At 40.3% G+C, this 243,793-nt stretch overlaps 4 protein-coding genes across 4 annotated transcripts; 2 read left to right on the top strand and 2 right to left on the bottom strand.

Annotated features, from left to right (window-relative positions):
* Positions 1-953: 953 nt before the first annotated feature.
* Positions 954-41,529, bottom strand: GTF2E1 (general transcription factor IIE subunit 1). The gene is made up of 5 exons (XM_004036146.3): positions 41,356-41,529; positions 33,164-33,641; positions 13,083-13,284; positions 7,347-7,588; positions 954-2,975 (listed from the first exon to the last, which is right to left on the bottom strand). Exons 2-5 carry the CDS (start codon positions 33,609-33,611, stop codon positions 2,548-2,550), a joined length of 1,320 nt encoding a protein of 439 aa, XP_004036194.1. The 5' UTR covers positions 33,612-33,641; positions 41,356-41,529; the 3' UTR covers positions 954-2,547.
* RABL3 (RAB, member of RAS oncogene family like 3) lies at positions 41,469-97,372 on the top strand. Its single transcript, XM_004036145.5, has 8 exons — positions 41,469-41,688; positions 53,381-53,472; positions 74,237-74,366; positions 78,046-78,160; positions 85,575-85,725; positions 89,899-89,970; positions 93,559-93,597; positions 94,159-97,372. Exons 1-8 carry the CDS (start codon positions 41,643-41,645, stop codon positions 94,222-94,224), a joined length of 711 nt encoding a protein of 236 aa, XP_004036193.3. The 5' UTR covers positions 41,469-41,642; the 3' UTR covers positions 94,225-97,372.
* A 6,469-nt stretch (positions 97,373-103,841) lies between these two features.
* HGD (homogentisate 1,2-dioxygenase) lies at positions 103,842-157,869 on the top strand. The gene is made up of 14 exons (XM_019024678.4): positions 103,842-104,004; positions 110,238-110,309; positions 111,110-111,198; positions 115,557-115,662; positions 133,431-133,490; positions 135,216-135,307; positions 138,180-138,214; positions 139,039-139,118; positions 139,725-139,824; positions 141,648-141,772; positions 144,398-144,502; positions 147,505-147,631; positions 152,731-152,912; positions 157,512-157,869. Exons 1-14 carry the CDS (start codon positions 103,990-103,992, stop codon positions 157,659-157,661), a joined length of 1,338 nt encoding a protein of 445 aa, XP_018880223.1. The 5' UTR covers positions 103,842-103,989; the 3' UTR covers positions 157,662-157,869.
* Positions 157,870-190,094: 32,225 nt separating this feature from the next.
* NDUFB4 (NADH:ubiquinone oxidoreductase subunit B4) lies at positions 190,095-195,958 on the bottom strand. The gene is made up of 3 exons (NM_001279553.1): positions 195,779-195,958; positions 191,095-191,241; positions 190,095-190,157 (listed from the first exon to the last, which is right to left on the bottom strand). The coding sequence occupies exons 1-3, from the start codon at positions 195,956-195,958 to the stop codon at positions 190,095-190,097; spliced, it is 390 nt and encodes a 129-aa protein (NP_001266482.1).
* Between the last annotated feature and the right edge of the window lie 47,835 nt (positions 195,959-243,793).

The raw sequence follows: 243,793 nt of genomic DNA, 5'->3' as shown, positions 1-243,793 counted from the left end.
TTTTTTCATTTTACTTAACTGAGGGTCTACTCACCCAAAAATCCTAGCATCAACCTAAAAAGACCTTGCTTTTGACACTCTACTATTTCTTTCATTAAATGTGTTTGATTCTTTTTCAAAATGAAAATATATTTTTCATAATATATTAAGATCACTGTAATTCTCATCCCTAATTCATATATACATTTATATATGTATACCTACCTCACAGATTATAAAAGACTGAATGAGTTAACATATATAAAGCACTTAAAATAGTGTCTGGCACACAGTTCACTATATGTTAACTACTTTCTTCTTCACACACACACACCCCTAGAAAAACTGAATCCTATATTTAACACATTATGGATATCTTTTCCTCTCAATACATTCTTTTTTGGGGAGGGATGGGATCTCATTACATTACCCAGGCTAGCCTTGAACTCCTGGCTCAAACAATCTTCCTGCCTTGGCCTCCTGAGTACTTAGGACTAAATACAGATTTAGTGAGTATATCTATCTTTCTATTCTATTTCAAATACTGCTGCAATGAATACCTTTATTCTTACCTCCATATTCACTTGTGACATTTTTCCATAATACGAATTCTACATATACACGAACACACTTACAAAAAATAGTTTAAAAAATTAACTACATTTTAAAAATTAACATCTGATTACCATTTTATTTAAATTAACTTCTAGAACTATAAAAGTTTAAAAAACAATGTTTAAAAGCTGAAGAGCATTGCTTCTTGGTCTTTTGGCTAAGATCAAGTGTAAAAGTTGAATACTTTACGTATACAAGGTACAAAGGCATCTTATTGCACAAAAAGTTTAGATCCCATATGATGCATCTATTATTTGAAATATGACTAATAAAAAAGTCTTTAACATGTTTTTAATGGGAAGAATGTTCATTTTAATATGCCCCAAGATGTTACAGAACTTAAAATGAACAAACTTCAGTCAGTATAAAACAGATTTATTGTCAACATTCAGTCATTAACACAACCCAGGTAAATGAAACATCACTCCATACAAGGCTCATATATTCTTTACATGTGTACTATAAAATGATAAATACTTAAAAATTACAATGCAAGGAAAAATATTGTAAGATATACAATTGTTACAGACCCTTGTGTGAAAGTTCTTTATTTTTAAAGTTCTGCCTTAGGGAAAATACCATGCTACATATCAGAACCCAAAATAAACTGTTTCTTGAGGTTACAATGGTCAATGGTATACTGGATGCACCCTAAAATACCGTGTCTGACAAAAATTAAAAGAGAGACAGCCTTCAATGATGTTTAGAAAGAGGGAGAGTGACAGAGAGAGAGAAGAGTAATCAATTATTCTGTTGATTTCTGCTGGAATGGCCTCATTAAACAATTTATAGCACTGACAAGAGGTCTCTACCCAAAGGGAACAAAACCAGGACCAGTCTCAGCTTTACATAAAGGATTTCCAAATCAGACTAACTGACACAGTTCTAAGGCACTGTTACCAATGCTTGTCACTCTTCAACCCTTCACAGAGACTTCTTATGTCCATGTTTTTCTAATTTCTTCCTAAGGGTTTACCAATTATACTTTCTGTTTTCTATCATCCTAAATCCAAACCAAAAGACATTAAGCAATACAATAAAATCTACCAGTCTGGTCAGTTCTAAAGACACAGATTCTGGTTTAGACATTAATCATAAGACTCAAGTATATCTCTCCCCCTTCCATACACGCTCCCACCTCCCCTTACATATTGATCCATCTCAATTTTGAGGAAATGCTCAAATTCTAAGCAAAATTTCAGGATTTTTTCCCCCAATCAGTCATTTGACTGTTGGCAAGCTGCTTTGGTGGGCAGCAGTATAAGAAATTGTTTGGAATGCCTGGCTAGAACAGATAAAATGGATGTGATCAGTGAATTATTGTAACCTATTGTAGTAAACAGATGGATGGGAAGGATTTACCTTATGAACTTCCCTCACTCATTTCAGAAGGGAGAAAATTATATCTTAATAAGGCAAGAAAAAAATCAGATAAGAAAATACAGCACTTTGGGAGGCCGAGGCGGGTGGATCATGAGGTCAGGAGATCGAGATCATCCTGGCTAACATGGTGAAACCCTGTCTCTACTAAAAATACAAAAAATTAGCCAGGCGTGGTGGCGGGCACCTGTAATCCCAGCTACTTGGGAGGCTGAGGCAGGAGAATCGCTTGAACCCAGGAGGCAGAGGTTGCAGTGAGCCGAGATCACGCCATTGCACTCCAGCCTGGGGTACAAGAGTGAGACTTCGTCTCAAAAAAAAAAAAAAAGAAAAGACAATACAGTAAAATATTAATACTGTAGTGACAGCAAGGAAGGGTAGGATTCCCAGCACCCTACCTTGCTGGGAAAGCTTCTGGCATAAAAGTCAAACTCTCTACCATCATTCTTTGCACAAGGATGGACAGTTGCTTACATCAAGAGGGGCAGAAAGCCACTTAAATACTTTTCTTCAAAGATGAGACATTTCTTTTTGAACTGAGCATTAGAGAAAGGAGAAAGAAGTAGGGAAAGCTCACTCAAAGAGGTCCTCAAACATGCGTTGTCCCATCGCTATATATGCTTCCTTTTCTTCTGGTGTCATCTGGGCCACTAGCTCTGGCCGTTGGCTCACTTCACTGTAGGAGAACGGACGGCCAGCCACCATGACAATGGGGTCATCTGCTACTTCTTCAAACTCGTCATCTTCCTCTTCATCCTCTTCTCGTTTATGCACAGCCACAGCTGCCGGACGGGGTGGAGAATCATCATCTGACTCACTGGTCTCGCTTTCTGAGTCACTGCCATTGGCAGCGGTCACTGGAGCAGCTGCCCCCACTGAACCAGCCATGGCAGAGGAAGTCTTTTTCTCGTGAATGAGCAGTGCTCGCATGACCTCTTCGTTGTCATCAGGCCCAGCACGGCCTTCCTCACGCTCCTGAAATGCGTCCATATCTATGCCCCCTGGGGAGTAAAACTCAGAAAGTCAATATCCTTAAATATAAATGTCATTTCTTTATAACATATAGACAATATTTTAACATATATTTAAATAATACGATAAAATAACAGACTTCACTGGTTCCATTTTTGAGCTGCTATCCATAAAATATTCAAAATATTTCTTACAAACTGGAGCTTAAGTAGCATAATGGTCAAGTACATCGGCCTTAAGAGTATTATAGCATAGATTTGAATCCTGGTTCTTCTACACACAAGCATCTTGGGCAAGTTATTTAATCTCTAAACTTCAATACCTTTTTCTGTAAAATGAGGTGATAAAAGCATCTACTTTCTAAGGTTCTGAATAAAAACATATAAGATAATGTCTATGAAGAATCGACTAGAGTAGCTGGCATAATAGAAAATCAAAACATGGCTCTTTATCTCACTCAAGGTAAAAGCCAAAAGCTTTGCAATGGCCTATAGGGTCCCACATCATCTGGAATCCTTCCTGATCATCTACCTCTTACTTCTTTCCCCTGCTCATTCTTGTCTAGCCACAGTAGCCTCCATGGTATTCCTTGTACATATCAGACACACTCCTACCTCAGGGCCTTTGCATTACCTGTTCCCTCTGCCTGGAATATTTTTCCTTTAGGTACTCACACAGCTAACTCCCTTCCATCTTTATGTCTTTATTCAAATGTTACCTTTTAAAAGTATCCTATCCCTACATTCCCAATGCTCTATTTTTCCCCCATAGCACTTATTTCCTAACATAACTTACATCTATTGTCTTTGTCACCCCCTTTCCAAGGATGTAGGTTCTACCACAACAGATATTTATCTTGTTTATTCATGGATATATCCCATTTACCTAGATAGTACCTGCCACTCTGTTAGGCACTGAATAAACATCTGACAAATGAGTGAATAAATGTGAGTTTTATTTTCATGAAGCAAACTAAGCATACTTCAAACTCTTTATAAAAAAAGAATCTAATTTTAGGAATGAAGCTTCTCTCACCACACACCTGGTATCATTTTGTGTACATATCTTACCTGATATACTGCAGATGAAATATTTAAGAAAACCATCTGCATTCTGCATTCTGATACTACTACCAAACATACTGCCATTTAAAATACATAAAAAGATTAAAAGTATTGTTTGGAACCTGACTCCCTGATTCAAATCCTAACACCATTTAGCTGTATGATTTTGGCCAAGTTATTTCATCTCTCCGCTTCAATTTTCTCAAGTACAGAAAGGGGGAAAATAGTATTTACTTCACTAGATTACTGTGGGGATTAAGTGAATGTCTGTGAAGTGTCTAGGATGGGCCTGGCACTTAGAATAGTGTTATCTATCATCATCGTCATCAAGAGAAGACTCAGAAATGGTCAATTCTGACTATGGATAAAGTGAAAGCATCTTCTCATTAACACATAAAAATGAATTAGCTAAATCCATGGACATTTTAGAAGGCACAGAACTCCTAAAATGAGATACTGGGCAGATAAGAGAGAGAAAGGGAAACAGAAGCAGACAAGTTAAAAGTTTAGGTCAGAGAAAAGAGGCTTTTGATAACATGACTGTCAAAATGAGAGTTAAAATCAAACTTAACTACTTCAAAATATTGTCAAAGGCTGAACCTCCTCCTTAGAGCTTACTGCCAATGCAGCATTACAACAGAAAGAAAAGAAGGTAAGGAATGCATGCAAGCCTTTAAGACAATAATTGCTTCTAAAAGAATGTTCCAAATAGTTTAATAATATCAACACAGTATTTTGATTAATGTTTAAGTATTAAATTAGGGAAAAAGAAAATTAGTTTTGTAAACTAAATTAAGTCACACGTAACAGATTTCTGACAAGGGTCTTGAGAGGTTTGGAGAAAAAAGAATTATTCTGTTACAGATGAAGACAGAAAACAAAAAAACAAGGATAAATGAGCAAATTTCTGGATGGTAAAGTAGAAACAGTGGTTCTAGGAACAGCCTTTTTCAACAGAGTTATAAATTACAAAGAAGATGTATACTGGGAAACTATATTCACGGAATTGATGCTAAGCAATTGTAGGTATTGAAAGGCCAAGTTGCAGCAAAAAAATATAGGAAGAGCTGAAGGTTGTATACGTGGGCAGAAAAGTAGCAGATCTATTTCTATTTCAGCAAGTGCAAGAAAATCAGCCTACAGAAAAATAATCTAAAATATACTGAAAGATATGATCCAAGCTATTGGATTCAAGGCACAAAAGAACCTAAAAAGTACCTCTACGTGTTTCTAGAAGTTTTTGGTCTTAACATGCTTCCAGAACCAAAGCAACAAACAAAATCTCAAGTAAAAATCAGAAAGATACTGGAAATAAAACTCAAATCAATGGTGAATCCATGCATGAACAACATGTATCATTCTGGTCACTATGTCTCAAGTAAAGTATATTACAATTAGAGATGGTCCAGAAAAAGACAAAAATAAACAAAAACTGTAGGAGGTGGCAGCAGTGGAAAAGAGAACTGTTTAAGGAAAACCGAATCAAAAGGAATTAGAACTTTCTTCAGTATAGTAATGAGAACATGATTGAAGTCGATACAATTGTGAAAGATATCAACATGACTTGAAGTTTGAGGAAAATCAAGTGTTAAGACCCACTTCGTACATTCACTGGATAGAGTCTGCTCTACTATCAAGAAACTTAGGACAAATTCAGACATGACAACATACTATCCTATTTTATGCAGAAATAAATATTTACAAAACTTAAGTAGACCAGATAACTTATTTAAGGCCCATACGATTCATATTCTATCATTCTAGGAACTGTAAACTAGAATGTTAAACTTACGAGCTTAATATATAATGTTGGTTAATAAGAATTTTATTTTATTCAGTTTTCTTCCTAAGTTCAAAGAAAAGAAGGCTGCTTTAAGAACAGGCAAGAAGCCAAGTTGGGGAAAACAAATTTATTAAGTAGTAGTATAGCCTAACTACTGTATAATCTAAAACAACTTCAATCCAAATAACACAACAGGCTGGGCACAGTGGCTCATGCCTGTAATCCCAGCACTTTGGGAGGCCGAGGCAGGCGGATCACTTGAGGTCAGGAGTTTGAGACCAGCCTGGACAACATGGCAAAACCCCGTCTCTACTAAAAATACAAAAATTAGCTGGCCATGGTGGCTTGCGCCCAATTCCAGCTACTCAGGAGGCTGAGGCAAGAGAATCACTTGAACACGGAAAGCAGAGGTTTCAGTGAGCCGAGATCGCACCACTGTACTCCAACCTAGGCAACAGAGCGAGACTCCGTCAAAAAAACTAACATGGCAGGCTAATCAGTGAGGAAGAAGGAGGGTAAAGTATGGTTGCCTTGGAAAACCTTTTCTTATTAAAATTAATATATCAAAGAGAATCACAGTAGAGGTATTACCTGCTTTACCATCACTACCAAACTCCACATTACCTTCACAATTTCTAGTATATACATATACTAAATGCTAATTATGAAGGGAAAAGAGGCTAGGAGAAACGCCAAAAAACAAGTGGTTTTCAGTTACTGATTATTCTTTGGCACTAACATATCACCAAACTCAGGTGATATGTTAGTAATGATATATTAACTTGGGAGTAGCGGCACACTGATTGTTACACTGATAAAATCCAGCCAGAAATAGAGACACCCTTCCTCTCTACTTTCCAGCTTGAGTCATCGTCATCCATTTTTGCCTCCCATTTTCTACATACTACTAAACCATCATCACTCAAAGTCTTGAATGCAGTAACTTAGACTAAAACTTAGAAAGTAAAATCTTGCAGTTCTCTAACTTCTGAAGATTAGTATGCAATTCTTAACCCTTTATGGCTCAGAAATTTCCAAAATCCTCTAGAACAAAGTTCTGCTAACCGTCTTGGACTGTGAGAATGCTCAATCCTTTATTCATGTGGTCTCTTTGTATCTATTTCAGGTAGCACACACTCCTTGGTATTTACGAAGAGAAAACATAAAGTTTGGGGTAGTGTATAGTTTTGGCTCCCAATTCAGAAAAATTAAATGCATATAAGTCAGGGTAATATAAGATTAAAGGAAAGGTGAGTATGGCTACCTTGAAAACAACAGATAGCATTTTTCCAAGAAATTAAGATAAAAAGACGACAATTTTTCAAATCTAAAAATGAAAATTTAAAAGGCTATTTGTTATTTTCACTAAGTTGAAGGGCAATGCAAGTATACTAGTTGGTTTTTATCTTATTGTTCAATTTCTTACTTCCTAATATAATGCAATTAATTGTTCTGTAAAACAGATCCAGAATTGCCCAGGCAGTTTCCCACTAAGCCAAGTTCATGTTCTACTGAACCGAAGACACATCCATTTTACTGACTTCTACTCTTACCTTCTTTCATATCTTCAGAACCATATGCCCCTTGGACAGTGCTTTCTCTCAACCAAATAGGCCTCTCTTTGGCAGATTTCCCTTCCAGTGAGGCTCGATGAAGATCTTCTTGGTCATCCATGTTAATGACAACATTCTGAGTGTATAAGTCTTCATAGGAAGGACCTTTGGTGGCCCATGCTTCCCGGTGGTGCCCACCTGCTAGGCTAGCAGCTCCAGCAGTAGTTGCTGCATGGTCCTTGCTATATAAAAAGAATAGAGGAGTACAGGAAGAAGAAAAATTAATGTCTTGGTGTTGGAAAAGAAGGGCAGCTAGGGAGGCAATTACTGAAATACTACATGTAAATGCTACCTAGCAATCATGCACACATGCTTTAACAATTCCAAGAAAGTGCTTCTATACCTCAGGGTAAAAGTTGCATGCGTTAGAAAAACACATCATATTTATATTTAAGTTCCTCAAACATGGGATCCTCTGATGTATATAAATGACTGAGGTTTTATAGATTTAAGATGTTTCAATAAATCTATTAATACTTGGAGAAGGAGAAAGTGATATGGTGACATCATCTACTTAAAGCCACTAGTCTGACAAAAATCTCTCCCAGTATTTTGTTTAAAAAACAAAAACAAAACACATTGTATTTTTAAAAATGTTATCTCAGCTCAACCCAGAACAATTCAAAGTGGTTCTGTGTGCTTTTTCCTTTCTTTTGTGTGCTGATCATGGAAAAAGCTAGAAAACTATTCTACAAAGCCTGACCTCAACCAATGTTCTTCTCCCACCACTCATGCAGTAAGGTATAACCCTCTGCACAGACTAGCTGCTTTTCTATGTAGTTGTATGTTTCTATCTCCACATCTATGCTGATACTCTGTATCCATCTCCAACCACTGATTCTACTCTGCAGTAACAATGGTCTGTTTTTCTCAGTCTATTTTATTTTGCTTTTTACTTTTACCACCCACGATCTTCTTTGTCTGTTAACCTGTTCCATGTCTGATCATTTCCTTATCTTCTAGTCACTTAAGTTCCCCCCCACCTCTGTGTTAGGCCAAGTTTTCAGTATTTCTGATGGTTCTCCATTTTACCTGCCTGTTTCACTCTCAATCTGTTCCAAATTCTTTCGAATATGCCTGATTCTCTGTCTGAGCTCATGCCTTTCTCTGCCTGCTACTGATGCTTTCCACTTCAACTTCTACGTATACTTCTCCACCTCCCTCTCTGTCCAGCTATTTTTTATCCTGTAACCATCTTCATGTTTCTTGAACTGCCTGCTCACTCCAAACCTTTTGGGTGTTTCTTTCAGTGTCCATGACTGACCTGGTCTCACGTTTCTCCTTTATTTTTCGTCTGTTTTTCTCACTCTTTTCCATGGATCCTGAATTATCTCCTGTGTGGAGCCCTGACTCATTCTGAATCTAATAAATACTTCATTAGTCTTTCCTCCTAAGGCATTCACTATTTTGCCTTCACTTTTGTCTTACTTCATCTCTGCCTACTCCCTTACTCTTCATTTCTTTCTGGGTCCACTTCTTATCTACTGGGGTTTTCTAACTCATACTTAGCTGAGGTCTGTGTCCGTGTATCTGATTAGCCCATCACATCTTTCCCTAAATTACACTGTGTTTCTGACCATCCTCTGGAGGTAAACTTGGGCTTAGCTCATCCCACCTATCCTGTCCTGCGTCTGGATATCTATAGGGCCATGCTACTTGTGCAACAAAAAAATAATGTTATCTCCAGTTGCCCAATCCACACTGATCCAGTCATTTAATCCATGCCTTCCAGGTACTGCATTTGCATTCTTTTCATTATTCCACCTCTGTTCCCAGGGCTACTTTGTAAACCACTTTCTCCCACAGCCTTTTTCTTCCCGGTGCCTGTTCTACCTGTTCCATGTCTCAATCACTTCTTTTGCCTCCTCACTGCTCCTACTTTCTACCAGTTATTTGCTCTCCACTCTAAGTCTAGACCTATGAGGCATCTCTCTGTAAATATATCCAATCCATCTATTTTTTTTTTTTTTTTTTGCTATATTCTGAAGTCTTATGCTACAATTGCAAATAACTGGTTTCTCTCTGCTATTTCTTTCTGCATTCATTGATGTTACTTTGTGTATCATTTCTTGTTCATCTCAATTTAACCATTAACTGTCCCTAGTCATTCTCTATCTTCTATCTGTTCTGTGTGGTCTTTTAAAGGCTATGTGGCTGCCTTCACTGTAATATGATGCTGCTTACTTTATATAGGTTGGCTTTTCGAACTTTTGTCTCCTTCAGCATTCACTTTTCTTTCTCTTTTCTCTTGGTCTGATCTGGTTTTTTATGTTTCTGTGCTTACTCTACATTCTGGCCTCTCCTCTCACACCCATTTGTCTCTCTGACTCCTTTCAATGCCTCTTCTATCCTCAGCCAACATCCCCATCTTGATGTGCTGAGCCTGCTCTATATATCTGCCACCCCAAAATGTTTCTCCCTGAGTTAGCTAACCCCACCTGGGAGAGACAGAATAGGCATATTTCTCTCATCTGGCCAACCACATCCTTATCTTTCCTTGATTCAGACTTAAATGACTCACTCACTCTGAGGTTACTGTTTCTCTTTATATATAATCCTGAACACAGAGTTTTTCTCTATTCTCTATCTTTAGCATTGACTACAAAGACTGTCTTATGAAGGTATGAGGAGTACTTTGAGAAAAACAAGAAAGCTAGAGAGAAAAGAACAGAATTAAAATAAATGTTAACACAAGAGTACTTTTAAAAAGTCTTTTGTTTTTAGTATTCTGTCATAGAAATTCAAGATGGGTTTTATTCCAGTTTGAGGCAGCAGACATTTGACCATAAGTCAAACAAATTTTAAAATTTGGAACAATTTTAATTGAAGATGACAAAAATGACAATTCATGTTTGAATCTTTTTATATTATTTAAGAAATTTTAGAACTTTTAAAAGATATAACTCTTACTCAGAGATGAGAGGGGAATATTATTTCAAAACTAAATTTTTAAAAATCTTTAAGGTAAGTGTTAAGAGATGATGAAAAAGGGAAGGTTACTAGCAAGGAATTCCACTCTAGAAAGATAGGAAGATTTTTATATCTCATCAATAGGTTGACTTGCTGAAAGGATAGAATTGTCCATCAATTCTTGGGTTAGGCCTACTGACAGTTCTGCAGAGGTAGCCCCTAGTTTCTGATCTAGGGAAAAGCTAGAATTTAACTGATTACAGATCAGTAATCAAACTAATAATATTGCCACTTATTTAAAAAAAGAAAAGCTATCATCTCTGAGTTCCCATACCATTCTATTGATGCCTCTTCTCTTGTACTGAGGCAGGATGGACTATTACATCCTTGGGGCAGGATGGGCCATTTCAAAACTTCATACTCCTATAGTACAGAAAGGCCAAATCAATACCAACTCCAGGATGTTATATCCAAGCAGTGGAATTTGTCAAATGCTTTGGTGGGGCATTATAACCTGGGTAACATCTTCTAACCTAATGGTTTTTTTCCTGACCACGCGGAAATGATTTTACTTTGGTCTGGCTGGCAGCTCTAGGAACCCCATTCTGTCTTTCTTGTCTGCCTCCATTTCCTCCCTTTTTTCTTAATGACCAGATTTTTGGGTATCCTTTTTTCCTGATCAGTTTATTTCCTCTATTTCCTGGTTCTTCTTCATCCCTGGAGTCACCATCATTCCTGATAAGAAGAAGGTGACTTGATACAGAGAGCTGCTGCTGGGCCTCTGGTGTCACTGTACCACTAAGACTCATCTCAGGCCTGCAGTGAGTGGGGGATATCGAAATAAAGATCCTGGAAGGGGAGCTGGATTGTGGTAGGTGGAGAACATTAGAGACAGGAAGCCAGTGGTGGTGGTGACTGAATGCTATTGTAGTGGGGAAGCATCTTGATAAACAGGACAAATAACTATAGGTAGGAGAGGAAACATCAGAATAATTCAGACAGTATATTGTGTAGGAAGCAATCAGATACTACACTGACGCATACTTCAACATGAAATAATCCATAAGCTTAGAAAATTTTGTATTTTTGTAAAATCAATTTCCCTCATAAGCTTGTATGTTAGAGCTACAATATAACTTAAAAGGACTGAAAAAGATACAAAAAGAAAAATTCCTTTTTCAAAAGAGGAATTCCTTTTCTTATACAAAAAGAAATAAGTAACCAGTACCAAAAGTTAAGGCATCTGTGATACAGATGTTATTAGTTTCCTATCAACTGTGGCTCCTTTCTTTCTTTGCTTATTGGTTTTATTAAAATACCAATGGCAATTTGCTCCAAAGAGCTCTGGGACCTTCCCCAGTCCTAGAAGGTAAACCTTAACTAGTCTAAGTACCAGTCATGTGATCTCATTTCCTTTGCCAGCTGCTGGTTTAGAAATATGCATATAAAACAATTGCAGCCAGTGAGACATCAGGGGATAAACAGAGTATCCTAGCGGGCCCTCTGGGAAACCTTTCTTCAGTTTTAAAATAGGACACAAGGAAGGGACGGTCCCTTTTTCTGCATTTGGACATTGTCATCTGCATGTGATACCTAGAAATACATGGCCATCTTAGACTAGCTCCCCTCATGGTCCCAAGAGGATAATCAACAGGCTGAGTTCAGCAGAGTATAAAGATGGAACAAATCTAGATCCCTGAAGATATAATTGAACTGTGAAATTAACCAGTTTTGAACTGTACTACTTCAAGACTTCTAGTCATGCAAGACAAATTTTCTTACTGTTCAATCTACTGCTAGACTGGATTCTAATTCCAACTAGAGTTGGATATTCTGTTATCACAGGCAAAGGCATCCTAACTGACACATGGTACTGGATTAGAAAATTCATAACTCTTACAGATACAAAATTTTCTGTAGAATTGGATTGCTTTGAACCATCTAAAAGAAGCCCAATTTACTCAGGACTGGCTATTCTGTAACATCAGTACCACAGGAAATAAAATACTAAGAATGCTCCTAAAAACTATACAAATACAGCCTGATTGTTGAGCTCTTTGGAAGGGAGTGGGTGAAGTGAAGGTTAAATAAAGATATCCCTTACTTGATGCTGGGAAGAGGGAGAGAAAAAAAAGGGTAGAGTAGGAGAGCACTCCCTGACCCCAATTTTCATTTATGCTTTTCAAGAAAGAATATAAACCACCTTTTCTGGCATGGCAAAACTAAGGCTACCTCTGAAATTCAAATATTAGGGAACACTGATAAAAATAGGGAGCCACTGTTAGGAGTATTAACCCATAGGTAACACCAGCTATACTTTACTTTCAAGGAAGTTGCAATTACAACTAAGAAATAAAGGTGATTAAAATGCTTCAAAAACAAAAAAGAAAATGCTGAATTCCTTAAAGGACTTCAGCCTTCAGAAGCTGGCTAGGAAAATTCAAATATCCCCAAGCGGCACAACTAATTTAGGATTAGCTAACAATTGGCTGAGTTGCTGCAGTCCCAAGCAGAATGAGTACTTGAAGTCAAACCTAAATATTTAAAGATTTTTGCCTGAAGTCCACAGTGTTCTGCATTTAGAACAAACGAATTTCATCACAGGCACACGTTAATAAGACAAATGTGGCACAACTGAGAACCTACGTAACATTACAGTCTTGAGTCTCCTAGTAAATTACCCACTCTTGTTCTCCAAGGTACAGGTAGTTAAAACAAGAACAGGTTGAAAAGTGTTCTTAGTAAGAGCACAGGGCCTACACTCACCTCTGTTTCAGGGCTGGGATTTCTGTGGGTTCTGGCTCAAGTATTTCATAGGCCAAGTTCACATCCTCTGTCTCCCGAAGCAATGCATAAATGGGCTCAATTTGTTCATTAAACCTTGCCAAAAGTGTGCGTGCATCTTTTTTGGGCATTGCTGATTCATCCTCTTCTACCTCTGTATGGCAAAAAGTACAGCGGAAAGTTCCTACAGAGAAAACAAGTATCTCAGGTCAGAGAGAAGACTTTAGCAGACAGTTTATACCTCCACCCTCCCCCAATATCTTATTATTAAAACTTTCAAATATACACAAAGGTTGAAAGAATTTCACAGTGAACAGCCATGTGACCACCATTTAGATTCTACAATTAGCATTTTGCTATTCATCACATATCTATCCATCTATCATTTTTGATGTATTCAAAGTAATTTCATCCCTAACTTCAGCATAGTTTTTAATCACAATATTTCTAATATGTATTTATTTTAACTTAAAGCCAAATTCTTTACAGCTTACCACCACAACTTGTACCCTTTCCCGACAGCTTTAGTCTTTTTTTTTTCACATTACACATTTGGGCCTACATTATGGGGAAAGCCAAATAAATACCTAAAACCAAGAGTTTCTAGTCATCCTGAACATTGTCACAGGCTATTTTTTAAAATTTATTAACCATTTGTATCTAATCAATTCAATCTATTATGCTAAAACTCACACTCTTAAACATTACTTAACAGCCTACACCACTAGCCACACCTGGATTTCCAGTTTGGTTCTTATTCCCAAAGACAGGAATATGCATCCTTCCTTTCTGACTCAACTTACTTGAAAGATTAAAAGGGAACATGTAAGTACCTAGTGTCTGGCAAATAGTTAAGTACTCAAACATTTAGCTATAAAAGGCCCCATGTATGATTGATACATAAAGAATAAACAACCAAGTGATCTCTACTTCAACATAACACTAGATCCTACTGATACATTACCAGTATAATAATTTTCTTTACTGCCCCTCACACATAGCCAATAGCATGTAAATTATTTGTTCAAATACCCTAAAATACATCTTCCTATTGTCTAAATGCCACCTAATCTACATCTATCCCAAATAAGTGAGAAAGAGAGAGAAATGCAGCCCTTCACAGCTAGGAGGCGGCTCAGCACTCACAGCTAGACTGTGGCATTTTTCTGTCAAACAAGATCTCATAGATCACTAACATCAGACTATGATGGAAGTGAGGCAAACCCAAGCCACTGTGGAATTGCGTCTGAGAACAGACAAAAGCAAGGACTCCATGCAAACCACAAAAAATCCCATCTTGCACAAGTGACTGCTGCTTCTTTACCATTTAGTTTTAGCGTCACTCTGTTCTTGTCACCTCGTAGATAAGATTTATGAAGATACCCAATCATAGAATTATCCCCACTTCTTCACAGCATCCAATCCAAAGGAAACCTTCATCACTTCCCTGAATCCTCCCCAAAATTACCCAACAAAAGCCCACATTCTCTAAGTCTGTCCAACATCATCTTACCGACATTTCATGGTTTCCCCATGGTATGTGGCTTCCCTTGCTGCAGAAAGCATCAATAAACCTAACTTTGTTTACTACAGGTGTGTACCTGATAGCCTTTGACTAATGGCCACCAACATAAAGATTATAACTTAATCAACTGGACAAGAATACTATTATACCAAAGTAAAGAGAGGAAGAACTAGCTTTTTTTTTTTTTTAGGTAAAAGATATCAAATTGCTTTAAATATAAAAATGAATATGTAAAAAGCCAACTAATTACAAATGCTAACAATTCAGCTCAAGAGAGGGGTTTAGACAACAAATTTAGATATGAGAATCAACAACCTATAGGTGGTAACTGAAGCCATATAGTAGATAGAAGCATCCGAAGAGATTAAGGAGAGTGAGAAGAAGCAGTTAAGGCATAAACTCAAGGAATGAGGAATCCTTGAGAAAGAGAAATGGTGCAACCAGAGTGATAGGATGGTGTTTCAAGGAAATGTATGGTCCTAATATTAAGAGGCCAACAAGAGTTGAAAACTAGCTTTTATATTTGGTAACAAAGGGTAAGAAGCAACCTTGGCTAGAAAGGTTTTAGGTAGAGTGTTATATTATTCTCCAACTGTTCCAAGCTGTCTCAGCCTCTTCTCTTCAACAGAAGCAAGGAATATAATCATGTGGGGGCTTAAAAATAAACCACATAAAGTAGGGTTGAATATAGCTCTCGAATACCTGCTGAATTAAAAAACACACCAATGTGAGACTGGGACTTAAATTGACTGTTGAAAAATAAGCACCTACAGAGACTGTCAATGAGAACTAAGAATAGTTTGGAAGACAAGTTATCTAGTTCTGTAGTTTTCAGATATGTTTTTAAAGAAAGGAATCACATTTCTCAAATGGAAAGGTGCTTAATATATAAACATAAAAGCAAATGCTCTGGGGTAAAGTACAGAAACACAGCTAAGACAAAGGTTAATACTCCAACCCTCTCATTATCTGTTTTCAAAGCATCACAAACCGGCCTCCTCAATGTCTCCCATCAGGCACACTCTGCTGCAGAGCCTTTGCACTGCTGTGCCCTCTACCCAGATGCCTTCCCTCCAGAAAATCACATGGCTCATCTCCAAACTTACTTCAGTTCTTTACTCAGAAGCCACCAGTAAGGCCTTCTGTAGCCAACATTATCTAAAATTTCAACTGTCTTGTCCACCCAAACAATCATATCCTCTTTCATTTTCTTTTCCCTTAGCATTATCATTATCCAACATGTTTTATTATTTATCTAATTTATCATTAAAAAGTCATGTTATACCCAAATTTTAAAAAAATGTCCTCCCAAATACCCCATTTCTCATTTTAAGACAATATGTACTCCAAACTTCAGCTTTAAGTAAACAAATCAACATGTTTGTCAGTGTAGCTCATCCTCATAAAACAGTAGTGCTTTTATTTGGGGAAAAGAGAGAAAGAGAACACCACTAATATCATTATTTCACAGAAGGACAATCTCAGAATGACAGTCCTTTAACTCGAGTAATTTATTTTCATGAAAAAGAATAGGGGGAAAAATAAAGTATATAGTCATAAGGCACCTAAATTCTAATCTCATCCAAACTTAACAGGAGTTACTTACAGAAGGGGTGATTTTGCAGGTATGAAAACAGCAGCTTTAACATTATTACTAAGAACTGTGAAGGGTCTGAGATTTTACCCTACTTGTAAGCTAACAAGTTATTCTGCCAGTTTCATGGATACTGGCAGAAGACACAAGACCCCAGGTCAGAGACAAAGAACTTCACTATTCAAGGAAATAGCAGTAGCCAGTGTCAGTATTTAAGCCAGTTCCCCATGCCCCAATTTCCATGGGGTGCGATAGAAGGGCCAGGTAACAATTACACATGCAATGGGTTGTGTTACAGGAAAGAGAGCCTGAGCTTAAAAGGAACTCAAATATTTTATAACGGGCATAAGCATGCCCATTCTTTGCACTGGAGGGTGGCATTATCCTTACTATAAACTCTATGTAAACATGCTCTGGAAGGAGACACTTTTTATACTGGACCATAAGCAAACCTGTTCTTTGCTCTGAAGAGAAATACTATCTCTGTCTTGCAAGGCTGCTCGTTATATAAACATCCTTGAAAATGATAGTCCAGGAAAAAAGCAGTCAGTCTGTATCTCTGCTTGCCAAGACATGCATAACATGTGAGAGACCCATGGAGAATAGTCTCCCAATAAATACCACATCTAGCAAATATTACAAAAGGAAAAGCTAGCCTGACATCTCTGAGCCCTATGTTTATCACAAAAACATTAGTTGTAAATGAGAAGCCTGTCAAAGCCAAATGTAGAATTTCTTATTTTTCTTCTGGGACCCTAAAAAATGCAAGAAAAGTAAGAAATTTGACATTTTACAGAAAATGACTTAAGACCAGTTTAATATACCAGCAGCATTTTTTATACATTTCACTACACATTGTAAAAATGCAAATCTGTTTTCCTGAAATCAGAAGGGGCAAGTGGCAAGGGGCAGGAGGACACAGAAACCCAGCACATACTATGTAGCAAGCAAGCACCCACGCTACTGAGAGAGTGGTGGTGGCATACACAGACAGAACCAGTCAGCAAGAAGCTTTAGTAGGGAAGAAAGATGTCTGGAGATAAAACAATCAGGGATCGGTGCAAAAAATAAAGTACATAAATGTTTCGGAGTTCAAAGAAGGAATGTGACTTCTAGCTGAGGACACTAGGAAAAGCTTATTGAGAAGGTAAACCTTTTTGAGAGAGAGTTTAGAAGATAAAAGATGAAGGAGAAGATGAAGGGGTAAGGGAACAGGACATTCTAGATCATCATAAGAGAAGCAGGGTGGTTGAAAAATGATGCTAGACTGCAATTTCAGTCTGATAGGAAAACAGTTATCAAAAAGAATGATAAAAAACAGAATTAACAAGATAAACTGGGGTGACCAACTTATGGTCACTGTAAGTTTATCTTGTTAATTCTGTTTTTTATTGACTGCAATTTCAGTCTGATGGGAAAACAGTTATCAAAAAGAATGATAAAAAACAGAATTAACAAGATAAACTGGGGTGACCATAAATTGGTCTTGAATGATAAGCTTCATTTTGACTTTATTCTTTAGTAATAGGAAAGCCACAGAAGGGTGTTAGGAAAGACATTGAGGTCATGAAAACTAATATTTACATATATTGATCTGCCTGAGTGGCTTGAGATGGCCTCCCAATAAGGCAGTTCTTAACTGAGTGTCTGCATAAAAATCCCCAGTGGAATTTATACTCAGGCTCCATGCCACAAATGCTGATCCCAGAGGTCCAGAGTGGGGCCCAGGAATTAGAATTTTTAAAGTTACACAAGGAATTCTGATGCCTACACCTGGTAGAGAGCTGCTATTAAGCAATATGATAAACATCCCAACTTTTCTTGTAACTAGACCATTCTACACTAAGTAGTGTACATAGACTATACTACTCAAGAATGAGAGAAGATACTGAAATTGAAACTCAGAGCTCTGCACAATTTTTCCCTTTTCACATATAAGATCAAGAAGGCAAAACCCAGAAATGGTGAATCAAAGGCATGCAAGGGAGAACATGCAAGCTAGATCTAAGAAGGTGGCAACAGAGAGAAAATGAAGGCTACAAAGATTCTTTAGGCAAAGCTTGACAAATGATGGGGTTAGGAGGAAAAAAGGAGTCCTATAACACATTTGTTTGATAAGCTATACTCAGAAACCACAAAAAGAACTAAGAAAGCTACTTTACAAATATTCCTATATATTCATCAGAAGCAAATCTATGCAATAATTCTATCCAAATCTGACATACAAGGAAATGAACGCTTAAGAGGCGTTAAGTTTACCAAGTCATAGCTTGAAAACAAAAATCACTAAACTTGGATTCAAATACAAATCTTTCTGTCTGAAAAGACTAAATTCACTATACTATCCTGAATTATACATTCCTTCCAACTTCCTATCAGCCCTGCCAGCTACAATTTAGCAAACTTTTCCTATGTATATACATTAGCTCCATTTTTTAAAAATATTGAATAGAAGGAGAAAAGATTTATAACAAATAATTTTAACAAACATAAGTGCCTGTCACATACCTGGCATTTACTTGGCTAAGTCTTAACCTATCAGGTTTGCCAAACAAATAAAAATAAATCCCATTGCAGATAACGAACAGGCATTGAAAGTGGGAAGAAAAAAATATCTTTTATAAATAGATATTTCAAAGCTATATTTTAGGATCATATATTCAGTAGTATAGGAATGTCCCAATTTTATAACTCAGGATTCTTCTACAGAAGGTAAGTTATCACTCCACAATGAGAAAAGAAATGGAGACCTAATTGTGGGGATGAGGGGGACAGTGGCAGAAGAGGGAGGGGAAAGGGAAAGAGTTCTACACCATTTTAATTTTAACTTTCTCCAAAATAAAAAAAAGTAAAAGCAAAAATGAATTGGGGATGGGGAGGGTGGGGGGAAGGGATTGGTAACAACAATTAAAAAAAAAAACAGTAATGCTCAGCGAAATTTGAAACTTGACATTTTTTCTTTGCTAAACACAGAAGAAAATTTAAGTGGTATATATGATACCAGCCAAGGCCTTCAACTTAACTGCTTCCAACATATTTCATTTTAACAAACATGTTACTCACTGTAATTATATGGGTATTCAGTCAAGAGAATAAATAAATAAATACAAATAAAACCAAAGCAAAAAAAAGAAAACCCCACCAAAAACTTGTTTATTCTCTTGAGTTTGACAAGTACGTGCTCTGGAAATGTATAATTGACAAAAAGGACACAGATACATGATACTAGGGCAGAAGACATTATTAGTCAAATCCTCAATTAGTCATTACTTAGCATTATATTTTTCTCTCTTCAGTCCAGTATATACAATGAATAAGCCATCAGCTAATGCCCACAATTCACTGACAAATATTTGTCAAAGGTATCAGTTGCAACTGAAATATTATTCAGCCATTTTTCCCACAAACTTTTAAAAAATCAAAATAAGCTCAAATGCTTTAATATGGCACAGGGTGCTTAAGTGCTCAAGTGGGAGTTCTATTGCAGCCCATGTCCTCAAGGCTGGCCAAGGAAACAGGGAGGATCAAATGTCTGCTGCTGCAGAGCTCTCACCCCAGAACAGTGGGTTTGATATCCCCAGGGCTTCTGACATTCAGCCTTCCCAAGTCCAGCCAATCATCTTCTGAGCTACTTTCATGGCCCTCACATTCTAGTTGGGGGTAGTCAAGACACAAAAAAATCACATCCATAGTATATAAGTATTACGGGGGAAAAAAAGCAGGGAAGGAAGAAGGTGAAGGGAAAGGGGTGTTGCTCTATTATATAGGAAACTCAGGGTAGGCCTCTCTCATATAGCAATGTAAAAGCAGAGACTTAAAGATGGGAGCAAGTCATGCAAATGTTTGGACAAGGGAAAATAGCATGCAAAAAGGCAAATAAAGTAAAGGCATGCCTGGTGCACACAAAGCACAAATAAGGTGGCTGCTGTGAACATGGGAAGAACGATAGAAATAGTCTCCAAAAGGGGAAATTGGGGAGGAAGCAAATAGAAGACTTCATAAATTCTGTTGAGGACTTTGACTTTTCTGAGGGAAAGAAGAAGCCTCTGGAGGATTTTTAACAGAAGAGCGGCATGCTCTGATATGCTAGAAGGATCACTAGTTGCTATGACAAATAGTCTACACGGGAACCAAGAGTGAAAGCAAGGAAACTACCTAAGAGAGCTTTGCAAAATCTAAGCAAGAGATAATGGCATGCATAACTTTTCTGGACAATCTTATGAAAAAACTTTGAATCCAAGTTTTTTACTCCCCTTCACTCAAAAAGCTTCCAGGAAAAAGAAAAAAACAAAAGACACTTCACAGTTCCATGTTAAAACTAAGTAGCTAGAAGCAGAACTCCTAGGATTTCAGTGAGATAAGGAGGAAACTATAAAATTTCAAGACATAACACTAATATATACGATTAATTTTACTGCACTGTAAACATCCAACCACCATATAGCTTGGGAAGCATATTTAGACACTGTTTTCCCCTCCCACTGAATATTTTCTGAAATACATAAAACCACCCCCCAAAATTCAATTTAGTTTGTCCTTCCTTAAATGTGAACTTATCTGGATTTTGTCTAATCATGCATCATTCCTCCATTCTGGAACTCATTATAAAGGGGAAAAAAGGTACAATATGGGGGAAGAAGGGCAAAAAACAACAAACTGAAGGATAGTACATGGATGAATATTAAAGCTTGCAATAAATTATCTAAATTAGGCCCAAATCAAATTCATCTCAGCATGCAGAATCAAACTCATCTCAAATACCTAAAAGACGATAGCCAATAGAATATATATATGCGGAAGGCAGTGAATTGGGGAGCTTGGAAAAATAAGACTGCTTAAAATTATTAATATTATTCTCCATTATGCCTGTGCGTTTCTGAAGATGTAAACAGAGCATATTTTCTATATGAATACTATAACTGAGGGGTTCCAATTCCTAACCAAGGCTTCTAAATTAACCCAAAGTGACTAACATAATCCTCTAAAACCAGTGATAAAACCCCCAAGCTTCTCCATACTTTTAGAATGTCAAGTATGTTCCAAATCAAAGAGTAAGTATAAAACTAGAGTTGAGAGAAGCCATATATGGTATAGAATAGGATGAACGTATCATTTTACACATGCTAAAAGAAGGCCAAGAATGGTTACAGGATTTGCCCAAGGTAACAGTTACTAACATGACTAAGACTAAAAGCCAGGGCTCTTGAATCTTAACATCCTGTCATTTTACTGTCTTGCAGCCACTGCTGAAAAGAAAAGCCAAAAAACTTCTAGAAATGACATGAACACTGAACATACTGATTATGCAAAAGGACCCAACATAATAAGTGTTCTAAATAAAACTATACAATATTATGAAAAGTTGACCAAGCATTACTAACCATAAGCTGTTTTAATAAAGTATTTAAGAATCACTTTGCATCAAAAGAGACAAAGAAGGCCACTACATAATGGTAAAGAGATCAATTTAACAAGAAGAGCTAACTATCCTAAATATATATGCACCCAGTACAGGAGCACCCAGATTCATAAAGCAAGTCCTTAGAGACCTACAAAGAGACTTAGACTCCCACACAATAATAACTGGAGACTTTAACACCCCATTGTCAATATTGGACAGATCAACGAGACAGAAGGTTAACAAGGATATCCACGACTTGAACTCAGCTCTAGACCAAGCGGACCTAACAGACATCTACAGATCTCTACATCCCAAATCAACAGAATATACATTCTTCTCAGCACCACATCACAATTATTCTAAAATTGACCACATAATTGGTAGTAAAATACTCTGCAACAAATGTAAAAGAATAGAGATTGGCCAGGCGCGGTAGCTCATGCCTGTAATCCCAGCACTTTGGGAGGTCAAGGCAGGCAGATCACAAGGTCAGGAGATCAAGACCATCCTGGCTAACACGGTGAAATCCCGTCTCTACTAAAAATACAAAAAATTAGCCGGGCGTGGTAGTGGGCGCCTGTAGTCCCAGCTTCTTGGGAGGCTGAGGCAGGAGAATGGCATGAACCCGGGAGGCAGAGTTTGCAGTGAGCCGAGATCACGCCACTGCACTCCAGCCTGGGCGGAAGAGCGAGACTACGTCTCAAAAAAAAACAAAAACAAACAAAAAAAAAAAACTGTCTCTCAGACCACAGTGTAATCAAATTAGAACTCAGGATTAAGAAACTCACTCAAAACGCACAACTACATGGAAACTGAACAACCTGCTCCTGAATGACTACTGGGTAAATAATGAAATGAAGGCAGAAATAAAGATGTTCTTTGAAACCAATGAGAACAAATACACAACATATCAGAATCTCTGGGATGCATTTAAAGCAGTGTGTAGAGGGAAATTTATAGCACTAAATGCCCACAAGAGAAAGCAGGAAAGATCTAAAATTGACGCCCTAACATCACAATTAAAAGAACTAGAGAAGCTAGAGCAAACACATTCAAAAGCTAGCAGAAGGCAAGAAATAACTAAGATCAGAGCAGAACTGAAGGAGATAAAGACACAAAAAACCCTTCCAAAAAATCAATGAATCCAGGAGCTGGTTCTTTGAAAAGATCAACAAAATAGATAGACTGCTAGCCAGACTAATAAAAAAGAAAAGAGAGAAGAATCAAATAGATGCAATAAAAAACAATAAAGGGGATATCACCACCAATCCCACAGAAATTCAAACTACCATCAGAGAATACTATAAACAACACTACAAAAATAAGCTAAAAAATCTAGAAGAAATGGATAAATTCCTGGACACATACACCCTCCCAAGACTAAACCAGGAAGAAGTTGAATCTCTGAATAGACCAATAGCAGGCTGTGAAACTGAGGCAATAATTAACAGCCTACCAATCAAAAAAAAGTCCAGGGCCGGACACAGCTGAATTCTACCAAAGGTACAAGGAGGAGCTGGTACCATTCCTTCTGAAACTATTCCAATCAATAGAAAAAGAGGAAATCCTCCTTAACTCATTTTATGAGACTAGCATCATCCTGATACCAAAGCCTGGTAGAGACACAACAAAAAAAGAGAATTTTAGGCCAATATTCCTGATGAACATCGACGTGAAAATCCTCACTACAATACTGGCAAACCGAATCCAGCAGCACATCAAAAAGCTTATCCACCAAGATCAAGTCGGCTTCATCGCTGGGATGCAAGGCTGGTTCAACATATGCAAATCAATAAACGTAATCCATCACATAAACAGAACCAATGACAAAAAGCACATGATTATCTCAATAGATGCAGAAAAGGCCTTTGACAAAATTCAACAGCCCTTCATGCTAAAAACTCTCAATAAACTAGGTATTGATGGAATGTATCTCAAAATAATAAGAGCTATCTATGACAAACCCACAGCCAATATCATACTGGAAGCATTCCCTTTAAAAACCAGCACAAGACAAGGATGCCCTCTCTCACCACTCCTATTCAACATAGTGTTGGAAGTTCTGGCCAGGGCAATCAGGCAAGAGAAAGAAATAAAGGGTATTCAATTAGGAAAAGAGGAAGTCAAATTGTCTCTGTTTGCAGATGACATGATTGTATATTTAGAAAACTCCATCGTTTCAGCCCAAAATCTCCTTAAGCTGATGGGCAATTTCAGCAAAGTCTCAGGACACAAAATCAATGTGCAGAAATCACAGGCATTCATACACACCAATAATAAACAGAAAGTCAAATCATGAGTGAACTCCCATTCACAATTGCCACATAGAGAATAAAATACCTAGGAATCCAACTTATAAGGGATGTGAAGGACCTCTTCAAGAACTACAAACCACTGCTCAACGAAATAAAAGAGGACACAAATGGAAGAACATTCCATGCTCAAGGATAGGAAGAATCAATATCGTGAAAATGGCCATACTGTCCAAGGTAATTTATAGATTCAATGCTATCCCCATCAAGCTACCACTGACTTTCTTCACAGAATTGGAAAATACTACTTTAAAGTTCATATGGAACCAAAAAGGAGCCTGCATAGCCAAGACAATCCTAAGCAAAAACAACAAAGCTGGAGGCATCACACTACCTGACTTCAAACTATACTACAAGGCTACAGTAACCAAAACAGCATGTTACTGCTACCAAAGCAGATATACAGACCAACGGAACAGAACAGAGGCCTCAGAAATAACACCACACCTCTATAACCATCTGATCTTTGACAAACCTGACAAAAACAAGAAATGAGGAAAGGATTCCCTATTTTATAAATGGTGCTGGTAAAACTGGCTAGCCCTATGTAGAAAGCTGAAATTGGATCCCTTCCTTACACCTTATACAAAAATTAACTCAAGATAGATTAAAGACTTAAATGTAAGACCTAACACCACAAAAACCCTATAAGAAAACCTAGGCAATATCATTCAGGACATAGGCATGAGTAAAGACTTCATGACTAAAACACCAAAAGTAATGGCAACAAAAGCCAAAATAGACAAATGGAATCTAATTATACTAAAGAGCTTCTGCATAGCAAAAGAAACTATCATCAGAGTGAACAGGCAACCTACAGAATGGGAGAAAATCTTTGCAATCTACCCACCTGACAAAGGGCTAATAACCAGAATCTACAAAGAACTCAAACAAATTTACAAGAAAAAAACAAATGACCCCATCAAAAAGTAGGCAAAGGATATGAACAGACACTTCTCAAAAGAAGACATTTATGCAGCCAACATATGCATATGCAGCATAGATGACGTATGAAAAAATGCTCATCATCACTGGTCATCAGAGAAATGCAAATCAAAACCACAATGAGATACCATCTCATACCAGTTAGAATGGCAATCATTAAAAAGTCAGGAAACAACAGATGCTGGAGAGGATGTGGAGAAATAAGAATGCTTTTATACTATTGGTGGGAGTGTAAATTAGTTCAACCATTGTGGAAGACTGTGGCGATTCTTCAAGGATCTAGAACTAGAAATACCATTTGACCCAGCCATCACATTACTGGATATATACCCAAAGGATTATAAATCATGCTACTATAAAGACACATGCACACGTATGTTTACTGCAGCACTATTCACAATAGCAAAGACTTGGAACCAACCCAAATGACTGTCAATGATAGACTGGATTAAGAAAATGTGGCACATATACACCATGGAATACTATGCAGCCATAAAAAAGGATAAGTTCATGTCCTTTGCAGGGACATGGATGAAGCTGGAAACCATCATTCTCAGCAAACTATCACAAAGTCAGAAAATCAAACACCTCACGTTCTCACTCATAGGTGGGAGTTTAACAACGAGAACACATGGGCACAAGGCAGGGAACATCACACACCAGGGCCTGTCAGGGGGTGGGAGGCTGGGGGAGGGATTAGCAGTAGGAGAAATACCTAACGTAAATGACGGGTTGTTGGGTGCAGCAAACCAACATGGCACATGTATACCTATGTAACAAACCTGCACATTGTGCACATGTACCCCAGAACTTAAAAGTATAATAAAAAAATAAAATTTAAAAAATAAAAAAAATTAAAAAAGAATCACTTTACATTGTTAGATTTCTAAAGGGCTTCTGGAAGATGGTGTTAGGGATACAAGGTAACAGGACTGGAAGGATAAGCAAAAACTTCATAGTTTCTCTTTTATGACAGAGAAAATTGGTGGGAGTGCGGTGAGCGGAAAAGCCACAGAGAGGAAAAACTAGTTTGCCATTTTAGTTCACATACCTCTCTACTATTTGTGTCTTTACCAAGTTTTCATTCATATATTACTTATTTTATTTTTTTGAGACAGTTTCGCTCTGTTGCCCAGGCTGGCAGTGGCGTGATCTTGGCTCACTGCAACCTCTGCCTCCGAGGTTCAAGTAATCCTCGTGCCTCAGCCTCCGGAGTAGCTGGAACTACAGGTGTGCGCCACCATACCTGGCTTTTTGTATATTTAGTAGAGATGGGGTTTCACCCTGTTGGCCAGGCTGGTCTTGAACTCCTAACCTCAAGTGATCCGCCCACCTCGGCCTCCCAAAGTGCTGGGATTACATGTGTTGAGCTACCGCTCCCAGCCATATATTACTTATGTATTCTTAAAAGAAAGAAAACGAATGCCATATTGAATTCTCCAAAAACATTCAACTCCCTCTTAATCAATATGCAGAAGCTATACAGTCATTCCTGGGCTTTTCTGAAAGCATTATCAAGTCCTTTGTTGCAATTTTTATAACTCATAATGTTCGGGGGAATATCTATTAAAATGTAATTTTGAAGTCTCAAAAAGTCACCTTTTAGTCTCATTCCTAAACTTTATTTTCGTAAAGCAAATTTCTTCAGTTTAATTTGGCAAGGGAAAATGTATAGAAAAAGGAGTTGCTATTAGCAAACAGTAACACACATGACAGGAACATAGTTTTACATTACATTTAATTATTTTACCTATAATAAAAAGAAATTTGAAAAATCATCTTTTAAAAATTCACCACAGAACACTTAACACTGCAAAATACTCATTCATCTGCATGCAAAAGAAAAAAAAAGCAGATTTAATGTTTTTGAAATTCAGAATCAAATGTATCAATGATTTACACAATACAACCTCACCCTCCAAAATTCAATTTAATCAATGAAATTGGGTTCTACTTCCTTAAACAGGAATTTATCTGGATTTGGTCTAATCATGCATCATTCCTCAATTCTGGAACTTATGATAAAGGGAACAAAAGGTACAATGTGGGGGACGAAGGGCAGAAAACAACAAACTGAAGTATGGTACATGGATGAATATTAAAGCTTTCAATAAATTCTCTAAATTAGGCCCAAATCAAATTCATCTCAGCATGCAGAACCAAACTCATCTCAACTATCTGAAAGACAATAAAGAACAGAATATTGTATCAAAATCCAAAGCATCAAAACTAAAAAGCAACTCTTCACAGATAAGCAAATAAATTAGCTTTTATGTCACTGGCATCAAAATACAAAAAAGATAAAAGATTGGTTTTTTTTGTTTGTTTGTTTGTTTTCTGAGATGAAGTTTCACTCTGTCGCCCAGACTGGAGTGCAGTGGTGCGATCTCGGCTCACTGCAACCTCTGGCTCCTGGATTCAAAGGATTCTCCTGCCTCAGCCTCCCGAGTAGCTGGGATTACAGGCGCACTCCACCACACCCAGCTAATTTTTGTATTTTTAGTAGAGATGGGGTTTTGCTATGTTGGCCAGGCTGGTCTTGAACTACTGACCTCAAACGATCCACCCACCTTGGCCTCTCAAGGTGCTGGGATTACAGGCATGAGCCACTGTGCCCAGCCAAAATGTTTTTTTAAAAAAGTTCTCAAATCCTCAAAATCAAAAGCAGCAGAATTTTAAAAAATCAGACCTAAAGGTTTTGTGGGGGAAGGGTAGAAGAGGGACGATACTTGTTCCTATCTTTCCATAACTCGTTTTTATATATATTCTAACTTTTTCTAATAAATTCCCCCCCTCTTACTCCCCCCACTCCCCAATCCATACCTTTGAGCTCTGTGGCATAATTGTCTAACCCATGCTGGATAAGATTCCAAAGACTGAGGACTCAGCAACTGAGCAAAACAATCTTGGAAAGATTTCTTCTTGTGTTTGTGTTTTTAGCACTTCAGGAATTGAAAACACTGCTTATAAGATACCTCCTGTCCTGGCAATAACAAATGCTGGCAAGAACGTGGAGGAAAGGGAACTGTCGTACACTGTTGGTGGGAATGTAAATTAGTACAATCACCATGGAGAACAGTTTGGAGGTTCCTCAAAAAACTAAAAATAAAGCTACCATATGATCCAGCAATCTCACTGCTGAGTATATACCCAAAAGAAAGGAAATCAGTATATCAGACGTATCTGCATTCCCATGTTTGTGGCAGCACTGTTCACAATAGCTAAGATTTGGAAGCAACCTAAGTGTTCATCAACAGATGACTAGATAAAGAAACTGTGGTGCACATACACAATGGAGTACTATTCAGCCATAAAAAAGAATGAGATTCAGTCATTTCCAACAGAGACGGAACTGGAAATCATTATGTTAAGTGAAATAAGCCAGGCACAGAAGGATAAACATTGTACATTCTCACTAATTTGTGGGATCTAAAACTCAAAACGATTGAATTCGGGGACACAGAGAATGAAAGGATGGTTAGCAGAGGCTAGAAATGGTAGTAGGGATGAGGGATGGCTAACTGGTAAAAAAAATAGTTAGAAAGAATGAATAAGACCTACTATTTGATAGCACAACAGGGTAACTATAGTCAATAATTATACATTTAAAAATAACTAAAATAGTATAATTGGATTGTTTGTAACACAAAGGATAAATGCATGAGGGGATGGATACCCCATTCTCCATGACGTGATTATTACACATTGCATGCCTGTATCAAAACATCTCATGTACCCCATAAACATATACACCTATTTAGCCACAAAAAAATTCTTTTAATTAAAAAATTTTTTAAAGATATCTCCTATTCTAAGTAGAAAGAGAAGACAGGAAAAAGCAGCCTGCCCTATGAAGGCAAACTCTTTAATCAAGTCTCACAAATAGAGAATCTTAAAAATTTTTAAATGTTAGGGTAAGGGAACAGAAAAGGAATCTCAATGAATGGGGCCATCAGGAAATGGATCTGTCCAAACCAAAAAGTTTTATCTGTAGTCACAAGCCAAGAAGGGACTCATATGATTTAACTCCAAACTTACATATGAATATTTCAAGTAGATACCAAGTTTACTTGACTATTCCAAACTCAGAACTCATCACTAGAAGAGATCTATTCAATTGTTGGCTATTTTTACGAGTTATTTATTAGACACTTACTTAATTATCAAAGACTTCTTTATGCTAATCCTAAAATCTGTTGCTAAGTCTTTCCATGGAGCCAAACAAAACAAGGTGAATCTCCATGAGAAGTGTCATATTCTCCCTTAATAGTAAATCTAAAACAGCCTAGCAATGTATATACCCCTAGATTTATTCGTTATTACATTATACGATCCTCCAAATCCAAGAGTACAACATAGGCATGTCCATGTGCACCCACATACACATTATTTGATGAGTTGAACTAGATAATCTCTGAATTTCTATTTCTAAGATTTTATTAAATATACATTTATAAGATTCTTTTTTAAAAAAAATTAAATTATCTCATCTCAAAATTTAAAATGTGACTCCTAGGTCCCTAGGTGAATGCAGTAAAAGGGCCTCCCGAATTATTTCCAATTCAAACATCTAACAATTCTACTCCACCCACTCACAGTAAAACTACAATGCCATATATGTTTTTAGAGAAGCTCTAAAACTTTACTTTTTTGCCCAATATTCCCACTGCCAAGAATTCATAAGAAAAAATGTGAACAGGAATAATGTACTATATATACAAAGGTATTCAAAGCATCTTATCTATACCAGCAAAAAATAGATATCCCCAAAGTGCCCAAAAGGAGGGGAAAGGAAAATGGGAAAAAATTACACCTATTAAAACGTATTTTGAACACTAGATAGAAACAGGAGAGTTTGGTACATTAAGAAACCAAGAGATCATAAACTATTCTAAGCTATGATTGTAATTGTAGGTAATACATAAAAGGCTGGTGGCTTTGTGGGTGATTTTTTTCTCTTCAAATTTGTCTCTGGCATTATGGTTGCATAATTTTTAAACTAAAAATGGAAAATATAAAGCTATTTCCAAATCATCTAACCTTAACATCTAAAAAGAGCTAAGATCCCCCTCTCCCCTTCAGGAGAAGCATGCTGTTGCTTCTAAGTTATGCTTCTAAGCATAACTTAGAAGTGTTAACTTAGGGTGATTAACTAAATCACCCATGGTTGAGACTGCTAAAATAGAAATACTTAAGTCTATTTAAATGGTCAGAAAGCTTGCTAAATCTAAAACATGCATTTATGAAACACAAGATGTTATTTTGCTGATTCACTGAGAGATTTCATGTCATGTTTTTGTTTTGATTACATAATCCTCCCATATTTTAGAAACTTAAAATCTGGTTTCACCTTAATGATTAAGCTTCTGATTGACTAGTGTGCAAAGGCTAGGCTATTCCATTTTAACAAATAATGTATCTATACATTTGAAGAGAGTTCAACCCAGAAACATCAAAAGCAAATCTAAATGGAAAGTATGGAGAAAATTTACAATCTTTAGGAAAAGTAGAGATGGAGTAGGGAATAGTAGTAAACTGAAGTAGGAAGAGCGGTGGCTTATGTGTGAATTAACAATGGTAAACAATCCTTGCTGGGCTGTTTCCTGGGTCCAGAATTTGCAGGTGGTCCTCAGGAGCTCATCTAGGAGTTACTACCCTTTGTCCTGTGGCAGAGAGCTGCCCATACACTTGAGTTAAGCACTTTTTGTCAGGGAAAACAGTACAGTCTAGCAGGCTTCAAATCCAATTTCTGAATATCCCCTAATTGCTTATGTAAACCATAAGTCAATCTAAGAACTATTGAAAAGAAATGGAGGTAGAAGGCCATTAAATACTTCCATCACTTGATCAGAAATATTATCAATCTCCTCTAGCAACCAAGAAACTGGGTATTTGTACAGGACTGGGCTTAGAAAGAAAACTGCAATCTACCAATTTAGACAAGGCATAATTATTACAGCAGAAAAAGTTCCCTCCTTCCTTACTACACACACCAAATTTTTATTGCCCATCTTCTTCATAATGGGGTGGGAGTAGAGGAGAGGACAGAGAGATGAATACCGAGCAAAACAAGAAAGAATAATAGAGAAAAACACAAAGATTTCTAAAAGGAATGTACAGACCAAAGGAAGTTGTTGGGTATTAATAGTTTAAAAAAAAAACAAAAACAAAACTCAAAACATCAGAACTGGCAAACTAGAGCCTAATATCACCTAATCAGCACATTTTCTCCTTAAAGGAGCATCTAAATGAAAAGCCACGCTACAATAAAAAGGCAAGTATGTTCTCAGAATGAGGGTCCCTAATGATTATAAATTTTTAATCATGATACCTCAGGCTTTACTGTAGGACATAACTGCCAATTAAGTTAAGCATTAGTGTTGGCTGACCAGGGCACCCTCCCCTGAGTGACATTAAGATTAAGTGACTTATTCTTGCTCTCAGGCACCCCTTCTTTTCATCTTCATGCTGACCATAGCCCTCACATTAAAAACAGTCTTTGTTCAGACTGGCCACAACACAATTGTTTCAGTTTTAGCTTTATTTCATAAAATACTTTCATGCCCTCTACCCTAACTCCTTGATTCAAGTCACCTTGACTGTACTGGATGGAATGTTAGGCCATCTCTTCCACAGGCCATCTATTGAGTCAACTAGTTTCATTCAGAATCTAGGTGAAATTCAAGAGTATCATGATCAGTCTCCTAAATACTGATATATAAGTAGTGGATTCATCTCCTTTTAGAAAGTTTCATTAAATTAAATATGACTCAAATGACAAATAAATGTAGTAGAAGCATGTTATTTTAGATTACTCTAAGGGACTGGATAACACCTTCTACTGTGGTCAAGAGCGATGAAGCCTCCACTGTTAAAACCAACATCTGTAGAGAGTTACAAAACCAAGAACCCAGAGCTCCTGTAAGAAATCTGTTAGAGTGAATGGCAAGAATCATGAGACTTTTCTAGTCTATTTTGAAGAGCTCCAGATATATTCTACAACCTTCCTCTATAGAACACTCAAGCAATTCTCATACCGAGGATGGTTAAGACTTTCTTATAATCAAGATCCCTCCTTGTGGAGCCCTTTCAAGGTAAAAAGCTCAGCTCAGACAAATTAAATGTTTAATACAATTGTGAATTCCTTAAATCAGTTTTCATCCAAAATCATTGCCTCACAGTAAATAAGAAAAAAAGGTCATAGATTGCTTCTGGCTCTTTTTGTCAATAATCTTAATTTATATTGGGGTTATTTCCCACTTAAAAATTTTTTTTAATTATTTAAAATGTACCATATATAACATAAAAATTAGAAAATAAAACATACACAGAAATCTGTAATTTTGCACAACCAAATATTTCATGGGTCAAAGTTTAAACTTTCAGATGAAGTTTTTAAAAAAGCAGATTTATGAACTAAAAAGTAGCCTATACTCCTGAATTCAACCGTAACAAAGGGACTTAATCTAATTTAATAGCACTGAGTCCTTCTATAGATTTTTACCTGTAGAAAATAAGACAAAATTGATCGAGTATTTAGCAAAACTAGTCTTTTTTATTGTGTAAACAGATAACAAGATAAAATAACTATATAACTCAGAACTTTAAAGTTTCTCATGTTTATGCTAGACATATTGTATTTTCAGATAATGCATGCTTTCTAAATTGTGTTATGAAAAATCCTTAAAACTATTCAATCAAATCAGGCCAATTATATATCTTGTTGACAATTTTCTTCCAACAGTAATGTGTATCTAAAGGACACTAAATGTCTTATCTTGGAAAGAATTCCCCTCTTATTTCATCTAGCTAACTCTTACTATCTTTTAGGTCTCAAATGTTAACTTCTTCCAGAGGCCTTCCCCAAATCCAGATTATATGCCCTAGTTATATACTCCTGATACCACTTTCTACTTCCACTAACAAAGCATTTAAATACACTGTATTGCAACTGTCTAGAGGTCAAAAATAAAATTAGAACAGCCTCAAAGTGGTAGAGAAATCAACCCTTCAGATTAGGCTGCAGTTGTAAACAAGGTGGGGTGGGAAGAGGCAGGAGGGCCATAAGTGAGAAACTCCCTTGTAAAGGAGAAACGCTTTGCAAAGGCTTCTCAAAGTAGTGCGACAGCCAAACAGGACAGTAAGACTGACTGTATGCTGTGATTTACACTGATCCATTCACTTTTATAATAATATATATGATGGTTTAAAAATTAGATGAATCAATTTAAGAAAAAAGGTAATACACACTTTATTTTAAAGATTCACAAACTGGATAAACCTCACCTGTCATAGGATCAAAGAGCTGATTAGCTTCTAAGTCTGTGAAAGTACTACTACAGACAGGACATTTGAAGGAAGCCCGGTTGGTCGAATCTCTCTCATCGGTCTCAATTCTTCTTCTCATGTGGTCCAGTTTATATTTTACCACATTAACAAGAGTACGATAACTGATGAAGTAGTAGTTATGGCGAGTGGTTTTCCCGTCTGCAGCAGTCTCTACCCTCATTCTGCATTTGATAAACTTGTCTCCCTTTAAATTATTCAAAACTGATCGAAGTTGCTTCCGATCAAACTTGAGCAGCTCCAGCATATCCTCCTCTTTCACACAGGGGTTCCTGATCAAGATGTCCAAGGCCAAGGCATGCTCAATGCCATAAAATCCCCGGATCACATACTTGGCTAACCGCTTCAATGCTGCTGGAACTTCAGTGAGGACATCTGGGTCTGCCATCTTTAGCAACGAACTCCAACTTTAAATATACTGAATTCAAAAAAAAATAGAAAATTAGCCAGGTATAAGAACGTAGTAATCATATCCACTATCCTTGCTGTGCCAGAAAAGTACCCAAAGAGTTTAAGAAGATTTCTAATACCTAAGCATTTAACAGAGCAGAACAAGATTTTCCTCTAGAATGCACAAAAGATTACACCCAAAAAGCTTTACATATTTCTTAAATGGCTACTTTTATGATCTATAGTGTGTTTGATTAAAAAGTAACTTATTATTTATAAAACAATATATTACGTCTACTTTACTTCAGAAGAGAAACACAAAAAAAGCTACATGAAATGCTCACTATTCTTTGGGAATGCTGGAAATCCTGAGAAAACTAGCAGTTCGCATTTCCTAAAAGTGTCTTTGTTTCCTTTCTTGAGTAAAATTTTTCTACCAAGATTCTAGGATGTTTTACATAGTCATGCTTTCACAATAAAATCATAACAAACCAATAAACACATGAGTAATCACCACCTGGGGTGTTTGACAAAATCATTAACTGTTGTAAAACTGAAAGAAAGTAATACTTAGATCCAGACAGTTTTACCAACCTTGAAAAATTGAATCTGATAATCAAGAAAAGACCATCCAGTCCTTAAAAAGGTAGAAAATGAGGGAGGGAGAGCAACCCAAAATATTCTTAAATACTGGATCCCTTGACAAAGCAGAAACTAAGTGTATCTCATTTCCGTACCATGACCCAGAAAGCTGCCTTCTCAAAGCCCACATTGGCATGTAGTTTACTTTAAAAACCTAGGCTTCGGGCAGAGACACAACCAAAAAAGAGAATTTTAGACCAATATCCTTGATGAACATTGATGCAAAAATCCTCAATAAAATACTGGCAAACCGAATCCAGCAGCACGTCAAAAAGCTTATTATCCACCATGACCAAGTGGGCATCATCCCTGGGATGCAAGGCTGCTTCAATATACGCATATCAATAAATGTAATCCAGCATATAAACAGAACCAAAGACAAAAACCACATGATTATCTCAATAGATGCAGAAAAGGCCTTTGACAAAATTCAACAACCCTTCATGCTAAAAACTCTCAATAAGTTAGGTATTGATGGGACATATCTCAAAATAATAAGAGCTATCTATGACAAACCCACAGCCAATATCATACTGAATGGGCAAAAACTGGAAGCATTCCCTTTGAAAACTGGCACAAGACAGGGATGCCCTCTCTCACCACTCCTATTCAACATAGTGTTGGAAGTTCTGGCCAGGGCAATCAGGCAGGAGAAGGAAATAAAGGGTATTCAATTAGGAAAAGAGGAAGTCAAATTGTCCCTGTTTGCAGATGACATGACTGTATATCTAGAAAACCCCATTGTCTCAGCCCAAAATCTCCTTAAGCTGATAAGCTACTTCAGCAAAGTCTCAGGATACAAAATCAATGTACAAAAATCACAAGCATTCTTATACACCAATAACAGACAAAAAGAGAGCCAAATCATGAGTGAACTCCCATTCACAATTGCTTCAAAGAGAATAAAATACCTAGGAATCCAACTTACAAGGGATGTGAAGGACCTCTTCAAGGAGAACTACAAACCGCTGCTCAATGAAATAAAAGAGGATACAAACAAATGGAAGAACATTCCATGCTCATGGGTAGGAAGAATCAATATCGTGAAAATGGCCATACTGCCCAAGGTAATTTACAGATTCAATGCCATCCCCATCAAGCTACCAATGACTTTTTTCACAGAATTGGAAAAAACTACTTTAAAGTTCATATGGAACCAAAAAAGAGCCTACATTGCCAAGTCAATCCTAAGCCAAAAGAACAAAGCTGGAGGCATCATGCTACCTGACTTCAAACTATACTACAAGGCCACAGTAACCAAAACAGCATGGTACTGGTACCAAAACAGAGATATAGACCAATGGAACAGAACAGAACCCTCAGAAATAACGCTGCATATCTACAACTATCTGATCTTTGACAAACCTGAGAAAAACAAGCAATGGGGAAAGGATTCCCTATTTAATAAATGGTGCTGGGAAAACTGGCTAGCCATATGTAGAAAGCTGAAACTGGATCCCTTCCTTAAACCTTTTACAAAAATTAATTCAAGACGGCTTAAAGACTTAAACGTTAGACCTAAAACCATAAAAACCCTAGAAGAAAACCTAGGCATTACCATTCAGGACATAGGCATGGGCAAGGACTTCATGTCTAAAACACCAAAAGCAATGGCAACAAAAGCCAAAATTGACAAATGGGATCTAATTAAAGTAAAGAGCTTCTGCACAGCAAAAGAAACTACCATCAGAGTGAACAGGCAACCTACAGAATGGGAGAAAATTTTCGCAACCTACTCATCTAACAAAGGGCTAATAACCAGAATCTATAACGAACTCAAACAAATTTAGAAGAAAAAAACAAACAACCCCATCAAAAAGTGGGTGAAGGACATAAACAGACACTTCTCAAAAGAAGACATTTATGCAGCCAAAAGACACATGAAAAAATGCTCATCATTACTGGCCATCAGAGAAATGCAAATCAAAACCACAATGAGATACCATCTCACACCAGTTAGAATGGCAATCATTAAAAAGTCAGGAAACAACAGGTGCTGGAGAGGATGTGGAGAAATAGGAACACACTTTTACACTGTTGTTGGGACTGTAAACTAGTTCAACCCTCGTGGAAGTCAGTGTGGCGATTCCTCAGGGATCTAGAACTAGAAATACCATTTGACCCAGCCATCCCATTACTGGGTATATACCCAAAGGATTATAAATCATGTTGCTATAAAGACACATGCACACGTATGTTTACTGCAGCACTACTCACAGTAGCAAAGACTGGGAACCAACCCAAATGTCCAACAAGGATAGACTGGATTAAAAAATGTGGCACATATACACCATGGAATACTATACAGCCATAAAAAAGGATGAGTTCATGTCCTTTGTAGAGACATGGATGAAATTGGAAATCATCATTCTCAGTAAACTATCGCAAGAACAAAAAACCAAACACTGCATATATCTCACTCATAGGTGGGAATTGAACAATGAGAACACATGGACACAGGAAGAGGAACATCACACTCTGGGGACTGTTGTGGGGTGGGGGAGGGGGGAGGGATAGCTTTAGGAGATACACCTAATGCTAAATGACGAGTTAATGGGTGCAGCACACCAGCATGGCACATGTATACATATGTAACTAACCTGCACATTGTGCACATGTACCCTAAAACTTAAAGTATAATAATAATAAAATAAAAATAATAAAAATAAAAAATAAAATAAAATAAAATAAAAACCTGGGCTTCGGGAGGTGGAGGTTGCTGTGAGCCAAGATTACACCATTGCACTCCAGCCTGGGCAACAAGAGCGAAACTCAGTCTCAAAAAAAAACAAAACAAAAAAACAAAAGAACACAAAACTGGGCTTTGAAATTCAGAGTACACAGCCTCTGTTTTGGTAACTATGTAATCCTGAGCAAATCCCTTAAACAATTTCAAGCCACCTTTTACTCGCTAAGAAATAAGGATAGTATCAACTACCTCAGTGGAGTTGTTGTGATTAATAAGAATATAATTAAACTGCTTAGGAAGGACAGCTTCCATATCAACTTAACATGTTCCAAACTAAAAATGGCTAGACTATCCACACAGATTAAATCAAGTTAAATTTCCCTAGCCCACAGGGAATTTGTTTTTCTTTTAATAGAGAGAGGGTCTTGCTCTGTTGCCCAGACTAGAGTTCGGTGGTGTGACTTGGCTCAGTGCAGTCTCAACCTCCTGGGCTCAAGCAATCCTCCCACCTCAAACTCCCCAGTAGCTGAGACTATGGGTGGACACCACCATGACTGACTAATTTTTGTGTTTTTTGTAGTGACAGGGTTTCACCATTTTGCCCAGGCTGGTCTCAAACTTCTGGGCTCAAGGGATCCACCCACCTTGGGGGCTTCCTAAAGTGCTGGGATTACAGATATGAGCCACCACACCCAGCCCACAGGATAATTTTTTTTTTTTTTTTGGAGACAGGGTCTCGATCTGTCACCTAGGCTGGAGTGCAGTGGCGCAAGCTCGGCTCACTGCAACTTCTGCCTCACAGGTTCAAGCGATCCTCCTGCCTCAGCCTCCTGAGTTGCTGGGACTATAGGCATGCACCACCACGCCTGTCTAATTTTTGAATTTTTAGTAGAGACAGGGTTTCACCATCTTAGCCAGGCTCCACAGGATAATTTTTAACAGAAACATCCCATTGAACTATTTCAATGGAGAATCATATTCTGTTATTAATACTAGTTTCAACTAACCCTTTTATTTGAAATCAGTGGTTATCAACCCAACAGATTTAATACTCTTTTTATAAGAAATATTTTTATATCCACAGTACCATACTATAAGGAAACTCTATACACCAATCTATAACCAATCTATGCATATATTTTGGGGGGAAAATATAAGGCCCTTCCTGTAATAAAGGAAAAGTAAAAGTCAGTCAAAAGAAAATACGTACTTTAGGTTATAAATACTCAGGTATGACTACATATTGTAAGATATAACAAAGTAGCACCTAGATCCAAATCTGTGAACTTAGAGCCTTCCTGCTACCCCAGGGCTTAAGGATGCCTGGGAAGTACCTGGGCTCGACACCAAAGTAGTACCACAGCATACTATTGGACACACTTTTCTCCCCTTTTCGGTTTGGTCTATACATTGTACTTGAACCCCGTTTTCGTTTTTTGTTGTTTTACATCCTCAACAGTTGTCAGAACACAACATATGGCTTCAGAAACATTCAACAAAGAACAGCAGAAAAATGTCAACATAACCTGTTTCCAGGATTATTTCCTACTATTGTATTCTCCTTCCCTGCCCCAGACATGCCATGCCCCAGACTAATAGTTCTCAAGCCTGGTTGTAAGGCAGAATCATCTAGGGAACGTTTTAAGAATACTGACCCTGGGCCCCACTCCTAAAGGTTTTGTCTCAGGTGGTCTGGGGCAGCCAGATTAGGCATCACACAAATTTTTAAAGCTCTTTAGGTGACTCTACTATGCAGCAAAAGTCCTTATTATATATCCTGCCAATGCTCATCCTGCATGGAGAGGTCCCTGTGCCACTTATTGCTCAGCCTGTTTCCTTTGCCTAAAACACCCTAGGGAGCTGTGAAGACTAAAATAAGGGAGTGATATGAGGACTTTACAATCCAACAGTTTTGGGGTTTAAATCTCAGTTCCAGTATTTCTTAGCCCCCCTGACCTCAGAAAATTCTCAGACTCAGTTTCTTCATATATAAAAAGTGATTAAGCCAAGTGCAGTGGCTAATACCTGTAATTGCAACACTTTGGGAGGCCAAGGTGGGGGGACTGTCAGAGCCCAGAAGTTGAAGACAAGCCTAGGAAACACAGTAAGACCCCATCTCTACAAAAATTTTAAAACTTAGCCAGGTATGGTGCCATGCACCTGTAGTACCAGCTGAGGTGGATCAATTGAGCCAGGAGGTCAAGGCTGCAATGAGCCATGATTGAGCCACTGCACACCAGCCTCGGTGACAGGACATGACCCTCAAAATAAAAAAAAATGATTAATGGTGCCCTGCTCACACAGTTAATGTATGAACTCAGTGAGATAATTAATGCAAAGTGTTCTGCTTTCAGGGCTGGCATAAGAGTTCAATTAAGTACCGGCATTCATAATAAATCCCCTATTTAGAAAAATGACTCTTATACCAATATGAGGAACGGACTCAAGTGAGTGAAGGTGGAGGCAGTGTGGAATATTGGGGGTATAAAATCTAAACTAAGAAGGCAAAAAAATTGCAAGAAGAGAACAGAATGAATGAAAGTTATTACAGAAAAAAAAAATCAAAAGGATCCAACAAAATATATTGGATACAGAATATGAGAGTAGGAAAAATCTTAAATAGCTCTCTGTTTTGAGCCAGCGTAGCTAGGAAAAGTACTGCCATGAGAAATAAGTGACCCCTGACGAGGAGCAGGAAGAAATGAGGAAATCACTTTTAGAAGTGTCTTTGAGGAAATACCATAGGATATTCCTCTGAATATGCCCAGCAGGTAGCTGAACAAATGAAACTAGAGGTCAGGAATGAAATCAAGCTGTGCCACTTTGTTCAAAATCTCTGCATTCTAAAATCCTCCTTCCTGACCACTACCTTCTCTCCTCCATCACTTCCCACTCACGCTGAATCTCCTTACTCAATCTCTAGAGGTCTTAGGTAAGAGTTCTCAAACTGGCAGCCCCCCACGCATTGTATCACCCAAAGAATGTTTCAAAAATTTTCTGAATTAGTTGTCAACATTTAAAAATTGTAAGAGTTCACATAAATTTCAACTTCCAGCTCCTCTTGCAAAATTGGAAATATCTGAGGAAAAAGTGGGCCCATGTTCCCACATGGAAACAATAAGCTGAAGCCGAATAGCAGCTGGCGTTATTAGGGAAGGAGTATGGCTGGTCTCTGGAGACTTCTGAGTGTGGGACCTCCTAGGACCTTTGTTTCTTCCTTTAATCTCCATAGTCCATGAGTCAGATCCCAGCCTCACCTCCCTACCCCAGCCCAGACCCACGTGTATTTTAATCATATCAACATTTAAGGACTACTGTGCAGCAGGCAAGGAGCCAGAGAAACAACGTTGAAAAGAAGGCACCCTCTGCCCTCTGTCTACCCTGTCAGCCTCATAACCAGCCACACCAGCATATTCTCAATTCCATGAGCCACATGTGCTTTCCCTGCATCCCAAGGCTTTGCACATGCTGTTCCTTCTGCCCCTACAGCTAAGCCCAAACCCCCTTCTCCTAATCATCCTTCCAGTCTCAAATGATATTTCCTCATAGAGGCCTTCCCAGACTCCCCATTAAGTAGCATACAATCATCCCCTTTCACATGTTCCATGGCTCTTTCCCCCTTCTTGTACTTTCTCCATGTCTATCTCTAAGACCAGACTTCATCTTGTTCACCAATTAATTTCCAGCATCTAGCATAGCCAGACAAGTACTTCCATAAAACTTTCCATATGTCTCCTAGGCACGTTTTGTTCCAACATGGCTCATTTTGCCAGCTTCCCCCCGCTTCACTTCCTCCACTCTTGCTTCCACGGTAGAATCGGACAGGCTACTGGGCACTCTCTTCTTAAATTTAAAACAGTTTTAAGCGGGAGGTGCGTGGATCAAATTCAGGATGTTAAAAGATTGTACTGACTGCAGAGTGGAGAAAAAAACAAGAAAAGTGGATGCGAAGAGACCAGTTAGATTACTTCAGTAAATCGCCACTCCAGTTCTAGAACAACTTGGGATTCTACACATCTAACTGCGGTGTTGTGTTACCACATTTCATGGAACTTTCCACGCCTTCACACACACAGCGGCAAACTACCGCGAAACCCCCGGACCCAGCTGCCCTCCACGAGACGCGTTCGGTGATATGCACTCCTCCCCAGTGCGAGACTCCGAGACCCCAAACTCCCTCGGACTCTCCCAGTTGGGTCCAGGGCCACACTCGGCGCAGCCAAGCCCGCCCTACCCGAGGTCGCACACGGGCCGCTCCGGGGTCAATGGTTCTTTGGAGGACCAAGAGGACCAAGGCAACAGGGTAATTCATTAGGGGAGGATAGTTAAGAGGGAGCGAAAGGAAGAAGAAATCATGAAATGCAATGCCCGGCCAGGGAACTCCGAACAAGGAACAGGGAACAAGGTTTACCAAGGCGAATCCTCGAACACTCCCACTACAGCTGCCCCCAGCGCTTCAACTACCGGCTTAAATGAGCCACGCCCCTTGCGCGACAAAGAAAACGCACTATTCCTGCGACCAGCTGGGAAAGCACTCCGCTACCTTTTACCAGACCAGCCAATGAGTTCAGTGAAACCTTCGATCAAGACAGTCACGCTCCGAGTGGCCAATGAAATTGAAGGCTCTGCCCTCCATGCCCAACTCTGATTGGCTTACAATCCAGGAACAGGCGTTAACCCAGGGAAGGCAGTGGCAAGATGGCGTCCCTGGATCGGGTGAAGGTACTGGTGTTGGGAGACTCAGGTGAGCGGCTTACCCTACCTCTGGGGCTCCAGACACTTTTGAGTTACCCAGTAACCCTCCCCTTAGCTTCCTTCCCTCAACTTCCTGGCTCCTCGGCCCGTGGCTGAAGTCCCTCCCAGGGCCTGAAGACTACACTTCCCAGGGGACTTTGCTCCGTGTGACGACGCGGTGGCGGCGGCGTCGCGCGGGTGGGGGTCGCGGAGCCCGGGTCTTTTGCCTTCGCGGCTTTCCGCATCGGTCTCCAGGCGACCCCAGCCTGGAGTGTATTGTCAATTCTTTTATTAAAAAAAAAAAAAAAAAAAGCAGGCATTGAGTATTGTATGGGGTTCTATGTTAAGGGTACAGAAGTTAGTAGGACCGTGCCTTCAAGAGATTTTGTTCATTAAGGAAGTCAAACGTGCACTGAGAAACGTGCACTGGCAAGCGCTTCGCATGTATTAACTCATTTAATTCTGAGACAGTCCTGTTATCCCATTTTACAGATGAGCGTAGTGAGGCAGAGAGATGTAAATGAAAGAATCCTTTTGAACGCGGAGTCCACGAACTTAAACGCTAAGTTATAATTATGCAGTGACATATTGGGTAGTGGTCCTGTTTTATTCTTAACTGAGCTTAATTTCCTGGTTCTCGTTTGATCTTCATTGAAAACCTGTTATGTCCTAGACTGTACAATAGAGAAATTAAAGTAAGAGTTTTATTCTGAAGCAGCTAGGATTTAACGCTGAGCCCAATTTAATCCTAGTGTTAAATTTTTTTTTTTTTTTTATCTCAGTGGATGCAAAAAGAATTCTTTTGACACCTGGGACATTTGAGAACTACAGCTGGCGTCTGGATTTCCAGCTCCCACCTCACTGCCCTTATCTTTTCTTCCATAATCCCCAATTCAGCTTTCCTTAGTAACTTCAATAAATGCTGACCTTGCATTTTATAGAAGCGCTCTTCTGGAGTTGGCCTAAGAGCATGTGTTGTGAGCAAAGACGTTGTGCTAGATGCTTGGAGGTGGAGAGGCTTGAAAACTTAATAGAAACTAAATAAAACTGTGGGCAGCAAATATAGGTTAAGAATGTTTTCACATTGCCCTGAGGATTATTTGCATTATGAAATATTTTACAGAGAGCATTATTTAATATTCCCCTAAGAAAGTTGCCTTTTGAAACTTAATGAACATAATCACAATTTATGTCGACTTCATTTCTATCGGGTAGCTTGAAGTGGTGCCGAAGTTAATTTAATAAAATCACTCAGTTTTACAGATAAAGAAAGTAATTGTGGCCTAAAGGGACTTGGCAAGAGTATCACTGAGTAGAATTTAGAATCCAGAACTAACAGACTTCTTCATGATACGTTAAGTGGGTGTTTTGTGTCCTCTATAATTCCATTTTCTATTGTATCTAACAATCCCTTCATATTACAAACTGCTGCAACTAGTCAATTTATTTTCTTTCCAACAGGCACTGTATTAGGTTCTGGGGTTATAACTGTGGAATTAATGCGTCATATAACAGGGATAGAATTAGCAGCTACATTAAATGTGGAAAAGTAATCACACAAAAGCAATTTATAAGCTTCCCTACTGCCCCCCTCCCCGTTATGGTTTAGTTGTAAGGCAGAAGACACAGCTGTGATGGCCAGGAAAGTGATTGATGTTGTCACACATTCACTAATATTAACCTTTATGTGCAAAGTTAGTTATTGTCTTTTTATCTTTTTAAAAGGTCATTTTGTCAGTCTCCTTTTAACTGCGATTTAAAAGTACACAGTCTGACAGTTTAGAATGCACTTTTTACACTTCCTCAGCCTTTCTTTCAAACCTGAAAGTTTATTTTTAAATAAAGGCCATTTCCCTCATAAAATTTTGAGGGTTTCACAAATATATAAAGAAATGACTTAGCCAGACAAGGTGGCTCTAGCCTGTAATCCCAGCACTTTGGGAGGTTGAGGCGGGTGGATTGCTTGAGCTCAGTTCAAGCCCAGCCTGGGCAACATGGCAAGACCCTCTCTCTACCAAAAACAATACAGAAAGTTAGCCGGGCATGGTGGTGCACACCTGTAGTCCCGCTACTCAGGAGGCTGAGGTGAGAAGATCACTTGAGCCCAGGAATTTGAGGCTGCAGTGAGCTAGGATCGTGCCACTGCACTCTAGCCTGGGTGATAGAGTGAGACCCTGTCTCCAAGAAAAAAAATAAAAAGAATGAGTTGATATTTGGTGATTTGTTTTCTATCCTATTGAGATATTTGGTAATTTGGTAAGGAACCCTGAAAGTCTCACTACCATACGGTTTTCTCTTTCTTTCAGAGATTAGGGACTAGTTTAACATATTACCAAACAGCTGTATTTGGAGCTGACATTTATTTATATTGGGCCTTTTTTACCCCCAAGCAAATCAAGTGCATTCTTTTGATCAAATTTAGTTCTAAAGGTGAAAACATAGAATCAGAATCTCCCAAAATTCTTAAAGAAATGAAATTCGCCATTATTCCCTAGCACTTCAACTGCTCTTACTGTTTAGGGTTTCATCCCTTGTTAGCTAATACTTATCACCCAAAGCAGTTAATTCATGGAGAGCTATACAATTTTACTGCCTGGAAATGTTTACCCTAACACAAGTAAGCTAAACTAGGCCTCAAGTGTTGCATCAAGCTGATAATTAAGTGGATAGATGCATTCCTTGAACATAAACAAACCTATTTACAAATACAGAATCAACAATACATCCTAAAAGTTACAGATATTAGACACAATGCAGTAAATTCAATGACAAATATAATTTTGAGTATTTAAAAATCTTAAATGTTTCTATGTAAAAAAAGTAATAAAAGGGAAGCCTGGGAAAATGTTTGATTCAATTACACATACGTAAAATGATTAATATATTTAATAGATAAAGAGCTCATGTAAATTAATGACACTAAAACCTGGTAGATAAAGGTACAGAGTAGATCAACAGAGAATTTATGAGAGGAAAAACAACTGATTTGCCAGAATAATCATAATGATAATCTTTGATCTTTATCAGAAAGTAAAGAAATGCAGACTAAAGCAAGCTGTCACTCCCCCACTGCCCCCCACCACCGAGACGGATTGTTGCTCTGTCACCCAGGCTGGAGTGCAGTGGCGCAATCTCGGCTCACTGCAACCTCTGCCTCCTGGATTCAAGCGATTCTCTTGCCTCAGCCTCCCAAGTAGCTGGGATTACAGGCACCCACCACCACGCCCAGCTAATTTTTGTATTTTTAGTAGAGACGGGGTTTCACCATTTTGGCCAGGCTGGTCTCGAACTCCTGACCTCGTGATCTGCCTGCCTCAGCCTCCCAAAGTGCTGGGATTACAGGTGTGAGCCAACGCGCCTGGCCAAGATGTCACTTTTATTCCTTTATCAGGTTAACAAAGATGAAAAGCCAACTACATGATACTGTTGAGGTGCAACAAGACCTGCAGGCTCAAGTGTATGGCTGGTGGCAGTATAACCCCATGAAAGTTATTTCTCAATGCATATCAAGAACTTTAAATGTTTCCTTTTAAGTACTGAGTTTACTCCTGGGAAGGTATACTAAGGACATAATTTTAATTTTAAACAAAGGTTTAAACAGAAATAACCTTTCACTAGCATATCAAAAATTTCAAAACACCCTAAATATCTAATAATAATGGAAGAATGATTAAGTAAATTTTTATGCCTACTCTCTGAAGTACTATGGAGATACTTTAAATGTTTTTGAAGATTTTGGAATAATATGGAAACTTTTAATAAATACTAATTAAGGTTCTGATCTAAATACTAAAGATAAAAAAGCTGCACAAGAACCCTCAAGGAACTTAAAATTAAGGGAGCGGTTCCAAGATGACCGATTAGGAACAGCTCCAGTCTATAGCTCCCAGCGTGAGCGATGCAGAAGACGGGTGATTTCTGCATTTCCAACGAGGTACCAAGTTCATTTCACTGGGGCTTGTCAGACAGTGGGGGCAAGACAGTGGGTGCAGCCCACTGAGTGTGAGCCAAAGCAGGGCGAGGCATCTCATAACCCAGGAAGCGCAAGGGGTCAGGGAATTCCCTTTCCTAGCCAAGGGAAGCAGTGACAGACAGCACCTGGAAAATCGGGTCCCTCCCACGCTAATACTGTGCTTTTCCAATGGTCTTAGCGAACAGCACACCAGGAGGTTATATCTCTGACCTGGCTCGGAGGGTGCCACGCCCACAGAGCCTTGCTCATTGCTAGCACAGCAGTCTGAGATCTGCAAGGTGGCAGCGAGGCTGGGGGAGGGGCGCTTGCCATTGATGAAGCTTGAGTAAGTAAACAAAGAGGCCAGGAAGCTCGAACTGGGTGGAGCCCACCACAGCTCAAGGAGGCCTGTGTGCCTCTGTAGACTCCACCTCGGAGGGCAGGGCATAGCCAGAAACCTCTGCAGACTTAAATGTCCCTGTCTGACAGCTTTGAAGTGAGTAGTGGTTCTCCCAGCACAGATTTTGAGATCTGAGAACGGACAGATTGCCCCCTCAAGTGGGTCCCTGACCCCCGAGTAGCATAACTGGGAGGCACCCTCCAGTAGGGGCAGACTGACACCTCACATGGCCCGGTACCCCGCTGAGAAAAAGCTTCCAGAGGAATGAATGATCAGGCAGCAACATTTGCTGTTCAGCAATATTCGCTGTTCTGCCGCCTCTGCTGCTGATGCCCAGGCAAACAGGGTCTGGAGTGGACCTCCATCAAAATCCAACAGACCTGCAGCTGAGGGTCCTGACTGTTAGAAGGAAAACTGACAAACAGAAAGGACATCCACAACAAAACCCCATCTGTATGACTCCATCATCAAAGACCAAAGGTAGATAAAACCACAAAGATGGGGAAAAAAACAGAGCAGAAAAGCTGAAAAGTCTAAAAATCAGAGCGCCTTTCCCCCTCCAAAGAAACGTAGCTCCTCGCCAGCAACGGAACAAAGCTGGATGGAGAATGACTTTCACAAGTTGAGAGAAGAAGGCTTCAGATGATCAAACTTCTCCGAGCTAAAGGACAAAGTTCAAACCCATTGCAAAGAAGCTAAAAACCTTGAGAAAAGATTAGCTGAATGGCTAACTAGAATAACCAATGTAGAGAAGTCCTTAAATGACCTGATGGAGCTGAAAACCATGGCACAAGAACTACGTGACGATGCACAAGCTTCAGTAGCCGATTTGATCAACTGGAAGAAAGGGTATCAGTGATGGAAGATCAAATGTATGAAATTAAGTGAGAAGAGAAGTTTAGAGAAAAAAGAATAAAAAGAACGAACAAAGGCTCCAAGAAATATGGGACTATGTGCAGATACCAAATCTATGTCTGATTGGTGTACCTGAAAGTGACGGGGAGAATGGAACCAAGTTGGAAAACACTCTGCAGGATGTTATCTAGGAGAAGTTCCCCAACCTAGCAAGGCAGGCCAACATTCAAATTCAGGAAATACAGAGAATGCCACAAAGATACTCCTCAAGAAGAGCAACTCCAAGACACATAATTGTCAGATTCACCAAAGTTGAAATGAAGGAAAAAATATTAAGGGCAGCCAGAGAGAAAAGTCAGGTTACATACAAAGGAAAGCCCATCAGCGTATCTCTCAGCAGAAACTCTACAAACCAGAAGAGAGTGAGGACCAATATTCAACATTCTTAAAGAAAAGAATTTTCAACCCAGAATTTCATATCCAGCCAAACTAAGCTTCATAAATGAAGGAGAAATAAAATACTTGACAGACAAGCAAATGCTGAGAGATTTTGTCACCACCAGGCCTGCCCTAAAAGAGCTCCTGAAGGAAGCACTAAACATGGAAAGGAACAACCGGTACCAGCCACTGCAAAAACATGCCAAATTGTAAAGACCATCAAGGCTAGGAAGAAACTGCATCAACTAACGAGCAAAATAACCAGCTAACATCATGATGACAGGATCAAATTCACACATAACAATATTAACCTTAAATGTAAGTGGGCTAAATGCTCCAATTAAAAGACACAGACTGGCAAATCGTCAGGACTCATCAGTGTGCTGTATTCAGGAGACCCATCTCACGTACACAGACACACATAGGCTCAAAATAAAGGGATGGAGGAAGATCTACCAAGCAAATGGAAAACAAAAAAAGGCAGGGGTTGCAATCCTAGTCTCTGATAAAACAGAGTTTAAACCAACAAAGATCGAAAGAGACAAGGCCATTGCATAATGGTAACGGGATCAATTCAACAAGAACAGCTAACTATCATAAACATATATGCACCCAATACAGGAGCACCCAGATTCATAAAGCAAGTCCTTAGAGACCTACAAAGAGACTTAGACTCCCATGCAATAATAATGGGAGACTTTAACACCCCACTGTCAACATTAGACAGATCAACAAGACAGAAAGTTAACAAGGATATCCAGGAATTGAACTCAGCTCTGCACCAAGCAGACCTAATAGACCTCTACAGAACTCTCCATCCCAAATCAACAGAATATACATTCTTCTCAGCACCACATCACACTTATTGCAAAACTGACCATGCAGTTGGAATAAAGCAATCCTCAGTAAATGTAAAAGAACGGTAGTTGTAACAAACTGTCTCTCAGACCACAGTGCAATCAAACTAGAACTCAGGATTCAGAAACTCACTCAAACCACTCAGCGGCATGGAAACTGAACAATCTGCTCCTGAATGACTACCGGGTACATAAGGAAATGAAGGCAGAAATAAAGATGTTCTTTGAAACCAACGAGAACAAAGACACAACATACCAGAATCTCGGACACATTTAAAGCAGTGTGTAGAGGGAAATTTATAGCACTAAATGCCCACAAGAGAAAGCAGGAAAGATCTAAAATTGACACCCTAACATCACAATTAAAAGAACTAGCGAAGCAAGAGCAAACACATTCAAAAGCTAGCAGAAGGCAAGAAATAACTAAGATCAGAGCAAAACTGAAGGACATAGAGACACAAAAAACCCTTCAAAAAATCAATGAATCCAGGAGCTGGTTTTTTGAAAAGATCAACAAAATTGATAGACCACTAGCAACACTAATAAAGAAGAAAAGACAGAAGAATCAAATAGACGCAATAAAAAATGATAAAGGGGATATCACCACCGATCCCACAGAAATACAAACTACCATCAGAGCATACTAAAAACACCTCTACGCAAATAAACTAAAAAATCTAGAAGAAATGGATAAATTCCTGGACACATACACCCTCCCAAGACTAAACCAGGAAGAAGTTGAATCTCTGAATAGACCAATAACAGGCTCGGAAATTGAGGCAATAATTAATAGCCTACCAACCAAAAAAAGTCCAGGACCAGATATATTCACAGCTGAATTCTACCAGAGGTACAAGGAGGAGCTGGTACCATTCCTTCTGAAACTATTCCAATCGATGGAAAAAGAGGGAATCCTCCCTAACTCATTTTATGAGGCCAGCATCATCCTGATACCAAAGCCTGACAGACACAACAAAAAAAGAGAATTTTAGACCAATATCCCTCATGAACATCAATGCAAAAATCCTCAATAAAATACTGGCAAACCGAATCCAGCAGCACATCAAAAAGCTTATCTACCATGATCAAGTGGGCTTCATCCCTGGGATGCAAGGCTGGTTCAACATACACAAATCAATAAACGTAATCCAGCATATAAACAGAACCAAAGACAAAAACCACATGATTATCTCAATAGATGCAGAAAAGGCCTTTGACAAAATTCTACAGCCCTTCGTGCTAAAAACTCTCAATAAATTAGGTATTGATGGGACATATCTCAAAATAATAAGAGCTATCTATGGCAGACCCACAGCCAATATCACACTGAATGGGCAAAAACTGGAATCATTCCCTTTGAAAACTGGCACAAGACAGGGATGCCCTCTCTCACCGCTCCTATTCAACATAGTGTTGGAAGTTCTGGCCAGGGCAATCAGGCAGGAGAAGGAAATAAAGGGTATTCAATTAGGAAAAGAGGAAGTCAAATTGTCCCTGTTTGCAGATGACATGATAGTATATCCAGAAAACCCCATCGTCTCAGCCCAAAATCTCCTTAAGCTGATAAGCTACTTTAGCAAAGTCTCAGGATACAAAATCAATGTACAAAAATCACAAGCATTCTTATACACCAATAACAGACAAAAAGAGAGCCAAATCATGAGTGAACTCCCCATTCCCAATTGCTTCAAAGAGAATAAAATACCTAGGAATCCAACTTACAAGGGATGTGAAGGACTTCTTCAAGGAGAATTACAAACCACTGCTCAATGAAGTGAAAGAGGACACAAACAAATGGAAGAACATTCCATGCTCATGGGTAGGAAGAATCAATATCATGAAAATGGCCATACTGCCCAAGGTAATTTATAGATTCAATGCCATCCCCATCAAGCTACCAATGACTTTCTTCACAGAATTGGAAAAAACTAAAGTTCACATGGAACCAAAAAACCGCCCACATTTCGAAGAGAATCCTAAGCTAAAAGAACAAAGCTGGAGGCATCACACTACCTGACTTCAAACTACACTACAAGGCTGTAGTAACCAAAACAGCATGGTACTGGTACCAAAACAGAGAGCTAGACCAATGGAACAGAACAGAGCCCTACACATCTACACATCTACAACCATCTAATCTTTGACAAACCTGACAAAAACAAGCAATGGGGAAAGGATTCCCTATTTAATAAATGGTGCTGGGAAAACTGGCTAGCCATATGTAGAAAGCTGAAACTGGATCCCTTCCTTACACCTTATACAAAAATTAATTCAAGATGGATTAAAGACTTAAATGTTAGACCTAAAACCATAAAAACCCTAGAAGAAAACCTAGGCAATACCATTCAGGACATAGGCATGGGCAAGGACTTCATGTCTAAAACACCAAAAGCAGTGGCAACAAAAGCCAAAATTGACAAATGGGATCTAATTAAAGAGCTTCTGCACAGCAAAAGAAACTACCATCAGAGTGAACAGGCAACCTACAGAATGGGAGAAAATGTTTGCAATCTACTCATCTGACAAAGGGCTAATATCCAGAATCTACAATGAACTCCAACAAATTTACAAGAAAAAAACAACCCCATCAACAAGTGGGCGAAGGACATAAACAGACACTTCTCAAAAGAAGACATTTATGCAGCCAAAAGACACATGAAAAAATGCTCATCATCACTGGCCATCAGAGAAATGCAAATCAAAACCACAATGAGATACCATCTCACTCCAGTTAGAATGGCGATCATTAAAAAGTCATGAAAAAACAGGTGCTGGAGAGGATATGGAGAAATAGGAACGCTTCTACACTGTTGGTGGAACTGTAAACTAGTTCATCCATTGTGGAAGAGAGTGTGGCGATTTCTCAAGGATCTAGAACTAGAAATACCATTTGACCCAGCCATCCCATTACTGGGTATATACCCAAAGTACTATAAATCATGCTGCTATAAAGACACATGCACACATATGTTTATTGCAGCAGTATTCACAATAGCAAAGACTTGGAACCAACCCAAATGTCCATCAATGGTAGACTGGATTAAGAAAATGTGGCACATATACACCATAGAATACTATGCAGCCATAAAAAAGGATGAGTTCATGTCCTTTGTAGGGACATGGATGAAGCTGGAAACCGTCATTCTCAGCAAACTATCGCAAGGACAAAAAACCAAACACCACATGTTCTTACTCATAGGTGGGAATTGAACAATGAGAACACTTGGACACAGGAAGGGAACATCACACACCGGGGCCTGTTGTGGGGTGGGGGAGGGGGGAGGGATAGCATTGGGAGACATACCTAGTGTAAATGACGAGTTAATGGGTGCAGCACACCAACGTGGTGCATGTATACATATGTAACAAAGCTGCACATTGTGCACATGTACCCTAGAACTTAAAGTATAATAATAAAATAAACAAATAAATAAAATAAAACATATTTCTTTATACAGGGCATTCTTCTCCACTGCAAATAAATCAACAGATGGCATCATTTTTTTAAGATGAATAAAAATCCAACATCCAATCAAAAGAAAACAAAGTTAATAAAACCTATAAATAAACACATGTAATAATGTGTTTTAAGTGCTCTGTAGGAAAATGTACAGGGTACAGTGGAGGCCCAGAGAATAGTGGATGCTATGCTTAGTTCTCCCTGTGTGGGTTCAGAAAATACTTTATAACTAGAATGATGCTGAGTCTCCAAAGATTAATTCACCAGGCCAATGGGCGAGGGAAGGGAGAGGATGGGTAGGATATTCCAGACAGAACAAGCTATGGAAGCGGACGCTTATGTTGTTTTATTGTTTTTAAGTATACTGTGTATATAATCACAATAACCACCTGCTCATAGAAAAACTTTTCTTGTGGAATTAAATAAACCTTCATGTTGACAGTAGTCTTAAGGTGATTTTTTTTGTAGACGGGGTCTCGCTCTGTCACCCAGGCTAGGGTACAGCAGTGTGATCATAGCTCACTGCAGCCTCCAACTCCTGAGCTCAAGGGATCATCCTGCTTCAGCCTGCTGAGTAGCTAGGACTACAGACGCAGGCCACCATGCCTGGCTAATTTCTTTAAAATTTATTTTTTGTAGAGATGCAGTCTTGCTATGTTGCCTAGGCTGGTCGCAAACTCCTGGGCTCAAGTGATCCTCCTGCCTCAGCCTCCCAAAGCACTGGGAGTACAGACGTGAGCCACCGTGCCTGGCCCTCATTTGTGCATACTTTCTAGATTGTAAATATAACTTTTTATAATAAAAAATAAACAAACAATAGGTTCCTACGCAGTATGATCAAAGAGATGATCTAAATTTTTGATAGAACTAGTGATTTGTAAAGATACCAACCATGCTTGTCATAATGGAACCCCAAAAATGCCGTTAAATGAATGAGTGACTCCACACATGGATGTAGAGGAAGAGCTCATTCCCTTTCCTCTTCATACAAATCTCTCAATGCTACCCTTAGAATGAATAACTAGATTTCCCTGAGCCCAAGAAATCTAAAAGAAGATCAAATGGTGACTTAAAGGGCCATGATGTAGAAGAGGGAGTAGACCTTTTTTCCAAAAGGTAAGTCTTGGCTAAGTGGTTGGCTGCTTTTTTTAAATCACTATGTGGGACAACTGGAGTGTCTAAATTTAGAATTGTGAAATGGTGAATCCCTCTCACTGACAGTATTCAAGCACAGTCTGGAAGACCCTCTAACAGGATGCCATGGAGGGGACCTCAGCATTGGTGTGCAGGAGAGAGGGATTACTTCTCAGATCTGTTAAGATTCTACAACTCTAAAATAGGCTAAATTGATTAAATCATTCAAAAGGAAAGGGATTCATTAATATGAAATTGACCTGGACCAGTGGTTCTCAAAGTGAGACCCCTGGACCAGTATCAGTATCACTTGGGAACTTGTTAGAAATCTTGGGCTCCAAGACAGACCCGCTAAATCAGAAAATGTGGGGGTGGAGCCCAGCATTCCATGTTTTAACTCACCCTCCGGGTGATTCTGATGCAAATTTGAGAGAACCACTGCCCTCTACCATCTTCATTTTATTCAGTGAAGCTTATATTGTTGGTATGGCATTCTAACAACTATGCTTTACTTAACATTATTCCTGTGTAGTATTAGTCTTACTCTTTCCAAAACAGATTTCAGCATTGTCTCTTACGTGACTAGAGTTCTTGTATCTCTTACAGGTGTTGGGAAATCTTCATTAGTCCATCTCCTATGCCAAAATCAAGTGCTGGGAAATCCATCATGGACTGTGGGCTGCTCAGTGGATGTCAGAGTATGTGTCTTGTATATTTTAGTTTTTCAATAATGTACTAAAGATAACTGCTTCAAATTACATGATCAAATTACAGTACTATGGTCAAGATCAATAGTAATAGCTGGGATTTATTACATTCATACTATGTGCCACGTACTATGCCAGTTGCTTTACATGTCCCTTCTTATTTCACCTTTTTAAAACTGAGATGTGTAGATGCAGAAACTAAGGCAGAGTCAAGATTTGAACAGTTTTTCTGATGCCACAGACTTCAGTTTTAATCACTATGCCATATATCTAGAGTTCACATAGCATCCTCCGTAAATAATTCTGCCTAAGCTTGTGCTATTAAGACTGCCAACTTTCAGCTAGAAATATAATGTAAAGGCAAAAGCTCCTGGAGCTTCATGTCTAAGTCATTTGTTCCATCTTGTGTTTAGGAATTAGGTATAGTTTTAATTAAATTAAATATCTTCCCAGATATCATTGGTCTTTGCTAATGCCAGCTAGTTCTGACAAGTCTCTCATCTGCTGGCACACCTCTCTCCTTTGAGTTAAGACACACATACGGAAGGCAAGGTAGTTGGCTAGATTGATAGTTATTTTCCTTGTGTTCTTTGAAGCTATTGGTCCATAGCTCTGATTTACATTGCTGCTGATTAGAAATCTTCTGTAAGACTAATTATTATTTCTTTTTAATGTAATTTCTTCTTTGGTTGCTTTTAAAATATTTTTTGTGTTTTTTTTAATCTTTGATATTTTGTTGTTTTGCTAACCTATGTCTAGGTGTAGATTTGTTTTTATTCATCCTATTCAGAAGTAGTCATGGTTCTCATCTCTTTATTTTTCAGAATTTTAAGCCATTATCTGTCTTGCCTCATTTCTTCTATCCCTTCCTCTTGACTTTCTATGAGATTTTTGTTCTTCATAACTGTTCATATTTCTCCTTGCTGCCTTCTGGATGTTGTACTCATATCTGCCTTCCAGTTAACTAAGAATCTCTTCAATTATATCTAATCTGCTTTTTAATATATCTATACAGTTTTTCATTCCAAGTACCTATACTTTTTAATTTCTAGATGTTCCTTTTAGTTCTTTTTAAAATGTAAAAATTTTCCAAAATGTCCTGATCCTTCATTATGGTGTCTGCTTTTTATTTTAATAATTTCCAGCATACTTATTTTATGGTTTCTTTTGGATTATTTTATTTTTTTCTGGAGGAGAGGTAGCTATGCTCCTTGCTGTATATGCTACTCTACTTCATGGAAATGTATCTCCTTGTATGGCTTGTAATTCTTTAAGATGATCACATCTTCAACAGGATTTTTTTCCTCTCCCTTTGGAAGTCCTGTATGCTGTATTGTGAAAGTATCCCTATACAGCACCTTTTCGTTTCTGTCATTGCCAAGACCGTAAGGATTTCAATTTCTCAGCTCAGATAATGTAAATCTAGATAATGTAAATTCCCCCAGCATCTGATTGTAGCACAGACCTATAGTTTCCATTTCTTGTGGACCATTTATCTTCTGTCTACCTTCTGTCTGAGGTCCCTGACAGAAAGTTTTTGCCGTTTCCCTGAGCCTATGGACAATGTTTTTCCAACTCTCTCTTTTCACTGACTGGGCAGCTCATCAAAGGTCCAGATTTCAAAAAGGCGTCTATAGTCTAGTCTTCATCACTCACTCACATATACTTTTGCCTTGAATGCTGGAAAACCAGTCTGCTATTCCTGGATGGGCATTAAGACTCCAGGCACCAACCCCTGAAGCTATATCTGAATCTATGTCAGTTCCCACTTCTCACTCTGATTTTAAGTTTTTTCTTCATTTCTAGCATTTGGGGATATTCCTTTCTTTCTCCTAACTTTCTCTTGAGCTAGTCTTCTCTGTCTCTCCTCTCTATACTCTTTCTCTCTGTCTCAAAATATTTTTATAGCATTTCTATAAGTTTGAAGTAGGAGCAGACCTATTTTGTGTCATTTTTTTTCTTTTTTGTTTATTATTATTATACTTTAAGTTTTAGGGTACATGTGCACAATGTGCAGGTTAGTTACATATGTATACATGTGCCATGCTAGTGTGCTGCACCCATTAACTCGTCATTTAGCATTAGGTATATCTCCTAATGCTATTTTGTGTCATTTTAGCCAACCATCTTCCTAAATTCAGTGGCAACTTTATTTAGGTTTGGGAGACCCAATAGCAAGTTCTGGACAAATTTTCCCTTTGGATTTTTCTAGCTCCGATTCTGTGAAAGAGCATGACATATTGAAAAGAAACTTAGATTTAAACACTCACCTCCTGAGTCAATTGCCCTTCGCTTCTGAAAGAGTGACCTTAGACTAATCAGTTTACCTCTTTGAGGCATAGTTATATCATCTGGAAAACAGAGGTCAATAATATGTGCTTTATTGAGTCTACAGGTTTGTAGGAAGGATCAGAGAAGCTTAATAAATGGGAAGTTATGGTCTAGTCCTTTACAATGTGAAGTTGTAATTGAACTTTAGTCCAATTTTCTGCCCCTTCCCTTCCTCCTGCCCTACTCCTTTTCCTATCCCCACCCAGTGCCCATTCTATTCATGTTGTTCACCTTTTGTCTTGGTTTTCTTTCCCACTTGTCTTATTGAATTAGCTAAAACTCCAGTACAATGTTGAATAGAAGTGGCACCAACAAGCATCTTTGTTTCATTCCCATCTCATGGGAAATTTTCAGTATAACACTATTTAGTAAAGTATTTGCTGGAGAATTTTTTATGGGTATATTTGATTAGATTAAAGAAATGTCCTTCTATTCCTATTACAATGAGAGTTTGTATCATGAATGGGTATTCAATTTTACCAGTTGCCTCTTCATGATAATCATGATTTTTCTGATTTATTCCATTACTGTGGTAAATTATGTTGATTAATTTTTTGAATGTTAAACCAACCTTGCAATCCTGTAATAACTCTAACTTGGTCTTGTGCTGCTCTTTTCGTATATCACTAGATTTAATTTGCTAATATTTTTCTTAGACATTTGCATCTAAATTCATTGGAAAGATTGTCCCATCATTTTCTTTTCTTGTAATCTCCTTGTGGGTTTTCTATCAGGCTTATGCTAGCCTTATAAAATAAGTTGGGAAGTATTAATTTCTGTATCTGTTCTCTGAAAGATTTTATTTAAGATTGGTATTTTTTTTTCTTAGATATTTGAAAGAATTCACAGGTGAAACCATCTGGACCTAAGTTTTTCTTTGAGGGAAGTTTTTAAGTAACATTAAAGAAAATAATAAAATAACTATATTCCTTCTTGTGTTAATTTTGGTAGTTTATGTTTTTGAAAGAATTTTATGTAAATTGACACAAAAAAATTTTTTCCGTCTTACTGTTTTTCAATCAGATAATTGAACAATATTCCCTTTTTCATTTCTGGTAGAATGATTTGTGGCTTTTCTCTTACTTTCTTGATCAGTCTTACCAGAGGTCCATCAAAGACCAGTTTCTGCCTTGTTGATTTTCTCTATTGTATGTTTGTTTTGTGCATTGTTAGTTTCTGCTCTTATCTTTATGAACATACTTTCTTTGGGTTTAATTTACTGTCTTCTTTCTAACTTGTTGAAATCAGTAATTGCTTAATTTTTTTCAGACTTTTTTTTAGAGCTCTAAGACTCTAAAATTTCTATCTAAGCACAGCGTTAACTGCATTCCTAAAATTTTTTTCATTATTATTCAGTTCAAACTATTGTCTAGTTTCCATTGCAATTTTTTCTTTGACTCATGGGTTGTGTAGAATATGCTTCTTAATTTCCAAACATTTGACAATGTTTATTATCTTTTAATGATTGATTTCAGTTATCTTTCATTGTGCTTAGAGAACATACACTGTATGCTTTCATCCTTTGAAATTTGTTGAGATTTGCTCCATGTCCAGTTTTTTTTTTAATGTTTTATTTATTTATTTATTTAATTTTTTTTTTTGAGATGGAGTCCCACTCTGTTGCTCCGGCTGGAGTGCAGTGGCACGATCTTGGCTCACTGCAACCTCTGCCTCCCGGGTTCAAGCGATTCTCCTCCCTCAGCCTCCTGAGTAGATGGGATTACAGGCACAACACCACCATGGCCGGCTAATTTTTTTGTACTTTTAATAGAGATGGGGTTTCGCCATGTTGGCTAGGCTGGTCTCGAACTCCTGACCTAAGATACTCTGGCCTGGGATTACAGGCATGAGCCACTGTGCCTGGCCCGACTTTTTTTGTTTTATACAGATGGGGTTGCACCGTGTTGCCCAAGCCTAGTCTCCAACTCCTAGGCTCAAGCAATCCTGCAACCTTGGCCTCCCAAAGTGCTGGGATTAGAGGCGTAAGCCACCATGCCGGGCCCTAAACTCTTCTTTTGAATAAAAGCACAGATAGCAAACAAAGTTAAATTTGAAATAAAGAGTTTTTTTTTTTAACAGAAATCAAAAGGCTTATATGTCCTCCGCCCCTTGTTATAAAATGCACCTTACCTTGGGCAAGCAAATTCTACCCATCTTGAAAAAGCAATAGGAAATACTGCTAGTCTCTTCTCTATGAGACAGAAAAACTTTTACCCAGAGGTGTTGAGTAGGCCAGACATGGTGGCTCACGCCTGTAATTCCACTGCTTTGGGAGGCCAGGTGGGAGGATCACCCGAGCCCAAGTTAAAGACCAGCCTGGGCAACATGGTGAGACCCCCGCCTCCGTAAAAAAATGTTAAAATTTTTTTTAATTTAGTTTTTTTCTTTAATTTTTTTATTATACTTTAAGTTTTAGGGTACATGTGCACAATGTGCACGTTTGTTACATATGTATACATGTGCCATGTTGGTGTGCTGCACCCATTAACTCGTAATTTAAAATTAGGTATATCTCCTAATGCTATCACTCCCTGCTCCCTCCACCCCACAACAGGCCCCAGTGTGTGATGTTCGCCTTCCTGTGTCCATGTGTTCTCATTGTTCAATTCCCACCTATGAGTGAGAACATGCGGTGTTTGGTTTTTTGTCCTTGCGATAGTTTGCTCAGAATGATGGTTTCCAGCTTCATCCATGTCCCTACAAAGGACATGAACTCATCATTTTTTATGGCTACATAGTATTCCATGGTGTATATGTGCCACATTTTCTTAATCCAGTCTACCATTGATGGACATTTGGATTGGTTCCAAGTCTTTGCTATTGTGAATAGTGCTGCGGTAAACATACGTGTGCATGTGTCTTTATAGCAACATGATTTATAATCCTTTGGGTATATACCCAGTAATGGGATGGCTGGGTCAAATGGTATTTCTAGTTCTAGATCCCTGAGGAATCGCCACACTGACTTCCACAATGGTTGAACTAGTTTACAGTTCCACCAACAGTGTAGAAGTGTTCCTATTTCTTCACATCCTCTCCAGCACCTGTTGTTTCCTGACTTTTTAATGATTGCCATTCTAACTGGAGTGAAATGGTATCTCAATGTGATTTTGATTTGCATTTCTCTGATGGCCAGTGATGATGAGCATTTTTTCATGTGTCTTTTGGCTGCATAAATGTCTTCTTTTGAGAAGTGTCTGTTCATATCCTTCACCCACTTGTTGATGGGGTTGTTTGTTTTCTTCTTGTAAATTTGTTGGAGTTCATTGTAGATTCTGGATGTTAGCCCTTTGTCAGATGAGTAGATTGCAAACATTTTCTCCCATTCTGTAGGTTGCCTGTTCACTCTGATGGTAGTTTCTTTTGCTGTGCAGAAGCTCTTTAGTTTAATTAGATCCCATTTGTCAATTTTGGCTTTTGTTGCCATTGCCTTTGGTGTTTTAGACATGAAGTCCTTGCCCATGCCTATGTCCTGAATAGTATTGCCTAGGTTTTCTTCTAGGGTTTTTATGGTTTTAGATCTGACATTTAAGTCTTCAATCCATCTTGAATTAATTTTTGTATAAGGTGTAAGGAAGGGATCCAGTTTCAGCTTTCTACATATGGCTAGCCAGTTTTCCCAGCACCATTTATTAATTAGGGAATCCTCTCCCCATTTCTTGTTTTTGTCAGATTTGTCAAAGATCAGATGTTGTAGATATGTGGCTTTATTTCTGAGGGCTCTGTTCTGTTCCATTGGCGTATATCTCTGTTTTGGTACCAGTACCATGCTGTTTTGGTTACTGTAGCCTTATAGTATAGTTTGAAGTCAGGTAGCATGATGCCTCCAGCTTTGTCCTTTTGGCATAGGATTGACTTGGCAATGAGGGCTCTTTTTTGGTTCCATATGAACTTTAAAGTAGTTTTTTCCAATTCTGTGAAGAAAGTCATTGGTAGCTTGATGGGGATGGCATTGAATCTATAAATTACCTTGGGCAATATGGCCATTTTCATGATATTGATTCTTCCTACCCATGAGCATGGAATGTTCTTCCATTTGTTTGTGTCCTCTTTCACTTCATTGAGCAGTGGTTTGTAATTCTCCTTGAAGAGGTCCTTCACATCCCTTGTAAGTTGGATTCCTAGGTATTTTATTCTCTTTGAAGCAATTGTGAATGGGAGTTCACTGATGATTTGGCTCTCTTTTTGTCTGTTATTGGTGTATAAGAATGCTTGTGATTTTTGCACATTGATTTTGTATCCTGAGACTTTGCTGAAGTAGCTTATCAGCTTAAGGAGATTTTGGGCTGAGACAATGGGGTTTTCTAGATATACAGTCATGTCATCTGCAAACAGGGTCAATTTGACTTCCTCTTTTCCTAATTGAATACCCTTTATTTTCTCCTCCTGCTTGATTGCCCTGGCCAGAACTTCCAACACTATGTTGAATAGGAGTGGTGAGAGAGGGCATCCCTGTCTTGTGCCAGTTTTCAAAGGGAATGCTTCCAGTTTTTGCCCATTCAGTGTGATATTGGCTGTGGGTTTGTCATAGATAGCTCTTATTATTTTGAGATATGTCCCATCAATACCTAATTTATTGAGAGTTTTTAGCATGAAGGGTTGTTGAATTTTGTCAAAGGCCTTTTCTGCATCTATTGAGATAATCATGTGGTTTTTGTCATTGGTTCTGTTTATATGCTGGATTACGTTTATTGATTTGTGTATGTTGAACCAGCCTTCCATCCCAGGGATGAAGCCCACTTGATCATGGTGGATAAGCTTTTTGATGTGCTGCTGGATTCGGTTTGCCAGTATTTTATTGAGGATTTTTGCATTGATGTTCATGAGGGATATTGGTCTAAAATTCTCTTTTTTTGTTGTGTCTCTGCCAGGCTTTGGTATCAGGATGATGCTGGCCTCATAAAATGAGTTAGGGAGGATTCCCTCTTTTTCTATTGATTGGAATAGTTTCAGAAGGAGTGGTACCAGCTCCTCCTTGTACCTCTGGTGGAATTTGGCTGTGAATCCATCTGGTCCTGGACTTATTTTGCTTGGTAAGCTATTAATTGTTGCCCCAATTTCCTAGCCTGTTATTGGTCTATTCAGAGATTCAACTTCTTCCTGGTTTAGTCTTGGGAGGGTGTATGTGTCCAGGAATTTATCCATTTCTTCTAGGTTTTTTAGTTTATTTGCGTAGAGGTGTTTTTAGTATTCTCCGATGGTAGTTTGTATTTCTGTGGAATCGGTGGTGATATCCCCTTTATCATTTTTTATTGCATCTATTTGATTCTTCTGTCTTTTCTTCTTTATTAGTGTTGCTAGCGGTCTATCAATTTTGTTGATCTTTTCAAAAAACCAGCTCCTGGATTCATTGATTTTTTGAAAGTTTTTTTGTATCTTTATTTCCTTCAGTTCTGCTCTGATCTTAGTTATTTCTTGCCTTCTGCTAGCTTTTGAATGTGTTTGCTTTTGCTTCTCTAGTTCTTTTAATTGTGATGTTAGGGTGTCAATTTTAGATCTTTCCTGCTTTCTCTTGTGGGCATTTAGTGCTATAAATTTCCCTCTACACACTGCTTTGAATGTGTCCCAGAGATTCTGGTATGTTGTGTCTTTGTTCTTGTTGGTTTCAAAGAACATCTTTATTTCTGCCTTCATTTCGTTATGTACCCAGTAGTCATTCAGGAGCAGGTTGTTCAGTTTCCATGTAGTTGAGCGGTTTTGAGTTTCCATTTCTTTGGCATCTGTGATGCTAGTGTTAGCCAGTTTTGTTGTAAGTGTTAGAAAGAGGACACATAGAGCTAGGAAGCTGATTAGGAAGATGATTATAGTGGCGTGATCATGGAAGGCGATTAGCTCTTCTGTTATAGGGGATGTGGCATCTTGGAGGCCTAGTTGGGCTGCGTGTGCCATTAAGATATACGGAGCTTAACCTGTAACTTAACTTTGACAAAGTTATGAAATAATTTTTCTAATATCTTGTTGAAAAAGTCATAGAGGTTATGAGGTTGGCTTGAAACCAGTTTTAGGGGGTTGGATTCCTTCCTTTTTCGTCTAGGTTTTATGTAGACTGGTTCTTCAAACATATGGTAGGGTGGAGGGCAGCCACATAACCACTCTAAGTTAGTGGAAGGTTGTTCAATTATTAGAACTTTCCATTTTGAAGCAAAGGCCTCTCAGGTTATGAAAATGATTAATATTACTGCTGTTAAGGAGACGAATGAGCCTACAGATGATAAAATATTTCATGTGGTATATGCGTCGGGGTAGTCGGAATAACATCGGGGTATTCCAGGTAGGCTGAGAATGTGCTGTGGGAAGAAGGTTAGATTTACGCCTACGAGTATTTTTCTTAATCCTGAGTTCTAGTTTGATTGCACTGTGGTCTGAGAGACAGTTTGTTATAATTTCTGTTCTTTTACATTTGCTGAGGATTGCTTTGCTTCCAACTGTGTGGTCAGTTTTGGAATAGGTGTGGTGTGGTGCTGAAAAGAATGTATATTCTGTTGATTTGGGGTGGAGAGTTCTGTAGATATCTATTAGGTCCGCTTGGTGCAGAGCTGAGTTCAATTCCTGGATATCCTTGTTAACTTTCTGTCTCGTTGATCTGTCTAATGTTGACAGTGGTGTGTTAAAGTCTCCCATTATTATTGTGTGGGAGTCTAAGTGTCTTTGTAGGTCTCTAAGGACTTGCTTTATGAATCTGGGTGCTCCTGTATTGGGTGCTTATATGTTTAGGATAGTTAGCTGTTCTTGTTGAATTGATCCCTTTACCATTATGTAATGGCCTTCTTTGTCTCTTTTGATCTTTGTTGGTTTAAAGTCTGTTTTATCAGAGACTAGGATTGCAACCCCTGCCTTTTTTTGTTTTCCATTTGCTCGGTAGATCTTCCTCCATCCCTTTATTTTGAGCCTATGTGTGTCTCTGCACATGAGATGGGTTTCCTGAATACAGCACACTGATGGATCTTGACAATTTGCCAGTCTGTGTCTTTTAATTGGAGCATTTAGCCCACTTACATTTAAGGTTAATATTGTTATGTGTGAATTTGATCCTGTCATTATAATGTTAGCTGGTTATTTTGCTCGTTAGTTGATGCAGTTTCTTCCTAGCCTCAATGGTCTTTACGCTTTGGCATGTTTTTGCAGTGGCTGGTACTGGTTGTTCCTTTCCATATTTAGTGCTTCCTTCAGGAGCTCTTTTAGGGCAGGCCTGGTGGTGACAGAATCTCTCAGCATTTGCTTATCTGTAAAGTATTTTATTTCTCCTTCGCTTATGAAGCTTAGTTTGGCTGGATATGAAATTCTGGGTTGAAAATTCTTTTCTTTAAGAATGTTGAATATTGGCCCCCACTCTGTTCTGGCTTTTAGAGTTTCTGCCAAGAGATCAGCTGTTAGTCTGATGTGCTTCCCTTTGTGGGTAACCTGACTTTTGTCTCTGGCTGCCCTTAACATTTTTTCCTTCATTTCAACTTTGGTGAATCTGACAATTATGTGTCTTGGAGTTGCTCTTCTCGAGGAGTATCTTTGTGGCGTTCTCTGTATTTCCTGAATTTGAATGTTGGCCTGCCTTGCTAGATTGGGGAAGTTCTCCTGGATAATATCCTGCAGAGTGTTTTCCAACTTGGTTCCATTCTCCCTGTCACTTTCAGGTACACCAGTCAGACGTAGATTTGGTCTTTTCACGTAGTCCCATATTTCTTGGAGGCTTTGTTCCTTTCTTTTTATTCTTTTTTCTCTAAAATTCTCTTCTCGCTTCATTTCATTCATTTGATCTTCCATCACTGATACCCTTTCTTCCAATTGATTGAGTCGACTACTGAGGCTTGTGCATTTGTCACGTAGTTCTCATGCCGTGGTTTTCAGCTCCATCAGGTCCTTTAAGGACTTGTCTGTGTTGGTTATTCTAGTTAGCCATTTGTCTAATCTTTTTCCAAGGTTTTTAACTTCTTTGCCTTGGGTTTGAACTTCCTCCTTTAGCTCTGAGTAGTTTGATCGTCTGAAGCCTTCTTCTCTCAGATCATCAAAGTCATTCTCCGTCCAGCTTTGTTCCATTGTCGGTGATGAGCTGCATTCCTTTGGAGGAGGAGAGGCACTCTAATTTTCAGAATTTTCAGCTTTTCTGCTCTGTTTTTTCCCCATCTTTGTGGTTTTATCTACCTTTGGTCTTTGATGATGGTGACATACAGATGGGGTTTTGGTGGGGATGTCCTTTCTGTTTGTTAGTTTTCCTTCTTACAGTCAGAACCCTCAGCTGCAGATCTGTTGGAGTTTGCTGGAGGTCCACTCCAGACCCTGTTTGCCTGGGTATCACCAGCGGAGGCTATAGAATGGCGGATATTGGTGAACAGCAAATGTTGCTGTCTGATCGTTCCTCTGGAAGTTTTGTCTCAGAGGAGTACCTGGCCATGTGAGGTGTCAGTCTGCCCCTACTGGGGGGTGTCTCTCAGTTAGGCTACTCGGGGGTCAGGGACCCACTTGAGGAGGCAGTCTGTCCATTCTCAGATCTCAAGCTGCATGCTGGGAGAACCACTACTCTCTTCAAAGCTGTCAGACAGGGACATTTAAGTCTGCAGAGGTTTCTGGCTATGCCTTGCCCCCAGAGGTGGAGTCTACAGAGGCAGGCAGGCCTCCCTGAGCTGCGGTGGGCTCCACCCAGTTCGAGCTTCCTGGCTGCTTTGTTTACCTACTCAAGCCTTGGCAATGGTGGGCGCCCCTCCCCCAGCCTGGCTGCTGCCTTGCAGTTTGCTCTCAGACTGCTGTGCTAGCAATGAGCAAGGCTTGGTGGGCGTAGGACCCTTTGAGCCAGGAGCGAGATACAATCTTCTGGTGTGCCTTTTGCTAAGACCATTGGAAAAGCGCAGTATTAGGGTGATAGTGACCCGATTTTCCAGGTGCCATCTGTCACCGCTTCCCTTGGCTAGGAAGGGGAATTCCCTGACCCCTTGCGCTTCCCAGGTGAGGCGATGCCTCTCCCTGCTTCGACTCACACTCGGTGCGCTGTACCCACTGTCCTGCACCCACTGTCTGGCACTCCCCAGTGAGATGAACCCAGTACCTCAGTTGGAAATGCAGGAATCATTTGTCTTCTGTGTCGCTCACGCTGGGAGCTGTAGACTGGAGCTGTTCCTATTCGGCCATCCTGGCTCCACCCTCCCCACGTCCAGTTTTATGGTCAATTTTGATAAAAATTTCATATGCACTTGAAAACAAAGTATATTTTGTAATTGTTGGGTGCAGTGTTCTAAATATGTGTTAATCATTTGTTAAATCTTCTCCATCTCTGTTGGGTGGGTTTCTTTGGTCTGTTTTTTTCATCAATTGCTAAGGAATAAGTATTATAATCTCCAACTATAAGTGTGAATTTGTCTATTCCTCATTTTAATCCTGTCCATTTTTCATTTATATACTTTGAGATTATATTACTAGGTGAGTACTAATTTATGATTGTTTGAACTTCCTAAAGGATTTAACGTTTTGTTATTTTAATATGTCCCTCCCTATATCTGATAATACATTGTACCTCGAAGACTATTTTGTCTGATATCAAAATAGTTAAAGCCAACTTATTTTTAGTTAGTGTTTGTGTGGTTTACCTTATTTACATATTTCAACTTTCATCTTTCTGTGTCCTAATGTCTATGGGATGTCTCTTATAAGTAAGATATAGCTAAATTTTGTTTTGATGACCAGTCTGACAGTCTTAGTATTTTTATTTGATTCTTGGGCCTTGCCCCCAGATATTCTGACTCAGAGTTATGACTGGTGCCCAAGCATCTGCATTTTAAGAAGCATCTTGATGATTCTCTTATAGGTGAATAATGCCTTGAGAAATACTGGGTAAGGAGTGCAATCAGATTGCCAAGTGGATATCAAAGTGTTTAATGACAGGACTTATAGAGCAGAGGGATAAGACTAAGAATGAGATGCTAATAGGAAGCTAGTACATATTAACGATAAGACAAGGAGGGAGGGGAGTATAGCTGATGGTCCAGAGCATCTAAAGAAGGCAGATTTTTAATATAAGGGTAGAGGAGTAATGCACTAGAAGTAGCTCTGGAGTGTTAGCAAGGCATTTCCTATTTTCTGAACTCCAAGGTAATTAGAATATTGAAAAGTGAACAGCATCTATCTGAGAGGACATAAGGAGAAGTTGTGTTTTCAAGGCAGAGGTGGAGATTTGTTAATAGAATGAGATTGAGGATAGGGTGTAGTGGAATTTTGTAACCATGGAGTAAGATTCCAGGAGAAAAGTGGAAATATTTGGAGAAGAAAACAATTAGGAGTTTAATGATGGGTAGAGGAAGCAAAAGCAGTCTGGGAATAAGAATATGAGAGAGCAATTAAGGACCCAATATGTATAGTAACAGAGGATAACTGGGATATAAATGTCTTGAGTGTAGCTGGTGGCAAAGTTTCCAAAAGAAACTTTATCTCAGTAGTCCCCTGTATGTGAGAGTGGAGACTTGATTTTGTCTGCAAGGAATGCTTTTGTGCAAAGTCCCAGAGAGCAGGCCAACATGAGATTACTAGTTAGTTCTCAAGACACTGACCAAGTTTTAGAAGTAATAGCAGTAATTCCGTTTAGAAACTTCTGCTTTGGGGCCGGGTGCGGTGGGTCACGCCTGTAATCCCAGCACGTTGGGAGGCCAAGGTCGGTGGATCACGTGAGGTCAGGAGTTCGAGACCAGCCTGGTCAACATTGTGAAACCCCGTCTCTACTAAAAATGCAAAAATTAGCTGGGCGTGGTGGCACACACCTGTAATCCTAGCTACTCGGGAGGCTGAGGTAGAAGAATGGCTTGAACCTGGGATGCGGAGGTTGCAGTGAGCTGAGATCAGGCCACTGCACTCCAGCCTGGGCAACAGAGCGAGACTGTGTCTCAAAAACAAAACAAAACAAAAAGACAAATGTCATATAATTACGTTACTGGGTTTACTGGAATGAGTGTGGCACTAATTGGTTCCTTTAAAGACAGTCTTACCTGAATTGTGTTATTGTGGAAGAATGGGACATGGGCTGAAAATGACTTGCTTTACTGTTCATTGTATCTTAAGCCAGTTGACTTCTGTCTTGTTTTTTTTTTTTTTTTTTTTTTCGAGATGGAGTTTTGTTCTTGTTGCCCAGGCCAGAGTGCAGTGGCACAATTTTGTCTCACTACAACCTCCACCTCCCAGGTTCAAGCGATTCTCCTGCCTCAGCCTCCTGAGTAGCTGGGATTACAGGCACCCACCACCACGCCCGGCTAAATTTTTTTGTATTTTGAGTAGAGACTGGGTTTCACAATGTTGGCCAGGCTGGTCTCAAACTCCTGACCTCAGGTGACCCACCCACCTAGGCCTCCCAACGTGCTGGGATTACAGGAGTGAGCCACCATGCCTGGCCATGTCTTCCATTTTTGAGAAGAATGCACTGCGTGAGTGATAACATAAGTAAAAGGCATTTTTAAATGATAACCTTAAGTTATCATGGACATGTAAATCACTTTGACTGTTGTTATAATAAAGTGAACAGTTCTTTTCTATAGAAAGAATAACTAAAGCTTATAAAGCCTTTACCTAAATAACTTGGGAGAACACTGTTACCTGTAGTAGCTTTTATATTGCAGTTATAGTTTTTGTTTTAGTGAAACCTGTGAGAAGGGATCTCCAGAATTAGTGTAGATTGATGAATACACACTTTTCAAAACTCTTAGAAACAGTAGCCTCTTTTTTTTTCTTTTTTTTTTAATTTTATTATCATTATACTTTAAGTTTTAGGGTACATGTGCACAACGTGCAGGTTTGTTACATATGTATACATGTGCCATGTTGGTGTGCTGCACCCAACAGTTGCCTCTTTTACTTCAAATCTATTAAGAGCCAACCAAAAATAGAGATGATAGCAGTGATGATGTAATTGTTTAATCTTAAGTACCAGGTGAAGCTAATGAGTTTAATGTATGTACTCAGTAATTATTAACATTTTGGATTTACTGTTTAGTACAGAGGTGTTCATAACTGAACTGAAAAGGAAGAAAAGTTTAATTTTGTGGTATTCTTCATTCATTCCTGTCTTTAACTTCGCTGTCCCAAGTCTAATGGGAGTAAATATAAATACATGGCTACTCTTAATTATGAAAACAAGACTTAATGAATTTAGAATTTAGTCTTTTCACAAACTATAAATAAGGAAATTGATTTGTCATTTCTAGTTCACTTTAATGGTAATTTAACTCTCTAATTTACACATTGCATACAATTGATATTTATTGAATTCCTCTTTGGACAGCATAACAATGTATAGACACTGGGGAGAAATTAGAGGAATAGTCTCTATCTTCACTAAGCATATGAGGTGGGACACTTTTTATTGCTTACTTTGGCTAGGCATCCATTTACATACTAATTCATTTAATTCTCACAACAACCCTATGAGGCAGGTACTGTTAGTGTCCCTATTCATTTAGCGTGGAAGCAATTGAAGCACAGAGGCACTACATGACTTGTCCTGGATCATATAGTTAGTAAGTTATGGAACTGGGATTCAAACCCAGGCAGTCTGCTTCAAGAACCTGTGCTCCCGATCACTACTCTGTACTGCCTCTTGTTCCAGAACAGTATTAAGAAAAAAAAAAATTCTGATACTATTCAATATAGTAGCCAATAGCCTCATGTGGCAATTTAAATTTAAATTTAAATTGACTAAAATTAAAAATCTAGCTCCTCAGTTAAACAAGCCACATTTCAATTGCTAAGTAGTCACGTGTTGCTAATGGTTACCGTATTGGACATTTCGTTCTTTCTTTTTTTATTTATTATTATTATTATTATTTTGAAAAAGAGTCTCATTCTGTTGCCCAAGCTGGAGTGCAGTGGCACCATATCGGCTCACTGCAACCTCTGCCTCCCAGGATCAAGAATTCTTGTGCCTCAGCCTCCTGAGTAGCTGAGATTACAGGCGCGTGCCACCATGCCTGGCTAATTGTTGTATTTTTAGTAGAGACAGGGTTTCGCCATGTTGGCCAGGCTGGTCTCAAACTCCTGGCCTCAAGTGATCTGCCTGCCTCAGACTCCAAATGTGCTGGGATTATAGGCATGAGCCACCACACCTGGTCTGTATTGGACATTTCTATGGCTGTAGAAAATTCCATGGGACAGCACTGATATAGAAAATAAGTGTTTTAGTAGTTCAAGAAAGTAAGTGTAAAATTATCCTAGGCACTAATGATTGAATGGGTGGCTTAAGTAAGTGGCTAGATGGACTGTCCCCAAGAAGAGGGCCATATTATAGGTGAAAAAGAAGGAAACAATAGTAAGTTCAGTTCTGGACATGGTGAAAGGAGGTATCTGTGAGCTAGCCACCTGGAGCTGTCCTGGAAATGAAATGCTGAAGCTCAAAAGACAATTCTGAGTCGGAATCATATTTATAGAAATAATCCCGAACCACTAGAACTGATGCAATTTCTAAAAGAGAAAATTTAGAAAAAGGTTGGGGTATATTTAGAGAGTTGATGGGAAAAGAGGGGTCAGAGAAAGACTGATTAAAGAAATAAGAGGATAGCCAAAATGAACGACAAGAACAAAGAGAGATGAGAATTTCATGAAAGAGGGATTGATTTTTAGTATGAAACAGTAGCAATATGAGGACTGAGACAGGAAAAAAAATACTGGATATGTTGATGATAAAGTCTCTGCTGACCTTTGAAAGTGCAATGGAATATTTGTGGCAGAAACCAAATTATATGACTGGCAGAGAGGAAATAGAGACAGAGGTTTAACTCAATTTTTCACGAAGTTTAGACGTTAAATAAAAGAGTGAATGGGTACAGAATGGCAGGGAAAGTGAAGGGCTTTTTTTTAATTAGAAAAATATAAGCTTGACTGAAGGCAAAAGAGCAGTAACTGGAAGTGAAGAGACAGCAGTAACCTTTACACTATTCATTTGTTCATTTGTTCCTTCAATACGTATGTTACATACCTCCTTGGTATCAGACACTGTGCAAGGAACTGGAAGTATAGCAGTGAATGAGATAAATTAATTTCTGCTCCTGTGGTATATTCTCCTAGTATCTCTTTTTCACCCTTCTCTCTTTGTTACCAACTCCCTCCTAAGACCTCCTACCTCCCTTCCTCTCTTTAATAATGATTCTGCAGGTACAAATACTAAGCCAAACTTATTAGCATCTACAATATACACTGTTCTTTCTTGATGTGTATCATTTTTTTTCTAAATGTGTTTCTGCATTTTAAAAGTTACAAACAATGGGCCAGGCGCGGTGGCTCACGCCTGTAATCCCAGCACTTTGGGAGGCCAAGGCAGGCGGATCACAAGGTCAGGAGTTTGAGACCAGCCTGGCCAATATGGTGAAACCCCATTTCTACTAAAAAAATACAAAAATTAGCCAGACTTCGTGACATGTGCCTGTAATCCCAGCCACTTGGGAGGCTGAGGCAGGAGAATCGCTGAACCCAGGGAGGCGGAGGTTGCAGTGAGCTGAAATCATGCCACTGCACTCCAGCCTGGGTGACAGAGTGAGACTCCGTCTCAAAAAAAAAAAAAAAAAAGTTACAGACAATGAATGAACTCTTCAAATGAAACAAAACCTTATGTACGTAGGTCTTGATTTTGTTTTCAAGAAAAAGTCAAAAGCTGAATAAATGAGAAGGTCCAAAGTGGCAGCATCGTTGAGGAGTACTGTTCCTTTTTCCATTTGATGATCAGCTGTACTGTTGCTTCCTTTATTGTTGAGAAAATCCTTTATTGTATAGCTGTAAGGTCTGTAATGACTTTAAGTATCAGATCCTTGATGACCTGCTTTAAATATAAAACACACTTCTTATAGTTTGGCATTACCTCCCATCATGTTGGGTTCTCAGTATAGCACCAAAGTACTACTTACTGTGTCAAGAGCAATACTTGTTATAATGTCAAGCTTTCCCTTGGAAATTACTCACACATGTGAAAGATGTAACATCATAACTACAAGCTGTAAGCTACTGATTTAAAATTGTTCGGATTCATTCCATGTGAATTGGGTTAAACTTAGCCAGTATTAAGTTGGAAAGGAAAGAGGACACCTTATCTTCTGATTTTAAAAGGAAACAGGAAAGGATTTGACTAGGAAAGGTAATTTGTGGTAGAGAAGAGTTTAGATGAGTGAGTCAGTCTGGCTTGGGAGTATGCATAGCCTGAAAGGTGCTGGCTAACAGGTTTGGTACAATGCAAGGCTAAGAGGGTATGCTGCCTAGAAATGTACATTGGATGATGGCTATTCTCAGAGGAGTTATAGTCCTTTAGAGGAGGCAACATTAGGTACTTGAAATAATTTAGAGAAAAAAAATGGTGTACTGCAGTGGTTGCCAAACTTAATCATGTATCAGAATCACCTAGGGAACTTTAAAAAAGAAAATACAGACTCTTGAGCCCCATCCCAGAAGCTTCAAGGACAGTCCAGGAATCTGTATTTTTTAACAAACTTCCTATTGGCTTTGATTTAGTTTGCTCTTGGAACTGTACTGGAGAAACACTGGAATTCGGTAAATAATAAACTGAACATGATAAAAACCTGGAGGATGAGTTATCCTAAATTTATTCGTGTATTTAATAAACATGTCTAAGCATCTAATATATGCTAGATATTATGCTATTTTCTAGGGCTAAAGGATAAATAATACATGGTCTGTGCCCTTACACTCAGAGTCTAGAAGAAGAGATATCAGTAGATAAATAAGGCAGTGTGCTTAGTGAAATGATAGAGGTGTGTAGGATGCTATGGAAGCAAATAGGAGGAGTACCAAACCTGCTCTGGTTGATTTGGGCCCAGAAGGAAGGTAGGATCAGAAAGACTTAACTGAAGTGGCTGAGCTTTTTCATAACAGATAACTTACTCTTTATAAGACCTCATACTGCTTTTTCTCATTGTTTTGCTTAGAAATCTTGGTAAAACATATGTTTTTTCTGCTTAGTTTAACTCTTTTATTGCTAACTTGACATGATCACATATTATAAGTTATTTTTGCCATGTAACAAAATAGTGATGCCTTCTATTGTAGTATGCAGAATTAATTTCCATTATCCCAAATGGTCCTCAACTGCTGTGACTGTGCTATTCTCATTTTTCTGTCATACTGTCTTTGATGTCAGTCTGATAATTGTCTTTTTAATGTCAATGTGGCTGTTTATAGAGTAGCATATTTATTTAAATTTTTCCTTGGCCAAAAGGATTTGGACAAAAAAATTGTGAATAAGTAAAAGTGTAAAGCATTAAGTTGAATGTAGTATGTGAGTTTTAGTGCATTTTATGACATCTATTTTAACTACTGAGCTATCTTGTTTTTTTAATTATTATGTCAAAGCCAGTAGATACTTTAGAAATCACATAATACAATTCTTTCATTTTATAGGCAAAGAAACTGAGGCTCCAAGATACCAGGGACGATCAATGGCAATCAAGGAGTAGAACCTAGGCCTCCTGATACTGTAATAATCCCATTCTATAAAAGCAGCAGTTCTTAACGAGGGGATTACAGCAGAATCGTTTGGAGAATTGTTCAAAATACACATGCCTAGTATTTAATCCCAAAGGTCCTGATTCAGTAAGATTGGCATGTATATTTCTTAAAAAAAAAAAATTAATTCTTGGAAAATGCCGATGTGTACTCATGAACCAGCATACTTTAATCTGCTTGCCATAGATCATAATTTGTTTCTGAATAGTTATACAGTACAGGCAATAAATGCCTATAGAGCCTAGACATGAGAAAAAGAGAGTCTTTGGAGATAACTGTGAGCGAGAAAGTCATTGAGGGTTTTGAGCAAAAGAGCGTATGATATAACTTGCATTTTTAAAGGATCACTCTAGCTACTGTATGGAAAACAAACAGGGAGGTTGGGGGATGCCTCTAGTAGGGAGATCAGTCAGAGACCATTATATCAATTCAGGCAAGGAGATAGAGACTTTGACCTGGGTGGTAATAGTGGAGATAGGGAGAAATGAACAGATTTTCGACATATTTTTTTAAAGTCAAAGCAGCAGAACTTGTTGGCAAATGCAATAATGCAATATGAAAGGAGTCAAGGATCAGTCTTAAGTTTTTGGCCCAAGTAACTGGAAGAATAAAATTGCTTTTTAGATGAAATTGCCACAAGAATGAGTATTGATAGAAAAGAAAAGAGACTGAAGAACTAAACCTTGAGACACATTAGCAATTAGAAATCAGAGAGATAAGAAGGACCCAAATGGAAGCTGAAAAGCACTAGCCAATGAGATAGGAAGAAAACTAGAAGAGTGTGATATCCCAGAAGCCAGGTGAAAAATGTTGCAAGACACAAGGTGGATCAAATGGTGGAGTAAAATGAAAACTGTTAATTGACGATTGGAGTTAACAATGTGGAGGTCATTGGTGACCTTGACAAGGAATAGTTCATTGGGGTCATTAGGGCATAAGTTCGATAGAAATGAGTTCAAAAGAGAATGTGAAGAAAAGGATTACCGCTAAGAATAGACAACTCTTTGGAGGACTTTTGCTGTGAAAAGGAAAAGGAAACTGGCATGGTAGCTGGAAGAGGACTTGAGGTCAAGAGAAGGATTTTTTTTAGATGAGGAAAATTATGCCATGTTTGTATGCTGAGAATTGAATTGTGTGGTGAGGATTATCCAGCTGAGAAGGAAAATTTGATGGTATAAGGGAGAGTCGGGAGAACTGGTAGAATTACATCTTTAAGCAAGAAAGTGGGGATGGGATCTCATGCACAGAAGGAGGATTTAGCCTTAGGGACATAGGCAGCCTAAGAAAACAGCAAGAAGGAAAGCAGATTATGTGGGCACAGATGGAGAGAGGCGGATAAATACAGGAAGAACAGGTTGTAGAAGTTCCTTTCTAATTGCTTCTGCACTAGGAAGCAAAGTTAGTTGTAACTGAGGATGGGGAAGAGATATTAGAAGTTTATAAAGAGGAAAAAGTATGAAATAGTTATCTGGAAGAGGAAAATGGTAAATTAACTGTGGAATTGATTGAAGGACAGCTCCAAAGGGTACACTTAAATTTAGAAAGAATCCATTCATCTTGAATGCGTATTTTTCCGAGCTCCACATTCGGTTGCTGGGTTGTAGACATGAAAGAGGGTAAAAGGTGGATATAACCAAGAGTGGAATTTTGTCAGATGAATACAATGTGAGAGAGGGGCAAAGCAGTGACTGTATGATGGATCATGAAATTTATGCTTAGTTAGGAGGGAGGTGAGGCTTCGGAAGTGGAACAGAGAGCTGTGAAAGATGTTAAGATTAATTAACTATAAGGTCCTCTGGAGTAAAAATTATTAAAGTATTAAAGAGAGTAAGCTTAAAAGATAAGAGGTAGCGATCAGAAAGTCAGAGTAAGATGCTGAAATGCTTTAAACCGGAATAAGGGTACTTACTAGTTTGTTTAGTGGCTATATTAATTATTTTAATTGATGATTTGTTAGGTTCATGATTACAAAGAAGGAACCCCAGAAGAGAAGACCTACTACATAGAATTATGGGATGTTGGAGGCTCTGTGGGCAGTGCCAGCAGCGTGAAAAGCACAAGAGCAGTATTCTACAACTCTGTAAATGGTAAAGCATTTTTAAATTTCTATCTTATATTAATGGTCTAAGAGTATAGATCATCTGATATGTAATGCCATAGCATGCCAGACTCATCTTAATTTGAGAAAGATATAATGTACTCACAACCCTTGATTTAAATCTGCATAGTACGTTCCAGTTTGCGTTTCTACATTGTAACCATCTAATTCAGAACATTAAACATGTGCTTTGTCTTAAGTGTTTCTATTTATATTATTGTCATAAACTAAATATTGAGAAATAAAATCATATTTTTGGTACTTGACATAAAACATGGAACTTAAAATGTTGTCCTCTGGGGTTGCTCTGTCTCCAGTGAGTTGAGTAAGTACAGTAGGACCATAGGAGTCCCATAGTCTTAAGCCAGATAACACAGAGATAGAGGGATTTCTTTCTTCTGCCCCTTAGAAAGAGCCCTAAGGCTCTTTCTCAGCTAGTTTTAAAGAGCTGCTTAAGGGGGTCTTTATGGGTGCAGAAATTTTATCCAGTTATAGATATCCAAATACCTGGAGCAGACTTCAGATGGAGCTGTGTAATATATGACATAATTTCCTTTCATAGAGTACCTACTCTGTGTCAAGAGACTAAACTGCTTATACCTGTGATTTGCCAATAGAGTTTCTTTCTTAGTCTTTTTAAAAATTCATTTTTAAAACCTGTTTTTACTGTGAAACATAATTTCAACTTCTGTTTGATTAATATACCAAAGGATTTGGCATTTCCCTCCTGGTAAATGCATAGCCATTAATAGACTTCATTTATGCTGTGCTTAGATCTCACTCAATATTAGGTAAGCATTGCATTTATTCAGTATGTTCATTCCTTATATTCCTCTTCTGATGTCTTCCCAGATCATGAGGTGTTGTAGATTCTACAAAAAGATGTAGAGAAGGTTCTTTTCATTGGATACATATTATAGAATACAGAATGAGATGTGTCAGTTCAGACCCATATCCTATTTAGCTCAGAATTCTATCTGAAAATGTCACAGTCTTAATAAAGAAACAAAGCATTCATAAATGAAACAAAAATACAGTTATAAGATGACCTTAATATATGCCATCATCGTGCAAAAAAGTATATACAATGGTATATATGAATAGAATGCATATAAATAAGAAAAACAACAATAAGACTAAGTATAGTGTGAGGTGACCTCTTAGAGAAGGAAGTGAAACCTAGTTTAGACTTATACTAGAGTGATCAACTTGTATCAGTAAAATTACTTGTCAAAGTAAGATATCTATCTGATCTGGCACAGAGAAGTCTGAATATATAACACCTTTGATATTTAGGTATTTTTGAGACAGGTACAATAAAAATTATGAATAAATAATAGAGATAAATACCAGTCAGATCCTAGAAGCTATGGAATTCTGAGTTGTAAACTTGTAAGTGCTGAAGAAGAAATCCATCTAATCCATATTTGTTTATCTTTTCTGTACCTACTATTCATTAGTGATTTGTCTCCTTTAATATTATTGAAAGAATTGCATATATCCTACGTTGATTTTGCAGATAAGACTGAAATATATTTCCATTTCTTAAAAGTAAAAAAAAAAACTGCATTTATTGAAAAACCTATTTCTGTGTTCTTTCACCTTAGCTCTGGAACATTCTTCCTGGTAGAAGCACTCAAAGTTCTTTATTCCATCTACTATCCTTAGTTTCCTAAGAAACTGAACATAAGGATCACTCTATCCAAATGCACAGTCCATATTCTTAGCAATAACTTTCTTCCCTTAATACCCTACATTCTTCCCTCTCTGATAGCCTAGGCTAGTAATCCTTCAGAAGGAAATAATGAAGTGTCTTTACTTCTCTCCCTTAAGATTAAGATATATTATCATATCACCCTGGCTCCTTTCATCTCGGCCCCACCTTGATTCTTCTAGCACATGTTCTACAAAGCAAGAACTCTCAGCCCAAATGAAAGAGAAAGAATAGGGGAAAAGGGTACTCAAATGCCCTTAAAAGCTCAAAAGTCTTACCTAAAGATCCTCAATAAAGTCTTCCCTGTCCATCTAATAGCCAACTTAGGCCTTTGTAATTCTTTTACTCCCCCGTCCAAAATTCTCACCCATAGTTTTGCCATATTTATAGCCTAGGGAAAAGGAAAGGGAGAAAATATATGCCAGTTTTTTGCCCTAAAATGGAGATTTTATTCTGCTTACCACCAGTCTTTACTGTCAGATTACCTGAGTGCAAATTCTGACTTACCATGTGCCCAAGGACAAGTTACTCTACTTCTCTGAACTTTGGTTTTCTCTTGTGTATAAAGATAATAATAATTCTTACTTCATAGGACTGTTCTGAAAATTAAATTAGATAACACATGTAAAGCACAATATTTAGTACATTAGTACTGAATAAATATTAGCTGTAGTCTTTAATGGTAGTTCTTTATTCCTTTCTTTAAACCTATGCCACTGATGCTGATTAAAACCCCTCATTGAGGAAGGAAGAGTGGGTACAATTGGATATTAGGGCAAGTGTCAGATCTCTATTAGTTTCAGACACCAGAAGAGATGCAGGTTTATCTAAGCTGGCTGGAACAAGTCAGCTATAGCTTGTACAAGCCCTTTAGTTACACAGATGGCTATAAAAACTGTAGAAGCCAGCTAATTCTACCTCTTCTGCTTTTCTTTTTCAAATTGACACATATCACCTCTTGAAGATGGAGGAATCATTGGTTTCATGTCCTATTCACAATCTGGGTAATATAGAAAAGGGTTGGGAGTTTGAAACCTGTAGTGTTTTGACCATAAGATGATATCCTAAATTCTAGTGGGCATCAAAGTTTTTCCTCTTTTGTCTATATCTTGCTGTAATAATTAATTCCCTGATTTACCTTTCTATCTAGGATTTTAATTGATTCTCTTCAGTTTTATTTTATTGTATTTCTGGGCCTTGTTACATTTTGTTATTTTTCTCAATCTATCAAAATCCGTGCATGTACTTTCTACTATCCATACTTCTTTGCTATTTAATGTCTCACCCACTCTCTTATAGTGGCATATTTCTTTTGCTCTAATAACTAAGTCTCTTACAGGTAGGAAGCTTACATAACTAATCATTATTCAAAGAACTAGAAAATTAAGACATTTGAGTAGATTAGTCTCAGATGATCTACAGGACACTATTTTGTCAGCTAAAGAATAGTAATTGTATCAAATCAGTACTATTTTAGTAGATTTTCATTACTTAATATTACTTTTAGTGAGTATAAGTAATATATGTATGTACTGGTATCTATGGCAGTACTATGTACAGTGAAGAAACAACATAACTTTTTGAATGAATAATTTCATATGTACTTGAAGTAGTTTTGATTCTCTTGATTAATAAAGTGGTTCTACAAGTAGGAACAGGCATGGAGTAGGCACTCAGGAAGTGTTGAATGAAGTAAAGATCTGCTAAAAGTTTAATGGGATTTCGTCAGCCCTTGTAAAATAAAGAGTTATAAAACTGACAGAGAAAGGTTTATGGCTATTTATAAATATTTGTAGAGAAAATTTTAAAATAATTGTCTCTGAGTTGTTAGTCATACTAGAATGCTAGATTCATTAAGCAACCTAATGCTTCTGTTTACTAAGCTTCATTTGGCCAATTGTGAAATGAAGAGGAATTGTTAAGGGATTAACATTGCTTTCTCTGATTATTTTAGGTATTATTTTCGTACACGACTTAACAAATAAGAAGTCCTCTCAAAACTTGCGTCGTTGGTCATTGGAAGCTCTCAACAGGGATTTGGTGCCAACTGGAGTCTTGGTGACAAATGGGTGAGCCAATTTCACAATTGGTTTGAAAGATTGTAGCAATCACAGGAATGTACTTCCCTGAATAACACTTTGTAAAATGTTTGATTTGCAAAGATTTTTCTTTCAGTGTATAGATTATCTTTTCCTCTTAACAGTATCTTTCACAAAGCAATAGTTTTCATTTTGATGAAGTCTGATTACTCTTCTTTTCTTCTATGGATTGTGCTTTTGATATCATGTACTCAGAACTCTTTGCCTAATCCTAGATGATGCAGGTTTTCTCTTACGTTTTCCTCTACAGATTTTATGGTTTTACATTTTTATAGTAAAACATTTATATAAAACATTTTAAGTTTTATAGGTTTGCATCTAGATTTATGATCTAAGTTAGTTTTGTACGAGATGGGAGGTTTTGGTTGAGGTTAACGTTTGCATATGAATGTCTAATTATTCCAGCACCATTTATTGAAAAGATATCCTTTCTCCATTGAATTGCTTTTGCTCCTTTGCCAAAAATCAGTTGGCCATATTAGTATGAGTCAATTTCTGGACTCTAGTTCTGTTCCATTGATCTATGTGTCTGTCCCTTCACCAGTACTACGCTGTCTTAATTATAGTCTTAAAATTGAGCAGTATGATTCCTTCTACTTTATTCTTTTTCATAATTGTTTAGCTATTATAGTTTATTTGTTTTTCCACATGAATTTTTAGAATGAGCTTGTCTATATTGACAAAAATTTTGGTTGGGTTTTTATTAGAATTGCATTGAACCTATTGATCACATTGGAGAGAATTAACATCTTTATTCTGTTGCATCTTCCAGTTCATGAACACAATATATCTCTAAATTTATTTAGATCTTCTTTTATTTCTCTTAGCAGCATTTTGTAGTTTTCAGCATACAAATCCTGTGCATGTTTTATTAGATTTATACCAAAATATTTAATATTTTTTAAGCTATTATAAATTTTGTTTTGTTTTGAGACTGAGCCTTGCTCTGTTGCCAGGCTGGAGTGCAGTAGCACGATCTCAGTTCACTGCAACCTCTGTCTCCCAGGTTCAAGCAATTATTGTGCCTCAGTCTCCCAAGTAGCTGGGATACCTGGCTGATTTTTGTATTTTTGGCAGAGACAGGGTTTCACCATCTTGGCCAGGCTGATCTCGAACTCCTGACCTCAGGTGATCCACCTGCCTTGGCCTCCCAAAGTGCTGGGTTACAGGTGTGAGCCACCATACCTGGCCATAAATGGTATATTTAAACTTCAGTTTCAAATTTTCCATTGCTAGTATAAAAAAAGTAGAATTGATTCTGAGTACTGACCTGTATCTTGTGACCAGAGTTTTTTAGTACAATCCTTAAGATGCTCTACATAGACAGGTTTATTTCTTCCTTTTCAATCTGTGTGCTTGTTGTCTTATTTCTTGCCTTTTCACACTGGCAGCAACTTCCAAAAGGGTACTAACTAGGAGTGATAAGAGTGAATATCTATGTCTTACTCCAATCTCTTGGGGGGAAAGCATTCATTTCACTATTAAGTATGATGTCAGCTTTAGGTTTTCTTTGTTGACATCATTTATCAGGTTGAGAACATTTCTTTCTATCCCTAATTTGCTGATAGTTTTGTTAATATCATGAACAGATACTGAATTCTGTCAAAAGCCTTTTCTGCATCAATTGATATGGACATGTGGCTGCTTCTTTAGGCTGTCAGTATGGTGGATTACATTCACTGATTTTCAATACTGGTGGATTACATTCACTGATTTTCAAATATTGAACCAGCCTTCCATTCCTTGGTCATGGTATATTATTCATTTTATGTGTTGCTGGATTTGATTTGCTAATATTTTGTTGAGGATTTTTATCCATGTTCATGACAGGCATTGGTGTGTAGTTTTCTCTTCTCATAATGTCTTTGACTGGTTTTGGTGTGAGGATAATGTTGGCCTCATAGAATTAATTGGAAGTATTCCTTCCTCTTCTATTTTTTGGAAGAAATTGAGTATATTTGGTGTTATTTCTTCTTTGAAGGTTTGGTAGAATTTACCAAGAGACCATCTGGGCCTGGAGGTTTCTTATTTGAAAGGTTTTTAACCACAAAGTCAACTTCTTTAGTAATTAGGATTGTTCAAGTTATTTATTTCATCTTGGATGAGTTTTTGTAGTTTGTGATTTTCAAGGAACTCCATCTATTTCATTAAATTTTTGAATTTATATCAATAGAGTTGTTTGTAGTATTTGTTTATTGTCCTTTTGATAGTTGCACAGTTTGTAGTGATATGACCTTTTTCATTCTGATTTTGGTATTTTATGTCTTCTCTTTTTCTTGTCAGACTTGTAGAGGTTTATCAATTGTATTGATTTTTTTCCAAAGAAGCAACTTTTGGTTTCACTGATTTTTCTCTATTGTTTTTCCATATGCAGTTTAATTGATTTCTACTCATTTCTTTCCTTCTGCTTGCTTTTGGTTTATTTTGTTCTCTATAGCTTCTTAGATTACTGACTGGATACCTTGCATTTTTGCCAATAGAAGCATTTTAATGCTATAAATTTCCCTCTAAACACTGCTTTAGCTGCATCCTGCAAATGTTTAAATGTATTACTTTTATTTTCATTTAGTTCAAAATATTTTCTAATACTCCTTGAGATTTTCCCATAGGCTGTTTAGAAATGTGTTGTTTAGTTTCCATGTATTTAGAGGCTTTCCAGTTATTATTTGCTGTTGACTTCTAGCTTAATTTTATTATGATCCAAGAGCATACTTTATATGATTTCACTTATTTTATATTTGTGCAACACCCGGTATGTGACCTGGGTGGTGGTGTCTCTGTTGTTTCAGTTTTCAGTGTCTTTGGTACACTAAGTAGGATCAAATCCATGCATGCACAGCTTTGGCAATGAGCTCAAGCATTCACGAACTACTTCATGGGGTTGCTTTCTCACACTTCACCCTGTCTACAGTCTCTGCCATACTTTGTGATTTGCTGGGGCTCCCTTTTTCGGTCCCCAGGCCAAATTTTCTCATGCACTTGCACAACTGCATCTATGTCCAGGGCCAAGTGGTAGAAGGACAAAGAATAAAAGCAATGGGAGTTTGCCCCACTGTCTTGAGATACAGTTCTATCAGTCAGAAAAATTTCCCTTCTGGGCCCAGCGCGGTGGCTCACGCCTGTAATCTCAGCACTTTGGGAGGCCAAGGCGGGCTGATCATGAGGTCAGGAGATCGAGACCATCCTGGCTAACACAGTGAAACCCTGTCTCTACTAAAGATACAAAAGATTAGCCGGGCGTTGTGGCGGGCGCCTGTAGTCCCAGCTACTTGGGAGGCTGAGGCAGGAGAATGGCATGAACCCGGGAGACGGAGCTTGCAGTGAGCCGAGATCAGGCCACTGCATCCCAGCTTGGGCGACAGATTGAGACTCCGTCTCAAAAAAAAAAAGAAAGAAAGAAAAATTTCCCTTCCTCTGTATTTGTAAGCAGGCGTTCCCAACCCCTGGTCCATGGCCTGTTAGGAACCAGGCCACACAGTGGGAGGTGAGTGGCAGGTGAGTGAGCATTACCATCTGAGCTCCACCTCCTGTCAGATCAGCAGAGGCATTAGATTCTCATAGGAGCGTGAATCCTATTGTGAACTGTGCATGTGAGGGATCTAGGTTGCAGGCTTCTTATGATAATCTAACTAATGCCTGATGATCTGAGGTGGAACAGCTTCATCCTGAAACCATCCCCCAAACACCTGTCCATGGAAAAATTGTCTGCCATGAAACCAGTCTCTGGTACCAAAAAGGTTGGGGACTGTTGTTTTTGAGCATTCTGCTTGTGTTATAGCCTTTGCCACAACCGTCATGAAATTGCTCAGAGGCTGGCTTACAACAGAAGGAAAAATATTGTATTTCTACACTATCTCCAAGTATTCGGGTGTCCCCTTTCTTGTTTCATGAGCCAGAACTATAGGCCTTCTTCTGGAGTATTCTGTTCACACTTTTGGGTTTTAAGCTGAGTTGCATTCAGACAAGGGGATATGGAAGGAAACTGCTAATTCAATGGTTCTTCACATTGCAGTCTTCCTTAATATGCTCACTATTAATTTTTCAGAGTCCTCAAATAGCCACTTCATGTATCCTGTCCAGGTTTTATAGTTGCATTCACTGGGAAAGACAGGATAGAGTTTGCTTATTCTGTCTTACCTAGAACAGAACCCCATTTTCTATCTTTTGATTGAAGCAAGTCTTTCAAAGGCTTTGTTTTCTGTGTGGAAGTCTAATTGTTATGTGAAACCTAAATATAGAATAAGTTTGAGTATATATATGTAGATTCCAGCAAGACCTAATAAAGAATAAGCACAACTAATTTAAAACCTATATTTCAAAGCCTCATTGATATTTATTTCCTATCTCAATTCCTTTCATCACTGATGTCTTCATTAACCTAGCTTGTTCTCTATTTTCCACTAAAATTTCTACTTAAGAAACTTATCCTTAAATTTAGGATTAGGAGACAGCATATTCATATCAGAAAGAAATCTGCATTTTTGTCAGGGAATTCAGTAAAAATTCTATACCCATTTGCATTTTGACACTACAGTTTCATTTTGATTCTATAGATAAACCTGCAAATGTATAAAACAACCTTAATACATTGGTGTGCTTTGTTGGTGCATTATTGTATAGCATCAAAAAATTTGGAAACAACCCTAGTGTCCGAGCAATGAAAGATTCATTGAATAAATAATGGCATATCCACATACTGGAGTAGTATTCAATGTTTAAAAAAGAATCAGGAAGATCTCTATGAACTAAAATAGAAAGATCTACAGAGGGTACATTATTAGGTTTAACAAATCAAAATGCAGAGAATATATATCATATACCTCCTATTGTATAAGAAAGAAAAGAAATAATATGTATTTATATTTGGAAAAAGAATCAGTGAAAAATAAGAAACTAATGAAAATGATAACCTATAGGGGGCCAGGGGAGATGGGTGGATGGGTACAGTGGTAGGAGCAAGACTGCTTAGCATATATCTTTTATATCAGTTTGAGTTTTTAGCCATATTTAAACAATTTAGGTAAATTTTATATTATGTGGTTTTTACCACAATAACTTTTTTTAACTTTTTATTATAGAAAATTTTAAACATATGTAAATACAAAGAATGGAAAATGAACTCCCATATACCTGTTGCCTAGTTTCAACAATTATCAACATATAGCTAGTCCTGTTTCATCCATATCTCTACCCACTTTCTATCTTCTCCCACTCTCAACTGGATTATTTTGAACCAAATGTTAAAACATCATATCATTTCATCCATATATACTTTAAAACATAAGGGATTTTTTTTTTAACGTGACACCATATAATTATCACAGCTAAAACTTTAATAATAATTCTTTAATAACCAAATATTATTTTAATTTCCCCAATTGTCTCATAAATGTTATAATTGATTTTTTCGAAACAGTATCTAAATAAGGTCCACTGGTTGTATTTGGTTTCTTAAGTATCTTTTAATCTTAGGTTCTCCCATTTTGGTTGTTTTTTTTCCAACCTCCTAGCAGTTTATTTGTAGAAGAAGATGGCTGTTTGTCTTGTATAGTTTCCTATATTCTGGATTTGCTGATTGTCTCCCTGTATTGTCTTTTAAACTTGTTTCTCTGAATTCTAAATCTTCTCTAAAGTGATAATTAAATATAGTGGTCTGAAAGATGCAAGTTTTTTGTCTTTATTTTTCCACCCAGTATTATGCATATAATATGATACCTGGCTGTGTGGCTCTCTGTGATGTTAAGGAGCTATCAGCCTTATCCATCCATGATAAAGTTCTTCAGAAGTTTACCAAAGAAGATTTCAAGATTAAATTTTAAATTGGATGCTGCAAGATTTTATGAAAAAGTTAAAAGGAAAGCTAAAAAGAGAAATAAGAGAGCAAACTATGTATGTATGCTTTATATGTGTCAGTGTGCAAGGAATTGTGCAAGACTATATGACAGATGTATGTACATCAAAGATGATATTTGATAGAAGATATGCAAAAATTTGTATGTGAGACAGAAGGAAACAGTCCTAAAGGAAAGACACTCTCAAAACTTCATTCCCTAACAAAGCGAATTGTAGCTTTGAACCATGTCTCTTTAATTAGAGTTGCTGTTGGTATGAATAATCAAAGGTCTTGATCATGCTATTATTGGCTTTGATGCAATAAATAGAATGGTAATATTTTTGTGAGATGGGAGGTAATATAGTAAAACACTTGTGTTCCGAGGCTGAACAGTTTGCTGAGGCTCTGTAAGATTATTGTGAAGGGCATAAATACTTAGTAACTTTGCCCCCACCCCAATTTAGAATTTCTGTAAGAGAAAGAAAAGTAGTGTTAAAGGAAGAAAAAAAGCTATGCTCGACTGGGTTGTAGTGATTGGATTATGCAATATTGATTTACTGTCATAAATTGTGCACAACCAGATTTTGCTGACTGTTGTAAATTGAGCTTATAACGTGTCAGAAATCCAAATCTGTTTTATTTCTAATATGTGAGTAGAATTTAAATTAATTCAACAGCAATGGCCTCTGTGTTCTTTTCAGTAATGAGAAGTATCATTTACATCACCACTCTGTTCTTTGGATAAATAAATTTTTTTAAAAATAAGGATTGCAATAGCCAGTGATCCAAGGCCACTAACCCTAAGTGGTTCTTATTGCCCATCCTCTATCTCCCATGGCTCTCATTTCAGGAAACAACTACTTGGTACTAAGTTCTTTCCTTTTACTATTCATTTTGCATTTCAGCTGTTTCCTTCCATTTCCATGTGTTTAACCCACCTTTCCCAGGCTATAGTATCACCTATATTTGATTTATTCTAGGCTTCAGCTTCCCTATTTCTATTTTCTTATTCTTCTTATTTCTTTACTGTTCAAACAGAAATGTGTATTGTAGATATAGAATTAATGCATACCCCAAAAGGTACCCAAGAAGCTTGCCATTTTCTCTTCTAGCACAAGGCTTGAGTGCCAAGCTAGGCTTTTGGGTTTTTGCTACGGTGAGGCTTAAATCCACTCTCTGCTTCTACTCTGAAACATTCCTGAGCTGTTATGTTAGCCTTAGAAGACGCAGCTACATTGGAAGTTAAGTCCACTGACTGTAATATACTTGATGGGCACTTAGTTGTTCAATTATTCAGTATTGTTCAATATTCAATAAAAACATGGGACCAAATTTTGAGAAGTTAGATGAATAGCTGGAATCTGATGATGAGGATGGATTGATAAAAGAACAAGTAGATGGAAGAAGTTGGAAGGAAAGTAGGTTTGTAGGTGAAGGCAGCAAAAATCAGTTAATTTTCAGTAAAATAGTGTAAGTTAGTTGCACTTAAATATTACACATCTACACCAGAAAGGTACATTCTATTCACCTCTTCATTATTATTTATCACAGGGATTATGATCAAGAACAGTTTGCTGATAACCAAATACCACTGTTGGTAATAGGGACTAAACTGGACCAGATTCATGAAACAAAGCGCCATGAAGTTTTAACTAGGACTGCTTTCCTGGCTGAGGATTTCAATCCAGAAGAAATTAATTTGGTATGTATTTTCACTAATGCATGCTTGTATTATTATCAGGTAAAGACAAAACTAAAGACATATTCAAATAATATATTCTAGTGAAAGAAGCTTTATACTTGAAATCAGGCTATTTGGATTCTAGTCTAAATGTAGTCAAGATTGGAATCAACATATCTAGACTGAGAGATGTGCACAGTCACTTCAGCCTTTTATGTTGATCTGTTGGGATGTTCCAACTTTATTCTATGAATAATTTAAATCATAGGCTTCTTTTTTTGAAACAGAGTCTCGCTCTGTCACCCAGACTGGAGTGCAGTGGCGCGATCTCAGCTCACTGCAGCCTCTACCTCCTGGGTTCAAGCGATTCTCATGCTTAGGCCACCTGAGTAGCTGGGATTACAGGCATGTACCACCATGTCCAGCTAATTTTTTAAATATTTTTAGTAGAGATGGGGTTTTGCCATGTTGCCCAGGCTAGTCTTGAACTCTTGACTGGATTTGCCCTCCTTGGCCTCCCAAAGTGCTGGGATTACAGGCGCGAGCCACTGCACCTGGCCCATGGGCTTTTTCTTGAGAAAGGTTTTAAAAATCACACCAAAATTAAAATAAATTGATTAAAGTGGCACTATAAGCATATTATTCTTGCTTTTAAAAAGCCTCTTAGCTTCTTAAACTACAAATTTTACCTTAAAGGGCAACCTAACAAATACATGAAAAAATTGCAAACCTTAAACTAGGAGTGCTTCATAAGGACTAATTTATGTACACTTATGCATATATAGAGGATTGAGTCCCTTGATGAGATAACTAGCTCAATGAGAACTGAGCGCGTAAAAAAGCTAAGAAGTGGTTGTCATGTAAGCCTGTTAGGATCCCAGAAACTGGCCAGCAACTTCAGTCATGGTCATGTTGTTCACAAATAGGATTTCTGCAACTGTGCACTGACATTCCAGAAATGCAGTGGTGGTGGTGTAATAGTACTAGTGAGCAACATTTATTGAGCACTTACGGGTTGGAAACTGTTTTAGTTATTTACATACATTATCTCACATGCATCATCTTCACAATCAACTCTATAAGATAGGTACTATTACTATCCTCTTTTTAAAGATAAGAAGGAGAGAGGTAACAAGACCAAGGAAGTTTACCCGGGTCAATTAGGGTATTCAGATTCAGAGCCTGTGCTCTACAGTTAAGCCTCTTTTCCACTTAATTAATCCTTCAACTCACCTTGAGAATTTGGCAGCTGAAAAAACTCTTAGAAATCATCTAGACCAACAGTTACCCAAATCTGATTGTGTATTTATATTACCAATAGTACCTATGGAAAATTTTGAGTAACTGTCCCACAGCTGGAGCTTTTTATTCATCAAGCCTGGCAGGAGGACCAGGAATCTGCAGTTTTAACAAATAACTCAGGTGATTCTGATGCCTTTATTCTATGAATCAATGTTTATGAACACTGCTTGGTTCAGCCCCACCTCTACCCCCAGCTTCTGCCTGCCATTCCATTGTTTTTTACATTCTGCTTTGCAGCGGAGAGCCCCTCATTTTTCTCAGCTGCCACAATGGAATATATGATGTGCATACCCCAGGTAGTCAGCACTGAACCATGATATTCCAAAGGATTCTTGCTATATAGATATATAATATTCTTGTTGAAGAAGTGTTGAGATTACTTTGAACATTATTTCCAAAGAGAAATTTACCATTGAAAACACTTAATTTGTTTCAGCGCTTACTTTTAATATATTTTAGAATGTATCTGTTTCTAGTGCCTGTGGGTTTCTCTGATAATCGAGTGCGTATGTGTGTGTCTGTGTGTGTGTGTGTTATTCCTACTTGCCTTACAAAGCCAAGGCCATCTTTTAACTGTGAGTCAGATGTAAAGGTACTCAGGTAGTGAGACTTTAGCACATACAGTCTCCAAAGAGTTCAAATATAACATGTTTTCGGCCTTTATCAGTGTACAGCTTCAAGAACACAGCACAAATAACAATAGGAGAGGGTCAGAGAATGCAGGGAAGAAAAAATGAGGAGGAAAATTGAATACAAGAGTTTCAAAAAGAAATAGCAATCAGGAATTCAGCAATTAAATATAAAGCCTCGAATAAAAACTAATGTAACATTATTAGTGCTAACATCAGTTACTGTATAAATTTCCTTAAAACTGTAGAAAAGTAAGAATTAACAAATGTATACATCAAAGGTGGAATCAGAGTTAATAAATAACTGCCTGAATAAATGCAAATTGTTTAAATTATAAATAGGTGAACCATTACTTATTTTCTAAAATCCTGTTAGGCTTATTGTACCCTGTAAAAACTTTTCTCTGTTATGTATTTACTTTGAAGCGATCATATTGAAATATCTTCCCTAGTTAATAGTCCTTTCTCAAGCTCAGTCAAGCTATTTGGAGCTATTAATTTTCAGGCTTTTCCCTCAGCCATGATAAATGGCAGATGGCTCTTTCAGCTCTAAATTTCTCATCCCAAAAATCATAGTGTTTCTCTAGGCTGGTCGACCTGAAATTATGGAACCATAGAATTAAGGTTTTGGGGGTGTTTTTTTGTTTGCTTTAGTTTTTGTATTTAGTACTTCAGCTCTATTTAGAATTGTCTCAAACTTTTGACATTCTAATGACTAGCTCATCAATATCTATTTTATAAAACATTTCTACCACAGATCTAAGGTTTGTCTCTTATATGCCCCAATTGCTGTAGAAATGTGTTCAAACACTATTTCAAATACCATAATTTGTGCAATGATGTTTCAGTCTACATAATCCATATATGGAATTATCTTTATTATGGTTAAGTGCTTGTTGTGCCTGAAAATTCAATCTGCTAGCATTTTCTTAGATTGAAGAGAGGAGGACTAATATTTTACTACCCAGTATGTCCAGGTATGGATTATTTAATTTTTCACAAAAATCCCATGAAATAAAATATTGTTATCCCCATTCCACAAATCAGTAAGCCCAAATTTAAAGGTTTAGTACCCTAACCAGTGTTACACAGAGTAGAAATGTTGGGATGGATATTCTGATTTAGAGCCTGCTGGCTTTGAAGACCCCTGATTTCTAGTACTCTGTGATCTTTGACAACTTTGTTGTAGCCTCTCTTTTTTGTGGTTTTAGAGAATGTATTATCATTTCTGGCTAAAATTTAAAGTGTAAGCCTTGAAATTTTGCATATGAATAAAATAGGAGGCTTCATTAGAAAGGAATCATGTGGGCCTGGAGATTGCAAAAACAGAATAAATGTAATAATAGTAATTTCAGTAATTTCTAGGGGCACAGAGAGTCTATAGCTAAAAGACAAAATTTCATACTTGCAAAGGAGCTTACATGATAGCCCTTATAGTTTGGTCTTAGGTACATTTCAGGTAAAAATCAAAGTACTCTGTCTCTCAAGGTCACAAGTCAATGGTGACAAGCAAAAAAAAAAAAAAACAGCTAGACTGGAATTCCAGGGGATAGTAGGCCTTTTAAGGTTTTAAAGTTATTGTAATGATTAATGTTCCAGATCGTTTTGTCCCTTCTGGGCCCATTTTTTTTCCCTATAATAAAATTCCATCAAAGAGTAGTAATATATCTTTATTATCAAACAATAGTAGTAGATGTTTATTACCAAAAATAATATATCTTTGTGGCCTACCAAAAGATGTAGTACCTTGCATCTAAAGAGAAATCCTTGGCAATTGTTCTGTTTGTTCTTTGCACCTCTAAATCCTTATTTTCATCCTTTCTCCGATTCATATGAACTGCATAGTACTAAATTAGTTGAGCACTGGTGATTAACTAGTACTAAAAGTGAAATGCTTACTGTTTTTCATGGCTCTCTCTCTCTGGTTTTCAGGGTAAATGTAGGTAGGTCACTCCAGTAGTACCTTGGTTTTGTTATTAGTAAAATATTAGTAATCTTGTCTTCCTCTATGAATTATTTGATGATGAATACATTGATTTGGTATACTCTAAAATTGTTTAAATTACAAAGATTAAGTGACCTTATTTTCCTTTAATGCTTTCCTCCTTTGTGCACCATAATTTGAAAATTATTTGAATATTTTGTGAGAGTATTGTGCCTAATAGTATTATGCCTATAGAAATGTGCAACAGGATAAGTTATGAATAGCAACGAGCTTGGGTTTCCTAACTTTCAATTGTGGATCTTATGTTTTATCTTCTAGGACTGCACAAATCCACGGTACTTAGCTGCAGGTTCTTCCAATGCTGTCAAGCTCAGTAGGTTTTTTGATAAGGTAATGGTTTCAATTAAGTTATTTTTAAACTTAATTTATATATTATGAGAGTTTAAAATTTTTTTGTAGAATCCTATGACCTTTATTTTTTTGTCCAAAACTTCACAGCCTGGAATAATCCTTGTTTTGATCTCTCTTATCTGTTGGTATAATTGCCCAAGGCCTGCTGACGTATTTATTCCATCACCAGTGTTCTCTAAGTAAAGGGCAAAAGCTACTGGATTTAAATGGGGATTTTAAAAAGATATCTAATTCCTCTCCTTAAAAGAATTTCTACTTACCCATTTTCTAGCTCTTTTTTTCACTTATTCACCCTCCCACCCCCATAAAGGCACTGAACTGAGGAGATTCTGCTTAAAGCCCTGAGTTCTTTTTGCTCTCCTAGCTGTTAATATTCTCTACATAAATGTTACTGTTACCTTTTAAGGTAATGTCTTCTTGATTTCCTAGTGTTTCCCTCTCAGAAATATTTGCATTCCAATTATTGACTCTCTGCTAACATTGTTTTATTGTCCTCAGCTGGAAGGAAAATGTAGAATGACTCAGCATACTGGTAAATTAGAGCACTGTTTGTCTTTCCTTCACAAAGCCATACAACTTTATTGCACGTAGTATTGACCAAGTTTAAGTTGTTTGTCCAATGCTGACATTGCATATATAAGGTAAAATAGGATGTCTTTCTGCATGTATTATTGAAAAAGGTTAAGTCCTGTGTTATATTTCTTTTTAAGTGACATCTCCTAAGAAAATCATCTTCCCCGTAGCTCTTCTTTATCAATCTTTTTTTATTTTAACTATTTAGGGATTTAATAATTGGCCCTTTTGTTCAGCATTGGATAAGCCCCACCTTTAGATAATTTGGAATTTAATATTTGGCCTTTTTATCAGCGCTAGATAAGCTCCAGCACCCTCCTCGATTAATATTAGGCCACTAGGAAAATTTTGCTTCACTGCAAAACTTCTTAACTGATATGTGGGAAATAGGGTACAGATGTGCCTAGATGCTGATTTCCCTCAGTTCTCAGAGCAGCCAGGGTCCTCAGGGTGGGGGGGTTGGGTGATTGGCAACCGCTTCCATTTTCTCCAGTGTGCTATACAAATATTAGCATTTTCTATGTGTGCCATGACATGAAAAATGTTGTGCAGCACTGCAAGGAGCCAGATTTTCTGTCCACATTGTTTTCAAATTTAAAATATAAGAATTTCCATTTGGTTTAGATCTATGGCCCCATCAATACAAAATTCTGTCCCTTATGAGCAACATCTTATAGATCTGCCCTGACCTGGAAAGATCCCACAGTATGTTGTTTAAATTTAAAATTTTATTAGTTCTAAAATTAAAAAATAAGATATACTAAATTACATCCTAGAGAAACTGGGTTATTGATTGGTATAATCCGAGTTGTCAGGCAAGGCTTTATTTTTTAAAAAATCAGGAGTACACGTTGCAAGTCAGGGGTAAAGAATTATGACCAAAACCAAAAAGGTAACTTCTCTTTTATTGCCTGAATCACAACAAAATGTATGTGGGTTAGGAGGTTGGCCAGACCTCCAGACTGAGGTGGTTGCCTGAAAGCAAAGGAGCTGAAAACCAAATTTCACCCAGTTTTCTATACATCAGTTCTTCCAGAATTTAGCATAAAGATTTCTTCTCCAGCCGGGCACGGTGCCTCACGCCTGTAATCCCAATACTTTGGGAGGCCGAGGCGGGCAGATGACGAGGTCAGGAGATCAAGACCATCATGGCTAGCATGGTGAAACCCCATCTCTAGTAAAAATACAAAAAATTAGCCGAGTGTGGTGGCGGGCGCCTGTAGTCCCAGCTACTCAGGAGGCTGAGGCAGGAGAATGGCGTGAACCCAGGAGGCGGAGCTTGCAGTGAGCCGAGATCGCACCACTGCACTCCAGCCTGGGTGACAGAGCAGGACTCCATCTGAAACAAACAAAAAAAAAAAGATTTCTTCTCCAAAAGGAAGTCTAACTCCTTCTCCAGCCTCTTTCAACTAGTAGTAATTCCTCACACTCCAGAATAATCAGATTTTCCTGTCCTGCCATAGAGAGGAAAGGGAATCAGTCTCCTTCTTGGTTTTTGTGGGATTGTTTTAAGATGTACACTAATGATAAACCAACTTTTCTACCTCTGGGGTAAGTAAATGCAACTTTGCCCTGGTGTCTTGTGGCTAAAAATAATCCAGCTATAGTCTCCAAGACAGCAAGAATCTGGATGAATGGCTGTCGCACCAGAGAGAGCAAGCTGGTCTGTTCTCATTCAGAGGAACTCTTAGCTGCATAATTTCAGATTTGAATGTCTCAGAGTTCATCTCCAGCTGATCTGTATTATTATCCGATTAACTTTTCTTATCACAGCAGGTCTATGTAAAGAAAATACAGCTATTCCTCAACTTGCGATAGGGTTATATCTCAGTAAACCCCTTGTAAATTGGAAACATTGTTAGTCAAAAATACATTTATTACACCCAATTTACCAAGCATCGCAGCTTAGCCTAGCCTTCCTTAAACATGCTCAGAACACTTATGTTAGCCTACAGTTAGGCAGAATCATCTAACACAAGCCTATTTTATTAAAAAGTTGTGAATGGCTCTTGTAATTTATTGAATACTATACTGAAAGTGAAAAAAGTGCCCATTGTATGGGCCCTCAAAGTACAGTTTCTACTGAATGCATGTTGCTTTCACACCACCATAAAGTCAAAAAATCATAGTCAAGCCGTCCTAAATCAGAGACCATTTATAATACTTCCTCTGTAACCATTGCAGTTTCTCAAGTGTCAGAATAGAATTTATTATTCTTGAAAATGTTTTTCATCATCTGAAAACATGGTGCTCTTTAGGGTTTACAGCAGTTTTGGGAAAAAATGAAAACATGGTGCTCTTAAACTTATTACATTTGGACATATATTTTGAGGGTTTCTTTTCAATAATGGTGATGGATTTGTGCAAACACATCTGCTGCTTGAACATGTTTTTCCTACTTATCAAATGCAGGTAATTCTGAAACTACTGAAGTAAGGGTGCAGTTAGTTAAAAAAAAGTAGACAATTTACAACAGTCATTAGACTGCTTTTGATGTTGTGTCATCTGTCTATATTGAGGACGTATAGAATTTGTCACCACTTACTATAGGGATGTGGTGGTTTGCTATGTTAAACAGTCCCCTCTTTAAGAAATAGACAAGACTATTGTAGCAGGCAAGTGCTTTTTTTATTTTATGGATGCTGTTTAGTACCTTTTGGGACTGACTGCTAGGAAACTTAGAGTCAGATTTGCTGTCATACTCTAAGAATTGCATAGGATCTTATATCATTCTATCATTATTTAGTTTTTGTTATTCATTTATTTTTTGATCTATCATTAATGCGTTTTGGAATGAGGCAGGCTTTTATGGAAATATTCTCACAATTCTGATCTCATTAACACCAGATTTTTAGCTGACTGTACTACATGTCTACTGCTATGGAAAAGATTCTTAGTTTGGATATATTCCTTTTAGTACCATTAGTGGTCGTTGCAGTTAGCCACTTTTTGCAGGTATGTGTGCTAAGCCTTTAAAATCTTTGTTTTTCACAGGTCATAGAGAAGAGATACTTTTTAAGAGAAGGTAATCAGGTTGGTATCTCTTTTCTTGATAAAATAGATTCTTAAATTTTGATAGGTGATTTCCAAATTTAAGTTCAGAAGTAGTTTTAAAAAGTTGGGGAAAGCCGTTTATAGGCACAAGCAACTGATTTCCTTCTATCCTGTTAAATACAAAAGGAGAAAATCAGAACAAAGGGAAAATAAGGATCTAGGAAACAAATATAATCTAGGAATAAGATTACATTATAAAATAGAAGAAGAAAATAATTTGCTTGGGATTCCAAGAGTATAACGTTCAGGGTCTGTCACAATACAAATAATTTCTATAAAAGTCTAGTAGGTATTATGAGATTTACCTTCATTCTTTCTGATTTAGGTGACACTATCACCAATTTGTTGGGAAATGTTTTCCATTTTGGTAAAATTTATTTTTGTTATTTAATCTGTGGTTTTCTGAGTAAAACCTCAGAAAGTTGTTTTTTTAAGAAACAACAGGCTGACATACAGAAATGGAAAAGAAGGGAAAAATTACTATTAGTATTTGAACTTTTATTGCTTGAGACTTAATGCAATTATCTTTCTTGCCTACAGATTCCAGGCTTTCCTGATCGGAAAAGATTTGGGGCAGGAACATTAAAGAGCCTTCATTATGACTGAATTACACTCATCCTTTGGAAGAGTGAGCAAGCAGTGGCAGTTTTTCACAGCTCCTCTTGCTGTCTTCGATTATTACCATCACAGCCTTTTAACAAAATCATCTTAAAATGTTACCCTTCAGCCTTACCCTTTAATGGAAAAATGAAAGGAAGTGACAATACGGGAGGTCCAAACTTTGTCCCTGTTCTCTGTGTTCCTTACCATTCTGTGCCTGTGTATAGATTATGTAAAAGCCTTGTGTAAATATGAGATGTTGTCAAAATGATGCAGTAAATGAGCAATGACAGTGTACTGCAGAGAAAATTTACTCTTGCCTAGAACTGGAGGGTTTTTATGGGTCTGTAATTTTCCCACACTCATTGCTGAAAGCTTAATTAAGTACTTCAAAAATGTATCTCCATTGTTTTACCTTCTTGAGGGGAACGGTCTTGTTAACCAGCCCTGAGTTGTCTACCCCAAACAATCTCTGTCATTTTCAAAGATGCAAAATGGTGTTATTTAATTGTCTCCACCCTTGTCACACAGAGGAATGCCTAATAATAGCAACCCTTGTCTCCCTCTTCTCTCCTTTGCAAATGGCTCAGTGACTGGAAGAGGCGGACTAATAGCCAGAGTTAAATATAAATACAAATTAATAATACATAGAGAACAGCAATACCAGAAAAAAAGAATTCTGGTAAAATGATGTGAAAAATTGACAGCTCCCTCACTCTTAAGGTTGCTGCTATATGCAGTCTAGGTTTTCTGTTTGGAAATAGGTAGGATAAAATCTAAGACCTGCACAAGGGCAGTGAGAGACATTTACAGCCTCCTCTCCATTTGTTTTTTTTAAGGAAAAGTCAACTCCTGAAATGTCGCTTAGCTATAATCAGAAAACTAAGAATATTATTCTGTGTCAACAATGTATTTATGGAGAGAAGTAAAAATAAGTTCCACAGCAACACATTTACATGAATTATGAACTAGGATTCTTGGATTTCATAATCACTCCAAAGCTTTTTGGGGATGGTGTGTGTGTGTGTGTGTGTCCGTAATTGTTCATCATTACTTTTTTTAACCTATCTTTTTGCTTGCTTAATCTTCTCTGCCCCAGTTCTTCCTGAGTATATGAATTTGATTTCTAAAAACAATTTATTCAACACTTTATCACCCATATTCTCTCTCTGGCTCTGCTGCTGGTCTCTGCACTCCTGATTTTGCTCCATACTTTTAAATAACAATAATAAATATACAGTTTTCATTTCTCATTTAAAAAATAGGTGGAAAACACCAAATTCACTTTCTATTCCATTTTAATTAGGTTTCAGAAGTATCTTGGAAATCAAGGTATGCTGCAAGAGGATATTAAAATAAGAATGTTAGAGAGTCCTTTTAGAAAGGCAGTCTTGGGAATTTGGAAAAGGATTTTTAAAGCATCTTTCATCAGCTAGACTGTTCTCCAGCCTTTCTTTACTTCCTCTTTGAAAGGACATAGCCCTGGTTTCTTTTTGACACAAAGGAAAGCTATGCAAATCATGATCTGTATGTAGAATTGGTCACAAGTATGTTGTTGCATAGGCTGTACAGTTGGGAAGTAGAAACCAAATGCTACCCAGAGACCTAACCCAATTAAGCTCTTTTTATTTCTCCTTCAAGAAATAAATCTTCCTTCCTTCTTTCTTCCTCTTTCTTTTAATTTTAAAAAAATTCATCCTGATTTTTTTATTTTCTATCTTATTTAAAAAATAAAAATAGGCCAGGCACGGTGGCTTACACCTTTAATCCCAACACTTTGGGAGGCAGGTGGATCACTTGATATCAGGAGTTTGAGACAAGCCTGGCCAACATGGGGAAACCCTGTCTCTACTAAAAATACAAAAATTAGCCAGGCCTGGTGGCACACACCTGTAATCCCAGCTACTTGGGAGGCTGAGGCAGGAGAATCACTTGAACCCGGGAGGTGGAGGTTGCAGTGAGTCAAGATCGTGTCACTGCACTCCAGCCTAGGTGACAGAGTGAGACTCCAACTAAAAGAAAATAAATAAATAAATAAATAAATAAATAAATAAATAAATAATAAAAGTAAACCATTGCTGATGACTCCAGGGTCAATCTGGAAAAATTAACAGTATTCCTCAACTCCATTACTTTCTGCAGCCAAGCTTGATTCCTTGAATTATAGTTTTCTAAGAAAAAATAGTTTGTAATAATCTAAGGTAAATTTGTTGCAATTATTAGCAGCAGCATAATAAGGCTTTTTGCACAAATGAATGTTACTAGCTAGAGTTATTCAAAAAAGAATGAAGCACAATTTTTGCTAGGACTTCTTGAGAACTATTCATAAAAATGCTTTTAGATAATAAACAAGTATAAATGTCAAAATATTTTTTTAAAAGTATGATTGGCCAGGTGCTGGCTCACGCCTATAATCCCAGCACTCTAGGAGACTGAGGCAGGAGGATCACTTGAGCTCGGGAGTTTGAGGCTGCAGTGATTCATGATTGCACCACTGCCTTCCAGCAGCCTGATCACAGAGTGGGACTCCATCTCTTTACATATGTATATCTTACTCTCTTGATGGGACAAGTTGGTAGAAATAAAGATTTTTTTTTTTCTGTTGTGATTTCGGTGTCTAACCAATTTTCTGACTCATTGTGAAGGTGACCAGATATGAAGGCATATATATGACTACTCCTCTGTCCCTTGGGTGTATAAGACTTAGCTGGAATCCAACTAAAGATTTGGGCTGGTCTCTCCATCTTAACCTTGATGGGATTCAGGACACATAACCCCAAAATATTGCACCCTGTTATTTGAGAAAACTGCAGAAGCAAGGTTTCTCATACATTCCCCTTACCCCTTCTCCCCTGAAGCAGGCCATAAACCCTAAGTGACTGTTCCCTGAAGTAGATCATAAAACCTTCATTCCATAGGTACCCTTTATCCTCACAGATACAGAGACACCAAGAAGAATCTGGACAAATAGGACTTGCTAAGTTCTCCACAGTTTATTACCATTAGATTATGTCCTTTTGTCCTCTGATTATACTTCTGCATAAGACTGTACATAGAAATGCACAAGTTTTCCTATTTCTTTTTTGTCTTCATTTCTGAAGATTCCTGTGGTGTAAAACTTACAGTAAATAAATTTGTGTGCTTTTCTCAATAATCTGTCTTTCGTTTTAGGTGCCTCATTTGTGAACCTAGTGATGGGTGAAGAAAGAAAGCTCTTCTCCGCTACAGTGCTCTAAGAAAAGCTATTCCCAAAAGAGTTGATCCATATTAGCTTTAACTCGGGTTCTTAGAATTCCTCAAACTTGAGGCATTCATGATATAATCCAGGTGCCCTGACACTGTTGTTTTTCTGTTCATTCTGACAATGGACTTCATGGAAATGATGTGCAGGGACATCAAACTGAGGTGAAGAGCTCCTAATTGCTCCCTGTAATCAGAGTTTCTGAGTCCTCATTTCAATAGTTTGCAGTAGCACCCACCATAGGTAGGATCTTGTATGGGTTACTAGATGGTGGCTTAATTGAATTTTTTAAAGCACAGGTAACATCCTATTTTAAGAAGTTTAAAGGTCTAACAGGGTGTCTGCATTGGTTTAATATATGTTAAAATTCAAAGGAGGAGTCTGTTTTGGGGAAAGGAGGAGAAGGAAATTAGAAATTCATTTCTCCGCAGTCCCAAGACTGAGCTAAATCACTGTGGTGGGAGAGGAAGGGTCGCAGGAAGTCTAACCCTGTGTCTCAAATATTTCACAGTATGTTTGCCTACACAAAATATCTGATGTTAGGGTCAGCTGGGGCTGCTCCATAGCATAGTAAAGGAATTGGACATCCAGTTACAATTAATCTGCACCTCCATTAAGGACTCACATGGAGGGCTTTCAAACTCTAAAGTGTGTAAGAATCCCCTGAAGTGCTTGCTGAAAATGCAGATTCCAGGATTTCCTCTCTCTTCCCTTACTCTCCCCTTTCTATATGTATAGGATAAGGCCAGGATTTTGTATTTTTAACAGACAAGCCAGATTTTTCTCATGCAGATAAGTCAGGATCTAGTCTTTAAGAAAAACAAACTCATCAAAAAGTAGGGAATATAGATTGTGAACTCTGTACTTTATGAGTGCCATTATAGCAGAATTCATCAAAGCGCATCTTTGGCTGCCTCAACCTGATCTCATCTTAATGAACTGATCCACTCCTCCCCACTCAAAGCTACATATGCCAAATTAAACATGAGATGATTGTCATGTCTTCTGTTGGCAAAACAAGTATTTGTCTTTCATGTATTGCTATCATTTTTATTACTGCCACTGTTTTTCCCCTGGGTTCTGTTTTTAATACAAATATATTTATTTCTAACCAGTGCCTTGCCATCTTACACACAGCCCCCTCTCTAGTACTGTGTTTTCTCAGCTGGCTAATCACTAAGCTTTACCAAGGTCATCAATAACTAATGACAAAGAATGGAACCCCTAAACTCCAACCAAGGTGTAAAACCTCACTCAGTACCATCAAGTATATCAGGTAATCTCTCCGTTCCATCTTTTTCTCGGAGACATCTGTCCTGGAGTCCTCTGATGCCTAACTCCATTTTGGAGTGATTACTCTGTAGACCTGTCACACCCTGCTTCACATTACCTTGTAGCAATTCCTGGATGTAATGTTTTCCACTTTCTTGGTGTGGGTCAGTGGTCTTCAAATTGGGATGGGTACAGGCATCCTCTCTAAGAGATGTATAAGCACAGATAGTTTTAAGGGAATCATTTTCCAGATCACCCATTGCCCTATGTAAATCTGTTTAAATTGATCTGCTTGTGAAGGCAGCTCAGTGCTAGCTCTTACTTCTCACCTCTGTTTTCACAATCACCCTTTCCCACTAAGGAAGAACAGCATCTCATTAGTAGTATAATAGTACTCTGATATATCACCCCAGGATGCAAATGTCTTCAGGATGCCAACAAAAGGACAATTCTAAATATTTGTTTTATTTAAAGACTTCACCTGTTGCATTCCCCACAATTATTATTTGTTTAATACAGAGTCCCTGAAAGCAAAGCAAAGAGAGCTTTAGTAAGAAATATACAAGTCTGTGGCATGTTCTTTTATGGCAGAGCTTCTGTCTGGTCTGTCAAAATATCAAAAAAGATTATCAAAAATAATTATATGGCAAAAGTATATAAAATTAACATTTTTATTTCCCTAGTTCTTTCTGAGTAAAAGAGTTAGACAAAGCATCTCTGATATGTTTTGGCTGTATCCCCACCCAAATCTCATCTTGAATTATAGTTCCCATAATCCCCACGTGTCGTGGGAGGGACCCTGTGGAGATAATTGAATCATGGGGACAGTTTCCCCCATTTTGTTCTTTTGATAGTGAGTTCTCATGAGATCTGATGGTTTTATAAGGGGCTTCCCCTTTCGCTGGGCACTCATTCTTCTCTCTCCTGCCACCTGAAGAAGGACGTGTTTGCTTCCCCTTCTGCCATGATTGTAAGTTTCCTGAGGCCTTCCCAGCCATGCAGAGCTGTGAGTCAATTAAATCTCTTCCCTTCATAAATTACGCAGTCTCGGGTATTTCTTCATAGCAGCATAAGAAGGGACTAATACAACCTCTAAGTGAAAGCATAATATTTAATTAAAATTAATGATTCCAATTGCTGGGTAATGAAGCCTTTTCCTCAGGTTTCCAATTATTTGCTTTCAATGCAATTAAAGAAGAACCTGATTGATTTGTTGATGGATGATTTTTAAAAATTTTTTTAAACGTTTATGTAAAATAATGTATTAATCTATCATTAAATAATGACAAATCACTGTGATTTTTGAGATTTAATTCCAAAGAAGTGAGATTATAACAAAATTCCTTCCATTAATATCTACTTATTTATGTGAACAAATTTCTCCACTTAGTTCTATAAAACCAAAAAATAGAATGAAATGATACTGATACTAATGAAATGATACTAAAATACTGTCTCATTTTAGAAATAAGAATTAGAAACAAGAATTGTATATTCATGGATATATGAATTAAAGAGGGGATATCTACCTCATTAAAAGAAGCACTTCCAGAAAGATTATATGTATTTTTTCCTAAGTATATTGTATTTACAGGCCACTGTCTTAGAGAAGAAACTTCCAGTCTCCTATCTGGAGGGTAAAACACTTGCTGATAACATTCTGGGAATGTAGTGGGAGAGGAAGGCTGGAGGTTTTATCACTGCTGATTATACTTAGTTTTGGTCCTACCCACCCCTCCACTCCCTAGTGTCTTGTCTTCTGGAGCTTCTGCAGAGAATAAACCTCCTATCTTGTGCTAGAATCTGGGAGAGGCAGACACCTAAATTCTCATATTCCTGCTGCTTTTCAGGTTCTCTGCCTCACACATTCCCCATATTGGTTCACTGAATCCAGCCTCCTCTGCCTGGTTTTTTAAATCAACTTTTGGTTTTTGTCTCACAGCTTTGATATTGTGACCCTCCTCTGCTCCTGTATGGTTTTGACTTACCCCTACACGCAGCCTACTCTTTCCACTGCGTGTCTTTGAATGCTGATCACCCTGTCCAGAAGATTCCTTCCATTTCCCTGCTTCCCTAGAAGCTTTCCCTGACTGGATCCTTCCACTCCAATTTCAGTCGCATTGCCGTAAACACAGTTTATTGCATGGACCACACTTCCATTTTTCTATCTTTGCACACCCTGTTCTCTGTGCTCACTGCTTTTTCTATCCAACTCTTACTCTATGGGACTTGGCTCAGACATAGTCTCCTCTGGGAAGCCCTCCCTGGCTCTGCTCGTCTGGGCTACGTGCCCACTAGTGCTTCCCCTAGATCCCTGGGCTCTTCCCTGTCAGAGCACTTATACTATGTTGTGATGGTTTTCAAAAACTGTTAAATAAATGAATGTATAATTACATTAATTAAAATGAAAAGCCATTAGACATAGAATCAGAACTATCTGTAGCTGTGTGTTATTTATTCTCCAATCCCAGCAGGACATGATGGCTTATGCCTGTAATTCCAATACTTTGGGAGGCTGAGGCCAGAGGATGGCTTATGCCTGGGAGTTAAAGGCTGCAGTGAGCTGTGATGATGCCACTGCGCTCCAGCTTGGATGACACAGCAAGACTCTGTCTCTAAAAAAAAACATTAAGTCAGGTGCAGGGGTTCACGTCTGTAATCCCAGCACTTTGGGAGGCTGAAGTGGGAGGATTGCTTGAGCCTAGGAGTTCAAGATCAGCCTGGGCAACATGACGAGACCTCATCTCTACTAAAAAATTTTTAAAGTAGCCGGGTGTGGTGGTGTGTGCCTGTAGTCCCAGCTACTCAGGAGGCTGAGATGGGAGGATTGCTTTAGCCCAGGAGGTTGAGGCTTCAGTGAGCCATTTTTGTGCCAGTGCACTCCAGCCTGGATGACAGAGAACTTGTCTCAAAAAAAAAATTAAATAATAAAATAATATTTTAATATCCCCTGTGTGTATTCTCTCCTTTTAGAAGGAATCCCTAAAGTTTAGTGAAAGATGTATTCAACTTTAAATATTTTCAAGCCCCTCAAAGTAATTTTAATCCAGTCAAGGAACTGTTAACACTTTCTTACCCCTTCAGAAGTCTCTCATACCTTAGGAAAGAACTGAAACACCTCTTAAATCCGCCTTCACAACTGGTTCAATGGAAATAACATAGAAAGTTTGTTGAAAAATAAGGCGGTAAAGATTTCCCTTTGTCTTTTATTAGCTCCCATTTGTTTATCTAATGACCAACTGCTAACTTCCAAGATCAATAGAGATTGAAGGCCCAAGGTACTCATAAACTTAGATACACACGAGATATTTTCTTCGAATTCAGTTTCAGAGTCTGCATGTTATAGGAATAGTGAAAACTTAGCCTCAATAAAGCTAGGGCCTCCACCTACCTTCCTCCTAGGTTTGCATATGAATTCCAGAATAGTTTATATAATGCCACAATGCCATCTGTCTATGCTGACATATGCTGAGGTTTCCTATCAGCTGCCCGGTCCGTAGGCATCAGTCCACATGGTTTGCTACCAGCCTGTTTCCTATCAACGTGTCCCCTTTGGTCTGGCCCAGTCTGTGCTAGCACCTCATACACAGGCAATAATTCTGCTGCTACTGCAGTATGCTGGAGCCTGGGGACCCCTGGAGGTTGTTTAAGCCCATTTATCTAAAGCAGAGGGTCTCAAACTAGCAGCCTGTGGCCACTTCAAATCTGCACATGTTTTTCAACCTGCATGATTGTATCAGTTATTTATCACTGCTTAACAAACCACCCCAAAATTTAGTAGTGTGAAATACACCATTCTATTTGTTCCCAATTCTGTGGCTCAGCAGTTCGGGCCAGATTTAACTGGTGGTTCTTCTGCTGGTCTTGCCTGGGATCACACATGTTCTGCAGTCACCTGGCAGCCAGACTGCCTCATTCACATGTCTGGCAGTTCCTGTGGGGCTTGCAGGGCTGTTGCCTGGACCTCTGGAGGCCAGCCCAGCTTCTCTGCACTGTGGTCTCAGGCTGCAAGAATGGGCCCTGTCCTAAGGCACAGGCATGTTTCAAACTCTGTGTCATGTTTGCTACTAGCCAAAGAAAAAGACCCTACCTCTTGATGGGAGGAACAGCAAAGTCACATTCAAAGGGGCACACATACAAGGATAGGAGGAATTGGGGCATTTTTTGCCATCTACCACAGGGTGGTTTCTCTGTCTCTCTCACTCTAATTACCAATGGTTAAAAATTGGAGCTTCATCTTATCTTGAAAAATCAGCTAGCCTACTTTATTCACTTACACTTCCTCCCTCATCTGTTGGCATTTGAGTTGTGATAATGCCTAATTTACAAGATTGTTTTTGTGAAGTTAGATATGGAAAAATCTGACAAAAGCAGAAACTCAATATATGTTTTCTCCTTTCTGAACACCACTAGTCATGAAGCTGCTACCTGCCAATGACCAAGGAGAGCGGCCAAGATGAAGAACAAGGGAGTCATAGAGGAGGTGGCTGGAGAATAATCCCTTGGTCTGTTTTAGAAGTATAAAGGCATTAGGAAATAAAACTCTTAAAGAATTTATAAGAAAACTAAACGTACTTTAAGAAATTAAAAGGAGCAGTAGGAAACATATCAGTTTGCTCTAAGTGAAATGTTTCAGGCTCTGAATGGTTCACCCAAGAACCTGAGCTCATTCCTGGGAGGCACCTGCAGAAAACTGGTTCTGGTCCCGGTCCCTGTCTTCAGGTGGCTGTGTGTAAACATCTTACCCCAGTGTAAACATCTGCAGCTGGTAAATGCCTGGGGGTTTTCTCACTGCTCTCCAGGAGACTCAGCACTGCCCTGTTCCTTCCTAGCCTGAGTCAGGACTGAGCAGAGAATCCTCCACCACACACAGCAGGCACTATCTGCCACAGTTCCTTTCCCCGATAGCTTCAAATTCTCTGCCCTTTGAAATAAGCCTACTTTTAACTGGAATAAATAATTGGTCAATCTCTACCTCAGGTGAAGAGGAACCAAGCCTCTGGAAACACTTAGGAACAAACTGTGTAAAAACCAAAGGCAATTGTGTAACCGGTTAAATAAGCTTGCTGGATTTTGTCCCTGTGTATGAGTTAGGCAATTCTTTCAGCTAGTTTGAGTGATGCACTGACCAGTGAAGCGCAGTGAAGCAGTGGGAACCGGAATATCCAAAGAGTGGTTTGAAGGAGAAAGAAGCATTGTGGCTTTATATCCTCTGGGCCTGGGTTTCCTGAAGTCATCACACATAGAGGAGAGAGAAAATGGCTGAGTTAAAGGTAAGAAACCATCTGACAAGTTTGCTATGGCTTCTTCAGCCAAAATTTATGGAAGTTTCTGAGAACTCCAGGGTATCAGAGTTGGAAAAGACTTAGAGAGGCCCTGGTTCAAACCCCTGTGTTCAGAGGCTTCCCTGTGGTGTCTGTGGGCACAGCTGGAGCTGAAGAACAAGGGAAAGGTGATAAAGGAAAGAAATGAAGCTCTTATTGGTCATCCCTTGCCTTTGTTCATTTCAATTATTGTCTTGGAAATCTGTAGACATCCTAAGAGCTCCCCTCCACTACGGACATGCACGTTTGTCTCTCTGTCTTTTTCCCACCCCCTGCTCTGACACCTTCCCATTGCTGCAGACTCATGGACCACTTCCGGTGACCAATTAGATATGCTTGATATATTTAGTTAATTAAGGCTCTGAATCAGCCCTTGGCCAGAAGAAGCACATCCTCTAGGAAATCATTCCTTCTTTTTAGTAATACGCAATTGAAAAGTATGTGTGAGTTATGTGCTGTTAGGTGCTAAGCATTTTAACTATGAATTAACTCATAATCCTCAAAATAAATCTGGGGTGTAGAGAGAGGTTCTTGTTTCAATTAGAAAAGTAATGCTTGGAGAGACTATGATTTGCCCAAGGTCACTGCCAATAGATGACTTGATTAGAAACAGGGTATGTTTGAATGCGAAGTCCAGGCTCAAAAAGGGGCCTTAGTGGCTCCTACTAGACTGGTATCTTAAGGCAAGGAAAACAGATTCTGTGTCCCTAATATCTAAAACCATGCCTAGTGCCCAGGCCAGGCTTGCATCAATGCTCAACACATGCATGTGTAACTGAACAGAACTGCCCAGAACCTTGGCTCAGGCCAAGTGGGCCAGACCACCCCACAACAGACATCTTCCCAGAATGCAGGGTTTGAGAAGTGTCCTAATGCCCTCTAACTGATGCTGAGTTTGAAGAATCCATCAGTTAAGGGGAGGTGTTTCTGAGTTTGAAGAATCAAACACCTTCCTAATTGGTAGGAATCCTGAAAACACTCCACACTGGAGTAAAAGACTTTGGTTTTTTATCTTTATTCCTGACTAAAAGTTAACTCTCATTCTTTCATTCAGCAAATATTTTGTGCTAGTGCATGACACTGCAGATTAATATCGTAGATGAACTGAGTCTGGGCTAGGTAGAGTCAAAAAAAAATTTTCCTAAAGGAGCCTGTACCTAAACTGAGTCTTCAGAGAGAAGTTGGAACTGGCAAAGTGAGGAAGGACGGGGTCTGGAGGGAAGAGTGAGTGCAAAGGCACAGCACATACAGAATGCCTGCATGCTCTAGAATCCAAAACTGTGTCAGCCAAATTTGAGTTGATGGAGGGACAGCCAAACTGAGATACCCAGGCGGTGGTTGGATTTATGGATCTGGATTTCAGGGGAGTGGGCAGGGCTAGGGGAATAGAACTGAGGGTCATGATGTCAGTGGTAGGAGTTGAAGTCTTGGAAGAAAGAGTAGATAGAAACTTTGTTTTCTGATGAACATTCTATGAGGAAGTTCAGCAGGGGTTGGAAACATCTTTACCATTTATAAATAAATTTTATGTAAAATCCTATCCTGCTGTCATGTTTAAGCAACTTATTATGCACAGCACCAGGACATCAATGTAAATTGCATGCCAGTCTTTGCTCTCAGTTTCAAAGGCATTCTTCCCTGCCTGCTGTCTAATCTTTACAAAGAAAGGTTAACTCCAGAGGTCAGGAATCTGAACACAGAAAACCAGATTACATCATATTCATTCTAATCAATAAACATTATATAATTTTTAAAACTGTTTCTCATCTTTTATTTCTTCATTTTAATGAATATGTCAACACAAAGCCGTAAATGAAATCACATTTACACAAAAGTACAACTGGGGTAAGAAAATTCAAAAGATAAAGTAATAAAATTAAATTTAAAATGAAATACCCTATGTATTTGAGTAAGTTGCTTAGCTTCTCCCAACCTTGGTTTCCTCATTTCTAAAACGAAGAACTTGCTTAATATTCAGGCTCTGGGCCCCACCACCAAATCCTTGATTCACTGGCTCTGGGTCTGTATGTAACAAGCTTCTGGAGTGATTCTAATGATTAGCCAGAGACAGGACCTACTATTCTACGTAACTGATTTCCTCTTGCTGCTGTAAAAAATTACCACAAATTTATTGGCTTAAAACAACACAAATGTATTATCTTGAAGTTGTGGAGGTCAGAAGTCTGAAATCGGTTTCACTGGGCTAAAGTTGAGGTGTCAGTGTGGCTGTTTCTTCTGGAGACTCTATGAGAGATTGTGTTTTCCTGCCTTTTCCATGGATTCTGTTTCCTCTTCTAGAGGCTACCCACATTCCTTGGTTTGTAGCCTCTTCCTCGATCTTCAAAAAAATGTATCTCTGCTTTTGTAATCACATCACATTTTCTCCTCTTATAAGTCAAATCTCCCTTTGCCTCCCTCTTATAATGACACTTGTGATTACATTTAGGATACACCCAAATAATTAGGATATCTCCCCATCCCAAGATCCTTAATCATATATGCAAAACTCTGTTTGGCTAGAAAAGGTAATACTCACAGGTTTCAGGGGTTAAGCCATACATATCTTTCAGAGTGAGCCATTAGCCATTATTCAGCCTACTGCGATAATGTGCAAGTTCCCTTTACAATCTATGTTCTATGTTCCCATCAAGGTTAATTAGAAATATTAGACTCTTTTTCCACAGAAAAAAAAATGTAGCAGTAGTTTCATCTCTACCCTGACTTCTCTCTCTTTCCTTCATGCCCAGTAAGAGGAAGTGAGGTGCACCATCTGTTCATCTCATCAGGTGTTACCTAGAATCAGAGTCAGGAGAAAGCACCTCATAAAACTATTCTGACAAGTAAACCATATCCTGGGGACCAGGTGAGAATTAAAAAGCTGTATACTCATAAGCTGCCAAAGAGCTGATGGTACTGAAGTCACATGGAGCTCAGGAATTTATTCTTGCATTTAGAAAGTATGCATATAATTCTCTTGAAAAGAAATGAAATCATATTTTTCTGTCGGATCAAATTATTCAGAAATCCGAACTGTAGAAAACATACAAATACACTTGCTTAATGTTAGCTTTTTAATCTTATTTTTGTACACAATATACTTTTACATAGGCACTGAACCAGCTGGAAATGAATGCTTGGATTTTCGCAGCTGAGAAAAGCAGAGTTCAGATTCTGTCCTTGAGCTCAATGTCTGGAGAAAGCAGCTGCGAATACTGCTTCCTTAATTCAGATGCCTTTGGCTGTGAGGGGCATGGCATTTTAAAGCTGTAATAAACTCTGTACTTTTTCTCTCAGGGGATTAGAAAAACCATTTGATTTGATAGTGACTCAGCAGTTTTCACCTTCCTCTTTAGCCAATGCCCTGCAGCTAAGATTGAGAAACGGATTCAGAACTCACACCTCTTGGTGCTTGGTGGCTCCCTTCCAAACCATCAGCTGTTCTTCCTACTTTCTTTCCTATTTTTTAAAGCACAGTCTGAATCAAGTGCTTCAGAAACATTTATACTAACTCGTGTTCCAAACACATAACCCTGAACCCTCTTCTAAGGCCACCAGTTACAAAGAATGGGGAAGGTTAATGAGTAACTCCACCAGTGCCTGCCAGAAAGCTCAGCTGTACTCCAGCCTTCCTTCCTCTCTTGCAGAGAGAAACAATGCGGCAGTTGAACAAAGCGAAGGCACTGTAATGCCCAGTGGCTTCAGTCACAGGCTGGTCTAAAATTCCATTTCACAGAATTGAAGATAATTTGGGGTTATTACCAATTCTCAGCAGCTCAAATTCAATCCTGTTGATGGTGAGCATGGGGTTCATTTTGAGAGAAGAAAATTGGATGCAGTGGAGAATCAGAATGTTGGATGGTCTCTGCCATTTCCCCAAAGATATCATCCTAACTGCATGCTGCTGCTTTTAACAAATCAGTATATAACTTAGTATTTTTTGTGTTGACAAATTTTCAAATATACAAAATATTGAGTCTGAAGGCAAAAAGAATAATTTTTCACTTCCATTGCTTCCTAGGTCATAACATTCACATCTGATATTTCTTCCAAATACAGACTGTTGTTGGTCTGATCATCACTCACACATCCAGGCTTGTTACATCTCCACACCACTGAGTGTCAGGGAACCTGCCCCAATATTCACGTAGGTTCTTTTCTATTTTCCGTAAGCGTCGGCCAGCTTTAGAAATAAAGGGACAGAGTACAAAAGAGAGAAATTTTAAAGCCGGGCATCTGGGGGAGGCATCACATGTCGGTAGGTTCCGTGATGCCCCACAAGCCACAAAAACCAGCAAGTTTTTATTAGGGATTTTCAAATGGGGAGGGAGTGTACAAATAGGTGTGGGTCACAGACATAAAGTACTTTACAAGGTGATAGAATATCACAAGGCAAGTGGAGGCAGGGTGAGATCACAGGACCACAGGACCGAGGCGAAATTAAAATTGCTAATGAAGTTTCGGGCACCATTGTCATTGATAACAACTTATCAGGAGACAGGGTTTTTGGGATCAACTGGTCTGACCAAAATTTATTAGGCGGGAATTTCCTCTTCCTAATAAGCCTGGGAGCGCTGTGGGAGACTGGGGTCTATTTCACCCTTGCAGTCTCGACCATAAGAGACAGGTGCACCTGGTGGGGGCTGTTTATAAGCCTATACCTCCTGGCTCGTATTCTGTTTCTCAGGGATGTTCCATGCTGAGAAAAAGAATTCAGCGATATTTCTCCCATTTGCTTTTGAAAGAAGAGAAATATGGCTCTGTTCTGCCTGGCTCACCAGCAGTCAGAATTTAAGGTTATCTCTCTTATTCCCTGAACAATTGCTGTTATCCTGTTCTTTTTTCAAGGTGTCCACATTTCATGTTGCTCAAACACACATGCTGTACAATTTGTGCAGTTAATGCAATTATTACAGGGTCCTGAGGCGATATACATCCTCTTCAGCTGACAGGATTAAGAGATTAAAGTAAAGACAGGCATAAATCACAAGGATGTTGATTGGGGAAGTGATAAGTGTCCATGAAATCTTTACAATTTATGTTTAGAGATTGCAGTAAAGACAGGCATAAGAAATTACAAAAGTATTAATTTGGGGAACTAATAAATGTCCATGAAATCTTCACAATCCACGAACTTCTGCCATGGCTTCAGCTGATCCCTCCGTTTGGAGTCCCAGACTTCCCGCAACAACTGAGAACTCTCGAGGGCCTACCCTTCACCCACTTCCACCCTTCTTATATCTCTTAAGGAGTTGTGTTCAGATGGTTACATTTTGCTTGCTGAGCAAGACTGCATTTTCATTATCCTGGGCTAAAATCAATTGGTATTTAAGTTAGAGCAAAAAGGGTTCTAACCCTATTTACAGCAACACACATACACTTACATTAGAATTGGCTTTAAGGGAAAAATTCAATCAATCGACAAATTTCCACTGATTACCTTCTATGAGCCAAGACTGCCATAGTCTCAGCCTTCATGCAGCTTATAGGCTAGCAAAAAAGCCAGACAGTGCACAAGAACTCACAAGTGTGTTGAGTGTTGCAAGAGTAAGTTTCAGGGGCTCTCCATGACTTACCTGGTTGAGAAACCCTTTAACTTTTTTTTTCTCTGGGTGTAAAGTGAAGAGATGGCAATCAGAGTAGGTTCCATTGTGTCATTGTGAAAAGATTCTGGGCTGGCATGTCTCCTGAAGGCCACCCATATCTTTAAACTTTATTTTCATGCATTCGCACAAATATAGATGTGTTCCATAGATGAGGCAGATAGCAGAGGATTCTGCCTGCAGCAAGGCTAGTTTGGAGAGGGTTTTGCTGTTGGGGTTGGACCCACACACCTCTTCATGGATGCTTTTTCTTTTTTTTCCCAGAGTTTGAAAGGGAAATGGAGTCTGAAGTTCAGGGAGGTTACAGTGTAGACCCATAAATCAGCTAAGTACAGCTAAGGGTGGAGAAGTCTATGCAGTATCCAGCACTCTTCTGATTAATTAGAAGTCTTTAAAATTCACAGAAAGCATATTGTCTTCACTAAATGATTCATATGTCAATACACAGTAAAGATATTATATGTGGAACATCATACACAAACATAGGTCCATATAGAAATTCTTACCTTAGTAAACTGCCAATTTTCTGAAATGCTCTTTAAATCCTGCTAATGGTGGCATTTGTGTCTTTGTCACCTACAGTACATTTCTGGATTTGGGAATGAGTGTTCTTCAGAGGATCCTCGCTGCCCAGGTTCCCTGCCAGAAGGACAGGTACGAGCATATAAAGTGCTTAGAAGAGCTCTGAATCCTATTCCTGGATGACTAGTTTTCAGGCCAAAGTGCCTCCACCCACCGTGGCTCTTCCAATCTAGCCTGTGAACTGTCTAGGGGTTTCCCAAGTCATAGGGACAATGAAGATACAGAGCAATGACAACACAAAGATTAAAATTGGATTGGTGGCACAGCAGCCAATCCAAACTAGTAAAATTAACTGTAGGGTTTCCAGTAGGATCCCCAAAAATCCAGGGTTAAAGAGAATCCCTCATATTCCCCTTGAACACCATGGATGTGAGCACTATGATAAAATAACAAGGTGCTTTCCCATGTATGCACAAAGATGTTCATACTAGTGCTGGTTAGGAAAGCAACAACACAGGAAACAAAAGTATTTTCAAAACTTTTTGCAGGCTGTATCATGGCATAAAAAAATCCTCATTTCTTAAAAAAAAAGAAAAAAATGCCTGATTATTACAGGGTTACAGGTATGATAGGGTCACAATTTTGGAGGATAAGAATGCAAGGAAAAATACCAACATGTGAATGCTTGGTTATTTCTGGTTGTGAGATAATGGGTGATATCATATAGTTTATACATTTTCTACAATAAATATATATTACTTTTATAATCGGGGGGCAAGTCACATCAAAAGTTGTTACAAGAAACATATCGGGTTGCAGATGGTCATGTGCAGTCGCCCAGAGCATCCCCATCCCCCTACTGAGTTGGTTGGTGGGAAGGTGGGATGCTTTTCGGATGGGAGTAATATTGTTTATTGCATCCTTTGTTTCAGAATAATCCTCAGGTCTGCCCCTATAATCTCTATGCTGAGCAGCTCTCAGGATCGGCTTTCACTTGTCCGCGGAGCACCAATAAGAGAAGGTACAAGGATTAGATGAATTCTGACCTGCAGACTGTGGGTACTATGACAGGGACTTTGTGCTGCCTCCTTCCCCTGGGCCACAGCCTCCCAGAGCTGCCCAAGATCCTGCTTCTTATAGGCTATGGTCTGGGTCATGGTCAGAAGAGAATGAACTTCCTGCCAGCTAGCACCAAGTGACTGGTGGAAGAAGGTGAAGGAAAGCTGCACAGAGCTGGGAAAATACACATGTCCAGTTCCATTTACAAATTATCTCCTATACTCAGAAGGAAATATTCCTAATAGTTTGGCCTTCTTCTAAAGACTGTCCTGTTGAGTTTTGGCTTGGGGTTTACCTGTTTTGTTTTGTTTTATAATGACTAAGTCGCAATTATGGAAGATTCAGAGCAATATCTTTCTCAGCTGACTAGAGGTATGTTCTTTGCAAGAAAATGTTGGGTAAACGAAGCTTGGATAGTTAAAAAGTCACGTATTATGGCCCACTGTGGTTTGAATTAATAAGGTTTTTACTCTGGTATTCGCCTTTGCTAGAAACCAGAATATTCATTTACATACTGTGCCATGTTCCATGTTTGCTCTAATCCTACATCCAGGTCAATGAACGTAATCCCTTGATTAACTCATATCAGGCAGGTAGGATGCAGTATGTGTTATAGTTTTGGGAGGCAGTAAGTGTTATGATTTAAACAAATAGTGTCTAATTATAAAAATTTTAGGCTGAGGTATTTGTGAAGAGGAATGCTGCTGGTATCAGAGACTCGGGGAGAAGGGCATGTGGTCTTGTACTGCTTAGTAGGGCAGCCTGGGTTTATCTCCACAGGTCCTTCTGAGAAGCAAATGAGATAGTAAGTAAAAAACTATAATGGACCACACAAATGATAAAGATTGCAAGGTTTAATCATGGCCGCCCTGGAGGCAGGCCCCCTGAGTGTAAATCCTGGCTCCTTTTCCAGCTCTGTGGCCTTGGGTAAATCATCTGCCCTCTTGGATCCTCTAGTTCTTCATTCGTAAAACAAAGATAATTATAGTACCTATTTCATAGCTGTGGTGAGGATTAAAAGAAGGGATGTGTGTAAAGCACATTAGCTTAGCTTAGCACATTGCCACAGGCACATGGTTAGTGCTCAGTTAATGCTAGTTATTGTCATGATAACTATCATTAAGTATTGCCATCATAGCAGAGTTTCTGCCTCATTTCCAGGGTATCTCTAGGAGGCTGTCAAGAGAACTGGGCATGATATGTGGCAAGTGCTATGTTACAATGTCAGTATCAACAGTACTTTTCTCTCAATAGATATATGCGTGGGAAGAGGAAGAGATAGAGAAAGATTTCTATACATGTCAAAAATCAGGGGATAATTCCTTCACTATTTAATCATCTCTCTCTCTCTCTGTAAGCCCAAATAGGGTAAGATAAGCACGCAGATAATTCTGTCCATTCTAATTTATGACAACCTGTCCTCTATGACTATGTTCTTGACTTTATGGCCCATTCCCTAACAGGCCACCTGGTCTCCGGATTCTGCAGCCTGTCCCCATTATTCAGCAATATCTTCAGCCAGCAGGAGCTGAGCTTTGTTCCAGCAGGCTGAAAAGGAGCTGTTGGCATTTCATTAAGAAGCTGGCACTGTTCCCTGAATCAGAATTAAATCTCTGTTCAGGGCAATGTAGTACTGCCTGGGGAGTTTTATAAACTCAGCTAAAAAGTAAGGGACACTAGGTATGGCTCACCCATCTATTTAGAAGAACTCTTCAAAGATATCCACAAGAATTTTGTGGAAATGCTTCCCACTCAAAATCTCCAGTGGGAAGATGGGACCAGTCTTATCCATAAGTAGGCCAGCCTGAAATTCTCAGTTACTACTCATCTGAACCATAGCATACAGGGCCACCACAAAACTATTAAAGAGTCTATCTACCTACCTACCTACCTACCTATCAGGGATTAATTTTTATCAGATTAGCTAGCTGATTGATCCCTTGGGTCTTGAAAAGGCAAGAGTCTGGAGAGAGAATTTGGAAAATGTGGACTGTGATAAAAATTCAGAAGATTAAGAGAAGAAAGGCAATTTAACAAACACATGATAAGCCAGCAGCTACTGTATGCCAGGCATTTTTGGTACACAAACTCTCTGAGTTCTCACAACAATCTTAGGCGACAAGGATGGAGAACATAAGGTTCAGGAAGTCTAGTAACTCTCCCAGGATCACACAGGTGGTTCCAAGACATACACACATGCTCTGAACTTCATATACTGGGAGCTGGAGAGGCTTAGTAAGACCAAGGTCTGAGGTCACGTCATCAAGAGATGGAGGAATCAAATGGAAACTAAACAGATCTAGCCCTTTTTCCCCCAGATGGCTCAATGTTGGGCCAGGCCAACTCAACTCACTGAGGTAGACTGTCCTTGGTCTTGAAAGGGCCAAAGCCTGTTGATTCAGGTCTGGTCTTCCGTTGTCCTTCTGTATTTTGTCAGGGTAGTACCCTCTGAAAGGACTTGGGTCGCTCTTAGTGAGCTTCAATGTCCCTTCCAACTTCTGGAAGGTCTCATCCTGGTGTCCTTTCAGATTCCTTTATCAGAGTCTTCTTCCCTTCCTGAAGCCTGAGATCTGGTCCTGGTAGAGAGGACACACTTTAAAAAGAAAAGAAAGAAAAACAAATAAAGGCATAAATGTACTACAATAAAACATGGACATACACTCTTATAATTTTGGAGTACAGAAGTGTTAATTTATTTTTATTTTATTTTAAGTTCCAGGGTATAGGTGCAGGATGCACAGGTTTGTTACATAGGTAAACGTGTGCCATGGTGGTTTGCTGCACCTATCAACCTATCACCTAAGTATTAAGCCCAGCATACATTAGCCATTTTTTTAATGCTCTCCCTCCCCCAACTCCCACCCCCCAACAGGCCCCAGTGTGTGTTTTTCCCCTCACTGTGTCCATGTGTTCTCATTGTTCAGCTCCCACTTATGAGTGAGAACATGCAGTGTTTGGTTTTCTGTTCCTGCTTTAGTTCGCTGAGAATATTGGCTTCTAGTTCCATCCATGTCCCTGCAAAGGACATGATCTCATTCCTTTTTATGGCTGCATAGTATTCCATGGTGTATGTGTACCACATTTTCTTTATCCAGTCTATCATTGATGGGCATTTTGGTTGATTCTATGTCTTTGCATTGTGAATAGTGCTGCAATAAGCATATGTGTGCATGTATCTTCATAACAGATTGATTTATATTCCTTTGGGTATACACCCAGTAATGGGATTGCTGGGTCAAATGGTATTTCTCATTGTAGGTCTTTGAGGAATCACCACACTGCCTTCCACAATGGTTGAACTAATTTACATTCCCACCAACAGTGTAAAAGCATTCTTATCTCTCCACAGCCTTTCCAGAATCTTTTTCTCTTATAAATTAATATCAAAAAGACAAACCCAATAGAAAATGATAAAGGACTTCCACAAGTAATTCATAGAAAAACTGTAAAGAGCCAATAAACAAATAGACTTGTTTTTTGGAAATATTTTGTATTTTCTAATTCATAATAAAGGAAATACAAAATAAAATGAGATACTATTTTTCACCTAAAACACTAAAATTTTTAATAATACTCCAGATTTGTGAAGATGTGGGTGACCAGGCACTCTCACACGTTGTTAGTATGATAATAAAGAGTTAAAACGATCTGATAATTTTGTTTAGAAATGCATTGGACGTATCTGAAAGAATATATAAGAAATATATAAGAAAATCACTAAGCTCTGATGCCTCTGAGGAATAGCCCTGAAGAAAGTGGAGGACGAAGGTGCCATTTACCTTTCAGGACTTTTTAATTACTTGAATTATTTTTACCTTTGGCATGTATTACTTTTGTAATTTTAAAGGAGAAAATTGATTTACTATTTCAAAAATAACAAAGATACCACCCATATTCTCTCAAGCTGCGTAGAACTCATTGTTCTTGCCTTCCAGAGCAAGGACTAGCATCCTATGATACACACATAAGCTAATGTTTTTCTATGGATTTTCCTACACAGATATCCCTCAAGGTACTTCCCCTTCCCTTATAGTTTTTAGAAAAGACAATTCTTCATTTTTTGGCAGCATGGAAATAACCATGAGTCAGAGTCCATTTGAAGCATGATGGGTGGAATGAAAAAGTGAGAAGAGGCTAGGGCTGTGGGCAGCAGATGGCCATAAAAAGTGATGCTGTATCATTGCTTCACTGCTTCACACATTAGAGCCCACAGGTTGTTGTTGACTTGAGTGTCTTCCTGATGGTACTGCCTGAGCCATTCTGTGTATCACTCAGAACATTACTCTAAGGCTTGTATATCTTGTATGTTTTTCCCTCTAGCTGGCTGTATAGGATTCTACCTTCAGTTTCTCACAAGCCCTTTGAATCCATTGACGAAGGCCATGTCACTCACAACTGGGATGAAGTTGATCCTGATCCTAACCAGGTAACCTGGTCCTGTGAATCAAAGCATATCATATACCCAGAGCCTTGACTAGAAATACCTAAATAGAATACCATGGTCATTGGAAAAAATAGATAGTTTTTTAAAGTATTATTTTAATAAATGCTAAAGTGTGTCTGTTTTCTGCTCAAACTTGGGTGGTGTATTAGTCCATTCTCATGCTGCTATGAAAAAAATAACCAAGACTGGGTAATTTATAAAGGACATATTTTTAATTGACTCACAGTTCTGCATGGCTGGGGAGGCCTCAAGAAACTTACAATCATGGCGGAAAGGGAAGCAAACACCTCCTTCTTCATATGGTGGCAGGAGAGAGAAGTGTTAAGCGAAAGGGGGAAAATCCCCTTATAAAACTATCATATCTTGTGAGAACTCACTATCATGAGGGTAACCATCCCCATGATTCAATTACCTCCCACCATGAAGGTCCCTCCCACAAAACGTGAGGATTATGGGAACTATAATTCAAGATGAGATTTGGGTGGGACACAGCCAAACGATATGAGGTGGGAATTTTGGAACTGATGGATTGATTATGTATATACATATTGTTAAAAGAAAAACCTTAGACAAATCTAATTTAACAGAGTTTAATTGGGCAAAGGACAATTCACAAATTATTCTACCTGAGCCAGGATAGGTTCTGAGAGACTCCAGTGCAGACACTAGTAGAAGACGATTTATGGACAGAAAAAGGAAAGTGATGTACAGAAAACAGAAATGAGGTACAGAAATAGCCAGATTGGTTGCAGCTCGGCATATGACTTACTTGAACACAGTTTTAACAGTGTGTCACAATGATTGGCACAAGAGTAGGTTACACATCCAATTAGGTTATGGTTCACTATGTATGGAGAAACCTTTAGGCAGAACTTAAAATATGTAAGGAGGCAACTTTAGGATAAACTTGATTAACAGTCTGCGTGTGTGTGTGTGTGTGTGTGTGTGTGTGTGTGTGTGTGTGCACATGCGCACATAAGCTTGTATTTTTCTAGCCTAATGGCATATAGATGGACACAGGAGTAGTTCAGACTTACTGGAACTGCTCAGGTGAATTGGATGAGCGGAAATTTTATAGGTTGGTCAAAATATTTTACATTTTATACGTTGGTCAAAATATCTACATGCTCATAGGTTTTTTTTTGTTTTTAATCTAAACTTACCACAAAATATAGAAAATACATTCAATACAGACATCTTTGAAGAGAGGCCTTTGAAATCTGGCATAGGGGTGAGAGTCTTGCTATCTGGGCTGAATTATGCAAGTCTATTGTGATCTCAGATCACTACCACAGTCTCTTCAGACCTAGGACTTCCATTCTTTTTCTAGGAGTTTCCTCCTTTTGGTCTAGTAATAGTGGGCGTTTTCTCTGATTATCGTTATTACTTAACGTACTCTGCTTGCAGAGTATATAAGATAGAATGAGACAGAACCAGTACTATAGCAATGAGATAGACCCAGTGCTATAAAGGACTGAGCTCTTTTTTTTAACCTTCTGAGAACCCCAGTGTATTGCCTTTGTCCCTGAGTTTAGGTACATGTTGCTGATAATATGTATGTAGGGCAGGAAGAAAAACAAACCTGAGTTTGCATCCCTGCCCATCTACTTACTAGCTGTGTCTTAAGCTATGATGTTTCAATTGTAAAATGGGATAATAACATTTGCCTCACAGTGCTATTGTGAAGATTATGAGAGAATAGGTGTGAACCTGCTTCATACAATGCCTGGCATGTGATAGGCAAGAACCATGATTCTGATACAGCTATTTATATTTACCTGAATTTACATTATTCAGGTAACTTTATTTCTTCATTTTATATTATTTTTTACTCTGAAGGCTTCTTCTGCCCTCTTTCCCTCCCTCCTACTCTCTCTCTCTCCTCCCTCTCTCCCCACCCCGCCACTTTCCACAACCCAAGGAAATCTCCTGCTTCCCCTTTTTGTACCATGACATTTTGTCTATACCTGCAAATCTCCCTCCCCTAAGTGCTTAGACTTTTTATAAGACAAAAGTCAAAATAATTTATAGACACCTTTGGTTTCCTGCCCAGTTCTCTCTCTTGTCTTAATTATGGAAATCTCAGCGAAATAAGCATCTGCTTGAATGTTACCACCCCTCTCTACCAGGGACAGGAAGGGATGGAGGAATTTAGGGTGGAAAAATGTGAATTGATATTTAAAATACTATCTACCTCATAGCCACTTTGAAACTAAGATATTTTGTCTAAATAATTGACCCTTAAACTTGTATGAAGTTTAATGCGTAAAGCAGACATCCTCCCTGGTCCCCAGCTGGCCTATATATTGCCTTTAAGCACATTGCAAAATGCAGCCCCTATTCTAACCCCCAACCCCTCAGACTCAGTCCCCCACGCAAAGGGACACAGATGAGGCATTCAGCTCCTCCCTTTCCCCTTCAGTCGGACAAGGCCCTTGCACAGCGCACAGCTTGCACAACGAACCTGGGGACCCTGACTTCACCTCATTCTTGAGTCTCATGTGGGTTCAAGTAATATGGGTATAGTAATTATGTATATGAAGTTAACTAAATGAGGGATTATAAGAAAAGTCCATGGGCAGATTTGGATAATTTAAATTATTGTTTATTTATAATGAAAAATAATTATTTATTATTATTTTGCTTCAAGATAGCAATCAAATCAATAGTGGTTAACAGGGTAGGCTGGGGAGTTCCAGGGCTCCTGCCTGCTCATATCGATCACAACAATTTTCTAAGCCTCTCAACCTTAATAAATCTTCATAGATCTGTTTATAGTTGTGTGGACAACAGTGGAGCCATACTTCTTTTACATAGTTTTATTCGGGGTGGGGGGTTAGGTTTTAAACCTAACCTTTAAAGAAAATATGTGATGTGACTCTACTTTGAGTGTGATGTGTAATATGCTCAGTAATATACCTTTATTATATATTATTATTGCCTTGACTATCATTGCTACATTTTATTTAACATGAATACACCCTTTCATAGGAATTATTTTGGAGTTCATGTGACATATCCATGGAAGACAATCTTGTTCTAATAGAATTTTTCTAGCTTTGTCTTTTTTTTTTTTTTTTTTTTGAGACAAGAGTCTCACTCTGTTGCTCAGGCGGGAGTACAGTGGTGTGATCACAGCTCACTGCAGCCTTGACTTCCCAGGCTCAGATGATCCTCCTACCTCAGTCCCCTGAGTAGCTGGGAGTACAGGTGTGCACCACAATGGCCAGCTAATTTTTTGTATTTTTGGTAGAGAAAGGGTTTTACCATATTGCTCAGGCTGGTCTCGAACTCCCGGGCTCAAGCAATCTGCCTGCCTGAGCCTCCCAAAGTGCTGGAATTACAGGCATGCACCACTGCACCCAGCTTAGCTTTGTCTGATTGTATGAGTAAAATATACTTATAAAAACCCAAAAATATTGTAGAAATTAATAAAATATTACTGGAAGTCTCCCATCATTACGTGAGAGTCAAATATATAAGTTGTACATGTTAATTCATTATTTCATAAATAGTTGACATACATTTTGACCAGGAAGTTTGAAGCAACTGGATTAAAAAGCTTGAGTTAATACAGAGGCATCAAAATAGCTGTATCAGGGCGGGCATGGTGGCTCATGCCTGTAATCCCAGCACTTTGGGAGGCCAAGGCAGGCGGATCACCTGAGACTGGGAGTTTGAGACCAGCCTTACTTGAGGTCAGAAGTTTGAGAACAGCTTGACCAACATGGAGAAACGCCATCTCTACTAAAAATACAAAATTGGCCAGGTGTGGTGGTGCATGCCTGAATTCCCAACTACTCGGGAGGCTGAGGCAGGAAAATTGCTCGAACCCAGGAGGCAGAGGTTGTGGTGAGCCAAGATTGCACCATTGGACTACAGCCTGGGCAACAAGAGCAAAACTCCATCTCAAAATAATAATGACAATAATAATAATAGCTGCATTGGAAGTTTCTGCTTGTTTTCTAGTAGACCCTCAGCCCATATTTGTTTCCCTTCTCCCTGCTTCCCATTTTTCCCATTCTAACCTATGGTTAGAATGGCTTTGCTTTTGTCCTTGAACTTGTTGCCTTTCTTCTGTTTTGAATTCCCTGAACACTTTCTATATGGTAGCCACCAAATGAATTTCTTCTCCAATATCTTCCCTGCTCCTTTGAGACCTTGTCTTCACACACACTGGGAGAGATGTGCCTCAGAATTCAATAGTGTCTCAGTGTCTCTGTGAACACCGGCTCCATCCAGGTAGCAGTTTATGATCTTTCTGACTTGTGACCTCTGTCACCCGCCAACTACTTCTCTCTCCATGATAAACCCTGGCTGATCTTGCAAAATCTACCCTTTTGTCTTTTCTTTTACACCTTCTTTACAAGTTAATATCTCTTTCCAATTTTATACTTCATTATTTAACCACAGCATTTTGCATTCATCACTTTCTCCCTCATAACCTCCTCCAAATATGTACTCCAGACTCTCAGCAAGAAAGGCTGAGAAAATTATATTTAGGTACCCCTCTGACAGTCCTTCCCAGCTGAAGCCTGTGTGATAGGTATGTCTTCACCTGTCATAGACCAAATCCAATACTTCATCAGCTTCACCAACTATCCACATTAGTCATCTCTGGGAATTTGAAGACCTGAGGATTGCCTGATGATTCCTCCAGTGTAACATTTAGTCCCAAAGGCAGCATCGTGCAATATGCGATCATCACTGTCATCCTTGATACCCTCTCAGGAAGACTGGGGGCTGCTCCCCCTAAAGCCTTCATTTTCTTTAGTGTATATTTAATCAGTTATCCAAGAATTAATGCAACCTCTTTTTGAGTGTATTTAAATTCAGCCTGAGGACATAAATTCAACTCATTAATACCTTACATAAGAAGTATACCTAATTTTATGTGTCTGCCTCTAATTTCTGAAGTCTCAGAATTTAATGAACTAATCTACATCCAATTTAACCATGATTTTACAGATTTCAGTTAGAATTCCTGAATTAGCATTTCTCTTTAAGAGTCCTTTAAAATTTATTTTTCTTATTATTTCATCTCTAACCTCTTGATTGTTGAAAAATCAGATTCTTGACTCAGTTAAGACTCAGCTGAGAAAATTACCTCTTGGTTCTTAACCAGTATAATTTGGATCAAGTGAGAAATACCTCAAAGCTAATTAAAGAACATATCATAAAATGCCTTCTGTCTCTAGTACATGCAAATTATAAAAAAAAGTTTCAAAACAATACACCCTTACAGGGTATTTGCTGTCTAATTTGTCAAACTTTCTGGGTTTTGCCATCCTGAAATCCCTTTCCCTCCACAAATGTCTTGGATTTTCCTGCCTCTCTTGCCCAAGTCTGTCCTAGTCACAGCCAGACTCCTTGAGAAATAATCTAAACCCACTTTATCACCCTCATTCACTCTTTAACCCTATGCAATTCAGCCTGCCCAGATGACTCTATTGAAAATATTTATACCCTCTTTACACAATAGTGCATCACTCTCTAATTAATACATATTTTTATTTAAAACTTACATAAAAGTGTCAATGCCCAGTAATTCCACTAACACAGAGTTAACAACTTCTAATGTTTTGGGTTCTTTCAAGTCTTTTCTTTTTGTACATATATGTAAGTAAATAATTCCTAGGGTCCCATGTAGCCAGTAACCAAGAGTAATTTAAAATAATATCTGGCCAGGCACAGTGGCTCATGCCTGTAATCCCAGCACTTTGGGAGGCCAAGATGAGAGGTTCACTTGAGTCCAGGAGTTTGAGACCAGCCCTGGCAACATAGCAAGACCCTGGCTCTACACAAATGTGAAAAAAAATTAGCTGAGCATGGTGGCAAGCACCGGTAGTCCCAGGCACTCAGGAGGCTGAGGTGGGAAGACTGCTCGAGCCTGGGAGGTCAGGGCTGCGGTGAGCCCTGTTCATGCCACTGCACTCCAGCCTGGGCAACAGTGTGAAACCCTGTCTCAAAAAAAAAAAAAGGAAGAAAAAAGAAAGAAGGAAAGAAAGAAAGAAAAGAAAGAGAAAAGAAAAGTTAATCTTTACTTGTTTTTCCTGAAGACATTAAAGAGTATCCAATATATGACCCACAGCAACACTTTTTAAAATCCTCTTTTTCCAGTTTTTCCCAGACTCCAACCCTCTCACATCTGTCTTCTCTCACCTCACCTCTCACCTTCCCCAAGCTCTTCATGCCTTGTCACCATTGATTGTTGGCTTCTCTCTTCCTCCCTGTACATTCTGCCTCTAGAAAATGATACCTGCACTGTAGATCCCCTACCCCATTTGGCTGGGATCACACATGGTGTTATGTGGGATAACACACACATAACAGTGACCTCCATGGCAATACTGGAGTTCAAAGGACTCCAGTGAGAATAGGCAAATCTGAATTTTCTGCAGAGATCAGGGAAGGGAAGAGGAAGAGGCTGTGAATACACTTATAATAGTGCTTTTAAAAAAAAATCAGTTACATATATATTTACTATAATTAAGCTGATGGTGTAATGCAGTCTTAGATTATTTTTATTTAAATATCATATTTTGCACCTTTTTCCATGTCTTTTTAAACTTCTTGAGTGTAGATATTTTTGATATTATATTATAATCCAACAAATGTTTATAAAACAATTCCTAATACTGTGAGATATTTGAATTTTTTCCATTTTTGCTATTATGTAGTAAATCCACGCTAAATATAATCCTTTTCTCCTCTACATCCCAGCCTGGAACAACTGACCTCCTTCTCTTCTTCCTGAATCCCCTTTTTTCCCTGGGTTCCATGACATTGCATGATTCCCAAACCTGCAAAATAAGTATTCTTCAAGGTCCTGAACTAGAATCTTGATATAGTTTGACTGTGTCCCCACCCAAATCTCATCTTGAATTCCCATGTGTTACTGGAGGGACCTGGTGGGAGGTAGTCTATCTGCACAAGCTCTTTCTTTGCCTGCTGCCACCCAAATGAGGTGTGACTTTCTCCTCCTTGCCTTCTGCTATCATTGTGAGAATTTCCCAGCCACGTGGAACTGTAAGTCCAATTAAACCTTTTTCCTTTATAAATTACTCCTTCTCGGGAATGTCTTTATCAGCAGCATAAAAATGGACTAACACAACTCTCACCTCCCCCTTGTCATCATCTCCCCTCTGAGAGAAGGGGAAGTACTTATTCTCTCTCTTCCCCTCCTCTTCCTTACTGTCTTTCTTATCCTCCTCTTTTCTTCTCCTTCTCTTCACCCCAACCTTCCCCTTCCCCTCTGTATTGTTCTGCTAGAGCTATCATAACAAAAAGATACTGGGTGGCTTAAGCAAAAGAGATTTATTTTCTAACAGTTCTGGATTCCAAGATTGAGGTATCGGCAGGGTTGCTTTCTTCTGAGGCCTCTCTCATTGACTTGTATCTTCTCCTTGGCTCCTCACATCATCTTCCCTCTGTGTCTATAGCCAAATTTCCTCTTCTTATAAGGACAGCAATCATGTCAGATTAGGGTCCACTCTAGTAACCTCATTTAAATTTAATTATCCCTGTAAAGACTCCATCTCCAAATATAGTCACATTCTGAAATACAGGGGGTTAGGAGTTCAACATATGAATTTGGAGGAGGAACACAATCTAGCCCATAATTCTCTCCTTCTGCTTCTTTTTCCCTCTAAATATCTACTAAGGATTCCCACTCTTTTGGATTCTCTTTGCCTTAGAGATGAAGGGATAGTTGTTGATAAGAAATAATCAAGTGGGACAAACTAACAGGAGGAACTCCTTGAGCAATAGAGGATTTTCCTAGCTCACTACACTGAATCAGGTGCCAAGTCCATAGAATGGTGATGCCTGAGTATACATAAGAGTTACCAGGGGACTTGTTGAAAATGTAGATTCCTCAGTCTTGCTCCCCAGAGATCCCAGTTCAGTAGGTCTGAGGTGGTACTCAGGAGTCTCCCCAGATGACTCCCATGCAGGTTGGTGCTGGACTGTACTTTATGAAATTCTGCTGTAGAGTGTGCTTTCAGGATCTCTCTGGTTCCTTTTTTCCTTTTCCTACCTCCACCTGGTTCAGACCTCATTTCTTCTTACCTAGACTATTTTAATGACCTTCTACCTGTTCCTATGTCTTCCCCTCCCTATCCCACACCGTGCTGCCAGAATCAGCGTGCTAAATTATCATCTCAAAAATCTTTAAATCTAACCATCACCCGCCCCCCTCCACTGCCCAGCCAATCCAGTGCAGGCTTCCAGATAAGAGATCAAGAGCTCTGATTCACTATCACAGCCTTTCAGACTCTCCACTCACTTCCGTGTCCCCTACCTATCAGTCACACTAGAACCATCGTCATTTTATCTACCTGGGATTTCCTGTTCTTCCATCACAAATACTCACCCATCTAAATCTCACTCACGATTTATGATTCATTTTAAATAATACTTTCTTCATTATGCCCTTTCAATATTTCTCAGAGTATTTAAGGTTCTATGTCTCTATCATCTTCATCTGATCTGCAGTATCCAGTACATGCCTTCTTCCAAATAGAATCGCAAGTATTTGTTGAATTTACTCCCTGATAGTTCAGATCCTATCATTCTATAAATAAATTAGATTGCATTTCTCTAAATGCATTCAGTGGTGTGTGCCAACATTACAGTGCACATTCCCCTGCTCAGCCCTTTTGGACAGCTTGCTAGCTCTTTATACATTTCATCTCTATCAACTTACATTTCACTTCTTGCAAAGATATTGGAGCTGTCTGCAAACCAGATGATTTCATTGCTTATATCTCTTATTTTCCATATATAAGAATGTTAAGTAGGCCCTGTGCCAGGACTTATTCCTGAGAGAACATTTCTATTTACATTTCTCTTCCAAAGTTATTTGCACTGATCCACTTCCTTGTTTTTCTATCATGAGGTTTTCAGATTTCCAGGATCTTCTGTAATGGATTACCTGAGGGAAGAGACAATGTCATGTTCACCTCCAGCATCTAGCATAAAATCTGGCACACAGAGAGGTTCAATAAATACTGTTTGAAATAATTAATATAAGGGGATTAGACAAGAAACATTGACCCTGAAGGACCTAAGCAGGGTTAGTGTCCCAGGAATCAGACTGGCCAGGGTGATTCAGCACTGGAGGAACAGTAAACAAAGGTCAATTTGGAAGACCAGGTACAAGACCATTAAAAGGAGGGAAAGCTTGGGTTTAGGAGCCAAGGAGATCAGGAATAATTTGGGAAACAGGTCAAGACAGGCTAAGATCAAAGGGCTCAGGGTGTAGGTTAGTAAGAGGGTCTGAGAAAGTGTTGGCATCAGTTCTTAGTAGAGAAAATTTAACTGTTCTAAACCATCAGTTTTTTCACTTCTAAAATAGAGATGATAATAATAATCATAGGGAGCCTTAGAGAGTTGTTGTGAGAATTAAATGTCATCCAACAAATATTTACTGAGTGACTATTATGTTCTATACTCCGTGCTAGGTGCTAGGTAATGGATTTAAAGCTCTTAGCTTTACATTCAAGGACAAGGTCAAATGAGAATCCAAGTTTTCATCCTTGATGGCTCTTCTTCATTTGTAGCCTCATGAAAGACTTTTGTTGTGTTTTGTTTTGTTTTTTGAGTACAGGCTGGAGTACAGTGTTGTGATATCAGCTCACTGCAATCTCCTCCTCTTGGGTTCAAGCGATTCTCCTGCCTCAGCCTCCCAAGTAGCTGGGATTACAGGTGCCCACCACCATGCCCGGCTAATTTTTGTATTTTTAGTAGAGACATGGTTTCACCATGTTGGCCAGGCTGGTCTCGAACTCCTCATCTCAGGTGATCTGCCCGCCTCAGCCTCCCAAAGTGCTGGGATTACAGGCATGAACCACCTCGCTTGGCCTGAAAGACTTTTAGAAATCTAAATTACAGTGACTTGGATCCTCATTATCTATACTCTTGCCTATCACCTCAAAGAACTCCAACGGATCAACCAAAGCCTGATTTCGCTCCACATAATTCATGCTACCTTTTTTTCCTCAAATTTCCAAAGTTTCTGAAGAATTCAAGTGAGCCACTGTTTTATTTTAATCCTTCCTATCTTTCTTAGTCTGGACTGAAACTCACCACCACAAATTACCCTGGATCTGTCTGCTAACAACTATTTATACATTGTATTAGTCCATTCTCGCACTGCTATAAAGAAATTCCTGAGACTGGGTAACTTACAAAGAAAGGAGGCTCATAGTCCTACAGGGTGTACAGGAAGCATAGTGGCTTCTGCTTCTGGGAAGGGCCTCAGGATGCTTCCAATCATGGTGGAAGGCAAAGGGGGAGCAAGGTATCTCAGATGGCAGGAGCAGGAGCAAGAGAGAGAAGAGGGAGGTGCTACACACTTTTAAAGACCAGATCTCGTGAGAACTCACTGTCATGAGAACAGCACCAAGAGGATAGTGCTAAGCCATTCATAAGAAATCCACCCCCATTATGCAACCACCCCCCCCACTCTCTCTTGCTCCTGCTCCCATCATATGAGATGTTCCCATCATATCTTTGCCTTCTGCCATGATTGAAAACTTTCTGAGCCTCTCCAGAAGCAGAAGCTGCTATGTTTCCTGTGCAGCCTGCAGAACTATGAGCGAATCAAACCTCTTTTCTTTATAAATTACTCAATCTCAGGTCTTTCTTTATAGCAGTGCAAGAACGAACTAACAAAGAAAATTGGTACCAAGGAGTGGGACATTGCTATAAAGATACCTGAAAATGTGGAAGTGACTTTGGAACTGGATAACTGGCAGAGGCTGGAAGAGTGTGGAGGGCTCAGAAGACAGGAAGATGAGGGATAGTTTCAAACTTCCTAGAGACTTGTTAAATTGTTGTGACAAAAATGCCAATAGTGACATGAACAATAAAGTCCAGACTGAGGAGATCTCAAATGAAAATGAGGAACTTAACTGGGAACTAGATCAAAGGTCAAACTTGTTATGCCTTAGCAAAGAACTTGACTGCATTGTGCTCCTGCCCTAGGAATCTGTGGAACTCTGAACTTGAGAATGATGATTTAAGGTGTCTGGTACAAGAAATTTCTAAGCAGCAAAGCATTCAAGATGTGACCAGGCTGCTTCTAACCACCTATGCCCACATGCATGAGCAAATAAATGACCTGAAGTTGGAACTTAAATTTAAAAATAAGTGTAGATTTAAACCTATATTTAAATTTTAACTTGTATTTAAAGGGAAGTAGAGTGCAAAAGTTAGGAAATTTTGCAGCCTGGCCATGTGATAGAAAAGAAAAGCCCATTTTCAGGAGAAGAATTCAAACAGGATGCAGAAATTTGCATAAATAAAAAGGAGCCAAATGCTGATAGCCAAGACAATGTGGGAAAGGCCTCAAAGGCATTTCACAGACCTTTGGGGCAGTTCATCCCATCACAGGCCCAGAGGCCTAGGAGGGAAGAATGATTTTGTGGGCCAGGCCCAGGGCCTCGCTACCCTGCACAGCCTCAGGACACTGTTTTCTGCATCCCAGCTGCTCCAGCTCCTCCTGTGGCTCAAAGGGATCCAAGTACCACTTCAAAGGGTGCAAGCCATAAGCCTTGGTAGCTTCCATGTGGTGTTAAGACTGCAGGTGCACAGGATACAAGAGTTAAGGCCTGGGAGCCCCCACCTAGATTTTAGAGGATGTATAGAAAACTTAAATGTTCAGGCAGAAGCCAGCTGCAGGGGCGGAGTGCTCACAGAGAACCTCTACTAGGGCAGTATGGAGGGGAAATGTGGGGTTGGAGCTCCCACACAGAGTCCCCACTGGGGCATTGCCTAGTGGAGCTATGAGAAGAGGGCTACCATCCTCTAGACTCCAGAAAGGTAGATCCATCCACAGATTGCACCGGGCACCTGAAAAAGCCGCAGGGACTCAATGGCAGCCCATGAGAGCAGCTGCAGGTGCTGAATCCTGCAAAGCCACCTGAGTGGGGCTGACCAAGGCCTTGGGAGCCCACCCCTCACACCAGTGTACCCTGGATGTGGGACATTAGGTCAAAGGAGATTTTTTTGGAGCTTTAAAATTTAATGACTTCCCTGCTGTGTTTCAGACATGCATGGGGCCTGTAGACCCTTTGTTCTGGCCAATTTCTCCCTTTTGGAATGGAAGTATTTACCTAGTGTCTATACCCCCATTGTATCTTGGAAGTAACTAACTTATTTTATATTTTACAGGCTCATAGGTGGAAGGGACTTAACTTGTCTCAGATGAGACTTTGGACATTTGAGTTAATACTAGAATGAGTTAAGACTTTTGGGCACTGCTGGGAAGGCATGGTTATATTTTGACATGTGAGAAGGACAGGAGATTTGGAAGGAGCCAAGGGCAGAATAATATGGTTTGGATCTGTGTCCCTACCCAAATTTCATATCAAATTATAATCCCTAATGTTGGAGGTGGGGCCTGGCAGGAGGTGATTGGATCTTGGGGACAGTTTCTCATGAATGGTTTAGCATCATCCCTGTTGGTACTGTCCTCATGATAGTGAGTGAGTTCTCATGAGATCTGGTCATTTAAAAGTGTGTGGCACCTCCCACCTCTCTCTCTCTCTTTCTTTCTCTCTCTCTCTCTTTCTCTCTCTCTCTCACTTCTGTTCCTGCAATGTAAGCCATGCCTTCTCCTGCTTCACCTTCTGTCATGATTGTACATTTCTTGACACCTCCTCAGAAACTGAGCAGATGCCAGCATCATGCTTCCTGTACAGTCTGAAGAACTGTGAGCCAGTTAAACCTCTTTTCTTTATAAATTACCCAGTATCAGGTAATTCTTTATAGCAATGTGAGAACAGACTAATATGTACATTATGATGACTATTTCACCTAGAAATTACTTCAAAATTCTTGGATAGGTGGTACTGACTTCTAATGATATGTCTGTCTATCCTCAGCCAGTGTTGTTGAGAGTTTTCAAGTCATCCAATCTAGTTGAGTCCATGGGAAATTTGGAGGGAATCTCAGTAAATTGAAGAATCTCAGTTTTGAAAGGGATACTTGGATCATCTAGTTCAACTCCCGGTATTCTAACTGGAAATATTTAGGCCAATTATCTAATATTTTCCTTTCATCTCTGAGCATGAATTTTGAATCTTGATAATCAAATGTTGATACCAATTCTGTCTTCCTCCTTTGGTAATCTTAAGTAATTTTTAATTCTAACTTTGGACCCCCTTAAAGATGCTTTCAAATTATTTTTGACCACCTCATTTCTAGCAAGTAAAAGTTTATCTTCCAATAGAACTCATAGAATACAGTTGTAAAATATGTGAAGCAATAATACAACTAAAAGGATAAATAGACAAATCCACAATTTTAGTTGGAGACTTCAACACCCCTCTCTCAACAGTTGATAGAACAACTGAACAGAAAGTCAGAAAAGATACAGAAGTGATCTACAGAAGGAGCAGGATTGGAAAAAAAGTTTTTTAAAAAAGAAAAGATATGGAAGTGACGATTTTACACGTGTGAAGAACTGACATTTTACCTTTGGACTTTTAGAAATATTTGATTTTCTAGACATTGCCTGAATGTTATTTTGACTCCAAAAGATCTCACGGTCCAGGCACGGTGGCTCATGCCTGTAATCCCAGCACTTTGGGAGGGCGAGGCAAGTGGATCACCTGAGGTCAGAAGTTCGAGACCAGCCTGGCCAACATGGTGAAACCTCGTCTCTACTAAAAATACAAAAACTAGCCGGGCATGGGGGCATGCACCTGCAGTCCCAGCTACTCAGGAGGCTGAGGCAGTAGAATCGCTTGAACCCAGGAGGTGGAGGTTGCAGTGAGCCAATATCACGCCACTGCACTCCAGCCTGGGTAACAGAGCAAGACTCCAACCCCCCCCCAAAAAAAAGATCTCAAAAATTTACTTTATTCTTGTTCTTAGCAATGTTGTTAGTGCCTTAGATTTATTCATCTATTCAGTCATTCAACAAATATTAATGCCTACTATAGTCAAGCCATTGCATTGGGCATTACAATTGATTTTATTATTTTTGAAATGTTTAATAAGTAAATTCTATAGAGAAGAAGCTATTTAACAATAGTGTATAGTATAAATAAAATAAACTATTTTAAAAAGTTGTAGGACTATATTAGTCTGATCAAGCTGCCATAACAAAATACCACAGACTGGGTAGTTTAAACAACAGAAATGTATCTTCTTACAGTTCGGAAAACTGAGAGTCCAAGTCCGAGGTGTTAGCAGGGTTGATGTCTTGTGAGGCTCCTCTTTGGTTTAAAGACAGTCCTTCTTACCGTATCCTCACATAGCCTATCCTCTGAGTGCAAGCAGAGAGAGAGATCTCTTCTTATAAGGCCATCAATCCTATCAGATTAGGGCCCCACATTTATGATCTCTTTTAACTTTAAAACCCATCTCTAAACATAGTCACATTGAAGGTTAGGGCTTCAACACACAAATTTGGAAGAGGACACAGTTTAGTCCATATCAAGGACTAAATCAGTCAGCAAGCATCCTTTACTTCTTTCAGAGGTTCTTCTCTGGAGAGAATTATGGAATTATAGTTCTCACCAGCACCCATTTTTATATGTAAGAAAAAAACAAAATTTGGAGAGAGAAAATGGCTTTCCTGAAGATCACAGAGTAAATGGGAACAGAGACAGTAGCAAAAACCAAGTCTTCAGTGCACTGTCCTTTTGGTCTGGCCTTGGCTCAGAGAGTTACTGCTCCACAGCATACAATAAAGCTGCAGCTGGCTTTAGTAGATGTTTGTACCATCCACTCCATGGACTCTTCCTATTAATCCTCTGCTCAAATCTCCCTCCTCACACTTACCAAAATATCACATCAGTGCTCCTGACCAAAATCTCTACTTTCTCTTGTGAGTACTGAGTTTATCAGAACCACCTTGGGGATTTTCTTATCCTTCATGATACAGGCCCAGTATGATCTGAATATAGACTCTGTATAATCTTCTGCCATCAGGGCCAACAGATAAATGACTCCTCTCCCTATACCATCTCTGTCATTTGGTGGGGATCATTTTTTGCATTAGAGAAGGTTCATCAAGGTCGTTGCTTCTTCCAGATTGTGGGCCCTATTGAAGGTATGTTCTCTTCACTATGAAATGTAGTTGCATTTTCTTCCACCACCTCAGGCTCTCTGTTCTCATGACTTGAGGGCTAATGTGCTACAGAAGACCTTGAAAAATGACCAGCTGACCTGGTCAACCCATCAGTCTCTCTGGCTCAGCCTTTTCCACTCAAAGAAGACAAACCCCTTCTCTGAGGGCCAGGACTTTATTACCACTCACAGCAGGGTTTTTGTTTGTTTTTGTTGTTGTTGTTGTTTTTGTTGTTTTTTGTTTTTTAGACAGAGTCTCACTCTGTCGCCCAAGCTGGAGTGCAATGGTGAGGTCTTGGCTCACTGCAACCTCCGGTGCCAGGTTCAGAAGATTCTCCTGCCTCAGCTTCCTGAGTAGCTGGGACTACAGGTGCATGCCACCACACCCAGCTAATTTTTGTATTTTTAGTAGAGATGGGGTTTCACTATGTTGGCCAGGCTTGTCTCGAACTCCTGACCTCGTGATCCACCCGCCTTGGCCTCCAAAAGTGCTGGAATTACAGGCGTGAGCCACCGCCCCTGGCCTTACCACAGGTATTTTAACATCAAGCAGATGTACAAAGATATTGTCCCAGTACAACAAACCAGGCAGAAAATCCCCTCCTACTGGGATTTCTCCCTCTCTCTCTTCTTTCTTTCCCCTTGCTCTTTCTTCTTTTTTCTTGATCACTTTTTTCCTTAGATTTGTAAATCCTTAGACTTGTACTAATTAATCACTCCTGCTATTTAGTAACTGGCATTGTCACTGCCACGTATGGCCCAAGATGCCAGAATTTAGTTGATGGATCAGTTGGTTGGTTGGTTGGTTTGTTGACTGGATGGTCTTTTCTGAGTATGATGCTTGGTTCATCAATACAAGAATCACAGAACCTCTGGATTGAGTTCTTAAACCCTAGCTGCACATTAGAAGAACTTTTATAAAATACCGATGTCTGGGCCCTACCTTCACAGATTCTGATTTAATTTGGTCTTGGTCTCAAAGGCTCTCCATGTGATTCTCATGAGTGGCCAGGATTGAGAATCTCTGGATAGAGCTAAAAGATTACGCAGGCAACCATTGATCTGATACTTAAATCCCTTCTACTGGGAAATCCAGAAAGATGACTCTTTCTGGATTTTCTTTCTGAAACTAAGATTCTAGGTAGTATTGTCTTCCTAACAATCTTCCTGGGTATAAATACTCTGCTCTGTTACTATAGAAGGAAGCAGCAGGTAATGGTTAGCGGTAGACCAGAACTTCCCCTAAAAAATCCAGCAGTGTTTAGCTGTGGCACTTCCTGATGTCAGGGAAATATCCTCCCAGGTCAGTGGTTCTCAACTGGGAGAAAATTTCCCCCAAGTGATGTTTGGCAATTTCTGGAGACATTTTTGGTTGTTACAGCTTGGTGGAATGTCACTGGAACCTGGTGGAGGCAGGCCATGGATGATGCTAAGCATCCCACAATGCACAGAACACCTCCCCACAACAAAGAATTATTTGGTGTAAACTGTCAATAGTGCCAAGATTGAGAAACCATTTCCTAGATCCTTGCCCTCAGGTCCCCCTATTATACCCCTAAGAGATACCATCCTTAATGAAATTAGTCCTAAAGCATTTCCTTCTTTCTGAAGCATGATTTCAGCACTGTTTCCCAAATCAACATTTTACATCCTTTTTAAGTATCTTTTAATGTGACCATCCTGCTTTGCTTTTAAGAAATGAAGGCTGCTGCCTGACTGTGTGTGTCAGAGAGGCAGAATAATCCCAAGGCTGCCTTTTCCACTTGCTGCTTCCTTTCCCATCTGGCTGCCTCCCTGAAATACAGAATGAGCTGAGCCCTATGACCTGATGGAGGCCCTGCCAAGCCCACCTTGACCAGGTGCTGCAGCCAGTGGAGCTAGTCTTCAGGGTGCAGGTCGCTCCATGAAACGTGGCAGCTGGGCTTATCAGCTGCCAGCCTGGATAAGGCAGGCCTGCTGCCAAGTTGATTAATAAGTGCTGGGCTGACACTTCAAGAAGGGCCTAAACCTGCTGATTTTCCTCCCCTCTTCCTTAGATCATTTCATTATTAAATTAAAGATTGTTGTGATTTAAACTGAACTGTCAGGCAGCCTAGGGACAAACGTGGGGTTTGGTGAAGCAGCTGAACCTGGTACTGCATTTACCAAATCAGATCTCAGCTGGGTGCTCTTTCTTTCTCTTAAAAAAACAATTTAGAACTCTAAGGGCTTGAAGTAGAAGTAGAACCTTCCCCTGCAGTGTCAGGAGCCCACACAGAGAGGCTGGCATGCCAGGAAAGGGACCTGATTATAAATAGCATGAAAAGCAGCATCAGTCAAAACTCACTGATGTGCCTGGGCAAAATGTTAAAAGAAACAAATAGCTTCTAGAAAAGGAAGCAATGGTTTTATTTTTATAATTTAAAGTGCTAAGGAACAAAAGCAGTTTATATTCACATAGCTTTAAACACACAAACATGCGTGTGCGCGTGCACAAATAACATACACACTAACAGAGTCCCTTTAAGGAAATGATGGATAATCATTTTAATATAACAAAATCACAAGTAGAGCCTCACAGAGGGGGTAGCTGTCCTTTCTTTTCTATGTAATTGATGCTATTTATTTAGAAGGTCTATGGTTTACCCTTGTGAAGTAATTTTTCTGTATGTGTATTTTTTTTCCAGCTTAGATGGAAACCATTTGAGATTCCAAAAGCATCTCAGAAGAAAGTAGACTTTGTGAGTGTAAGTCAGTCCCATCCACACCCTTCCTACTGCTCTCCTCTCTTCTGTGGTGAGTGAGCCAACCATTTGCAGGCTGAATGCCAAGCAGAAGCAGCCCTATCAGGAGGCAGCAGAGACAAAACCACCTGCGTATGCTTTGGGGGCTGGCGGAGGGATGTCTTACTTACAGAAACCATATGGCCCCTGACGCCAGAGGGTATTCATGAACTATTTATATCTCAGAAAGGCCAATGGCAATTGAACATTTTCTTACTTAAGTTCCTTTCTTTTGGCTAGAACGGGGGCTTTTAACCTTTTTGCTCACTTTGATGTCTGATGTCTGATGATGTCTTTGTTTATAAATATATAAAATAAATTATATAAAATTACAAAGAAGCTAATGATATTGAAATATAATGATAAAAATACTATTAAAAACAAATTTGATTTGGTTTATAGTCATTCACGTGCTTTCTTGTTAATGTGCTAAATCATAATATCTATGGAAAACATCTAATAATTCTGGTATGAGCATAAATATACTTTGAGGTATCTATAACAACTATAATGTGATATCCATGATTTTTATCATTGATAAAGTTACAGGCACCTCTAATACTGCTGTGGTTTTTTGCCTACATTCATATTAGTTGAAAGAAATGATAAATTTCACTCAGAGATTAGCAAAAGTAAATATAAAATATTTCCCATCCAAGTTCATAAATCTCCCTGAAGTAGATGCTTGGGCTAAAATGGCGTCAATTCAACATGGCAACTCTAGTTAGTACAATGCTGATTGGAAGCTCTGTTTGGTAGTTATAGGTCCCAGGAGTACTGGAATAACTGCGCAGAGCAAGGAGTATCTGGGGGAGAAGAGAAAGGAGCTCTAAGGAAGTGGGGCTCAAAGAGACCAGTGGAGGGTTCTGCAGACCAGCCTCAGCTCATGGCTTACGTAGGGACACTCCAAGTGCCCAGCCATAGGATAAATTGTTGGAAACATCTTGAAGTTCTCATCTTTATTAAGTGCTCCAAACTCTTTGTAGACTCACTTAAATATACCCTAAACTTACAAATTGAGTTAAAATACAAAATGATATCCCCATCTCCTTTCTTGTGTGAATTGTAGATATCTGGAGGTGCAGAGCTCTCTCCTTTTGGCTCTCCATCTGCAGGTCTGGGGCTGAGGGCTATTTTGAGAAAACCCATGTGTTAAGGTTTCTTGCACTATGGATCATCTGGTCACACAGCAGAGGGAATTACAGTCCATCTGAATATAGTCCTCTGCCCTTTTCCAGAGAGATTAGGCTGACCCTATTCATAAGCAGAGGGCTGCCCGTAGTGGAGTGTACTTGAGAGGCATTAACTGGTCCCTGATGCTGCAACCTTCCTCCCCAAGCCTCCTAGATGCCTGATGGTACCTCCAACAGAATCTCTTCTTCCAGTTGATGTCAAGCATCAAATTGATAAAATACCAAGTAATGAACTGACTCTGTAAGTTCTTCTGATATAGCCACTAAGACAACCCAGATTTAGGCCATGGCTGAAGACTAGGATAAACCACAAACTACCAAACATGAGTCAGTAAATTCAGGCTCCTTAGAGGCTGCCTGGATTCCAAACGTCCCACCGGTCCCAAAGGGAAGACCCTAGTAGAAATGTGCCTCATGACCCTCAGGGACCAGTGGAAGGGCTGCCTCTTGGGCACCGTTCACATTAACCTTTCCCTCTTCTGTGGCTCTCTCCCAGGGCCTGCATACCTTGTGTGGAGCTGGAGACATAAAGTCTAACAATGGGCTTGCTATCCACATTTTCCTCTGCAATACCTCCATGGAGAACAGGTAAGTGGCTCAGTCCTAGGGAAGGACATGCCCATCTTCTAAGGGCTTTTGGCCAGAAGGCAAACTCCAGGTTTCACTCTTGTGAAGTCACATATGCACATACATAGTTGTTTTTGTTATTGGTTTTCTCCTCGAGGCAATATTCATATATATTTATTGACAATGATAATGAATGAGACAAAAGGCATTTATCTTGACTGAACATCAGTGATATAAACAAGCACATCACATAACAATGTAAACAGAAAAGGGAGGATGGAGCCCTGGAATGCAGGAGTAGATCAAAAGGCATTTTGACTTTAAGTCTGAGTCCAAATATCCTTTTGTTGTTGTTGTTTAATATTTCAAGGATTTTTCTGAGCCAAATATGAGTGACCAGTGGCCTGCGACACAGCCATCAGGAGATCCTGAGAACATGTGCCCAACGTGATTGGGCTACAGCTTGGTTTTATACATTTTAGGGAGGCATAAGACATCAGTCAACACATATAAGGTGTACATTAGATCCCAACTGTGGTTTTTATCTCAGTAGAAAAGTAACAGCAGATTTAAAGCAGGCAGAAAAGAAAACAGAGAAATAGAGAACTTAGAAACTCTGTAGTTGCAGGTTGACCTTTGGGCTCTGAATGATACAATTTTCCCATCGGTTTAAAATGTGCACAACAGACTGTAATATGTAACCAGCTGGAGTACTAGAAACTCTGGCATACCCTTGAACTTTTCCATTTTACACAAACACTTGCAAGTAGAGGCACCTTTCTCCTTGTCTTTCTTCATTCTTAGATTATTTGTTTCCCACGTTTTTTTTCTTAAAAGGAGGAACTGAGCTGTGACCTAGGGGTTTTGTGGGTGGTGGATTGGTGTACTGAATGTAGGCAGGACTCCACAGTGTTTCACCACCGAGTCGTTTCCACCCTCTTACCTGTCTCAGTTTCTCTCTCCAGAGATCTAGCACCTCTGAGAGGCCTCAAAATGCCAAGTGATCAGCTCTTATATGTATTTCCGGGACAAATCTTTTTAAACTATTTTTGGGGGGGTTCCCTGTAGGGCCACTGCCCATCACAGGGGATGAATCCCTCAGACACTGCAACTCAGCCCCTAGTCACCCAGGGTGCCTTTCAGTTGGGAAGAACAAAATGCCCTTTCTCTTCAGAGCTGAGGAGCTCAGTCTCTCATTTATGCACAAAAATGACAGTCACGCGAATGCGCAGGCAAGCCAACTGAGCTAAATTTTGGGAGAAAAAACAACGGAGTAGACCATTTAGAATGCACCTCCAAACTGGAAACCAAACAGGGTACCCAAAAGGGGGTCATTCTTGTTGTCTTTAGAAAAAGACAACGGAGGCCGGGCACAGTGGATCACGCCTGTAATCCCAGTACTTTGAGAGGCCAAGGTGGGCGGATCACGAGGTCAGGAGCTCGAGACCAGCCTGGCCAACATAGTGAAACCCCATCTCTACTAAAAAATACAAAAAATTAGCCGGGCATGGTGGTGGGCGCCTGTAATCCCAGCTACTCAGGAGGCTGAAAAAGGAGAATTGCTTGAACCCAGGAGGCGGAGGTTGCAGTGAACCGAGATCATGCCATTGCACTCCAGCCCGGACAACCGTGTGAGACTCCATCTCAAAAAATAAATAAATAAATAAAAAGAAGAAAAAGACAATGGAGAAAATCCTTTAGAATGGACCTGTGAACTAGAATTAGGAACCTAAACAAGAGCTTCCTAGGAGGGAAAAATCAAGAACTGTCAACCAAACAGGGCTCAGGAAGACTTAACAGTTCCATCAGAGGAGAAGCCCAAAGTTGAAGGTGCTTTCAATAGGTCCCTGCTGATACCTTAGCTCTGAGTTCAGGCAACTCCTTCAGGGTTCTGAGTCTTCTCTGAGGCCCAATGTGTCCAGGTGCCAAATTATTGTTCACAAAAATAGTCAAACTATTAATATGTAAAATATTTGAATTGATGTATTCTGAGCCAAATATGAGTGACCAGTGACCCATGACCCAGCCCTCAGGAGATCCTGAGAACATGTGCCTTTGAATATCCTTAATTTCTAAGGTTCCCCAGGGCTGTTCTTGAGTCCCAGGTCACAGTGTGTGAGTTTCCATTAGGACCACCCGTTAGTAGCAGGCTACCCGACTTTGGCTTCAGCTAATAGTTCTGTGTAAGCTTAAAATTCTTAAGTAGAGGAGCTTATATACTGACTTTGCAAAACAAAGTATGCAAATGGCATTCCTGCCTTATTATACACTACCTCTGGAACTGGACCATTTGTGTCCAAAGCCCAACTCTACGTTTCCTGGCTGAGCGACCTTGTGAGCCATGAATCAGGGACAAGATCACAGCCCTATGACAAGGCTCTGGAGGCCTCTCTTTGGGTCAAATCTCATATCAGGCCACCTCCCCTCTCTCCACTTGAGCCGCATTGGCCTTCATTCACTTCTTTCAAGCTGCCGCGTGCCCTCCTTCTAAGCACTTGCACTTGCCGTTCCTTCTGCCTGGAACATTCTTTCCTTTCTCCAAACCCTCACCTAGATAACACCTTCAGATATCAGGTCAAATGTGTCCCTTCTTTGAAGAAGCCTTTGCTGATTCTTCAAACTAACCAAGTCCCTATTCTTTCATTCCCTCAGACTTGATTTTCACAGGGTCATTACAGTCTGCAATGATATTGTTCTGTAATTATTTGATTGCTCTCTGACTCCCCACTAGACTCTAAGTTCCACAAGGGCAGAGCCTGGGTCATTTTGCTCCCCATTTTATACCCCGCTCTGAGCTTGCTACATAGGCACTAAACAATGATTTGTGTTATGACGTAATTTGTCTAGACAATGTTAAAACTGAAAATCACAAGAATTACTCTATATGTTTCAGATGCTTTTACAATTCAGATGGGGACTTCTTGATTGGTGAGTTCTGAAGACTTCAGACCCCCTCACTGTTAACTGACCCCTAACCGCAAGCTGCTTTCTAATTTTATACACATTATTTTCCTTCATTCTCCAATCTGTCTTATTTCATTTAGTGCAATCCAGAGACTGAGGTCTAGAGGCCACAGGTAGTCTGGAAAAGATTTCTAGTGTACCTCAAAGCCCCTACTCTATTTCCTTGTCTCTCTGTCTTTGCCAATCTCTTCTGGACCTTTCTGATGTGGGAGACCTGGGCAGCTGAAAAGAAATGAAAACTAATACTAATGGGATTAACTTATTACGGTAACTGTATTTGCCTTGAAACTCTCTCAGTAAAAGCCCATTTATCATTAGTAACTGCAATTTAAATTCAAATTTTCATGAGACCATCTAAAATGTAAAGTCTATCAGAGATTGTTCGGTCTGCCTATTATATTTGATGGTTTTTTAGTATCAATATTTTGGAATCAACATTTTCGTGTATATGTCACACAAGCAAATGTCAGCCTTTCACTGGAACTATCAGAAATGGGTGATTTTCCATCCTATTTCTGCTACCCCTTTTTGACCATGTCACAAAATTGTGCATATACAAGTTCCTTGCCTGGTGACCAAAAAAGCAGAGTCATTGTTTTATTCACATTCTTCTAGATAGGAAAATAGCTAATCTAAGTTGTCAGAATTTATCTTTTTCCCCAAGAGACTCAATAAAGCTCTTTTCATTTGGAATGGAAAAAGCAAATGCAGCCTTAAGCCTTTCCTGTTCATGAAATGGTTATCACACCAAAAGAATTGCTCACCACTGCCCTGTCTTTTTTTGTCAGTTCCCCAGAAAGGGAACCTTCTCATTTACACCGAGTTTGGCAAGATGCTTGTACAGCCCAATGAGATCTGCGTCATTCAGGTTGGTGATGTGTCCCCTTCTCTTCCCTGCCTCTCACTAATTTGGGAGCAGTCAGATGTTTCAGCTGCTGCTATTTCCAACTCTAAAATTTCTCTGTCATGTCTGGGCAACGAGGAGGGAATTTGAGTTATGCAGAAGGTTCCATGTGCTGAAGAGTAAGCAAGCTTGGGTGCCTGCTTTCTTTTAATATAGCACATAATTCTAAAAGAAAGACCACTTGTCATTGCACTTTCCTAAATATTTACATATACTCTGGATAAGGCCCTGTTCCCACTAATGGCAGTAGAGGCAGTGAAGGTGGACTCTTTTTTTTTTAGTGTGGCTAAATCAGGCTTACCATTATCTCTGGACCCAATGAGAGGGTAGACTAGAATTGGCTTGGGTCACACGTGTGATTAGGAATTCAGTTTTTCTTTTTAAACTGGATTTTAAAAATTTCTTTTTAAAAAAAATTCAGTTTTTCATGTTTGCTCTGGTCACCTCCCAAGCAGCTCAACAAACAAGAGCTTTACTTTTGCATGTGGGATGGGCTATGGCTCTGGGCAGCTTCTTTATAACTACAGCTGTGATTTCAGAGGGCACACCAGTGTCTGCTTTCCATTCCAGAGAGGAATGCGGTTCAGCATAGATGTCTTTGAGGAGACCAGGGGCTACATCTTGGAGGTCTATGGTGTCCACTTTGAGTTACCTGACCTTGGACCAATTGGTAAATCTTCATTACAAGCCTCTAAGCCTCGCTTGAGATGTAGGACTCAGATAATTGCATGAAAGTTAAACATCCTTCTCCCTTCGCTGTCTCACTCAAACTTCCACTTTTCTCTCTAGACAAATTCTTCTCTAGACCAAGTGTCTTCCCAGAAAATATATGCAAAACAGAAAGCAACCCAAACCAATCCATTATAAATCTCTCTAGAATAGTATATAGACATTGGAGATAAAGACGGCATGTAATAGATTTCTGGTTGCATAGTGTGTACAGGAAAGAATATAGAAGTTTGGGTTACTGTGGGCTCGGGTCACCAGAAACAGCTCCACAGAAGAGATGAGAATTTGACTAATTCTTTATGAAAAGTTGAGGAGAGTAAAGAGGAAAGGGAACAGCTTTGCAAAAGCATACAAGTGAGAATGAGCTTTGTGATTAGGAGGAAGATATTTTTGTTAAGTCAGTGAGATTTATAATGGATTGGTTTGGGATGCTTTTTGTTTTGCATATTGTATAAAGTGGGAAGGCCATAAAAATGCCCTGGGCTGTATTCCTATGGAAAGGAGGGATGGACTGGGTGACACATAGTCTATGAACCTCTGTGTACACCCCACCAAATCCACACACTTAGCAGCCAAAAAAGCACATCACTCAGTGCTATGAACGATCTAGAAACCACACCCCAGGAGGCAGATTGAAACATTTCCAAAGTGAACCAAGGTCTCCACAGCCCCATTCTTCTGGCAAGCTGGAGGAAGTGAAAATGTTAGGAGGGGTTGTTCTCAAACTGTCTCTTGGATTGAAAGAAATGGCTGGGAAAATTGGCCCTTGGTTTACTCTTTGGTCACATCTCCCAATTCTTCCCTTCCTTGTCAACAGCTTTTTAGATCAAACAGGGACAGGCCAGTGTGCGCCTTCTGGTCAACTCCTCTGAGGAATCCAAATATGCAGAGGAAGGTGGGAGGCAGCAAGAGGCAGCTGGAGCCGTGGTGGGCCGTCTGTCATCCTGTTCACCACCCACTCTTCCCACTCTGCTCTGGCTTCCTGCTGCTCTATAGTCAGCATAGCCTCCAGGTTCCGTGGAACATGTACCCTCTGGAAAATATCTATAATTTGCTAACCAGCCGGGGGCTTATTTTTTTAAGCCCAGGAGCTGGAAATGATAAAACACTCCTCAGCTCGCTCCTCTCAGAGTTAAATTGTTTTTGCACTTAAGTTTTTCATGTTTGGTCTTTTGATTTATTTCCTTTCTCTGGAGGAAACACTCACTCCTAAGCAAAGGTAAGCAGGCAGGTCCTAAATACTTCTTCCTGAGTGGCAGACAGGGTTTTTCAGGCTGGAGAGCCGTTTTCAGACTGGAATCTGAGTTCTGTCTAGGGAGCAGAGGCATGCCTTAGGCAACAGCGTGTAACCCTTTCTATCTGAGATCAAGGACTGTCAATGACTTCTAGAATATTCAAGGGTTCCTTCAAAAGAAAAAGTTCTGGAGTTCTATCAGATCTTCCCTTTTCCTCTTTTCAGTTCTCTTTCTCTCTTCCCTTCCCCTCACCTGTAGTGATAAGATAATGCATATAAGATGGTTTTGTTAACCATAGTCACTCCACAACCTTAGAAAGTAATGCTGGTTTTTGTGAATTTTTTTCTGACCAGATTCCTTGGGTCTTCCTAAAAGGTACCAGACTGGAAATGCAGTGAATCTTTGAGCAATGAAAGCAATTTGTGGAGTAGCTTTTGACATGAAAGAAAGCCTTTCTCTTCATGCAACCATGGGCATCTTTCCTATGTTTTGGAAGTTTCTAAAAGACTTTTGGGTTACTGTGTTCTAGGGGCCAATGGCTTGGCCAATCCTCGTGATTTCTTGATACCCGTTGCCTGGTATGAGGATCGCCAAGTACCAGGTGGTTACACGGTCATTAATAAATACCAGGGCAAGCTGTTTGCCGCCAAACAGGTAAAGTAAAAGGGTTGGCAGGCAAGGGAGGAAATGAAGAGTGATTGAGCACTTACTGATTGCCAAGGCGAGTGTTACAAACTTTACATATATCCTTTCGTTGTTATCATACCGCTATGGCACTACAAATAAAGCAAATAGTTCTAGTAGTCAATGATACTTTCATAGTCATGGAAAAGGCCAGTAATGATAAATAATTTACCAATTTCACAGTAAGTGGCAGAACCAGAATTTGAAACCATATCTGTCTGACTCCAAAGGTTGTGCCCTTTCTACTCACCAAGCAATGAAAATATTAGCAATATGTAGGTTTCTATAAGTGGTATGGAAAACATAATATATGGGCAGCATAATATGTTCTGAAGAGTAAATGAGTTAACAGGTCAGCCAAGATTTATACTTTCCAATACCACCCTATTTCAAATACAAGCAATTCTACAAAACAAGTAGAATTCAGTTAATTAGCTTGGCTTGGTTTGTACCACCAGTCTGGCAATTCAGGACACAAGCAAAGGCACAGATATTAATAAATAATAATAACAACAATGTAATATGGACTCTATAACATAATATATTACTAAATGTACTGAATATATATTAGAATAAAATAATCATATAATAAGAAGAACCCAAAGATCTCTTCTGTTTAGCATTATTTGTTTGCTTCATTTTGTTTATTTGACTTATTCCTTATATTTTCCAAGGTATGTTATTCTTCTTAGGCAGCATCTAGAGATAATGCCAACCAGCCGAGGCCAACCAGTTTGGCACTTAAAATTAACCCCTGAAGCAGACATATTGTTATTCTCTTATTCTCTGGGTCAAGGTCTCTCAAAATTCGGGGGCTATTTGCATCAGAAATCCTCAAGGAGGCTTGTTTAAAATTCAGATCCTAGGCTGGGCATGGTGGTTCATGCCTGTAATCCCAGCAGTTTGGGAGGCCAAAGCAGGCGGATCACCTGAGGTCAGGAATTCAACACCAGCCTGGCCAACATGGCGAAACCCTGTCTCTACCAAAAATACAAAAATTAGCCAGACGTGGTGGTGCACACCTGTAATCCTAGCTACTTGGGAGGCTGGGGCAGGAGAATCGCTTGAACCCAGGAGGTGGAGGTTGCAGCGAGCCAAGATCATGCCATTGCACTCCAGCCCGGTCGACAGAGCAAGACTTCCTCTCAAAAAAAGTGCAGATCCTTAGATACTACTCTAGCCTTGCAAAAAATGATAAGCTTTGGAGATGGGACATGGAAACCTACATTCATTTTAAGCATGTTCCCCAGATCATTGTTTACATACAATTGTTAAAGAACCACAATTCTAGAAGCAGCCAGTAGCTCCTCCGAAAGGTTTGCACTTTCCAAGTGGACCCTGTGCTGGTTATTTTCTGTGTGAGTCCCCACTGATCCATTCTCCCTCTTTGCCATGATCTGTGCCCTGGAAGGTTGACTGTATCACCCGGGCTCCCTAGCCAGCTGGCTTCTGTTGGGTTCAACCCACAGGAAACTACAAGGCAGGAGGAAAGACAAATTGGGATATTTCTTCCCCTGCTTCCTCGCTGTTTAGAACTGTGTTTCTGACAGTAGCTGCATCCCCCATATGACCTCAGTTCTTGTTGGGTAGCCCTAGTGGTGGGCTGGAGCTGATTCATAGTGACTTGCAAAAGCTGATATGCACACTTCTGTCCAACTGTGTATTTGTTGATGTCATACTGGTAGCTAGAAAATCATCATGGTGAGACTATATACACCTTAGAAATCAGTAAACACTATATGTCAATGCTTTATATATTTTTTTCAGAGCGCTAGTTGTTAAATATTTACCAGCACACCACTGGGTAACACCCTTCTTTATAATTCTAGCTCTTGCTGAAGTCCTATAACAATATTTCCCTCCTCATTCCACATGCCCAGGAATAGCAGTGTCTTCCCGCTATTGCTAGGCTCAGATACCTCAACATTTCTAGTCATTCCAGTTAACCCTAACCACGCCTCTATGAGTAGCGCCTTCATTAAAATCTTTAGCGCTTTCAGACCCATAGATACAGAAGGGACCACCTTCCTATAGCAAGACACTGATCCTCTTCTACCCCAGGACAGGACCAGGAAGTATTATGTTAGGATTGCTCTGAAATCTCAAGTCCTTGGAGTTGGAACTTTTAGAGGCCTTCTCCCCTCTCCTGGACTCACCAACCCAGGCACTGTGTCTATTGCAAGCTCCTCTAGGCTGAAATTACCTGGAGAAGCATCACAGCAGGTACTCTCTGTTCCAGGAAACAGAAGGTAGCCCAGATTGTTTGAGAACTGCTGACATCCACAGATCCTCACAGTTAGGTTAAAAATTGTTGAAAAGGCACTACTTGGAGAATGTGCTGTGTTTCTGCTGCATGTGTGATCAGAAGGCAGCTGCAGCTTATGAACCAGAAAAATAGGGTTAGTGGCTAAGTAGAGGGTGTGTGGAGCAACCACAAAATGATTCAGGGTTATACTTCTCCCAAAGGACAGTAAAATTAAATCGAGAACAAAATCAAATCAAAAGAAGAGAGAGGTATGCTCAGTACATATTGTGGGATAACAGCTACAAAAGCATTAGATGGTAAAATTATCCTTTCCTGCTTTTTGTGTTTAGGATGTCTCCCCGTTCAATGTTGTGGCCTGGCACGGGAATTATACACCCTACAAGTACAACCTGAAGAATTTCATGGTTATCAACTCAGTGGCCTTTGACCATGCAGTAAGTCTGAACCCTGTAGGGGCCTTGGGATGAGGCAACGCTTGGGTGGGAGGGGTCCACAGTAGACCCCTGACATTTACAGATCTAACATTTCCAATGTCACCGTTGGAAGCCCTAGATATAGTCATTTGTCCTTTGGTGAAGGAGTAAATAACACAGCTAGTAGGGAAGCGAAGCCAGATACTCAACATTCCACTGTGAACACAGCTTCATTCTCTACAGAACATTGGTGATACTCTGACTTGTATTTGCCAAACTAAGTGGATAAACACTTAGTTTCTTTGTGGAAAATTTATCCCCCAAAACAACCAAGTGTTAATGTCGGTGGTAGAATGAGGAGAAAGGAACTTTATGAATTTGGAGAAGTCTCTGACCCCACAACTCTCAAGAGCCTCCTCTATGATCTCTGACTTCTCACCCCAGTGCCTTCATTCCTGGCTGTATTTGGCAGTGACAGAGTGAACAGCCCACTTCTAAAGTTACTCATAACTTTCAGTGCTTGAGTTTAAACCAAAGAAATTCTAGAGCATGAACTTGGTCATATTTTTCACTCAGTTCGGAGGCCACAAATGGTCTCTGGTCTACAGTGCAGGCTCCCAAGACCCTACATTCTTAATAAAGTGGTGTTTCTGAGACCCCGGGGGGCCGTTCATTTTGCAGCTCACTTCATAAGAGATGAACCTAACCCACAGGCTGGAAGGATAATTAGAGCAGAAGTCAGAGACTCAGAGGCAAAAGGATTATCGTGAGCCAGTTCAGTTTATCTCTGGGGGGACAAAACTACCTCTCCAAACAGCAGCAACTCTTAATAAAAGCAAAGGGGAAAAGAAAAGTGAGACATCAGACCCCAAACAAACAGCACGAAAAAGGATCCTGAGACACTGATAAAGCTTTATTTGTGATTCACTACCTTTGCTTTAATAGTTTCAGATCATGTCCCATGACAGTTGAAGAAATGTCAATTCTCACAGCAATAAGGGTTGGGTTTATTTTTATTTGAATTTACACAGATGCGATCTTCTCTGTATTGCTGCAATAGTTATTTTTCCAAAATTCAGTTCTGATCATGCCACCACTGTCTTCATTAGAAAGCCTTTGCAGGCTTCCCATGGCTTAGGATTAAGTCTGCACTCTGAAGCGTGGTGTTTGATGCTCTTCACCATCTGTCCCTGGACTCATTTTCCAGTATCACCTCTTGCCCCTCTCCCTTCTGTCAATGCACTGGGGTTTTAGCCTTCTCTCCTCTTAACAAAATCTCTGTGCACTTTGATGTGTTTTCAGTGATTAAAAGGTCATTTCCCTTCCTTCCCACTTCCTTAGTCCTCCCTCCCTCCCTCCCTTTTTCCCCCATCCCCCCCACTTCCTTCCTTCCTTTTTTTTTTTTTAACTTTTATTTTAGGTTCAAGGGTACATATGCTCCTTCCTTCCTTCCTTCTTTCCTTCCTTCCTTCCTTTCTCTCTCTCTCTTTCTTTCTTTCTGTTCATTCTTGAAGACCTACCTCAAATGTCACCTCCTCTTTGAAGCCTTCCTTGACCCTTTCAGGTAGAATTAGCTGCCCAACCCCCACCCCACAATTAATGCTAAAGAAGCAGGGAATCGATCCCCATGATCTTTGAATCTCCAGACTCTTACATGGCATCTGAAAGGGAACATGATTGTTGATTTCAATTAAATTGAATCTCAACCTTCTCACTAAAGAATTCTGAAGACTTTTAAAAAGTATAATTTCATCCCTCAACCTATCCCATCTCTACACTACCACTATGAAGACTATGGATGTAAATGTTGTGTTTTAGACCTGAAAGTCAAACAAAGGTAGGAAAGCAATGAACCACTTCTCAGACTTTTCTGCCAATGGATACAATCTGGAATCTCCGTATTCTCCCAAAGAGGAGCACATCTACACCAAAACTTGGATTTTGCTTTATTTCTATTTCTACTTTGCTCTGAGCATCCCTTCTGCTGCACATCTCAGCTGTAGTCAACTTGATCTGAGGTTGAGAAGCAGGCACCGTTGGTTCTCAGACCCACGGGGTAATAAGTTGCATGTAATGTGGGCTCAGCAGGGTGAAAAAGCAGTTCAGAATCCTTTTAGCTGGTGTTAATTCATTTTGCCTCAAGCACAGCAAGAGGAAAAAGTCATATGAGTGATTATTGCACCTTGATGACAAGCCCAGACTTCTGTTGTTTGATCAGAAATTAGGCTGTCCGTTTGCAGCAACATGGATGCAGCTGGAAGCCACAATCCTAAGCAAATTAATGCAGGAATAGAAAACCAACTTCTGCATGTTTTCACTTATAAGTGGGAGCTAAACATTGAGCACCCATGGACATAAACATGAGAAAAACAGACACTGGAGACTACTAGAAGGGGGAGGGTGAAAAAACCACCTATTGGATACTATGCTCACTACCTGGGTGATGGGATCCTGTATTAGTCCATTTTCATACTGCTATGAAGAAATACCAGAGACTGGGTACTTTATAAAGAAAAAGGGGTTTAACGTATCCACAGTTCCACATGGCTGGGGAGGCCTCACAATCATGGTGGAAGGCGAAGGAGGAGCAAAAGCATGTCTTACATGGAGGCAATCAAGAGACCATGTGTTGGGGAACTGCCCTTTATAAAACCATCGGATCTTGTGAGACTTATTCACTATCATGAGAACAGCATGGGAAAAACCTGCCCCCATGATTCAGTTACCTCCCACCGGGTCCTTCTCACAACATGTGGGGATTATGGAAGCTACAATTCAGGATGAGATTTGGGTGGGGACACAATCAAACCATATCAGATCCCTACCCCAAACCTCAGTATCACACAATATACCCATGTAACAAAACTGCATATGTGTCCCTCTATCTAAATTAAAAGTTGAATAAAAATAAATAAAAAATTAGAATGTCACTTGCAAACACCTTCATGTATGCATGAAATGTGTGTCATTGTCCAGTCACTTCCCTTGCATCATGCGTTCATTCTCTCCTTGTGTGTTCACAGGACCCATCCATTTTCACAGTATTGACTGCTAAGTCTGTCCGCCCTGGAGTGGCCATTGCTGATTTTGTCATCTTCCCACCTCGATGGGGGGTTGCTGATAAGACCTTCAGGCCTCCTTATTACCATAGTAAGTCTCTCTTTCACCAAGCCACATTTGCAAGCCAAAGAGACAACAAAGCAGTGAGCCCTACACATTGGGAATAATGCCTGGGTTATTTCTGGACACCCACGATGGCATGAATTCAGGATCCTGCCGCACAAGGCCTAGTGCTGATCCCCAAGCTTTAATCTCTTTAAGGGATGGTAGTTGTGTTAGTCCATTCTTCGTTGCTATAAAGGAATACCTGAGGCTACTTAATTTATAATGAAAAGAGGTTCATTTGACTCGTGGTTATGCAGGCTGTACAAGCAGCATGGTGCTGGCATCTGTTTCTAATGAGGCCTCAGGAAATACAATCATGGTGGCAGGCAAGAGGGAAGCTGGCATATCACATGATGAGAGCAAGCAAGAGAAAGGAGGAAGTCCCAGCTTCTTTTGAACAGCCAAACCCCATGTGAACTCATAGAGTGAGAACTCACTCATAACCGTCATGATGGCACCAAGCCATTTATGAGGGATCTGCCTCCATTACCCAAACACCTCAAAGCAGGCCCCACCTCCAACACTGGGGATCACATTTCAACAGGAGAGTTGGAGGGAACATACATCCAAACTATATCAACAGTGATGCATTGACTCTGAGCCTAGTTCCCAGTTTCTCTGTCCCTGTAAGAGGCAGAAAGGCTGGTAAAGTTTAGAAGCCTTGTTAGAAAGGCTTCTAAACAAGTTTCCTCACATTTTAGATGTTTCCTTTTGGGGAATACTGGGGAGGTTGTTAGTTAGTCTGTTGTTTTGGGAAAGTTCATCACCTAAGTCTGGTTCAGAGAACCAGAGAAATAAAAAGAGAGAGACAGAGAGATAGAAATGTGCCTTCTCCAATTATTTTGGCAGGGCAAAGCAGACTGCAGCCTGCATTAAGGAATGGACTCTATTCTGGAAAGAGTTTCTGCAGAACATTTGTTGCCTAGTACAAGACCTAACAAATCTACTATTTTTATTTTATTAATATTATTATTCTTAGCACCTAATAATTATTGTCCAATTTCTATGGCTCCGTTACAAGTTTTTTAAAAAACTAACTCATGAAGTGTTTATAATACTTGTAAGAGACAGGTAGTATTATTGTCCCCCCCCCTTTTTTTTTTTTTTTTGTCAGAAAATTAAACTGACACAAGAGGGATTAAGTAACTCTCTCAAGGACTCACAGCAAGTTAAGTGTAGAGTCAGGATTTAATTGCAGGCTGTCTGATACCAGAGCAAACACTCATGACCACTAACTGGTATGGCTAGCATAGTGCCTGATATATAGCATGCTTTTAATAAATATTTATTTAATAAGTGAATGCATCAACAAGAATAAATAAAGTACTTCATGGCTGTACTTAATGAGGTTGACATTTTTAATTGTGCAATAGCTAACTGAAAATCCAATCAAAGGTCAATGTGCAATTCTACTTCCTGGAGTGTGCAATTTTTTGTACATAGAGTTCTGGAAAGACTCTAAGAGGCATTCCACCTGGAACATTCTAGAAAACAAATTCCTTTCTTTAGTAAACTCCAGGGCCTTCTGTTTATAGTAGGTCCCTCTCTATATATACCAGTTCCCAGGTGTCAGGGCTCAACAGAACACAACAGTGCACTGAATGGCCAATTTAGCTATTTTATAGCATCAGGAATGAAGGCCCTTAGGATGGACGTAGGCCACTCCATGGTCAAATGCCAGCATCCCCCTTTTCAGATGGCACCATCCATGGTAGAGAAAAGAAAACAATCAGTTACCATGGCAAAGACACCAGCTATTTTGTGAATAGCATCATAAGTCGTTTCTAAAAACTGTGAAGCCTACTAAAGACTCTAACTTTTCTCCTCCTGGAAGTTAGTGACCTAGAGGACCTGTTGTCAGGGAGAGAAAATTGCCCTGGCTTATAGTCTGTACTTCGCATGCTACTCCTTAATAATTCATCATTTCACTCTTGTTCTTGTATTGAGGTTACTCTGTGTGCCTGTAGTGGTTCTTACATTTTACCATGTGTCAGAGTCAGCTGGAAGGTTTATTAAAACACAGATTACTGGGCTCCATCCTCAGAATTTCTGCTTCAGTAGGTCTGGGATAGGACCTAAGAATTTGCATTTTTAGCAAGTTCCCACAAGTGATGCTGAATCTGCCTTTTTTTTTCTGAGACAGGGTCTCACTCTGTCACCCAGGCTGGAGTGCAGGTCGCACAATCTCAGCTCACTGCAACCTCCACCTCCCAGGTTCAAGTGATCCTCCCCGCTCAGTCTCCTGAGTAGCTTGGACCACAGGTGTGCACCACCACACCTGGCTTTTTTTTTTTTTTTTTTTTGTATTGTTAGTATAGACGGGGTCTTGCCATGTTGCCCAGGCTGGTCTTGAACTCCTAAACTCAAGCAATCCACCTGCCTTGACTTCCCAAAGTGCTGGGATTACAGGCATGAGCCACCGTGGCTGGCCAGAATCTACATTTTTCACTGGCAAGTCAGGGGATTCTGATGAAGGAGGTTTACAGACTGCTTGTTGAGAAATACTGGCCTAGGGTGTGTCCCCATCCCTAGGTGGAGGAATAATAGAGTCATCTGATTTAGACAAGTTTGCTACTGTGCTATAGGGTCTCAACCCACTCCTTAATTTTTATTTGTAGTTCAGACTTGCTGACACAAATAACCTTGAGAGATGCCTCCTATAGTTTTTTAATGACTCTCAAAGTAAATTTGGCCCCAGGGTAGATCTTATAAAGGTATGGGTACCCTGAGTTCGTTGGAAAAAACCACAGAACCCTAGGTTAGAAATGAGTTTTCCAGAGATATTAAAAATATTGCCTTGGCCATACTCAAAGTCTTTGCTGCTTTGATGTGACTTTATTATAACAGAAAATGGAGAATTATTTCTATAGAAATATTGCCTCCAGTCATCTTAATGTGCCTTAGTCAACTAGATTCAGCCTTTTTTTTTTTTTTTTTTTTTTTTTGAGACGGAATCTCGCTCTGTCGCCCAGGCTGGAGTGCAGTGGCACCATCTCGGCTCACTGCAAGCTCTGCCTCCCGGGTTCATGCTGTTCTCCTGCCTCAGCCTCCTGAGTAGCTGGGACTACAGGCGCCCGCTACCACGCCCGGCTAATTTTTTGTATTTTTAGTAGAGACGGGGTTTCACCATGTTGGCCAGGATGGTCTCGATCTCTTGACCTCATGATCCACCCGCCTCGGCCTCCCAAAGTGCTGGGATTACAGGCGTGAGCCACCGAGCCCAGCCTAGATTCAGCTTTAATCAGAAAGGCAAGGTCTATCCTCCCACTGTCCTTTGAAATATAGAAAATGATATAGAAATGTCATCACCAAGCTCACTGCTATCTAAATTCATATTCAGATCAAAGCTGAATTCTATTTTGCTGTCTTCTTAAAATTAAGCCATGAAGGTGACCCTGAGGACACATACTAGAGCAAGGAGCTTGACACCAAATTTAAGTCATGAGCTGAACTGTTTTTAAAACATAGACAATTTATGCTTACATTTGCTTCTTTTTCTGTATTTCCACTTCATAGAGAAACAAGTAGAACTATGATCTGGGTCTCACCTCTTCAGCAGGAGCTCACACACTCTCACTCACTTTGTAGGGGCCTGCAGTAGCTTTCTGTTTCTGAGCAGGGTGGGTGTGGCTGCTTAGTCAATTATAAAAGCATTTGGCACTTGGTTATACCGCACATGTAAGCAAGAAGGGCAGGCATGTATCATGTCCAGTGTTTGATTTTGTAAGGGTTGCCACTGCCACATCTCTCTATTCTGTCCTTGGTTTGCACTCTCAGTACTCTCACAGGACAGACTATGAGTAGCTTTAAAGGCTATGTTGTTGTTGTTGTTAATTATTTCTTTTTTAAGTAGCTTTAAAAGCTATTTCTTATTCATCTCTGTCTCATGTTACCCAGCACATATCTAATTATATGTGCTGGCTAACTGGATGGGCAGATGGGTGAAGTGGGAAAAGGACAGATGAATGAATGGGTAAGTAGATGTGTGGTTTGAGATGCAAAGGCACTTAAATTTGCCCAGGTGTTATATTTCTTTAATTCCTGCTCTATTGTATTGCTACTCTAATAAAGAGCTTTATTTCAATAGAAGCATAAGATTGGAAGAGTGGAAGCATGGTGATTTTTGTTAAATTTTGTGTGACTCTAGAAAGCACAACTAGGACCAATGAATTTAACTCATACAAAAGCAAATTTCCATTTAATATAAGAACTTTCTTACACACAGAGCTCTTCAATAATATGATATGCTTTGTAGAGTGGAGAGCTTCCATTCACATCCAGGCAGAGCCCAGGAGGTAATCAGTCAGGAAAGATATAGAAATTTCTTCTACATTGAGTAGAAGTAAGGATCCCTTCCAATTTCAAGATTTAGGACTCTATGAATAGGGTATCAATGGAACTAGAAAAAATAAAAACAAATCCAAAAGACATTCTGAAGAACAGAAAAACAAGAGGATAACAGATTCATCTATAGAAGATAATATTTGTTATAATAAATAGCATTTATGGTCTGTTTTATACACATACCAAGATTCTTTCACACAGATTATCATTTGATAATGGACTTTAAATGTGGGGTTCTTTTCATTACAGTATCATCCATCAAAACCACACACCCTCAATCTAAGCCTTCTAGATTGGGAATTAGAAATATGGTGTTGCTGTGTCCTACAGTGGAGCTACTTGGGAAAGGGTTATGATCTGGGAGATAAGATAACTTTGATACAGGGCTCGTAAGCTTAGATGATAGAGTACATTCACTCTCTATTATGACTAGTATTTTAATTATTATTATCTTCTCTGGGCCCTGATTTTCTTTAGATCTAGCCTGATTCCTGTCAGAGAGTGGAACTCGAGACCTCTGATAATCCACACGGCCATGGAGTAGAGCTGTGCCTGCCAAGAATGCCAATATGAATGTTTTATGATTGTTCTTCTGTCAATCCATATTTTTTATTAATCCTATACAATTTACTAGTTTCTCCTGTGTTCTTGGAATTCTGCAGAAATAATGTTTAAGGGGTCTTTGTGTTTTACTGGTCTTGCCTTGGATAATAAAAATAATACTGCTTCAACCTTCCCAGGGAACTGCATGAGTGAGTTCATGGGACTCATCCGAGGTCACTATGAGGCAAAGCAAGGTGGGTTCCTGCCAGGGGGAGGGAGTCTACACAGCACAATGACCCCCCATGGACCTGATGCTGACTGCTTTGAGAAGGCCAGCAAGGCCAAGCTGGCACCTGAGAGGATTGCCGATGGCACCATGGTAAGTATGTTAACTGCCAGATTCCAGCGGCCTCTAAACTCCCCACCCTTGCTGAGAGGGGTGGCCATTTTTCATTTCTCCAAAGTCACAGAAGAGTCAAAAGAGGGAGAGTTAATGACTGCATAAGTATGTTTACATGTATATATACCCACATCCTTGTGTATATACTAGACTTCTATTGTGGTGGTGTAGAAAGATCGTTGGACTTGGAGTCAGACCTGGGTTCTGAGTTCAAGTCCCATCTCTTAGTTCCTATGGGATCTTGAACAACTCACTTAGCTTCTCTGTGCTTCATTTTCCCCATCTACAAAATGGGTATAGTATCCAACCCAGCAGATGGCTATGAGTTAACCTAACAGACTGTCCAACACTATTCAAATGTAAGGGAACATTATTAATACTATGTGAAGCCTCTTCCTGTATCCATATGCAGCCCTGGGCATATGCTATGTCTCAGAGTCTTCTGCGTTTTGAAGTAATCCTCCAGGGCCACAGTAGTAGCGGAGGCAGGATCTCACCTTCAGCACATGTTTCAAGCCAAGGAGGGTCAAAAAGCCCTTGCTTCACTATAGTCAGGGCTTGTGAGAAGCAATTCTCAGCTATTTTTTGCATTTTCCTTTGCTCTGCTTTGGCTTGGATGCAACTGATGGGATTTAAAACCTGTTTTGTATTCTTCCTGTGTCAGGCTGTAAACATTGAGGCTGAACACAATTGCAGTTGGCTGCGGTGCTTGATTTTATTTTATTTTTGCATTCTTCGAGGTAGAGTTTATGGTCCACAGGGAGTAATTTTATGCTAAATCACATGCAAATTTGCTTTACTTTTTAAAATAAATGCCTTCAATGCTACCTGGTTTAAAATCTATGGCAGAGACCTGCCTGCTTCATGCTTGCAAACTACCTAAACAGTGAGCATTATCTGTCCATCTGTCCACTGCAGTTTGCTTTCAGTCCCAACCCTGGAGCCAGAGTTGGTGGAGCTCCTTTGCAAAAGGAGGGTGTACAGAGTCCCATTTGCTTGCTTTGGCTCTATTTCCCCTTTCAAGGGCCTCTATGGAGTTTCTGTAGAACCCCTACATCTCAAAGAGATGCAGTCTGGCAGTCTCAGTTAAGCTATTACCTCTGAAGTCTCCTGGAGATGCATTCCTGGAGGCTATTCCAGAGTTGCCGCTCAATAACCTTTGGTCCCCCAATTTGGCTTTGGGTGGTCAATGTTATAAGGGAGCTGTGTTTTACAACAGTGAGGCATAGGACACGGCTGTTTCTATGAGGAGCAATACTTTGAATTACTAGTGAGAAAGAGCTCTCCTATTAGGATGGGAGACCCTGGGTATCAAGGAGCCAGAATACCTGATGGCGGAGGGTCCAACATCTTACCTAGACCTAACTTTCAGCCGTCCTCACCATTTCCCATTATATAATTCAGACCCAGGTCTATCTACATGCCTTATCCTTATTCTTGTTTGGAGTGATTAACTTGGTACAATACCATCTTCAAAGTCAGCTGGGATGGGGCTTTTGTTAATCCAGCCAAATGGAGAGGCTTTTAAGAAGCAGTCAGCAAAGAGACAATAGCAATGGCCATAATGATCCTTGTATGTGAATAGTGCTTTTTAAAAATCTTTATTACTTATTATTTATTATTTTTATGGATACATAATAAGTATGTATATTTATGGGGTACATGAGATATTATGATACAGGCATATGATACGTAATAATCACATCAAGATAAATGGGGTATCCATTACCTCAAGCATTTATCCTTTGTGTTACAAACAATCCAATTATATTCTTTCAGTTATTTTAAAATGTGCAATTAAATTTTTATTGACTATGGTCACCCTGTTATGCTATCAAATGCTAGGTCTTATTCATTTTTTTCTTTTATTTCTTTATTTATTTTTAACTTTTATTTGAGGTTCAGGGGTACATGTGCAGATTTGTTATATAGGTAAACTGATGTCACAGGGGTTTATTGTACAGATTATTTCATCACTCGGGTACTAAACAGTACCCAATGGTTATTTTTTCTGATTCTCTCCCTCCTCCCACCCTCTATTCTCAAGTAGGCATCAGTGTCTGTTGTTCCCCTCTTTGTGTCCACGAGTTCTCATCATTTAGCTCCCATTTAGAAGTGAGAACATACAATATTTGGTTTTCTGTTCCTCTTAGTTTGCCAAGGATAATGGCCTCCAGCTCCATCGTGTTCCTGAGAAACACATGATCTTGTTCTTCTTTATGGCTGCATAGTATTCCATTATCTGTGTGTGTGTGTGTGTGTGTGTGTGTGTGTGTGTGTATGTATATATATATATATATAAAGCTCTTAAGTTTAATTAGATCCATTTGTCAATTTTTCTTTTGTTGCCAATTGCTTTTGATGTTTTTGTCATGAAATCTTTGCCCATGCCGATGTCCTGAATGGTATTGCCTAGGTCATCTTCCAGAGTTTTTATAGTTTGGGGCTTTATATTTAAGTCCTTAATCCATCATGAGTTGGTTTTTCTATATGGTGTATGGAAGCGGTCCAGTTTAAATCTTCTGCATATGACTAGCCAGTTGTCCCAGCACGATTTATTGAATAGATAGTCCTTTCCCCATTGCTTGTTTTTGTCAGCTTCATTGAAAATCGGATGGTTATAGGTGTGCGGCCTTATTTCTGGGCTCTCTATTCTGTTCCATTGGTCTATGTGCCTGTTTCTGTATCATTACCATGCTGTTTTGGTTACTGTAGCCTTGTAGTATACTTTGAAGTTGGGTAGCATGATGCCTCCTGCTTTGTTCTTTTTGCTTAGGATACCCTTGGGTATTTGGGCTCTTTTTTGGTTCCATATGAATTTTAAAATAGTCTTTCCTAGTTCTGTGAAGAATGTCGTTGGTCTTTTGATATGAACAGCGTTGAATCTTTACATTGCTTTGGATAGTATCATCATCTTAATGATGTTGATTCTTCCTACCCATGAGCATGGAAAGTTTTTCCATTTGTTTGTGTCTTCTCTGATTTCTTTGAGCAGTGTTTTGTAATTCTCATTATAGAGACCTTTCACCTCTCTGGTTAGGGGTATTCCTAGGTATTTTATTCTTTTTGTGGCAGTTGTGAATGGGATTGCATTCCTGATTTGGCTTTCAGCTTGACTGTTGTTGGTGTATAGGAATGCTAGTGATTTTTGTACATTGATTTTGTATCATGAACTTTGCTGAAAGTTGTTTATTGGTTGAAGGAGCTTTTGGGCTGAGACTATGGTGTTTTCTAGATATAGAATCAGGTCATCTGCAAACAGGGATAGGTTGACTTCTTCTCTTCTGGATGCACTTTATTTCTTTCTATTGCCTGATTACTCTTTGCCACGACTTCTAAGACTATGTTGAATTGGAGTGGTGAGAGAGAGCATCCTTGTCTTATGCTGGTTTTCAAAGGGAATGCTTCCAGCTTTTCCCCATTCAGTATGATGTCGGCTGTGGGTTTGTCATAGGTGGCTCTTATTATTCTGTGATGTGTTCTTTCAATGCCTAGTTTATTGAGAGTTTTTAACTTGAAGATATACTGAATTTTATTGAAAGCCTTTTCTGCATCTTGAATAGCACTGTATAACTTGCATAGCACTTCCATATGATCTCATCCAGTCTTCCCATCAAGCCTGTCACAGGAAGTCAGGCAGCGATACTCATATCCATTGTTTTAGACAAAAATAATTGAATGTATATTAGAGCCCAAACATTAATGTGGGTGCTTTGGGTTGTAGCACAAGATAATTCTATTATTTTCCTTTTGCCTGTCTGTATTATACAAATTTCCAAATGTGAGCATATAAGAATTGTAGGGTTTGGTTTTTGGGTTTTGTTTTGTTTTTAAAGCCACAGTGGATAAGAAAAGTCAGCAATTGATGAAGCTGTAATGTCTAAGATGCACAGAGTATTTACATATTCTTTCTGTTGTGGACAAAAACCTCCTGACAGTGCAACATCCACCATTCAGACACTTCTGAGATATGACTTTTAAAAGTGCTACAGCCATTCCTGCCATTTCCTTCACCTCCCTCTCCTCCCCACTCCCTTTTTCCCTTTTCCTAGCCTATCTCTTTGTCAGAGTCCTGAAAAGACAGGCTCAAATCCCAGTTCTGCCATGACTTGTCGCCTTAAGCTGGGAAACTTGTCGTTTCCCAGCTCTCAGCCTTAATTCCTCCTCTGCAAAATGGGAAGTATGACTTTCCTCACAAGGACATAGCTACAGTAAGTGAAGGCCCTCAGAAGATGGATATTCCCAGGATTCTCCCATGTCTGCCCTTGGATCTAGCAGACTTAGTTCCATAATACCATGAAGATAATTTGAAGCTTAAGGGCTGAATTTTATTTTACAGAATGAAACTTGAGGCCCTGAGAAGTTAAGGGTCTTGTACCAGGTCTCACCAGCTTACAAATGGTAGGACCAGAGCCACAACTCAGGGCTTGAGCCTGCTCTCCTCACCACTCTAGCACACAAATCTTTGATTTGTTATTGGAAGATTTCACCTACCCATACCTTCTGTTGACATCTAATCAAATGTGTTTATTATCTATCTCACCTCTTTTTTCTCATCCCCATCCTCACTTCCTCCAGGCATTTATGTTTGAATCATCTTTAAGTCTGGCGGTCACAAAGTGGGGACTCAAGGCCTCCAGGTGTTTGGATGAGAACTACCACAAGTGCTGGGAGCCACTCAAGAGCCACTTCACTCCCAACTCCAGGAACCCAGCAGAACCTAATTGAGACTGGAACATTGCTACCATAATTAAGAGTAGATTTGTGAAGATTTCTTCAGAATCTCATGCTTTCTGGTAGTATTGGAGGAGGGGTTTGGTTAAAATGAAAACTCACTTTTCATAGTCAAGTAACTCAGAACTTTTATGGAAACGCATTTGCAAAGTTCTATGGCTGTCACCTTAATTACTCAATAAACTTGCTGGTGTTCTGTGGACGTAGTGATTGGTCATAATCAAGTCTTCATGAGACAAACCTGGCAGGTCAGGTCAGTCTTGCTAAGATTGAACCAAGGCCCAGGGCCCTTTCCCTTGTGATTGGCCTGAAGGCCTTCATTCTAGGAGCACAAGTCCAGGCATATACTAGGTATCACAAGACCAGGCCATAAGGCCACACGTTAAGACCATGAGCTGAGACTGGAGGTATGGCAAAGCTCTTAGGAGCCAATCCAGACACGGGGAAATTTAGGGGATCATGAGTGCTCCAAATATCCAGCTTTCAATCGATGAGGAACCAGGCCAATAGGCTGTCTAATCTTGGTAGTCACGTAGCAGCCAATATGATGATACTGGAGAAGAACACCAGCCACCAAGAAGTGAGAATCACTCCTTTTCTTGGGGTGACCGACTGTCCCAGTTTGTGCAGGACTATATCAATTTTTTCACTGAAAGACCCACATCCCAGGAAACCCCTCAGTCCTGGTCAAACCAGGACAGTTAGTTACCCTACCCTTCACTCATTTATCAATCCATTTGGTAACCACACGTTGAGTCCTTACTACCAGCTACAGTCGAAGATGCTGGGAATGAAGGGTTGAATAAAAAGAAGCAGGCTGTCCCCTTAAGGAGCTCACAGTCTGGAGAGATAAGGGCCAAAGAAAATCAAGGCCCGAGTATAAGGCCATGATAAAAATTTCCACTGTGTGAAAAGCTGTACCTACCAGTTCCCTTCCTATGGTCAGCATCCCTCCCAGAGCGCTGGGCTGCCCAAGACTTTGGATGTGAGTTGATTAGAGTCTCCTGGTGTGAAAAGACAGGCAAATCTGAACAGAAATATGGTGGAAAATGATGTTTTTCGCTACTTCAGTTCTGTACTTTTAGCACATTTCCCCAGCTTTGTTGCCATAGTAGCAATTTTGATATGCTGCTACCAAATTTTCATTCAGTAAGATGTAGTGAGAGTCAGCTATGTGTCAAGGCCTAAGGATTAGGATTGCCAGATAAAATATACGAGGCCCAGTTAAATTTAAATTTCAGACAAACCACAAATAGTTTTTAGTGTAAGTATGTCCTATGCAATACTTGGACATTCTTATGTTAAAAAATTATTAATCGATTACCTGAAATTCTAATTTAAGTGGGCATCCTGTATTTTTATTTGCTAAATTTGGCAATCCTACTAGGGGTAAGTGGTCAAGGAGATAGGCATGGTCCTGCCCTTTCCAAGGTTACATTATAGAGAGGGAGATGACATGACTTCCCCCTGGAGAGATAGCAAATAAAATAAATAAATAAATAAATAAATAAATAGAGGGAGTTCGAGTGTCGTGGCTCACACCTATAATCCCAGCACTTTGAGAGGCCAAAGCGGGCAAACTGCCTGAGGCCAAGAGTTCAAGACCAACCTGCCCAACATGGCGAAACCCCATCTCTACTAAAAACACAAAAATTAGCCGGGCATGGTGGCACATGTCTGTAATCCCAGTTACTTGGGGGCTGAGGTATGAGAAATGCTTGAACCCTGGTGGCAGATATCGCAGTGAGCCAAGACTGCACCACTGCACTCCAGCCTGGTTGACAGAGCAAGACTCTGTGTCAAAAAAAGATAATAATAAAATAAAGAGAGGGAGACAACAAAATAAACAAAAATATTACAAACTGTGGAACATGCTGAGAAGAAATCAAACAGGGATTGATATGGAATAACAAGTGGTATGAGCTAGGAGAGCTCTTTCTTCAGAGGAAGAAAGGTCTTCAGTGAAGATGTGACTTTAACCAGACCTAAAGGATAGGAAGGAGCAAGTCATTGGAAGAGCGGGGATGGGGAGAGGTGGGAGGGGGAGAAGCATTTTAAGAAAAAGCCTCATGGGTTCAAGTGCCTGAAAGAGGAGTGAATGTGGGGTGCCCAAGAGGAAGCTATTGCCATAGTCCAAGCAAAAATAAACCTTGTCCTGAACTAATGAGGTAGCAGCAGAGACAGAAGTGGATAAATTCCAGAATGTTTTAGAGTAGACCTGAAATGACTTGGTGGATTGGATGTAATGGGTGACTCAAAGAAGAGTTAAGGACAGGGCTGGGATGACTGCTAGGTTTCTGGCAATGGTATTTCATGGTCTCAAAAACTAAGGTGAAGATATCTTTAAGGCTGACGGAGGTTGATATATTTTTTTTTTTGAGGCAGGGTCTCACTCTGTCACCCAGGCTGGAGTGCGGCGGCACAATCGCAGCTCACTACATCCTCAACCTCCCGGGTTCAAGCGATCCTCCCACCCTCAGTACTGAGTAACTGAGACTATAGGCTCACACCACTACACCCAGCTGATTTTTTATTTTTTGTAGAGACGAGGTCTTGCCATGTTTCCCTGGCTGGTCTTGAACTCCTAGGCTCAACCTATCCTCCTACCATGGCCTCCCAAAGTGCTGGGATTACAGGTGTGAGCCACCATGCTTGGCCCCGATATTCTTTCATATAAAAAAGTATATTAAAAATTAAACATTAACTAAGCAAAGAAGTCAGTACTTTAAAATAAGTTTAAAAATCGACCACTGTAGCAGAGGCTGCCAGTGGCTTACCTACATCCCATCAGCAATCACCATTCAGTGCCAACTGGCTGCTTTCAATTGCCAGCACTGGCAACTCTGCCTGAAGCCAAAACCAGAACTCAGCCAAAGTGCTTAGGAATGAATGGCCTTGGATGTAGCCTTTAACCCATGACAAACAGGAATTAGTGGATTAATACAGCAGCTCTGTCACCTCATACCTCTGAGGTTTGTGTTCTGCCCTGGCTCTCTGCAGCTCCCAGAGGAATTCTGCTCCAAGTGCCCACATGGCAACTTCTTGATAATGCACCCATTATTCACATCCTTCCCTTCCCTCTCACTTCCCCACTCTCCTAGGGTACTTCCTGGACTCTTCTCTCAACCAGTAACTAAGACAACCACTGAAATATTTCATTCACAAACCCCAGGCTTCCCCTTATGAGTTCATTCTAACACTATTCTTATACACATATATCAACTCTCACCCATTTCAGCTCACTCTACTCTCAATTTGGTGGCTAAGCCTTCCTAGGGCTAATGCAACATTCCTGGTTGACATCCACTTAGCACCCAAGCCCTTTTACTTTGTCACCCCACTGCTGGCTGCAACTCCTTAGCTGAAGGCAAGATTTCATCCAAGCCAGACTGTTCATACTAATTATAAAAAGATTTCATTTCCTTTTGTTGTGCCTCAGATCAGCTAGAAAGTTTCCTGTATCATTTTCTTAATTCCGTTTTCTAAGATGCCTTCCTCTACCATGCTCCCCAAGAAATATGCCATCTCTTTGCTTAGAAATAGAAAACCTTAAAGAACAGAAAGCACCCTGATTAGGTTTCTTCCAATGACAGGAGAATTTTCTGCCAGATCCCCTTGGCATCTATCTATCTATCTATCTATGTATATTTTGTTAGAGAGGGTGCAATAACAGCCACCTTCTTTCTTTCTTTCTCAGAGATGTCTTTCACAGCCCAGACTACTAGCAATGGCTCAGGACTAATGGTGCTCAACAGAAGCAATTTTGTCCTTCCCACCCCAAGACATCTGGCAAAGTCTAGAGACATTTTTTGTTGTCACAACTGGGGAGGGTGCTCCTGGCATCTAGTCAGTAAAGTCTAGACATTCTGGTAAACTTTCCACAATGCACAAGACAATCTCCCACAACAAAGAACTACGTAGTGCTGAATGCCCATAGCGCTGAGGTTCAGAAACCCTCCTCTAGAAACAGTGGTTCTCAAGTTCATCTGTGCATTGGATCTTTTGACAACTCCATAACTCACAGTGCCCAGAGCATGCCTCAGATCAACCAAATAGAAACACTAGGGATGAGACCCAAATATGATAATTTTTTTGAAACTCCTCAGGTGATTCCAATGCACAGGCAAGGATGAGGACCATTGTTTTAGGAATTTCAAATCAGTATCCAAAACACCCTCTATTTCCAATCTCAGATCCTGGGCCAACTCAGGGACTGGTTTTGTTTTATTTATTTTTCAGGGACAGGGGTCTCACTATGTTGTCCAGGCTAGTCTCAAATTTCTGGGCTCAATCAATCCTCCTGCCTCAGCCTCCCAAGCAGCTGGGACTACAGGCATGTGCCACCAGGCCCAGCCATACCAGGGTTTCTTAAGGTGTACAGAAAGGAGATGAAAAATCCCTAAGGCTCCCAACATTTGAGTAACATAATGGGATGAGCTGACGTATAGAGTGAGGGATTGCCCTTCAGGGCAGTGTTAGATATGAGTTCTAAATTTCTTTTCAAAGAATCAATATGTCAGTATGTTCAATTCTTTGCCTTCTACTTTTAAACTTAACTTTGTTGTAAAGCAACTTTTTAAATTACCTGCTCCACCCTGACTCATTCCGATTATCTACTCCGCCCTGACTCATTCCGATTACATGCTCTGTCATAACCATTTTTCCCGACGAACCACTCACCCCTTCAGTCTGTTTAAATTAGCCAGTCGTAATTAGTTTAGCCTGTGTGATCTAACCCTAGCCAATAGGGGAATGACACAGCAGCAGGGGCCACATGCGTCAGGGATAAGAACCCCTTCCCCTCCCCTGTCCAAGTGTGTGCTCACCATTGCTCCATCTGTAAGGGCACACCCTTCTATATAAGTAACTTGCCTTGCTGAGAATTAAAAAGAAAATGTTATCTTTGAGTGCTATTTCTTTTGCAGCACCAAAACTTTATTTATAACAATTTGGGGGCTCATCCGGGATTACATTCCACTCTGGGGGCAGTCTCTGGTTCTCTCTCATGAGGAGGCATGCCCCGCCCCCTTGTGGTGGCCTCAGGGGTGAGAAATCAAGACCCACCCAGTGCAAGGAATAACCTGAGCTCTCAGCAACATGGGAAAAAAAAAAACAGCTGTCCCACAACCTAGCTTAAAGGATCCTCACATATTGCGACAATGACTCTGTGCACAGACCAAGGAAGGAGAAGCCGCAGGAGCTGGTAAAGTATTTCCTTGGTGGTCGAGACTAAGGAAAAAGCTGTGAGGCAGTAAATCATTCCTTGGTTAGGACATACCAAGTAGAGAGAAACTGCAGGGGCAGTAAAGTATTCCTTAGTTGGGACTAGGGAAAGAAAGCCACAGGGGGCAGTGAAGTATTCCTTAGTTGGGAAGCCTTGGAGGCTAAAAAGAGGTGAGAAATCCCCATGATGGGGAGGTTGAACCTCAAAAAGAGGTAAGAAATCCCCATGAGGGAGGGTTAAACCTCAAAAAGAGGTGAGAAATCCCCATGGGGGGATTGAACCTCAAAAAGAGGTGAGAAATACCCATGGGGGGGGTTGAACCTCAAAAAGAGGTAAGAAATCCCCATGGGGGGCTGAACCTCTAAAAGAGGTGAGAAATCCCCATAAGTGGGGGGTTGAACCTCAGAAAGAGGTGAGAAATACCCATAGGGGGGGTTGAACCTCAAAAAGAGATGAGAAATCCCCATGGGGGACGTTGAACCTCAAAAAGAGGTGAGAAATCCTGATGGGGGGAATTGAACCTCACACAAACCTCCGGTAGTAAGAAAAATATTCAGAACTCCCCTTTCCTTTCTTCTTGGGGGAAGAAAGAGTAGCTCCACTCCTGCCAGTCCCTACTCCAGGGGAAGGGGAAGGAGACTGGAGAACAGCAGCATAAGCAGCTGACAGAGGCAGGAAAAGAACAGCAGAGAGGAAAGAGGGAGAGAGAGAAAGGGGGGGAGAGAGAGAGAAAAGAGAGAGAGAGAAAAAAGAGAGGGGAAAGAGAGACAGAGAAAGGGGAAAGGGGGAAGAGAGAGAGGGGAAAGGGGGAAAGAGAGAGAGAGGGGAGAGAGAGAGAGAAAAGAGAGAGAGAAAAAAGAGAGGGGAAAGAGAGACAGAGAAAGGGGAAAGGGGGGAAGAGAGAGAGAAAAAGAGAGGGGAAAGAGAGACAGAGAAAGGGGAAAGGGGGGAAGAGAGAGAGAGGGGAAGGGGGGAAGAGAGAGAGGGGAAAGAGAGAGAAAGAGAGGCAGAGAGAGAGGAAAAGACAGAGACAAAGAGGGAGTCAAAGAGAGAGAGAAAGAGAGAGACAGAAAGTCAAAGAGAAAAAGAAAGAGACAGAAGTAGTAAAGAGAAAACAGTGTACCCTATTCCTTTAAAAGCCATGGTAGATTTAAAACCTATAATTGATAATTGAAGGTCTTCTCCATGACCCTGTAACACTCCAATACCACCTTGTTGTCAGTGTAAACAAGGGCATAGCCCAAAAGCACTGAGGCCACTGACAACCCGTATAGCCTTCCTGTCAAAAATCCTAGGCCGGGCGTGGTGGCTCACTCCTGTAATCCCAGCACTTTGGAAGGCCGATGTGGGCAGATCATGAGGTCAGGAGATCAAGACCATCCTGGCTAACACGGTGAAACCCCATCTCTACTAAAAATACAAAAAATTAGCCAGGCATGGTGGCGGGTGCCTGTAGTCCCAGCTACTCAGGAGGTTGAGGCAGGACAATGGCGTGAACCTAGGAGGCGGAGCTTACAGTGAGCTGAGATTGCACCACCGCACTCCAGCCTGGACGACATAGCAAGACTTCATCTCAACAATAATAATAATAATAATAATAAATAAATAAATAAAAATCATTAACCCAGTAACCCGTGGATGGCCCAAAAGCATTCAATCTGTAGCGGCAACTGCTTTGCTAGCAGAAGTAGAAAAATAACTTTTAGAGGGAACCTCATTGTGAGCACACCTCACCAGTTCAGAACTATCCTAAGTCAAAAAAAAAAAAAAAAAAAAAAAGCAAAAAGGTAGCTTACTAAATCAAAAATCTTAAAGTATGGGGCTATTCTGTTAGAAAAAGATGATTTAACATTAATCACTGATAATTCCCTTAACCCAGCAGGTTTCCTAACAGGGGATCTAAATCTTAATTAATTACCATACAAAGGTCCGACAAGACCTAGGAGGAACTCCCTTCAGGACAGGACAACGATAGATGGTTCCTCCCAGTGACTGAGGGTAAAAGACACAATTAGTATTCAGTAATTGATAGGGAAAACTCTTGTAGAAGTAGAGTTAGGAAAATTGCTTAATAATTGGTCTGCTCAAATTGGAAGCTGTTTGCACTCAACCAAGCCTTAAAGTACTTACAGAACCAGGAGGGAACCATCTGTACCAATTCGAAGTTAATTTGGACTAAACAAGATCTTATTAATAGCAAAGGATAATTGAAATCCCAAACTTACAAGGTTTTCAACAAAAGTAAAGTTTGCTAAAAGTTAATAGTGTAACATGTACTATCCTAACTTCTAATCTTGAGGCCTTAGACAGTCTAGTCCACAGACATGAAGGAAGTTTACTTTGGAAAAGAATGGTTATCATCTTTGTGTAGAAAGGAATGTTATATGGTAAAATCTTGTCCTAAAATAAATTAACTGGTTGTTTAAAGAAAGGGATATTTGCAACAAGTCAGAAAGTTGAGGCATGTCAAACAATTGACTGTGAAAGTCGTGAGAAAAAAAATGTTATAAAAGGGAATTTATGAAAGATGTGTTGTATAGTTTAAAAGTAATTAGGCCTCCTGAATGTAAAACTATTGAAGAAACAGTTTATGTGCAAGGTGTATAAGGAAAGTAAAATATACCTTTGGTAAAAGGATTATAAGGAGGCATAAGAATGTGGATTTTTATCTATTAAAAGGTTAAAAAAAACTTTGTTTTAAAGATTTAAGCAAGTTTTGAAATGTTAAATGTGAAGGAAATTCTGTGTGTAAACATATTCGCTAAAGTTAAAGGGGTATCATCCAGTTTGTCTGTGAACTGGACATTAAAATAAAAGCACAACAGGTTTTTCTTAAAGCACTAACCTGCTCTTGAAAGGAGCCGGGCACATTCCTCAGCCCCGGGCTCAAAACAAACAAGCCCAGTACAAACACATCCCATCCTCCCATCCCACCACATATCACCATATATCTCTCAAACTTCCTGAGCCCAGTACAAACACCACCAGGAAAGTCTCTGATAAGGAGACAGCCGTTCAAAGTTTTACTGAAAGAGCAGGAACCAAAAGAATTCCTTTGTTCCCCTGTAACTTTCAGGCTATAAAAAGCAAACACTCGCGTTGTTCAGGGCCCTCTTGTATGCTGTGGAATGGAGGGACCAGGTTCGAACTTGTAGTAAAGATCCTTGCCACTTGGCTTTGACTCTGGACTCTGGTGGTCTTCTTTGAGGAACTAATGGTCTGGGCATAACATCTGGGGGCCCGTCCAGGATTCCCCAAGCCCACCAGACCCCTGGTCAATGGATCTGCTAGGATCGATCTACTGATAGGTGAGCTGGCTCGTCTCCGTTTGTCTGTCTGTGTCTGTTCTGAATCTGAATCTGTGACTCGCGAGGTCTGAAACTGGAGCTGGCACAGTCCTGGCGGACGCGCTATAGGACGGCCAGCGGAGACCGGTGGGAGACGTCCCCTGGCTCTCATCTGATCTATATTGCAATCTGAGCTGCCCCGGTTTGGTGGGCAGCAGCTGTCTCTGATCTGAGCTGCCCCGGTTTGGCGGGCAGCAGCTGTCTCTGATCTGGGCTGCCCCAGCGCGATCGCGATCCAGGCAGCTAACTCTGACCCGGGCTTCTGGTGCGCGCTTGCGATCTGAACTGCCCCGGTTTGGCGGGCAGCAGCTGTCTCTGATCTGGGCTGCCCCAGTGCGACCGCGATCCAGGAAGCTAACTCTGACCCGGGCTTCCGGTGCGCGCTTGCCATCTGAACTGCCCCGGTTTGGTGGGCAGCAGCTGTCTCTGATCTGGGCTGCCCCAGCGCGACCGCGATCCAGGCAGCTAACTCTGACCCGGGCTTCCGGTGTGCGCTTGCCATCTGAACTGCCCCGGTTTGGCGGGCAGCAGCTGTCTCTGATCTGGGCTGCCCCAGCGCGATCACGATCCAGGCAGCTAACTCTGACCAGGGCTGCCAAAGTGCGCCTGCGATTAGATATCATTAATAAGTCAAATCAGATTTCCTTTACAGGGATTCAAACCCACATTCCTTTACAGGAAGAGACTACAAATTATTACAGGATAGGTAATACCCAGAGCACTCCTCTATCTCTCCTTACGAGTAATTTCAAAGAAGTTAGAGCAAGAGGCCATGATCTTGGTATAGAAATCAGGAAAGGAAAGCTAATTACTCTGTGTCGCTCCGAATGGCCTGCCTTTGATGTAGGGTGGCCGCCCGAAGGGACCTTCCAACTTGCTGTCATCACTAGGGTAAAGTCCAAGATTTTCCTACCTGGGCGTGCAGGCCACTTAGATCAAATCCCATATATCCTCATATGGCAGGACCTTGTTAAGAACCCGCCTCCTTGGCTGTCCCCTTTCCAATTAGCCTCTGAACCCTGTAAGGCACTGGTTGCTCGACCACTAAAATCCAAGCAACCAACTGCCCCCCCCATCCTGTTCTACCTGACAGCGGGGACCCACTGTTCACAGAACCCCCTCCGTACTCCTCCGGGCCCCAGGCCCCAGCCCCCCTGGCTGAGCTGCGGGAGGGAGCAGGCGGACGGGAGGTGGCTGGCACACACGGGCCTGCTGAAAAGGAAAGTAACTTTGAAGGGCCGGCGGGGCAGACGCGAGGGCACACTTCGCAGACTAGCCCCCCTCAGCCGCCTGACTCCACGGTGGCATTACCCCTTCGGGAAATAGGACCCCCAGATGACACAGGAATCCCCAGGCTCCAGTACTGGCCATTCTCCACCAGTGATCTGTATAACTGGAAGACTCAGAGTGCTCGGTTTTCAGACAACCCCAAAGATTTCCTGGCTTTACTGGATAGTGTCATGTTCACCCACCAGCCCACTTAGTATGATTGTCAGCAGCTCCTCCGAATCTTGTTCACCACAGAGGAGCGAGAGAGGATACAGACAGAAGCTAGAAAGCTGGTCCCGGGGGACGACGGTCAACCGACTGCCAACCCCAACCTCATAAACGCAACCTTTCCTCTGACCAGGCCGGCGTAGGACTACAACACGGCAGAAGGTAGGGGACGGCTACACCTTTATCGCCAGACTCTAATGGCAGGTCTCCGGGCAGCTGCTCGCAAGCCCACTAATTTGGCTAAAGTATATTCTATTCTGCAGGGGAAGACAGAGAGCCCAGCTACCTACTTAGAAAGATTAATAGAAGCTTTTAGACAGTACACCCCCATAGATCCAGAGGCTCCAGGAAGTCAGGCAGCTGTTGTAATGTCTTTTGTAAATCAGGCAGCCCCAGATATTAAGAGAAAACTCCAGAAATTAGAAGACTTGGAGGGAAAGCGGATTCAGGACCTCCTTCAGATAGCCCAGCAGGTTTACAATAACAGAGATACTCCAGAGGAAAAGCAATTTAAGACCACTGAAAAAATGACCAAGGTCCTGGCAGCAGTGGTACAGAAAGAGCATCTACAGCCAGAGTACACCCAACCTAGGCGGCCCCCCCGGCATGATAATCTGAGCAAAGACCTGCAGGACCGCCCACTTCCTGACGCCGACCTCGTCTGGTTCACTGATAAGAGCACCTTCATGCATCAAGGCCAGAGATACGCTGGAGCTGCAGTAACTTCAGAGACTGAGGTAATCTGGGCGGAACCCCTGCCCCGGGGACATCGGCCCAGAAGGCCGAACTGATAGCGCTCACCCAAGCTCTTACCTTAGGGGTGGGGAAAAAGTTGACAGTATATACAGACAGCCGATGTGCTTTTGCAACGGCGCATATACATAAGGCCATTTACAGGGAGCGAGGGTTACTGACGGCTAAAGGAAAAGAGATAAAAAACAAGCAAGAGATCCTAGCCCTGCTAACAGCCCTATGGAGGCCAGAAAAATTAGCCATTGTACATTGCCCAGGGCATCAGAAACTAACTACTCCAACTGCTCAAGGCAACTTTCTGACAGACCAAACTGCAAGGAATGTGGCGAAGGCTCCCAGCCAACTCCTTGCACTCCAGCTCCCTGACCCGGGCCCCCGGGACTTGCCATATTTCCCTGAATATTCAGAACAAGATCTCCAGTGGATTGACAAACTTCCCCTGAAACAAATCCAGAATAGGTGGTGGACTGATACTAATGACCAAACCATCCTACCAGAAAAATTAGGACAACAGGTGTTAGAACACATCCACCGAACCACCCACCTGGGGGCCCGGCGGATGAAAGACCTGATCAGACACTCCAAGCTCAAAATCAGACATATAGCTGAGACGGCCAGCAGTATCGTGACAAGTTGCAAAGTCTGCCAGCTTAACAACACATACCCCCAATCTCAAGCTGCAACAGGAACAAGGCTCAGGGGAACCAGGCCTGGTATCTACTGAGAAGTAGATTTTACTGAAATAAAGCCAGGAAAGTACAGGTACCGTTACTTACTTGTCTTTGTAGATACTTTTTCAAGGTGGACTGAAGCATTCCCAGCCAAAAGAGAAACTGCTCAGGTCGTAGCAAAGAAAATTCTGGAAGATATCCTTCCCAGGTATGGCTTCCCCATCCAGATAAGGTCAGATAATAGGCCCGCTTTCATCACTAAAGTAAGTCAAGACTTGGCTTCCATCCTTGAGGCAAATTGGAAACTACATTGCGCTTACAGGCCCCAAATTCAGGACAGGTAGAAAGGATGAATCGGACCTTAAAAGAGACCTTAACTAAATTGACTATAGAGACTGGCGCTAATTAGGTAGTCCTTCTCCCTTATGCTCTGTTCCAGGCCCGTAATACCCCTTACAAACTAGGCCTTACCCCTTACAAAATCATGTATGGCAGACCTCCACCCCTGGTTCCTAGCTTAAAAGATGATCTGCTTAAGTCTGAAACAGAAAATGTCTCTGAATTCTTATTTTCCCTACAAGCCTTACAGAAAATTCACCAAGAAATCTGACCCAAGCTGAAAGAGCTATATGAGACCAGTCCCCCACCGACACCCCATCCATACCAGCCAGGAGACTAGGTCCTGGTTAAGCGACACCGACAAGAGACCCTAGAGCCCAGGTGGAAAGGACCACTCCAAGTACTCCTGACCACACCCACCGCCCTGAAAGTAGAAGGCATTGCGTCATGGATCCACTACACCCACGTCAAGCCAGTAGACCCAACCTCCGACCTTCTAGGGCCAATCACGGCAGCGGCTGAAGCACCGGACACGTGGACTGTGGACAGAGCTAAGAACAACCCCTTAAAACTCACCCTGCACCGGCAACATAGCTCACTGCAAACATGCAGTTAGGTAGTCTAACTCTAACATTAGTCGCCCTAGTGGCCGCTGAGGAAAACATAAAGCCAGCTCCTAATCCCTTTGTCTGGAGATTCTGGCTTTATGAAAACCAAACCCACCCTGGGCAACCTCATAAGCCCGGGAAATTAGTGGCCAGTGCAGATTGCCCCTCCTCAGGGTGCAATAGCCCAATTTTACTAAATTTTACCGATTTCCCAATAGCCAAACCAGTGGCACCAATAATATGCTTCGAGTATGATCAGACTAAATACAATTGTAAGCACTATTGGTGGCACCAAAGTGCCGGCTGCCCTTATAACTATTGTAACATCCATAAATACCAATGGTGAGGTGGAAAAAAAAACAGATAGATCCCAGATGGCCCTTCCATCGCAGACGAGATAGAGACCTTTCATATACATGGATAGTTAGAGACCCCTGGAACTCCCGCTGGACCACGCCTCAACATGGGGCTATATACTACTCCTCCGCCTCCACATGGCCTAGCAGTCACCTCTATCTGTGGTGGGGTCTAGTGCAGGTACAGCCCCTGGTCCATGGAAATATCCAGCAACAAGAAAACAGCCTGACACAAGATTTACGTCCTTTTTCCTGGTTAAAATTATTGCAAGAAGGATTAGAACTTGCCAACCTTACAGGACTTCACAGCCTGTCTGGCTGCTTTCTGTGTGCCACTCTAGGGCGTCCACCGCTAACCGCTGTCCCCCTGCCATGAGGATCCTCCACCTCTGCCCAAGCTAACAACCACCGAAACCTCTCATATGCCCCTATCCTTAACGTGCCACTATACCTAAACCCCAGTCAAGAAAAGTTTCCCTACTGTTTCTCAGGAACTAATTCCAGCCTCTGCAACATCACTGCAACGCCCCCTAACATCACCTTAAAGGCTCCGTCAGGCATACTCTTCTGGTGTAATGGAACACTATCTAAAAACCTATCAAGCCCCTCTGTTACCAACCTACTGTGTCTTCCTGTCACCTTAGTTCCCCGGTTAACTCTACTTACTGCCAGCGAGTTCCTAAGGTATACCGGTAACTGGACTAGTGCTGTTATTCACCCAGACCCTAGACCGAGACCTGCACGAGCCATATTTCTCCCCCTCATTGCAGGAATCTCCCTCACCGCATCCTTCATGGCGGCCGGACTGGCTGAGGGAGCCCTAGGTCACACCCTCATAGAAAGTAACAAGCTGTACCAACAATTTGCCGTTGCTATGGAGGAGTCAGCTAAGTCCCTTGCCTCCCTCCAGCAGCAGCTCACGTCCCTAGCACAGGTAACCTTGCAGAACCGGAAGGCCTTAGACCTACTCACTGCTGAAAAAGGGGGTACGTGTATGTTTCTAAAGGAAAACTGTTGTTTCTACATAAATGAATCAGGGCTTGTAGAAGACCAAGTCCAACAGTTACGCAAGTTAAGCACAGAAGTAAGAACACGGCAGTTTGCTTCAGCTGCAGACCAATGGTGAAACTCATCTATGTTTTCTCTGTTAGCCCCCTTCCTTGGACCCCTGCTGAGTCTACTATTTCTGCTTACCGTAAGACCTTGTGTTGTTAACAGAATTTTGCGGTTCGTTAGAGAAAAGTTTGACACTGTACAACTCATGGTCCTCAGAGCCCAATACCAACCTGTAAACGCTGAAACAGAATCAGACTTATAAGACCCAAGATTGGCTCTAAAAATACCTGAAAAGAAAGGGGGGGAATGAAAGGAGCCGGGCACATTCCTCAGCCCCAGGCTCAAAACAAACAAGCCCAGTACAAACACATCCCATCCTCCCATCCCACCACATATCGCCATATATCTCTCAAACTTCCTGAGCCCAGTACAAACACCACCAGGAAAGTCTCTGATAAGGAGACAGCCGTTCAAAGTTTTACTGAAAGAGCAGGAACCAAAAGAATTCCTTTGTTCCCCTGTAACTTTCAGGCTATAAAAAGCAAACACTCGCATTGTTCAAGGCCCTCTTGTATGCTGTGGAATGGAAGGACCAGGTTCGAACTTGTAGTAAAGATCCTTGCCGCTTGGCTTTGACTCTGGACTCTGGTGGTCTTCTTTGAGGAACTAACAGTCTGGGCATAACACTCTTTAACAAAAATTATAAAAGGTTAAAAAGAGCTTATAAAAATCTTACCCTATGGTCAGACATTAAAAATTGGATAAATATGTCTACAAGGTTTTATTAAAATTAAGTTTAACATGAATAACACTAATATAAAGGTGAAGTTTAGCTTATCTGGTATAAAAATCATACAGGAAGCATTGTCAAATATAAAATGGTGTTTGGCTTTCTTTAGTCTAAAAGCTAATAAAAATATGTGCTAAAGGAAATTTCTCAGTAAGAAGGCACCCAGGACTATAAAGTCCACTGCTGATGTCCCCACATTTAAAATAAAAGATCAATATCTTAGAAATTATATACTTGGTTTATATACTTCCACTTTATATTATATACTTCCACTTTCCTTTCCCTCAAAACTGAGTCTTTTTGCATAGGTACCACCCCTAGAATTTCTGGTAAACCAGCACCAGCCTGAGGATCACGTTCTCATCAAAGGGTGGAAAGAAGGAAAACTTGAGCCAGCCTGAGAACGACCCTACCTTGTGCTGCTAACCACCGAGACTGCTGTTCGCACAGTGAAAAGGGGATGGACTCATCACACCCGGGTCAAGAAAGCACCGCCCCCCTCCAGAGTCATGGGCCATAGTCCCAGGGGAAAACCCTACCAAACTAAAGCTAAGGAAAATTTAACTCTTTCATCTATGCTATTACTCTTTCTTCTATCCTCGCTCTATTGCTGACCATCTAGTTATTAACATAACCAAGTCAATTTTGCCTCAAACTATTACATTTAATGCTTGCCTTGTTATACCCTGTGGGGACTTGCCAAGTCAGACAGCTCTCTACTTCAGAAAAGTACCTTTGTCCCTCCTGACTCTCCTCAGACTGGGCATTAGTGAATTGGGACCATTTAATCTGAGGAGACTTCAATAAAAACCCCAGTGTCAACCAGGAGTCTTGCTCCCTGATGTAGAGCTTTTATGCCATAGTTGGTCCAATGTTCTTTGGGCCACTAAAGAGCAAGAATGGACTGCCACAACTGGTTTTTGTAATTTCCTAAAACCATACATTCATTTTACCAGAGGGACAGCCCCCCGCCACCAACTGTCAGCTAAACCGGTGCAATCCTTTACAGGTTATTATCTCGAACCCTCAAAGTTGTTCCCCTTTTCTAAGCCGATTCACTTCTTTAAGCCTGTTTTATGGTATGGGGGCTAAGGTTTCAGGAACAGACCCTTTGGATTCTTTGAAATGCATTTCTTTGATCCCCCGCCACCTGCACCTTCCTCTAAGCCTTCTTCCAAAACCTCTTACAATTGAACAATTGCTCCTCTGCCATCTAACGACAAGACCAAGATAGCTATCATAGAAGTTAAAGACTTAAAACAAACTTTGGCAATTAAGACAGGATACCAAGATGCAAATGCCTGGTTGGAATGGATCAAATATTCCGTCCACACATTATACAAAAGCAGTTGTTAACGCTTATGCGCACGGCAGGCCAGAGGCCCAGATTGTCCCATTTCCACTAGGGTGGTCCTCCAGTTGATGGGGCATGGGCTGCATGGTAGCTCTTTTCCAGGATTCTAGAGCCTGGAGTAACAAGTCATGCCATGCTCTCTCTCCGCTATATCCCAAAGTCCAGCACCCTGCGGGTCAGCCCCCGAGAGCCATCCAGCTTCCGTCTCCCAACACTAAGTTCACTTCGTGTCTCTCATGACAGGGAGGAAACTTAGTGTGCCTTGGAGACCTGAAGGGATGCAGTGAGCTTAAGAATTTTCGATTCAATTTTACTTATCAATCAGTCAGCCCTTGTTCATTCCTGAGCGGATGTATGGTGGACCTTTACTGGACACTCTGCCAAATAACTGGAGTGGCACTTGTGCTTTAGTCCAATTGGCTATCCCTTTCACCCTGGCATTTCATCAACCAGAGGAAGGAAAAATAAGACATCGTAAAGCGAGAGAAGCCCCTTGTGGGTCTTTCGACTTTCACGTCTATTTAAATGCAATTGGAGTCCCACAGGGAGTACCAAATCAATTTAAAGCCCAAAATCAAATCGCTGCAGGATTTGAGTCAATATTTTGGTGGGTGACAATTCATAAAAATTTAGATTGGGCCAGGCACGGTGGCTCACGCCTGTAATCCCAGCACTTTGGGAGGCTGAGGCGGGCAGATCACAAGGTCAGGAGATCGAGGCCATCCTGCCTAACACAGTGAAACCCCGTCTCTACTAAAAATACAAAAAAAAAAAATTAGCCAGGCATGGTGGCAGGCACCTGTAGTCCCAGCTACTTGGGAGGCTGAGGCAGGAGAATGGCATGAACCCAGGAAGCAGAGGTTGCAGTGAGCCGAGATTGCACCACTGCACTGCAGCCTGGGCAACAGAGCGAGACTCCATCTCAAAAAAAAAAAAATGTAGATTGGATAAATTACATCTATTACAACCAACAGTGATTTTTTTAACCACACTAGAGATGCTGTTAAAGAAATAGCTGAGTAGTTAGGGGCCACTAGTCAGATGGCTTAGGAAAATAGGATAGCCTTAGACATGATATTAGCAGAAACAGGAGGAGTTTGCATCAAGATTAAACTTCAGTGTTGCACCTTCATCCCAAACAACTTACATGGAAGTATAACAAAAGCATTTCAAGGTCTGACTGCTCTACCCAGTGAGTTAGCCAGCAACTCAGGGGTAAATGACCCCTTTACAGAATGGCTAGAAAAGTGGTTCAGTAAATGGAAAAAAATAATAGCCTCAATTCTTACTTCCCTCGCAGCTGTAATGGGTGTACTTATTCTTGTCGGGTGCTGTGTCACACCATGCATCCGTGGGTTGCTGCAGAGGCTCATAAAAATGTGACTTACTAAAACCTCCCTTAACTACCCTCCACCTTATCCAGACAAGCTTCTTCTTTTGGAAAATCCAGCAGAACAACTAAGCCAAGACATGTTAAAAAGTTTGAAAAGAAATTGCTGTAAGGAAATGCAAGATGAGGGGTTGTTAGATATGAGTTCTAAATTTCTTTTCAAAGAATCAATATGTCAGTATGTTCAATTCTTTGCCTTCTACTTTTAAACTTAACTTCCTTGTAAAGCAAACTTTTTCAATTACCTGCTCCACCCTGACTCATTCTGATTACCTGCTCTGTCATAACAATTTTTCCTGCCAAACCACTCACCCTGTCACTCGCTTTAAATTAGCCAATCGGAACTAGTTTATCCTGTGCGGTCTAACCCTAGCCAATAGGGGAATGACACAGCAGCAGGGGCCACGTGCGTCAGGGATAAGAACCCCTTCCCCTCCCTTGTCCAAGTGTGTGCTCACCATTGCTCCATCTGTAAGGGCACACCCTTCTATATAAGTACATTGCCCTGTTGAGTATTAAAAAGATAATTTTATATTTGAGTGCTATTTCTTTTGCAGCACTGAAACTTTATTTATAACAGCAGTGTGGGGAGGGGCACTACCTCCCATAATAAGCTTGAATTCTGCAAGGGTGCTCAGGTGGGGCACAGGGAGAGTCAAGCTGTTGTAGGAGTTATTAAGAAATTATTTTAGGCAGATACAGAGGAAAAGGGGTCCTTCGGAAGTTTTCATTTTTTAAAGCATCTTCAGAAACCTTTCTTGTAAAGCCCAGGCTCTTAGAGCCAGGCAGGCAACCTTTGATATGCAAATGCAGGCCACTAGAAACTGGGTCCACCCAACATGGCGATTCCCAGCATTGTCCTCTTGCCCTTGCCCCAACATGTGCTGGGCAATATGGCCACCCCCACATATCCCCTGTGTAGAACATCATGGCAACCTGTACTTTCATATTAAAAGGCTAGGGTGGGAGGGCCAGCTTTTTCGTGGGCTACATGAAGGACATGCCTGGTCAAACCAATCCCCTGAGCCCTGTGCAAATCAGACACCGCCTCCTCCAGCCTATTCATAAAACTGGCTGATATCCATGGCACTTGGGGGAGCCCCCCTCCCTCTGTCTCTGTACAGGGGAGTGAAAGATTCTCCCCAGGGCCTGAAAGCTTAAGGGAATGAATAACTCCTCCCTCCTCAGGCCCAGTCCCAAGGCTCCAGGCCACTTGTGCCAGCAGCATGCGTCAGCAAGACAGCAGAAGCGGGAAGAGAGCTGGCTGGAAGACACATATCCCCCGAAGACTGAGGAAGAGGCCGTCAGGATACTGCGTAGCAGTTACATCAGACTGAGACACTTCCTGTTTACAGGACACTATAAAACCCCTGTCCCGTCCTCATTTGGTGCCGACGCCATTTTAAGCCTCAGCCCGCCTGCATACAGGCGCTCATTAAAACAGCCTGTTGTTGGGAGAAATGCAAATCAAAACCACAATGAGATATGATCTCAAGCCAGTTAGAATGACAATCATTAAAAAGTGAGGAAACAGCAGATGCTGGAGAGGATGTGGAGAAATAGGAATGTTTTTACTCTGTTCTTGGGAGTGTAAATTAGTTCAACCATTGTGGAAGACAGTGTGGCGATTCCTCAAGGATCTAGAACTAGAAATACCATTTGACGCAGCAATCCCATTACTGGGTATATACCCAAAGGATTATACATCATGCTACTATGAAGACATGCACACGTATGTTTATTGTGGCACTATTCACAATAGCAAATATGTGGAACCAACCCAAATGTCCATCAATAATAAATTGGATAAAGAAAATGTGGCACATATACACCATGGAATACTATGTAGCCATAAAAAAAGATGAATTCATGTCCTTGCCAGGGACATGGATGAAGCTGGAAACCATCATTCTCAGCAAAATATCACAAGGACAGAAAACCAAACACCATGTGTTCTCACTCATAAGTGGGAGTTGAACAATGAGAACACGTGGACACACAGTGGGGAACATCACACACCAGGGCCTGCTGGTGAGTGGGGGGCTGGGGGCGGATAGCGTTAGGAGAAATACCTAATGCAAATGATGAGGTAATGGGTGCAACAAACCAAATGGCACGTGTATCCCTATGTAACAAACCTGCACGTTGTGCTTATGTACCCTACAACTTAAAGTATAATAATAACAATAAAATAAAATAAAAATAAAAATAAATAAATAATCCACCGACATAAATGGAAAAAAAAAAAAAGCAGCTTGTTGCTCCACACCGCTTCATGTTGTTTGTTGGCGGGCTCTCTGGGTTCCAACCGATACAAGAGCCTCGCAGGGAGCTTCTTCTTTCTGGCTTCTCAGTTCCTTCTTGTCTATTAAACTCTCCGCTCCTTAAAACCACTGCACGTGTGTCCGTGTAGTTTTTTTCCAATTCGACACGAGACAAGAGCCCTGGTGTTCCTCCACTCATCGAAAACATATCAAAGGGAGGAGGAGAGGGAAGTTTAAAAAAAATCTAAGGCTTAGATATAAACTTTCTATAAGTTACAAATTAATGTGCTGTTTCTGTATTGTGACTTTCCAGTGATGAAAGAGTTATCACTTCCAGGTGTGAAGGAAATTGTGTCCTTCTAGAAAGATATTTAACTATTAAAATGAAAAAATAGGCTTGAGTGCTGGCATTTAAACTTCTTTATTATATTTAGTAATCAGCTAGGCTTCAATTTGATATAATTAAATTTATATAATTACATCACCAAACCTGAGGTATGTCCAAAATGTATCCTTTTGTGAGGCAGAGTAGTGTATAGATAAGAGAACAGATGCTAGAGCCAGACTGCCTGGGTTCAAATTCAGATTCTACAATGTGTTAGCTGTGTGACCCTGAACAAGTTACTTAACCTCTCTGAGTTTCTTTTTCCTCAGCTTGAAAATAATAATAATAGTACCTACCTCATAGTGTTAGTGTATTAAATGAGTTAAGACAGGAAAATTGCTTAGAATAGAACCTATCACGTAATAAGCACTGTATAACAAGTAGCTATTATTTCAGAGTGTTTTTAAAATTTGGATCTTGATATATTAGTTTTCAAAATAATTGTTAAGTTATCATATAATAACCATTATCAATTAGTTTAATTTTTTCAAAAGAATAGTCATTAAGAATACAGGCCCTGGAATCCAGACTGCACTTTCATAGCTGAATGAGCTTGGGCAAGTGATTTAACTTCCGTAAATCTTACCTTCCTCGTTTGAAAGAAGTAAATGATTTATTTCACAGGGGGTTTTCTGAGAGTTAAATGAGATAATGCACTAGAGGCACCCACATGGTTTTCGGGACATGGTGAGCATACACGAATATTAGCCATTATAAGATAATGGCTCTTTAGCTATTGTCTTTATATAATTACATCACAAAATCTGAGGTGTGTTCAAAATTTATGCTTATGTGAGGCAGTGTAGTATGTAAGAGCACAGATGCGACATCATCTAGATTATGGGGGCCCCTGAGACTCCAATTAGCCTAACCTAGGTTTTTAAAATCTGAAATTATATTAGAAGCTTCGGCTCAACCCACCATGGCACTATTGACTGTGAAACCCTGTAAACCCTGTAACCAAGTATATGCAACTCTATACAGTCCTTGGAAGAGAAATTAGCAAATGGGACAGTTTCGCTCATTCATGAGCATTTACTGCCTTTATCTTGGATTCTATGAATAAAATTTAAATCTGAAGGGCAGGCACATTGTATGATATCACTTCTCTTTATATGTATCAATTAAGAGTGCATTCAATTATAAGTATCTGAAAATCTAACATTAGCTTAACAACTAGGGCTTTGTCTCCCAAAAGAAAAAGTCTGAGGTTTGGCAGTTCAGGATGGAGAAAATGATAAGAAAATGATAAAGTTATCCCAGACCCACGTGCTTTCTGATTTTCTGTTCCTGGCATTTTGTCTTATTGTCTTCATTTTTAGGCCTCACATGCATGTTCCAGGTCAAAGGAAGGGGGAGAAACCAAAATGATGAATGAATAGAAGGCTCGTTCCTGAGGATGGAAAGGAAGCCCTCCCTGCAGATTTCTCCTCAGGCCCCATGGGCAGTACCGGGTCACATGATAACCCTTACACCAATCCCTGTGAATCCCTGATTCATTCTCTGGGGCTGGGGTCATGTTCACCCTCCCTGAGATAAAGGGATCCCCACCAGCCTCTTGAACAAATCAGGATTCTATTGGAAAGAAAGAAAACGTAGGTGGTATTGGTAGGCAACAGCTAGTGCCCGCCATGGATTCTTGTATTGTGGCACTCCAGCAAGAACAATACGGGAGACATTGGGTTTGAATCTAATATCTTCATTCTCACAGCCCCAAGAAGAGATAAATCTGCTGATACTTTACACACACAAAAAAATGCTTCAAACATCTGCCTGATTTCTTCCTAAATCTTTCCCTATTAAAATGGCTTTTCAAGTCTTCTGTTTGTATGAGGTAAGAAAGTCAACTGGACATCGTCTTTAGTGCCTGACAGTTTCACTTCTAATCACAAGCAGGTGACAGGGGCAATTGGAGCAGTAGTTCCTAATCAAAACCTAGAATCCTAATCCTTGAATTTGTAGGGTTTCTCGAAGAACTGAACAAGTCATTTCTCCTGTCCAAAGTTTTCCTATAAAATTAGGCTGTGAGACCAGCAGATCTTTAAAGATCCTTCCAGCTCTAACATTCTATAAGTCTGTGAATGTGCTAGAAAACCTAAAAGTACAAGTGTTACTGGAAAGGGATGCCAATCAGGACCCCAAGAGAGGGTTCTTGGATCTCGCTGAGGAAAGAATTCAGGGTGAGTCCATAGAGTAAAGTGAAAGAAAGTTCATTTAGAAAGCGAATGAATAAAAGAATGGCTACTCCATAGGCAGAGCAGCAGCTTGGGCTGCTGGACTAAGGATACTTACAGTTATTTCTTGATTATATGCTGAATGAGGGGTGGATTATTCATGAATTTTCCAGGAAAAGGGTAGGCAATTCCCAGAACTGAGGGTTCCTCCCCTTTTTTGACTATATAGGGTAACTTCCCGACATTTTCATGGCATCTGTAAACTGTCATGGCTCTGGAGGGAGTGTCTTTTATCAGGCGAATGCATTATAATTAGCACATAATGAGCAGCAAGAATGACCAGAGGTCACTTTCGTTGCCATCTTGGTTTTGGTGGGATTTGGCCAGCTTCTTTACTGCAAACTGTTTTATCAGCAAGGTCTTTATGACCTGTATCTTGTGCCAACCTCCTATCTCATCCTGTGACTTAGAAAGCCTAACCTCCTGGGAATGCAGCCCAGTAGGGTCTCAGCCTTATTTTACTCAACCCCTATTTAAGATGGAATGGCTCTGGTTTGAACGCCTCTGACACAAGTGGGAATCCTTGATCTCTAAGGCACCGTCTCTTAAACCCTCCAGGCTGGATCAGATGTCCTTTCTCAATACCTGGATCCCCAATGCATCAGTCTTTATCCCTTTCAAAACATGGTTGAAGATATGTTCTCTGGAGTCAGGCTGCTCAGATTTAAGTCCCACCTTATTAGCTCCGTGGACTCAGGCAAAGTATTTAATCCTTCTAAATCTCATCAGCATAAAGGGGCTATTAGGACCTACCTGAAAGGGTTGTTTTGAGGTATTTTGAGAGGTGTGTAAAGCCCTTAGTTTAGCATAGTGCCTGGAACACAAGTCAGAGTTAGTAGTATTGGCTGCTGTAATTGTCTTTGTCCACTATAAGTTCCTCTAAGAAGGAGCTGTATCTTCTTCATATTAGTATCCTCAATGCTCAGCAAATGATAGGGGCTCAATAAGTGTTTGATCAATGCAGAAGAGGCCTGCACACCTACAAGAATTCAATAGGACATAGGCTCCTCTACCACAGCGTCTCCAGAAAACCAACCATCCCCAGTATCTGTACACCAACAGCAGCTCATCCTCCTTACAGCCTGCAAAACTGTTCAGAAAGGACCAAATCACTTCTGGGCCACTCTTTCTGCACCACATGATTTTGGAGGGGAAGCTGCCTGATCAGCTTATAATAGATGGCTTCAGGGAAGTTGGCCAGTTCCATCTCCATCTACCCTCCACCCAAGCCATCCCATATAAAATAATAATACTCTCTGATGTTTTCTCCATTTTCTATAAAATATGAATAAAACCCTTTTTAGAAAACTTTCTGTTTTTAATGGATATGAAACATATAATGTAAGTTTTTGTTGTTGTTGTTTGAGATGGAGTCTTGCTTTGTCACCCAGGCTGGAGTGCAATGGCATGATCTCGGCTCACTGCAACCTCTGCTCCTGGGTTCAAGTGATTCTCCTACCTCAGCCTCTCAAGTAGCTGGGATTACAGGTGTGCGCCACCATGCCCAGCTAATTTTTGTATTTTTAGTACAGACAGGGTTTCGCCATGTTGGCCAGGCTGGTCTTGAACTCCTGACGTCAAGTGATCCGCCCACCTTGGCCTCCCAATGTGCTGGGATTACAGGCATAAGCCACCATGCCCAGTCTAACATGAGTTTGTTTTTCTTTTAAGTGCTTAAATGTGCAAAGTTTTGGAAGTCTCCTACCACCTTCTCCTCCTACCCTCAACAATTTCATACCAGAATTCAGCCCCTGAGTACCTCCTATACTGATTTATGGAGCAACCTCAGACAATTTTCTCTTTCCCCTAGTGCCAAGATTCCCCAAAGCATAATTATTAAATAATAGGTGAATTATTTAAATACAGTTGGTGATAGAAGTAAATAATAACTCAAAACTGATAAGGTAATACTCCTTGTGATTAAGGGGACAAGTGAACTCTAGTGCCAGGTTTGCTCCAGAAATCTCAGATGTTCCACCAGCCATCCAGCTCCAGGAAATTCAGAGGTCAGATGTCAGGAATTGAGCTTCCTTTAATACTTTGAATCCTGAAGCTTGGCAATGAGATTGATGTGCTCTGTACTTTCTTGGTAACTCAAAAGGAAGGTTCTCCAAATAGGTGATGTGGCGCCGTGTCTCTCCAGGCCACAGTGAGTATCAGCAGAATGAGGAGTCTCTATCTTAGCCACAAAAATGGCTGTAAACAATGCAGCCATAGGGGAAACTATAGGAAGTATTAGTCGTATTTATAGGTATAAGTGGGTCCTGTAAATGAGGAACAGAAACATGATAAAATTCTATTTGTTCACACAAAGGTAGAAAGTGGCAGTGTGTCAAAAAATAACAGATGCTGGTGAAGATGCAGAGAAAAGGGAACACTTATATACTGGTAGAAGGAATGTAAATTAGTTCAACCATTGTGGAAAACAGTCTGGAGATTTCTCAAATAACTTAGAACTACCATTTGACCCAGCTATCCCATTATACATATATATCCAAAGGAATATAAATCATTCTACCAAAAAGACACTTGCACTTGGATGTTCATTGCAGTGCCATGTACAACAGTAAAGACACAGAATCATCAAAGTGGATCAAGTCAGTGGTGGATTGGATAAAGGAAATCTGGCACATATACACCATGGAATACTACACAGCCATAAAAAATAATGAAATCATGTCCTTTGTGACAACATGGATGGAGGTGGAGGCCATTATCCTAAGCAAACAAATACAGGAACAGAAAACCAAATACTGCATGTTCTCACTCATAAGTGGAAGCTAAACCTTGGGTACACACAGACACAAAGAAAGAAACAATAGACCACTGGTGGAGGGAGGGAGGAGAGTGGAGGGTGAGGATCAAAAAACTACCTATCAGGTACTATGCTTATTATCTGGATGATGAAATAATCCACACACCAAACCCCTGCAATACACAATTTACCTATATAACAAAACTGCACATGTACCCCTGAACCTAAAATAAGAGTTTTTTTAAAAGACAGTGGCAGTGAAAGCTTTGAAAATCCAGAATCTTTGAATATATGTATAGAATTACATTTTTAGTAATTTTAAAGTGCTGTCCATATTTTGTAACCATGCAAATTTGATCGAGAGAGCTTCTTGTGCAGATCTCTGATTTTTTCAAATACACCATTAATTATCCTGAAGAATATAGACATAGATATTATGAGAAGACTGCCAGGTGCCACTAGGAATGAGAAAACATAAAAAGGAAAATAAATCAGAGACTGGACCCACTGGGATTTCAATCAGAGCATGGATGTTATCTTTTTCTCCAGGCAGGATCCACAATAAAGGGTAAAAAGACATAGTACTTGAACCAGCCTGTTAGGGAAGCAATATTGTTCCAGGGACTGGGAGAAGATGTTATAAAAGGGTAAGGAATTATAAGACTGACTCCTCTTGCATGTGCGTAAAGGAGAACTCATAGAGATAATGTATTTAGACTTTCATAAAGCTTTCAACAAGTTCACATCCAAATGAGTCACCTTGGTATTGGCAGGGGCTGCTTTGTTCTGCATTGAGGGCTGTCTCAAAAATAAAAAATTATGTCTGATTGAAAATGAACATGATTATCGTCCTCCTGCAGCCTCTCTTGTCCTGCAATCATCCTCCATGCAGGAACCAGATGATTTTCCAGAAATGAAAATCCAATCATGTTTGTCCTGCTTAATCCCTTCAGTGACTCTCACTGCCATCAGGCTAGAGCCTAAACTCTTTATGTGATAAGGGCTTTATGATCTGGTTCCTGGTTACCTTCCTCATTGCACACGTCATTTTTTGGATGCTCAATAGTACCAGAGTGAGCTCCTGTGCCCAGTGCCCAGGGCTAGTGCATTGGTCAGACAGATGGTAGCATGTGGTGCTCAGACGAGGTGGCAATTGTTACCCGCACCGGACCACTTCCCAGTGTGATTTCAGACATTTCATTGTTCCTGACTGATAAAAAATCTATTGAAGCTGATTAAACCCACAAGAACACACTGCTCAATAATTCCTAACATTAAAACGTGTTTTTAAAAAATCCTACTAAGTAAAAATTGCTTCGGGTACTGCCTTCTTTCAACATTGGGTACCAAGAATATACTGTAAATATTTTTCCTGTTACTGAGGGGTACCAAAATAACTCCTGATGAAAGAAGACTAGTATGATCAAGAATTAATGTCTTTACTATATATTGTTTATGCCTTAAACTCATTAAGAAAAAAGACCTATCAGAAAAACAGAGCCAGGTCAGGTGGCTCACACCTGTAATCCTAGCACTTTGGGTGGCCAAAGTGGGCAGATCACTTGAGCTCAGGAGTTCAAGACCAGCTTGGGCAATATAGTAAGACCTCCTCTCTATTTTCAATTTTAAAACAAAGAGAGAGAGAGAGAGAGAGAAATACAGGCCGGGCACAGCAGCTCATGCCTGTAATCCCAGCACTTTGAGAGGCTGAGGTGGACGGATCACCTGAGCCCAAGACTTTGAGACCAGCCTGGGCAACATGGCAAAACCCTGTCTCTACAAACAAAGTTTGTACAAAAAAAAAATACAAAAACCAGCAGGGCATGGTAGCACTTGCCTGTAGTCCCAGCTACTTGGGAGGCTAAGGTTGGAGGATCTCGAGCCCAGGAAGTCAAGGCTGCAGTGAGCCATGATCGCGCCACTACATTCTAGTCTGGGCAACAAAGTGAGACTCTGCCTCAAAACAAAAAAACAAAAAAAAAAAAAAAAAAAAAAGCAGTGATTTTGAACAAGGAAGTAAAAAAAAAACAACTGGATAATATGAAAAAACTTTTAACCTCAATAATAAATAAATTCCGAATTTAAAATAGTTTTCATCCATTAGGTTTAAAAATAATAATAGTAAACACTAAGACTATATACCACTGTCCTAAATACTTTATTAGTAAGGAATCATTAAACAATACTATGTGTTATTTAGTACATCTATTATAAAGATAAGGAAACTGAGGCACAAAGAATGTAAACACTTTCCAGGTCACTTCACCAGTAAGTGGCAGAGCAAAGATACAAGGGCAGAGTTTGGCTTCTGTGACTGTGCTCAGGGTACAGGGAACAGACACTGCATTCATTGCCCAGGAATATAAAATTATAAAACCTTTTATATTTATACCCAAAACAAAACATTTGAATACTTATTGACCCAGAAATTTCACTCCCAGAAATTTATCCTATGAGAAAACTTAAGACACACACAAAAATTCATGGCAAGAGCATTCATTACATTAATTATAACAGCAAAAAAATTGGAAAATGAGTCGGGCACAGTGGCTCACGCCTTTAATCTCAGCACTTTGGGAGGCCAAGGTGGGCAGATCACCTGAGGCCAGGAATTCGAGACCAGCCTGACCAACATGGTGAAACCCCGTCTCTACTAAAAATACAAAAATTGGCCAGGCGTAGTGGTGCGTGCCTGTAATCCCAGCTACTCGGGAGGCTGAGGCAGGAGAACCACTTGAACTCAGGAGGCAGAGGTTGCAGTGAGCCAAGATGGCACCACTGCACTCTGGCCTGGGCAACAGAGCGAGATTCTGTCTCAGAAAAAAGAAAAACTTGGAAAATGAAATGTCCAACTATGAGATTGGTTAAATAAATTGTGGTAGACACATGGAATACTAGCAGTTATTTGAAATGTTGCAGAAAAGTCATTGCATGGAAAGATGTCCATGACAAATCATTGAGCCAAAAATTTACAAATTATTATGCAAAGTGTATCTCATTTTGTTGAAAAGAAAGATACATAAGCACAGAGAAGAAAAAAGTTTTAGAAGGATATGCAATTGGCCCTCAATATCTGAGGGTTCCACATCTGTGAATCCAACCAACCATAGACTGAAATTAAATAAATAAATAAAGTCAATATAACAATAAAAAATTATAGAAATAAACATGACAGTATAACAACTATTTGCATAGCATTTACATTGTATTAGGCATAATAAGTAATCTAGAGATGATTTCAAGGAAGATGTGCATAAGTTATATGCAAATACTAAGCCATTTTACATAAGGGACTTTAGCATCTGAGGAATTAGGTAACCACAGGGGGTCCCAAACCAATCCCTTGCAGATACCGAAAGACAACTGTACACTAAAATATCATCCCTCTGTGATGGAATTGGGAGTGGCTTTTATCTTATTCTTGTACTTAACTAATTTGTAATTTTCTTTTTTGGAAATTTGTAATTTTCTTATAATAGACTTGTATACTTGGATTCTTATTAGAATAGCGTGTTCCCTTTTATCAACAGAAAAGACATTCCAAGACCCCCAGTGGATGCCTGAAACCATATAGATAGTACCAAACCCTATATATACTGTTTTTTCCTATAAATACATACGATAATAAAATTTAATTTAGAAATCAGCCACCAAAAGAGAATAAAACAATAACTAATAGCAACATAGAACTATCATTATATACTGCAATAATAATAGTAAACACTGTTATGTTATGGGAATGTGGTCTCTCTCTCTCAGAACGTCTTATTGTACTGTCTCACCTATTTTAGAACTGTGGTTCACTTCAGATAACTGAATAAGTGGAGACTACGGGGTACACTAAAGACATCTAGAAAAAAAGACTGAAGGTCACAGTAGGATTCCTTCTGTTTTTGCCCTCTAGCAAAATGAGAATAAAGTAATACAATTCTTTAAGATCTGGAGAACAATATAACAATAATGGCCATTAAGATGGGTGGAAGAGGCAGGGTCTTACCGTTATTGTAATGATATGGGCAGGGGCAAATTAGCAAACAGGAATCACATGGAAATCATATGATTTGGTCAAGTCTCATGGGCACAGGATGGTAGCTGTAGATCCAAAATAGTTTTAAGATCCATTTTGCAGGAATTCATGGATCTTTACTCCACCATTACACACAGCTACTCCCACGTGTCTACCACCTTGGCCCCTTTGAATTGCTGTTTCTCACACCTTCTAGCATTTCTGCCTTAAAGCTTCTGTTTACTCATAGATTAGATTCCTCATTACCTTAATGCACTAGTATAAGATCCAGAAAGTGGGAGATAATCTCTATAAAGGTTTAGGAGCTTCCCATATCAGTGATGTTTGTGGGTATCCAGTGGTCTTTGGCATACCAGGATAGCCCCTCCAAAGTAAAGCACAAGTTGAACCACATCACACCCTCTACTACAAAGAAAAAGGCACAGCATTTTGTGGGCCTCTGGATTCTGGAGACAACACATAGCCTACTTGGGAACAGTACTCTGACCCATTTATGCAGTGATTTGTAAAGCTGCCAGTTTTGTTTTTCCAGACAGAGGATCACAGTTTGCCACCCAGGCTGGAGTGCAGTGGGTGGCCTGATCATAGCTCCCTGCAACTTTGAACTCTTGGGCTCAAGAAATCCTCCCATCTCAGCCTTCCAATTAGTTAGGCACATACCAGGCATGCCTGGCTATAAGCTGCCAGTTTTGAGTGGAGCCCAGAAAGGACTCTGCAGCAGATCCAGGCTGCAGTGTAAGCAGCAGCCACTTGGGTCATATAACACAATAAAGCCAATACTCTAGGTGTCTGTGGTAGGTAGCTAAGGATGCTGCTTGGAGTCTCCTACAAGACCTTGGCAGCAGAATAGTTGCAGTGCTGACTTCTTAGGTTGTGGAGCAAGGCCATGCCTTCTGCAGCAAAGAAAAATTCACCATTCCAAAAGCAGCTGGGCACCCAGTATGAGATGAGGTGACCATTCAACCAGAACTGCCTATCAAGATTTGGACAGTCAGAAGCACTGTCATGTGATTGGATGTACACAGCAGCTCTAGGGCACAGATGAATTTAGCTAAGCCTACTAAAGGCTTAGCTAAAGTACCAGCTTAAGGACATCTAGCAGGATTGAGGCTCAGGGTTGACCATGTGGTATATGCAATGAACCAATGGTCATAGATACAGTGCTATGCCCCAGCAGCTAGAATTTATGACTCTGAGAACCAAGAAGTAGGATTGGCCCCTTTTGCCATCCCAGTAACTCATGGTGTAATGTGCGCTTCCCCTCCCTCCAAATTTAGGTTCTGCTGGAAGAAGTCCTGATTCCCATGCTGGGGCATAAGAACACTTTCACCAGGGAAACAAAATAATCTGGTACTTCTTGTATTTGGGAAACAGTAGACCAAAAAAGAAATTTCCATACTGGCAGCAGTAAGTGACCCACAGAGCTAGGGTTGCTGCTACACAATGGGGCAAAAAGGGTAATGTCTGGAGTCCAGGGGATTCACTGGAGCATCTCGGTGCTTCCACTTCCAGCCCAGCTGTAAACATGCAATTGCTACAACAAAGGGCTGATGATGATAGAGTAACTAAGATTCTGGTCCTTAGAAATGAAGGCTTTGGTGACTCCATCTGGCTAGCAATCTAGACCTGCTAAAATGATGGCCAAGGAAGGGAAATCTAGTAAATACGATGAGGGGAGATGAATGAGTTACAGACTCTGGGCCAGTTGCAACAGTATGTACTGTAGCTGGTTCCACTAATGGTCCATACTGAGTGTTCCGTAGATTGTATACAGCCATCACCTTGAAGGACATGTTATAGACTGGACTCAGTGTATGTACAAATAGACCCAAGCAGCGCATGAAGTGGAGGAAGAAATCCTATATCTCTTTTGCCTGCCTCACAACCTCTTGGTCCACCTTTTTACTCTAACTATTGCTGCCACTGTCAGCTGCCTGCAAGTGTGACCTGACAATACTTTACCTCAGCTGCACATCACTTGCTTTCTGCCCTAAGCTTCCTTTCTCCCGCATGTGTAATGCCTTTAAAAACATCGTCAGCCTTTCCAAGGTATGTCCATACCCTGAGGTACACGAGAATTGCATGGGATAACCCTTGACCAATGGAGACAAGACAAACATTTGCTTTTCCCATATCTGGTTGAAAAATTCTACATTCCACAGGGCTTCTCAGAAGGTCCCAGGTGGGAGCCTGTTACTTTCAGAGGCAACAGGTTCATGGCACATGTTTGCTGGCTTTCCCTCCTTCCATGTTTCACTCTTCCCAAACTTCTATTCCTTCAGATCACTTCCTAATATAAACTACCTGCACAGAAGACTTTCCCTCAGTCTCTGCTTTCTGCGGCAACCCAGGCTTATGCAAGCATCAAATCAAAGTAGTCGTGGATATCCTTTGAAAGTTAAGACCAATATACCATCTACACCAGCCTTACAGAGCATGCTGGTTATCTACAGCACTTGACTTTACTCTGCCTTTGTGGTGAAATTATCACCCTACTGTTTCCAGACTTAACTACAAAGCATAATACTGTTATTTCATTGTCATCTTCATGACCTTGTGAGGTAGTAGGCTATCTCCATGCTATAGATGAGCATATGGAGGCCCAGTATTCCAACTGTTTAACTTGAGCTAGGATTCTAGCCCAGATTTGACCTCCAAAGCTCACGCCCCTAACCATTATATTTCTGTTCCTCAGCATGACCTCCACGCTCCATCTCCTCACCCCACAGTAGCCCACAATCCAGCCATACCCAACACACCTTGCCCCTTCATGCTCCTGTTTTGTCCTGTCAGCCTTGTGAACTTCAGAGCCTAGATCAAATGCCACCTCCCTAAATTCCTCAGGTGGAACTGCTTCTCATCAGCTTGCCTACATCATTTTCCTGAATCTCGATTGTATTTTTTACACTGGTGTTAGTTTGGCTGTATTTACCACTGCAGCTGGGGCCAGACAAGGGCTTAGGTATTAAATAGTACCAGACGGTAGTAAGCACTCAAATAATTGTTCAATAAACAGCTGTCAGAGTACGTACTCCTTAAGAACAGGCTCTGTCTTACTGACTGTTGTATTCTCTGCACATAACATAATGCCTTGCTCGTAGTTAACACTTGCTTATTGAACAACTGATTGTAGAATCTGTACTTTCTAAGAGCTCACAGTTTAATGAAGTTTATGTTCATTCATTCAATGTCCAGCAAATGTTTGCTGTCACTCTGACAGCAGATTCCCAACACGGGCTGCTTCTGCTTCTCTGTTGTTAGGGTGTTAATAAGTTTTTAACATTGAATCAAGGTAATACTAAGAAAGAGAAACTACTACTTAACGATTAATAGATGATTTATTTAGGCAGGAATACATATAGTCATCATTGCCAGACTTAATATGAGAGGTGAAATGTTCGATCCAATTTTCCTTCCTGGATAAGTTTTTCTTTCCTATCCTGTAAAGACAGAAAAAAAGTACATTAAAGACAATATATTCTGCCAGTTGGCTATATTAGATAAAAATAAATAAAAAAGGTAAGAAAAACTGCATTTTGGCACAACCCACCATACAACTGACAAACAGAATGAAACACTCCAAACCTAATTGCAATCCCACTGTCTAAAGCCCAGGGAGTGTGCGAAGAAACAGTAATCCGAGGAACTAAAGACACAGTAAGAAAATGCTCCTATTCAAAAACATCTTACTCACATTTTAGTCATTAGAAATATATTATCCCATAAAACCATACATTGAAAGCAAAATGCAAACACTTTCTGGGAAAGTGTGGACTACCTTTCTGTTAAGTAGATCATTCACCAGATAATCAAAATACACGAACTCTAATGGGAATGCACATGGGCCAGTTAAAGACAAAGCTAGACGAGTGGGCTCCAGTGGCAACACAAGCCTGGGGGCTGCAGCTCAGGGTTTAGTACCAGATGTGGAATGGTTTGGTGCCAAAGATCAGCTTGACTTTCTCTCCAATCATATACCCAGGCTGCTGACGGCAGCTATTCCCCACACAGGCAGCTTGTGCTCCTCTGTCCCTAGAGTATTAATAGGTTTTAACATTAATTTGCAAAATGTGACCAACATAAATAGAATTCACGCAAACAGGAAACGTACTAAATGATTTATGTATTCTGCTAATACTTAACCCAATAAACATCATCTTTTTAAAAAACAAATGAACTAAGAAAAATAGACAAAGGTGACTGAAAACTTTCTGTTTTAACTCCTGCTGGAAAGGAATAAAGATAAAAGAAGAGAGGAAGGGAAGGCAGAGGACAGCCCCAAGGTGGGAGGGGCACTGGTGGCAATCTTCAAGAGAAGGAGCTGCAGCTGGTCCCTAGAAAGTGAACCTATCACTCAAATCTGGTCTGAATACTTACCCTCTCAGTTTTGATAATATAATAAATGAAGATGAGGGGCCCAAATCCACACAGAGCTCCCATGAGTGAGTTTTTAGGAGTGGGTCTGAAATTAGGATAGACATTTATTGTTCTTGCATAGGCCCAACGAAGCAAGGCAGGATTTTCCTAAAATTAATGAAAACAAAAAGTTATAGAACTTAAGAAGGATCACATTGAGAAACAAATTCATAGGGACTTTTGTGAAGGAGCACAGACGCATTTTGTTCTCTAGAACACTTAAGGGTATATCATGAATATTCCTAAACGCTTCAGGAAAGATCTTTCATTTCTGGTGCTTTTTTGAATTCTAATGATCTTGTTCAAATCCTTCGGAATGTAGAAGGCTCATATCACTAATTAGCTTTCTGTTTATTTAAGAATCCTAATCTTAATCTAACTAATCTAACCTAATCTAACCGTCAGAGAAGCCACTTTTTCTCCTTTGTCATTTTCATCTATTCTTCTCTGGACTGTTTTTAGCTTCATTGTCAAGTGTGACCATCAGAACCATGCGGTATTCCCAATGAAGAGAAACAGATTTCATATGCTCTATCATGCTTTGTATTTTGTTTCCAGGACCCTTTCTAATGCTATCACCAAAATAGTCTTTCCAGGCTACAAATAAGCTGTAGGAAGATGAAGGAGGGGGTAGGCTAGCTGAACTGTAAGTTTTTTAAGCTGACCTGACTGATACTTTAAAAGCATTAATTCAGACATTTCACACTATTAGAAGTTTTGTAGAAAGGTCAAAGTTGTTAAAGAAAAATAATCAGACTGTCTTGATTAATAATTGTCCATTTTAATATATTTATACTAGAATAACTATCCATGAATAGAAAATCTACCCACAAACACATAAATTTAATTAGCTAAATGCCCAAGTGATTTTACAAAATTAGTCTCTCCAATTAACTGACAGATAAAAATAAGCAAATAAGATCAGCTTTAAGACTTTAATATATAACATGAATATTCAAGGTGCTAACCAACATCAAGAAGTCATGATTTGTAGGACTAAAATAATTTCACAAGGTCTTCCACAGTCATATTTCAAACTAAATTACAACAATTTACCCTGAGATAATCAGCTGCAGCTCAGAAGTTTAAAAAAAAAAAAAAAACCTTATGATGGAAATGCTCCTGTTCCTTTTAATCAGACTGAAATTCCTCAACGGTGTAAGCACTCACTACTAGATACAAAGTCCCAAAATATCTTCTGCTGTTCTAGAAACTATTGACATTATCACACCACATTAAAATGAAAGCACATGCAAGTGTTCTGCAGCATTGTTTATTATTATGCCTATACTGCCAACAAGAAAAAAGAGGGTAAAGACACAGATGTAGGTCCAAGGGGATGTTAAAGCTCAATAGCTGAAAGGATTAATGCATCTTTTCTTACATCCTTTCTACTATGAATGTATCTGAATGACTATCAAATGGCAGACTTCTCAATTTGCTAGTCACCTCTCTGTGCTTTAATATCTGCCAGATCTGTCTTCCAGAAACAGACATTTCATTTCATAAAAATACCAATTGCCCCATGACCACAGTTCATTAAGCCCGGTAATGTTATTGAGAGGTTCCAAAAGACACACTATGAAGAGTTTTCCTCCTCTGACATCACTAAAAGTCCAGTGCACTCTCAGTAGCATCTGACATGGTGAAAACTCCTGAAAATCATGTCTTCACTTGACTTCCAGGCCCACACCTGCTTGGATTTCCTGCTAACTCTATGGCCATTCTCTCTTCATTTCTTTGCTCTTTTCCTCCTCATCTCCCCAATCTCTTAATATTGGACCTCGCTGGTCTTTCCTATCTACATTTACTCCCTTGATGATGTCATCTAGTCAGATAACTTTCAATAATCTATCTAAAGGCTGATGATTCCCAAAATTTTACCTCCAGCCCTGTAACTCTACCCTGAGCTCCAGACTTAATATCCAACCAACTGCTGAACTCTGACATACGGTCTAACAGGCATCTAAAATGTCACATATCCCAAACTGATTTCCCAACAGTCTACTCCACCTCCATACCTTCTCCTCTCCCATTCCTGTGTTTCTTAGTAAAAGGCAACTTCATTCTTAAAATCACTTAGGTCAAAAACCTTGGAGTCATCCTTGACTCCTCTTTCATACACCACATCTAGTCTATCAGCAAACCTGGTTGGCTCTACTTTTAAAATACACCCGGAATCTACCATTTCTTACCGCCTTCTGCCTCCACCCTGGTAATCAACAGAGATTGGATTACTACAAAAGCCTCCTAGTCTCCCTGATCCTGTCCTTTCCCCCATAGTCAATTCTCAACTAAGCAGCCAGAGAAATTGTTAAGTCCAGATCATGAAATTCCCTATTCAGTAAAAGTCCTTACAATTACCTACAAGGCCTGGTGTGATCTTGTCCCACTCTGCCCTCACCTTTCTCCAATTTAGTCACAATGGTCTCTCCAGTGTTTTTTCAATTAACCTGACACTCTCCTGCCTAATGGCCCTTGCACTTGCTGTTCTCTGATGAGTATGCTGCCTTCCTAGAGAGCTAGGTCCCTCACCCCACTTCTTTCAGATCTTTATTCAGATGTCACCTTCAAACAGAGGCCTTCCCTGGGCCTAAGATTGTAGCTGCTTACCTCCCCTATTACTTACACACACTCCAAATCTCCCCTGCTTTATTTTTTTTCTCATCACTTACCACTACCTAACATGTTAAATGATTTTAATTTTTTAACTTGTTTCTTGTCTCCCCTACTAGAAAGTTTGTTCTACAAGGACAGGAATTTTTGCCTGTTTTGATCTCCATTGTTATCTTGGCATGTAAAATAGGGCCATAACAGACCCTGAGCAATTATTTATTGATTCAATCAATCATTCTTAAAGATTAGGCAAGATGGCCAGGCACAGTGGCTCAAGTCTGTAATCCCAGCCCTCTGAAAGGCGGAGACAGGAGGATCGCTTGAGCTCAGGAGTTCAAGACCAGCCTGGGCAAAATGATGAAACTCCATCTCTATAAAAAATACAAAAAATTAACCGGACATGGTAGCGCACATCTGTGGTCCCAGCTACTTGGAAGGCGGAGGTGGGAGGACAGCTTGAGCCCGGGAGGCAGAGGTTGCAGTGAGCCGAGATGGTACCACTGCACTCCAGCCTGGGTGACAGAGTAAGATCCTGTCTCAAGGGGGAAAAAAAAAAAATTAGGCAAGACAATTTACATGTATTGATTAATAAATGATAGTGTCACACACTCATTTAATCAACAGAACCAAAGAGACTGGTAGTATTACCTCTATTTACATATGAGAAAATTGAAACCACCCTGAGGCATACAGCTGGAAGATAGAAGATCTCGGTTTCAATTTCAGGTCTGACTGAGGCCTTATTCTTTTTTAATGCATCACACTAACACATCAAACCCAATCATGTGAGTTTGTAATAAATGTGTCTCTCTGCACCCTCTTCCCAAGTTAACAAGGTTCTGGCTGGAGACAGTATAGCCAACTAGTTAAAAGCAGATGCTGTGGGTTACACAAACCAGGGTTAGAATTTTGCTCTATCACCTACTAAAGGGGTATCTCTGTATGACCTACTTGTCCTTCCCGTGTTGTCTTCTCATCTGTAAAATGGGGACAGTAGTAGAGCTTAATCATCCAAATAGTTGTGATATGTAAATAATACTCAAAAAGAGTTTTAGCACAGTGCCTGGCACATTGTAACTTTCATTCAATCCTCATAACTTCCAAAAATTCCAAAACACCAATGCAACGTGTGGGAAAAGTCCTGTTCTGTTAACATCATATTTAACCTACTTAGCTCCTGTATAGAAAACTACCGAATGAAAGCACACCTGTTAATTACCAGTTTACTGGGCATATATTATGTGCTGGGAATGTTACACAGACTGTCTTATTTAACCTCATAATGCTATGAAGAATGCACATCATTTATATATGAAACCAGGAAACTATAATTCAGAGGAGTTGAAGTTGCCCAAGGTAACAGAGTTAGCCAATGAGTAGTGCTTTGGGTTCTGACTCCAAAGCCTAGAACTTCAGCAAGCTTCAGGGTCTTTAAAAGATGCAGGTTGAAGGAATCACTGTATTCCCATCAGGAGAGAGCAGTATCCCTATGAGCTGTGAACTGAAAGGTAAACACCAGCTCTCTAAAATTATATATATATATAAAATATATATGCATATATATAGAATATAATATATATGCATATATAGAGAATATATATAATATAATATATATATATGCATATATAGAGAAACATTTTCTGAACACGCCTTACGAACGAGGCACTGTGCTAGGACAGTCACATACTCTATCTCATTTAATCCTAACAGCCTGATAAAAGAGTAAGCACTATATTACGCCCATTTTGCAGACAGAAAATCGAGGATAAGCAGAGTGAATAACGTTCTTAAGGTCACGCAGGCAGGAAGTGATCAAGCCAGGATTCAAACCCAGCCAGGCCTGAGTCCAGAGCCGGTCCTCTCGAGGGCCAAGCTCTGGCAAAGGTAAAAGGGTAGTGAGTTGGCTAGGCCTGGAAGAGGACCTGCGTCTGAGATACTGATCGGGAGCGGTGGCCGACCCTTTGCGTGGTCTCTCTCGGTCTCTCCCAGGACTCGGGTCCTATTCCCGCCCGGGAGGCCCCACACTCACGATGAGCCCTCGGCGGTTGGGATCGTTGTACTGAAGCAGATACTCTCGTTTCAGCTGGGCTCTTATGGCCAACCGCTCGGCTTGCGCCCGCCGGGTTTCCGGAGATATGTTGTATTCGGCTGGGTCGAGGGTCTCAGGCAGAGTGCGCAGGCTCGACGGCTTATACTTTGGGAACGACATCTTGGCGACCCAGGGCACAAATGCGCCTGCGCGATTCTGAGGCCCTTTGTCTATGCTGACCTTCAGCTTCAGGAAGTGCGCCTGCGCGTTAGCAGAGGTTGGGGATGACGTTAACAAGGAGCTCCGCCTCTTTCTCCTACCTTCCCGAACACGGCAGCGTTCGCTCGGTGATATGCGCATGCGCGAAGTGCTCTTCTCGCAGTGGGCCCTGCCCCACCGCCGCTCCCCACCTACTCGTATGTCACCCCGCTGCTTCTTCCCAGCAGCCTTGTCTCTACTGACATAACCAGGGCTTATTATGTAAAGTTGAGCTGTGTGGGACTGGCTGTGGAGTCAGAAGTCCGGGTTTTCATTGTGGGTCTAACCATGCTGTGTCACCTTGGATAAGTCACTTAAAGTCTCTGAGTTTCCTTTTTCTTATCCTGGAGATAATGACTCCTGTCCACCTAGCAAAGTTGTTGTGAGGATTAAATAAGCTAACAAATAGATCACAAAGTGCTTTGCAAAACAGAATTCCCTACCCAAGAAGAAGAGAATAAGCTTTTCTGTACTTTACCATGCTAGATTCATACAACATTAAGTGTAAGCTTATTTTTCACAGGTACGAAATAATGATTAATAGGAAAAATGATGTTATAAGAGAAATGTTGCCTGACTGACTATAGAAGGTCAGGAAGAAAATGAGATACTGAATAAAGCTCATGAGAAAATATCTTAGTTAAAATACTAAAACCTCTTGCCTAAAATCCTTAGCACTCTTCAGATGCAAAGAATTAAAAACATCCTTACAGGTATGAAAATACTCATAGGGGCATGTATCTTATTGTAAAAGACGATCTGGGGCAAAAACTGAAGTAATCAGAAACAAAACCTTCTCTACCCCTACTGTCCTTCCTTCTCCCCAGTTACCAAGGAGAAAAACAACTTCAAGTTTCACAGCAGGGTCTTTGGGTTCCCCTTCTCCTCAGGGGAAAAAATGTAAACAATATTTCCATAACTCGGGCAAAGAAGGATGGATCAAAAGAGAGCCCCAGCTTGGCTGAAACGTCTGGGGGCGCGTAGGTATGTTGGGAAATGGTTGCTAGAAAAGGGACCTAGAAAGTGTTGGCATTTGAAATGATGAGAAGCAGCACTGCTGTCAAATTTATTCAACATTTTAATAGTGTTTTAAAATATTTATTAAGCACCCACCGCGTGAAGCACACAGCACACTAGTCAGTGTTAAGTCAATCTTCTAGGCTCAGTGGGGGAAATCCAGACAAAATGGAAGATGGGGTGTTTGCCTTCCGGGAGCTGACAATCAGGCAGTACAGAAAGAATAGGCAGAAATGGTAATATTTCAAAGTAGTCTAATGTCCAGATGAATATAGAGCAAAATGGACTCATGAGAATGCAGGCTGAGAGAATGTAGAAAAAATGAACACAAGACGAGTTACTCAGACTCGATTTTAAAGGAGAAAAAAAAAAGGAAATTCTGACTTGTTCAAAGGTGTTTTGAAATACTAAGAAAATAATACAATATGAAAAGCAAGAGCAGGTTATAAAATTCTAAAGACTACATAAAGTTTCAAAAACCTGTATAGATTAGACACTGATCTAGGAAGGAGAGCATGTAAAAAGAATAAAAGGATAGAGGAATGAGTCCAGCGAGTACGAACTGATGCAGGGCAGGCGAGCCCCAAAGTGGGGCTTAGACAACCAGGGAACTTGGCTTTGCCCAGGAAAGAATTCAAGGGCAACCCGGAGGTAGAAGAAAACAATTTTATTGAAGAGGCAGTGTTACAGCTTTGGTGGTGTCACAGCCGTGACTGCTCCTGTAGAGCAGGGCCACCTCATAGGCAGAAAGCACCAGCTCAGGCCAGCTTTGAGTCACATTTATACCCACATTTGGCAGTTTGGCCGGGCGCGGTGGCTCACGCCTGTAATCCCAGCACTTTGGGAGGCCGAGGTGGGCGGATCACGAGGTCAGGCGATCAAGACCATCCTGGCTTACACGGTGAAACCCCGTCGCTACTAAAAATACACAAAAAAAAAATTAGCTGGGCGTGGTGGCGGGCGCCTGTAGTCCTAGCTACTCGGGAGGCTGAGGCAGGAGAATGGTGTGAACCAGGGAGGCGGAGCTTGCAGTGAACCGAGATCGCGCCACTGCACTCCAGCCTGGGCGACAGAGCGAGACTCCGTCTCAAACAAACAAACAAACAGACAAAAAAGTAAAGAGGCAGTTTATGCAGACATTTCTAGGGATGGGGTAGCAACTTTTGGGTCATCAGGTCATTGCCCTGGAAAGGGGTGATAACTCCTGGGTGTTGCCATGGCAATGATGAACTGACACACTGGTGTGTGTATCTGATGGAAAGCGGCTTCCACCTCCGACCTGTTTAGGCTAGTGCTCAATTTGGTTCGGTGTCCGAGTCCTACCTCCTACCTCAAACCAGCTGACTAGGTTAAAGAAGATTTCTTAAGGTTACTATAAAGAAAGCTTTGGATGAGTTAAAGTAGTTATTACCACACTTGCCTGATTATCACGAAGATTGCTTATGATGAGTGTTAAAAAAAAAGGGAGTTTAGCCAGGTGTGGTAGCATGTACCTGTAGTCCCAGCTACTGGAGAGGCTGAGGCCGGAAGATCCCTTGATCCCGGGAGTTTAAGTCCAGCCTAGACAACATAGTGAGACTGCACCTCTAAAAAAAAAAATGAAGTAAAAACAATTAGTAAATTAAAATATGGAATTTTTTTTTAACTCCTAGTTCCCGTTCTCCACCTGGAGATTCAAAATTGGTATGGCAGAGGAACCCAAGAGTCTGTATTTTTTACAATTTCCAGTGGGGGAGTGGTGGTATTAAAATATATTACATGCTTGTAAAACAGAGATGAGTACAAAAGGTCTTTCTTTTCCAAAGATAATTGGTACCAGAAAAGGCCCCCTTAGAATGAATCCATTAAAGATAGAGACGTAGATTCCATAGTGAAAGAGTGAAAGAAAAAGACTTGATTTGAACTTTATATTGAAAAAAATTCAACCAAAACTTATAAAAATGAATTTATCTTATATTTAACACGTTAGGTTACAACTGCAAGTATGTGCTAATTCTGGTAACTCAAATGTTGTTTTGGAGGAGGGACATAATTTTTTATATGGCTCATTATCCTTCACTGTGCATTTCATTTTTGCTGCAGGGTCTTACTTGCAAAAGTTTTGGAGGCGTTTATCTAGTTTTCCCAAAGACCTCTCTTAATCCTTTGAAATCAGATTATTTCTCTTTGATGTATTGATGTCAACATTGTTCTCATTGATTTTCTCTTTTTCATTTGTTATCTGGTCCAACTCTGTGAAGTCCTCCTTTATTAATGACTTTGCATGTGGATCCAGCAGTTTACTAACATCAATTTCAAGATCATGAAATTCCACATCTTTTGCAAATTTGCACTTTTAATTTGCAATAGATTTCAGTTGTATTTGAGGGCTGGATATTTCCAAATGAATGACAAGGATTTTGATAGAAGTGGGTATAGGCACTAAGGTTAAAAGATTGGACAATTTAAGTGGGGAACAATTTCACAAGTTGTCATTTCATCAATGAATATTTCCTGTTTTGAAGACTTTTACTTCCTAAGAAGCCTCCTAACAGAATTTATCAGGTCATGGGTTACAAGGACAAAGTATATGTACCTGTGTTTGGCTGGAAGAAGGGGGATGATGTGGTGAAGTGAAGAAGGAATGCAAATGGGAAAGGGTGGTTAAGTTATTTGGATAGGGCAGTGTTTTGGGGAACAGAAGATGAATAGGTGGATATAGAAACTGTAAGAAAGGTGCATCAAGAAAGCACTGTATTGTCTTGCTTTTTCCTCTATAGAATACAATATTACAACAATCTTGCCATCTGAAGAGGCAAACAAAGTGTATGCAGCCAAAATATATAGGAAAAAATATAGAGGTATATCAGAAAATTAATACAAATATTTTATTATTTCTTTTATATATTTCATTTTGTGATGTTTATGTTTTAAATTTGTAATTTATTGTGATTTTTCTCATTTATATCTAATTGTATTTGTAGTTTTGTGTAATTTTTCTTAAAGAAGACTCCTCCAAAACCTGGATCTTCCTCAAACCTGGATCTTCTTGTTAGTTTTATTAAGGTTGCAAGGAAGAGACAGAGAGTACTATGTGAATTAATTTAATTGGCAAGGAGATCCAGGAACATGGGGTAGCAAGGACAGTCATCTCTTTGGTTGTATAGCCAACCTGGGACCTTGCCTCCCAATATTGGAATGAACAGCAGCCCTAAGGGAGAATAAGAACAATATTTTAGTGTTTTCAGGGTCCTACTTGAGCTTAATAACCCACTTTCTATTTGTTTACCTAGCACTTACTCTTCCTCCAAAAGAAGACATACTGGGTCCATTTGAAACTTCAATCTAGATTGCCCCAAAGCACCACATGGGAGGTTGGCTTTCATTGTATCCAACTCCTCTGTAGTTCTGTTGACTTGGGCAGTGTCCTGATCAGTCATGAATAAGCATACAACTGTTTTCACCCAATAGGTACACCTAAGTCACAGAAGTTTATGATATTTAGAAAAGACCCACCTAGGACTACTTTCTTTCTAAGTGGTAATGTATCCAGCAGGCACTTTGAGAATACAAGGAGTGTCCATGACAAACATATGTTATTTTTATGTGTTTTTACTATGGCTTTGTAATATCTTGTTATTTCATGGGGCAAATCCCTCTGTTTTATCATAGTTCAAAATTGTCTAAGCTACGTTTTTTCCTCTTCTCTTTCAGGTGAATTTTAGAGTTAAGTTATCAAGTCCTATAAAAAAATCCATTGAGATTTTTATTGGAATTGCACTAAATTTATAGCTTGACTTGGGGGGAATAGACATCTTTGTAAATATTGTATCTTCCCATCCATGATCATTAGTGAGGTCTCCTTTTATGTCCTTCAATCATGTTTTGTAACTTTCTCCATAAAGAACTCTTGCCTTTCTAATACAGTAATAGATTTTTATTGCTGCTGTTGTTTACTTTTCTGATTACATCTTCCAATTGGTTATTGCTGGGATATGGGAATATTATTGATTTTTATATACTTATCTCGGAATCGTAACCTTGTTAAAATTTTTATTAGTCCCATTAGCTTTTCTTTACATTCTTTAGGATTCGTCTATGTAGTCAGTCATATCTCGTGCAAATAGCAGTCTTGCCTTTTCTTTTCCAAGTCTTAAACTTATTTTCTCTCTCTCTCCTATTGCATTCGCTAGGACCTCTAGTACAATGTTGCGTAATAGTGGAAATAGGGGGTCTCCTATCTTATTCCCAACTCTAATAGAAAATAATCTGATATTTCACCATCATATATGATGCTTACTATAAGTTTTGACAGAAACCCTTTATTGGGTTAAGAAAATTCCCTTATATTCCTTGGCAAAAGTTTTTTTTTTTAATCATTTATGGGTGTTTAATTGATCAAATGCTATTTCAACATTTTTAAGATCTATTACCTGTTTTTTCTCTATTAGTCTATTAAAAAGGCAGATAGCCTTGGTAAGTTGTTCTGATGTGGAGTTGTTTTGCATTCTGGAATTTACCCTATGTCATGGCTATGATGTATGTTTCTTAATGTGCTGATGAATTACATTTCTTAGCATTTTACTTTGAATTTTGTCATTTATGTTTATAGGTGAATTGGCTCTAAATGTTCTTTTTAGCTTATTTTGTTGTCTAGCTTTGTTATTATATTTACATGAATACATGGGATATACTTCTTTCTTTTTTAATGGGGGTAGTATATTTACATGAAATGAGTTGGATACATTTCTCTCTTTTTTTTTTTTTTAACTCTCCAAAACAGTTTGTATAAGATAGGGACTATCTATTCGATGAAGGCTTGGTGAATTAACTTGTATAACTGTCTGGGCCTTCCATGTTTTTTTCAGGGGAGCTTTTTGGCTATTATTTTAATGTCTGTAATGGTTGTTGGTTTGTTCAGTTTTTCTCTTCTTGAATTAATTTTGATAATTTATATTTTCTCAAATATCTTGTTTCAAATGTACTGCCATAGAGTTTCTAATCTCATCCCATGAATTTTTTCAATCTCCACTGTCTGTAATTATGTTCCTCCCTTTACTTCTAATATTATTGATTGCTTTTTCCTTCATCCATTCTGCTAGAGGATTGTCTACTTTGTCTTTTAATAGAACCCATTTTTAAGAAGATTTTATTTTTTAGGGCAGTTTTAGTTTCACAGCAAAATTAAGAGGAAGATACAGAGATTGTCCATATACCACCTGTGCCCCCATATAGACAGCCTCCCCCATTATCGACATCCTCCACCAGACTAGTACATTTGTTACAATTGATGAACCAACATTGACATCATTATTACCCAAAGTCCATAGTTTACATTGTGGTTCACTCTTGTTGTTACACATTCGATGTATTGGACAAACCTATAATGACACATATCCAATGTTATAGTATCATACAGCGTATTTTCCCTGCCCTAAAAATTACCTGGCTCTGCATATTCAACCTTCCTCTCACCTTCTCACCAACCTCTGGCAACCACTGATCTTTTTCTCTTTCCATAATCTTGCCTTTTCTAGAATGTCAATAGTTGGAATCCTACAGTATCTGGCCTTTTCAGATTGTCTTCTTTCACTTAGAAATATGCACTTAAGTTTCCTTCATATCTTTTCATGGCTTCATAGCTCATTTCTTTTTAGGGCTGGGTAACATTCCATTGTCTTCATGTACCAAAATTTATTCAGCCATTCACCTACTGAAGGACATCTTGGTTGCTTCTAAGTTTTGGTAATTATGAATAAAACTACTATAAACATCCACTTGCAGGTTTTAGTGTGGACATAAGCTTTCAACTCCTTTAGGTAAATACCAAGGAGCATAACTGCTGAATTGTATGGTAAGAATACGTGTAGTTTTGGCCAGGTGCAGTGGCTCACACCTGTAATCCCAGCACTTTGGGAAGCCAAGACAGGTGGATCACCTGAGGTCAGGAGTTTGAGACCAGCCTGGCCAACATGGTGAAACCCTATCTCTACTAAAAATACAAAAATTAGCCAGGTGTGGTGGCAGGCGCCTGTAATCCTAGCTACTCAGGAGGCTGAGGCACAAGGTTGACTTGAACCCGGGAGACAGAGCTGGCAGTGAGCTGAGATCTCACCACTGCACTCCAGCCTAGGCAACAGAGTTAAACTTTATCTCAAAAAAAAAGACTATATTTAGTTTTATAAGAAAGCACCAAACTGTCTTCCAAAGTGGCTGTACCATTTTGCATTCCCACAAGTGATGAATGAGCATTCCTGTTGCTCCACATTCTCTCCAGCATTTGATGTTGTCAGCGTTCTGATTTTGACAATTCTAATAGGTGTATAGGGGTGGCTCATTGTTGTTTCAATTTGCATTTTCCTGATGATACATGACATGGTGCATCTTTTCATATGCTTATTTGTCATCTGTGTGTCTTCTTTGGTGAGGTGTCTGTTAAGGTCTTGGCCCAGTATTTATTTATTTATATTGTGTTGGCTATTCTGGGTCTTTTGCTGCTCCATATAAACCTTAGAGTCAGATCATTGATATCCACAAAGTAAATTGCTGGAACTTTGGGATTCCATTTTTATTTAGTTAATCACTTCTAATCAATAATTTTTACTCTCTTCTGCTTTTCTTGCACTTACTCTAATGTCTTTCTTCTAGATTTTTAAACTGAATGCTTTCTCATTCATTTTTGTTTTTATGTTTTATAATACATGCATATTATTCTGTACATTTTATTTAATTACATCTCTACAAGTTATTATTATCATTTTCATTCGTATACAGTTCTGAGTATTTGACAGTTTCCAGCATGATTTTTTCTTAAGTCACAAATTCTTTAGAAATGCATTTTTTGCTTTCCAAAAAATGTTTTAAGTTTTTATTGTTAAATTTCAATTTAATTGCATTATTGTCAGAGAAGCTTGTGTGATATTCCTTTGAAATTTGCTGAGTCTCTCTTTGAGACTTTATCTTTGTTTGCTCTGGTTTGGTTTGGCTTTTTTAAAAAACAAGCCATTTTATGGAAATTTAACATACATATAGAAAAATGCAAAAAATATACATATTCTGTTATTAGAAAATGAACTTACCTTGTAATCATACATAGTCAATGTATATAATAGTTCCATGTGAGCTTAAAAAGAATAGATATATTCCATATTTATTGAGTGCAGGGTTAGATCAAGCTTTTTAATTGTGTGGTTTGAATCTCTCATATCTTTATTCATTTTGTCTATTTGATCTATAGAGGTGTATTATAATCTCCCAATGCCATTGTGATTTGTTAATTTCTCCTTGAACAAAATTAGAGTATTCAAGATGAATTGAAGGTGAAATGGAAGCATTTTAGTGGGAATGCCTCTGTGAATTGTTTGTATATAAAGAAAAAGTAACTCGGGGGGAGGAGCCAAGATGGCCGAATAGGAACAGCTCCAGTCTACAGCTCCCAGCGTGAGCGACGCAGAAGACGGGTGATTTCTGCATTTCCATCTGAGGTACCGGGTTCATCTCACTAGGGAGTGCCAGACAGTGGGAGCAGGCCAGAGGGTGCGCGCACCGTGCGCGAGCCGAAGCAGGGCGAGGCATTGCCTCACCTGGGAAGCGCAAGGGGTCAGGGAGTTCCCTTTCCGAGTCAAAGAAAGGGGTGACGGACGCACCTGGAAAATCGGGTCACTCCCACCCGAATATTGCGCTTTTCAGACCGGCTTAAAAAACGGCGCACCATGAGACTATATCCCACACCTGGCTCGGAGGGTCCTATGCCCACGGAGTCTCGCTGATTGCTAGCACAGCAGTCTGAGATCAAACTGCAAGGTGGCAGCGAGGCTGGCGGAGGGGCGCCCGCCATTGCCCAGGCTTGCTTAGGTAAACAAAGCAGCCAGGAAGCTCGAACTGGGTGGAGCCCATCACAGCTCAAGGAGGCCTGCCTGCCTCTGTATGCTCCACCTCTGGGGGCAGGGCACAGACAAACAAAAAGACAGCAGTAACCTCTGCAGACTTAAATGTCCCTGTCTGACAGCTTTGAAGAGAGCAGTGGTTCTCCCAGCACGCAGCTGGAGATCTGAGAATGGGCAGATCGCCTCCTCAAGTGGGTCCCTGACCCCTGACCCCCGAGCAGCCTAAGTGGGAGGCACCCCCCAGCAGGGGCACACTGACACCTCACACGGCAGGGTATTCCAACAGACCTGCAGCTGAGGGTCCTGTCTGTTAGAAGGAAAACTAACAAACAGAAAGGACATCCACACCGAAAACCCATCTGTACATCACCAGCATCAAAGACCAAAAGTAGATAAAACCACAAAGATGGGGAAAAAACAGAACAGAAAAACTGGAAACTCTAAAACGCAGAGCACCTCTCCTCCTACAAAGGAACGCAGTTCCTCACCAGCAACAGAACAAAGCTGGATGGAGAATGATTTTGACGAGCTGAGAGAAGAAGGCTTCAGACGATCAAATTACTCTGAGCTACAGGAGGACATTCAAACCAAAGGCAAAGAAGTTGAAAACTTTGAAAAAAATTTAGAAGAATGTATAACTAGAATAACCAATACAGAGAAGTGCTTCAAGGAGCTGATGGAGCTGAAAACCAAGGCTCGAGACCTACGTGAAGAATGCAGAAGCCTCAGGAGCCGATGCGATCAACTGGAAGAAAGGGTATCAGCGATGGAAGATGAAATGAATGAAATGAAGCGAGAAGGGAAGTTTAGAGAAAAAAGAATAAAAAGAAATGAGCAAAGCCTCCAAGAAATATGGGACTATGTGAAAAGACCAAATCTACGTCTGATTGGTGTACCTGAAAGTGATGCGCAGAATGGAACCAAGTTGGAAAACACTCTGCAGGATATTATCCAAGAGAACTTCCCCAATCTAGCAAGGCAGGCCAACATTCAGATTCAGGAAATACAGAGAACGCCACAAAGATACTCCTCGAGAAGAGCAACTCCAAGACACATATTTGTCAGATTCACCAAAGCTGAAATGAAGGAAAAAATGTTAAGGGCAGCCAGAGAGAAAGGTCGGGTTACCCTCAAAGGGAAGCCCATCAGACTAACAGTGGATCTCTCAGCAGAAACTCTACAAGCCAGAAGAGAGTGGGGGCCGATATTCAACATTCTTATAGAAAAGAATTTTCAACCCAGAATTTCATATCCAGCCAAACTAAGCTTCATAAGTGAAGGAGAAATAAAATACTTTACAGACAAGCAAATGCTGAGAGATTTTGTCACCACCAGGCCTGCCCTACAAGAGCTCCTGAAGGAAGCACTAAACATGGAAAGGAACAACCGGTACCAGCCGCTGCAAAATCATGCCAAAATGTAAAGACCATCGAGACTAGGAAGAAACTGCATCAACTAATGAGCAAAATCACCAGCTAACATCATAATGACAGGATCAAATTCACACATAACAATATTAACTTTCAATGTAAATGGACTAAATGCTCCAATTAAAAGACACAGACTGGCAAGTTGGATAAAGAGTCACGACCCATCAGTGTGCTGTATTCAGGAAACCCATCTCACGTGCAGAGACACACATAGGCTCAAAATAAAAGGATGGAGGAAGATCTACCAAGCAAATGGAAAACAAAAAAAGGCAGGGGTTGCAATCCTAGTCTCTGATAAAACAGACTTTAAACCAACAAAGATCAAAAGAGACAAAGAAGGCCATTACATAATGGTAAAAGGATCAATTCAACAAGAGGAGCTAACTATCCTAAATACATATGCACCCAATACAGGAGCACCCAGATTCATAAAGCAAGTCCTGAGTGACCTACAAAGAGACTTAGACTCCCACACATTAATAATGGGAGACTTTAACACCCCACTGTCAACATTAGACAGATCAACGAAACAGAAAGTCAACAAGGATACCCAGGAATTGAACTCAGCTCTGCACCAAGCGGACCTAATAGACATCTACAGAACTCTCCACCCCAAATCAACAGAATATACATTTTTTTCAGCACCACACCACACCTATTCTAAAATTGACCACATAGTTGGAAGTAAAGCTCTCCTCAGCAAATGTAAAAGAACAGAAATTATAACAAACTATCTCTCAGACCACAGTGCAATCAAACTAGAACTCAGGATTAAAAATCTCACTCAAAGCCACTCAACTATATGGAAACTGAACAACCTGCTCCTGAATGACTACTGGGTACATAACAAAATGAAGGCAGAAATAAAGATGTTCTTTGAAACCAACGAGAACAAAGACACAACATACCAGAATCTCTGGGACACATTCAAAGCAGTGTGTAGAGGGAAATTTATAGCACTAAATGCCCACAAGAGAAAGCAAGAAAGATCCAAAATTGACACCCTGACATCACAATTAAAAGAACTAGAAAAGCAAGAGCAAACACATTCAAAAGCTAGCAGAAGGCAAGAAATAACTAAAATCAGAGCGGAACTGAAGGAAATAGAGACACAAAAAACCCTTCAAAAAATCAATGAATCCAGGAGCTGGTTTCTTGAAAGGATCAATAAAATTGATAGACCGCTAGCAAGACTAATAAAGAAAAAAAGAGAGAAGAATCAAATAGACACAATAAAAAATGATAAAGGGGATATCACCACCGATCCCACAGAAATACAAACTACCATCAGAGAATACTACAAACACCTCTATGCAAATAAACTAGAAAATCTAGAAGAAATGGATACATTCCTCGACACATACACCCTCCCAAGACTAAACCAGGAAGAAGTTGAATCTCTGAATAGACCAATAACAGGAGCTGAAATTGTGGCAATAATCAATAGCTTACCAACCAAAAAGAGTCCAGGACCAGATGGATTCACAGCCGAATTCTACCAGAGGTACAAGGAGGAACTGGTACCATTCCTTCTGAAACTATTCCAATCAATAGAAAAAGAGGGAATCCTCCCTAACTCATTTTATGAGGCCAGCATCATTCTGATACCAAAGCCAGGCAGAGAAACAACCAAAAAAGAGAATTTTAGACCAATATCCTTGAGGAACATTGATGCAAAAATCCTCAATAAAATACTGGCAAACCGAATCCAGCAGCACATCAAAAAGCTTATCCACCATGATCAAGTGGGCTTCATCCCTGGGATGCAAGGCTGGTTCAATATACGCAAATCGATAAATGTAATCCAGCATATAAACAGAGCCAAAGACAAAAACCACATGATTATCTCAATAGATGCAGAAAAAGCCTTTGACAAAATTCAACAACCCTTCATACTAAAAACTCTCAATAAATTAGGTATTGATGGGACGTATTTCAAAATAATAAGAGCTATCTATGACAAACCCACAGCCAATATCATACTGAATGGGCAAAAACTGGAAGCATTCCCTTTGAAAACTGGCACAAGACAGGGATGCCCTCTCTCACCGCTCCTATTCAACATAGTGTTGGAAGTTCTGGCCAGGGCAATCAGGCAGGAGAAGGAAATAAAGGGTATTCAATTAGGAAAAGAGGAAGTCAAATTGTCCCTGTTTGCAGATGACATGATTGTTTATCTAGAAAACCCCATTGTCTCAGCCCAAAATCTCCTTAAGCTGATAAGCAACTTCAGCAAAGTCTCAGGATACAAAATCAATGTACAAAAATCACAAGCATTCTTATACACCAACAACAGACAAACAGAGAGCCAAATCATGAGTGAACTCCCATTCACAATTGCTTCAAAGAGAATAAAATACCTAGGAATCCAACTTACAAGGGATGTGAAGGACCTCTTCAAGGAGAACTACAAACCACTGCTCAAGGAAATAAAAGAGGATACAAACAAATGGAAGAACATCCCATGCTCATGGGTAGGAAGAATCAATATCGTGAAAATGGCCATACTGCCCAAGGTAATTTACAGATTCAATGCCATCCCCATCAAGCTACCAATGACTTTCTTCACAGAATTGGAAAAAACTACTTTAAAGTTCATATGGAACCAAAACAGAGCCTGCATCACCAAGTCAATCCTAAGCCAAAATAACAAAGCTGGAGGCATCACACTACCTGACTTCAAACTATACTACAAGGCTACAGTAACCAAAACAGCATGGTACTGGTACCAAAACAGAGATATAGATCAATGGAACAGAACAGAACCCTCAGAAATAACGCCGCATACCTACAACTATCTGATCTTTGACAAACCTGAGAAAAACAAGCAATGGGGAAAGGATTCCCTATTTAATAAATGGTGCTGGGAAAACTGGCTAGCCATATGTAGAAAGCTGAAACTGGATCCCTTCCTTACACCTTATACAAAAATCAATTCAAGATGGATTAAAGATTTAAACGTTAGACCTAAAACCATAAAAACCCTAGAAGAAAACCTAGGCATTACCATTCAGGACATAGGCGTGGGCAAGGACTTCATGTCCAAAACACCAAAAGCAATGGCAACAAAAGACAAAATTGACAAATGGGATCTAATTAAACTAAAGAGCTTCTGCACAGCAAAAGAAACTACCATCAGAGTGAACAGGCAACCTACAACATGGGAGAAAATTTTCGCAACCTACTCATCTGACAAAGGGCTAATATCCAGAATCTACAATGAACTCAAACAAATTTACAAGAAAAAAACAAACAACCCCATCAAAAAGTGGGCGAAGGACATGAACAGACACTTCTCAAAAGAAGACATTTATGCAGCCAAAAAACACATGAAAAAATGCTCATCATCACTGGCCATCAGAGAAATGCAAATCAAAACCACTATGAGATATCATCTCACACCAGTTAGAATGGCAATCATTAAAAAGCCAGGAAACAACAGGTGCTGGAGAGGATGTGGAGAAATAGGAACACTTTTACACTGTTGGTGGGACTGTAAACTAGTTCAACCATTGTGGAAGTCAGTGTGGCGATTCCTCAGGGATCTAGAACTAGAAATACCATTTGACCCAGCCATCCCATTACTGGGTATATACCCAAAGGACTATAAATCATGCTGCTATAAAGACACATGCACACGTATGTTTATTGCGGCATTATTCACAATAGCAAAGACTTGGAACCAACCCAAATGTCCAACAATGATAGACTGGATTAAGAAAATGTGGCACATATACACCATGGAATACTATGCAGCCATAAAAAATGATGAGTTCATGTCCTTTGTAGGGACATGGATGAAATTGGAAACCATCATTCTCAGCAAACTATCGCAAGAACAAAAAACCAAACACCGCATATTCTCACTCATAGGTGGGAGTTGAACAATGAGATCACATGGACACAGGAAGGGGAACATCACACTCTGGGGACTGTTGTGGGGTGGGGGGAGGGGGGAGGGATAGCATTGGGAGATATACCTAATGCTAGATGACGAGTCAGTGGGTGCAGCGCACCAGCATGGCACATGTATACATATGTAACTAACCTGCACAATGTGCACATGTACCCTAAAACTTAAAGTATAATAAAAAATAAATAAATAAATATTAGCTATTATTTCAATAAATATTTATTTTGAAGGAAAAAAAAAAAAGAAAAAGTAACTCATATATAATGCTTTGTTCCCTCTATCCGTTCAGTGTGCTGTATACAAACCAGCAAAGAAAAAACATTCTGCCTAAAATATACAGTACACTTAGAAACACATCTGTCATGTAGACATATCCAAAAGCTTATGAATATTACATTTTGCATTCCACTTCTTCAGAGACTGTCTTTTCATCCTAGTGTTAGCATATATCTGTTCTTATTGCTAAAGTCACTTACATAAGCACATATTTGTACTTGAAAGGAACAATAAGTTTCCTACAAAGTGTAAGGTTACATTTTCTTGCACGCTTTCAATTTAATATAAAAGAGAGTTAATCCTCTTAGCTGAGGCTATGTCATGCTTTCTTATTTGTGATAAAGTATAGCCCTATCATCATCTTTTCCCTGGGGAGAGCAGCAGCTTCTTAGTTGATTTTCTTGCGTACATCTACTCTTGTCATGCTCTCATTCCTTTTCCATACAGCAGCCAGAGTGGCCTTCTTAAATATAAATGATCCTATCACCCCCAATTAACCCTTACCTGACTTACAACACCCAGTGGTGGTCTGCTTCCTGTCTCGTCAGCAGTACTTGTCTCTATGCTCCTCATCACTGTCTGTGCTTCAGACATGCTGGCCTGTCTTCAGTTCCTTCTTTCCACAGGGCCTTTGCACTTACTCTTTGCTCTACCTTAAACACTACACTCTACATTCCTATTCGTCCTTCAGAACTCAATTCTATAGCCCCTTAACTAATCAACGAGGTCAAATCCCTCTACGAAGTTTCATAGCGATATAGGCTTCTCCTTCATGGCACTAACTGCAATCCTAATTAGGCATTTTTAAAATTATTTAGTTCATCTCTGCCCCCAACCCCAACAAGATTGCAGGCTCTTTGAAGACCAGGACCACATCAGACTTGGATCTACTGCAGCTCGATACTAGCACAGTGTTTGGTACAACGTAGTAGTGATGAATGAATGAATGACTAGTTGCCTTTCTTCACTTCCAAGTAAGTCTATTAAACAAATGTGCCTACACCCCTCTTGCTGCCTCTGCTTTCATCCCACTCTCACCTCCAGGATGTATTCCATACCCACCACCCCTCAACCCATACACACGTACAGCCCCCCACCACACACACACACACACACTCAAAATTCAAGTCTAACACATTGTCTAGTAATGTAGATTGTGATCAAAGATTTATCTGGATACACAGGAGAGGAGTTATATCACAAAGCAAAATGACTCAATGATGTCTTTTTAGTGTCTTTTATTTGCTTCCTACCAAGTTCTTATCTCTGTAGCAGCAAGAGCTCTTATTCCTCTTCTTCCCCACTCCTTAAGTCTGTTCTGGGAGCCCCACCAGGCAAGCAGCCTCCAACTCCACCTGCCTAAAGTTCACAGAGCTCCAAGTTCATACCCAGCAAAACAAAGCCCAGCCATAGGCCAGGCCATGACTCCCGGGTCCTCAGTTCATAGGGCCACTTGCATTTTTAGAAATTTGGATTGGAACATGTTATCTTTTTTTTTCATATCTTCTTTTGCTTGATAATATTCTTCCCTCCATCAATGTTATTTTATACCTTCCCTGCTGCCTGTGGCTGGCTGAAATCTTATGTCTATCAAGGGCTGCTTCAAATGCCTCATTCTCTGGAAATCTTCCCTTATGGCCCCCAAGTAGAGGTGATTTTTCTCTTCCCTAAATTTGCATCCTACTTCTTTTATTCTACTTGGTATTACAGGCAATTTAGTACTTCTTTTTTTCTCCCTCTCCTTAAGAACAATTTCTGTTTCTTACTCCACATGTCTCCTGAAGAAACTGGCCCGGGACTTGGAGTGCATGGCAGGCCCTAATGCTGGTTAGGTTATAAGGAAACTTTTTATATTTTTCTTCCATGTTGGTTTAAGTCTCTTTAAGAAAGCTGCTGAATTTCATGTGCCTAAATGATAGATATTCAATATTTCAATTTCAGAATCAGCTAGAAGAAACCACTGGCCCCTGCCAAGGAATTCTGTAGCTATTGTGGGTGAGTGTAGTATAGCTTTTGGTTTAACAGTCCTAGAGAGATATTCTCTCTCCAGGTAAAAGGTATCATTGAAATTTTTGCCTGGGTTGACTCTGGCTTTCTAAAAATGCAGCACAGGCCTGGCCTCTGAAAGACTATTATTTACAGAATCTAACTCTTGTGACTTGTTAAGTATACCAAGGATGGCTAATTAAAAATATTGGCTTATGAATTTAACCTCCTGAGGTCTCCTATCTTTTGGTTCAAGCTTGTCCTCAGCAGAAGCAGGCTGATTCCCAGAAAATCAATTCAGCAGAAGCCAGTTTGTGAATGACCACTTCTTAAAATGGCAAGGTGACCTAGGGCCAACCACAGCAAGCTAAACTGAAGGCTGTGGAATATACCAGACTTTGCTAGACCTATTGCTAGAGTCTGTATTCTGCCATCATTAGTATGATCTTTAGGTGAACAGACTTCTTTTTTTTTCTTTTATGATGGAGTCGTGCTCTGTCGCCCAGGCTGGAGTGCAGTGGCACGATCTTGGCTCACTGCAACCTCCACCTCCTGGGTTCAAGCGATTCTCCTGCCTCAGCCTTCTCAGTAGCTGGGATTGCAGGTGCCTGCCACTGTGCCCGGCTAATTTTTTGTATTTTTAGTAGAGATGGGGTTCCACCATGTTGGCCAGGCTGGTCTTGAACTCCTGACCTCATGATCCACCCACCACAGCCTCCCAAAGTTCTGGGACTACAGGCATGAGCCAAAACGCCCAGCCAGGTGAACAGACTTCTTAGTGTTTCATAGTCACCTTGATCAAGGAAAGGGGATGGAGACCCAGTGATGAGGTTTGCTTCATGTGTATACAGCTAACTGAGGGCAGCCAAGACATAACTTAATATCGCTTGCTCAGAGTTTCTACCAAACCATACTTAAATTCTCAACATGAAGTATCTTTAACTTCTTTTATTCTTATGAGCATTACCCTGGATTAAACAAGGATCAAAAGTAAAATGAAGTTCTTTGGGGATTTTAAACCATTTTTTCCATTCCAAAAGTAATACATTTCATTATAGGAAAATTTTAAAATAGAATGAAAAATTAAAATATTTGAAACCCATCTTTCAGCAGCCTAAGGACAATCACATAACATTTTTGACATTTTTTTCTTCCAATCTTTTTTCCACAGAGAGGATGTTTTAGAAAATTGTAATGATCCTATATGTATTTTTTCTTTTTTTTATTTATTTTTATTTTATTATTATTATACTTTAAGTTTTAGGGTACATGTGCACAATGTGCAGGTTAGTTACATATGTATACGTGTGCCATGCTGGCGTGCTGCACCCATTAACTCGTCATTTAGCATTAGGTATATCTCCTAATGCTATCCCTCCCCCCTCCCCCGACCCCACAACTGTCCCCAGAGTGTGATGTTCCCCTTCCTGTGTCCATGTGTTCTCATTGTTCAATTCCCACCTATGAGTGAGAACATGCGGTGTTTGGTTTTTTGTTCTTGCGATAGTTTACTGTGAATGATGATTTCCAATTTCATCCATGTCCCTACAAAGGACATGAACTCATCATTTTTTATGGCTGCATAGTATTCCATGGTGTATATGTGCCACATTCTCTTAATCCAGTCTATCCTTGTTGGACATTTGGGTTGGTTCCAAGTCTTTGCTATTGTGAATAGTGCCGCAATAAACATACGTGTGCATGTGTCTTTATAGCAGCATGATTTATAGTCCTTTGGGTATATACCCAGTAACAGGATGGCCTGGTCAAATGGTATTTCTAGTTCTAGATCCCTGAGGAATCGCCACACTGACTTCCACAATGGTTGAACTAGTTTACAGTCCCACCAACAGTGTAAAAGTGTTCCTATTTCTCCACATCCTCTCCAGCACCTGTTGTTTCCTGGCTTTTTAATGATTGCCATTCTAACTGGTGTGAGATGATATCTCATTGTGGTTTTGATTTGCATTTCTCTGATGGCCAGTGATGGTGAGCATTTTTTCATGTGTTTTTTGGCTGCATAAATGTCTTGAGAAGTGTCTGTTCACGTCCTTCACCCACTTTTTGATGGGGTTGTTTGTTTTTTTCTTGTAAATTTGTTTGAGTTCATTGTAGATTCTGGATATTAGCCCTTTGTCAGATGAGTAGGTTGCAAAAATTTTCTCCCATTTTGTAGGTTGCCTGTTCATTCTGGTGGTAGTTTCTTTTGCTGTGCAGAAGCTCTTTAGTTTAATTAGATCCCATTTGTCAATTTTGTCTTTTGTTGCCATTGCTTTTGGTGTTTTCGACATGAAGTCCTCGCCCATGCCTATGTCCTGAACGGTAATGCCTAGGTTTTCTTCTAGGGTTTTTATGGTTTTAGGTCTAATGTTTAAGTCTTTAACCCATCTTGAATTAATTTTTGTATAAGGTGTAAGGAAGGGATCCAGTTTCAGCTTTCTACATATGGCTAGCCAGTTTTCCCAGCACCATTTATTAAATAGGGAATCCTTTCCCCATTGCTTATTTTTCTCAGGTTTGTCAAAGATCAGATAGTTGTAGATATGCGGCGTTATTTCTGAGGGCTCTGTTCTGTTCCATTGATCTATATCTCTGCTTTGGTACCAGTACCATGCTGTTTTGGTTACTATAGCCTTGTAGTATAGTTTGAAGTCAGGTAGCGTGATGCCTCCAGCTTTGTTCTTTTGGCTTAGGATTGACTTGGCGATGCGGGCTCTTTTTTGGTTCCATATGAACTTTAAAGTAGTTTTTTCCAATTCTGTGAAGAAAGTCATTGGTAGCTTGATGGGGATGGCATTGAATCTATAAATTACCTTGGGCATTATGGCCATTTTCATGATGTTGATTCTTCCTACCCATGAGCATGGAATGTTCTTCCATTTATTTGTATCCTCTTTTATTTCATTGAGCAGTGGTTTGTAGTTCTCCTTGAAGAGGTCCTTCACATCCCTTGTAAGTTGGATTCCTAGGTATTTTATTCTCTTTGAAGCAATTGTGAATGGGAGTTCACTCATGATTTGGCTGTCTGTTTGTCTGTTGTTGGTGTATAAGAATGCTTGTGATTTTTGTACATTGATTTTGTATCCTGAGACTTTGCTGAAGTTGCTTATCAGCTTAAGGAGATTTTGGGCTGAGACAATGGGGTTTTCTAGATATACAATCATGTCATCTGCAAACAGGGACAATTTGACTTCCTCTTTTCCCAATTGAATACCCTTTATTTCCTCCTCCTGCCTGAATGCCCTGGCCAGAACTTCCAACACTATGTTGAATAGGAGTGGTGAGAGAGGGCATCCCTGTCTTGTGCCCGTTTTCAAAGGGAATGCTTCCAGTTTTTGCCCATTCAGTATGATATTGGCTGTGGGTTTGTCATAGATAGCTCTTATTATTTTAAGATATGTCCCATCAATACCTAATTTATTGAGAGTTTTTAGCATGAAGGTTGTTGAATTTTGTCCAAGGCCTTTTCTGCATCTATTGGGATAATCATGTGGTTTTTGTCTTTGGTTCTGTTTATATGCTGGATTACATTTATTGATATGCGTATATTGAACCAGCCTTGCATCCCAGGGATGAAGCCCACTTGATCATGGTGGATAAGCTTTTTGATGTGCTGCTGGATTCGGTTTGCCAGTATTTTATTGAGGATTTTTGCATCAATGTTCCTCAAGGATATTGGTCTAAAATTCTCTTTTTTGGTTGTGTCTCTGCCCGGCTTTGGTATCAGGATGATGCTGGCCTCATAAAATGAGTTAGGGAGGATTCCTTCTTTTTCTATTGATTGGAATAGTTTCAGAAGGAATGGTACCAGTTCCTCCTTGTACCTCTGGTAGAATTCGGCTGTGAATCCATCTGGTCCTGGACTCTTTTTGGTTGGTAAGCTATTGATTATTGCCACAATTTCAGCTCCTGTTATTGGTCTATTCAGAGATTCAACTTCTTCCTGGTTTAGTCTTGGGAGTGTGTATGTGTTGAGGAATTTATCCATTTCTTCTAGATTTTCTAGTTTATTTGCGTAGAGGTGTTTGTAGTATTCTCTGATGGTAGTTTGTATTTCTGTGGGATCGGTGGTGATATCCCCTTTATCATTTTTTATTGCATCTATTTGATTCTTCTCTCTTTTCTTCTTTATTAGTCTTGCTAGCGGTCTATCAATTTTGTTGATCCTTTCAAAAAACCAGCTCCTGGATTCATTAATTTTTTGAAGGGTTTTTTGTGTCTCTATTTCCTTTAGTTCTGCTCTGATTTTAGTTATTTCTTGCCTTCTGCTAGCTTTTGAATGTGTTTGCTCTTGCTTTTCTAGTTCTTTTAATTGTGATGTTAGGGTGTCAATTTTGGATCGTTCCTGCTTTCTCTTGTGGGCATTTAGTGCTATAAATTTCCCTCTACACACTGCTTTGAATGTGTCCCAGAGATTCTGGTATGTTGTGTCTTTGTTTTCATTGGTTTCAAAGAACATCTTTATTTCTGCCTTCATTTCCTTATGTACCCAGTAGTCATCCAGGAGCAGGTTGTTCAGTTTCCATGTAACTGAGCAGTTTTGAGTGAGATTCTTAATCCTGAGTTCTAGTTTGATTGCACTGTGTTCTGAGAGACAGTTTGTTATAATTTCTATTCTTTCACATTTGCTGAGGAGAGCTTTACTTCCAGCTATGTGGTCAATTTTGGAATGGCTGTGGTGTGGTGCTGAAAAAAATGTATATTCTGTTGATTTGGGGTGGAGAGTTCTGTTGATGTCTGTTAGGTCCGCTTGGTGCAGAGCTAAGTTCAATTCCTGGATATCCTTGTTAACTTTCTGTCTCGTTGATCTGTCTAATGTTGACAGTGGGGTGTTAAAATCTCCCATTATTATTGAGTGGGAGTCTAAGTCTCTTTGTAGGTCACTCAGGACTTGCTTTATGAATCTGGGTGCTCCTGTATTGGGTGCATATATATTTTGGATAGTTAGCTCTTCTTGTTGAAGTGATCCCTTTACCATTATGTAATGGCCTTCTTTGTCTCTTTTGATCTTTGTTGGTTTAAAGTCTGTTTTGTCAGAGACTAGGATTGCAACCTCTGCTTTCTTTTGTTTTCCATTTGCTTGGTAGATCTTCCTCCATCCTTTTATTTTGAGCCTATGTGTGTCTCTGCACATGAGATGGGTTTCCTGAATACAGCACACTGATGGGTCTTGACTCTTTATCCAATTTGCCAGTCTGTGTCTTTTAATTGGAGCATTTAGTCCATTTACATTGAAAGTTAATATTGTTATGTGTGAATGTGATCCTGTCATTATGATGTTAGCTGGTGATTTTGCTCGTTAGTTGATGCAGTTTCTTCCTAGCCTCGATGGTCTTTACAATTTGGCATGTTTTTGCAGTGGCTGGTACCGGTTGTTCCCTTCCATGTTTAGTGCTTCCTTCAGGAGCTCTTGTAGGGCAGGCCTGGTGGTGACAAAATCTCTCAGCATTTGCTTGTCTGTAAAGTATTTTATTTCTCCTTCACTTATGAAGCTTAATTTGGTTGGATATGAAATTCTGGGTTGAAAATTCTTTTCTATAAGAATGTTGAATATTGGCCCCCACTCTCTTCTGGCTTGTAGAGTTTCTGCTGAGAGATCCACTGTTAGTCTGATGGGCTTCCCTTTGAGGGTAACCCGACCTTTCTCTCTGGCTGCCCTTAACATTTTTTCCTTCATTTCAGCTTTGGTGAATCTGACAATTATGTGTCTTGGAGTTGCTCTTCTCGAGGAGTATCTTTGTGGCGTTCTCTGTATTTCCTGAATCTGAATGTTGGCCTGCCTTGCTAGATTGGGGAAGTTCTCCTGGATAATATCCTGCAGAGTGTTTTCCATCTTGGTTCCATTCTCCGCATCACTTTCAGGTACACCAATCAGACGTAGATTTGGTCTTTTCACATAGTCCCATATTTCTTGGAGGCTTTGTTCGTTTCTTTTTATTCTTTTTTCTCTAAACTTCCCTTCTCGCTTCATTTCATTCATTTCATCTTCCATCACTGATACCCTTTCTTCCAGTTGATCGCGTCGGCTCCTGAGGCTTCTGCATTCTTCACGTAGTCCTCGAGCCTTGGCTTTCAGCTCCATCAGCTCCTTTAAGCACTTCTCTGTATTGGTTATTCTAGTTATACATTCATCTAAATTTTTTTCAAAGTTTTTAACTTCTTTGCCTTTGGTTTGAATTTCCTCCTGTAGCTTGGAGTAGTTTGATCATCTGAAGCCTTCTTCTCTCAACTTGTCGAAGTCATTCTCCATCCAGCTTTGTTCCGTTGCTGGTGAGGAGTTGCATTCCTTTGGAGGAGGAGAGGCACTCTGCTTTTTAGAGTTTCCAGCTTTTCTGCTCTGTTTTTTCCCCATCTTTGTGGTTTTTTTCTACTTTTGGTCTTTGATGCTGGTGATGTACAGATGGGTTTTTGGTGTGGATGTCCTTTCTGTTTGTTAGTTTTCCTTCTAACAGACAGGACCCTCAGCTGCAGGTCTGTTGGAGTTTGCTAGAGGTCCACTCCAGACCCTGGTTGCCTGGGTAACAGCAGCGGTGGCTGCAGAACAGCGGATTTTCATGAACCGCAAATGCTGCTGTGTGATCGTTCCTCTGGAAGTTTTGTCTCAGAGGAGTACCTGGCCGTGTGAGGTGTCTATCTGCCCCTACTGGGGGGTCCCTCCCAGTTATGCTGCTCGGGGGTCAGGGGTCAGGGACCCACTTGAGGAGGCAGTCTGCCCATTCTCAGATCTCCAGCTGCGTGCTGGGAGAACCACTGCTCTCTTCAAAGCTGTCAGACAGGGACATTTAAGTCTGCAGAGGTTACTGCTGTCTTTTTGTTTGTCTGTGCCCTGCCCCCAGAGGTGGAGCCTACAGAGGCAGGCAGGCCTCCTTCAGCTGTGGTTGGCTCCACCCAGTTGGAACTTCCCGGCTGCTTTGTTTACCTAAGCAAGCCTGGGCAATGGTGGCCGCCCCTCCCCCAGCCTCACTGCCGCCTTGCAGTTTGATCTCAGACTGCTGTGCCAGCAATCAGCGAGACTCCGTGGGCGTAGGACCCTCCAAGCCATGTGCGGGATATAATCTCCTGGTGTGCCGTGTTTTAAGCCCGTTGGAAAAGCGCAGTATTAGGGTGGGAGTGACCCGATTTTCCAGGTGCCGTCTGTCACCCCTTTCTTTGACTAGGAAAGGGAACTCCCTGACCCCTTGCGCTTCCCGAGTGAGGGAATGCCTCGCCCTGCTTCGGCTCGTGCACGGTGTGCTGCACCCACTGTCCTGCGCCCACTGTCTGGCACTCCCTCATGAGATGAACCCGGTACCTCAGATGGAAATGCAGAAATCACCCGTCTTCTGCGTCGCTCATGCTGGGAGCTGTAGACCGGAGCTGTTCCTATTCGGCCATCTTGGCTGCCCTTATCCTATATGTATTCTATATTCTGCTTTTTCAGTTAAATTTTTTAAATAAACAGTTTTCCATAATCTTTATTATGGATAATAACATCCATAAACTATGGACATGTAATACTCCAACAGTAGGAAATAATTGTAATTTACTTAGTTATCTCCTTTACTTGACTTTAAGGTTGGTTTTTTTTTTGAGACAGCATCTCCATCTGTCACCCAGGCTGGAGTCCAGTGGTGCAATCTTGGGTCACTGCAACCTCTGCCTCCTGGGTTCAAGTGACTCTCCTGCCTCAGCCTCCCAAGTAGCTGGGATTACAGGCACCTGTCACCACACCCATCTAATTTTTATATTTTCAGTAGAGACGGGGTTTTGCCATGTTGGTCAGGCTTGTCTTGAACTCCTCACCTCAGGTGATCCACCCGCCTTGACCTCCCAAAGCACTGGGATTACAGGCCTGAGCCACTGGCCCCAGCCTTAAGATTGGTTTTCTAAAAAGCATCAATAAGTACTTAGATAAGGAAACACCACTTTTTAAAGCATTTTATGTTTGCTTATGGAATTATATGCTTTTTTACAGTTCCATTTATCTTTGCTTTTCACCCAGTTGCTCTTCTAGGTGTTGTGCCCACCTCCACCCTTCCTGTCAAACCCTGCCAATGCCTCAAGGCTTTGGAGGAAATGGACACGATGCTTTCCTGACAGTTCTCACTTAGTCTATGAACTCTGTCACCCTACTGTCCCTGCCCAAGGAGGCATGCTGTTGATTTTTGTTGGTTTAAGCTTGTCCTCAGCAGAAGCAGGCTGATTCCCAGAAAGTCAATTCTGCTGAAGCCAGTTTGTGAATGACCACTTCTTGGAATGGCAAGGTGACCTAAGGTCAACCACAGCAAACTAGACTGAAGGCTGTGGAATATACCAGACTTTGGAGTCAGACACATGGAACGTCAAACCTGGGCCCTTCTCCCAGTGCCCCTGGAATTGATTACTCTATGGTCTATAGGCAGAAAACCTGACCTCTCCAGCCTGAGTTCCTTCATCTTTGAAATGGTTGCCTAGAGAGCGTTTTGGAGATAAAATGACAGCATGCACACAAAGGCCCTGATGTGGGACCATCATGGTAAGGCATGATGGACGGTCATGAGATGCCTTCTTATGCTCTGGAAAATGGTGGAAGGAATCACATGGTTGGCAAAAACATATGAAATTCTACATCTGAATCTTGGTTTCTTCTCTCTTTTAAAATCCAGCTCCTCACAAGTCTATTTTTTGAAAGAACCAGCCTCCTTTTCTTCTAAATATTCTAAATATATGAAATCCAACCAAAGTTTCAAAACACACTTTTGTGGTTGTTCTTTCACAGGTGTTAAAGACAATTGGATAAGATATCCTGGCAAGAGCATTTTAAAAATACCAGGGTAACTTCTATTTTTTTTGTTATGGAAACTTCCCACACACAAAAGTAGAGGAAATGGTATAATGGACCCACTGTATTCATTCTCCAGCTTTTATCATTTTAAATATTTTTCCATGTTATTTTATCCATCCCCCTAGATATACCCTTCATTTTTCTTTCTGCTGGATTATTTGAAAGCAGTCCCTCACAGTGTTTTATATTATCCATTAAATACTTTGGCATGTATTTCTAACAGTTAAGGAGGTTTTTTTCTACATAACCACAATGCTATTATCACACGTAACAAAAGTATCAATAATCTCAGGAGCATTTTAAAAATAGTGTTCTGGAAAAAGCAAGCCAAATAAGTGAGTAATAGAGAATTTCAAGCACTATGATAAGAGGTTTGGGAAGATGCTTTTGGCAAAGGGGGCACTTTCATTTTTGCAAATGACATCACAGAGCCAGATGTCACTTTCTCCTACATATCCAAAATTGGATTTACTTTCTTACCCCTGAAATGTATTCTCTAGTTCAGTGTAAGGCATCAGTATCCACCCAGGAGCTTAAGCCAGAGACTCAGAATTCTTGCAGAGTCTTTTCTCTCCCTCCTTTCTCTCTTACCCCTCCATTTAACAAGTTTTTTTAAATCGTGATAACATTTAACACGAGATCTACCTTCTTAACAAAATTTTAAGTGTACAATACATTATTGTTGACTATAGGTACAAGGTTGTACAACAGCTCCCCAGAGCTTATTTATTTTGCTTGACTGAGACACAATGCTCATTGTTAGTGATTCCCCATTTCCTCTTCCTCCCAGCCCTGGCTACCACCATTCTATGATTCTATTAATTTGCATCATAGATACTTCATCTTAGATATTTCATGTAAGTGGAGTCATGCAATATTTGCCTTTCAGTGACTGGCTTATTTCACTTAGTGTAATGTCCTCAAGGTTCATCTGTATTGTTACACATTGCCAAATTTCCTTTTTAAGGCTGAATAATATTCCATTGTATGTATGTACCACATTTTCTTTTTATCCATTCATCTGTGGATGGACATTTAAGTTGTTTTCACATCTTGGCTATTGTGAATAGTGCTGCAGTGAACATGGGTGTACTAATATCATTTTGGGATCCTAATTTCAATTCTTTTGGATAAATATCCAGAAGTGGGATTGCTGGATCATAGGGTAGTTCTATTTTTAATTTTCTTAGGAACTTTCACACTGTTTTCCATAGTGGCTGCACCATTTTGCATTCCTACCAACAGCATATGAGGGTTCCAATTTCCTCTACATCCTCACCACCACTTGTTATCTTTAAATATATAACAGCCATCCTAGCAGGTGTGAGGTGGTATCTCATTATGGTTTTGATTTGCGTTTTTCTGATGATTGGTGATGTTGAACATTTTCTTATACCTGCTGGCTATTTGTATGTCTTCTTTGGAGAAATGTCTATTCCAGTCCTTAGCCTATTTTTAAAATTAGGGGTTAGTTTTTTTTTAATTACTGCTATTAAATGTAGGAGTTTCTTATTTTGAAGTTCTAAATCTCAGAGTGAATATTTCTCATAGCAACCCCCTCTTCTCCATTCCCACTTCTGTTCCCTTTGTCTAGTGCACATTATCCATCTCGGCACGAAGTACTGAATGGTGTTTTTTTTTCTTTTTTAAATGAGGCTTTTGTCATGTTGGCCGGGCTGGTTTTCAACTCGTGGCCTCAAGTGATCCACCCACCTCAGCCTTCTAAAGTGCTGGGATTATAGGCATGAGCCACCACACCGGCTTCTGAATGGTCTTTATCTGGCTTCCTCTGGAAATGAAACCTGAAACATGGATTCTACTATAAATAGTTCATTTGAGAGGTGATCTCAGGAATCCCTGGGAGCTGATTCAGGGAGCAGGACAGGGAAGTGAAAGAGCCAATAAAGGATGTGTTACTAAGCACTGCCGAGCTCCATGCCACCGAGAAACTCCACTGGAGCTCCACCTCACTGAGAAACTCTGAGACACAGAGTAGAATACGACTTAAGAGTTATCCCAACCAACAGGCAAGGAAGCTGGGGTGTTTACCCATCAACTCTCCTGTTCCTCATTGTTTGAGGGCTGATCTCAGGGACATCAACCCCCCAGCACATCTGGCCTGCACTCCTGCACTGTGTATGGGCTGTGCATGCTGCCAAGCCAGAGCACATAGGGTCACAGGCCTTGGGGGTGTGGGGTGCATACTAATTGGACGTGGGTGGGGCACTGACAGCACTACTGCATTGCCTCCCTTCTCCCTTTCCCGACAGAGGCCTGGGATAACTTTCTGAAGTGCAAATCTGACTATGACACTCCTCTAGTCAATAAAAGCATATGTGGATGATGCTAAAGACCTACCTTGCTTATTTCACCTGATGCAGGTGACTGGAGTGGTGCCAAGCCATCTGACCCTGGGCACCTTTGGCATACCTTCTGCAGGTGGTCAAAGCTTGGACTGGATTTTCAGTAACGTGAATTAAATGGATAGATAGCTTTATTCATATATTTATAATTAAAATCTGTTTATTTGCAGAACAGGTTGGGAAGGGAAGAGATAAATGATTGCCTGTGGTTTGGGGCCCACTGGTGCAGCCCCTCTCCTCTCAACAGCTTTGCTGACCCCTTCTCGACAGTGCAGAGCCTCTCCCCTGTGCTTCTGTCACTGCACCAAAGCCACTCGTGGCAGCACTTTGTTCTTCTTTATGCAGTCACATTATCTGGGAATCTCAATGTGATTTGCAAGCTTACATAACTTCCCAAATGAGTCAGCATGCTCATCAAGAAGGCAGCATGGTGTCGTGGAAAGAACAAGGCATTTGGTGCCAGATAGAACAAGTTCAATTCCTGCATCTGCCACTTCCTAACTGTGTGTCTAGACAAGTTATTCTACCTCCCCCAGCCTGTTTCTTCCTCTAACAAATGGAGATGAGAATATATACCTAGGAGGGTTATTATAAGGATGAAGGGAGGTAAGGAACACTCAGAGTGTGATCAGTGTTTGCTTCTCCCATCCTATATCCTGATTTACACATCTAGCAGCAAATTCTTGAACCTTACTGACATGTAGTAAGTAGAAAATGCTGATTTGTCTTTGTCTGCTTTTAGCACCAGTGAATTTTTGATGAAAGTTTAAATCATGTATTTGTAAAGGAAAAATTGGTCTTGCTCTACTCTGGGCAAAGCAGGCACAGTGCGTGTGAAATAAATCAGCACCAGAAAGGGCTGTGGTGCTCTAGGTAGGGCTGGGCAGGCACAGCCTGGCTCAGGCCTGGCCGGACTGCAGTGGCAGCCAAAGATCACTAGCTTTCAGAGGAAACTTTGGGAGCATGCAGTAAGACAGACAGCCTGAAAAACAAAACGTCCAAGAGAGGATGTGGGATCCAATCCGAATAGCTGCTTACCACAGTGGGGAGCGGTTAGGAATGGCATGGTAGAATGCCTTTCGCCAGACAAAGCAGCAGCATACGAATGAGGATGCTGCTGTGCTGGTCAGGGCTGGGGATAGTTCTGGAACTGTTTTTCCTAAGCGGTTAAAGCAAATGCAAGCTTAAAAAAAATAAAATCCCTGATCAGCAAATAAGTACTGCTACAAATGTTCTTCCCTGCTGGTCACAACACTATTAGGGCAGGAGTAGCAGACAAGCTCATTTCCAGGATCTTTACAGCCAGCATAATACATAGCTAGCAGTCAGTTGGGGGCAGCAGAGGGAATATTTATAATTTAGAGGTGATCGGTTTGCATGTCCATGGAGCAAAGAGGTAGCTAAAAAAGAAAAGCAAGAGCCGATCTTTAAACTCAGACACCCCAGAATGTTAGAGCTGGAAAAGATCTTTCAGATCATCTAACTGTTCTGGTGATTTTTATATACTAACAACAGCAGAACTTTTCTTTTAAATAAAATCTTATGCAGACTCTCCCCTTTAAAACAAATAAAAGGAGAGCTGCTCTGAGTAGGGGAGGGAGGGAGACGAGGGGGCAGTGTGGTTCTGGGACGGCAGCCTCTGAGCCTTCACTGTAGGTCTCCAGCAGTAGCCCAGAAATAAGTCATGGAAATCCTGAGGCCCCACTGACCACAGCTTAGAAACCCCTCATCCAGTCTTAGGCTCACAGAGGGCAAGTGACTGGTCTAGGGTTACTGAGCAGAATTGGGACTAGAGCGCAAACCTCTTGATTTTAAGTTCCTTGCTCTCTGCTAAAAACCATCTCTCCTTCAAAAAAAAAAAAGTATCTGTAAAGATAAAGTTACCTCGTGAAATAGCTTATTAAAGTAAATGAGAAAGCCAGAGGCATCTGAGTGTAAACACTGGCTTTGAAAAGGATCCAATTCTATCTTCTTCTCTGCTGGACCCAAGGGCAGCTTCTTACTACATTTATTTTTAAGGCCTTTAGCGTAGCAGTCACAAAATCCAAGGAGATTTACTAAATTAATGGTCACTTAAGCCAGGACGAGTCTAACCAGTTTGTACCTGTTAGAAAACAGAAACTTAAAATAATAGCTTAGTATTAGAAAAAAAATTCTTTTTACTATATTGGCACAATAAGAAAGGAAGGTGAAATGCACAGCAGACGAAGGGGCCAAACCAGAGCTCTCAGGCGCTGGAGCACGAAGCATTTCAGACTCTTGCCTCCGTTTATCGTTTGTGAGAACTCAGACAAGTCACAACCTCTCTGGACCTCAGTGTTTTCAATCTATAAAATGATTAAATCATTAAGGCTATTAAAGGTCAGTATGCAACAGAACTCTGACATAGAACTTCCCAGTGAGCAGGGTCAGCTGGTGCTGTGCCTAATTAACATGCAGCAGAAGTCTCTGTGTCCAAGGCCAAGGGCCTAGTAGTGCAATTAATACAGAAGAGAAAGGAGAGGGAGGAGGGAAGCAGGCAGACAGGAAAGCAGAGCCTCTCCTTTCATGCTTCAGAGGACAGGACTTTGGTCAGCAGCATCCTGCACATTTATGTGAGGACTATTACCTGGAAGTCCTCTAAATGGCAAGATAAATGGCATGTGCATATGATGAAAAGTCTGTAAGGACATACACCAAAATGCCAACAGTGTTTTTACTGGGTTAAATGTTTATGAATGTCCTTTGCTTTCTTCCTTTCTTCCCTTCTTTCTTCCTTTCTTCCCTTCTTTCTTTCTTTCTTTCTTTCTCTTTCTCTCTTTCTCTCTTTCTTTCTTTTTCTTTCTCTTTCTTTCTTTTCTTTCTTCCTCCCTCCCTCCCTCCTTTCTTCCTTCTTCCTTCATTCCTCTCATCCTTCCTTCTTGCCTTTCTCCTGTGTTTCCTACATTTTGTACCTTACCTATGTATTGCTTGTGTTTTCCCCACCAGAAGGTAAGCTCCATGAGTGCAGGAATTTTTGTTTCTTTTGTTCACTGCTGTATTCCTAGTGCCTAGAACAGTGCCTGGCATTTGGTAGGCACTCAATAAACATTTGTTGAGTAATGAATAATGTGCAATTTAAAAGTGAGAATTTATTTTTAATTGCAGGCAGCACAAATTATGTCTTAAAGCAGTAGTTTTCAATCTTTTTGGACTACAGCCCATGGTAAAAAATATTTTTAAAATTGTGACATCACAGTACATAAATTCACACACACAAATATGACATATATAACAAAGATTTCACAAAGTAATACTTATTATTATAACTTGTGGCATACTTTGATATTTTAAAATCACTTCTATTTCCATTTTTGAAATACTGACTCACTAAATTTATTTCAAGACTCACTAATAAGTTATGATCTGCAGTTTGAAAATCACTTCCATTGAAAGAGCAGCCACCTGGAAGGTCAGCCATGGTTGCCTTGTAGGGGAAGGCATGGGTGAGAATCTTCCATCTGTTTGCACCTAATCTTTGGAAGATCAAGAGCTTGAAATTAGCAAGGGCAGGTGAAGTTGTCCATGGTTACCTGTGTTTCCTAGCTACTCTTCAGAAAGACATTGTGTCTCAGAACCTTGAGTAGAATCATTTAGACAACTCCATCACCGTACAAGAAGAAACTGAGGATTGGGAAAGGAAGAAGGCTTCCTACCACATCCTACATGTGTGAGCTTAATGTTCCTTAAAACAAATATTCTAGTCAACTCCACCCCTGAACATGAAGTAGAGACAAAGAAAACTGGGGCAGGAATCAGAGATTCCAGTTCTTATGATTTGGCCAACCTGCTTTGAAACTCAGTTTCCTCATCTGTAAAATGAGGAATCGGCCATAATGCTATTCAAGACCAGTGCCAGCCCTAAAAGTTGATATTCTAAAAGTAAGACAAACAAATAAGAGTAACAATCTTTGCCAAGCACCTATTATGTACCAGACAATGAGCTAGGTGTTTTACCTATAGCATCTCACTAAACCTCCCAACAACTCTGGGAGAATAGGGTTATTAGCCTTCACAGAGGACGAAACTGAGGCTCAGAGAGGTTAATAACTTGCCCCAAATCAGCAAGTATCAGGGTTGGTTTCTAATTGGGGTCTCTCTGATGTCAACCCCCATGTTCTCAACTACAACACATACTGTTCCCTAATGGAGTTGCTTTGGGGTTTCCATTTCAAACCCCTGACACATTTGGTCTCCCTTTAAGCTAGGAATGTTCAATTAAAGGTAGTAGTACATTGTAGCAAATGATAAAACGATACCAAGGGGATATATATAAGGAGAAGGGAAGCAATACTATTTGAATGCAATATTCAAAGCATTTTGTTTATGGTATTCAATTTAATCCTTACAACAACCTTCAAATTTGTTTTTGTTTTTGTTTTCATTTTACAGATGTAAACACAGAAAGGTTTAGTAACCTTTCTTTATTTTCTTTTTTGAGACGGAGTCTCACTCTGTTGCCCAAACTGGAGTGCAGTGGCACGATCTTGGCTCACTGCAACCCCCGCCTCCTGGGCTCAAGCATTCTACAGCCTCAGCCTCCCGAGTAGCTGGGATTACAGGTGCTCACCACCATGCCCGGCTAATTTTTGTATTTTTAGTAGAGACGGGGTTTCACCATGTTGGCCAGGCTGGTCTCAAACTCCTGACCTCAGGTGATCCGCTCACTTTAGCCTCCCAAAGTCCTGGGATTACAGGTGTGAGCCACAGCACCCAGCAGGTTTAGTAACCTTTTAAAGATAACAGGTATTTAGTGTAGCTGTGGGACTGTAAGCTCTCTGAGGATACAGACTGTCTCTCCCATTTGTGCTTTTATTGTCAATGCCTAAAAGAGTGCCTGGTACATTGTAGGTGATCAATACACACTTACTAATGGCATAACTGAAGGAAGTAACCAGGTTTTAAGCCCAGATCTTCCCAACCCCCAAATCCAGTTCTTTTCACTGCTGAACTCATATTATTTATTTAAAACAATTGGTATTTAGCCAGTTGTTACTGAGTTCCCATCTCTTGGCCGAATCTATAATTAAGGTAATTTTGTAAGACATAGTTAGAGCTATTCCCTGGCTCCCTAAAATGCGTAACGTTCACCCAGAGGACCAGACATGGAGAAAAACACGGGACTGGAAAACATGTGATCACACCCTAGTATCATTGCTCTCCCTGATCACCAAGAGCAGTTACAGAACAGAGAGGTTTGTTTTGTTTGGTTTTTAAATCAGTAAACACAAATTTTAAAAGGCCTACTCTTAGGCAGAGTATCTTCATAGTGACAAGGACATAGTGACAAGTGCATCTTCTGGTGCATCTTCTAGGATGTTTCTGCCCAGGAATTGGAGGAAGGCGAGAAATGAGGCATACCAAGCATGCCATAGCAGACGGGTGTGTGCAAGTGTGCCTGAGACATGGCCCTGCTTAAACTCAGCCAGGCAGGTCCAGTGATGGATGAGTGGATGGCTCTGATAAAGAGCAGGCATCTCCTTATCTTTCTCATTCAAGGGTAGTTCCTCTCCAATGCACTGACCAAGGCTACACCTGGCCCTGGCTTCGGTCATTCAGGGTAATTCCCTTGCCCTTTGGAGTTGTGTGCTCATCTATTTCTTAATTTCTCCACCTTTTCCAAGTATTTACTAAGGGCTCTCATAGGCCCAACCTACGCAAGGTGCTGTGGTGGCTACTACAGAAGGAACAGAGCACAGGCTTTTTCTGGCCTCTTGGGTGTCACTGGTAATATACTTGGAACTCAAGTGTAACCATGAAGTTCCCTGGTAGCTGAGCTGGTGACTTAACTATTATCACCTTCCTTGCCACCTCCTGAGAGCTTGGGAAGCCTTTCTTGTTGCTGTGGTTTGAAGAGTGTGATTCTCCCTTATTTCCCTGTGCACCTTCTGTCACCATGACATCAGCTCAAATGTGGTCTTCTTGCCTTGAGTGAACCAGCACCCATATTACCAAGGCCAGCATGATCAGAGAGGTGTAAACTCTTTACAGGTGGGTCAGCTGGAGAAGATGCAAGGTCAGTTCAGCTTTGTAGATAATTCTCCTTGCTTCCTACACTGAATTTGGCTGCCTCTGTCTTTAACCTGAACTAAACCTACTCTGTTCTCATCCAAAGTATTTTTTTGGAAGGGGGTAGGGCTGGCTGTCCCAGAAGTCAAATGTTCTCTTTATATTCACCTTGTTTCCTGCTCTGAGTTTCCTTCTATAGTGTCTGTTAATGCTTGTTTTGGTCCAAATCTTTTTTTTTTTTTTTTTTTTTGAGACAGAGTCTTGCTCTGTCACCCAGGCTGGAGTGCAGTGACACGATCTCGGCTCACTGCAAGCTCTGCCTCCCGGGTTCACGCCATTCTCCTGCCTCAGCCTCCCGAGTAGCTGGGATTACAGGCGCGTGCCACCACGCCTGGCTAATTTTTTGTATTTTTTAGTAGAGACGGGGTTTCACCATGTTAGCCAGGATGGTCTCAATCTCCTGACCTCGTGATCCACCCGCCTCGGCCTCCCAAAGTGCTGGGATTACAGGAGTGAGCCACCCCACCCGGCCTTTTTTTTTCAATAGAGATGGGGTCTCACTATGTTCTGGAGCTCCTGGGCTCAAGTGATCCTCCCACCTCGATCTCCCAAAGCTGGGATGACAGGCATGGTCCACTGTGCCCAGCCCCAAATCTTTTCTTAATATCAGTTTTATTGAGATATAATTCACATACTTAAAATTTACCTTTTAAAAGTGTAGAATTTAGTGGCTTTCATTACAGTCACGGAGATGTGCAACCATCACCACTATCAAATTTCAGAACATTTTCATCATCCCCAAAAGAAATAACATGCTCATTAGTAGTCAGTCCCATCTCTCCCTTCCCCAGCCCCAATCAAACACTAATCTGGTTTTTTATTTGCCTATTTTATTTTTTATTTGCCTTTTATGAATTTGCCTATTCTAGACATTTCATGTAATTAGAATAATACAATATGGCTCTTCAGTGACTGGCATCTTTCAATTAGCATGAAGCTTTCAAGGTTTATCTATGTTGTAATGTATCAATACTTCATTCATTTTTACGACTGAATAATATTCCATTATATGGATAAAGCACATGTTGTTTAGCCATTCATCAGTTAATGGACACTTGGGTTGTTTCCACTTTTTGGCTATGGTTAATAATGGTAGGAATATTTGTGTACAGGTTTTTGTGTGGACATGTGTTTTCAGTTATCTTGGATATATACCTAGGAGTCAAGTTGCTATGCTGACCCATATCTTAACGAAACATTTCCAATAATCTTCATTCCTATCTCTCTGTTTCCTCAGGAGCAGATTTCTCTATATTCATTAAACAAAGAGGAATGACCAACAGCAGGGACTTTTTCACCAAGTGCATGACACAGCACCTGCTTTTCCAAGTCAGATACAAAGCCCGAACACTCCTACTCCAAACTATATGCGGCTGTGAGTAGCTGTGCCAGGCCCAGGACAGGGACAAGTCACTTCGGTGACTGCACATTAAATAGCAGTTTGTGGCACCCAGAGGGAGGTTTGTGCAAAACCAGCCCTTTCTGCCCAGATTTTAACCTTACAAACAAATAAATATGTATTACAAAGAGCTGGTTCCTTGAAATCTAGTCACTTGTAACCTATCAAGAATCTTGGACTATGATCTCTGGGGGTATGCATAGGCCCAAAGTGAGTATTTACACCATGGAATAAGCAGTTTACAACCTTGAACCATCAATTACATTTCCCCACTATCTGTTCTACAGCCTTCCGTTTATAACTGAAGTCTGCCCTCTGCTGGTCACAAGCAGCCCAGCCCCACAACTCGGGGCCGCTGAGCAGGTCTCTTCTAAAATCATTCTCCAGGAGCATTTTAGCAATTGCTACAATTTATTCAGCTATAGAACACAAAGTAATGTCATCTTCTGCAGAGCGTTCCCTTTTTATTTTTTATCCTTTGATGTTTGTGGGTTTTTTTCCTTTTATTCAACAGAAGCAGAACTGGGCCAGTTTCATTTATTTATGAGCCACCTTCATTCGTGATAAATAACCATAATATGTATTTATGCAGTGCCTGCCAAGGCCCCTCTGCTCCTATTGACTCATGAGTCACTAAAATACTTTTCTATGGTAGAAGTGGACAAGGGCTATTCAAGATAGGAGATAATACAACTTACGGGCTGTCAGATGTCTAGTAATTTTTCAGCAGTGCTTTGCAGATTGATGTTGAGTCAAGAAAGACCTAGAGCCTGACTCTCCTCAAACTCTATGAGATACCTCTTAGTCCTGTTAGAAATCTGCAAGGCATCAGACATTTGGATCCCCAAGCAGATATGCCAACACCCTCTTCCCCTTCCTTCCACAAAAGCACTCTGACCGGAAAAGCAGATCCAGGAGCGACAGGAAAGGTGAGTGGGGGAGGAAGCCAGAGCCCAGAGCTGGGGAACATCACTGACGGTGTGGGCAAAAAGCTGCACTCGTGAAAAGAGGAAAAAGGGCAAGCTGGGAGGGAAGGTGGACAAAAGAAAGAAACAATGGGCGGGGGCCCAGCAGGTAATGAAGATACTAAAGCATGTGACCCCATTTCCCTGAGGGTCACTCCTGCAAGGCAGTTAACTGTAACATCTGTTTAATTCTTCATTACAAAGGAAAGAGAATCCTTTCTGATGTTCTCACCCTGTGCCTCTGACCTTTAAGGTCTCACTCTGTTGCCCAGGCTGGAGTGCAGTGGCACGATCTCAGCTCACTGCAACCTCCGCCTCCCAGGCTCAAGCAATCCTCCCACCTCAGCTTTCTGAGTAGCTGGGACCACAGACGCGAGTCGCCATGCCTGTCTAATTTTTGCTTTTTTTTTTTTTTTTTTTGTGGAGATGGGGTTTTTGCATTTTGCCCAGGCTGGTCTCAAACTCCTGAACTTAAGCCATCTGCCCGCCTCGGCCTCCCACAGTGCTGGGATTACAGGAGTAAGCCACCACTCCCAGCCTGAAAGAACCTGATTTTTAGAGACATAATTTGGGTTTCTAATCTCTGAGGAGATGAGAGTTGCTTACTGTGAGCCCATATACTAGCCAGAGGTCTGGAAACCTGTCCCCATCCCTCAAGGTGATGCCTGTGTCCTGCCAGAATGGGGGGGAGGCGTGCCTAAAGCCCCAGGTGCCCCCACTGCTGACCTCAGGGACGCTCCTTGAGGGTCCCACCACCCCTGTCAGTCAGTTGGCTACAGACTCCCGTGTCCTGTTCTTCCTGTTTCCCCCATGCTGCTCTTGCCTTCTCCCTTCCCTCCCACCCTGCCTCTGGACTCTTATTCTCTCCTCCCACATCCCCTCTCTAGCCTTTGTGACTCAAGTCTCAGTCACGTTAGGAAAGACAGGCTCACTGCCCTCTTTATAATCAACCTTCATCGTGTGTGAGGGGGAGGGAGAAGAGAGGAAGAAAGGAGGGAGGGAGAGGGAGAGAAAAACAGGAACCAGGTCTCCTGCGCTTCCTCCCAGAGATAAAGGCTATTCTTAGCAGTAACATACGCTTGGCATTTGGGGAGACTTGTATTTCTCTCCCTCTCGCCCCAGGGGCTTTGCACATTGCAATTTCTCCTCTCCAAGCAGAGAAGAAAGAGAAGATGAATACGGAGAGAGATAAGGAAAGGAAAGAGGGAGGCGCGCCATCGCTGGTGCCCTGAGAGGCTCTTCTGGGGATTTATTTTGGAAGGCTGCTCCGAAGGTCAGAACTGGGCGGGGAAGGGCTCTCACCCCAGCCCCAGAAGGGCAGTTTAATTCTAGCCTCCCTTTTGAGGCAAGAAGACGAAAAGCCAAATGAAATCCCTTTGGGCCTTTCCGCAGCACTTTGTATGTGGCACGTGTTTCATAAATGTTCAGCCAAGCCCTTGCGTGCACTCTCATTAGGCTGGGTCTCTCAGGACTGCCCTCACTGGGCCTTAGGACCTTGGCAGTCAGAGCATTCAAGCGCTGGCATTAGACAGTAGGCTTCAGTGAAGCCAGGAGCTTGGAAAATACAAAAATAAATAAAAATAAATAAAAATGTAAAAATGGGGTGTGCAAAGCTCGAGAAATTACGTAATTCGATTTCACCTTGGGCCCAGACGGTGACGTTCTGCATAGTGGCCAGCAGGGGGAGCTCAGGCAGTGTGTCAGAACCCCAGCGCGCAGGTTGCCTGGAGCCCAACCAAGGGACAAACAAAACAATGCAGCTTTGCGGTTTCTGTTCGGTTTTCAGTTCGGGGAGGCTTAATCCAGGACCGCCTGATCTCTGTCCTGGGGTACGCAACTAGCGTCTCGCAGAACACTGTCTTAATAGGCTTTCCTGAATCTCTTGACCAAATTGCTTCCTAGAACTCTGTGTTCCTCCGCACCTAGAAAATGGCTTTTCTCAGCATCTCCCAGTATCTTTCCCTATGTATCTTTTTGTCAGCCTGGTTTTTTTTCGTTATCTGTGTTTCTGGCGTGGTTCTTTCTTGTCTCTCTGTACTATCCTAGGCCTACTAGTAGATGTTAATGAAAATTATATGGAGCTGAACCCACCCACAGGCTGAGCTCTGAAATATTTCAAGATCTGGCAGAATATAACACTTTGAATAAAATTTAAAACATACTGCAGAAGTGGCTAACTCTACCACATTTGGCTGTGTAGTCATGTCTTTCCTTTTCCCCGTCTCTGTTCTCGGAGTGGGCTGCCGTGCCACCCTACAGCTGCCTCTTCCCCTTGGCTGCCGCCGCTCTTGCCGACTTCCCCCAGACCCCTGACCTCCAATGGTCAGCTCCTCCCTGGCCAGCAGGACGGGTCTTCCAGGTCTTTTAGAGAAGATACCAACTCCAGAATGATTGTACCTCTGTTTACATGTTTTTGTTTCGTTTTGATTTTTGTTTTCTAATTGAGACCACCCCCCTCGTTTCCAGAACATACTGGAACTCTTAGGATTTGGGGTTGAGGGACTTCAGGTGAGAACTACAGAGACAGCCTCACGCTCTGCCTGGAACCTCTTGTCCTCCAAGATTCAGGTGCTCTGGTTGAGTCTGGCCCACTCTGCCACAGTATCTTTACTCACAGTGATTTTCTCTTGGGGACTTCATCATTGTCTTCCTCTCAAACTGACTTTTGCTTATAACACAGTTGGAAGAGAGAGTGAGAGAGACTGTGTGTGTGTGTGTGTGTGTGTGTGTGTGTGTGTGTGTGTGTGTGTACCCTTGGAAAATAGAGTTTAAATTTTATTTCTGGGGAATTGGGAATGTCACCGATCGTGGTGTTAAGGCACTAGAGCATGCCATGACAGTCAAAAGGCACCCCAGCAAATGATAGAAGGTGCTTCACCTGGAGCCCACAGAGGGCTCTGGGGCAGTGCTACTTATCAAGAGCCTATCTCAGGTCCAGCCCTAAATATTGCTACTATGGTGGTGGTGATGTACCCCCCTAATTTCTGCATTTCATGGTCCCTGTCTCCAAATCTATCTGGCTCTATTGGTTCAGATTCCTATCCCAATTCCTATTATATTTCAGCTCCTAGTCCTGTGTGTCCCTGAGAGGAAGAGACTGATATCAGATCTGGTAGGACATGATACTCTTCAATCTTGTCACCATAACTTTCTCCTGGAGCCATGGAATGTAGCAGTGGTATGATCTGATCCCGCCTGTCCCTGTCCTGCCCAATACTTGATGGCTGTTCTTTCCTAGTTCCAGAACCTGATTGGACCAAGTTTAAGACCAAGGTAGGGAGTAGGAGGCAGATAGGCAATGCAATGCTATTCAACATTTAAGAATACTTCCCACTTACTTGTCCTTGTCAGGCCCTGGCCATACAGACAGGCTGTACAAGACATAGGCCCTGACCTCAGGGAGTAAATGTTTTTATTGAACTGACCCACTGTGTCTCTGAATGAGAATAAAAATGAAACTGCTGCAGAAAAACCCAGTGCTGCAAAGTGCTAGCATCATCAGGAGGCAGGCTGCCTCTGCAGTGCAATCCATAATCTCTGTGACTTCCAGAACCAAAAAAAAAAAAAAAAAGTTAAATTACTTTCTAAAATTAAGCTTTGCATTACTTTGGAAACTAACAAAGCATTCCTTCCCACAGACACTGTTCCCAAATTAAATATTTTGTGCTTATACAGCTGCTCAAATATTGGTGCATTGAAGATGGAAAAATTTCTTAGGTAGGGAAGAGATGGGGTGCCTAGAAAGGAGAGGGGAGCTCTGTCGGGGGGAGAGCAGCTGTGGTCACTAGCAGAGATTATAGAATAGCTGGAAAAGATTGTTATCAAGTAAATAAGTGTGTAAAATGTTTCTAAAGTTATTAGGTCTAAATAAGTGTAGGTTAAGGGGGCCTGTTATGGTCAAGTATTTAAAAGCATCCTTTCAAGTGAAAACCTTGGTCAGTGGCTATTCCCCACCTGTAATCAATAGGAAATAGAGGGAATAAAAGTAAACTACCGAGGGGGCATCTTAAGGTCAATGTGAGGTCTATTGTTCAAGATTTCACAGCGATTAAACCCTAGAATGGGTCACAGAGAATAGGTGGGCACTTTCCTCTAGAGGCATTTATTGAAAGAACAGAACTGTCTTGTTATCACATGCTGCAGGTAACATCCAGTGTAGAGACAGAGGCATGACTTGGATGAGCTAACTTCCCAGGTTCTCTTCTATTAAATAGATTGGAAAGTCAAAGAACTCATACAGCATTAGAGGCCTCCCATAGCAGCTAGAGAGAAATGGACAGGTGAAAGGCCCATGGTCCTCACTTGTCCGCCTCCCACCGACAACATGCCAGGGCCTGCCATTGAGCTGCCTGTTTCATTTTGTAAGCTTGTGCCTAGATGTTTGCCTTGCAAACATGTGAGCTGTCTTGGCAAATGGTTTTGTAGAAAGCCCTCGCTCACAAGAATTCCATCTGCAATATTTGGACTGGCTTCTAGGACTCCCTTTTCCGCACAAGCTGTTCCCTCCTTATCTCTGGGTCTCTTCCAGAAGGTCATCAATGTTCTGCTGTACAAGGGTCATCTGCTTGCCACACTATTCCCCAGCTCCTGGAACACAGCACTGTTTTCCATGGTGGCAGCAGCAGGAATATCTTCCTCCTCAGCATGATTTTCCAGGCCCAAGATAAGCTCACAGGCACCAAAAGACACAAGGCCATGGCCTCATGGATCTCACACCCAGTAGCCTGATCTGAGTTTAAAAAGGCAGACCTGCTGTCTTAGCTGGGGGAGTAGAGGAGAGTTAGTGGGAGGGGCTACTATGGGTTTAAGTTGACAGAGAGAGGTGGTGCAGGAGCAGAGAGCAGCCAGGAGCACCTGAGGAAGGCTGCGAAGGTCATCTGGGGGGCGGGGGCGGGTTCCAGGGGAGGAGCACTTTCTGGCAGGGGGAGGTGGGGGCGGTCCTGGAGAATGTACCCATAAGGCCAAGTCCAAGGCCTGGGTGGGGTCTCTGACACTTGTAGACACTTGGCACCAAGCCTCAGTGCAATCTTGCTTCATCTCCCTGGATTTCTACCATCATTAATGACTGTGACTTCAGTCAGGGACTACAGAAAGGGAACACTCAGTGATAATCTAGAGGCAAGGACAATTGACCAAATAATCAGATATGGCTCCAGTTTAAGTCCTTTGCCCCATTATTACCCTGCCCTCTCTTCATTATCCTATATCCCAAGTCCTTACTTTCCCAGATGTGGTGGAGAAGGTAAAGAATTCCAAGTTGTTGTAAGCAGGGTCACTCCCCATAAAATGAGATCATCTCACACCCTAGGGACTGACTCAATTGAGCTCCACTGGCCAGAGTTCTGATTGCATCTCCCCAACCAAAAGAATATTAATTCCAGGCAAAGGAGGTCCCTGTCTCCTGCATAGTAGATACTAATGACTCCACTATGAGAAAAATCCTAGAGTGATAGAGTATGAGAGTCAGCAGGGACTGTAGAGATTACATATTGATCCAACACATTCATGATAGATGAGGGAACTGAAGATTAGGGAGATGACATAAGGTCCAAGGCCACCCAGGAAGTTGTTGAAAAAATCTGGACTAGAACCCAGAAGTCTTTGGCCCAGTAACACACTAGCTCTTCCTCCTATCTTACCTGGCCCTGGCCCTCTCGGATGCCAAAGGTTTCCACCCAGGGGAAAATTAAGCAGCAAGGAAGGAAGGTCTGAATTTGCAAAACTTCTTTGTGGAAGCAACTGCGTTTCAGGAGACCCCTTTGTATCATAGCCAGCCCTGGGGACTCTGTCTCTGCCACTCTGCATCTGGTTAAATTTCTCTTCTAAGAGCCCATCTGGCTGCCAAATCTCTCCCTCTGGCCAGAAACAGCACCTGATCTCATCCTGGTGGATTTCCACTAGTCAGACAGTTCTAGTGCTTCCAAGATGGAAATGGAACATCTTACATAGAAACATAAATATTTTACAAGCAAATAACAAGGGTTCTAACTCCTCTACTCTCCCTTTAGCTAACCACTTCCAAAGGCATCTGGCAATCTTGCATTCAACCTGTGAATCAAATAAGTCAAATAAACAGATATTTATTGAGCCACTATTGGAAAGGCAATATACCAGGTATACAAAGACAGGCCTGAGTCCTTGCTTCCAATAATTCACAGGCCAGTTGGTGGGGGACAAGGCAAAATTACATTCCCAGTTAACATACAAGGTGGCAATACAAAAAGTTCCATGATGCAACAAATGATTATTTGCAAAATTTGTGGAATAGATCATAAGAACAATAAACAGAAAAGAACACTGTCAATTGAACAGCTCAGGGAAGTTTGTGCAAGAAAAATTCGATCAGGACTTTAAAGGATGGAAAGTATTTAGAGGAGTGGAGAGAAGGGAAGAGCATTTCAAAAATTGGTAACTGAAAAAATGTTCAAAGATAGAAAAGTGCAAGTGGGTTGAGAGTAGTACATTGATACATTATGATCAGGCCCTGCTCTCAGCCCACAAACATTTATCAGTTCTCTTGGTTTGCACACAACTCAAATTACTACTATTATTCCATCTTTACAGTTGAGGAAACTGAGGCATAGACAGGTTTAAGCAACTCACCTGAGGACACAGCTCACAAGTGGCTGTGCTGGGATTGGACTGCAGAGGCTACACGTTCAGCACTGAATTACACAGACTCTCACTCTGGCTAGAGGAGTTGATTTGTTGGAAATGCATGTGAGGGGGCAAATCACAGAGGATCTTGAATGCTATGCTGACAAACTTGGACTTGATTTTTTTAGGCAATAGGTAACCATTAAGGGTTTCTGGGCAGGGAAGTATATCTTGATTAAAATGAGATACACACAGGAAGAAAATCCAAAGGACACAGAAGAAAAGCAGAGATAAATATATTAGCATATATGTAGATCCCCTTCCTTTTCATAGAATGCTTTGTTCAGAGGAACTTCTAGTGGTGTCTCCAATCTTAAACTACCAGGGGATCAAATCATTGCTCTGTGGTACTGAGGAAAAAACCCAAAAGGTAAGTAGCCTTCAAATCTACTCAGGCATGTGCTCAAGAGGTAGGGGCAGAGCCAGGTTTGGAGAAAGCTGTCCATAGGAAGATAGGAGACCCCAGGAGAGAATGGGAAAGAGTAGAGGGACAGAAGATGTCAGAGAGACCAACACAATGACTTGGGACTTCAGGAGTATAATTCTGCAATATCTTAAGCATGATTGAATCAAAGCTTATGGGAATGGGAGAGAAGACAAGTCGGCTATCTCCTTGATTGTTCTGTAATTGCAGATAATTTCTTCTTTAGTTCCTTCCCTCTTTTCATATGCTAAAATGGAAAATCTTTCTTAATGTACAGAATGCTTCTCTATCTCTTTTTTTAAAACTCAATTTTGCTAATACATTTCATTAAGGACTATAAAGCTGAACTTGTTCTTCTCATGACCATCTACTATAATGAATGTGGGACAGATGAAGTAACAGGACCTCATAATTGAGATAAGAGCTTTTTTTATTATTGTTTTGCAGGATCTGTATCCACAAAGGAGCCTGCTCAATGGAATAAAAACATTAAGTAGTTTGAATCCTGAGCAGAGATTAGACAGTTGTCTTGGATATGCTTTGGGATCAGAAGCACAGGAGATGAGGCATCATCCTGTTCAGATGGTCTTCAGGGAAAATCAGGTTTATGGAAGTGCTTTTTGGCTTCTGAGTTACAAAGCATGGATTGTGGTGCCTGGACTCAGCCTGGGCTCTCAGCATAATTATCTACTTACCCTTGTAAATTGTGGTATTCAGTATAAGCATTGTCTCAATTGATGGCCACACCTTCATGACCCTACTTGTGGAAATGAACTCCAAATCTGAGTTCCAAGCAGCTGTTTTGTGTCCATCCAGAGGAAACCAACAGAGTTGGACAGGGGTGGAGTGAGGCATGGTTGCTAACACCATTCAACCCTTGTTCTTTTGAGCACATGTTTTTGTTTGAATAATGAGTTGATTCGTTTCTGTTAAAATGAGGACAAAGAATACTCTGATGTAAGAAAATCAGATGGTGTGGTATAGGCATCCCCTTTTCAGTCACATGCTTGGTACTGATAAACAGAGGCTGTTGTCTCTCTGGCCTCTGCTTTCTTCTCTGCTGCTACTACTTGAGAAGACTTAAGTTCATACAAGACATCGGGGCATTTCTGAGTGGGGCTGTGCATAAGGAATCTGGAAATAAGTCATATCCCCAGACTCAAATTTTAGGAAGAAAGCCAATGCTTCCAGGCTCCTGCACTGACCCCTAATCCTTCCTTTTCAGCCAGATCTGGGATCTCAGGCACCGAGGACAAACCTGGGTATCCATGTGGCCTACAGCCACAGTTCTTTCTATGTTGGCCCCACTCATACGCTGGCCAAAGTCCCAGAGGTGAAGTGTTATCCTGGTTTCCCCTCCTAAGTTCTGACATATTGTCATGCCTGGAATGTTGCTTCCCCCTCTAGACCTAACATTTGGCCCCATTCTCATGCAGCCTTTGCCTTCTTTCTGCTACCCAGGGTTTTCCATCATGCCAGGCCATGGAATGATTGTGCTGTGGGAAATAGCATATTTGCATTATTGGACCCTCATTTCGATTCCTGTTCACTTAATTCAGTGTCTCTCAACAGCAGTGGTACCACCACCTAGGGGATGTATCAGACACTTGAACGGACATTTTTGGCTGTCATAATTATTGGAATAGTACTGGTGGCATTTGCTGAGAGGGAACCAAGGATGCTAGCTATCCAGTCATGTGCAGCACAGGTACAACAACCAAGAAATATTCTTGTGCCCTATAAAACCTTCAGAAGTCACACTGAACATTTGTGTGAAAAACCTGTTTATACTTATCTGGGTGTGAAATGGAATTCCATTTTACTTAGAAACACAGATTACCTTTGCAAAGTTTTAATGTACACTGAATTTTCCATACATGCTCTCTCTGCATTTTTTTTTTTTTTTTGAGACTGTCTTGCTCTGTTACCCAGGCTGGAGTGCAATGGTGCGATGTTGGCTTACTACAACCTCCGCCTCCCGGGTTCAAGCAATTCTCATGCCTCAACCTCCAGAGTAGCTGAGACTACAGGTGCACACCATCATGCCCGGCTAACTTTTGTATTTTTAGTAGAGACGGGGTTTCACCATGTTGCCCAGGCTGGTCTCGAACTCCTGACCTCAAGTGATCCACCCACCTCGGCCTCCCAAAGTGCTGGGATTACAGACATGAGCCACCGCGCCCAGCTAATTTTTGTATTTTTCATAGAGATGGGGTTTCACCATGTTGCCCAGGCTGGTCTTGAACTCCTGACCTCAAGTGATCCACTTGCCTCAGCCTCCCAAAGTTTTGGGATTACAGGCATGAGCCACCGTGGCTGGCCCTCTCTGCATTTTTAAAGCAAGTAAGACTGTACTTTGGTTTGGAACTCTACCAACAGTAGTCACAATTTCAGAAACACACTTCACTGACAGCAACATTACTCTTGGTATTTGAGTTGCCAGCACACCTGTCTCTATCTACACTTGCCTCCGCCACCTTCACTCTGATCTCAAAGCAACTACTTCGTTAGGTCTTCCAATGAGGCATCCCCAACATTAGAATTTGCTAATACATACAATTTTATTACAAAGTATTTCTCTTTACCAGTTTTTTTTAAATAATGACTTTTTAAAAAAATATATGAGTAGGAGGTTGTATTACTGTGAATTTCTTTTTTTTAAAGATAGAGTCTCACTCTGTCACCCAGGCTGGATCTTGCAGTGGCAAGATCATAGCTTACTGCAGCCTCAAACTCTTGGACTCAAGTTATTCTCCTGCCTTGGCCTACTTGTGAATTTCTTTTCAGAATAGTAAAGAGAACATAATAAAACATTCATTTAAAAATAGGCTTTTGAGTCTGATAGGGTTGACAGTCATTGACCTAAGTAGATAGTATCTGTTGAAGGCAGAAAGGGACTGATGATGAGATCAGCGTGTTCTGAGAGAATGCTATGCTGCCAACCACAAGGTCTCATGGGAACTGACCACTTTCCAAATTCCACAATTTACCCTCATCAAGATCTCAGAAGTTTTCGGAATCTGAGTTCACTCAAGTTAATCAAATCCATGAGTCTAACCTCATGACCAACTGATAAACTCACAGTGGGAGACATTTCTTCCCAGGGACTGAAAAGCTTATGTCCACCATCCAGGGCAGCCTGTCCTAGGATCAGAATGCCTGGAAAACCAGCGACAGGTGAACAAGGCACTTGCACTCATTATGTTCATTGCAGCATTATTCATAATAACAAAGACCAGGAATCAACCTAGGTGCTGTGCAAAGGGCACCCAGAGTGCTGAGGAGAGAAGAGGCACTACTGTCCCCAAGCAGAGCAACTTCTCCAGCAACCATGAGGGCACAGAGGACAGGGTCTCTCCTCTACAACATGCTTGATTGGACACTGCCTAGTTATGATTCCTTGGGATTTCCATAGCCCAAGCTGACCAATTCCCTTTCTGTCCAACCTTCCCCCACACCAACACCTTACAACACAATTAATTAAATGCCTTCTATTAAATGAAGTTCATATTCTGGACCTGCCTTCCTCTGATTACACCCAAATCATTTGCCTTGATTGCAGTCTTCTGAGGTCCAACCATTTCAGATATTCTCTAGCTTTACTCCAAAAGGTGACTAATCACATCCATTGCATGTGAGTTTTACTAGTTCAACTCAGAAGGTGACCTTTTCTTTTTCTTAGCTCCAAATTAATGAGAGGGAGGCTTCCCACTGTTGCTTCCATGTCCTGCCAAAATTAATGTTGGAAATGAGGGCTGAGACAGTGTTAGACTCCTTTCTTGCTCTGCACCAGCATCAACAGCTGGGATAGTTTTCCTGATTCTTATCTCAGTTTGGTAAACAGGTTTCTGCCTCACTCCATCTCCGCACTAACCCCCACCCACCCACCCTGGGAGGCAATGTACCAGTATAGATCAAGTTGGAGACCATGCAAATTTTGACAGTACCTCATATGGTTTGGAGGAGATAATGCAGGCTTCAGGGTATTTGTGTTGTTGTTTATTTTTCTTCCAGGCTGTAATGCAGTGGCACCATCACAGCTCACTGCAGCTTCCACCTGCCGGGCTCCAGTGATGCTCCCACCTCAGCTTCCTGAGCATCTGAGACCACAGGTGCATGCCACCATACCTGGAAAATTTTCTTTTTAAATTTTTTGTAGAAACAGGGGTCTCCCTATGTTGCCCAGGTTAGTCTCAAACTCCTGTGCTCAAGCAATCCTCCCACCTCGGCTTCCCAAAATGCTAGGATTACAGGTGTGAGCCACTGCACCTGGCCTGGGTTTTTTGTTTGTTTTTCAATGTACAGTGACTTCCACTTTTATAGACTGGTTAGAGATGGAGTGATAAGCTGGTTAATTGAATACGTTTATTAAGAATTATCTTCAGGCCGGGCATGGTGGCTCACGCCTTTAATCCCAGCACTTTGGGACACCGAGGCAGGTGGATCACCTGAGGTGAGGAGTTCGAGACCAGCCTGACCAACATGGTGAAATTCAGTTTCTACTAAAAATACAAAAACTACCTGGGAGTGGTGGCAGGCACTGTAATCCCAGCTATTCAGGAGGCTGAGGCA

Source organism: Gorilla gorilla, chromosome 2, assembly GCF_029281585.2.
Source record: "Gorilla gorilla gorilla isolate KB3781 chromosome 2, NHGRI_mGorGor1-v2.1_pri, whole genome shotgun sequence".
Classification (NCBI taxonomy): domain Eukaryota; kingdom Metazoa; phylum Chordata; class Mammalia; order Primates; family Hominidae; genus Gorilla; species Gorilla gorilla.
Note: the sequence above shows the minus strand (reverse complement) of the source record. Positions and strands in the feature narration are given on the sequence as shown.

Coding starts and splice junctions, on each gene's coding strand:
- RABL3 (XM_004036145.5), top strand. CDS start 41,643: ATGGCGTCCCTGGATCGGGTGAAGGTACTGGTGTTGGGAGACTCAG. Junction 53,473..74,236: donor GCTGCTCAGTGGATGTCAGA/GTATGTGTCTTG, acceptor ATGATTTGTTAG/GTTCATGATTACAAAGAAGG. Junction 93,598..94,158: donor TTTTAAGAGAAGGTAATCAG/GTTGGTATCTCT, acceptor TCTTGCCTACAG/ATTCCAGGCTTTCCTGATCG.
- GTF2E1 (XM_004036146.3), bottom strand. CDS start 33,611: ATGGCAGACCCAGATGTCCTCACTGAAGTTCCAGCAGCATTGAAGCGG. Junction 13,285..33,163: donor GCTCTTTGATCCTATGACAG/GTGAGGTTTATC, acceptor TTTTCTCTGTAG/GAACTTTCCGCTGTACTTTT. Junction 7,589..13,082: donor ATCCCAGCCCTGAAACAGAG/GTGAGTGTAGGC, acceptor CTTTTTATATAG/CAAGGACCATGCAGCAACTA.
- HGD (XM_019024678.4), top strand. Junction 139,119..139,724: donor ATGAGATCTGCGTCATTCAG/GTTGGTGATGTG, acceptor TTTCCATTCCAG/AGAGGAATGCGGTTCAGCAT. Junction 152,913..157,511: donor GGATTGCCGATGGCACCATG/GTAAGTATGTTA, acceptor CACTTCCTCCAG/GCATTTATGTTTGAATCATC.
- NDUFB4 (NM_001279553.1), bottom strand. CDS start 195,958: ATGTCGTTCCCAAAGTATAAGCCGTCGAGCCTGCGCACTCTGCCTGAG. Junction 191,242..195,778: donor CCAACCGCCGAGGGCTCATC/GTGAGTGTGGGG, acceptor CATTAATTTTAG/GAAAATCCTGCCTTGCTTCG. Junction 190,158..191,094: donor ATATTATCAAAACTGAGAGG/GTAAGTATTCAG, acceptor CTGTCTTTACAG/GATAGGAAAGAAAAACTTAT.